This window comes from Neoarius graeffei, chromosome 14 (genome assembly GCF_027579695.1).
Source record: "Neoarius graeffei isolate fNeoGra1 chromosome 14, fNeoGra1.pri, whole genome shotgun sequence".
Taxonomy (NCBI): domain Eukaryota; kingdom Metazoa; phylum Chordata; class Actinopteri; order Siluriformes; family Ariidae; genus Neoarius; species Neoarius graeffei.
The window spans coordinates 76,668,158-76,935,226 of record NC_083582.1 but is presented as its reverse complement, the minus strand read 5'-3'; the positions used below and the strand labels follow the sequence as shown (position 1 = coordinate 76,935,226).

Genomic DNA, 267,069 nt, shown 5'->3' with positions numbered 1-267,069 from the left:
AAAAAAAGCCAGACATCTCATCTCATCTCATTATCTGTAGCTGCTTTATCCTGTTCTACAGGGTCGCAGGCGAGCTGGAGCCTATCCCAGCTGACTACGGGCGAAAGGCGGGGTTCACCCTGGACAAGTCGCCAGGTCATCACAGGGCTGACACATAGACACAGACAACCATTCACACTCACATTCACACCTACGGTCAATTTAGAGTCACCAGTTAACCTAACCTGCATGTCTTTGGACTGTGGGGGAAACCGGAGCACCCGGAGGAAACCCACGCGGACACGGGGAGAACATGCAAACTCCGCACAGAAAGGCCCTCGCCGGCCACGGGGCTCGAACCCGGACCTTCCTGCTGTGAGGCGACAGCGATAACCACTACACCACCGTGCCGCCCAAAGCCAGACATTATTATTATTATTATTATTATACATTCCTTTCAGGTGTTCAACGCGTCTTTCTCTTTCAAAATTCTCTCAAAATCCTCCATATTTAACAAAGCAAACCTGGCGGCCATGTTTGTTTACAGATTGTCACAGTCACTCGCAAGCGCAGAAGTTTTACGTCTCCAACATGTGACGTCCTGTTGTCTTGACCCATATTCAACGCTCATTCTCCATCGGGTAGAGTGACGTAATACACGTAGGATAAGTGATATGCTAACAATATCGCATGCTATCAAACCAAATGAATGAAACCTGCTAGAACACATGTTTTTATTCCATTGAAAAAGCGTCCTGTGTGGATAATAATTCCTGATATTTCACTCTGATGACGTCACTCCCAGTGTTTTTCTGCTGACTGGATGCGCGTTAGCAAAATGGTGAACAGGTTCAAAATTAAAATTCTTTTGATCAACGTGTGTATTTTTTGTGGATGTGTCCAAATAATATAAATAACTTTACACGGTGGTGTGAAGATATGAAGTTTATCTTCTCATGGTGAATATATTTGCACTCGTTCACTTTGCTCACTCGTGAAATATCCATGCACCCCTCAAAGATCAACTTCATATCTTCATGCAACTGTGTAATATCCTCTATATATTTTTCTCCCCAGGATAGCACTGTTCAACCTTTAAAATCCATGTGAACTATATCCATCCATCCATCCATCCATCCATCCATTATCTCTAGCCGCTTTATCCTGTTCTACAGGGTCGCAGGCGAGCTGGAGCCTATCCCAGCTGGCTACGGGCGAAAGGCGGGGTTCACCCTGGACAAGTCGCCAGGTCATCACAGGGCTGACACATAGACACAGACAACCATTCACACTCACATTCACACCTACGGTCAATTTAGAGTCACCAGTTAACCTAACCTGCATGTCTTTGGACTGTGGGGGAAACCGGAGCACCCGGAGGAAACCCACGCGGACACGGGGAGAACATGCAAACTCCACACAGAAAGGCCCTCGCCGGCCCCGGGGCTCGAACCCAGGACCTTCTTGCTGTGAGGCGACAGCGCTAACCACTACACCACCGTGCCGCCTGTACGAACTAGATATGGCATAGAATATCTGTAAATGTATTTGTTCAGTATTGAGCAGTTTGCAGTAATATTCTTTGGAGAACATTGTTTTTATATAGCAGGAGTCACTGTATGTTTGAAAACCGCAGCATGAGGATTCGCAGGAAGTGAAACAGAACTGTCTGCTCTGAATAATCCGATCAGGACATTCCCTTTTAATTTCATACACATGGTTTTGTTTCTTATGGAAATACTGTCACACAGAGATTAAAGCGAGATGTAAGCACAGTGTGCAGTGTCAATAAATCGGTCGCGCTTTATTGTTCTCAATAAAGATTTAATTCTGTGAAAAGTATGTTGTTCTGAATTCAATCAGTGCGTTTACATGCACATAGAGAAAATCGAATTTCTGCCGTAGCTCGACTGAAATCGAAGTTCTAAATGCCATGGAAACACCTTAGCTCGGCTGAAATCGAACCGAACTGGATTTCTCGTAATCGAGCTACGCGACCTAGATTATGTGATTTTTGCCGAGCTACTTAGTGCATGTAAACCCTATCGAGCTACGTAGTCCAGCTACTTACTTCAGCACTGCCCCTTCCGGAAGTGACGAGTGACGAGACCACAAGCGGGAAACACGACAGCCTCGGTCGGCATGACAACAGTAGTAGCGAGCAGCAGAAGAGGTCAGGAGGAACAAACGAAGAAGAGAAAATGGTGAGCAGAAACGTGCACTTCTGGAGCAATGAGGAGACAGAGTTCATGCTCATTCAGCTTAAGGAGTTGAATATATTAAAATACATGAACACGGAACTGATAACTTTGTTTACACTCTTGAATAGCTCTTCTTCATGACGACAACCGGAAGTGTACCAACACGATGGGGCGTGTAGCGCCACCTGTGGCTCGGGTGCACAATGTGCCTCACACAGTAGCTCGATTTCCTTGTGTGCATGTAGGATTGGATTTCTCTGGCACCCCTGCTGGGACCCTTAGCTCGATTACCGACAGCAGCTCGATTTGGATGTGCATGTAAACACACTGAATGAGACCAGTTTCAAGCAATTTGGATTGAATTTAAATTTTGACCTGATATGCGACATAAAGATACAGATAATATATTTAATGGTATATTTTTAATATCCATTCATAATATAGAGATTTGGGGCGGCACGGTGGTGTAGTGGTTAGCGCTGTCACCTCACAGCAAGAAGGTCCGGGTTCGAGCCCCGTGGCCGGCGAGGGCCTTTCTGTGCGGAGTTTGCATGTTCTCCCCGTGTCCGCGTGGGTTTCCTCCGGGTGCTCCGGTTTCCCCCACAGTCCAAAGACATGCAGGTTAGGTTAACTGGTGACTCTAAATTGAGCATAGGTGTGAATGTGAGTGTGAATGGTTGTGTGTCTATGTGTCAGCCCTGTGATGACCTGGCGACTTGTCCAGGGTGAACCCTGCCTTTCGCCCGTAGTCAGCTGGGATAGGCTCCAGCTCGCCTGCGACCCTGTAGAACAGGATAAAGCGGCTACAGATAATGAGATGAGATGAATATAGAGATTTATTACACCCTGTATCACATACACCGGGCTCCAACATTCAGAAACCCCTGAGGATGTGATAACTATAAAAGGTGTATTAAGTTTGTAATTGAGTTGGTAATTAATTTAAAACTAGTCAAGGTGAGAAGCTGTTATCAGCATGAGGATGAAGGTTTTCCTGATATGAAAATAAAATTACATCACTTTAAACGAAGAATATTTCAGGGAAATGTGTTGTTGCTGTATTGTGTTGGTTGTGAGCAAATTTACTTTATTTAAACGAGTTTTTGAAAAATCACTTGCTTAATTTTGCCTTGTTGGTTGTTATTTTTGTGTGTGTGTGTGCAGGAAGTTACTTTGCCAACCATTTCATCATGGGAGGAGAAAAGTTTGATTCGACCCATCCTGAGGGCTACTTGTTTGGAGAAAACACAGATCTCAATTTCCTGGGAAACAGACCGCTTACAGTAAGATGATTAATAATAACTTAAAGAAGACGCAGCACAGCAGGCAGTTCATCTCTGAAACAGGGAGAAGGACGACTGTGATGCAGTTTAATCAGAATAAAATTTGCAACACATTGCAATACGTTATACAGTGATGCTGTATGAGCGGAAATGTTTTGCCATGTGCTGGATTTCATCACCTGTATTTCTGCACATTCTGTATGTCAGTAGATGGAAATGTGAGTTACAGATTAAAAGAGAACTGAAGGCAATTTTTTCTTATAAAAATTCTATTTATCTCATTTTATTAAATATCGGAATGCATGTTTGATCGCTATTTTGTCGCTGCTATAGCAAGTTATGAGTGTTTGAAATATGCTCTGTAATATATCAGTCCATATGTCAAAGCAACAGCCGTAAACGAGATTCGTCGAGACCTGTGCGAGACATCGTAGGACGGAAGTAAAACGTACAGCGGAAATCAAAGTGACCGACATCTGCCAACGCTGTCAAAAGACACGCGCGCCCTCTTTCGAATGCTGATGGAATCAAGCCGGAAGTTTTGTTTGTTTTGATAGCAATCAGGAAAGTTTGAAAAAAGTAGGCAGTAATCGTCATTTAAACTTGTTTTTGTGCAATACTTCGTTTGGGAAAACAGTTTTCAAAATGGCGGCACTGACACCTGGTTGACACTTCACTTTTCGAAGTCTTGCACAAGTCTCGTGAAGATCGCGCGGATAAGCGACGCCTGCCGTGGACCAAACGAACTAAATTCAACACTGCTAAACACCGAATAGGCCGATAAGTATAATATTTAATTGCAGTTAGTTGCCAATATGAGTCACGATATAAGGTTACTAAAACCGAAAACGTAACTGAATAACACGTTAATTAAGAAATAAAGCAAGTTTAAAAATGACTTCAGTTCTCCTTTAAATGACTGAAGTTCAGTAATGTAATCTAGCCTCAACTACTTACCTTTATGCTCATGTACCAGTGCCATGTACAGTTAACTGGGAATCTCAGCTACAGTATATTTATTTAGTGCTTAAAGCGAGACGGCCTTTCGATTTCATAAAATCGGTGAAATTTAGTTCCGTCTGAAATGTGGTGATTGTGATATCTGTTTATTTCTGTAATATCTCACAAAATATCAGGCCATTCTGTGGCTGGGAAGTTATTTAATTTGAGGGGATTAAAGCAAATAATGTGCATGAAATCGCTCGCTTGGCGCAGTCAAGCAGACAGAGGAAGTCCGTGTGCGCATGCGCAGGTTTACCTTCTTCTTCTTCTTTTGGGTTTTACAGCAGCTGGCATCCACAGTGTTGCATTACTGCCATCTACAGGTTTCCCTTTGAGCGTGCACTGACAGTTCCATCATTCTGTCGCTAAACGAACAGCTGATCACACCGAGGTGCTCGCTGAGCGCCCATATTTATTAGTTTGGGCCTGCGTTTCCTTTCCTTCGTATAGAACATAACGTCTTTTCTTCTCGCTTTCTTTCCGTTACTGTAGTCGCTCTTTTACGTTTCATTCGCACTTTCACGTCCTCCATTTTTCTCTCCTGTTTCAAATTTGTATCCCACAATGCCTTGCGCGAACGGGGAAAGCCCACCATGTGATGCATGACGTAGTATCTTGTATTGGGTCATGGTGAAGCAGGAAAAAATAGCAGAGAATTTAACTGGAAGTCTGTGAATCGAATTCAGTAGCTTTCAGTCCACTAAACAAAAATAATTGGGTGTTGGGAAAATTCTTTTAATGACCTAAACTTGAAAATTCTGAAAGGTGGTCTAGCTTTAATTATAGCACAGCTAATCCTAGCACTGGCGGTTTGGTGGTACACTGAAAAAAGTGAAACAAAGCTGTTGTTCATTTAATGTATTTGTTTTCATTCCAGTGAATTAAAAAAAAAATAGTTTGCTCCCATATTCAAAAGTTGTTTAAATGAATTTAAAATATTCAGGTTTAACAAAGATTATTTATAAATAATCTTTGTTAAACCTGAATATTTTAAATAATATTTAAATATATTAAATATATTTATTGAATATTGAATGTTTTAAATAAATAATTTTTTTTATTTATAAATAATCTTTGTTAAACCTGAATATTTTAAATTCATTTAAACAACTTTTGAATATGGGAGCAAACTATTTTTTTTTTTATTCACTGGAATGAAAACAAATACATTAAATGAACAACAGCTTTGTTTCACTTTTTTCAGTGTACATTAAGTAATAAAACCAATGTATTTGGAGGTGCTGTGGCTCAGTCAACTAAGGCGCCATGCCATAAATCCGGGGACCCGGGTCCGATTCCGACCCGAGGTCGTTTCCCGATCCCTCCCCGTCTCTCTCCAGCTCATTTCCTGTCTCTACACTGTCCTATCAAATAAAGGTGAAAAAAATCTTTAAAAATTATTTATTTTAATTTAGGAAAATATGAAATAATTGCTTTGGTTCAACCATCAGAAATTGGTTTACATGAAGTTAAATATTTCAGGTCAAATCAAATGAATTATTTATATTGTATAACACTACAATATTAGGTGTGATTGATTACCTCAATTTTTTTAATTTGAACCAATGTTTAATTTTTTTCAGTGTATAATAATAATAAATAAATTATATAAATTTACAAGCAGAATGTTAACAATAGTAGTGGATATGTAATTAAAGTCAGACTATGTCTTCTGATTATACGCGTTTAATAAAAGATGTAGCCTGCTCTTTAAATCTCGAAACATGTTGTACTAGCCAATCTAGCAATTGGCTCCATAGTGGAATAGTCCGAATAAAAAATGAGTTTTTATGTGTTTATTCTAGCAGAGACTTGTCAGTAATTAAATTGCTGGTGTAATCGTCCTGTTCTAAAATATGAATACTAAATTTACCACAACAATCCAGTTGAGAAAATGTAACAGACAGTAACAGTAATTATGAAGTTTATAGATACATGCTGTAAATTAGGAATCCGTATCGATGATACCTTGATGTAAAAAAAAAAAAGTAATTAAATCATTTCAGTTGTACACTAATTACATAGGCTTGAGGTTATTTTTTGGGAAATAATACTTGCTGTCTGCTCTTTACATTTTTGCCTGATTACTGTATATAGATATCATCTAAAATAATAAACTAATAACTCATTTGTACTACACGCTAAATAACAAATCTAAAGTATTTCAAATCTACAAAAATACTATTAGTACTAGTACAATACTCCAAATACTGCCGATGGGAAAGGATGTTTTATGGACCATGATGATGATCTGAGTAGGTGATAATTTAATCAGTCCCACAGACCAGATCTGAAAATATCTGCAACTCTGGTACAGATTCCTGGATGTGGATTAAGATTACACTTAAATTCAATTGGCGCTACTGAGTCACTGTTCAAATTTCTAGGAAAAGGTTTAATCATCGTACGGGAAACCAGCCCTTCATGGAGGATCAAACAAAGCCTTTAAACAGCAGCTGAAACGTAGAAAATGCATACTTTTAAAATGCTTTCCTCAGTTGCTGACGATACAGAATTATGAATGACGATTGGAATATTTGAATATAGTTATAGTTAGTTGTTAGTCTTTTGATTCACAATGATATCAAATGTACCAATAATTTCTGAATACTTATTGAAGTCAAGGTGAAGTTGAAGTGGATGTACTGCAAAAACCATTCTGCAGCACTGTGGGCTGTGTGAGGACGGTTTACCGAGGAGCCATGGTTACGTAATCAAACCGACATTTTGGAAAAGGGCAGCAGGTTTCAAATATGAACACAGAAAAAGGCCTGTCTTCTGTTTTTCTGCAAAACAAAACCCACAGGTATTGCGTGTGTAGGTATTACTGATATAATTTAAGTTAATATCATTATAATAACTGATTTGCACGACTTATCAACCGAAATATCAACTAAGTTTTTCAGATATATTCTAAGCTAGAAGTATGATCATGTCTGGACTATAATACCTATAAAACAGGTGCGAATATACCATAGGATAATTGCACTATAATAACCTGTTTGCACTACAGTGTTCTATTATAAGGTAGCTGCTTATGGATGCATTATATTATTTGAATATGCATTGCATTATAAAAACTGATTTGCACAACAACACCTGCTAAAGTACTAGTGTAATGTACGTCCTAATAGTGGAGTGAAGCTCCAGACTTCAGAGAACATGGTAATGCATCGATTAGGTTCAGTCTTTATTCTCAATATCTACGTCATACAATATGATTTTAGGGCTCTGGAAAATTTGAAAAAATATACATCATCATCATCATCATCACTGCCGCTCAACATGATTATGGCGGTCCATATGGCATCTGCCCGGACATCTACCCAGGAGGTTGTCCTAGTTTTAGTGCCTCAGCAGCCTTGCGTCTGGCTTGGCTCTCTTCCTCAGCTGATGGCCTCTTCTTTTCAAAGGTTCTCACACCATCACAAACCGTTCTCCTCCACTCCAATTGATCTAATGGGTCTGTGGCCCAATTGCCAATCTCAGTCTTTGAAGGTCCTTTTTAGGACATCCTTAAATCTCTTCTGAGGAGTGCCAACACTTCTGGTTCCTGTAGATAGCTGACCGAAGAGAAGCTGTTTAGGTAGATGATGTGCATCCATTCTGCCATGAGACCATACCATTGTAATCTGTCCTGCTGTTGCGTAGCTGCAGTGCTTGTCACAGAACACCAGTCAAGAACCTCATTATTGGTGATACGTTCGTACCACTTGATGTTCAGGATTGTACGTAAGTATCTTTGGTGATGGCCATGACCGTGAGTTGGCCTAGTAGTTAGCATGTCTGCCTCTCGATTGGGAGATTGCAAGTTCTACTTGCGGTTGGGTCATACCAAAGACCATCATAAAAATGGTACCTACTACCATCTGGCAAGACACGCTGCAATACAGATGTGAGTGGGGAGTCAAACTTTCGTGGTTACCAGAGGACCCGCCCCCCCCCACTGTAACCCTAGCTATGTAATAGGTGAGAGGCCGAGGACTACAGAAACGGAGATCGGCGCCGCCTAATGCACCATATGGTGCGGGAAGGACTTTAGACTTAGCTCTTTGGTGACGGCCACAGCCTAATGGTTAGAGAAGCAGCTTTGGGACCAAAAGGTCACTGGTTCGATTCCCTGGACCAGCAGGCCTGGCTGAAGTGCCTTTGAGCAAGGCACCTAACCCCCAACTGCTCTGGCAAGAGTGGTTTTGTACTTTGTGTCTGACTAGCCAAAGAAAGTTTGGGTGATGCCCGACTGGAAAAATAAAATCTTTGGTGAAATTTCTCTAGCTGCTTTACTTGATATCGGTACATAGTCCAAGTTTCGGAAACCATACAGAAGTGTAAGTACGATGATAGCTTGATAGACTTGTATCTTGGTGTCAAGCTCAAGTTCGTGATGATCAAACACATGCTTACGTAGCTTGCCAAAAGCTGTTGCAGTAGCACTGATCCTGTTATTAATCTCACGATCAAGGGAAACATCATTGGCTACATAGCTACCAAGGTACTGAAAGTGCGGGACTACCTTCAGGACAGTTCCATCCACAGTAATTTCAGGTTGAGTGACAGCTGAGGTGGTGGTACCATAAACAGGTCGATACATTACTTCCATTTTGGTGCCGTTTAATGATAGCCAGAGACTGCTGTAGGCTTCTGCAAATACATCTGTAATTCTCTGCAGTCCGGTTTCTGTTGTCGAGCAGGCCGCAGCATCATCAGCATATTGGAGTTCCACAACTGAGACCAGTGTTGTAGTCAAGTCACTAAACCTCAAGTCCGAGTCCAGTCTCGAGTCCCTAGTGTTCAAGTCCAAGTCATTAAAGAAAATTTCGAGTCGAATCCGAGGCAAGTCCACTATTGATCGGAGTCAAATCCGAGAACAAGACTCCCACCGCACCTTTTGACGGTGGCTGTTGCTGCCTTTATGTGAAACCATTTGCAGTGCGCATGTGAGAGTCCGCTTGGCGTGCATGCTGTCCGGAGCGCGCCCAAGAGTCTATCTGATGCACGCGCCAAGGTGCACGGGTGTGACACTCTTGCATGAAATTCATAAAAAATTAATGTAGATATAAATATCCATCCATCCATCCACCCATCCATTATCTGTAGCCGCTTTATCCTGTTCTACAGGGTCGCAGGCAAGCTGGAGCCTATCCCAGCTGATTATGGGCGAGAGGCGGGGTACACCCTGGACAAGTCGCCAGGTCATCACAGGGCTTAGATATAAATATCTTATGCCAAATTATTATGGCATGTTACAAAAAACAAAAGAAAAAATCTGAGTCCTCATCTCGATTTACGAGTCCGAATGCAGTTAACGCACGAGTCCAAGTCCGAGTCATCAGTGCTCAAGTCCAAGTCAAGTCACGAGTCCTTAAAATTAGGGCACGAGTCGGACTTGAGTACTACAGGCTTGACTGAGACTGTAGTCGCCTTTTGTTTTGGCCTGTAGCTGGCGCAGACTGAACAAGTTGCCATCATATCGGTAATCTATTTTAATATGGATAGATATACATCATAATAAAATACACATCATTAAAAACAACACTTAACAGTTAGTAAGTCATTCTAATGAATAATATGATAAAAAAGAACACGATAATGACAAAAAATAACAAAAATGTTGACAAAATAAATAGATTTTTTTAAAAAGAACAAAGTGTGGGCGGCACGGTGGTGTAGTGGTTAGCGCTGTCGCCTCGCAGCAAGAAGGTCCGGGTTCCTTTCTGTGTGGAGTTTGCATGTTCTCCCCGTGTCCGCGTGGGTTTCCTCCGGGTGCTCCGGTTTCCCCCACAGTCCAAAGACATGCAGGTTAGGTTAACTGGTGACTCTAAATTGAGCGTAGGTGTGAATGTGAGTGTGAATGGTTGTCTGTGTCTATGTGTCAGCCCTGTGATGACCTGGCGACTTGTCCAGGGTGAACCCCGCCTTTCGCCCGTAGTCAGCTGGGATAGGCTCCAGCTTGCCTGCGACCCTGTAGAACAGGATAAAGCGGCTACAGATAATGAGATGAGATGAGATGAGAAGAACAAAGCGTAGTTATTTACTCTTCACTGCTCTTTTAAATTTCTTAATCATTGACAGTGATTGGATGTGATCTGGTAAAGAGTTCCAGCTGTGTAGACACGAGATTTGAGATCCGACCAGACCCCAGTTCTAGAAGCTGGTGCTAGATTGTCCTCGTTCCCAATGCCATTTAAAAGATTTACACTGACATATAATTTATAGTCTGTCACTTCCCTGGGACTGGAATGTGTGATTTGCATGACTTGCATAACATGGACTAAACATCTGTCTGTGGGTCTTTGTGAGTGTGTGCTGTATGGCTGCAGTGTGTTAACAGCTTACCCGTTCTCTGAGTAAACAGCCTGGTGATGTTGTGGATTTAAGTAGCAGCTTAGCGAGGTGATGCACAAGCGTCGCATTCAGTCTGTGCTTTCTGGGGGGGCGGAGACATGACCGGTCCTGACCTAAAAGTACACACAAGCGCACTGGCTCTTCATCAAATCTGTCAAATGGGGTTTTCCAAAACAAAACACAAACATCGATACGCTGTGCCATAAATCATTTTAACAGACAAAACAATTCCATAATTCATTCATCAGATCCTCATGAGTCAGTTCTTCTGTTTAAACACGGAAGATGGATGAAAATGAAAATGTTCCTGTCACATGGAACGTGTGTATATATTAAAACTACAGGCTAGAAAACGTAAATACGGTGCTTTTGCAAAAAAGGCTTCCACAGTCAACACAGACTGATCTATAATGAGAGCAAATTTGTATAAAATCATAAAAAAATGGAAACATGTTTTTAAAAAAGCAGAACTGAGTCACAAGGGCTGTGCAAATAACCAGGAACACACATGAGACTTTGTAAAATAACATTACAAGCGAAGAGGTAATTACTGTATACACGAACTGCGGCGTAACAAGACGGAGGTGTAAGCAAGGATCCAGGCACGAGGCCAAGAGAACTGGAGCAGGAGCTGGAAATAAAAATAAAGACCCAGACACAAAGAGTTTGTTGTAAAGTGATATATTGAAATGTTAATAACAATATTAAAATATTAAAGCTGCTATTTGTAAAGTTTAAAATGATTTCTAGAGCTATTCTAAGCATATAATTAATTTGTTTGTTTCCACATAAAAAATACATGACACAAAATAATTAGTGCATGCAGAATTTTTTTTTTTGAGATTGAAAACAGAAAACAATAACGAAGAAATGTGCAGGAGGAGGCAATAAAACCCGTAAGGACTCGTCGAGTGGTGCTGCTTTGGTGAGCCATTCAACATAACTTAAAAGTAAGGAAATACGGACAATTACATACAAAAACATAAAAACCTAAGGTGTAAAAAGAAAGGTGACGATGTACCGACACACAGAAGATGATCGTGAGAGCGATTATGATGTCGTATCACTGAACTGATCCAGCAAGAAGAGAATGGTTAATTTCTTAACTGATTTTAAATGGGTGGAATGTCTAATTACGAAGATAATTTTGAAGATACTTTACAAAAATGATGCCTTACAGGATTGCCATGCGAAGGAATTGACTCATGTCTTCAGTTTAAGACTGCTGTTTGTTTCTGCAGTGCGTAAATATCATTATTCTATTCACATTCACTGGATATGAGCAATCACGCGCTCTGATTGGCTACTCTACTACAAGGCTATCAGCTCATATACCGTGAGTAGAGAAAAACAAAATGGCGGAACCTGTTACTGAACCAACCGAGGACAAAATAAAAACTCTACTCGAAAACAAAACCCCAAAAAATACAAAAAAGCAACAAAATATGTAATAAAAGTATTTGATGCTAAGGACGTATCTTTTTTAAAATTATCTTTCAAGAATTATTATTATTATTATTATTATTATTATTATCGCATTTTTCACAAATTGTTCCTGTCATTTCACCGGTTTGTTTACATTCTAAATCCTAGATCACAACCGGACATATGATTTTTTGGCCGTGCGATTTTTTGGCGTTTCCCAAATCGCTGCGTTTTTTTTTGTTCGTGGAGAAAGATGCACGTTTGTCTTGCAACCTGAAAAAAACGTAAGCACCCGTAGAGTTTGTTTGACATGACAAAGAACCTCTGCGGCCGGTCTACGGCTCGAAAATCACCACGTCACACGCGTGCCCTCCGTGCGTTTCTTGCGTTTTTTGCACATAGACCGGCCATAGGAGCACGTACGGCCGGTTGTGACCTAGGCTTAAGAGAAAATGATTTTGTTGGACGTTTTGTATAAAGTTGTTATTTATCGAATTTACAAAAAAAAAAAAAAAGCTCTGTTTCTCAAAATCCAGTGAATGTGGATAGAATAAAACAGTTATTCCACTCAATCTCGTCGTACATGGGTTATAGACAACTCGGTGCTGCGTGCCTCGTCAGCTATCAGCTCATGTACGACTCGATTTCATGGAATAACTGTTAAATATTACGAGCGCACAAATTAATTCCACTCCAGCCAGAATGAAACTGCTCAGATCTGCCTTCTTTTGCTAAAAATGACGTTACATGACAGGCATTTAGCAGACGCTCTTATCCAGAGCAACACACAGCACACCCAGAGCAGCCTGGGGAACAGTCGGGGGTTCAGTGCCTTGCTTAAGGGCACTTCAGCCATTCCTGTTGGTCCAGGGACTCAAACCAGCAACCTTTTGGTCCCAAAGCTGCTTCTCTAACCATTAGGTCATGGCTTCCCCACAAGAGATAAGCATAAGACATGAGAAAGTTTGTCAGTGTTTTCACTGCAATTGCAATTCGCTTTTCAGGCAGTAGATCATAAAAGTAAGAAATTGGAAGTATGGGTTGCACGACTATTCACGACCTGGCGGACGTGGCTCACCGAAATTATTGAACTGAGAGCGTGCAGCATGGAAGCTTTGTCCATTAACATAGCCTTCTTTATAACTCTTTAGAGCAGGGTGGAGGGTGTGACGTCTACAGCAGCGTCTGGGAAGTTTTTCCAGAGACGTAGGAGTCGACCGCATGTTCACTTCCAGACGTAGTAACATTTGAAAACGAATTTCTGTTGGCCAAGGTTAGCTAGCGACATCCAACCCACAGCACCGAATGAGATTTTTCACACAGCCCTGTTCATGAAAGAATTCACTACAACCCACTCACAGTACAATTTTATTTACATTTGATTTAACAGTCCTGTGAATTTTTAGCCTAAAATGCCTATCCAAGGCATACGCAAAGTAAATCGCTAGCTGTTCTTGAACCATTTGGATGGATACATGTTTGATTTTGGTCTTTTCTGAACGGCAACACTCTGAAGTTTTTTTCCTAATAGTCAGAATCACTGCAAGTGCAACTGGCTTTGAGTAATAGAAGTTTGAACACACTGAAGTAGGAAGTTTTTCTTTTTAACTGAATATTTTTTTTTTGCAAACAGATGTCTGCAGATGTCTGCGAGAAAACACAATGTGACCACATCAGGAAGCCTTATCTACTCCAACTTCAAAATTTATAACAATACAAAAGAACATGAATATTTACATCCACCAGCGTTGTTGGAGGAGGTTATGTTTTTGCCTTCGTTTGTTTGTTCCCAAAGTAACTCAAAAAGTCGTGAGCATGTTTTGATGAAATTTTGTGGAAAGGTGAGCCATGGGTCAAGGAACAATTGATTAGATTTTGATGCAAATCCGGATATGTCTGTGGATTCAGGATATTCAAGATGTTTTGTCTGTTCCCAACGTAACTCAAAACGTAGTGAATGGATTTGGATGAAATGTGGTGGACAGCTTTAGTATTCTCCCAGGTTCAGTTGACTTGATTTTGATGTTGATAATCTGTGGTTTGGCAGAAGTATGCATTCTACCGTGTGCCCTTCCAGTTTACACATGTTTTTCTAACGGTATGTCAAGGCATTTTCCCCAAAAGGGAATTTAGTGACTCCAAAAGACCTTTGATGATAACCATGGTCTCATACCAAGGTTAAAAAAATAAACAACAAGAAAAGTAACTGCAGTAGGAATTCCTTTGGGAAACAGTACATTTCTTTTCAGTATTAGTTGATGAGTCTATGCAACCCCTAGTATATAAAGAACAAAGATAAAAGGAGACTAGTCATTGGACAGTAGCCTTTCTTTATTAATAATTAAGCAGTCCCTTTTCTGTTTTAATATTTTCTTTCCACTTGTCTTTAGTTCCCATATACTGCCCCACCACCTCACGAGCCAGTGAAGACCCTCCGAAGTCTCATCAACATTCGAAAAGATACTCTCCGGCTGGTCAGGTAAGACCGCCAACCAGACAACGCATTTTATACAGTTGTTAAATTAACCTCTTCTGGTGAGGTAAAAACACTGAGACTCTATTTACAGATGTAGCGAAGACATGAAGCTGCCCGGGCATGAGGTCGGAAAGAGCCGTAGTTGCTACAACATTGAGTTTACCTTCGATGCTGATACACAAGTTGCCATCACCATTTACTACCAAGCCATTGAGGAATTCCACAATGGCGTGCCAGTGTGAGTGAAATGAGTAGAGGTTAAAAAGTATGTTTACTCCTTAGAACACCAGCGCAATCATATATTTACCAAAAAAATACTAGTGCATTTCAAACAATTTGAATAGTGTGAAAAAGTTCTTTTTTTTCATAATTTAATTCAAAAAGGTAAACCTTCACATATTCTGTATTCATTACACATAAAGTGAAATATTTTGAGCCTTTTTTGTTTTAATTTTGATGATTATGGCTTATAGCTCATGAAAGTCAGAAATCCAGTATCTCAAGTCATTAGAATATTTCCTAAGATCAATCAGATAAAGGATTTATAATACAGAAATGTCCATTTTCTGAAAAGTATGTTCATTTATACACTCACTACTTGGTTGGAGCTCCTTTACCATGAATTACTGCATCAATGGGGCGTGGCATGGAGGCGATCAGCCTGTGGCACTGCTGAGGTGTTACTGAAGCCCAGGTTGCTTTGATCGCGGCCTTCAGCTTGTCTGTATTTTTGGGTCGGGTGTTTCTCATCTTCCTCTTGACAATACCCCATAGGTTCTCTCTGGGGTTCAGGTCAGGCGAGTTGGCTGGCCAATCAAGCACATGGTCAGCAAACCATTTGGTCGTAGTTTTGACGCTGCGGGCAGGTGCTAATTCTTGCTGGAAAAGGAAATCAGCATCTCCATAAACCTTGTCAGCAGATGGAAGCATGAAGTGCTCTAAAATCTCCTGGTAGATGCTTTGTTGACTTTGGACTTGATAAAACACAGTGGACCAACACCAGCAGATGACATGGCAACCCAAATCATCACAGACTGGAAACTTCACACTGGACTTCAAACCCCTTGGATTCTGTGCCTCTCCACTCTGACTCTAGGACCTTGATTTCCAAATTAAATGCAAAATTTACTGAAAAGAGGACTTTGGACCACTGAGCAACAGTCCAGTTCTTTCTCTCCTTAACCCACGTAAGACACTTCTGACATTGTCTCTGGTTCAGGAGGGACTTGATATTAGGAATGCGACAGTTGTAGCCCCTTTCCTGAAGACGTCTGTGTGTGGTGGCTCTTGATGCACTGACACCAGCCTCAGTCCACTCCTTGTGAAGCTCTCCCAAGTTCTTCAATTGACTTTTCTTGACAATCCTCTCCAGGCTGCGCTCATCCCTGTTGCTTGTGCACCTTTTCCAGCCAGTCTTTTCAGCAACGGCCTTCTGTGGCTTTCCCTCCTTGTGGAGGGTGTCGATGATCGTCTTCTGGACAACTGTCGAGGCAGCAGTCTTCCCCATGATTGTGGTTGCATGTACTGAACTAGACTGAGAGATGCACGGTATTTATACTGTTTTACTCAAACTCAAAATGAAATATTCTCATACTTTGAGATGTGTGTTTTTTTTTTGCACTGTAGGCCATAATTATCAAAATTAAAATAGAAAAATGCTTGAAACATTTTAGTTTACATCGAATGAGTCAAGAATATATTACATTTTCACTTTCTTAAATAATTGATAGAAAATATTGAACTTTTTTCCAATATTCTAATTGTTTGAGATGCACTAGTACACAAACCTGGACATGATATGAAGCATGGTTGAGCATTAAGAACACGTATCTGAAGGAAAACACTGCCACATACTTTTTACCAGTTGTATTGGCCCAAAGAAAGTCTAAACCTTGTTTTTCACATTTTCAGCACTTTCATTTATGTGCTGTTGACTGATAAAAGGATTCAGTCTAATAATAGACTCCTGGTTGATGGTTCGGCTCTCTGCTTGTTGTATATTGACAGATACCTGCCCCAGGACAGCTCTCTGAAATCGGAGACGGTGCATTATAAGAGAGGCGTCTGCCAGCAGTTCTGCTTGCCTTCACATTCTGTCAACTTGTCCGAGTGGGCAGACGAGGAGGTAAGGATTTCTCAAGAATACTTGTACTGCAGTTCATTTATGTGTGAAAGGGTATTAGAGCCGTATCCGTTTGTATTGACTTCATGACATCTCCTCAAGCATGGAATTGAAAATATAGTTGCTTTATATAACTTTATTCCAGTGGTGGAAAATTTATTGACTGTTCCAAAGGTCTGACGCTGGAGACTCCTTCCATAACTGTTAAATTTTAAGGGGAAGCCATGGATTAATGGTTAGAGAAACAGCTTTGGGACCAAAAGGTTCCTTGGAGCAGCAGGAATGGCTGAAGCGCACTTGAGTAAGGCACCTAACCCCCAACTGCTCCTCAGGCTGCTCAATGCTGTGGGTATGTCAGGGTCCTGTTGTATGTCACTTTGGATTAAGGCTCGGTCCCACAATACCGATAACTATAACGATAACTATAAATAAATGGGTCCCCTGCAGTTTATGTGGTCGGTGCTCACATCAGACCGATAACGATCCCTATAGCCCAGGCCTGGGTTTATCCGTATCAGTGAGATCGCTTCTGGAGCGATTTTTCCAGGCCTGGACCTGATCTGGTAAAACATCTGACCAATCAGGTCATTGTTTGCGTGTGACGTTATCTGGGCGCGTGATATTTTTCCCCGGGCATCTTTGTACATCCTTGTTGCATCATAAAGTCACAGAATATGGATTCACGGAAAATAAAAAATATAATACAAAGCACGGATCTTTTATTCACGGATATGTGATTATTTTCCGTGAAATATCAATTGTAAATTAATAAAGTAAACATATAAATGCAGGTAAGATATTTTAATTATGAACTTCGGTAGTCCAAACATTTAATTGTTTTAGACTTCTTAATTTTTTATCCATGATGCATCATCCGTATGAAATCAGTAACCAATCTGTAATATGCTGAAATGTCCGTGACCAATCCGTAAATTATTAGCATCCGTGATGCGTCCGTATTAAAATCCGTAACCACGACATATTTTGTATCCTTTTATTAAAATTATATTTCCGTAATCTGTGACCTATCTGTATTTTATCGACCACCGGAGTGTGTGCATGGGTTGTTTTGAAGTCCAAGCTGTACAGTATGACTCGGAATAATGTGCTACTACTTCGAAAAAACTTCCATGACTATTCCTAAGTTGCATGTGTTTATTTCCCTGAGTGTCGGGACCGAGTGATGATATAGTGGGGATTATACTGTCGTTGTGGTGTTTCTGCTCCAGACTGGAACTAAACTCAGGCAGAGGGAGAGTCAGAGCTGGAGTTATTACAGGTATAGTTATAGTTCTCGGTGTTGTGGGACCGGACCCTTAGCATCTGCTAAATGCCTATAATGTAAAATAAACATCTCCTTCCAGAAAACGTCACCATGTGAACAGTTACTGTGGGTGTTTTCTTTGTTAAATAATAGCACATTTATTATTAATTTTAGATGATATGGAGCTTCCTCCATACAAGTCTCTGTGAATGAGTGGTTACTATAGAAACGATAACATTTTAGATCGAGCGAATTATACTGCAACTCCGCTATAATGAACTCTTTTGCTACGAACTTTCGCAGATAGCAAACTAAGGTTGTGTCCCCTGTCTTTAATGACAATGAATCAGAGTCTTCAAAAAAACCCCAAACATCACCGTGCCATGTCCACATGCATTGGCGCTTGGAGCGTGGAGCTCCATTAGGACTAATTACAGTACCATGCACCTGTTCTGGATTAGAGTGCAATCACAGCGTGCACTTAGAAGGACTCTGTAAACACACAGACTTGGTGAAGTATACGCGCTATACCAAGTGTCTCACATTACCAAGCTTTATATCAGTGTATCGCCTTTCTGGTTTTAATTTATTTTGTGTATTTGGACTCTGCCTTTCGTCTTTGCCTCCACTGTTCTGTTTGTGCCTCGCTCCACAAACAATACTGTTTGCCTGCCTGTTTGTAAATAAACTCTTTTCCTGCAATTACATCCTTCATTCATCTGCTTACACACACACTGAGGCCCTGTCCACACGGCAACGGATTCAGGTGAATCTGATAAAATTGTTTATCGTTTCAGCCTGGCGTCCACACGGCACCGGCGTTTTGGGTGCCCCAAAACGCAATCTTTTTGAGAACGGGTTCCAGAGTGGAAAGATCTGGCAACGTTGCCGTTGTGAAGTCGTCTGGATGAGTAGAACGGATTTGTTTACGATGACGTCACAACCACATGACTGTGAGTGCTTCACGCCGGGTAGAAGTGTAACGAACTCGATGCGAGTTGTCAACAAATCCTATAACTTGGTTCATGAAACGCGCTTACAAAATATTTTCACTGTGAATATTTATTGTGTAATGGTGCAAAGTGAGAGAGAGAGAGAGAGAGAGAGAGAGACTCTGCCCTTAGGGCAGAGTCAATCCCGCCAGCAAAAATAGGGAAAAAAAAAGGAGCGATCTCACCTCTTCAGATGTTGGTTTAAGTCCTACAATACATTCCTCAAAAAGGGCGTAGAAGAACAAATTAATCCATCAACGTGTAGCATTCAATTTATTCCGGACCATTAAAGACGCCGCCTTCCGCGTAGAATCATACGTCATCCTCGCCGCCATATTGGATGGGTCAAAGCGGAGAATAAAGATGCCTCATTCATGTGCTGCGTTTAACTGTACCAACAGGTTTACCGTCCAAACGAGATCACATGGGATTACCTTTCACAGGTGAGACTGGAAAAATACTTTTCATTGTATTTGGTCATTATAATGTAATTTTACGAACAGATTTTTCTGACTTTGTGGCTAATATGAAGTCTCGTGCATAATAGTTTATGCGCATGCGTCCTTACTTCTTCTATTATTCTGGTGTCTCCGATGGGATCGTCTTACAGCGCACCTAGAGGTGTGGCATGTGTATTGCATCGTTTTCAGCAAGTGTTGCGTTGCCATATGGACCTGATATTTTACTGATCCGTTGCCCATGTGGACGCGATATTTTTTTATTTAAATCTCGTTGCCGTTGTCGTGTGGATGTAGCCTGAGCCATGCGCTCCTCTTCCCACCAGAGACGAACGATAAGGAATCAAGTCTGCAGTCGAGTTAACAATACGTTTTACTGCCATAAAACAAAGGCTCAACGAGCCTCGCTTAGGCGTCAGTCACTAACCATTATTGAGAACGGTGATCAAGGGATCAATAAAAGGATGAAATGACTGCTGTTACTGCTGAACTTAACTCCTAATTAAAGTGTATCATTGGTGTTTTTATACCCCGTGCCCCGCCCAGCCCCACAGCATGACAGAAATGACCTAATCAGTGATTTGCAACACATGAATGAACTGAATAGTGATGATTTAGAAAACAGTGAGTCAGTGGGTGGACCCTGACAACAGTCCAGCGGTAACCTCCATCATTTCCATAACAGATGAAGTAATCATCACCTCCATTCATGATCCTTTAACTCAGGCTACATCCACACGACAACAGCAATGAGATTTTTTTTTTTTAAATATCGCGTCCACATGGGCAACGGATCAGTAAAATATCAGGTACATATGGCAACGCAACGCTTGCTGAAAACGATGCAATACACATGCCACACCTCTACGTGCGCTGTAAGACGGTCCCATCGGAGACACCAGAACAATAGAAGAAGTAGACGCATGCGCATAAACCCCTTCTTCTGTAGCATCAGCCACATAAAGTTTTGATTATTAATCAGTAGCGTAAAACGAAAGATGCGGAAAGAGGAATGAACGGGGGTAGATGGAAGCCGGTACGCCAACATTCTGAGATCCTCCAGAATTCTTTAATGGTCCAGAATAAATTGAATGCTACACGTTGATGGATTACTTTGTTCTTCTACGCCCTTTTTGAGGAATGTATTGTCGGACTTAAACCAACATCTGAAGAGGTGAGATCACTCCTTTTTTTTCCCTATTTTTGCTGGCGGGATTGTTTTTGTTTTTGGAAAGCGCACGGGCGGTGCGCGGTTTGGTACTGCTTCCGCAGTGCTTGGACTAAAGACTCTGCCCTAAGGGCTATTATCTCTCTCTCTCTCTCTCTCTCTCACTTTGCACCATTACACAATAAATATTCACAGTGAAAATATTTTGTAAGCGCGTTTCATGAACCAAGTTATAGGATTTGTTGACAACTCACATCAAGTTCGTTACACTTCTACCCGGCGTGAAGCACTCACAGTCATGTGGTTGTGACGTCATCGTAAACAAATCCGTTCTACTCATCCAGACGACTTCACAACGGGGTCGTTGCCAGATTCTTCCACTCTGGAACCCGTTCTCAAAAGATTTCGTTTTGGGGCACCCAAAATGCCGGAGCCGTGTGGACGCCAGGCCGAAACGATAAACAATTTTATGAGATTCACCTGAATCCGTTGCCGTGTGGACAGGGCCTCAGTCAGTCAGTGCGTTTACATGCACATAGAGAAAATCGAATTTCTGCCGTAGCTCGACTGAAATCGAAGTTCTAAATGCCATGGAAACACCTTAGCTCGGCTGAAATCGAACCGAACTGGATTTCTCGTAATCGAGCTACGCGACCTAGATTATGCGATTGTAGCCGAGCTACTTAGTGCATGTAAACCCTATCGAGCTACGGAGTCGAGCTACTTACTTCAGCACTGCCCCTTCCGGAAGTGACGAGACCACAAGCGGAAAACACAACAGCCTCGGTCAGCATGACAACAGTAGTAGAAACGTGCACTTCTGGAGCAATGAGGAGATAGAGTTCATGCTCATTCAGCTTAAGGAGTTGAATATATATATACAGTATATATATATATATATATATATATATATATATATATATATATATTCAACTCCTTAAGCTGAATGAGCATGTAGTGCACGTTTCTACTACTGTTGTCATGCCGACCGAGGCTGTTGTGTTTTCCGCTTGTGGTCTCGTCACTTCCGGAAGGGGCAGTGCTGAAGTAAGTAGCTCGACTCCGTAGCTCGATAGGGTTTACATGCACTAAGTGGCTCGGCTACAATCGCATAATCTAGGTCGCGTAGCTCGATTACGAGAAATCCAGTTCGGTTCAATTTCAGCCGAGCTAAGGTGTTTCAGGCGACTCAAAAAAAAAAAGGCGGGGGGTGGTTTACTATAACTTTATGCACACGCGCTTATTGTGTGTGTGTAAAAAAAAAATAATAATAATGTCAGACATTGTGATCTTAGAAAACGCTTTAGTGACGAACAGTTACAGACAGTAATATGTCGTGATATTATGTTACAAAATATTATTTTTTATTAGGCTAAATATTAAATTATATATTAAATTTATCTTCTAAAATAACAGACTGTACTCATCACAACCGGTTTATTTCACCATTGGAGATCAGATCACACAAGACGAGTTAAATGACTCATTTTAAGGATTTAAGTACAGTATTTAAAAGCAATGCCAGTGGGACTTTGTGGTTCAGGTGGATAAGATGCCAGACCATAAATCCAGGGACCCGGGTTCGATTCCGACCTGCGGTCATTTTCCGAGCCCTCCCTGTTTTTCTCCTGCTCATTTCCTGTCTCTACACTGTCCTACCCAATAAAGGTGGAAAAAGCCCAAAAAAGAGAATAATTTAAAAGGAGTGCCAGCAAACATAAGTGCAATCAATTCAGGTAATAGTTAAGAAATAAAGGGTTTACAAAACAAGTTGGAGAATTCATTTTAAACATTTTAGTAAGCTTTCTTGTTTTTTTTGCCATTTTTTCCACAGCGCAAGCTAACGGCTACAAAAACCCCAGTGTTCTATTGAGCGGAAGTATACACCCCATGTCCCTCCCTCTTCCCCTTTCACATAGATTTTGTGGAAGTCATAGGAGAGAAATCAACAACAGATATCAAAATCAAAACCGAACACTAAACAAATTTTTATTTACTTATTTAATTTATTGTTTGATTTTTTTCCCTTTGTGATGGTCACAGAGGTGATCTGATCCATTTAAATAGTTGCCGGAACACCGAATGAAATGAAAATAGCTGCCGGATCCAACAACGGAGGTTACGGATCTTGTTCCGTCATGTTCCGGCTCAAATTAAGCCCTGGTTGCTGTCCTCATCGTCATTCTTCTTGTGAACACGGAACTGATAACTTCGTTTATACTCTTGAATAGCTCTTCTTCATGACGACAACCGGAAGTGTACCAACACGATGGGGCGTGTAGCGCCACCTGTGGCTCGGGTGCACAATATACCTCACACAGTAGCTCGATTTCCTTGTGTGCATGTAGGATTGGATTTCTCTGGCACCCCTGCTGGGACCCTTTGCTTGATTACCGACAGTAGCTCGATTTGGATGTGCATGTAAACGCACTGAGTGAACTGTGATCGTGACTTGGAAGGAGAAATTCATGATAAGGAGAATGTGCTGAAAATGTTGCATATAACGTAAGTGTTTGGTGTGACAAGCGGGTCCGTTTCAGTATTACGAACGTTTCGGTATAAGAAACTATTTGGACATCCAACAAGGAGTTTCAGTTTCTTCAGAACTGAAGAAGCCTTTCGGATGAGAGGTGAAATGTCTTCAAGAATCTTCAAGCAAGTCCAGTTGCTCTCTTCTACCCACCCACAGTTTACTATGACCTGCATGACTGAGAATCTTCACAGACAACAAGGAGTTTGTTATAACAGGGTTGCAGTGTAATACAGCTGAAAACATATCTGTTTAGTCAAGCCTTGTGTTAATGGTGTTTATGAGGTAAAGGAGTAGATCTGGAGGATCCTCAGACATAGAGTGTTTTGGTAAACTGGGATGTATGGATGCTGTCAGTCCCCACTCGCTTGCTCACTCGAGTTTGTTGACGGTGTAGTGGCTGCTGCTTTATGTCCCGGGGCCCCTCATGCCTGTGTTACCTTCTGGCTCTCCCCTTTTAGTTATGCTGTCATAGTTAGTTGCCGGAGTCCCTGCTTGTACTCGGTGCAATATGTAGACTGTTCCTACTTATTCAGGTGACATTGGGCATACCTAACCACCTGTGTTTTCTTTCCCTCACCCCCACCCCAAATCTGTCCCTCTGAGTTACATGGAGTCAACAGGAAATCTTTTGGTGGAGAGGGTGGAGACCTCGACTGGCTATCGTAGCCTGCAGGGAATCGGCCGTCAGACATTCTGTCGCATGTCCCAGACCCGGTGAAATGTAACTGAATTGTCTTGGCCAGCCCTAAGGGTCCCATCTGCATCTCCTCATTGCTGAGGAGTGTGCTCCCATCACCCAATCAAGCATCCAGCCAGAGCAGGTCATGATATATTTTACCATATTAACATGCCATTGTTGTGTGTTATGCCTGATGTAAAGACTCTCGTCTCTGCGAGCCTACCACACAGATTTAATACTTGTCATTTTTAGGGCATACCTAACAACGTGTTTTCTTTCTCCCCCCCCCCCCCCCCCCCCCCATCTGTCCCTCTGAGTTACATGTTGATCCTGGGATTGAGATGCTGGCCTCTTCTGCCCCTCGGACCTGCTTGATCCATCCTGGTGCCCTGTGTCTGGTCGGAGTTTTATCGCCCCACTCCTGTGAAGGACGGCCCCATGAGGACAGTTGAGGGTTATACCTGTTAAAACTGTTAATATTATAGTCAGGCTGTCTGTTGTTGCCCAAATGAGGATGGGTTCCCTTTTGAGTCTGGTTCCTCTCGAGGTTTCTTCCTCATGTCGTCTGAGGGAGTTTTTCCTTGCCACTGTCGCCACAGGCTTGCTCATTGGGGATAGATTAGGGATAAAATTAGCTCATGTTTTAAGTCGTTCAAATTCTGTAAAGCTGCTTTGCGACAATGTTTATTGTTAAAAGCGCTATACAAATAAACTTGATTTGATTTGATTAATACTGGATAAACCTGTGATTTGCCTTGCAGCTGGCACTACTGTCTAAGCTACTGTTACAGAAAATTAATCTGACCAATCAGAATCAAGAATTCAAGAGCACTGCTGTAGTATACGAAGAAAAACATTGACATATTGATTTGTACTTTACACTTGATGTACTTTCTATTACACATGCAATTCAGTGCCAGTTAAATTCAGTTCAGAAAGTTGATTTCCATTTTATTACGGGATTTTCCACTTTAGTGTGGGATTGTGGAAACTGGCGAAAAAACTCAGGAGAGTCAATTCCCAATCAGTCAGTTTGTTTGCTGAAGCGTGTGCCTTCTGACTTTCACATTTATTCATTTCACAGAATCCTATCAGAGCTTTTCAATACACACACACACACACACACACACACACACACAAAGAGTTTCTTGATGCGAGTGTATTATCTTTCAGCTTTTATTCGACGTGGATAAAGAAGTTTTCCCCATGGTGGTTCAGGCGGTGGTGGATGAAGGAGATGGTGAGTCGAGTTGCTGCTGATTATCTTTATATTAATGCCTCACATTTGCACACCAATCTACAGGTTGGATTTGTATGCTCATTCATTTTTTTCGACAGAACATTTAGGACATGCTCACATTCTTCTCGCCACCTTTGAGAAGGTATGTGTCATGTATAGCTCACAGAATGAAATGGTTCATCATAAATTCAATACAAGTACAACCCCGATTCCAAAAAAGTTGGGACACTGTGTGAAACATAAATAAAAACAGAATGTGAAGAGTTGCAAGTCATAGAAACCCTATATTTCACTGAAAATAGGACAAAGACAACATATCAAATGTTGAAACTGAGAAATTTTATAGTTGTTTGAAAAATATCTGCTCATTTTGAATTTGATGTCAGTAACACATCAAAAATTTGGGACAGGGGCAACAAAAGACTGAAAAAGTTGTGTAATGTTAAAAAAACTAATTTGGTTAATTGCCAACAGGTCAGTAAGATGATTGGGTATAAAAAGAGCATCCCAGAGAGGCGGAGTCTCTCAGAAGTAAAGATGGGGAGGGGTTCACCGCTCTGTGAAAGACTGCGTGGGCAAACGGTGCAACAATTAAGAATAACGTAACATTCTCAATGTAAAACTGCAAAGAATTTGTGGATCACATCATCTATGGTCCATAATATCATTAAGAGAGTCAGAGAATCTGGAGAAATCTCTGTATGCAAGAGACAAGGCTGAAAACTGACACTGGATGCCTGTGATCTTCAGGCCCTCAGGAGACACTGCATTAAAAGCAGACACGTGTCTGTAGTGGAAATCACTGTATGGGCTCAGGAACACTTCAGAAAACCATCGTCTTCATTACTGCATCCACAAATGCAAGTTAAAACCAGATATATACAATATCCAGAAACCCCGCCCCCTTCTCTGGGCCCGAGCTCTTTTACGATGGACTGAGGCGAAGTGGAAAACTGTCCCGAGGTCTGAAGAATCAAAAGTAGAAATTCTTTTTAGAAATCATGGACCCCACGTCCTCCAGGCTAAAGAGGAGAGGGACCATCCGGCTGGTTATCAGTGCATGTGTCAGTCCTGCGCGCCTTGGCGTGTGCACCTGAAGGCGTGCCTCGGGCTGCGCGCGCGCCAAACAAGCTCCGGCACTCGCGCCGTTAACAAGGCACACCTCTCCTCATCAGTGAACTATGTTGGGTTATTTAAGGACTGCACCGAGGGTAATGCCGGGTGAAGTATTATGCCACATTAGTGTGCGTTACCGAGTCTTGTTTCCTGTCCTTGTGAATTTTCTGTTTTCTTGACTCCTGTTCTTGTTTCTAGTTCTTGTCCTCGTTTCACCTCTGATACCCTGTTCACGCCTCCATCGACCTCTTGCCTGTTTTCTCGTTTATGACCTTGCCTGCCGATTTGGACTGTTTGCTTGTTGTGTGTGTTTCATGCACGCTTTGTTTAGATCGCACTGTATTGTAATAAAAACATCTGCACTTGTATCCGCTTCTCCTTCGCACACCTGACAGAATACTTCGCCATAAAATGGATGTCGCAGAGGCTTATCAATACGCGATTCCATGCCGCTTCTGGTTTTCCCTGTCCCTGCCGCTAACTGCATATTTCCGGCGACGTACCGATGCTCACCCTCCTACGCCCTACGAAGGAGAATATCACTCGGCTGGATTCCGCATCCAGTGTTGGGTTCTCTGTGAAGACTTCCTAGAGCCCAAGCCACCCGAACCCATCTGGGTGAGTTTCATCCTCACGTTCACTGCTGGACGAGCATGCAGATGGGTGGACTATCTAATTCGGGTGGAACACCTGTGCCTCAGTAACTCTCAGACTTTCTTTGCTATGCTCAAGTTCATATACAAATCCTTAGTTAAGCAGGAACCCTTTGAAAATTTTTGGGGAGGGCCAATCAGGCCAGTGGTTGACGCAGTGGAGGAGGTCGTTGCTCTAGAGCGCCTCCTAAAGACAACCACTCCAGTGGCCAACTCAGCTGAGGAGACTGTTGCCCCAGAGCTCCCCCCAGTGGCTGATATAGAGACAGCAAAGCTGGCTGTCTCTTTTGAGCTGGTTCCTCAGCCAGAGCCTGTTCCCGCAACTGTTCCTGTTCCCGCAGCTGTTCCTGTTCCCACAGCTGTTCCTGTTCCTGCACCTGTTCATGTTTCCGTGGCAGCACCTGTTCCTGTTTCCGTGCCAGTGCCTGCTCCTGAGCCAGAGGCAGAGCCAGAGTCAGCGCCAGCATCTGCTCCTGTGCCAGAGCCAGTGTCTGCTCCCATGCCAGAGCCCACTCCAGAGCCTGCACCGCAGCCAGCGTCAGAATCTGCACCACAGTCAGCGCCAGAGCCCACTCCTGGGCCAGTGCCTGCTCCAGATCCAGTGCCTGCTACGGAGCCAGTTCCTGCTCCAGAGCTCTCTACAAAGCCAATTCCTGCTCCAGAGCCCTCTACGATGCCTGAGCCCAGCCCAGAGCTCTCTATGACACCTGAACCCAGTCCAGAGCCCTCTACAAAGCTTGAGCCCAGCCAAGAGCCCGAGCCAGAGCCTGGGCCGTCTCCCGAGCCAGAGCTCGAGCCATCTCCAGAGCCTGAGCCAGAGCCAGAGTCGTCTCCAGAGCCCGAGTCCTCGTTGTCCACAGAGCCCGAGTCAAGCCTACTCCTAGCCAAGAACCCAAGTTATGTCCAGACCCTGAGCCTGAATGTCCACTGGGGCCAAGTATTATGGATTTTTGCTCCCAGAGGGAGCTCTTTGGGAGGGGGTTCTGTCAGTCCTGCGCGCCTTGGCATGTGCACCTGAAGGCGCACCTTGAGCTGCATGCGCGCGAAATGAGCTCCGGCACTCGCGCTGTTAACAAGGCGCACCTGTCCTCATCAGTGAACTATGTTGGGTTATTTAAGGACTGCACCAAGGGTAATGCCGGACGAAGTATTATGCCACATTAGTGTGCATTACCGAGTCTTGTTTCCCATCCTTGTGATTTTTCTGGTTTCTCGACTCCTGTTCTCGTTTCTAGTTCTCGTCCTCGTTTTGCCTCCAATACCCTGTTCACGCCTCCATTGACCTCTTGCCTGTTTTCTCGTTGACGACCTTGCCTGCCGATTTGGACTGTTTGCTTGTTGTGTATGTTTCATGCACGTTTTGTTTTAGATTGCACTGTATTGTAATAAAAACATCTGCACTTACATCTGCTTCTCCTTCACACACCTGACACCACAGTTCAAAAGCCAGCAACTGTGATGGTATGAGGGGGCATTAGTGCACATGACATGAGTAGCTTGTACATCTGGGAAGGCATCATTAATGCTGAATTTATACACACACACACACACACACACACACACACACACACACACATATATATACATATGTGTGTGTGTGTGTATGTATATTTTGGTCTGTTCTATTTTTATGTGGTCTTACACTTCAAGGTTAGCTTTTAATTTCGTTGTACTTAGTACAATGACAATAAATTCTGATTCTGATAAACACATTTCAGAGCAATATGCTGCCATCCAGACAAAATCTTTTTCAGGGAAGGCCTTCCTTCTTTCAGCAAGACAATGCAAAAGCACTTTCTGCACATGTTAAAACTGCATGGCTCCGTAGTAAAAGAGTCCGGGTGCTAAACTGGCCTGCCTGCAGTCCAGACCTGTCTCCCATTTAAAACATTTGGCACAGTATGAAGCGCAAAATACTACAAAGATGTGAGACCCCAAACTGTTGAGCAACTGAAATTGTATATCAGGCAAGAATGAGACAACATTTCTCTTTCAAAACTACAGCAACTGGTCTCCTCAGTTCCCAAACATTTACAGAATGTTGTTAAAAGTAGAGGTGATGCAACCCAGTGGTAAACACGCCCCTGCAGGGTTTCCCATACATAGACCATTGTGTTGCGCAGCGCCACACAATGGATTCCTATCGCCACACAATCAGACTCGCGATTTTGAAAAAAAAAATTCCGTTGCATATCGTTCCGTTCATTCATAGTGCTCTTTCTTCTCGTTCACTCACGTGGGCACACAGAGAGAGAGGGGCGTGTCCACAGGCCTGCCGGTGCGCATATACCCGGACTGCAAGTAGGCCTGTTAGGCTAATTAAAAATAACGCAGCCTTCCTGATTCGCCTTCCGACCCCTTATTTTAAAAGGTAGCCTACGTCGTGCTCCTGATGAGCTTTATCATAGCCTTCTTGGCTTACAGGAAACGGACATCCCTGAGTCAGGCTATAAACCAATTCTGATGCAGACAGTAGCAGCTTGACGCGAGGAACCGGCCTTATTGCATTATCCCGTTTATCTCGCTTCAGCAATGACTTCCCTTACGATAGGGCACTGGAGGGTTTTTTCAGGAAGCCACGCAGAATTAAATGTTCTGATAGGGCATGCAGGCTTTGCACCAATTAGGGTAATGCTTTTCATTATTGTTAGTTGCCTTGGTGTTACTTTAAGTGGTTTTTTACATCTTATGATATTTTATTATTATTTTGTTACATTATACTATTTATTTCATTTTAGTATTGGTTGAGGTAAGTGTTGAGTTCAATATTTAAAATAAAAACCTCCAGCTTGTTTTTTACAGTTTATTCCTTGAATGTCAACTAAAGAATGATTGAAAGATCACCACCAAAAAGGCAAAAAACTAAGGTAAAAAACAGAGATGCACTGATTGACCGGCTGCCGATCGGAATCGGCCGATTTTCACGTGATCGGCCATGACCGGCGACCAGCCGGGCAAAATTAAAATATGCCGATTTTCTGCCGATCAAAACTTGTGTATCACATAGAGATGAAAGTGGAAATACTTGTAATTCGCAACTAAAAGACTGCAGCTCCACTGGCAGCTTGAACATGCTTTCTAGTGCGATTGTGTTGCGCTTGCGCAGAACAGTGTCAGTCCTGCGCGCCTAACGAGCTCCTGCGCGCGCGCCGTTAATAAAAAAAGAATTCACTATATTTGGATATATTATATATCCAAATATAGTGAATTTTTTTTGTTATTTTTTATATTTGATTTATATTATATATCCAAATATAGTGAATTTTTTTTGTGCCAGATATTGGATGTGAAAAGAAGAAAATGTTTGTGGTTGTGTGAATTTCCCATTACAGGAATTAATCCGTTAGCCTATTACCAAACATCTAGTTAGATTTGTACAAAGAGAGAAAGAAAAAAATGTGTCTTTTTGTTTGTTTTACGACCTTGGTTGCACTTGATTCCATTGGAAATTACTCTACAAATACACATTTGACAAAGATGATAGAATGGCTATGGTATAAGTATGACTGGAAATTATTTTTGTATTTTGATACTGAATGAAGAAATGGGTTGTTCTATAAGGCATAAGTTTTCAGATCTAAATAGGCTTATGAAAGTGTGTTCCATAGCAGTAGGCGAATAATATATGAGGGGGAAGTTGTTTTTGTGCCAGATATTGGATGGGAAAAGAAAAAAAATGTTTGTGTGAATTTCCTATTTCAGGAATTAATAAGGGCGGCACGGTGGTGTAGTGGTTAGCGCTGTCGCCTCACAGCAAGAAGGTCCTGGGTTCGAGCCCCGTGGCCGGCGAGGGCCTTTCTGTGTGGAGTTTGCATGTTCTCCCCGTGTCCGCGTGGGTTTCCTCCGGGTGCTCCGGTTTCCCCCACAGTCCAAAGACATGCAGGTTAGGTTAACTGGTGACTCTAAATTGACCGTAGGTGTGAATGTGAGTGTGAATGGTTGTCTGTGCCTATATGTCAGCCCTGTGATGACCTGGCGACTTGTCCAGGGTGAACCCCGCCTTTCGCCCGTAGTCAGCTGGGATAGGCTCCAGTTTGCCTGCGACCCTGTAGAAGGATAAAGTGGCTACAGATAATGAGATGAGATGAGGAATTAATAAGTTAATACCAAACATGAAGAAAGATTTTACAAAGAATTTCTTTTTGTTTGTTTTCAACCTTTGAGGTGTTGAAAATTTATTACTGAAAATCTGGCAGAATGTTCTATTAAAGAAAAGATAAAAAGAAAATAGTCTTTGTGTGTACTGTGAAGTGGTTTGAAAAAATGAAATTGGAATCGGCCAAAATCGGTATCGGCAGGTCACACTCCATGGAAAATCGGAATCGGCCCAAAAAATTGCAATCGGTGCATCTCTAGTAAAAACTGAACTTTAACTTCAATTTTGGTGAGTAATTTTCATAAATTTAAAAGACATGTTTTCCACCAACATCAAGCCCAGCAAACTAATGGCCTGCCCTGTAATGTAAAGTTGGGTCGAGGAATGAAACCAGGCAGGGTTCTGGTAAAAATTGTTTCAGCTGTCTTCTCTTAAAGAACTTAAAAGAATTTAGATTGAACTGAATAATCTCAAATGCTTCTTGTAGCTTTAAAATAGTCCCAGCAGGTGACTCTGAAGAAAAATACTGTGTGTTTGAACACTGCCTGCTGTAAACACTTTGCATACACCCCAATGACCGACTCCACCGACCGCCACGACACCACCGCGCACGATTCCCTCATCGGCACAGTGGAGCACCACAAATTGCTACCTGGTCTGTGGGAAACACTGCCCTGTCCCAACTTTTCTGAAACATGTTGCTGACATGAAATTCAAAATGAGCATATATTTTTCAAAAAACAATAAAATTTCTCAGTTTCGACATTTGATATGTTGTCTTTGTACTATTTTCGGGCTTTTTGCACCTTTATTGGATAGGACAGTGTAGAGACAGGAAATGAGCGGGAGAGAGAGAGACGGGGAGGGATCGGGAAATGACCTCGGGCCGGAATCGAACCCGGGTCGCCCGGATTTATGGTATGGCGCCTTATCCACCTGAGCCACGACGCCCCATCTTTGTACTATTTTCAATGAAATATAGGGTTTCCATGATTTGCAAATTATCTCATTCTGTTTTTATTTCCAGATTACACAGCGTCCCAACTTTTTTGGAATTGGGAAATACCAAAGCATGTGCAATGACTTGAACCTTCCCTCTTTTTATAGCACATGGACGGCAGCTACTGTGTGAAACCACTGAAGCAGAAGCAAGTGGTAAGACCTCTGACTGTAATTATCTTAGACTTTCTACAACTTTTTTTTTTGGATTATACAGCCAGGAAATGATTGCAAACTAGAAATACAACACTCACCAACAATTATTTACCGTGATGAATCTGTTCAATCTATTGAATATCACTAATGACAACAAGTAGAAGACAGTAAAGTCATACTAGAAGCATTTCTGCCATTACGCTGTGTACTACGTTCAGATTTTTTTGGTTGGCACCTCAAAATTATTTTTAAAAAATCTTAAAATGATGATTTAGTATCACTGTGGCCAAGTTGGTTTCATCATAGATAAAGTTACACTCAAAGCCATTTTAATTTCAGCTAATAGTCAAAAAAAAAACACAATAGCAGTTATTATTGGACTTCAAAACCAGAGTAAATAATAATTTTTGTAATGCTTGGGTAATAAACTACATTATATGGCCAAAAACTCCACTATGGCCGGTCCCAAGCGCGGTTGCGAAAGAAGGAGGGTTGGGTGAAGGGCCAGCAACCCCTTCCTGTTTAAAAAAAACCATTGCTACAGAAACACTAATAAGAGACTCAGTGAACATCTTGGCCTTGGGAGAAGATGGACCTTCAGCTGGAGGACCTACAGTGGTGCTTGAAAGTTTGTGAACCCTTTAGAATTTTCTCTATTTCTGCATAAATATGACCTAAAACATCATCAGATTTTCACACAAGTCCTAAAAGTAGATAAAGAGAACCCAGTTAAACAAATGAGACAAAAATATTATACTTGGTCATTTATTTATTGAGGAAAATGATCCAATATTACATATCTGTGAGTGGCAAAAGTATGCGAACCTTTGCTTTCAGTATCTGGTGTGACCCCCTTGTGCAGCAATAACTGCAACTAAACGTTTGCGGTAACTGTTGATCAGTCCTGCACACCGGCTTGGAGGAATTTTAGCCCGTTCCTCCGTACAGAACAGCTTCAACTCTGGGATGTTGGTGGGTTTCCTCACATGAACTGCTCGCTTCAGGTCCTTCCACAACATTTCCATTGGATTAAGGTCAGGACTTTGACTTGGCCATTCCAAAACATGAACTTTATTCTTCTTTAACCATTCTTTGGTAGAACGACTTGTGTGCTTAGGGTCGTTGTCTTGCTGCATGACCCACCTTCTCTTGAGATTCAGTTCATGGACAGACGTCCTGACATTTTCCTTTAGAATTCGCTGGTATAATTCAGAATTCATTGTTCCATCAATGATGGCAAGCCGTCCTGGCACAGATGCAGCAAAACAGGCCCAAACCATGATACTACCACCACCATGTTTCACAGATAGAATAAGGTTCTTATGCTGGAATGCAGTGTTTTCCTTTTTCCAAACGTAACGCTTCTCATTTAAACCAAAAAGTTCTATTTTGGTCTCATCCATCCACAAAACATTTTTCCAGTAGCCTTCTGGCTTGTCCACGTGATCTTTAGCAAACTGCAGATGAGCAGCAATGTTCTTTTTGGAGAGCAGTGGCTTTCTCCTTGCAACCCTGCCATGCACACCATTGTTGTTCAGTGTTCTCCTGATAGTGGACTCATGAACATTAACATTAGCCAATGTGAGAGAGGCCTTCAGTTGCTTAGAAGTTACCCTGGGGTCCTTTGGGACCTCGCCGACTATTACACGCCTTGCTCTTGGAGTGATCTTTGTTGGTCGACCACTCCTGGGGAGGGTAACAATGGTCTTGAATTTCCTCCATTTGTACACAATCTGTCTGACTGTGGATTGGTGGAGTCCAAACTCTTTAGAGATGGTTTTGTAACCTTTTCCAGCCTGATGAGCATCAACAACGCTTTTTGTGAGGTCCTCAGAAATCTCCTTTGTTTGTGCCATGATACACTTCCACAAACGTGTTGTGAAGATCAGACTTTGATAGATCCCTGTTCTTTAAATAAAACAGGGTGCCCAGTCACACCTGACTGTCATCCCATTGATTGAAAACACCTGACTCTAATTTCACCTTCAAATTAACTGCTAATCCTAGAGGTTCACATACTTTTGCCACTCATAGATATGTAATATTGGATCATTTTCCTCAATAAATAAATGACCAAGTATAATATTTTTGTCTCATTTGTTTAACTGGGTTCTCTTTATCTACTTTTAGAACTTGTGTGAAAATCTGATGATGTTCTAGGTCATATTTATGCAGAAATATAGAAAATTCTAAAGGATTCACAAATTTTCAAGCACCACTGTATGACACTGGGTGGTGAAAGCCGAAAACATCTGGAAGCCACTCAGCCAGCCACCATCCTTTCCACCAGGGCCACCATCACCATGGGGACATGGAACGTTAGGACCATGTAGGAAGCCGGGAAACAATGCAGACATGGACCCTCCCAAGTGAAAAGGAGGAGAGGCCGGCTGAGGAACACATGGCACTGTGACCTAGAGGCAGATGCCAAGAAGATGATGGGCTACACCTGGGGTCAGCTGGACAGACTGGCTCAGGACAGAGACGGCTGGAGAGAGCTTGTTGGCGTCCTATGCCCCAGGAGAGATGCAGCCATAAATGAGTATGGCCAAAAGTTTGTGGGCACCGGATCATCACACTCATATGTAGGTCTTCTGCAAACTGTTGCCATCAAGCTGAACTTGCACAATTGTATGCTGTTGCTTTTAGATTTTCCTTCACTGGAACTAAGAGACCTAAACTGGTTTCACCATGACAATGCCCCTGTGCACAAAGCGAGCTCCATGAAGATATGTTTTGTCAAGGTTGGACTGGAAGAACTCGAGTGTCTACACAGAGCCCTGACTGAACTCAACCCCACTGAACACCTTTGGGATGAACTGGAGCTCAGACTCCACCCCAGACCTCCTCACCCAACATCACTGCTTGATCTCACTCATGCTCTTGTAGCTGAATGAACACAAATCCCCCCAGCCACACTCCAAAATGTAGTGGAAAGCCTTCCCAGAAGAGTGGAGGGACTAAATCTGGAATGGGATGTTTAACGAGACTGTCAATGAGGGCGTAGCTCACTCCACCCCGTCTAGTCCAGAAGGAACGATCTAAAGTGGGCCACCTTGCGCAATAAAGGGTGTAAGCTATATACACTATATACAAGCTATACAGGTCGTCGTCGACTTACGACTGCGTTTGGTTACGACTGACCGGTCGTAAACCGATCTGGTCGTAAGTCGGCCTGTGTTAAATGAACGTAAGTATATTGTGATGTGTAATGATATTGTAATCATCTTAAAGTCTTATTTTATCAACATTTTCTTATTTCATTACCTTGGCTCATTATTTGGTTTAAGTCAAACACTGCATACTACACTGCGTACAGTACAATTCGTTTAATATGTGCAAAACAAAAAATATGAAATACAGGTGTGAAAAATAGAAAACATTTTAGTTTGAAACATACAAAAATACAAATGTAAAACATAGCAAAATACAAAACTTAGTGACCGTTGGCATCACTGGTGCTTGGCTGTGGGTCGTCTACGTCATCATCAGCTGTTGCAGCGCTCGGGCTGGCGGGAGCATTTGGTCGTTTCATAAACCAGGAGCTGGGGCGGAAACTGTATGACGGAGTGCGCGAGGGCGCGAGAGAGAGACTGCGCATGTGCCGGGAGCTGGGGCGGAAACTGTCGTACGCTCAGCTATCTCAGCTGGGAAACACTTGCCAGTCATAACCAGACGGTCGTAAAGTCGATCGGTCGTAAGTCGCATAGGTCATAAGTCGACCACTACCTGTATATACAAGCGATATCCACCCTAGGACCTATTTACCAGAAAGAATCCAAAACGGTGAGGAATTGACCGATATTTGTTGGACTGCTTATTAAGGCTTAATTAGTCCATAACTTCATTAATAATTGTAATGAAGCAAATCTGGGTATTAGTTCTATGCACCCTAGGTACCCCGACCTTCAAGCCAGAAAGAATCAAAATTGGTGAAGAATTGAGGGAGAAGAAGCGATTTATGTGGAAACTGCTCGTTAGGGATTGATTAATTAATCAATTTCTTCATTATTAATTACAATTATGCAAATTAACATAGAAGCTATATGCACCCCAGGCAGACCTACCTTTTTACCAAAAAGAATAAAATCTGTGAAGAATTAAGAGAGAAGAAGCGATTTTTGTGAAGTGTGGACGACGCCGGGTGGATGCCAGATGACAGACAACACATGATGGCATGAACTCATCACCTGTCGGCCGGATGAGCTAACAAGTACATATAAATGTGATGGTCAGGTGTCCACAAACTTTTGGCCATATAGCGTATATAGAAGCAAGTAACACATAGCTTGCTAACTAAGAAGTCGTGGTTTTATTAATGATCAGTTAATTCAGTTTTCTTGTATAAATTAAGAAATGACGACAAATAAATCCATCCATTCAACTTCTTGATAATGTATTTATTAAAATAAAATGTATACCACGCTGTCATTCATGTAACTTGTAAATATGTGAATTGTGAATTCAGCATCTGTTTTTAAGTTCTGATGGAAAGGTTTTCTTGGTGCTTCAGGTGGACGGCGTTAGTTACCTACTTCAGGAGATTTACGGCATTGAAAACAAATACAACAGCCAGGAATCTAAAGTAAGTCATTCTTTTGGAAAACGGATCAGTGGGAAACTTATGGGAAATTATTTTAAGTAAACACTCTTAAATAGACCATTTCTACTATTTCCAAAACATTATTTCCAGTAAATACTGTATGTTCTAATTGTTTTAATTTTAATATTTTCAGTCTTTCTGTATTGTATGAACATCAAAATATCTCTCACTAGTCAGAATGTAAAATGTGTTCTGTGGTCCAGCAGGTGGCTGACGATGAGATCAGCGATAACAGCGCGGAGTGTGTAGTGTGTCTGTCTGATGTGCGCGACACACTCATCCTTCCCTGCAGACACCTGTGCTTGTGCAACGCCTGCGCAGACACTCTGCGTTACCAAGCCAACTGCTGCCCGATTTGCCGTCTGCGTAAGGACACGCCTTCTCAACATCTATTGCAATGCCTTGCATGGAATGAAATACAGTGGTTCTTAACACTGACCCTTAACCTCTGAGCTATCCCTTCTTTAGGGGCATAGAGTTTAAAACTAAACAGAGCTTGAACCTGCTTTTATTCACTCAAGTGCATTTTGCTACTCGATGCTTTGCACAGCGTTTCGAGCTCTGCTGCAGATCCGAGCTTTGAGGAGGAAGTTAAGTCCCATCTCCACCACCGGCTTCAATCCAGCCATCACCTCGCAGTCGTCAGACTCTGAGGAGCATTCGGTAATGAAGCAAACCTGCACTTTATCCCCGAAAGCCTTTCAGTACACTGAATTACAAAATACATTACAGCCGTCTGCTTTCTATCGTTTCAAATCCCAGCTAATGCACTCAGAGACACAGTTTCACTTTACAGCCGTCTGCTATACGAGATCAGTCAGCTCCAGAGTTATTCTCCATCATGAAAAGGAGACAACTATTAGTTTCCAGCAAGCTGTTTGTTACAGATGCAAGCGGGGAAAAACCTTCCTGAGAGCAATGCATAAAAAATACATCGTCTGAACATCACTACGCGTGATTCTAACTATAACTGTGATTCATAATTGATGTGTGTTGTGGTTGGGTGGGTAACCTCGCTGGACATTACAGGAAGAGGCACAGTGTTGTGTTTCTTTCTCGAGGAGACATCATCAAATATTAACAGTGTGGCATGCCAATACTTCTTCAACCACTGTTCCGGAAAAAAAACCCATCAACTGCACTACACAAAACACCGTTTTATGAATTGAAAAGATACTGTATTCAAATAAAACTACCATATGCAGCATCCACATACAGTCCTGTACAAAAGTCTCAGCACATGTAAAGAAATGCTGTCGACCAAAAATGGCTTAAAAAGTAATGAAATTAAATGTTTCAACATTAAAAAATACTATACATTTTATAAGTAAGCCATAATAAATGAAACAAAATCAGTATTTGGTGTGAGACGACCCTTTTCTTTAAAAAAAAAAATCCGTCTGAGGTCCAGTGAGTGCAGTTTTATGCGGAAATGATCTGTAGGTTTTCCTGAGCATCTTACAGAACCAGCCACAGTTCTTCTGGACACTTTGACTGTCACACTCACTTCTTCATTTTACACCAAAACCCAGCAGCCTTCATTATGCTTTCTTTTTTCATCTGAAAAGTGTGCTCTTATGGAATATGCTGCTCAGATACAAACTTTTTTTCTGTAACATTTAATTTTCTGGGGCGGCACGGTGGTGTAGTGGTTAGCGCTGTTGCCTCACAGCAAGAAGGTCCTGGGTTCGAGCCCCGTGGCCGGCGAGGGCCTTTCTGTGTGGAGTTTGCATGTTCTCCCCGTGTCCGCGTGGGTTTCCTCCGGGTGCTCCGGTTTCCCCCACAGTCCAAAGACATGCAGGTTAGGTTAACTGGTGACTCTAAATTGAGCGTAGGTGTGAATGTGAGTGTGAATGGTTGTCTGTGTCTATGTGTCAGCCCTGTGATGACCTGGCGACTTGTCCAGGGTGAACCCCGCCTTTCGCCCGTAGTCAGCTGGGATAGGCTCCAGCTCGCCTGCGACCCTGTAGAACAGGATAAAGCGGCTAGAGGAGATGAGATGAGACATTTGGACTCTAAAATGTTTTTGTAATGTTTTGACTCAGTAATGTAGAAGTCATAAAATAGAAATCTATAACAAAGTTTGTATGAAAAATATAGGGGTGCTAAGACTTTTGCACAGTACTGTATATTTAAACTCTGTATTTATTATTCAGTTTTGCTCATTTTCATGAAGGGTGCCAATAATTCTGGAGTGGACTCGATATGCAGATGCAGTTTGTGTTTCATGTTACATGCTAGTCATGCTGAGTTTATTAATTAGGAGTTAGTAATATTGCTACTTGGAGTAAATATGTAAATAAAATGTATTTTATAGCGTGTATATCAATGTTATTTACACCACCACTTTTGTAAACCTACCTGCTTTCAGGAGGATCATCCTCCATGCTGTACTTGATTTCCTGAGCTACTGTTTACGTCGTAAAGAACAGAGATAATATATCCAGCACCACGAGTTTAAATCTGTGTGACTGTATACACGAGTGTGTCTAAAATGATGTCCTGGTCAGCGGGATGTCTGTTCTAATAAAGAGTGCGTACGGTCCCTGCGGTGGGTGTGGTGAATAATCCAGCTGCTGCTGATCGTCTGTTTCAGGCGGCTGAACACATTCCCCAGGGATTTGAGGCCGTGTCTCTTTTAGAGGCTCTAAACGGCCCACTGAACCCCTCGCCATGCGCTCCTGCACTGCACGGCCTCACCAAAGCGCACATCTCTGGAACTCTGCCTGCGTACGGCTCTGCGAGTCATCACACGGCCACACACTCGCTGTCTCACCTGGAGCACAACATCACCTCCAGCCAAGGCCTCAAGGTCAAGAAGAGCAGGTCCAAGTGAGTGATGCGCTGACCGAGCCGCAATACAACCCTCCACCTGTCTGTCTGTCATTCTGCCATTCTGTCTTTCTGTCTGTCTGTTTACTTTCTGTTTTTTTCTGTTTTCTTGCTGGCTGTCCAGATGTTTGTCTGATGTCTGCTCTTTGTCTGTTTGTCTTATTGTTTACCCTCTGGTTTTCTGTCTGTGTGTTTACTATCTGTCTGTCTGTCTGTCTGTCTGTCTGTCTACTCTGTGTTGTTCTGTCTGTCTACTCTGTTTTGTTCTGTCTATTTTGTTCTGTTCTGTCTGTCTGTCTGTCTACTCTGTTTTGTTCTGTCTGTCTGTTTTGTTCTGTCTGTCTGTTTTTTCTTTTTGTATGTCTGCCTGTCTGTCTGTCCATCTGGCTGGCTGTCTAGATGTTTGTCTGATGTCTGTTCTCTGTCTAGCTGTCTACTATTTTTCTGTCTGTCTGTCTACCCTTTGGTTTTCTGTCTGTTTGCCAGTTTACCCACTGTTTGTCTGCGTGCCTGCCTGTCTGTCTATCTGGCAGGCTATCTGTTTGTCTTGTCAGTTTTTTTTTTCTGTCTGTGTTCATGATTCTGTCTGTCTGTCTGTCTGTCTGCCGAGCTTATTCCCAATCCCGTGTTCCTCTAGGTCTCTGTCCCAGAATTCCCAGAACTCCTCAGTGCTGCCTGAGGAGGAGGATGAGAAGTCCTGCAGTGAGTCGGAGGCTCAGGTGTGCAGGAGGAAACTTCCTGTGGACCAGCAAGAGGTACAAAACTGCTGTGATCTAAGAGGAATGAGATACTTTTCACTTTCTGTACAAACGCTGACTGACGTGATGTGGGGGTTAAAATTAATAACACTTCATATCGGGAGACAGCACACCACCCCGGCACTGATTATTTTCATATACCAGCATGCCCCCACGGTTTTATTCTTTACTCATCTTTTGTGAAAAAGCACAGAAATAAAGCTCTACAGACAGACACACCCGAGTTGTGTGCAACAAAATTAAAAAAAAAAATTATAGACTCCACAATAAATTAAGACAGATTTATTAATGTTTACACTTTTGTCTTATGTTTTGCTGAGCTGTGTTATTTGTTTACTAGTGTGGCATGACCCCTGAGAGCGAGAATTTCACTCTGTCCTCATCCGGAGCGATAGAACAGTCCTCGTGCAGCGGCACCCCGCTGTCTTCCACCATCACCTCCCCTGAAGGTCGGATCAAACACATCTGCTACACAAAAAATAATGTCTCTCTCACACACACACACTCACACACACACACACACACGCTGAACTCCACTCACTCTCACAACACCTCTGCTTTCTCCCACAGACCCAGTGAGCAGCAGTTTGGCTCAGTCTGTCATGTCCATGGCGTCTTCACAGAGTCAGAACTCACGCATCAGCACCGACACGCTCTCCTCCATGTCCGGCTCCTACCTGCCGGGGGCCGAGGGGGACGAACGCCACCAGAACACACCTGAGAGCCGGCCAGCCTCCCAGCAGGAGGGAGAGGTGAGACTGCAGAATCAGGCTCTCTGACTTCATTTATCAGAAGGCAGATATACTGCACGCAGACCTGCCAACACTGACGAGGAATAATACGAGCTCTATCACATTAATGATCTCAAAGCTTCCTCGTTTACCGAGACCTCGAAAGCAAGGGCACTGCATCAGCATAAATTTCAATCAGGAAAATCCAGTCGATAAGAGCGCACCAGCTAGAAGCTTATTAATATGAAATAGAGGAAGGGGGCGGGGCTTCCATTGAGGGTCAGTTGATATCAGAGTTAAAAAACAAACTATAAAACTATGCCATTCCAGATTCATATGTAAATTGGCTAATCCTTTGATTCTATTAGCAGATGATAAATGCGGCGTTCCTGCGCACAGTGTGAAGATTGGCTGGCAGTGGTGTATATGATGCTTTCAACACACACTTTTCTCACTTTTCTAGTTAGAGCTAGTTGTTTTGGTTTTTTTTTTCAAATAAAAAACAATGTCAAACATTTCTCAGTTCATGAAAAATGTTTACATATTCCCCTCCAAAAGTATTGGAACAGCAAGGCCAATTCTTTTGTTTTTTGCAATAGACTGATGACATTTGGGTTTGAGATCAGAAGATGAATACGATACGACGTGACTGATCCAGAATTAGCTTTCATTTCCTGATATTTACGGTATATAGAACATGGAACATGGTAGCTTTGTTGGTTGTTAGTGATGTCACCAAGTGTTGTTTTTGGGTTTTTCTTCACAGCTCTTACAATGTTTGTCATCAACTGCGGTTGTTTTCCTTGGCCGACCTGTTCGATGTCTGGTTGTTCGTACACAAGTGGTTTCTTTCTTTTTTAGAACATTTAAATAATACTGTCTGGTTTTGAGTGGTCTATCAGATATATTCCATTCAGCGAGCATGATACTGAACGAGTCGAAGACGAGTAGCTGAATGGAATATATCTGATAGACCATGAAAAAAAGGCAGCCATTATTATTATTACCTCCGCCAAGGAGGTTATGTTTTCGGTACTGTTGGTTTGTTTGTTTGTTTGTTTGTTTGCTGGTTTGTCTGTAAGCAACTGTGGTGGTTCAGGGTGGGTGGGTGGGTGGAGCACAGAGGACGGCAGGACAGATATCAGGTTCAAAATAGCGTTTATTGCTACACTTTTCAGCCTAACAATCTTTACTCAGATAGACACACACACGACTGGTGTCTTGTTCGGGGATGAGCTCTCCTCTGCTCTCTGCTCTCCCTCTTTAAATAGGGCGCGGTCACTGGGAAGACACACACAAACACAGGTTAATTGACGTCAGGTGTAGTGATTCTGCCACTTACCTTCCCTGACTCCGCCCTCCTGTCACAGACCGGTGCTTGACCACGCCCCCGCTGCCACAGCAACATTACGGAAAAAGTTATGAACGGATTGCTCTGAAATTTTTTCCAGAGGTGTGACTGGGCACAAGTAACAATCCATTAAATTTTGGCGGTGATCCGGATCACCTTCTGGATCCCGGATTTTTTTAAAGGATTCTTGGCGGAGGTCTGCGCTCTCCGAGTGCTTTTCTAGTTATTATTATTATTTTTATTATACATGGGCGGCACGGTGGTGTAGTGGTTAGCGCTGTCGCCTCACAGCAAGAAGGTTCTGGGTTCGAGCCCCATGGCCGGCGAGGGCCTTTCTGTGCGGAGTTTGCATGTTCTCCCCGTGTCCGCGTGGGTTTCCTCCGGGTGCTCCGGTTTCCCCCACAGTCCAAAGACATGCAGGTTAGGTTAACTGGTGACTCTAAATTGAGCGTAGGTGTGAATGTGAGTGTGAATGGTTGTCTGTGTCTATGTGTCAGCCCTGTGATGACCTGGCGACTTGTCCAGGGTGAACCCCGCCTTTCACCCGTAGTCAGCTGGGATAGGCTCCAGCTTGCCTGCGACCCTGTAGAACAGGATAAAGCGGCTACAGATAATGAGATGAGATTATTATCCATACACATTCCTTTCAGGTGTTCAACGCGTCTTTCTCTTTCAAAATTCTCTCAAAATTTTCCGTATTTAATGAAGCAAACCTGGCGGCCGTGTTTGTTGACAAATTGTCACAGTCGCTTGCTACAGTTTGACGTCATGTTTTCTTGACAACCATGCGATATCGTAAACCATATTCAACGCTCATTCTCCATTGGGTAGAGTGACGCAATACACGTAGGATAAGCGATATGTGAACAATATTGCATGCTATCAAACCAAATGAATGAAACCCGTTAGAAGGGAATAGAACATGTGTTTTTATTCCATCGAAAAAGTGTCCTGTATGGATAACAATCCTGTCTGTTGTATTGGCTATTCTGTGATTTGATTTTACCTCTTTTCTCAGTTTCAAAATGGCTTGCTTTTCTCCCATGGGCATCTCACTCGTCTTCATGTTGGTTTATCCTTTTTTAACAACAAATGCAGTCTTCACAGGTGAAACCCAGGACTCACATCAAAAGTAGACAATCAATCCAACAGGGCACACCTGGGCAACAAGAAACACCGGTCAGTCGTGTGTTCCAATATTTTTGATTGCTTGGAAAATGGATGCGTTCAAACAAAAGGTGCCATGTTCTAAGCCGTTTAACACATCTCAATGTGTTAAACGAGATCAGGAAGTGAAAGCTGAAATTCCGATTCATCTTCTGATCGCAAACCCAAGTGTCTTCCTTGCATTGCAGAAACAAAAGAACTGGCCTTGCTGTTCCAATACTTTTGGAAGGGACAATGCATACACAAAGAGAGAGGCTTTGAAAGTAATCGGTTATTAAATAGAAGTTATTTTATTTCCATTTCATGGACAGAAAACCCCCAGTGAGACGCATGACTCCAGATTCATGGTAGCAGTAGTTGAAGAGCAGGATTCAGAGGTGAAGTCCAAATTTAATCTCATCATGCAGCTATATCATACAGTTTATAGGACATGAGTTTATCATCAGTTCTGAACTTAACAGCATATTTATCTTTCTCAGGGAAATGATGTCACTGAGGAGGACTGTGCGTCTCCTACTAAAGGGCAGGGTAAACCTCAACACTGCTTGAGACTGATTTATATTCCTGAATCAAGATCCAGTTTTGCATAATGATGGAGGGAGAGAGAGAGAGAGAGAGAGAGTGCATCATCTTGGTGGCACATACTTCATAAAAAACACAGTTTATTGTGCACCCACTGAAAATTTAGAGATGTGGCTTGTTGATAAGAGCTTATTCACCCCTCTGTGTGATTCACTGCATGTGTTGCATGTGCTGCTCATTTACATGCGCTAGTTTGTGTATGAGATAAGACCAATTGTGCATGCAAAATGTGGGTGCATTGCAGGCAATTTACAAAGAATAAATTGCATGACGTGTGTGAAAATCAAAACACTCTCCAAAAAACAATGTTATAAAACGTCAAGTTTATTAGTATAGCGATTTTAACAACAGACGTTGCAAAGCAGTTTTACAGAAAATTAAAGGCTTTAAACACGAGCTAATTTTATCCCGAAGTTATTCCCGATGATGAAGCCTGTGGCGACAGTGGTGAGGAAAAACTCCCTTAGACGACACGAGGAAGAAACCTTGAGAGGAATCAGACTCTAAAGGGAACCCATCCTCATCTGGGTGATATAATGCTATCATGCTTGATTATAAATAACTCGCTTCTATAACTGTGTCCTATCGAGTCACAAAGTATAACTGTGTAAACAGGAAATTCATTATAGTTTTAACAGGAAGTCTGTTTTGTTGAAGTTATAAACTGGTCATCTGATGGAGACTTGAGTGTAAAACTGTTCATGACGACTGCAGTCCTGAAGTTATCATGGTGATTGTAATCCAAAAGCATCAGAGCAAAACTGTAAGTGTCCAGAGCGTCTTCTAAGTGTGTCTTTAGTCTGTCCATAAGGGTCCGTCCTCCACAGGAGCGATGTGATGAGACTCCAGCCAGAAGTAGGGCATCAGGAAGGATCAGGCAGGTCTGAGGAGCAGAAAGCATCACTGGTGTCTCAGGATCGACATGTAACTCGACAGAGAGAGACAGACAGAGGGAAGAGACAAGGGGAGAGCGAAAGAGAGAGAGAGAGAGAGAGAGAGAGAGAAAACAGGTTATTACGTATGCCGAATGTCACCTAATGAGTAAGAACAGTATACATTTTGCCACTTGGGTGCTGCTGACATCAGAGTTGCAGCAAAAATTGAATGTAAAGCAAAGTTTACTGAAGTGAAGTCATTATTTTACAGAATGTCCTGATCATTCTGAGATACAAAAACATAATTCTGATAAATTCTCTCATTACAAAGACTGTGTACACGGTATACTTCTGCCTTGAATTGGCTTCCATAAAATACATAAATCTGCTATTGTATTGTTATTGTAAAGTATATTAAGTTTTATTTTCTCCACATTCACTGGATATGAGCAATCGCGGGCTCGGATTGGCTACTCTACTACTAAGATATCAGCTCATATACCGCGAGTAGAGAAAAACAAAATGGCGGAGCGTGTTACTGAACCAACCGAGGACGAAATAAAAACTCTTCTCGAAAACAAAACCACAAAAAATACAAAAAAAAAGCAACAAAATATGGAATAAAAGTATTTGATGGTAAGGACGTATCTTTTTGTATTTTTCAATAATTATTATTATTATCACATTTTTCACAAATTGCTCCTGTCATTTCGCCGGTTTGTTCAGCGGAAATTTTGTCGGACGTTTTGTATGAAGTTTTTATTTATCGAATTTGCAAAAAATAAAAACGCTCGGTTTCTCAAAATTCACTAAATGTGGATAGAATAAAACAGTTATTCCACTCAATCTCGTCATACATGGATTATAGACTTTATTTATTTCATTTATAAACTTCGCCGAATAAACAGCAGGGAATCCATCAACAGCGCAATAAGCTCCAATACCTGAGGTCCCGCAAAATTAAAAAAATTTAAATAGTACATTAAATAAATCAACAATAAATAAAACATTAGAAAAAGGGGGGAAAAAACGGCCTAGAAGTATACAGACTAAAAACAGCACAAACTGGGGCCGAGAGTGGAGATTGGCCGACATGTATGACATTTTACACACACAGATTTAAAAGTCTGTGGTCTATCAATATCAAAATAAAGCCTCGTTAAATTACTATAATATAAAAAAGGTCCGTCTTAAACTCAGTGTTATGCGACTCGTCGCCTATCAGCTCATGTACAACTCGATTTTGTGGAATAACTGTCAAATATACGTTATACATACTAATTATATAATGACAAATGTATAATTAATATTCTAATGATTCCGAGTGTACTGTTCATTACACTGAGTAGCTTTGAGCTTCACATAAAATGTAGTGTAATTTTTCGATGGTCCCTTACAGGTCTTCACTCAAACTAACATCTTCCCTGGATTTTATAAAGTATAAAGTATTAATTACTAGAAAAAATTATCTACAGTGCCTTGCAAAAGTATTCATACCCCTTGGTGTTTGTCCTGTTTTGTCGCATTCCAAGCTGGAATTAAAATGGATGTTTGGAGGGTTCCACATCACTGGGATCATCACCTTGTAGTGGTGATGTGGCTTGTGTGTTCCAGTGACCCTTAGAGCTATGTCGGCTGGAGTTTAATACTCCTAGTAGGGTCACCCATGCCGAACAGGTCGACGGGTAGGAACCAGACGAAGAATGATCCCCTGGTCCTCCAGGTTGGGGGTTGGGCTGAGGACTGATAACCCGCTCCTATAAAAAAGATCTTATTACGGAAACTGAAAGCAGAGACAATTCATTGAATCTTGGGTGCGCAGGAGGCACTTTCCCAAATAACGGAGAACATATGACGCAAGGGGGTCAAAGCCAGCAGGAAGCCCCCAGACTGATGGAGCCACTTCTACACCCAAAGAGCATCACCAAGATTGGTAATTGGAATGTAAGGACACTATATGAGAGCGGTAATATTGCCCAGGCAACAAGAGAGATGGCAAAGAGAGAGATTGACATCATGGGTATAAGTGAGACACACTGGATTGGACATGGGAAGTTGCAGCTGCAAGAGGGAGAGACCATAATCTACTCAGGAAGAGAGGACAATATTCATAGGCAAGGGGTAGGCATACTAATGTCGAAGAGCGCAAGCAGAGCATTGATAGACTGGAGACCAATTAGCGAAAGGATTATCCAAGCAAGGTTTTACTCCAATCACATTAAGTTGATGCTAGTACATGTGTACGCACCTACGGAGGATGCTGAAGAGCAGGTAAAGGATGAGTTCTATGCGAGGTTGCAGGATGTGTTGAGTTCATGCAAGACACATGATATGCTGGTTGTGACTGGGGACATGAATGCAAAGGTTGGTGATAAAAACCAGAACTATGAACGAGTGATGGGTAAACATGGCTTGGGGCAACAGAATAATAATGGCGAAAGATTATGCGAGATCTGTGACATGAACGAGCTAATGATAACTGGCATGCTCTTTCCTCACAAAACGATACACAAAGCAACATGGACATCACCAGATGGAGTGACCAGAAACCAGATAGACCACATACTCATTAGCAGGAAATTCAGGAATTCTGCGAAGGACACGCGGGTTTTCAGATCAGCTGACATAGGAAGCGATCATTTTCTCTTGTGCATGGAAGTCAAGTTGAGGTTAAAAACAAACCCGAGAGAGAAAGGAAGGGCAAGGGCAAAATATGATACAGCGAAGTTGAAGGATGAAGATACAAGGAAGGCTTTTACCATTGCCTTAAAAAACAGGTATGATGCACTGGAGGAGGAAGAGATAGAGCAGGAAGATAAACACGCTGAAGAGGATATAGAGCGAGAGTTTAATGTGATGATGAAGGTGCATGCTGAAGCTGCTGAGACCGTGCTTGGAAAACCGAAAAGAAGGAAAAAACCATGGATAAGTGACCGTTCATGGAAGCTCATAGAAGAGAGGGAAGAGATCAACAAAAAGCTATTAGGAACACGCTCAGAAAGAGTGAAGACACAGCTCAGGAAGAAATACGTAGAGAAGAAGTCAGAGGTGAAGAAGAGTATATGGAAAGACAAAAGGATATAGATGGACGGCATTGCAGAAGAGGCAGAGAACGCTGCAAGGAATCAACATATGAGAACGCTGTATAGACTAACTAAGACCCTGTGCAATGAGAGATCAAGAAGGAGTAGCGCAGTCCTAGACAAAGGGGGAAATCTTCTAAGTAGCAAGGAGGATATAAAAGCTAGATGGACGGAGCACTTTCAAGAAGTTCTTAATAGAGAAGCACCAACAAACCCAATAACCGAGGAGGAAGACAACGGTTTTGAATTCACTGATATCATAGAAGAGATGAAAACAAATGAACCAACAATGGGAGAAGTAAAATCAGCCATGGGAAGACTGAAGAATGGAAAAGCACCAGAGACAGACTCGATTACGGCAGAGTTACTGAAGGCAGGTGGAGAATTTTCTGTAAAGAAAATACATGAATTATTGAAGAACATCTGGAAGTATGAGAAAGTACCCAGCAGATGGAAGCAAGGCTTGATAATAAAATTACCAAAGAAAGGAAACCTGAAGGAATGCAAGAACTCCAGGGTTATAACCCTTCTGTCTGTTGCAGGGAAATACTTAGTCGGATCATTATCGACAGGCTACGTAATGGAGTAGACAAAAGACTGAGAATGGAACAAGCCGGTTATAGAAGTGGAAGAGGAACAACAGAACAGGTGTTTGTTCTACGAAACATACTGGAACAAGTGAATGAATGGCAGGCGACCTTATACTTAGGATTTGTAGATTTTGAGAAGGCCTTTGATTCGGTACACAGAGAGAGTTTGTGGATAATCATGAAGAAATATGGAATACCGGAGAAGTTGGTGAGGATGGTAAAGTTATTCTATGATGGCTTTCAATGTGCAGTTGAAGAAGGGGGTGAACCAGGCGAATGGTTTGAAGTCACCACAGGAGTAAAGCAAGGTTGTAATATGTCAGGGTTCCTGTTCTTGATAGTACTTGACTGGGTAATGAGGAGAACAGTCGGGAATGGCGAAAATGGAATAAGATGGAAATTTACATCAAAGCTGGATGACCTAGACTTCGCGGATGATATTGCATTGCTCTCTTCCACCAAGCAACAAATACAATATAAATTAAACAAGTTAGACGCAGAAGCTAGGCGTGTGGGATTGAAGATCAATGTGCAGAAGACAAAGATGATGAGAATTAACCCGAGCAGCCAAGAACACTTTACCATTGGAACACAAGACAGGATTGAAGATGTCGAAGAATTTAATTACCTAGGAGCGACAGTATGTAAAGATGGTGGAGGCATGAAAGACCTGAAGAACCGTTTGTCGAAAGCGAGAGGGGCATTCATGAGACTGAAAAAGATCTGGAGATCCTGCAATATATCAAGGAAAACTAAACTTAGGCTCTATAAGACGCTGGTTGTGCCAATCCTGGTATATGGCTGTGAAACGTGGAAAATGAATCAAGGAGATAGTAAGATGATAGACGTTTTCAACAACAAATGTCTTCGAAGAATAATGAAAGTACGTTGGGAAGAACATGTATCCACAGAGGAACTCCTGAAGCAAGCAAACTGTAGGCCACTAAGCAACGAAGTAAAGAGGAGGAGGTGGAAGATGATTGGACACATCTTACGGCAAGACAGAAACAATCTCATGAATGTGGCTATGACCTGGGCACCAGAAGGAAAAAGGAAGAGAGGAAGGCCAAAAACAACATGGCGCCGGACAGTTGAGAAAGAAAGAGCTGAGGCTGGATGGAGATCATGGGATGAGGCGAGGGAGACTGCTGCGGACAAGAAGAAATGGAGAGAAACTGCCGAAGCCTTATGTGCCACCTAGGGCGCGAAGAAGACAGGTACAGTTTGGAGGGTTAGCACCATTTGATTTACACAACATGCCGACCACTTTAAAGGTGCACATTGTTGTTTTATTGTGACTCAAACAATAATTAAGATGAAAAAACAGAAATCTGGAGTGTGCATAAGTATTCACCCCCTTTCGTATGAAACCCCTAAATAAGAGCTGCTCCAACCAATTCACTTCATAAGTCACATAATTAGTTGATTAAGATCCACCTGTGTGCAATCAAAGTGTCACATGATCTGTCACATGATGTCTGTATAAAATCAGCCTGTTCTGGAAGGACCCTGACTCTGCAACACGACTAAGCAAGCAACATGAAAACCAAGGAGCCTCCAAACACTTCTCGAGTGCCTTCAACACCATCCAGCCCCTACTGCTTCAGGACAAACTGAACAGGATGCGAGTGGACCCCTGCCTGGTCACCTGGATCTCCAGCTACCTCACTGACAGGCTGCAGTACGTCGGGCTGAAGGACATCGCATCTGACACTGTAATTAGCAGCACCCCAGGGCACAGTGCTGGCCCCTCTTCTCTTCACCCTGTACACCGTGGACTTCTGCTACAACTCGGAGCTGTGTCACATTCAGAAATTTGCTGATGACACAGTCATCGTTGGGTGTATCAGTGACGACAGAGAGGAGGAGTATAGGAGCCTGGTGAGGGACTTTGCCGTGTGGTGCAACAGGAACCATCTGCAGCTCAACACCTCGAAGACCAAGGAGCTGGTCATTGAGTTTGGGAGGTCCAGACCAAGGTCACGACCAGTTTTGATCAAGGGAGTCGAGGTGGTGGCTGTGGATTCCTACAAATACCTCGGGCTGTGGCTGGACAGCAGGCTGGACTGGACTTGCAACACCAACCACTTGTACAGGAAGGGACAGAGCAGGCTATACTTCCTTAGGAGGCTGCAGTCCTTCTGTGGATGTTCTATCAGTCTGTGGTCGCCAGTGTCCTGTTTTACACTGTGGTGTGCTGGGGGGGGCAGCACATCCAAGAAGGACACATCCAGGCTGGACAAACTGATCAGGCGGGCCGGCTCTGTGGTCGGCATGAAGCTGGACTCTCTGGTGACGGTGGCAGAGAAGAGGTCTATGGACAAACTACTGAACATCATGGACGATGCCAGTCACCCTCTGCACACCGTCATCAGCAACCAGAGGAGCCTGTTCAGTGACAGAATGCTCCTTCCCAAGTGCAGGACGAACAGACTCAAAATCTCCTTTGTCCCTCACGCCATCAGACTGTACAACTCCTCTCTGGGGGGGGGGGGGGGGGGGGGGGGGGGGGGGGGGTGTAACAGGAGGACAGAGGACGGGAAGGAGCAGTAGCCTAGCCTGACAATAAGCAATACCGGACAATGTGCAGTATCTCTCCTGCCGCTGCCCCCCCTTTTTTTCTCCCCCCCTCCATCCCCCCTTCCCAATATGTTATTCTTTTTATATTTGCATATGTAAATAATTTATTTTAATTTATCTGGAAGTTTTCTCTATTTCTTTTCTCTGTTTATCTGTAATGATGCTGCTGGAATCTTAATTTCCCTGAGGGAACCCTCCCAAAGGGATCAATAAAGTTTTATCTAATCTAACAGGTCAGAGACAAAGTTGTGGAGAAGTATAGATCAGGGTTGGGTTATAAAAATATCACAAACTTTGAATATCCCAGGGAGCTCCATTAAATCCATTATAGCAAAATGGAAAGAATATGGCACCACTACAAACCTGACGAGAAGGCCCCACCCACCAAAACTCACAGAGCGGGCAAGGAGGGCATTAATCAGAGATGCAACAAAGATACCAAAGATAACACTGAAGGAGCTGCAAAGATCCACAGCAGAGATGGGAGTATCTGACCATAGGACCACTTTTAGCCGTACACTCCACAGAGCAGGGCTTTATGGAAGAGTGGCCAGAAAAAAAGCCATTGCTTAAGAAAAGACATTTGGAGTTTGCCCAGCAGCATGAGCCAGACTTCCCAAACACATGGAAGAAGATTCTCTGGTCAAATGAGACTAAAATTGATATTTTTGGCCATCATGGGAAATGCCATGTGTGACACAAACCCAACACCCTGAGAACACCATTCCTACAGTGAAGCATGGTGGTGGCAGCATCATGCTGTGGGGATGTTTTTCATCTGCAGGGACAGGAAAGCTGGTCAGGACTGAAGGAAAGATGGATGGCACTAAATACAGAGCAATTCTGGAGGAAAACCTGTTTGAGTCACTCAGAGGTTTGAGACTGGGACGATGGTTCAAGTTCCAGCAGGACAATGACCCTAAACATACTGCTAAAGCTACACTGGAGTGGTTTAAAGGGAAACATTTAAATGTCTTGGAATGGCCTAATCAAAGCCCAGACCTCAATCCAATTGAGATTCTGTGGCATAACTTGAAGATTGCTGTACACCAACACAACCCATCTAACTTGAAGGAGTTGGAGCAGTTTTGCCTTGAGGAATGGGCAAAAATCCCAGTGGCTAGATGTGCTAAGCTAATAGAGACACACCCCAAGAGACTTGCAGCTGTAATTGCAGAAAAATGTGGCTCAACAAAGTACTGACTTTGAGGGTGTGAATACTTATGCACACTCCAGATTTCTGTTTTTTCATCTTAATTATTGCTTGTGTCACAATAAAAAACAATGTGCACCTTTAAAGTGTTCGGCATGTTGTGTAAATCAAATGGTGCTAACCCTCCAAAAATCCATTTTAATTCCAGCTTGTAATGCGACAAAACAGGACAAACACCAAGGGGGATGAATACTTTTGCAAGACACTGTATATGTTGTAGCTGATGTTTTTTTTAAACCCAATCTTCTCCTGGTTGTGGTCATTCCCAGTCCCACCCTAACACACTACACAGCTACTAACCAGAGTGAGGACTAACAGCCTTGTCATACATCGGATTGTTTCCCTGAACAATATTTTGATGTAATTGTGGAGTCAGTGGAAACGCGGAGCCGTGTCGTACACAATGCAGCTGGGTAAACTCATAAACTGGATGAAAACACTACATGACAAAGCTTGTGATTGGTCATTATAAATGAGGTATGCCCAAGCTCATTTATTCTAAAACAGATATTTTTGCAGAGATGTAGTTCTGGAAATGATCATGACATTTTAGTAGCGCCACCTGCAGTACTGGAGCACTTATACTGTCCGTGATGGTCAATACAAAACCCCACACAGCGTGTGAGCTTGTAAGCTTGCAAAGTGGGTTTTGTCTTCACACAAGCCTCCCAGATGTCATTTTCACATGAAGTACGCTGAGACTTCAACAACTGATCATATCAGAGATGCACAACTCTGTCACTGCATCTTTTCCAACTGCTGCTCATGCAACATCACTGAAGAGCCAAAAACACGAGGAGAACGCGTACTGGCTTCTTCTGCATGTGAGCTCAGAAAGCCCATGATTGGCTAGTGTTGCTGTGAGAGAGAGTAGCGCCGTCCATCTCATGCAGACAGCATGACAAATTATTCTCTCTACAGGCTTGTAGTTCTCGAGTCCGACTCGTGCCCTCATTTTAAGGATTCATGACTTGACTTGGACTTGAGCACTGATGACTCGGACTTGGGTGTGGACTCGTGCATTAACTGCATTCGGACTTGTAAATTGGAGACGAGGACTCAAATTTTTTTCTTTATATTTTTGTAACTGGGGCGGCACGGTGGTGTAGTGGTTAGCGCTGTCGCCTCACAGCAAGAAGGTCCTGGGTTCGAGCCCCGGGGCCGGCGAGGGCCTTTCTGTGTGGAGTTTGCATGTTCTCCCCGTGTCCGCGTGGGTTTCCTCCGGGTGCTCCGGTTTCCCCCACAGTCCAAAGACATGCAGGTTAGGTTAACTGGTGACTCTAAATTGACCGTAGGTGTGAATGTGAATGGTTGTCTGTGTCTATGTGTCAGCCCTGTGATGACCTGGCGACTTGTCCAGGGTGTACCCCGCCTTTCGCCCGTAGTCAGCTGGGATAGGCTCCAGCTTGCCTGTGACCCTGTAGAAGGATAAAGCGGCTAGAGATAATGAATGAATGAATGAATTTTTGTAACTTGCCATAATAATTTGGCATAAGATATTTATATCTATATTAATTTTTATACTAATTTAGTGCAAGAGAATGCACATTCACCTGTTCATACGTCATGTTCAGGAACAAACTAACGTTAACGGCGCTAAAATGCCTGGAGAGACGCCGCTAGGATTGTCCGCTTTGCTTCTACAGACTTCTCATGCAGTGGGAAAAAATGCACTGCGATGTGTTCCATATGTAGAAGAACTATCGAGGAGACGACGGGGACGACCTCGAACTTCAATCATTATTTGGCAAGACCACACCCAGAGAAGGAAGTGACACGCTATGTTCATTGCTCTGTTGATAGTGGGCGGGGCTTGCTGAGCGATGAACAAGCTTTTTATCTGTAGCCTGTTAACTAAAATGAGGCAGTCGAGCAGGAACGTTAGTCCGACACAGCAGCAGAGATGGTTTCACTTAAAGGCAGCAACAGACACCGTCACATGGTGCAGTTGGAGTCTTGTTCTCGGACTCGACTCGGAATTTTCTTTAATGACTTGGACTTGAACACTGGGGACTCGAGACTGGACTCGAGGTTTAGTGACTCGACTACAACACTGCCTCTCTGTAACATCATTGGGATTTGAGCTCCCAACCTCTCGACTATAGAGCAGACATTATTACTGTTGCACCAGTTGAGAACCCAGAAAAGCCAAGGCAAGAAGAGAAGGCCTAAACTGCATGATGTGGCTTTACATATCAGTCTGCTTTGCTTTCTGTCTGACTCTTACTTGTGGCGTTCCTGTTATCGCGTGCATATGTTATGTGATTTTCTTTTTCATATCTTAATCTCAACTTCTGAATTGATATGTGATCCCTGAGGACCTGCATGGGCTGCGATAGCATAATTTACATGCTAATATTCTGTATGCATGCCTGATTGACACATCGCGGTCTCCAGTTTTGTGCCGATGTCTTACTGTCGTTGCTTGAGTAACTCTGGCGTGTTGCTAATTTGGTTGGGTGAAAACCAATTTTCCACAGTTTTCTCAGCTGCTGATTTTGTGGTCACAAATGAACAGCAAAACCAACTTTTTTTTCTTCTAACAATTATATACTTCTTGCCTGTTAATATTACCAAAATCACAATGCCAATATGGAATTTTACTGAATTCAACAAAAGGTATAAAGTTCACGTCCCATTCGTCACCCTACTTCGACATAAATGGGCGACTTCATGTTATTACTACCTAAACACAACAGGCTACATTACTAAATACAAATAAGCAAATAAAAGAACAAATGACTGAGAGACTAAATATGAATCAGACAGTTACCATTTCATTACTCATGTTAGCAAAAGCATAAACATACGACAGAAAATAGTTATCAGTAACCAGTAAGATGGTTATTCTGGGTGGTGTAGTGGTTAGCACTGTCGCCTCACAAGCAAGAAGGTTCTGGGTTTGAACCCCATGGCTAACAGGGGTCTTTGTGTGTGGAGTTTGCATGTTCTCCCGGTGTCTGTGTGGGTTTCCTCTGGTTTCCTCTACAGTTCAAAGACATGCAGGTTAGGTAAAATACCCAGCCACTAGGGTTCTACAAGACAGTGTGTACTTAGTGCCAGTCTGGATAGTCTGAAGGCCCAGTGTAAGGTTCGTGTGAGTTAACTGGTTGTTAACCTTCTGACAATGAAGTCTCATCATATTTCAACATTGTGAAATCTGTAAGTAAATCTATCAAGAGGCCAAGTGTATTAGTAATTTTCAAAATGATGCTACCATCACCATTCTTTACTTTGAGGATAATGTCAAAACATAAATGTCACCAAACTGTGATGGGTTCCTCAAAAGCCTCTTAACTAGGAGACGGAGCATTCATTGTGATGCCCGTGCTAACATTTAACGATGATCTTTGTGCTGCAATGGCTTTGGGAAACTCAGGCCAAGTTTACATTAGACCGTATCTGTCTCGTTTTCTTCGCGGATGCACTGTCCGTTTACATTAAAACGCCTGGAAACGCCGGGAAACGGGAATCCGCCAGCGTCCACGTATTCAATCCAGATCGTGTCAGCTCCGGTGCTGTGTAAACATTGAGAATACGTGGATACGCTGTGCTGAGCTCTAGCTGGCGTCGTCATTGGACAACGTCACTGTGACATCCACCTTCCTGATTCGCTGGCGTTGGTCATGTGACGCGACTGCTGAAAAACGGCGCGGACTTCCGCCTTGTATCACCTTTCATTAAAGAGTATAAAAGTATGAAAATACTGCAAATACTGATGCAAATACTGCCCATTGTGTAGTTATGATTGTCTTTAGGCTTGCCATCCTTCCACTTGCAAGTGGTAAGTGACTTGCGCACAGCGGCTCAGTCCCGAATCACTGCTCGTGTGCTTCACTCGCGCGTTCTGTGAGCTGCGCAGGGCCGGAGTGCGCACCCTCCAGAGGGCACTCGCTGTTCAGGGCGGAGTGATTTGGAGCGCAGCCGCTGAGGAGGAAGCGATGAGCCGCACTGACACATTTCAACTTACGTGCCGAATTAGTCATGTGATTAGCGTATCCGTGTATTGGTGTTGCTGTGTGCACGCGAATCGTGTATTGGCGTTGCTGTGTGCACGCTAATCGTTTTTAAAAACGTTAATCTGATGATCCGCTGATACGGTCTAATGTAAACCCCACCTCAGGCCTGAACTTTAGACGAGCTACTGTTTGCAAGATTATGATTTACAGTATAATGCTGTGATCTTATGCCCTATTTTTGCAACAAGAATGAGCACAAAGAATGCTACAAAGGCTTCCTCTCTAAATCCCGCCCCATGGTACTGCGTTCTTCTTGTCAGTTGGACAGTCGTTGTTTTTCAGTCATCATCCCTACTTCAGATCCTCTTACACTCCCAATGACCCTTAAGCCAAAATTTTCAGTGCTGGTTCCAGGGTCTGTGTTCAGAGATGGTGAATAAAGTCCCAAAGTTACATCAATGTGTACAGGGATGGATTTGGGTTACGCAGGTGCATAAGTGGATTTTATGGGCGTATCATTGAGAGTATGCAAATGATCTGCGTATAGTTCATATCTCCTAGGTTGCCAGGTTTTTCCTGAATAGAGGTATCTATTAAGATGTTTCTTAATATCGTCTACACCACCACCTTTTAACAGAAGCACTTTAAGCCTGAAAAAAAATCAGGAATAGAAAATGCTGACTGAAGAAGGAAATAGAGTTTTTTTTTTATGTCAAATGTAATACGATGTAAATCCTCACTTCGCACACTGAACGCAAATTCGTGTTCGAGATCACATGTAGTTTTGTGAGAGCACGATCTGTAAGTGCCTCTGTTATCACACCCCGGCATCCTGCATGTTGTTGCATTGTCTGCATCACCATCCCCACCCGACACACTGCTGTGCGCCGCTGTGCCTCTGGCTGCTCTGTTTGACCTCTGACCTCGCTTGCAGGTGGGCGCAGGAGGAGTGAGGTGCCTTGTCCAGAGTTTGACAATAACAATCAGGGGCGGTCTGACACCCACTGTGTGACAGGCCTGGACAATGAACAGGCTCCTGATGGCCAATTCGCTGGTGAGTGGCAACGTTCCTTGAGGCTTGAGTGAGCTCTTCTTACCGAACATGCCGTTTCACAAAAAAAAAAAAAGAAAAGAAAAAAGACAGTCAGGAGATCATTTATCCATCATGTGCCACTTCACTTCCTATGTGCTTTGCATTTCATTTCTCTATTTCATCAGCCTCTCACTTCCATCATCAATCAGTGTCTTTCCATAAAAAGTTCACAATACACACTTCAATGAGAAAGCTAACACTGAACAAAGCGGTGATCCCATCGTAAACACACTGTATTAATGAATTAAGCGATATTCGTGGCATTGTGGTATATTGTAAAAGAAAATAGCTGAGATCCTAATCTATTCTGGTAACTGCAAAAGTATTAGCGCCCCTCATATTTTACCGAATGTTGAGAATAACTATCACACACAAACATTAACTCGATAGAGGCACAGTAATTTGCGCGAGCCGACCTTTGTCGGTTGAAGATCAAGGAAAAGTCGCGCCCTGCCGCCTTGAACAAAATAAAAATAAACTGATTGAAAAAATCATGAAAATTGACAGAGTTATAAGTGATTTAAAAAAAATCCCGTTTTTCATGGATCGTTCCGGATCAGTGATCCAGATCAGCACCAAAAGTCATAGCAACGTATTTCAGCCCAGAGGGATTCTTCATGTGAAATTTGTTGATGATTGGTTGAAAACTGAGAGAGAAATAGCGTCCTGGAAAATATATGAAGAAGAAGAAGAAGATGAAAGATTCTGAGTGAGAGTAAAAATTCGTGCTACCGCTGCTAGCGCAAATGAATTCTGCTCAAACAGCTACATATAGAACATTTCCTCTAACAAAATCCCATTTGTACAATAACAGTTGTATCTTTTATGAGATATGTGGCAAACCTATTGGCACCCCTAAGGACTGCTTAAAGTAAATGCAGATTGTCAGATTTATAATCAGTAAGAGTAACTGCGGAATTAAATATGAGGTGCGCATAAGAAAGATCCCTTTGTAGTACATTAATGTGATCAAAACTTTTAACCGGCAGCATTCTGTATAGAATTGCAACAAGATTCACAAACTGTTCAAATGTGGCGTTTAAAATCAAACAATAGGGTTATTTATAATTACGAGTTATTTAGTTAATTCCAATTTAGTTCCAGTTATCACATTATAGCAGCTATAAACGGTCGTTCCCTCACCAGCCTCTCTTTTTGGTCTCTCTTGAAGTTAAGACAAAAGCAATGCAGCTTGTTATCAAGAAAGACGTCCTTGTGGCCGAACACATAAAGCAGCACTTTACCAGCTCTGACACTGGAGACTCCTTACATACTAAATGCTAAATGTTTAATAAATTTCTCCTTATAAAAATTTCACCGTATCAACAATTAGGACCCATTTACGTGGCGCGTTAATAGAACCCCGAGATTCACAGGAAGGATTGTCAGAGCTGCTGTTATAGATAATTGATCAACACCTTCTAACCAAATCAAGAAATCAACAGCCCTGATTTAATTCCTTAGTATTAATTTCTATTTTGGGAATAGCTTCATTTACTGTCACTTACAGTCCACCCCATGTACAAAGTCTTTTGTCATCTCTGTACATTTCAGCCTCTCTCTCTTAGTCCAGCTTCTTTTTGTGTGTGAATTTGTGATTGAAATTCTTGTTGTGCTGTAAATGTTTTCTTTCTTTGTGTGTTTGCATTTTTCCTACCATCACCCCATATCTCTCTCTCTCTCTCTCTCTCTCTCTCTCTTCCTGGATGTCTGTGGAATGGACAGATGAGGACTCGTGTCCTGTTCACGTTGAGGAATAGGTATGGGCTCACAGCAAAGGACCGAATCTGCAAAATAGTCACATGAGACATTATACACAATAGGTTTTCTTAATATACTGTCAACTTTAGAGGTCCTGATTTAATAAAAATAAAATATCAAACACTTTTCTTTTATTGGCCCCATTAGGGATGTTCTGGATCTGTTTTATTAGCTTTATTATTATCTTTTTTTAATAAAATACCATTATTAAAGCTTTGCGTATGGGCTGATCCGTGATACTGAACCAACAGCAACTTTTTTTTTTTCTTTTCAAAAGCTTCTAAAAAGGTCCCAAAAGGTCCTTCTGCATAGACACACCGTGTACGGTACCGTTTTACATGACAGGCATAAGATGGAAATAATGGTCTGCTCTGCATAAAAAGAAGAATTTGTCTGGATAAAAAATTCTGATAACATTTTATCTAAGAGCAGTGTTTTGTAAAACCTACACACAGTGACTAATTAAAGGAAAGTATGGTGGTTCTGAACGGTTATGCTAGGGGGCATTTATTTATTTTGGTGCCATGGTTTGGTTCCAGTTGTCCCTTAGCAAGAATCATGAATGCAAATCTTAATCCTACTCAATTCAATTTTATTCACACACAATATATATTGTAAGACAGAAAATTTACTAAAAAAAATTAATACAATTATATATAATAGAAAAAAGAATTTGCAAACAATAGTGAATATAATTATTGATGTAAGGTGGGTGTGGCTGTTGAAATTGTATAAACTTTCATGTCAAAAGCCACCCATGTCATATTACAATTTTTTTTTCTTAGAACAAGAGAACCACAGATACAAATATACATTGCGGCTAAATACACTAAATACACTCTACTTACTTACACACAACTCTATACATACTTCAGGGATGAAAGTCTTCCGGATTTACCTGGAAATCCGGATATTTGACAAAACTCTTGAAAATCTCCGGTTTTCCGAATGGAGAAATTTATTTTTCGGATTTTTCACGTTCCTAGATGCGGCGTAATACTTTGCATCGTCCTTGCATGGGCGCGGTCCTTAAATAGCCCAAACATAGTTTATTGATTAAAGACAGGTATTCTTTGTTAACGGCGCGCGTGCCGGAGCTCGTTAGGCGCACGTGCCCAAGGCGCGCCTTCAGGTGCACGAGCTAAGGCGCGCAGGACTGACGCCGTTCTGCGCAAGCGCAACACAATCGCACTAGAAAGTATGTTCAAGCTGCCAGTGTAGCTGCGGTCTCTTTAGTTGCGAATTATAAGTATTTCCTCTTGTGTTAATAATTCGCCATGTCAAAACAAGAGAAACTTTCCTCCTTCTTTCGACGTGAAGAGAGGTAAGCAATTTATTATATATATTTTTCCATCAAAGTTGCATTTTGTGGTTTCGAAGCTAAGTTTTAGTGCCGTTTCTAGAACACAGCATCAAGAAAACGTGGAAGAAACAGCAATAATGGAAGAGCCGGTTTCTAAGCTGCCTAAAACTAGCAATGGGAATTATTTTTTGTTACAGAATGCACTCAGGCTGCCAGTCAGTGTGTGACCCCTGACCCCCCCCCCGAAAAATCCTAGCTACGCTCCTGATTTACATGAGAAATTTGGTATTCATTGGTGTGTTTAAATTTACAGACAATACGAACTAAACAATTGGCTTCAGCTCGCATAAATATGAATTGGAAATGTTTAGTTCACTTTAGCTTCTGCAAACGCACAACTCTACTAAAAGATTGATAAACGAGGCTCAACGTCCCCAACATTGAAACCTGAAAGCTTTAGGCTACATCCACATGACAACGGCAACGAGATGTTATTTAAAAATATATCGCATCCAAATGGGCAACGATCAGTAAAATATCAGGTCCATATGGCAACGCAACGCTTGCTGAAAATGATGCAATACACATGCCACACCTCTAGGGGTGCTGTAAGACGGTCCCTTCGGAGACACCAGAACAATAGAAGAAGTAAGGACGCATGCGCATAAACTATTATGCGCGAGACTTCATATTAGCCACAAAGTCAGAAAAATCTGTTCGTAAAATTACGTTATAATGACCAAATACAATGAAAAGTATTTTTCCAGTCTCACCTGTGAAAGGTAATCCCATGTGATCTCGTTTGGACGGTAAACCTGTTGGTACAGTTAAACGCAGCACATGAATGAGGCATCTTTATTCTCCGCTTTGACCCATCCAATATGGCGGCGAGGATGACGTATGATTCTACGCGGAAGGCGGCGTCTTTAATGGTCCGGAATAAATTGAATGCTACACGTTAATGGATTAATTTGTTCTTCTACGCCCTTTTTGAGGAATGTATTGTAGGACTTAAACCAACATCTGAAGAGGTGAGATCACTCCTTTTTTTCCCTATTTTTGCTGGCGGGATTGACTCTGCCCTAAGGGCTATTCTCTCTCTCTCTCTCTCTCTCTCTCACTTTGCACCATTACACAATAAATATTCACAGTGAAAATATTTTGTAAGCGCGTTTCATGAACCAAGTTATAGGATTTGTTGACAACTCGCATCGAGTTCGTTACACTTCTACCCGGCGTGAAGCACTCACAGTCGTGGTTGTGACGTCATCGTAAACAAATCCGTTCTACTCATCCAGACGACTTCACAACGGCAACGTTGCCAGATCTTTCCACTCTGGAACCCGTTCTCAAAAAGATTGCGTTTTGGGGCACCCAAAACGCCGGTGCCGTGTGGACGCCAGGCCTAAACGATAAGCAATTGTATCGGATTCACCTGAATCCGTTGCCGTGTGGACAGGGCCTTAGAAACTCTAACAGACCTTTACTTTTTAACAGAACTGTTTTGGTATTTTGCGGCGTTTACCTTCAACTGTCTGATTTTTTTCAAAGTAATGAACTGTGTAGCAGGAAAATCACCGCGTTTTCTAAACGCATTCCTGAAAATTACTCGTTAACTCGGGGAATTAAATTTGATATTTTTGACATGTTAATCATTAATGTACATGAAAGAAAAAGGTTTAAAAGTTATAACTTGTTTTAGTGAAAATAAGTACTAAAATGCACTAGAATGCAGAGTTTTGTGTGTTATGTTATTAAAATATTTTCGGGGGACGTCCCCACACACATCTTAGTTTGACTTTCAAAAGTTCAGGGTTTTTTTCTTTGCTCCACTTTCATCTCTAATACTTACACTAACACAAACACTGAGCCGATAACTTAACAGAAGTTTTTGGGTAAAGAAATGTATATCGTTGATTTAAAATAAGATATGATTTTAAGGCTGATTTAAATAATGGAAGTGATCCTAAGTTTTTGATTCTTGTAGGAATTCCTTCCTTCCCAGAGTTTGGAGATGGAAAATTTACTGTAATTTGTCTTGGCAGGTGAACGAATAATAATAATAATAACAATATTCCCCTTAGCTGAAAATCTGTTGCTGTCAGAATGTTGTTTGGTTGCCATTCTAAGCAGATTTCTAAACATTTTAGGAATGAAACATTTGAAACATTTCTATCTTGGTGGGCGTGGTCTCTTCCAGGATGACTCCACCCCCCTCCATGGAGCTCGAAGGCTCACTGAGTAATGGTTTGATGAGGAGGAAAAGGATGTAACTTGTATGCTTTGGCCTTCACACTCACCATATCTCAACCCAGTTGAAGCACAGAGTGGCGTCTTGGACAGCGCTCTTCACGACGTTCGTCAAAAACACCAACTGAGGGAAATGATTTGGAAGCGTGGTGTTCATTGGTCCAGTACATTTCCAGAGACTTGATGTTCCAGAACTGATGCCATTGGAGATGTTTTGGAAGTGTGTGATGGGCCAAGACTTTACTAACACACTTTATGTTGGCTTTTCCTTTAATTTGTCACCCATTTGTACTTTATGAAAGTTGTCCTGATGGGTTTATATACATTTAGGTGTCGTGTAGCCTTATGAACATCATAACTTACAATCATGTCAAATCCACTCCAATGTTTCAGACCAAAATCAGCTGAAAATCAGGAAATCTATGAAAATTCAGGAGTTTTCCATTTTTTGCCTTTTCTCCAACACTCACCCTGTCTGATCTGTGTAATCCACAGAGCTGCTCTACCTGGAAGCCAACTGGCGTTCCCAGGAGTCTCTGCTTCAGCATGCCTCGAATAGCAACATCAATCTGGATGAGCAGCGCATCACCAACATGGGGACGAGCCCGAGAAATGCACCAAAAACACGCCACGGACCTCTCGCTGTGTAAAAGGCATCCCGTCAGGATCCGACTCCCATGCCAAGTCCTCGTCTCACCCTCTGAGCTGAAAAACAGAACAATTTCTTTCTCAAATCTCAAATAAGAGTGGTACTCAGCAGTGGCTTTCTCTTCAGCCTTCACTCCGCTCCTTTACCAATGCATGTGGAGAAACACTCACAATGAACAGACCGGTGGATTTGATTAAAAGGACTTCATGAACCTCTGATTCAAACAGGAGTTCTGACTTTTCAGTTAAGTATTAATTAGAAGTGTTTAAACCACAGGAACGTAGTCACTTTGGCGCATTTCCACCAGAGGGAGCAAGAGCAATTCAATTCCTGGGCTGGACTTTCGTTTCAAGAACCTTTTTAGTTCCTGGAATTATTCATATAGTGACATGAAAAAGCATCATTAAGTCGTATAGTAGACAGAATGTTTAATGACATGCCCCTTCTACCGTTTAACAGTGACTGTGGGTTAACTATGCTTTTGCAAAAGTCAGCCCTTATTTTGCGCTTGGTGAAATTCAAACCTCACAGAACGACAATTCGGTCAAAAATTTACAATTACTAAAACATCAGAGAGCTTCACCCAAGTGGTGAGTCAAAAAAAGTTGAAGGAATTGCAGTAATACGTTTGGTACACGCACCACCTTAAAGGTGCAGTATGCAAATTTCAAAAGGGTTTTGATCCCTATAATATTTGCATAATTTCAAAGAAAAACATGCAATGGGTTTTATTTATTCATTTGGGTTTGGATTTCTATTTACATTTTTTCTGGCCCAGAAATGAGCTCCTCCCTCAGCTGCAACAGAGCTGCTCAGGTACGCCCCCCCTTTTCCTTAAAAGGCAACTCAACATGCAACTATTTTCAGTAGGCTTATTAGTGTGGTCATTGTAAAAGCAATACACCTCACATACAGTGGAGGGCTGTAAAAATGACAAACTGCTGCTTTAATGCTAATAAATAGCATTGTTATTTCTGTAGCATGGTGGAAATGCGTCGATTGTAACTTACACTGTTCTCTTGTCATAGCACCTGGAAGGCCTGAGGCTTAATCACCTTTAAAACAAAACATGAATACGTGAATTAGCTAAAGATTTGCATGCACGGGTAATACAGTACTTTCTTAACTCACTTGCACTCCAGAATATTCAGTGTTTGAATGACAATATCAACATGTTGCACTTCCTGTATCACTGGGACAAATGATGCAAGCGGAAGGTGGATTTTAGAAACCAGTTCACCTGCTTGCTCACAATACAAACTGGACTTTAGAGCAATAACACATCCTCGCTGAGCTGCTCTTATCGTCGTGCATGTTACAGCGCTACAGAATCACCTACAGCTACAAAGCTGCCTCACCTGACATCCGCATCAGACTGGCCAAATAAATCAGTCGAATGGAGAAGAAATCTGCCACCACCATCATACAGCACACACGTGATGCTTTTAATATCACAAACGTACAATGAGATCTGTTTACTGATGAAAAGAAATGTGCCACATGATTCTCAGTGTTCGACAATTCAGGCTTAAACTGTCTCTGGTATTTGCAAATGGAATTGACTGTAATGCCTGGCGTGGATTGTAATTACCAGCTATCAGTGTTAAATATGGTTCTCCGTCTTCCCAAGGTACGAAATGTGCTCAACAGGGTCATATGGGTGGAGCTAGATATTGTGCAGGTCTCTGATTGGCTCAAATGTCACATGGTCACCATGGTCACAATTTGTTACTTAAGTTCAGCATGCTAAATATTATTCCATTACAATTTCTTACTTTGTCAATAATGGAGGGATATTTTGGACAATAGTGCAGTTTGGGATGTAGATCGAATCGACAGTAGAGCATAGCAATCTTCTGAAGTGTCTGATAAAACCAAAACCTCAGTAAAACATAAATCCGTCCTTGAAGTTCACAAACTTCAGAAAACTCTATCTGCTCCATGTGTAGGCACTCGGGATGTCCTGGAACACAATGGCACTATCTGTATCGGGATCTACAGTATTTAGGGATCAAAATATCCGTATCTGGGGGCGGCACGGTGGTGTAGTGGTTAGCGCTGTCGCCTCACAGCAAGAAGGTCTGGGTTTGAGCCCCGTGGCTGGCGAGGGCCTTTCTGTGTGGAGTTTGCATGTTCTCCCCGTGTCCGCGTGGGTTTCCTCCGGGTGCTCCGGTTTCCCCCACAGTCCAAAGACATGCAGGTTAGGTTAACTGGTGACTCTAAATTGAGCGTAGGTGTGAATGTGAGTGTGAATGGTTGTCTGTGTCTATGTGTCAGCCCTGTGATGACCTGGCGACTTGTCCAGGGTGAACCCCGCCTTTCGCCCGTAGTCAGCTGGGATAGGCTCCAGCTCGCCTGCGACCCTGTAGAACAGGATAAAGCAGCTACAGATAATGGATGGAATATCCGTATCTGGACCTGTAATTGGATTTAAACCAAAAATGGGTGTGGTTTAAACCAGAAGGTTTCTTTTTTCCTTTCTCTTAATGTTTTTCAAAATAGTACAGCACCCCGTAAGGGTCATGGTGGGGATTTTTTGGAGCTACTCTTGCATTCTCACACAATACTTTTGCATTAACTCTACCCCCGACCCCAATCCTTATTGTGGAGTAACACAAAGGTATTGAGAGGGAATGCAAAAGTATGTAGCTCCAAAAGAAAAAAAAAACCACCATGACCGTTATACCTCAGTCTCACATAGCCAGAATCACTTCATGATAGACGCCGGTAGACGAGTCTTCCAGGGGTCAACCAGCACGCGTTCCGGACCCTTCTGTCAGAATATGTGAGAGCCGAGGCGCGACCTTGACAACTGGCAGGGTGTGGCTTTCATCCCAGGACAGTTTGGTCGTGTTGAAAATTGCCATGGGCCAAGCGCTGGATGAATTCATCTGTCGCAATCATGAAGGCATCCGTGAGCGTCCTTGAGGCACACATGAGGGGGTTTCCGTAGCATTCCATAGCAATCATCGAGCTCAAAATGTTCACAGAACAACATTCTGCAGAAAGTGAAAAGTTTGCCAAGGTGGCGTGGTTTAATTCGTCTTGCCATGGCAATGCCGAGGGCAGCACGGTGGTGTAGTGGTCAGCGCTGTCGCCTCACAGCAAGAAGGTCCGGGTTCGAGCCCCGTGACCGGCGAGGGCCTTTCTGTGCAGAGTTTGCATGTTCTCCCCGTGTCCGCGTGGGTTTCCTCCGGGTGCTCCGGTTTCCCCCACAGTCCAAAGACATGCAGGTTAGGTTAACTGGTGACTCTAAATTGAGCGTAGGTGTGAATGTGAGTGTGAATGGTTGTCTGTGTCTATGTGTCAGCCCTGTGATGACCTGGCGACTTGTCCAGGGTGTACCCCGCCTTTCGCCCGTAGTCAGCTGGGATAGGCTCCAGCTTGCCTGCGACCCTGTAGAACAGGATAAAGCAGCTACAGATAATGAGATGAGATTGCAATGCCGTACTGCAGCTGTGAATGAAACCGTACACACTGCTGTCATTGCCGTAAGGCTGTACGTCGCTATACATCACTGCCGTCACCCAACCAGCCTCAACTGCGGAAGCTTCTGCTGCCCCGCCGTCGTTACCATCTATAACCGTAATGACATTCATCCATCGTTGCCGGCAATGCTTAAGGCCTCTACCATCACAGTTACCATGGCTTCATTTGCATGTTTACTCCGCCCAAATTTATGTGACAGACCACCTCCAAAATCTGCTGGAACGTCCACGTTAGCCCCAGCCCCAGTTCTTACGGCTCAACCAGCTACGTATGACCTTAGCGTTAGGGGGCGACATAATAATAGAGTTGTGCATAGGATAATTTTTTTTTGTATCTGCTCGTAACATTTTCTGAAATATAAAGTTGGTTCTATTTCCCAAAATATAAACAACCTAGAAGACTAATTTAAACTACAGTAAATGTGTCAGTGTAAATGGTTTACATGGATGAAGGTGGTCTTTCTTTTATCCCCAAGCTTCATATCTTTCCGCTCACCTGAAAGTCGAGTCCCAACCAGATGCCTTGCGTAGCTTTCTAAAATAAAAAAACTAATAGCACCCCTCTTATTTGTGTCTGTTTCGAACAAACGATCTGTTCATTCTGAATAATGTTGTATTTGGTTACATCCCAACTCGGTACTATTGGGCAGAGATACTTGACGAGTTCTGAACACACTCTTTTGGATAAAATAGTACTAAACTGTAATTGTGTTTGTCTTTGTCGCTCAAGGATACCTCGTTTTAACCTTTAATATCGAATTGTCACCTGGAAACGTGAATAATGTGTCTCTTTTAAAGGATTTAAGGTACATAATTGGACATTTTAAAAAGCGTTAAATTTTCATGCCATGCACTTTTCTAGGTAAAAGATGCACATTAAAGGTAGAAGAGCTATATCCTTGTTGGTCTCACCTCAGCAACAAGGAACGCTCTGGAGTAGCACCCTTTTCTATGAGAGTACAGTTGGAACAAGATGAGTAAGCGTACTATACTGTGCCATGCGTTATAAACCGTAATCTTCAATCTGAACATTATGACTCATTGTAAAGAAATCTGGTCAGGATTTAAAACCGAATCCAATTGATTTCTGATCTCTGTTTGAGAAGTAAAAACGTCCTGTTTTGATTTTATATTAGTTAGCGCTTGTTATCGTTGTGGTATGCTAGGTCGCCAGTTTATTAGCGATACTGATCTAGTAACGAATAAACTAGCAACTCGGTTGTGTCAGATGTGTTTGATGAAATATTAAAAATGCTGTGATGTTGTAATACTCATTTCTACAAAATAAGCTTGTTTGTAAGAGTTTGTTTGTTTGTTTGTTTGTTTTCCGTAGACCACAAATCTGTGGTGCATGTAACACTAGCCTGGTGGTCTACATGTCTTATGCAGTAGATATTTACAATTTACAGTAGCCCCTTCCTTCAACACAATACAGAGGTTCACACAGACAACGTAGGTCGATGGGTTTAGCCGAATTTGTCCTTGAATGCAGTAGATGTGTAGCTGTGCAGTGGAATTGTATTTGTATCTGTCGAATAGAAGTTTGGTCTGCGAGAATACTCCAGACGTCGCATCATGTTAGAGACAGCTTCCATTTGAAACGCATTTCCTGTAGACTTTTGTTCTGTCTTATGGTCATTTTGCACCCATCGAAACATTGACTGTGATAAACAGTATAAAAGATGAACTGAGTCTGTACAGTGATCACTTTTATAAAATGAAACCTACCAAAACAATAAACATGTCTTTCTAACAAATATACCTCACGGATGTCTCTGACTTCTTTTTGAACTTGTGGAATGAAATAAGTTTCAGGTTCAGCACCTCACTACAGGAGTTCAGCAGGGTTCGGATCTCGGTCCGCTCTTGTTCTTCCTGTACACAGAACCAGTGTGTTTATTGATCACACTTTATAGCTTCTCCTGCAGCTGCTACTCATAACATACACCTTCTATTTTCCTTCATCCAACTCCATCTCCGGTTTTGATTTGAACCATTTCCGGCTACGCTGTGTGCGTTTTAGCAGCCGCTTCTCACTGGAACAATTTATTTTTTCTTATTTTTACCTCACCCGGGACGGAGTCCACCAGGGGGTGAAGTATTAGGTTTAGGTTTATTTAGGTTTATTTATTTAGCACTCAAAAGAACAATGGTGCAAGGAGGGAACGAAGCCCGAAGAGCTTGTACAAGAGTTCCACCCCATCAATAATCAGCATCAATCATTATGATGATGGCTAACAAATAAACTTTAAAAAGTAAGGAGACAATGTACAAAATAGTCATTGTAAAATGGAAAATATAGAAACAAGATACAAAACAATGTAAGTGGATAATAAGGAGACAAGGTACGTAATGAAAAGAAACATCAAGAAGGGATAATAATCATGGAAAACGGACACAAAAAGACAAAAACAAAAAAATAAATAAAAGTGAAGAAGTGAGGCAATGGAGAGGGCAGAGAATAGATGCGATGACTGACTGGAAGATTCATGAAAAGGTAAAATGTATTTTAAGCTGCTTTTTGAAGAGAAGGATGATATGGATCTTAATGGGAGAGGTAGATCATTCCATAGCTTAGGGCCTCTATAAGATGTGTTGAATTGATGGTGTATTGTTTTCAGTGGGGTTTGTTTGTTTGTTAATGATATTACAGGAAAATGGCTGGACCAGTCTTCATGAAACTTTCATGATAGATGGACATTGGTCTCAAATAGAACCTCCAACATTTTGAGGGTCATCCAATCAAGGTCAAGGTCACCAAAAAGGTCAAAATTGTTTTTTCGTGATATCTTCCTTCATGGCGGCACGGTGGTGTAGCGGTTAGCGCTGTCGCCTCACAGCAAGAAGGTCCGGGTTCGAGCCCCGTGGCCGGCGAGGGCCTTTCTGTGTGGAGTTTGCATGTTCTCCCCGTGTCCGCGTGGGTTTCCTCCGGGTGCTCCGGTTTCCCCCACAGTCCAAAGACATGCAGGTTAGGTTAACTGGTGACTCTAAATTGAGCGTAGGTGTGAATGTGAGTGTGAATGGTTGTCTGTGTCTATGTGTCAGCCCTGTGATGACCTGGCGACTTGTCCAGGGTGTACCCCGCCTTTCGCCCGTAGTCAGCTGGGATAGGCTCCAGCTCGCCTGCGACCCTGTAGAACAGGATAAAGCAGCTACAGATAATGAGATGAGATTGCAATGCCGTACTGCAGCTGTGAATGAAACCGTACACACTGCTGTCATTGCCGTAAGGCTGTACGTCGCTATACATCACTGCCGTCACCCAACCAGCCTCAACTGCGGAAGCTTCTGCTGCCCCGCCGTCGTTACCATCTATAACCGTAATGACATTCATCCATCGTTGCCGGCAATGCTTAAGGCCTCTACCATCACAGTTACCATGGCTTCATTTGCATGTTTACTCCGCCCAAATTTATGTGACAGACCACCTCCAAAATCTGCTGGAACGTCCACGTTAGCCCCAGCCCCAGTTCTTACGGCTCAACCAGCTACGTATGACCTTAGCGTTAGGGGGCGACATAATAATAGAGTTGTGCATAGGATAATTTTTTTTTGTATCTGCTCGTAACATTTTCTGAAATATAAAGTTGGTTCTATTTCCCAAAATATAAACAACCTAGAAGACTAATTTAAACTACAGTAAATGTGTCAGTGTAAATGGTTTACATGGATGAAGGTGGTCTTTCTTTTATCCCCAAGCTTCATATCTTTCCGCTCACCTGAAAGTCGAGTCCCAACCAGATGCCTTGCGTAGCTTTCTAAAATAAAAAAACTAATAGCACCCCTCTTATTTGTGTCTGTTTCGAACAAACGATCTGTTCATTCTGAATAATGTTGTATTTGGTTACATCCCAACTCGGTACTATTGGGCAGAGATACTTGACGAGTTCTGAACACACTCTTTTGGATAAAATAGTACTAAACTGTAATTGTGTTTGTCTTTGTCGCTCAAGGATACCTCGTTTTAACCTTTAATATCGAATTGTCACCTGGAAACGTGAATAATGTGTCTCTTTTAAAGGATTTAAGGTACATAATTGGACATTTTAAAAAGCGTTAAATTTTCATGCCATGCACTTTTCTAGGTAAAAGATGCACATTAAAGGTAGAAGAGCTATATCCTTGTTGGTCTCACCTCAGCAACAAGGAACGCTCTGGAGTAGCACCCTTTTCTATGAGAGTACAGTTGGAACAAGATGAGTAAGCGTACTATACTGTGCCATGCGTTATAAACCGTAATCTTCAATCTGAACATTATGACTCATTGTAAAGAAATCTGGTCAGGATTTAAAACCGAATCCAATTGATTTCTGATCTCTGTTTGAGAAGTAAAAACGTCCTGTTTTGATTTTATATTAGTTAGCGCTTGTTATCGTTGTGGTATGCTAGGTCGCCAGTTTATTAGCGATACTGATCTAGTAACGAATAAACTAGCAACTCGGTTGTGTCAGATGTGTTTGATGAAATATTAAAAATGCTGTGATGTTGTAATACTCATTTCTACAAAATAAGCTTGTTTGTAAGAGTTTGTTTGTTTGTTTGTTTGTTTTCCGTAGACCACAAATCTGTGGTGCATGTAACACTAGCCTGGTGGTCTACATGTCTTATGCAGTAGATATTTACAATTTACAGTAGCCCCTTCCTTCAACACAATACAGAGGTTCACACAGACAACGTAGGTCGATGGGTTTAGCCGAATTTGTCCTTGAATGCAGTAGATGTGTAGCTGTGCAGTGGAATTGTATTTGTATCTGTCGAATAGAAGTTTGGTCTGCGAGAATACTCCAGACGTCGCATCATGTTAGAGACAGCTTCCATTTGAAACGCATTTCCTGTAGACTTTTGTTCTGTCTTATGGTCATTTTGCACCCATCGAAACATTGACTGTGATAAACAGTATAAAAGATGAACTGAGTCTGTACAGTGATCACTTTTATAAAATGAAACCTACCAAAACAATAAACATGTCTTTCTAACAAATATACCTCACGGATGTCTCTGACTTCTTTTTGAACTTGTGGAATGAAATAAGTTTCAGGTTCAGCACCTCACTACAGGAGTTCAGCAGGGTTCGGATCTCGGTCCGCTCTTGTTCTTCCTGTACACAGAACCAGTGTGTTTATTGATCACACTTTATAGCTTCTCCTGCAGCTGCTACTCATAACATACACCTTCTATTTTCCTTCATCCAACTCCATCTCCGGTTTTGATTTGAACCATTTCCGGCTACGCTGTGTGCGTTTTAGCAGCCGCTTCTCACTGGAACAATTTATTTTTTCTTATTTTTACCTCACCCGGGACGGAGTCCACCAGGGGGTGAAGTATTAGGTTTAGGTTTATTTAGGTTTATTTATTTAGCACTCAAAAGAACAATGGTGCAAGGAGGGAACGAAGCCCGAAGAGCTTGTACAAGAGTTCCACCCCATCAATAATCAGCATCAATCATTATGATGATGGCTAACAAATAAACTTTAAAAAGTAAGGAGACAATGTACAAAATAGTCATTGTAAAATGGAAAATATAGAAACAAGATACAAAACAATGTAAGTGGATAATAAGGAGACAAGGTACGTAATGAAAAGAAACATCAAGAAGGGATAATAATCATGGAAAACGGACACAAAAAGACAAAAACAAAAAAATAAATAAAAGTGAAGAAGTGAGGCAATGGAGAGGGCAGAGAATAGATGCGATGACTGACTGGAAGATTCATGAAAAGGTAAAATGTATTTTAAGCTGCTTTTTGAAGAGAAGGATGATATGGATCTTAATGGGAGAGGTAGATCATTCCATAGCTTAGGGCCTCTATAAGATGTGTTGAATTGATGGTGTATTGTTTTCAGTGGGGTTTGTTTGTTTGTTAATGATATTACAGGAAAATGGCTGGACCAGTCTTCATGAAACTTTCATGATAGATGGACATTGGTCTCAAATAGAACCTCCAACATTTTGAGGGTCATCCAATCAAGGTCAAGGTCACCAAAAAGGTCAAAATTGTTTTTTCGTGATATCTTCCTTCATGGCGGCACGGTGGTGTAGCGGTTAGCGCTGTCGCCTCACAGCAAGAAGGTCCGGGTTCGAGCCCCGTGGCCGGCGAGGGCCTTTCTGTGTGGAGTTTGCATGTTCTCCCCGTGTCCGCGTGGGTTTCCTCCGGGTGCTCCGGTTTCCCCCACAGTCCAAAGACATGCAGGTTAGGTTAACTGGTGACTCTAAATTGAGCGTAGGTGTGAATGTGAGTGTGAATGGTTGTCTGTGTCTATGTGTCAGCCCTGTGATGACCTGGCGACTTGTCCAGGGTGTACCCCGCCTTTCGCCCGTAGTCAGCTGGGATAGGCTCCAGCTCGCCTGCGACCCTGTAGAACAGGATAAAGCGGCTACAGATAATGAGATGAGATGAAATCTTCCTTCATGGCGGCAAGGTGGTGTAGTGGTTAGCACTGTCGCCTCACAGCAAGAAGGTCCTGGGTTTGAGCCCAGTGGCCGACAAGGGCCTTTCTGTGTGAAGTTTGCATGTTCTCCCCGTGTCTGTAAAGATTCTCAGTCATCCAGGTCATAGTAAACTGTGGGTGGTAAAAGAGAGCAACTGGACTTGCTCGAAGATTCTTGAAGACGTTTCACCTCTCATCCAAAAGGCTTCTTCAGTTCTGTCTGACTAATAGGGAGTATCAGGTATTTATCCTCTCATGGATGAAAAGTAATCCTAAGGTGTGGTTGAGTCCTCCTGTTGGTGTGGGTCACTGGAGGCTGGGTGTGAACGGCCTAGAGAGTCTTTGCGGTGATCAAAAGATCATTGGTTCTCTCTGTCCTCCTGTGAGTCACTGAAAGCAGCTGGGTTTTGGTGTGCATTCAGTTGTCTGGGAAGTGTGCCAAGGACTGCATTGTAGGTGGCTGATAAATGATGTCTTAGACCAGTGGCGATGGCCGTTTCAGGTTGACAAAAATGGCTTCTTTAACTCCTCGCTCATACCAACGATCCTCTCTGGCTAGAATGCGTACATTGCAATCCTGAAATGAGTGTCCTTTGTTGTTAAGATGAAGATAGACAGCAGAGTCCTGGCCTGAGGAACTGGCTCTCCTGTGTTGAGCCATGCGCCTGTGAAGCGGTTGTTTTGTTTCCCCAATATATAAGTCCATGCATTCCTCACTGCACTGAATTGCATACACTACGTTGTCCTGTTTGTGTCTGGCTATTCTGTCCTTAGGGTGGACCAGTTTCTGCTTCAGGGTGTTGCTGGGAGAGATATTGCACTTTATATTGCACATTGTCCAGTATTGCTTATTGTTAGGCTAGGCTACTGCTCCTTCCCGTCCTCTGTCCTCCTGTTCCCCCTCCTCCCCCCCAGAGAGGAGTTGTACAGTCTGATGGCGTGAGGGACAAAGGAGTTTTTGAGTCTGTTCGTCCTGCACTTGGGGAGGAGCATTCTGTCACTGAACAGGCTCCTCTGGTTGCTGATGACGGTGTGCAGAGGGTGACTGGCATCGTCCATGATGTTCAGTAGTTTGTCCATAGACCTCTTCTCTGCCACCGTCACCAGAGAGTCCAGCTTCATGCCGACCACAGAGCCGGCCCGCCTGATCAGTTTGTCCAGCCTGGATGCGTCCTTCTTGGATGTGCTGCCCCCCCAGCACACCACGGTGTAAAACAGGACACTGGCGACCACAGACTGATAGAACATCCACAGGAGTTTCCTGCAGATGTTAAAGGACTGCAGCCTCCTAAGGAAGTACAGCCTGCTCTGTCCCTTCCTGTGTAAGTGATTGGTGTTGCAAGTCCAGTCCAGCTTGCTGTCCAGCCACAGCCCAAGGTATTTGTAGGAATCCACAGCCTCCACCTTGACTCCCTCGATCAGAACTGGTCATGACCTTGGTCTGGACCTCCCAAAGTCAATGACCAGCTCCTTGGTCTTCGAGGTGTTGAGCTGCAGATGGTTCCTGTTGCACCACACAGCAAAGTCCCTCACCAGGATCCTACACTCCTCCTCTCTGTCGTCACTGATACACCCCACTATGGCTGTGTCATCGGCAAATTTCTGAATGTGACACAGCTCCGAGTTGTAGCAGAAGTCTGTGGTGTACAGGGTGAAGAGAAGAGGGGCCAGCACCGTGCCCTGGGGTGCTCCAGTGCTGCTAATTACAGTGTCAGACGTGATGTCCTTCAGCCTGACGTACTGCGGCCTGTCAGTGAGGTAGCTGATAGCATATTTTCATGTATGAAGACCTTCTAAAGACACTTCCACAACTATTAGTTTGCCGAGTCCAAATCAGAGCAAAATCGATTCTTTTTGTTCATTTGTTATTTAGTTTGGTTTCACACTGGACATTAATTAAACAGATAAGAAGGAATGTACGACTGAAAACATCCTCATAAAACTATTTCATTCATTGGTCAGAAATACAGTGATGGAAAAATGTAAAGAAGAGCCAACACAAAATAAATGATAAGGTAATTATATAAATAACTAGTTTGTTGCATCCAGGATTTATTTTCTCCTTTTTACGCTTTTTTTGTGCTTGGTTCACTTCCTGCAGGTGCCGATTCAGAGTCAAATCACTTTCTTAAAAAGTGTTGATTAATTTTCTATCACAGCAGCTCTGATGCTAATTCCAGCTTTAATACAAATCACAGGTTCAAATTAATGCACTTGTTCTTATGTACTGTTGTTTCTATAGTAACAGCTTAGACAGGGACTTGTATAATGGACACTCCACGATTAGTCATGGGAACACTGGGAGTGAGGAAGGAATACAGCCTCGATACGACGTCAGTCTATTACAGGATCCAATGCACACACGCTTTCACACTCATTTACACTTGAAGGCAGTTTAGAGTCTCCGGTTCACCTACAGGCCTGTTTTTGGATAGTGAGAGGAAACCCGAGATCCCCGAGGAAACCCACATGGACACGAGGAGAACAAATGAAACTCCATGCAGACAGTATTGCGAGTTCAGGATCAAACTGGGAACCCTGGAGCTGTGACGCAAAGATGCCAGATTTGATTCAGGAGACTTGGAAAATTTGCTCAAATAAATATCTCATCTCATCTCATTATCTGTAGCCGCTTTATCCTTCTACAGGGTCGCAGGCGAGCTGGATCCTATCCCAGCTGACTACGGGCGAAAGGCGGGGTTCACCCTGGACAAGTCGCCAGGTCATCACAGGGCTGACACATAGACACAGACAACCATTCACACTCACATTCACACCTACGCTCAATTTAGAGTCACCAGTTAACCTAACCTGCATGTCTTTGGACTGTGGGGGAAACCGGAGCACCCGGAGGAAACCCACGTGGACACGGGGAGAACATGCAAACTCCGCACAGAAAGGCCCTCGCCGGCCACGGGGCTCAAACCCGGACCTTCTTGCTGTGAGGCGACAGCGCTAACCACTACACCACCGTGCCGCCCTCAAATAAATATTTTACAATTATTTATATCAAATTAGTTTTAAAACATTTCCTACTATTTTTAAAAAATTACATTGATATACAACTTCAAAATAATGTGTAACAATATAGAGTACATTATTAAAAAAATTGTAGTGAAGTTAATTTTATAATGGGTGGCACGGTGGTGTAGTGGTTAGCGCTGTCGCCTCACAGCAAGAAGGTCCTGGGTTCGAGCCCCGGGGCCGGCGAGGGCCTTTCTGTGTGGAGTTTGCATGTTCTCCCTGTGTCCGCGTGGGTTTCCTCCGGGTGCTCCGGTTTCCCCCACAGTCCAAAGACATGCAGGTTAGGTTAACTGGTGACTCTAAATTGAGCGTAGGTGTGAATGTGAGTGTGAATGGTTGTCTGTGTCTATGTGTCAGCCCTGTGATGACCTGGAGACTTGTCCAGGGTGTACCCCGCCTTTCGCCCGTAGTCAGCTGGGATAGGCTCCAGCTTGCCTGCGACCCTGTAGAAGGATAAAGCGGCTAGAGATAATGAGATGAGATAATGAGATGAGATGAGATAATGAGATGAGATGAATTTTATAATGGATTTATTTATTTATTTATTTATTTATGATGGAGAAAAATGCTCCTCCTAACCGACAGATGGCGCCACACGCCACTTCAGTGCAGTGTAACTGACAACAGCAGCGTAAAAATGTTACGCATGCGCAATAAAAATCAAGGCAGAGTCGTGACAGGCTGAAGTCCAAACAGCTTCCTGTTTATTGCGCAGTGCACTACACCATCGCGCGCGCGCTGCAGACTCGGTCTGTAATGTAGTGCGCATGTGTAGGCTGTACAGAGCCGTTTGGGATGCGGCCATGTTGGACCCTCGGGCTGCCAGCTCAACCAGCACCAGGCTGAATGAATGACGTGGATTTCCAATCGCTGAAATTCCCGCTGCGCTCCGGGTTCTGCTGCATGCTGTGGAGTCAGAGCGGTGAAGGGTGAGTTTCAGCGAATGTTTGGTGCGGTGCGGTGTGGTGTGAATAAACCCGCGGTGTGAGCTCAGTGAGCTGCTTTGCTAACTGTGTGTGAGGCGGCGCGGTGGAGCGGGGGAGAGGGAGCGGGGGAGAGGGAGCGAGGGAGTAGGCAGCAGGGGAGAGGGAGCAGGGGAGCCAGGGAGAGGGAGTAGGGGAGAGGGAGCAGGGGAGCCAGGGGAGAGGGAGTAGGGGAGCCAGGGAGAGGGAGTAGGGGAGCCAGGGAGAGGGAGTAGGGGAGAGGGAGTAGGGGAGCCAGGGGAGAGGGAGCAGGGGAGAGGGAGCAGCAGGGGAGAGGCAGCGGGGGAGCCAGGGAGAGGGAGTAGGGGAGCCAAGGGAGAGGGAGTAGGGGAGCCAGGGGAGAGGGAGTAGGGGAGCCAGGGAGAGGGAGTAGGGGAGAGGGAGCGGGGGAGCGGGGGAGAGGGAGTAGGGGAGAGGGAGCGGGGGAGCCAGGGAGAGGGAGTAGGGGAGCCAGGGAGAGGGAGTAGGGGAGCCAGGGAGAGGGAGTAGGGGAGAGGGAGCAGGGGAGCCAGGGGAGAGGGAGTAGGGGAGCCAGGGAGAGGGAGTAGGGGAGAGGGAGTAGGGGAGAGGGAGCAGGGGAGCCAGGGGAGAGGGAGTAGGGGAGCCAGGGAGAGGGAGTAGGGGAGAGGGAGCAGGGGAGCCAGGGGAGAGGGAGTAGGGGAGCCAGGGAGAGGGAGTAGGGGAGAGGGAGCAGGGGAGCCAGGGGAGAGGGAGTAGGGGAGCCAGGGGAGAGGGAGCAGGGGAGAGGGAGCAGCAGGGGAGAGGCAGCGGGGGAGCCAGGGAGAGGGAGTAGGGGAGAGGGAGCAGGGGAGCCAGGGGAGAGGGAGCAGGGGAGAGGGAGCAGCAGGGGAGAGGCAGCGGGGGAGCCAGGGAGAGGGAGTAGGGGAGCCAAGGGAGAGGGAGTAGGGGAGCCAGGGGAGAGGGAGTAGGGGAGAGGGAGCAGCAGGGGAGAGGCAGCGGGGGAGCAGGGGAGCCAAGGGAGAGGGAGTAGGGGAGAGGGAGCAGTAGAGGCTGCAGGGCTCTGGACAGCATGTTTTATTAGCAGTTCAACATTCCTCAGTCTTTTCTCTGTTATTTTAAATGTTGGCAGAATGAATAAAGCCAAAGTTGAGAGTCTGCGGGAAAAGGTGGAGGGGAACGAGCTGGATCTCAGCCTGTGTAACCTCACAGATGTCCCAGTCAAGGAGCTGGTGAGTGTCAGTCTGCATCACAATCACTGCACAGGAGTATGGCAGTATGGGGGGGCACCCAGGGGCCACGACTTTTTTTTGGGGGGGGGAATGCACCCAGGTGCTAAGAAGCGTGTTAAATCTGGAGTACCACAGAACATGTTTAGGGTTTTGTAAAATGATCGGTTTTTGCTCATTTAATCAATGTTGCATGTAAATCACTGATCAGCATCACCGTCACTGGGTTTTAATATTTTACTCGGTGTGTAACATTTCTTCCTAATGATTGTTTTTCAGGCTGCTGTTTCCAAGGCCACAGTTCTGGACCTTTCCTGTAACAATCTCTCCGTTCTAACTGTAAGCTTTAATCACGGAGCTCCACACCATCACATCACCACAGTGTTCCTCAAGCCTGATTGGTCTCCAGCAGAAACCCTGCACTCAATCCTTCTCATGTGTTCTCATTTTTATAGTAACAGCTCATTTAACAGGACCTGTATACTCGTTTACCAGCTCTCTCTCTCTCTCTCTCTCTCTCTCTCTGTCTGTAGCCTGAATTCTGTACACTAACTCACCTGGTTAAAGTCGACCTGAGTAAGAATCAGCTGGTGAACCTGCCGGAGGAGATCGGCCGTCTCTCGAGCCTGCAGCACCTGGATCTGTACAACAACAAGCTGACGGTGCTGCCGCTCAGCTTCTGCCAGCTCAGGGTCGGTTCAAGAGCTCGCCGTGTATAGGGAGCATCGTATGGGTGTCATTTCATAGCGTGAATTAAAGTCAGCTTTTTTTCAACATAGATTATAATATTACTAAAATGTTAACTTTACCCCAAATCAGAAATATTATTATTATAATAAGTGTAAAAATGTTTCCTGACTGGAGAAACGAGATGTGAAATTTATTAATCACAAATCAATTTAATAAATTTATACATAATCTCTCGTGTTATAGATTTACAGGTTACAGTTTTCGTTTTGTTTCCGCTCTGACGCTGGTCAGTAAAGGCTCCGCCCCTCTAAAGGTTACAAGAGCGGGATATTTCAGCCAGTACCCTTAAGGTTCGGTACCATGTGGTTTTGTCTCGGTGTAATCTGTTACTAGTAGCCCACTTGGTAGCACTGCATTTCCAGCTGCTCCTTATATAACACATGGTACTGATCAAAAGTTTGTACACCCCTCATTCATAGGTTTTTCTGTATTTTGTATGTCAACACTGAAGACATAAACTATGAAATAACATCTGGAACATGTATGGAATTATGTGGTGAAAACAAAAGTGTTTTTAATATTTTTAAATTCTTCAGCGTATCCAGTGTTTACCTTTGAATACTGTTGGCATTATCTTAACCAGCTTCATGATCAACGAAGTAAAGAGAAATGACATCATTACTTTTAAGACATGAAGTGATCGAAAAAATATAATGAATAATATTGAATTAAGTGTCAAATTTTGACTGGCATCCGTCAGTGATTAAAAGGCATGTCACGATTTAACAGTTCATGATTCAATTTTCCCACAATATGTTTGAAAAAATATTAAATGAAAATTTAATGACCGAAACATAACGTCTATTCTTTATCAACTTGTGTTAAGTTTAAAAAAAAAAAAAAACCTTCATTTTCTTAATAACCAACAATAACTATTTGTCTACATTTGTAAAAGGTTGGAGTAAAATATAATGGCCTACTTCTTGCTAAATCTTCGTACAGTCAATCACACAACAGCTCTTTTGCCATTTTAGATCTGATTTTCTGTTTCTTTTCGCATCATTAGAGCTGTGTTACTTCTGCCTCAGGTGAAGTCATGTGTATTCATGCTGTTGTACATCATTGTGCCCACTGCTATTGCAAATTAAAGAACAAATGTGTTCAGTAATTTACACCCGATTGGCATTTATCAACATATTTTCATACTTGTGTGCATAATCAGCATCTCAAACTTTTGTAATAACGAGAATTTTTTGATTTGGCCAAGAAAACATTTACACAGAACTTGACTGACTGATGAATGAGGCTGATGTGGTCTGTCCTGGAATGGATCATCAGGACTATTTTTGTGTTTGTAGAGTCTGAAATGGCTGGATCTTAAAGACAATCCCCTGGAGCTGACGCTGGCCAAAGCTGCAGGAGACTGTCTGAATGAGAAACAGTGCAGGCAGTGCGCCGGAAGGGTGAGGGAGCAGGCACATGGGCTTCTGCTGGAGTGTGCTGAAGACCCTGAAACAGTCCATAAATTATATTTGCGTTTACTGATTGAGCACTTTTATCCACAGTGACGGAGGACTGAGAAGAAGTTGAGTGTTAATTGGTGTCCTCTATATTGTTCTGCTGCAGGTTCTCCAACACATGAAGATTCTCCAAGAAGAAGCAGATAAGGAGCGGGAACGCCGGCTGCTGAAGGAGAAAGGTAGATCAGCACACCCCAGGTGCACCTCTTCTTTACGAATGCAAAACACAAATGTGCATGATTTATCATTTTATCATTTTCCTTTTTAGAACAAGAAAAGAAGAGAGAAGCGAAGCAGAGGGAGAGAGAGGCCCGGGAAAGAGAAGCACAGAAAAGGAAAAAGGCAGAGGAGAAGGAGAGGAAAAGGAAGGAGTATGAAGCACAGCTGGCTGCTCAGGCTACACAGGAACAACAGAAGAAGAAGAAAGAGGAGAAGAGAAAGAGAGCCAGCCAAAATCAAGGTGCGTTACGCATCATCAGTGCAGGAAAGTAGAGTCTGTGATGGAGAGGAAGGAGGCGTGGCCTCTGTGCTTTGTGGCGTTGGACCCAGTGAAGGAGGCGTGGCCTTGAGAAATACAAGCATTCTGGCCTGAGACACTGGACTGGTGTTAAATTGGATTTATTATGAATTGTTTAATGTAGCGTGGCTCACTGACATGACGCAGATCATGGATGTGAACCTGTGACCCAAAATGGTGAAACTCCATAAAATGCTTCTCCTCTCGTCTCCTTTGTTCTCATGACAAAATTTTGTTTTAATTCTTTTGTAAAACCGAAGCATGCAGAGAGTCGCTCGGTCAGTGAGAGGATGTCAGAGTCCGAATGTTGTGCATCGTCCCATCCTGACCTCACACGGTCGTATTGGAAATAAAAACTGAGATCAGTGTTTCTCTGATGGAGTCTCCTCCTGTTGCTCTTTTTTTTTTTTTTTTTTAAATCGAGTTGTACATGAGCTGATAGCCGACTCGGTGCTACGCGCCTCGTCTGCAATAATCCACGTACAACGAGATTGAGCGGAATAACGGTTTTATTCTGTTCACGTTCACTGGATTTTGAGAAACGAAGCTTTTTTTTTTTTTGCAAATTCGATAAATAACTTTTATACAAAATGTCCGAAAAAATTATTTCGGCTTGGATTGTAAACAAACCGGCGACATGACAGGAGCAATTTGTGAAAAATGTGATAATTCTTGAAAAATAAAATAGAGATGTGTTCTTACCATCAAATACTTTCATTCCATATTTTTTGTGGTTTTGTTTTGGTAGTGTTTTTATTTCGTCCTCGGTTGGTTCAGAAGCCAGTTTATTTTTCTCTACTCATGGTATATGAGCTGATTGGCTGCTCTACTACTAGACTATCAGAGCGTGTGATTACTCATGTCCAGTGAGTGTGTGTGAGAGATGTATAAAATTTTAATTAGTGTGTGATACACACCACAGTCTGAAGCGATCTGAATGTTCAGCCAGTTTTCTATAAATCCTCAGAATCTAAAAGACTAACATTGTGGTACATTTTCACTCCCTTGACGTATAAATGAACGAGCCGGTTTATGATGAATCTGAAGGGAATATTGACCCTTCCCACTCACGTGACCTTCGTAAACGCGACCGCCATTTTGGACATGAAGTGGACTTCGGTTCGAATCGGTTTGAATGCGAGGAAGACGACAAACGAAAAACATAAAAGAAAAAGGAGCGAGATGCAGAAAACACCTTCACTATCCAGCAACGTAGGGCATTTACAGGGCGAGCAGAGGGAGAGGTATTTGCAAAAATTGAGGTTAGCAGGCTTAGAGAACGACGTTTACCTGCTTCCACCAGGATTGTTCACTGACGTACGGAAGTACACGAAGCCCTCGTCTTTACAATGACTGCTTAGACTGCAACAATAATACCTAACACACACATTTAAGTATCCGTCGTGTTCACTGATAAGCTAACACAATCTAAAAGTAGACATACCATCACACTGCCCTGGCGCTGTGTACAGTTTACCTTCTATGGTTTGTGCACTCACTATTTGCCATTACTTTCTCCAACCGTTGTTACAGATTACAGGGAACGGTCTGGATTTAAGAGACAAATACATGTTCCTCTTGTTTTGAACACTTATTTGTAGGACACTGCCTCTGATCTGTCCTACAGTCTACCAACAGCAAAGGAACACAACGTTAGCTAATGTCGTTAGCTAATAGCTACTACAGAAGAACAAAGAGGTTACAATGGGTTATTTTAGCCTGTTTGGTTACACACTCGCCGCCACAGAATGTTAACAGCAATGTAATGCCTTTTCTGGCTAATTTTATTCGTCTTACCTCCAACAAAGTGGTCACTACACAAGCGTTGGTATGCCGAGGGCTGCCAATCTTTCCTGTTAATGGCCGCTATCCATCTTCTCTGTCGGTCAGCATCTGTCGGGATCCGATAAAACGATAAATCTTGCCTTGTGTGTTGATGGTCACTACATCCAGGTGCACAACAATATAATGGCATGATGGAAGTCTTGCTGAAAGTAAAAACTTTCTTTGATGGCTATATTTCTTTCGATGCTTCGCCGTCATTCCTCGTTGTTGGCTGTGGTAGACTACTGGTAGTTCATGTCCAAAATGGCAGCTGCATTTGTCGTGACGTCACGTGGGATGGGTCAATAGAGTAACACTACCTCCGAGTGAGGCAGCCATGCATTTCCCGATCAAACTGGAACTTTTTTTAAAACCACAAGTTACTGATCTATAAAACCAAGTGGACCTGCAGCAGGACACTGTCCCAGTAAAATAATGCTGCATTTCTCCTTCCTGCAGATAAAAAGAAGGCCTCCGGTGGCGCGCCTCAGGCCAGGCGCTCCGTGTGCTCTCGGCTCGTCTCTCTGCTCCTCAGGATTGTGCTCCTGCTCATCATCAGCGCCGCAGCAGTGATCGGAGCTTGTCGGATCACCAAGCTGAAGAAAGAGGCGTTTTGTGCTCCGGTAAACCTGTACGCAGACGAGGCACTGAGCTGGGCTCGAGGCCTGGACGTGGTGCAACAAGTCATTCAGAAAATCTCTGACCTTCAGCAATGACCTCTCACTGGTTCAGACTGACGAGACGGCGTCCATCTTGCCCCAGGTTTCAGTCTGGACGGGAAATGTGTACTGGGGTGCTATGAGGAACGTCCTTCCCTAGTTTTGGTCTCATATTTTAAAACCATGGCATGGCTGTATAGAGGAAAAAAAAAAATCAGATTTCCAGAACATAAATGGGCGAAAGTGGACTTGGGGGTCTTTATGCTGCTTTGAAGCTACTGAACAAAGAGACTCGTCTTCAGATGTGACCTTTTAGCGCCTTTTGTACTGTTCGTAAATCTTAAAGCAAACCGCTGCTGAAGAGCATTGAGAGCATGCTGACGTAATTATAATCATGTTGGAGAGAGAAAACGCACATGAAGTACAAACTGTGCTATTTTCGCTCCCAATACAATGCTGATACATTAATAAATAATAATATCTGCCTTCCTTGTCTTTAACATTACTGTTCTTGTCTAAGACACGTGTGCTCTGAACATGAGGGGCAGGAAGTGTAGTGACACGCCCACGCTGTTCCACAGCACTGTCGACTGAATTAAAAGTATGGCTTTGTATACATTTGTAATTTTTAAAAAAAATTTGTTTAAAATGTGACTGTAAGTCAGGGAAATGAACCGCATGAATAAATATCACCGTATTGCACATCTGCGTCTGTTCCTTTACATGTAATTGTTTGCAATTTTGTATGCCATCGCGTCTGTTGAATTCTGACCAATCAGAATCAAGAATAGATTTTTCTACAAAAGCAAATTCTGTCCTGATACGTTAGTGCACTCGTTCTGACATGTTGCCGTTTCTAAAGCAACGGCTCATTCACAGGGACCTGTAGGGTTAATTTTTCATGTAACCGAAGATTAATACGTTTCACAAATAAAAAAAAAAAATCATATCTTGATATCGTGACTTTCTTTTGGTAATTTATTAACATTTCTGGAAGGAGTCTCCAGCGTCAGCGCTTGTGTAACAATCTGGAGGTGAGCAGTCTTATTCGCTTGGAGATGCTGGTGACGGAATGACTGTTTATTTATTGCTGCTATAATGTAAGAGAGAACAGGAACAAACTTGTTTCGCAGAGGTTCCTCCACAATTTGTCCTGCATCACATGATCAAGGCATTGATTTATGATTAGCTCATCTGTCCATAAGGCTGAGTGGCGTGGCGTCCGTCTGTCTGTCGTCCACGATTCCGTTAAATCGTATCTCCTCTATCAGTTTTCCACAGATTTCCATTCTGGATTTGTTTTGTTTGAAATAACTCATCACTCTGTACGAAACTTGGTGGTTGTTTTGTCAATTTTTTTGCTAACGAGTTACTAATTAGCAGGGATGAGAGTGGGTGGTCACCAAAAAAGCAGAAAACAAGATGGCGCCCGAAGCCAGGGGCCTGGGAGGGATACCCCCCCAGGAAAATTTTGAAAAATAAGGCCTTACAAACCACTTTTCCTGCAATCTGAGCTGTAGTAGATAAAAAATCTGTTGTCTTTTTTTTATATATTTACATGAAAATATGTTTCAAATCAATAGGAGTATTGTTTGAATTCAAAATAAAATCACATTCTACATTCAAGGGTATGGTTATAATTCATGATCAACAAAAATGATCGAGCATAGGGGTGTCCATAAGTGCACGTGGCACCAGGACACCTTAGGTCGGAGGTCAATGATAGACTTTGTAGTCGTTTCATCTGATCTCCGGCCCTATGTCTTGGACACTCGGGTGAAGAGAGGGGCTGAGCTGTCAACTGATCACCACCTGGTGGTGAGTTGGATCCGCTGGCGGAGGAGGAAGCTGGACAGACCTGGCAGGCCCAAACGTATGGTGAGGGTCTGCTGGGAACGTCTGGCCGAGCACTCTGTCGGGGAGGTCTTTAACTCCCACCTCCGGGAGAGCTTTTCCCAGCTTCCGAGGGAGGCGGGGGACATTGAGTCTGAGTGGACCATGTTCTCTACCTCCATTGTGGACGCAGCTGTTCGGAGCTGTGGCCGCAAGGTCTCCGGTGCCTGTCGTGGCGGCAATCCCCGAACCCGGTGGTGGACACCAGAAGTAAGGGATGCCGTCAAGCTGAAGAAGGAGTCCTATCGGGCCATGTTAACCTCCAGGACTCCCGAGGCAGCTGACGGGTATCGGCAGGCCAGGCGTGCTGCAGCTCGGGCAGTTGCGGAAGCAAAAACTCGGAACTGGGAGGAGTTCGGGGAGGCCATGGAGAAGGACTATCGGTCGGCCTCGAAGAAATTCTGGCAAACCGTCCGGCGCCTCAGGAGGGGGAAGCAGTACTCTGCCAACACTGTTTACAGTGCGGGTGGGGAGCTGTTGACCTCGACTGGGGACATTGTCGGGCGGTGGAAGGAATACTTTGAGGATCTCCTCAATCCCACCGTCATGTCTTCCACTGAGGAGACTGAGGCTGATGACTCAGAGGTGGACTCGTCCATTACCCAAGCCGAAGTCACTGAGGTGGTTTGCAAGCTCCTCGGTGGCAAGGCACCGGGGGTGGATGAGATCCGCCCTGAGTATCTCAAGTCTCTGGATGTTGTGGGGCTGTCTTGGTTGACACGCCTCTGCAACATCGCGTGGCGGTCAGGGACAGTGCCTCTGGAGTGGCAGACTGGGGTGGTGGTTCCTCTTTTTAAGAAAGGGGACCGGAGAGTGTGCCCCAATTATAGGGGAATCACACTTCTCAGCCTCCCAGGGAAGGTTTACTCCAGGGTACTGGAGAGGAGAATTCGACCAATAGTCGAACCTCGGATCCAGGAGGAACAATGCGGTTTTCGTCCTGGTCGCGGAACACTGGACCAGCTCTATACCCTTCATAGGGTGCTCGAGGGTTCATGGGAGTTTGCCCAACCAGTCCACATGTGCTTTGTGGATCTGGAGAAGGCATTCGACCGTGTCCCCCGTAGTATTCTGTGGGGGGTGCTTCGGGAGTATGGGGTTCGGGGCTCTTTGCTAAGGGCTGTCCGGTCCCTGTACGAACGGAGCAGGAGTCTGGTTCGCATTGCCGGCAGTAAGTCAGACCTGTTCCCAGTGCATGTTGGACTCCGGCAGGGCTGCCCTTTGTCACCGGTTCTGTTCATAATTTTTATGGACAGAATTTCTAGGCGCAGCCAGGGGCCAGAAGGAATCCTGTTTGGGAACCACAGGATTTCATCTCTGCTTTTTGCGGATGATGTTGTCCTGTTGGCTTCTTCAAACCAGGACCTTCAGCATGCACTGGGGCGGTTTGCAGTCGAGTGTGAAGCGGCTGGGATGAGAATCAGCACCTCCAAGTCCGAGGCCATGGTTCTCGACCGGAAAAGGGTGGCTTGCCCTCTCCAGGTTGGTGGAGAAGTCCTGCCTCAAGTGGAGGAGTTTAAGTATCTCGGGATCTTGTTCACGAGTGAGGGAAGGATGGAGCGTGAGATCGACAGGCGGATCGGTGCAGCCTCCGCAGTGATGCGGTCGCTTTACCGGTCCATTGTGGTGAAGAAGGAGCTGAGCCAAAAGGCGAAGCTCTCAATTTACCGGTCGATCTACGTTCCGACTCTCACCTATGGTCATGAGCTTTGGGTAATGACCGAAAGGACAAGATCGCGGATACAAGCGGCCGAAATGAGTTTCCTTCGCAGGGTGGCTGGGCGCTCCCTTAGAGATAGGGTGAGAAGCACAGTCACTCGGGAGGAGCTCGGAGTAGAGCCGCTGCTGCTCCACATCGAGAGGAATCAGCTGAGGTGGCTCGGGCATCTTTTTCGGATGCCTCCTGGACGCCTCCCTGGGGAGGTGTTCCAGGCATGTCCCCCCGGGAGGAGGCCCCGGGGAAGACCCAGGACACGCTGGAGGGACTATGTCTCTCGGCTGGCCTGGGAACGCCTCGGTGTTCTTCCCGAGGAGCTGGCCGAGGTGTCTGGGGAAAGGGAAGTTTGGGCTTCCCTGCTTAGACTGCTGCCTCCGCGACCCGGTCCCGGATAAAGCGGAAGAAGACGAGACGAGACGAGACGAGACAAAAATGACAAACTAAATTCACATTAAATGCAAGTTTTATTAATTATCAAAATGTTCATATATTAAAATGTCTTAGGGAGAAAAGGTCAGTCTCCCTATGTCCTCATTAGTTGCATATGATTTCAAAGTCTTTTGAAATATTTAAGTTTTCAAAACTGTCAGCATTAATTCAGATTTACTGACCATCATATACATGTTCAATGTATTAAATCAAACGAATGCTAAGTTTATGGGATAATGTCTATGTACACTTTATACAATTATTTATAGTTCACAGTCACTTCTCATTTTCATTTAATCATTTCGACGACTTCTTCAGCCTTTTGGCCGAAGACAAGAGCTTGTCAGTCCTCTCTCTGTTTTTTTATACCAGCATCGATTTCACGTACCTTCGCTTCGTCTCGCTTGTCAATTGTATTCGGCATTTTGAGTAAAAAAGCCGATACGAAAGAGAAACGTATTTCTGAAGCGCAGCGACGATGAACGTGCAAGTTTCGATAAAATAGAATGATGCGGGTACTTCTGTAAGAACTGTTCTGATTGGCTTTTGTTCTCTCCCACACTCTTGTAAGAACTGTTATGATTGGCCATCATGCTCTCGCCAGCGATGTTTTGGCCAATTACATTGTAGATAACACGTATTCTACCGCGAGACTAAAGATGGCGAAAATGTAAACATGTAACATCGTTGTATGCTTGAATATCACGAAGGAATATACCCCAACCCCCTCAATGAAAAAAACTCTCAACGGATTTGGCGTAATATCGATTTTTGCTCAGAAAAAGCGGAAATCCGCCGAAAAGTAGAAAACTCTCATCCCTGTTTAGGCCAAATTAACAAATTTTTCAGGCTTCTCATTAGAATTGTACCTCCTCTCAGAGTTCTCATTCGATTCCGGTTCTGATCGAAGTTTTTGGGTCGATCTTCCCTTGAAGAACAAAACTGTGGTCATTTGTTTGTTTTTCCTGTTGTAAACGATTTGCTTACAGCTTTTTTCAGTTAAATCATGTTTCCTCCCTCCTTCAGTTTTCCACAGATTTCAGTTCTGATTGTTTTATTTGAAAGAACTCGAACTTCTGCATGACACTTGGTCATTGTGTTCTCAATTTTTTTGCTAAATTAGTCATTGTATCTCCTCTCATTTATCATCCAAACTCAGTTCTGACCGATGTTTGTTTTGGGTCGATCTTCACTCCGGGAACAAAATCGAGTCCTTTCGTGGAGGTTGGTCCTCTCTCACTTTGTCACATTTCAGTTCTGTTTGATGTTTTGGTCGTCAGCGTTGTTCTGATCACAGGCCAGCTGAGCTCCGATGCCCTTGACGTTCTGGTTTTCCTGTAACGGCACACCCAAGTATTTTATTCTTTACTTGTTTTACCTCCATGTTTGTCTGACTTGGGCTAATTATATGGTGATGTAATGAACATTTACATTAAAGTGTTACCCTGCAGTTCACTTTGCAGGGTTATAATTAGATAATTATTAGCTGTGCTGAGAAGAATCCACAACTCAAATGACAGCTGGTCAGGGTTGGGTGAGAACAGCGTAGAACAGGTTTGATTACAGAGTGACCCATGTGGTAGGTGTACATCGTAAAATGCCCCATCAGTGTATCTAGACTTAGAAAAAAAAAAGTTGAACAGCAACAGCCACCAACATGTCTAGTTCTTGTAATTAATCTTTGTCAGAAACACCCTTAAAGTGCATATCATGGGTAAATTCAGGAGCAAGATCAATGTAATTCTCTTATTTTATATTAAACTGCGGTCAAATATGTAGGTACAGCGGTACAGTCCCTTTAAGAACTATGAATACCATCAACCAACTTCCACGTTGACCTACGTCACGCCTGGGCGGGATTACCTACGTCACATCCTCCCTGAAGCCATAAGTAACTGAGCAACACTTCCGTCTTTCGCTTTGGTGCTGTGAATCTCGCCGCGGACCGGCGTGTTCTACAGACATAAAGAGGCCCGCTCACCAGAACATCTAAAACCAAGACGTCTGCTTTGCAAGTAAGAATTTAGCGCGTTTTTTTGTTTACCACTGGCCACGGTAAAACTCCAGAATTGCGTGATTTAACTCAGATTGAGTTACAACCGGGTTTTCATTTGTTCATTATAAGTAACGTTACGACTGCAGCCCAAAGCAGTTACCGTATTTTCCGGACTATACGTCGCTCCGGAGTTTAAGTCGCATCAGCCAAAAAATGCATTATGAAGACGAAAAAAACATGTATACATCGCACCGGACTACAAGTCGCACTTTTTTGAAGGGTTATTCTATCCATAGAATCTGTGATTGTATCTGATAAGCGGCGCGTGGTTACTGCACGACTGCATTGTTTATTTAATAAACGAACAGCTGAGCAGTGATAACGCGCCCTTTGCCCTGTAAGTAGCCTAGTCTGATTATTTTAAATATCTACTACGATCTTTAATACTATCACTATCATTATTACTAATAGCATATATTATTATTATAACTAATATTAGTAGCCTATTACTGATGCATTAATCAGTTTGCTTTTAGAATATTTTTACCGGTAGGGCTTATCATTGCCCCATGGCTCTTTCATCTTTGTTATTAAAGCTGTAGTCATCATCGAGGAGTGTCATTCTTCATTTTTGTCGAATTTTATTTCATCAAATCAGAGGCCAAGTAGGCTATAGGTATATCATCTCCAAAGACAGGTACGGTAGTAAAAACAACCGCTCAGAGAAAAAAAACAGGCAGAAAGTGCGCCTGCCAGTTAACGTCATATCAGATAAAAACATTAAACGTTATTCAGACCATTAACACCATAACAGAGACGAAGAATAAAGTTCATCTTGGAAGGAGAGTTATTTTTAAAAATGCAAAACAAAATCATTTATAACAGCCCAGAGAAAAACTGGCTGAATATGTACTGTAACATCGTTATTCAATAGCCTATAGGCCGAAAATCATTACATAACTTGTTTAAATAACTATAGGCCTATCATTAATAATAAAACACAGGTCAATCAAGTTTATCAAGCTGACGATTTCACTCCAAATCAGCAAATCCATTGAATTCCTCATCCTCGGTGTCGCTTCTGAACAACTCTGCCAACTCCAGTGGCAGACGAAGCGCCGTTTCCTCTTCTTCTGCGTGGCTGTCGTCAGACTCGGCATCAGCTCCAGTTATTCCAGCCTTTCGAAACCCCGACAGGATGGTTTCCGTTGTCACTGAAGCCCATGCTTTGTCAATCCACCCAATGACGTCAAGGAAAGTTGCATGGCGCATCCTCCCGGTTGCCGTGAAGCTGTGTTCCCCATCAATCATCCACTGCTCCCACAGTTGTCGCAGAACTGCCTTGAAGCTCTCACGGTGGAAAAAAAAAACATATATACGTCGCACCGCAGTATAAGTCGCATGGCCAGCCGAACCATGAAAAAAAGTGCAAATTATAGTCCGAAAAATACGGTAATTTAAAGTTAGAAGCGACCGGATTCCTTCTGACTAAAGCGCTGTGCACATTGTTTAATCAGAGACTTTTCCTCACGAACACTAAAGTTCGGACCAAGGATCCTCTGCTTTTCCACGGAAACGACCCACGTGCTCCGGTGGACTCAGAAGTTTTGGAACATCTCTATAATCTTGCATAAGCAAGATACTGGAAGTAAGACTGGCATTTTTGGGCAAAAAGACTAGTCTGAGGAATTAGCTTTATGAAGTAGTGTGAATTTAAACTCAGGAACGGTTTAATTGTGTACACTGTAGACACTCAGGGTGTTAAATTAATTATTGTTCTATTTTTGTCCTCTCAATTGTTAATAGATAGGCTTTTGCATGCTCTTGCTATCCTTTCTAACCTTTAAATTCATCATTACACATATTTTGACCTCATCAAGATTTCAATGGATTTAGTAATGTTATAAGCTAGTGGAATTAGCTGCTACGGCTAATTCTTTTGTCTCATTAGCATCCAGGGCTAATTGTATTGTCTCAAGGGACCACGAGGTTGTCACCCTCCTCCTCCCCATACTGCGCAGTCACATACGGGACACACACACACACACCTTTTTCTCTCTCTCTCCCCTCGCGCGCACACACACACACGCTCATCAAGTATATGACCATATCATATTTGAATGTATTCAACTGCTATTACTCATTTTATCATTGTTATAATAAATTCAATTAATTGTTAAACTGTGTCTGTGTTGCTCCTATATATTCTTTGAAGTCATCCAATCTCAAAGAATTCCAAGGTGTATATGAGTTATGTGGTGCGGTAAGTAGTCCATTATTGCTGCATTGGTAGTGATCATAATTTGGAATATACCATAATTTAGCTGTTTGGTAATGTATTATTAAGCACCAAAATTAATGGTATTATTAATGAAACTGATTTAATGAGACTGATTTAATGAGACTGATTTAATGAGACTGATCACTTAAGACCAATTGCACATACATATACCTACAAATATCTGTCACATTTTGTGCAATTTTTTTACCTTGCGCAATACCAGAAAAATTCAGTTGAAATTGAGCCATTTGAGGCGAATTGGTCCGCCTCTGAAAAAACTTGGCATTTGGATTTCCTGGCAAACACTGATTTTCGTGACGTCGTGTGCGGGACGCCTCCCTCTGAATCCTACGTCAGCGCTGGTTTATGAGAAAACGACCTGGTGGGTTTCTGCAAATTTCTTTAACGTTATTGCGTAATTATTAAAATGGTTAACAGATGTATCGTAGGAGGGTGTAGAAACACCAATCTTGACGGGATTAGTACTCATCGTTTCCCAAAAGACCGGACAATGAGAGAGAAATGGGAGCGCTTGGTCTACACAGGCTGTGCACTGAAACCCTGCAAAGCTCTCGCAGCCTGCTGGCGCTTCCGCAGGTGACGTCATGAACCTGGCTCCAGACTCCCTTGGGATTTTTCCAGACGCGTTTTGTTATTTATTTATTTTTTTCTGCTGTAGACAGATGGCCTTGTGCAAAATTACCCTTCTGGATGAGTGTGTAAAGGGACAGACTTTCATATAAAAAAAAACTGAATTTGGTCCAGGATATGCACTTTAAAGTATACTTCAAATACAAAGGACTCTATTGAAGGGAATCTCAGACATGTGACCTTGACCCTGTTTGGATCGATTTCAAAACTGTATTAGGTCATCGGCTGGTTATGATGATTTCCATATAAAACCTACAAACGCTCAACCGCTTGTTTTAGAGATACGATGTTAATGAGAACCTGCAAACCTGAACCACCTGATTGGAGCCTGTTTGTGCGCGCAGAGGTGTTTGTTTATGAAAAAAATATCAAGTGAAGGTAACTGTTTAGTTTTTTCCATAAACCCGTCATTTTACATGTGATGGAAAGAAAACATGATGAGATTGTAACAAGTCAACAGAGAACCAGTGAAGAACCGATCCCCCTCAATACGGTATCCGTGTCAATTGCTTCTTAATAGCAGGTCATAATAAAATATTAAAAAAAAACATGATAAGGAACGAAAATGTTCATTCGTTTGTAGTTTTGTTCCACTCTAAGTGCATCATTTTGACCACAAAAGTGCAACATGACAAATCAGACTTGTTTTTAGCAGCAAATTAAATGATGCCTCGATAAGCTGCGACACTCCTGTGTGAACCGTTTCTCCGTTTACTCTCTTATTAAAACCGTCTCTCCTCTCAGTTCCCATCACCTCCGCTGGTTAAGGCACGTTCCACTCCTTGTCTAGAGTCCCGTGTTTTTCTGTACTCTCTCTCCTGGGTGAGATCCCTGCTGCCCAGCAGCTCTTCCTCGCTGACGGTCAGGCCGAGAGTCACTTCCTGAAACACTTCGCTGACGGAGAGCTGATAAGGAGAGAGGAAAGATCAGGTCAGGTTTAGATTTACGATCAGGCTGTGTATGCTGAATGAGGAAGAAAATATCCAGCATTACATTTAAAACCAAACAGCAGCAGCAGACGTGACAAAATATAAGTAATAAAACATGTGGGGGTTTATTATTGTAGGAAAATAATCAGTGATGGGCAGGGAGGTATTCCAGGTACACTGCAACCCTGCTATAACGAACTCCTTGGGCGACGTCCAAATAGCCTGTTCTACCGAAATGGACCCATCTGTTACCAAACACTCACGTTGCATGTGAAATTTTCAGCACATTCTCCTTATCATGAATTTCTCCTTCCAAGTCACGATCACAGTTCACTGACTGAGTTAAAGGATCACGAATGGAGGTGATGATTTCTTCATCTGTTATGGAAATGACGGCGGTTACCGCTGTACCGTTGTCAGGGTCCGCCCACTGACTCGCTGTTTTCGAAATCGTCACCATTCAGTTCATTCATGTGTTGCAAATCACAGATGATGTCATTTCTGTCGTGCCGCAGGGCTGGGCGGGGCACGGGGTATAAAAACACCGATGGTACACTTTAACTAGGTGTTAAGTTTAGCAGTAACAGCAGTCATTTCGCCCTTTTATCAATCCTTTGATCAGCGTTCTCGATAATGGTTAGTGACTGATGTCTAAGCGAGGCTCGTTAAGCCTTTACTTTATGGCGTATTGTTAACACGACTGCGGACTTGATTACTTATTGTTTGTCTATGGTGGGAAGAGGAGCGCGTGGCTCAGTGTGTGTGTAAGCAGGTCAACGATGGATGTAATCAGTGGCGTGCACAGATAGACACGAGGTGGTGCTCAAGCACCTGCCCCTCTGCCCTCTGTCCAAAAAAGTGCCCTTTTGATTTTTTTTTTTTACAGTTTACTGAGGCCAATGTCGACATGATCTTTTAGAAAAGCCGCGGCATTAAAAGCGTGTGTGAAAATAATGTCCCGATGTGTGCCGCCTCCGCACACACACCGGACCTCTGTCTCTCTTGCTCTGTCACGTGAACAAGCGTGCAGTGCATTCAATGCGAGGTTGCAGCAGCATAGCGTCCTGGAAGCCACGGCCTTGTCGTAGCGCAGACAACACATCGGGCAGTCAGTCAGCTCTTCCCCTGCCCCACCAGCCAGCTAACACATGAATCGAGTGAAAATGTATTGTTTGTCCTCTAAGCCCAAGCTGTAATTATTTTGTCGTGAAGTAGCCCGTCGCATACAGAAACAACTGCACATAAGTGTTATATTTTTTGCTAGACCATTTTCAGATTTAGGAAAACAAAAATTTCTTTTTCTATTTTGTTCAATTAGAGATTCCTGGCAAAGTCAAAAAGCCTTGCTGTAATAAATTAACATTAAGTGGTTGTTTTACACCTTTAAAAACTAAAACGGGTCAGTGGCGACCCGAACACAAGAGGAGGGTTAAATCTCAGACTTTTATAATAAGGTGTTCCACATGCGCAAAAAAGTGCCCTTTTTTCCCCCCAGAGCACTTGCCGCCCAAAATGTCTGTGCACGCCACTGGATGTAATTACAGGAAGTGTGTTTATTTACAAATAGGCAGACAAATAGGTCAAAAACATAAGACAAACATTTGTAGGGTCGTGAAATGTGCAACGGTCACGCGAGGAACAAACAGAATGGTGGAGGCAAAGACGAAAGGCAGAGTCCAAATACACAAAAAGTCAAAATCAGAAAGGCAACACACAGCTATAAGGCTTGGTAATGTGAGACACTCGGTATAGCGCGTATACTTCACCAAGTGTGTGTGTTTAGAGAGTCCTGATAAGAGCATGCTGTGATTGTGCTCTAATCTGGAACAGGTGCATGGTACCGTAATTTGTCCTAATGGCGCTGTGCATGTGCTCCGAGCGCCAACACACGTGGACGTGACAGAGTGATGTTTTTCTGAAGACTCCGGCTCATTGTAATTAAAGACGGGACATGAATTTACTTCATTATATGTGAAAGTTCGGAGTAAGAGAGTTTGTAATATGTGATTTAATGATAAACCTGGTAAGTAAACCTCCGAATAGAAGGGTGCAATGGCCTCATTCTCCTCGTAAAACACAGTCATCGGGCTCTTCTATTAGGAGGTTTACTTCCCCAGGTTTGACACTAAATCACGTACTTGGAATACGGTGTGATGCAGGCTGACACAAGGTCACATGACCACCCAGAAGTTGACATTTTATGATTATAATTTTCAATGATTACAGAACAACACACGTTTTTATCCATTTAGAGCAACAATTCATGCTGTCAAAAGTCCACAAACAAGTTCACTTTTCTGTGCTGAAATGGAGATTTCACCATCAACAAGGTTTTTTGTTTGTTTTCAATCTGCTGATTATTATTGGCTTGGATTATGTGATGCGTCCCAGTCGCTGTTACTATAGAAACTATAGTTTTACTGGAACAAGCGCATTAATATACACCTGTGATTTGAATTACAGGTGCACGACTGTCAGAGCTGCCGGTATAATCGCAAATTAACATCTCACATGATGACTTCAGTATTTTACGATTCTGTTAATTCGTACCTCTTGGAACTGGAGCTTCTTGAACATATCGAGGCTTATCCGGTTTTCCAAACCGATCTTCACTTCAAATTTCTTGATACCTAGTTTGTTGATGCCTGTGGAGATTTATAACAGGAGCAAAGTAAAAAAAACAGTACCATGTGAAGGTTTCTGTTTTTTTTTTTAATTTCTCATCTCTAGCTCACCGTAATGCATCATCATGCGTGTCACTTCTTTGCCAAATCCTCTGCCTCTGTAACTGGGCTCTGCAGAAAGCAAGACATGATGTGAATGACTGAAAGATTCAGTTTCCTGTAAGTGGTTTAAAAAGAGTAAAGGGAATAAAGCAGAGTCCAAATGTTTTTCTATAGCTCACAGTGATTCATTAGGACCTCTACTTGAATCATAATGAATCATTAAGACTTCTACCTGAATCACAATGAATCAGTGAATCAGCAGGATCTCTCCCTGAATCATAATGAATCAGTGAATCATGAGAACGATCAGCTGACTCAAAATGAATTAATGAGATATTGAGACTATCGTGTGATTCATAATCAATCTACGAATCATTAGTACATCTATAATGAATAAGTGAATCATTAGGACTATCACCTGAATCATACTGGATTGCTGGGAAATTGTATCAGCTGACTCATAATGAATCAATGACACATTGGGACTGTCATCTGATTCATAATCAATCTATGAATCATTAGGACATCTACCTGAATCATAATGAATCAGCCAATCATTAGGACATCTACCTGAATCATAATGAATCAGTGAATCATCAGGACATCTACCTGAATCATAATGAATCAGTCAATCATCAGGACATCTACCTGAATCATAATGAATCAGTCAATCATCAGGACATCTACCTGAATCATAATGAATCAGTCAATCATCAGGACATCTACCTGAATCATAATGAATCAGTCAATCATCAGGACATCTACCTGAATCATAATGAATCAGTCAATCATCAGGACATCTACCTGAATCATAATGAATCAGTGAATCATCAGGACATCTACCTGAATCATAATGAATCAGTCAATCATCAGGACATCTACCTGAATCATAATGAATCAGTGAATCATCAGGACATCTACCTGAATCATAATGAATCAGTCAATCATCAAGAAATCTACCTGAATCATAATGAGTCAGTGAATCATCAGGACATCTACCTGAATCATAATGAATCAGCGAATCATCAGGACATCTACCTGAATCATAATGAATCAGTCAATCATCAAGAAATCTACCTGAATCATAATGAGTCAGTGAATCATCAGGACATCTACCTGAATCATAATGAATCAGTGAATCATCAGGACATCTACCTGAATCATAATGAATCAGTGAATCATCAGGACATCTACCTGAATCATAATGAATCAGTCAATCATCAGGACATCTACCTGAATCATAATGAATCAGTCAATCATCAGGACATCTACCTGAATCATAATGAATCAGTCAATCATCAGGACATCTACCTGAATCATAATGAATCAGTCAATCATCAGGACATCTACCTGAATCATAATGAATCAGTCAATCATCAGGACATCTACCTGAATCATAATGAATCAGTGAATCATCAGGACATCTACCTGAATCATAATGAATCAGTCAATCATCAAGAAATCTACCTGAATCATAATGAATCAGTGAATCATCAGGACATCTACCTGAATCATAATGAATCAGTCAATCATCAAGAAATCTACCTGAATCATAATGAGTCAGTGAATCATCAGGACATCTACCTGAATGATAATGAATCAGTCAATCATCAGGACATCTACCTGAATCATAATGAATCAGCGAATCATCAGGACATCTACCTGAATCATAATGAGTCAGTGAATCATCAGGACATCTACCTGAATCATAATGAGTCAGTGAATCATCAGGACATCTACCTGAATCATAATGAATCAGTGAATCATCAGGACATCTACCTGAATCATAATGAATCAGTGAATCATCAGGACATCTACCTGAATCATAATGAATCAGTGAATCATCAGGACATCTACCTGAATCATAATGAATCAGTCAATCATCAAGACATCTACCTGAATCATAATGAATCAGTCAATCATCAGGACATCTACCTGAATCATAATGAATCAGTCAATCATCAGGACATCTACCTGAATCATAATGAATCAGTCAATCATCAGGACATCTACCTGAATTATAATGAATCAGTCAATCATCAGGACATCTACCTGAATCATAATGAATCAGTCAATCATCAAGAAATCTACCTGAATCATAATGAATCAGTGAATCATCAGGACATCTACCTGAATCATAATGAATCAGTCAATCATCAAGAAATCTACCTGAATCATAATGAGTCAGTGAATCATCAGGACATCTACCTGAATCATAATGAATCAGTCAATCATCAGGACATCTACCTGAATCATAATGAATCAGCGAATCATCAGGACATCTACCTGAATCATAATGAGTCAGTGAATCATCAGGACATCTACCTGAATCATAATGAGTCAGTGAATCATCAGGACATCTACCTGAATCATAATGAATCAGTGAATCATCAGGACATCTACCTGAATCATAATGAATCAGTGAATCATCAGGACATCTACCTGAATCATAATGAATCAGTGAATCATCAGGACATCTACCTGAATCATAATGAATCAGTGAATCATTAGGACATCTACTTGAATCATAATGAATCAGTGAATCATTAGGACATCTACCTGAATCATAATGAATCAGTGAATCATCAGGACATCTACCTGAATCATAATGAATCAGTGAATCATTAGGACATCTACCTGAATCATAATGAATCAGTGAATCATCAGGACATCTACCTGAATCATAATGAATCAGTGAATCATCAGGACATCTACCTGAATCATAATGAATCAGTGAATCATCAAGAAATCTACCTGAATCATAATGAATCAGTGAATCATCAGGACATCTACCTGAATCATAATGAATCAGTCAATCATCAAGAAATCTACCTGAATCAGAATGAGTCAGTGAATCATCAGGACATCTACCTGAATCATAATGAGTCAGTGAATCATCAGGACATCTACCTGAATCATAATGAATCAGTCAATCATCAGGACATCTACCTGAATCATAATGAATCAGTGAATCATCAGGACATCTACCTGAATCATAATGAATCAGTCAATCATCAAGAAATCTACCTGAATCATAATGAATCAGTGAATCATCAGGACATCTACCTGAATCATAATGAATCAGTGAATCATTAGGACATCTACCTGAATCATAATGAATCAGTGAATCATTAGGACATCTACCTGAATCATAATGAATCAGTGAATCATCAGGACATCTACCTGAATCATAATGAATCAGTGAATCATTAGGACATCTACCTGAATCATAATGAATCAGTGAATCATCAGGACATCTACCTGAATCATAATGAATCAGTCAATCATCAAGAAATCTACCTGAATCATAATGAATCAGTGAATCATCAGGACATCTACCTGAATCATAATGAATCAGTCAATCATCAGGACATCTACCTGAATCATAATGAATCAGTGAATCATCAGGACATCTACCTGAATCATAATGAGTCAGTGAATCATCAGGACATCTACCTGAATCATAATGAATCAGTGAATCATCAGGACATCTACCTGAATCATAATGAATCAGTGAATCATCAGGACATCTACCTGAATCATAATGAATCAGTGAATCATTAGGACATCTACCTGAATCATAATGAATCAGTCAATCATCAGGACATCTACCTGAATCATAATGAATCAGTCAATCATCAGGACATCTACCTGAATCATAATGAATCAGTGAATCATCAGGACATCTACCTGAATCATAATGAATCAGTCAATCATCAAGAAATCTACCTGAATCAGAATGAGTCAGTGAATCATCAGGACATCTACCTGAATCATAATGAGTCAGTGAATCATCAGGACATCTACCTGAATCATAATGAATCAGTCAATCATCAGGACATCTACCTGAATCATAATGAATCAGTGAATCATCAGGACATCTACCTGAATCATAATGAATCAGTCAATCATCAAGAAATCTACCTGAATCATAATGAATCAGTGAATCATCAGGACATCTACCTGAATCATAATGAATCAGTGAATCATTAGGACATCTACCTGAATCATAATGAATCAGTGAATCATTAGGACATCTACCTGAATCATAATGAATCAGTGAATCATCAGGACATCTACCTGAATCATAATGAATCAGTGAATCATTAGGACATCTACCTGAATCATAATGAATCAGTGAATCATCAGGACATCTACCTGAATCATAATGAATCAGTCAATCATCAGGACATCTACCTGAATCATAATGAATCAGTGAATCATCAGGACATCTACCTGAATCATAATGAGTCAGTGAATCATCAGGACATCTACCTGAATCATAATGAATCAGTGAATCATCAGGACATCTACCTGAATCATAATGAATCAGTGAATCATCAGGACATCTACCTGAATCATAATGAATCAGTGAATCATTAGGACATCTACCTGAATCATAATGAATCAGTCAATCATCAGGACATCTACCTGAATCATAATGAATCAGTCAATCATCAGGACATCTACCTGAATCATAATGAATCAGTCAATCATCAAGAAATCTACCTGAATCAGAATGAGTCAGTGAATCATCAGGACATCTACCTGAATCATAATGAGTCAGTGAATCATCAGGACATCTACCTGAATCATAATGAATCAGTCAATCATCAGGACATCTACCTGAATCATAATGAATCAGTGAATCATCAGGACATCTACCTGAATCATAATGAATCAGTCAATCATCAAGAAATCTACCTGAATCATAATGAATCAGTGAATCATCAGGACATCTACCTGAATCATAATGAATCAGTGAATCATTAGGACATCTACCTGAATCATAATGAATCAGTGAATCATTAGGACATCTACCTGAATCATAATGAATCAGTGAATCATCAGGACATCTACCTGAATCATAATGAATCAGTGAATCATTAGGACATCTACCTGAATCATAATGAATCAGTGAATCATCAGGACATCTACCTGAATCATAATGAATCAGTCAATCATCAAGAAATCTACCTGAATCATAATGAATCAGTGAATCATCAGGACATCTACCTGAATCATAATGAATCAGTCAATCATCAGGACATCTACCTGAATCATAATGAATCAGTGAATCATCAGGACATCTACCTGAATCATAATGAGTCAGTGAATCATCAGGACATCTACCTGAATCATAATGAATCAGTGAATCATCAGGACATCTACCTGAATCATAATGAATCAGTGAATCATCAGGACATCTACCTGAATCATAATGAATCAGTGAATCATTAGAACATCTACCTGAATCATAATGAATCAGTCAATCATCAGGACATCTACCTGAATCATAATGAATCAGTCAATCATCAGGACATCTACCTGAATCATAATGAATCAGTGAATCATCAGGACATCTACCTGAATCATAATGAATCAGTCAATCATCAGGACATCTACCTGAATCATAATGAGTCAGTGAATCATCAGGACTATTACCTGCTATCATGATCGCCAGCTCAGCCAGTGACGGGTCACTGGGGTCTGTCAGGAAGAGGTTGACGTCTCCCACCATGCACTCTTCCTCGGAGATGCTCGGATCTGTCCATCGCTGCTTGTCCAGGATGATAAATGTGCACTCTGCATTTACAGGTGAAACGTGTTCATTAATGGGCTGCTGTTCCTGGTGTGCTGGAATCAACTCATTCTTTAGGCCATATGCCTTATCAGACTACACGAGGTCATAGGTCACATGTCATATAACCAATTAAACCAGAGCACCATTAGTACTGGTATGGGGGGGGGAAAGCAGCTTACATTGTAACCATGACAACGCTCCTACCAGTCCCAGTGTTGATGATCTAACTCGCCTAGTTCGCTGGCTTTTAGTTACATTGCAACTTTGGAACATTTGGGATTCGATATGGTGTAAATCTCTTTATATTCGCTCAATAATAAGGTTAATTTTTCTCATCGACACTTTGTTGTCCATGTTTAAAAAAAAAAAGATTTGATTGCTGGGTGATAAGACATCACAACATCAATACTGTGATAAATTATGTTCCAATATACTTTTCAGAGGCATCATTTATTTATTTATAATTTCAAACTGATCTGACTTTACGCCTTTGTATTTAAGTTTACAAATAGAAAACTGTTTACATGTTTTTACAGATTTTTTCCCCTACTTTCAGTGTGAGAAAATAAAATATATATTTGTAGACATTAAACAAAGATTGGAACAGTTATTTTTTAAAATAAATGCAACACTACTGGATTGCTGGGAAACTGTTAGCAAATCTATATACACTATACACTGACCAGCCAATTTATTAGGAACATCCATCCACCTGCGGTTTTATTTTCTGCAGTTCTGTAATCAGCCGATCCCTCGACAGCAGCACGGTGCATCAAATCCCACAGATACAAATCAGGAGCTTCAGTTAATGTTCACAATGTTCAAACATCAGAACGGGAAAAATTGTGATCTCACAGTGTGACTTTCTCTCACTGTGGTATGGGTGTTGGTTTGATCCAGATGGACTGGTTTGAGTATTTCAGAAGCTGCTGATCTCCTGGGGTTTTCACACACAGCAGTCTCTAGAGTTTACACAGAATGGTGCAGAAAACAAAAAACACAGTGAGTGAGCGACAGTTCTGTGGGTGGAAACAAACGCCTTGTTGACAAGAGAGGGTCAGAGGGAAATGGACAGATTCATGGTTTGAGATTTCTTTTTTTTCAGGAAGGATATAGTAACTCATATAATCACTCTTTACAACCGTGGTGAGCAGAAAAGCATCTCAGCATGCAACAGCAGAAGAACACATTGGGTTTCACTCCTGCAGCCAAGAACAGGGATCTTAGAATCAACACGTTCCTATTAAAGTGGCCGGTGAGTGTGTAGTGAGAAATATCGTAGAAACATCTTTGACATCATACATGATGTAATATTTTCGTCTTATCACCCAACCCTACGTTAGAACCACCACTTTGACCACAATGTGGCCACCTTCCTCCTGCGGTGGAGCCTGTAGCTGTAGCGTAACGCGTACGGAATCTGTGTAATCCTGGAGGAAGGGACACAACGCCATTCCTCAAAAAGGTAGTCCAGTAATAAGCTGCAATCTTATAGTTTTATAAAGATCCTGAGAACGTGAGGAGCAACTGTTTACAGCTCAGCTTCGTTTATGGAAGGTTCCACAATATTAAAGCTAGACGGCCTTTCGATTTCATAAAATCGGTGAAATTTAGTTCCGTCTGAGATGTGGTGATTGTGATATCTGTTTATTTCTGTAATATCTCACAAAATATCAGGCCATTCTGTGGCTGGGAAGTTATTTAATTTGAGGGGATTAAAGCAAATAATGTGCATGAAATCGCTCGCTTGGCGCAGTCAAGCAGACAGAGGAAGTCCGTGTGCGCATGCGCAGGTTTACCTTCTTCTTCTTTTGGGTTTTACGGCAGCTGGCATCCACAGTGTTGCATTACTGCCATCTACAGGTTTCCCTTTGAGCGTGCACTGACAGTTCCATCATTCTGTCGCTAAACGAACAGCTGATCACACCGAGGTGCTCGCTGAGCGCCCATATTTATTAGTTTGGTCCTGCGTTTCCTTTCCTTCGCATATAACATAACGTCTTTTCTTCTCGCTTTCTTTCCGTTACTGTAGTCGGTCTTTCACGTTTCATTCGCACACTCACGTCCTCCATTTTTCTCTCCTGTTTCAAATTTGTATCCCACAATGCCTTGCGTGAACGGGGAAAGCCCACCATGTGATGCATGATGTAGTATCTTGTATTGGGTCATGGTGAAGCAGGAAAAAATAGCGGAGAATTTAGAGCTACATGGACCTAGATTCATTAATTGTTCTATTTTTTAAAATAACCTAATAAAATTGGAAGTCTGTGATTTGAATTCAGTAGCTTTCAGCTAAATAATTGGGTGTCGGGAAAATTCTTTTTATGACCTACATTTAAAATCTGAAAGGCAGTCTAGCTTTAAATGCAACTATAAAAAGATAAAATGCACGTGTCCGATTAAAAATTGTACGCGTTGGCAATTCGGTCAAGTGTAAAAAAAACCACCAAGTGTGAAAGCAGACTTAAGCTACAAACACATCTGATTAAACATCATGATGACATTTAACTGTGTGTGTGTGTGTGTGTGTGTGTGTGTGTTAAATCGAGGACGAATCCTCACTCTCCTCATCTTCTCTCCAGTTTCTCTGATTCTCCTGCTCCTGCTCCAGGGTTAAAGGTTCAGACGCTGTGAGTTTCTGCAGCTCTGCTGACGTCATCCACTGGTGATACCTGTATGATCCGAGATCAGATTAATTCAGCTCTGTGTGCGCTTTTTAACTTATTTTCAGTGTTTGCCTTTTTTATCTTTAACATCTGGACATATATGGTTGCCAGTACAGATTTGCACAGCACAACAGCTGGTTTGCAGTTTAATAAGCAACACCAGTTACATTAAGACTGAAAATGACAGCCCGCCTCCTTTTACAGAACGACATGCATTTCGTTTCAAAGCACACACAGATCTTTACACGTTTGTTTTCCTTTAAGTGGCTCAAACCGATTTAAATATAGTTGAACACTGTAGAGTGCAAAAGTTTTCATCCCCAGTAATTTCTGACGAGAGGGAAATGTGTGCTGTGTCTCAGTTTTACAATTTATCTACAAATAAAAAGAAAAAAAATTGAGAAGTTCTAAAAAGTAAAATCCAACAATCTAGAACATAAAAGAAAAAACAAACCAAAGGTAAAAAGTCAGTTTTGTGATGAGCCTTTTGGTCTCTGGATCTGATTTTAAAATGGGAATGTGTTACATCAAAAGTATAACATTTTAAACAGATAAACAATATTTATATTTTTTCTGAATCATATTTAACACAGTACAGGTATAATAACATGGGGAGCTTGTCCATCTGGGAAGGCATCATTAATGCTGAATGATATAAACACGTTCCAGAGCAATATGCTGCCATCCAGACGAAATATTTTTCACGGAAGACAACGCCAAACACCTTTCTGCTTATACAGTGGGGCAAAAAAGTATTTAGTCAGCCACCAATTGTGCAAGTTCTCCCACTTAAAAAGATGAGAGAGGCCTGTAATTTTCATCATAGGTACACTTCAACTATGAGAGACAGAATGGGGGGAAAGAATCCAGGAAATCACATTGTAGGATTTTTAATGAATTAATTGGTAAATTCCTCGGTAAAATAAGTATTTGGTCACCTACAAACAAGCAAGATTTCTGGCTCTCACAGACCTGTAACAACTTCTTTAAGAGGCTCCTCTGTCCTCCACTCGTTACCTGTATTAATGGCACCTGTTTGAACTCGTTATCAGTATAAAAGACACCTGTCCACAACCTCAAACAGTCACACTCCAAACTCCACTATGGCCAAGACCAAAGAGCTGTCAAAGGACACCAGAAACAAAACTGTAGACCTGCACCAGGCTGGGAAGACTGAATCTGCAATAGGTAAGCAGCTTGGTGTGAAGAAATCAACTGTGGGAGCAATTATTAGAAAATGGAAGACATACAAGACCACTGATAATCTCCCTCGATCTGGGGCTCCACGCAAGATCTCACCCCGTGGGGTCAAAATGATCACAAGAACGGTGAGCAAAAATCCCAGAACCACACGGGGGGACCTAGTGAATGACCTGCAGAGAGCTGGGACCAAAGTAACAAAGGCTACCATCAGTAACACACTACGCCGCCAGGGACTCAAATCCTGCAGTGCCAGACGTGCCCCCCTGCTTAAGCCAGTACATGTCCAGGCCCGTCTGAAGTTTGCTAGAGAGCATTTGGATGATCCAGAAGAGGATTGGGAGAATGTCATATGGTCAGATGAAACCAAAATAGAACTTTTTGGTAAAAACTCAACTTGTCGTGTTTGGAGGAGAAAGAATGCTGAGTTGCATCCAAAGAACACCATACCTACTGTGAAGCATGGGGGTGGAAACATCATGCTTTGGGGCTGTTTTTCTGCAAAGGGACCAGGACGACTGATCCATGTAAAGGAAAGAATGAATGGGGCCATGTATCGTGAGGTTTTGAGTGAAAACCTCCTTCCATCAGCAAGGGCATTGAAGATGAAACATGGCTGGGTCTTTCAGCATGACAATGATCCCAAACACACCGCCCGGGCAACGAAGGAGTGGCTTCGTAAGAAGCATTTCAAGGTCCTGGAGTGGCCTAGCCAGTCTCCAGATCTCAACCCCATAGAAAATCTTTGGAGGGAGTTGAAAGTCCGTGTTGCCCAGCGACAGCCCCAAAACATCACTGCTCTAGAGGAGATCTGCATGGAGGAATGGGCCAAAATACCAGCAACAGTGTGTGAAAACCTTGTGAAGACTTACAGAAAACGTTTGACCTCTGTCATTGCCAACAAAGGGTATATAACAAAGTATTGAGATGAACTTTTGTTATAGACCAAATACTTTTTTCCACCATAATTTGCAAATAAATTCTTTAAAAATCAGACAATGTGATTTTCTGGATTTTTTTTTCTCATTTTGTCTCTCATAGTTGAAGTGTACCTATGATGAAAATTACAGGCCTCTCTCATCTTTTTAAGTGGGAGAACTTGCACAATTGGTGACTGACTAAATACTTTTTTGCCCCACTGTATTAAAACCGCATGGCTACATAGTAAAAGAGTCCAGGTGCTAAACTGGCCTGCTGCAGTCCAGACCCGTCTCCCATTTAAAACATTTGGCGCATTATAAAGCGCAAAATACGACAAAGATGTGAGACCACAAACTGTTGAGCAACTGAAGCTGTATAGAGAGCGTGCACGTCACGTCACAAGGCCATGTGATATGTTTATCTGCCATCTTGGACGGCATGGCCGCGCATAGAACTTAGACGAACCCGTTCTAATTATCAAGTGTGTGGGAGTAGATCTTTCGAGAATGGTTATATCTTGTTCAGCATTTGGTTGTACCAATAGACAGGGCCAAAAGGAGGGTGTGTCATTTTATAGATTCCCCGCAGACGAGGAGAGACGCGCAAAATGGGTGTCCGCTGTGCGAAAAGAAAACTGGTACCCCAGTTCTACCAGCCGAATTTGTAGTGAACACTTCATATCAGGTAGGTGTAATCTTCTAATACATTTCTATCTGATATTGAATAATAATTCGGCACAGATAAAGATAGTGGTGATTTGTGATTTTTTTTTTCAGACAAAAACATACATATTTACAACCCTGTCATTATCTGGAACTGAGTTTAGATTTCGAACATTCTTCCGATAAAACGTCCTGCATAGTCTCTTTATGATAAACGTCTTAATGCCACTTACCCATGAGGTTATCAAGTAGACATTCTTCTTCGGAACCTTCCAGAGGTATAGTTGGGATACGCATCCCGCAACAAAATATACTAAGTAACTTTAAAAACGCACAATGGAATTCAACACGATATCACTTTAGATCCATGCATATATTTGAAATTTATGATATTGTATGTAATGCACACACATCTTGAAACATCGATAAAGGACATTTATTGTCAAACTCAAGAATTAATTCACAATAAAAAAATTCAAAGTGACAGTTGGTCCATGTTCGGACCGTCATGCTGGAGATTCTGGGTCTGTGTCGTCCAGGGGTCTCGGCAGCAGTGACTGAGGGGGTCAGGAATCTGTCACGGAGGTGAGCTAGCCTGACGTGCTGATCCTGAACTGGCGTCGTGACTCGAGGCTGACCAGGGCGTGGACGATCCCTGGTGCTCCCTGTCTGTCTGTAACGCTGACTCAAACGGGAAATGGTCGAATGATGAACACCGAAGTGCCGGGCGACCTCTGTCTGTGTACTTCCGGCACGCAACATCCCGATGGCCTGTTCACGTTGATTTTGGCTTAGGCGTGGCATCTTCAATAATGACAATTTTCCCATCATTTCCCCTGGGTATTTATAGGCAAGATTGTGTGTGTACAGTGTATGCAAAATTTGTTTGAAAATTAAAGCCTGTCCATGTCATTGACTACCCGAGTCATATTGTACGTTATTGAGTACAACTCCCTTAAATTCTGATTTGAGCACAGATTTGGAACTTATTCGGGCGGAACGAAGTTATTTTTCCATTGTGATATATTTATTTTCTTCTTGAGATAAACTCAGCACGAATTCAGCAAGTTTTATCAATGTGCATTTTTAAAGTTACTAAGGCTACGTTCACACTGCAGGCTGAAGTGACTCAAATTCGATCTTTTCGCCCATATGTGACCTGTATCCGATCTTTTATTGACAATATGAACGACACAGATCCGATTTTTTCAAATCCGACCCAGGCCGTTTGGATATGTGGTGCTAATTGCGATTCCTATCCGCTCTTTTCATATGCGACTTCAGTCTGAACCGCCAGGTCGCATTCATCCGACTTACACGTCATCAGCAAGCCACAAACGTCACTATTCTGCGCTGAAGTAGGCAGCGGGTCTCTCAAAAAAAGTTACAACAACATGGCGCATAATCACGGGCGCAGATAGAGGGGGGGACGAGTCATATTTAAATTCACCTCGTTCGGTCCCCCCTACTTATAGGGAGGAAAAAACGTCTATGCTGTCTTTCTTTGCATAAGGCAAACCTCACGGAAAAATCAAAAGACTAATTACCATTCGGTTTATTGAGGTGCACGGCAGTGTATACATATAGTTGCAACAACTCACATAAAATAAAACAAAGACTGATATTCGGTTGGTTGAGCTGCGCAGACTGCACAGGTTGCGAGCTCGAGCTTGGTTGCTATGGTAACCCACAACAAGTTTGACAGGCATATCAGGGTTGGGGTTGGTTTGCTGGCAGCTTTGTCCCCCCCAGTTTTTTGTCCCCCCCCAGTTCAAAAAACGTATCTGTGCCCCTGCGCATGACATCAATGCGAGGGACGCTTCGGGCTGTGAAGGTTCTGAATCTTCTCAATGGAAGGACGCAGAGGTTAGGGAGCTGATTTCCATTTGGGGGGATGCAGCTATTCAAGCTAGATTGGATGGGTCATACCGCAACCGGGCGGTTTTACTTCCGTAAACACTGGCCATGCTCACTGCGTGTGACGTCGTCGTATCCTGCAATGCGCATGCGGAACACTTTTAGGTCGCTTTTCGTTCATACTGAGGATCACATACAAGTCGCATATATTTGTTAATGTGAACGACCTCACAAAAAAATCGGATTTCACAAAAAAATCGGAATTGAGCATTAAGCCTTGCAGTGTGAACGTAGCGTTAGTGTATTTATAAGCTTCCAGGCTCTTGTGAGCTTTGAGGGCTTTGCCAGTGTAACACGATTCACGATTAACAAGAAAATTGTAAATGTCGTGGTAGGCCAGATCAGGCAAATCGCCGGCACCGCAGCTCCGAATTTCCCTGAACAAGGATTGCGGCAAGTTGTACGGATCTGCAATCCCCAACCTGGAACACTTTTCCACGTAACGCTGCCTCACGTCACCTTCAAGATGCTGAACAAACTTAAGTCATCGTGCGATGTAGATGGGGTATTTTCCGAATTTTCTTGGGGATTACTCCCTGGATCCATTACGCTCGCGCAAGGTAAACAATCCTGAAGCCATCCAATATGGCGGAGTACACACGGACGGGTCACGTGACTGCACATCCTCTATATCAGGTAAGAATGGGACAACATTTCTCTTCCAAAACTACAGTAACTGGTCTCCTCAGTTCCTGAACGTTTACAGAGTGTTGTTAAAATATAAATTACACACACACACACACACACACACACACACACAGTATAAAAACTTCTGAGTTTCAACATTTGATTTGTCGTCTTTGTACCATTTTCAATGAAATATAGGGTTATTTGCAAATCATCACATTCTGTTTTTATTGATTTTTATGTACTATTACTGTATTTTTATAAACACGTCAGACCGACAAAAGTAAAAGCACCCCAGGGAGATGACACAAGAGAAGCTGACTCATGAACAAACCCTCAGTTATCTCAGGACCCTGAGGATTTTAGGAAACACTGCTAACACTGAACGTCTCCATAATTACTGTGTGTTTAGAAATAATAAATTAACTGGTTTTGAGATTTGAGGAGTGTTAAAGAGAAATTTATTTCACTAGTTAACAATTATTTTTCAGTGTTTGTGCTCAGAAAGACCTAGAACTGTAGAAGCACATCTACCAAAACCTCCAAAATGATTCAAGCTGGAGGTAAATACAGGAAATAACATTAATTTTAATGTATTCTATGAGTTTATGTCTGACTGAGAGATGCTGATACCTGGGAACATGTTCAGGGCTGTAGGGAACCAACACAACCTGCCTGCCTTCCACTAAAGTGTCTTCATTTATCCGCATTCTTCTGAAACTTTATCCTGGAAGAAAAATCAAAACAATCTTATTACTTTAACTGGTTTTTTTCAAGTATTCTTATTAACCACTCAAATTTAAAAAAAAAATATTAAACAGTTCAACACTCAAACATCACATAAACAAGCAAAACACCACCAGTGAGCAGGCAGAAAACACGTTCATGCAAACGTCATCAATGTGCGCCCAAAACAGCGCTTGGTTGTATTTACCTATACCGAACACACGAGGGCGCGCTAATTGCACTTACCATAAAATACTGCATAAACCGCCGTATTAGCCGTGTGTGCTAGCTCACGTCATTGCGTCCGCCATATTGGAAAGGGACACATGAAACCCGTAAACCAGTAGATAGTATGTACCGTATTTATTACTTACAGTACTACTATCTTTCAAAACATTGCTTGAAGAAGATACACCTCGCATTATTTCTAAACAGATTTTCACAAAGTCTGTGCTGTTGCAGACATCAAATATTTCTGAATATCACAGGAAATCTATCTGCACTGCCGATGATTTTATTGAGCCTGATTCTTGGACACTGTCCGAGACATACCGTAGGAGGCTCAACCACAGGTTCTCGACCCTGGTCCTGAGGAACCCCCTGTCCAGTGGCGTGCACAGATAGACACGAGGTGGTGCTCAAGAACCTGCCCCTCTGCCCTCTGTCCAAAAAAGTGCCCTTTTGATTTTTTTTTTTTACAGTTTACTGAGGCCAATGTCGACATGATCTTTTAGAAAAGCCGCGGCATTAAAAGCGTGTGTGAAAATAATGTCCCGATGTGTGCCGCCTCCGCACACACACCGGACCTCTGTCTCTCTTGCTCTGTCACGTGAACAAGCGTGCAGCGCATTCAATGTGAGGTTGCAGCAGCATAGCGTCCTGGAAGCCACGGCCTTGTCGTAGCGCAGACAACACATCGGGCAGTCAGTCAGCTCTTCCCCTGCCCCACCAGCCAGCTAACACATGAATCGAGTGAAAATGTATTGTTTGCCCTCTAAGCCCAAGCTGTAATTATTTTGTCGTGAAGTAGCTCGTCGCATACAGAAACAACTGCACATAAGTATTATATTTTTTGCTAGACCATTTTCAGATTTAGGAAAACAAAAATTTCTTTTTCTATTTTGTTCAACTAGAGATTCCTGGCAAAGTCAAAAAGCCTTGATGTAATAAATTAAGTGGTTGTTTTACACCTTTAAAAACTAAAACGGGTCAGTGGCGACCCGAACACAAGAGGAGGGTTAAATCTCAGACTTTTATAATAAGGTGTTCCACATGCGCAAAAAAGTGCCCTTTTTTCCCCCCAGAGTACTTGCCCCCCAAAATGTCTGTGCACGCCACTGGATGTAATTACAGGAAATACACGTGTCCTCTGCCTCTTCCTCACCTATTTCAACTAATCAGTGAATTAACCGTCCTTTCTGAGTTGAAACAGGCATGTGAGGGAAAACACTAAAATGTACAGGGCAGGCAGTTGTTCTTGACCTGTGGGCGAAACCATCATCTCATCTCATCTCATTATCTCTAGCCGCTTTATCCTTCTACAGGGTCGCAGGCAAGCTGGAGCCTATCCCAGCTGACTACGGGTGAAAGGCGGGGTACACCCTGGACAAGTCGCCAGGTCATCACAGGGCTGACACATAGACACAGACAACCATTCACACTCACATTCACACCTACGCTCAATTTAGAGTCACCAGTTAACCTAACCTGCATGTCTTTGGACTGTGGGGGAAACCGGAGCACCCGGAGGAAACCCACGCGGACACGGGGAGAACATGCAAACTCCACACAGAAAGGCCTTCGCCGGCCACGGGGCTCGAACCCAGGACCTTCTTGCTGTGAGGCGACAGCGCTAACCACTACACCACCGTGCCGCCCGAAACCATCATAAGTCAGACAAATAAATAAATAAATAAATAAATAAATCAGTACTTTGTGGTGACAGTTACACCTCATGGAATCTTGCTAAATTGGTGGTTTGCTTAACATCGAATATAAATGACTCGGCACAGCGACCCAGCCATTACATTTAAGCCTGGCTCTGGGATACAAACTTATAATCAGCAAGTCACAGCACAGTAAACATGCAGTGATCCAGTAATAACTTTGTTGTTCAGTGTTAAGGACAGAGGAACGTAATTGATAACTGCATTGTACCTCGCGTCAACTGTTTACGAAAAAATGAAAAATGGTTGTTAATTCTTTTTCGGTGAACACTTCACGTTGGTTGTTTACATGATTGTTTTAGCAAATACAATTTTTACACAATCATCCTTTCACTCTTTAATTTCAACTGTATTTACACTGGAGCGATGAAGCGCCTTGCAAAAGTATTGATCCCCCTTGGTGTTTGTCCTGTTTTGTCGCATTACAAGCTGGAATTAAAATGGATTTTTGGAGGATTTGCACCATTTGATTTACACAACATGCCGACCACTTTAAAGGTGCACATTGTTTTTTTTATTGTGATACAAACAATAATTAAGATGAAAAAACAGAAATCTGGAGTGTGCATAAGTATTCACCCCCAAAGTCAGTACTTTGTAGAGCCACCTTTTGCTGCAATTCTCTTGGGGTGTGTCTCTATTAGTTTATCACATCCAGCCACTGGGATTTTTGCCCATTCCTCAAGGCAAAACTGCTCCAACTCTTTCAAGTTAGATGGGCTGCGTTGGTGTCCAGCAATCTTCAAGTTATGCCACGGATTTTCAATTGGATTGAGGTCTGGGATTTGACACAGCCATTCCAAGACATTTAAATGTTTCCCTTTAAACCACTCCAGTGTAGCTTTAGCAGTATGTTTAGGATCATTGTCCTGCTGGAACGTGAACCTTCGTCTCAGTCTCAAACCTCTGGCCGACTCAAACATGTTTTTCTCCAGAATTGCCCCGTATTTAGTGCCATCCATCTTTCCTTCAGTCCTGACCAGCTTTCTTGTCCCTGCAGATGAAAAACATTCCCACAGCATGATGCTGCCACCACCATGCTTCACTGTAGGAATGGTGTTCTCAGGGTGTTGGGTTTGCACCACACATGGCGTTTCCCATGATGGCCAAAAAGTTCAATCTTTGTCTCATTTGACCAAAGAATCTTCTTCCGTGTATTTGGGGAGTCTGCCACATGCTACTGGGCAAACTCCAAATGTGTTTCCTTCAGCAATGACTTTTTTCCGTCCACTCTTCCATAAAGCCCCGCTCTGTGGAGTGTACAGCTTAAAGTGGTCCTATGGACAGATACTCCCATCTCCGCTGTGGATCTTTGCAGCTCCTTCAGTGTTATCTTTGGTGTCTTTGTTGCATCTCTGATTAATGCCCTCCTTGCCCAGTCTGTGAGTTTTGGTGGGCGGGGCCTTCTCTTGTCAGGTTTGTAGTGGTGCCATATTCTTTCCATTTTGCTATAATGGATTTAATGGAGCTCCATGGGATATTCAAAGTTTGGGATATTTTTTATAACCCAACCCTGATCTATACTTCTCCACAACTTTGTCTCTGACCTGTTTGGAGGCTCCTTGGTTTTCCTGTTGCTTGCTTAGTCGTGTTGCAGAATCGCTTGTAATGCAACAAAACAGGACAAACACCAAGGGGGATGAATACTTTTGCAAGGCACTGTTTGTATACATATACATGTATATATATTTTTTTCAATTACTGTATGTTCCCCCAAAATATGAAAATTTACCATAAACCTGGTAAACAGACTTCCAGTACAGAACTAAAGGCACTGAACATTTCTGAGTTGATTAATGTTGCAATTTAATACTGAGTTGATTTTCATGGACACTATCAAGAGATGTATTGAAAAAAATCCAAAGATCTTACACAGAAATGCATTTTTAAAACGCTTTTTTGAAATTAATAGGGTATTTTCACAGCGTTCAGGTTTTTCACCAGAATTATTGGTATCCTTCATGAAAATGACCAAAAAATAAATATTAAAATCTTGCAATAAGTGATATTTTGACCTTAAACACACAGGGAAGCTGTACTAATATTTCAACACAAAATCTTTAAACATAAATAAAGCATTTTTTCCCTGTAAAACACGAGTTTTAAAATGATCACCGCACCATAGTCAACAATCTGTGAAGTCTCATGTTTCTAGTTTCAACTCTAATTCAAATCACAGGTTTATATTAATGCACATTCTAATATGTTACCGTTCCTATAGTAACAACAGTGCATTTACAAGGATTTATATGCAAGATGGTCCATATAATTTAAGCGTAATAATAAATGGATTTTAAAAAAACATATTATTTAACAAAGAAGAACAAAGATAAAGAAATGTTTATTTATGGAAGGAGTCTCCAGTGTCAGTGCTTCACAACAGGCAGAGGTAAAGCTGCAACTCAGTTTTCTTTAAGTTTTTCCAGCAAGGGAAATGTCTAAGGCAAAGGATGCTGCGCTTTGCAGTTTCTCAGTACCATGGCACAATATTTGTCTTGTTAAAATGAAAAAAAAAAAAAAAAAAAACGAGGCTGATGAGGGATCAACTGTTTGTAGCTGCTATAATGCAAGTGACAGCAGGATATGCAACTATAAACAGATAAAAAGTTTGATGTGTCATTCTATAATACATTTTTTTCTTTAAATTGCTGTGATATAAGAGGAATAAAACACTTCCACATGTGCTGTTTTTGAGAAATAATCAACTTCACGGTGGTATCAGTAACTCCACTTCATCACACCAACCTATAACTGATTATTTTCCTATAGACGTGTTTTATTCCATACTTAACATATGCATTTATATTATATGGACACGAGTGTTTTACTGGGAAATACGCCACTCACCACTCATATTTTTCATCCGAGCTCCATCCGGGACATGGAGAATCAAAACCGGGACAGAAATCTCTATCTGTTACTCGTGAGGAAATCGATGAACTGTTTTGATAAATTTGGGGACTTTTTGTTTGTGAATATGTCAATATAATAAAAAGAAAATCACACATCGGCTTGAACCCAAACCCCTCCTTGAATCGCCACCTTAACATGGTGGAGGGGTTTGAGTGCCTCAGGGATTCTAGGAGCTATGTTGTCGGGGCAATTGCCCCTGGTAAGGTCTCCCAAGGCAAACAGGTCCTAGATGAGAGGTCAGACAAAGAGCAAAGTCAGTTGAGGTGGTTTGGGCACCTTGTTAGGATGCCCCCTGGACGCCTCCCAAGGGAGGTTTTCTGGGCATGCCTCACTGGGAGGAGACCCTGGGGTAGACCCAGGACATGCTGGAGAGATTACATCTCTCGGCTCGCCTGGGAACGTCTCAGTATTCCCCCGGAAGAGCTGGTGGAGGTGGCCGGAGAGAGGGAAGTCTGGGCAGCTCTGCTTAGGCTGCTACCCCTGCAACCTGGATCCGGATAAGCAGTAGAAGATGGATAGATGGATGGAAGGGCTGGAAGATATGAAGTTTATCTTCTTGTGTTGAAAACTCACATTTTTCAGACGAAATACATCACGGATCTGAGTGACATATTTAAATAATATTGGCTGGTGTTGAGTGGTCTATCAGATATATTCCTTTCAGCGAGCATGATACTGAACAAGTCAAAGATGAGTAGCTGAATGGAATATATCTGATAGACCACGGAAAAAAGCCAGCCATTATTATTATTATTATTATAATAATAATACATTCCTTTCGGGTGTTCAACGCATCTTTCTCTTTCAAAATTCTCTCAAAATCTTCTGTATTTAACAAAGCAAACCTGGCAGCCATGTTTGTTTACAAATTGTCCCATTCACTCGCTAGCGTGGAAGTTTTACGTCTCTGACGTGTGACGTCATGTTGTCTTGACAACCATGCAATATCGTAAACCATATTCAACGCTCATTCTCCATTGGGTAGAGTGACATAATACACGTAGGATAAGCGATATGCTAACAATATTGCATGCTATCAAACCAAATGAATGAAACCCACTCAAAGGGAATAGAACACGTTTTTATTCCACGGAAAAAGTGTCCTGTATGGATAATAATTCCTGATATTTCACTCCGATGATGTCACTCCCAATGTTTTCCTGCTGACGAGACGTGTGTTGTCAAAATGGCGAACCGGTTCAAAATTAAAATTCTTTTGAATAACTTGCATATTATTTTTTGTGTGGCTGTGTCCATATAATATAAAGAACATCACACAGTGGCACAAAGATATGAAGTTTATCTTCTCATAATGAAAAGATTTTCACTCGTTCACTTCACTCACTCGTGAACATGTTCACCACTTGAAGATAAACTCCATATCTTCGCGCTACCGTGTAAAAATCCTCTACGTATTTACAGAACATTTAACAAGCATAAAAAGCTCTTTCGACATGTGTGACACCACATTTTAAGTAATGGATCCTGACATCCAAGCGTGAAGCAGATAACAGAGAGAAAATATTCAACAGGTCAACGTTACCACATCATCTGACAGAAACAGTTTTAAAACACAGCACAGACCATCATCATTTTGTTCCTCTCATCAGGAAGTGAAAGAAAGAAGAGACTTGATGTATGTCATGATGATTCACTGTCTCTGCACACAACTGTTATATTTACACACAAGAAAATGTACATCCTGCACATAAACGGCAACAACAATGCTCCAACTGGAGGAAAATAACACAAAGGAAACCAAAAGAGGACGATCTTCAGTAACTCCAGTGATGATCACTCCTTTCCTCGATAGGTAATGTTCGTGAACGTTGAAGTTGCACCTTTGTAAAGAGGATTGTGGCCCTGGAATGAAGAAAGCATTTAGTTAGAAAAATATACCGTTCCAGTTTAAGCTTCATATAGCTTCATAATTATTGGCACCTGTTATGAATTTTTTGCGTAAAGTAGAACTTTGAAATGATAATTCAGATTATCCACACTTTCCAAACTCTTTGAGAAAATATTATACGAAATATAGATTTTAAAGAAAGTACAAAGTGTCAAAACCTCCCAATTTTCTGTTCAGCGATGGTCATTTTTCATCAACTGCTGGCATGAAGGAGAGCTCATACATTGCGTCTAGGATTATATGGACTAAAGTCAGTAATTTTATGTGGACAGAATGATCTACAGTAGATGGCTGTTTTACCTCCAACACTGTTTCCAAAAAAGTTGAGATGCCATGTAAAATATAAATAACAACAGAATGTGGTCATTTGCAAGTCATGGAAACCTGATATCAAATGTTGAAACGAAGATTTAAAAAAAAAAAAAAAAGATTATATGCTTGATTTGATTTTGATGCCAGCAACAGGTTTCAAAAAAGTTGGGACAGGGGCAACAAAAGACTGGAAAAGTTGTGTAATGCTAAAATAATAAGACCGTCAATGATGGCGTAGCTCACTCCGGCCCCGTCTCGTCCAGAAGGAACGATCTAAAGTGGGCCACCTTGCGCAATAAATGTTGTAAGCTATATACACTATATACAAGCTATATATAGAAGCGATATCCACCCTAGGAACACCGACCTATTTACCAGAAATAATTCAAAACAGCTAGGAATTGACAGAGAAGAAGCAATTTTTGTTGAACTGCTCATTAAGGCTTAATTAGTCCTTAACTTCATTAATAATTGTAATTACGCAAATCTGGGTAGAAGTTATATACACCCTAGGTCCCCCTACCTTCCTGCCAGAAAGAATCAAAATCGGTGAAGAACTGGAGAAGAAGTGATTTGTGTGGAAACTGCTCGTTAGGGATTGATTAATTACTCCATATCTTCATTATTAATTGCAACTATGCAAATTTGGGTAGAAGCTATATGCACCCCAGGCAGACCTACCTTCCTGCCAAAAAGAATAAAAATTGAAGAATTGAGAGAGAAAAGCGATTTTTGTGAAATGCGGATGCCGCCGGACAGACGACACATGATGGTATAAGTTCATCACCTGTCAGCCGGATGAGATAATAATAATAATAATAATAGGTTCTAGGAAGAACGGTGCTCCTTCCAAAGGTGGAAGAGTTGTCATTTGAAGAGGATTATCGACCAATTACATGCCTGAACACATCATATAAGTTGTTCACCGGCCTCCTTGGAAAATACATGAAAGAACATGCACAAAGGAATGGAGTCTGGGATGAAGGGCAACTAGGAGCAACCAAAGGAGTCTTAGGAACAGTTGACCAGCTGCTTGTTGACAAATGTATTATGGATAAGGTGAGGGAACACAAGCGTGACCTAGCAGTTGCCTTTTACGATTATCGCAAGGCTTATGATATGGTCCATCATGACTGGATGCTCATAGTCTATGAATGGATGGGGATGCCACAACAGGTGTTAGATGTGCTGCAAAAGTTGATGGTGAATTGGAAGACCAGACTTGAAATTAACATAGGAGACCACACAGCACAGAACCGATGGATCCACATACACTGTGGATTCCTACAAGGGGGCAGTTACTCCCTTGTAGGCTTCTGTCTGACCGAGATCCCTGTCATGATGCTCTTACAGGAGATGAGGGGTTATAGGATGGGCCCCACTGGAGAACGATTAACAAAGAGAACTCACAGCCTGTTCATAGATGATTTGAAGACTTATCAAGAGAACCACCAGCTGTTGGAAGCTGCCAACGAGACAATAGTGAAGGCTAGTGAGGATACTGGAGCAGTGTATGGGGTGAAGAAATGCGCTGAAATCGTGTTTCGAAGAGGAGAAATGGTGAAAGGAGAAGGGTTGACAATCTTAGATGAAAAGGCAGAAGCTCTGGATCTACAGAAGGAGGAGTCGCCCTATTACACACCACAACTCTAGTAATCCATATTACATGAACTGCTTGACTCAGTAAAGAGAAACAACATCCATCATTACTTTAAGGCACAAAGTGACTTTTAATTAATAAAAATAAAGAAAAAACATTGAACTGGAAGGCATACAAACTTTTGACTGGTACTGCATGTGGGTCTCGATGGATCGGCTTCAACTCGTGTAAATGACAATGAGTTACTGGACATTTATATACAGATTATGTTGTAAAATTGAACACAGTGTAAGTATTATCTGTGCAATGCTAGCATTACATTACAGGCATTTAGCAGACACTCTCATCCAAAGCAATGTATAGCATACCCAGAGCTGCCTGGGGTTAGTTACCGCACTCAAGGGCACTTCAGCCATTCTAGGGATTTGAACCAGCAACCTTTTAGTTCCCAAAGCTGCTTCTTTAACCATTAGGCCATGGATTCCCCCATGCACTCACTAGCACTCTAGTCTATGCCACTTGTAAGAAATTCATAAATAAACACAAAGGAAAACGTAGTTGTTCATTTCTACTTTTGAGCAGGAATGAAACTGGGAGAGCTGTACAGAGGAAGAGTTTCTAAAGCAGACGCAATCCCACATGTGGTTGGAATAACATTGTGTGAGTGCGAGCCTACAGACCTCACCAGGAAAGCCTAATTAGCAAGGCATAATTTAAAGCCAAATGTGCCTGAGGGAATGGAGGCGTTGCTTTGTTCTTCAGGGAAAACAGCATGCCACAGGGACAATAAAATCATCCCGCCCACATCTATGATTTACCAGATGACTTTTAAAAACGACGAATACTAATTTTGACTTTAATGTAAACAACGCAGGATGTATAGGATATCAAGTACATGAACTGAATACCATGTGTCGATACAACCCTGTTAAAGGGTATACAGACAGGATAAATATGAGTGATTATTATCTTTTTGTTAAATGTCCCAGACTCACCGTTTCCCACTTGGCTCTTGCTCGCTCCTCCTCAAACTTGGCAAACTCACGGCGGTCGTGAATCGTCACCAGCAGCTTCCAGATGAGCAAGGCGACGAGACCCAGGATTAGTATAGCTCCAGCAACAAAGAGGAGAACGACCAGGATGTCAGGTCCTTTAGGGCAGTCTAGGAGAGAGCAGGAAGTGAGGTCAGAAAAGACCATCTGGACCAGGGGATGAAGTCAAAATACTGCTGTTGCTCTGAGTATGAAAACACATACAGTACCAGTCAGAAGTTTGGACCCACCCTCTAATTCAATGTCTTTTCTTTATTTTTATTAATTAAAAGATGCGTCATTTCTTAAAGTAATGATGGATGTCGTTTCTCTTTACTTAGTTGAGCAGTTCTTGATATAATACTGTATGGATTAATGCAGTTGTGGAAAATAGTCAAAATAAAGAAAAGCCTATGAATGAGTCGACGTGTCCAAACTTTTGACTGGTACTGTATGTAAAAGGCTTAAAATTTTGGGACAAAAAAAGTACAGAAAAGCAAATGGACGACAAACAAATACATTTCAAGTGAAGATACATTTTCCTTATGTCTGTTGGTTAAAAAATAAAAATCACTAAATTTCCATCCTTAACAGAAATAACATTGCTTTGGGCTGCTCTTGGATCAACTGATTCAGACTCTGGGTTGAGGGTCAGGGGTTCAAGCTCCAGCAACCGAACCCTCACCCTATCGGCTCAACCTAACCACATAAATCCCAAAGACAGTACCAGTCAAAAGTTTGTACACCTCATGCTACTCATCCATAGGTTTTGCTGTATTGTGACTATTTTCTACATTGTAGAACAATACTGAAGCCATCAGGATGTCACAGTGGTGTAGTAGTTAGCACTGTCACCTCACAGGTCCTGGGTTTGAGCCCAGTGGCTGACGGTGGCCTTTCTGTGCAGAGTTTGCATGTTCTCCCCGTGTCCGCGTGGGTTTCCTCCGGGTGCTCCGGTTTCCCCCACAGTCCAAAGACATGCAGGTTAGGTTAACTGGTGACTCTAAATTGAGCGTAGGTGTGAATGTGAGTGTGAATGGTTGTCTGTGTCTATGTGTCAGCCCTGTGATGACCTGGCGACTTGTCCAGGGTGAACCCCGCCCATAGTCAGCTGGTATAGGATCCAGCTCACCCGCGACCCTGTACAGGATAAGCGCTTACGGATAATGGATGAAGACATCAAAACTATGAAATAACATATGGAGCATATCTGGAATTATGTGGTAAACAAAAAAAAAAAGTGTTAAACAAAGTATGTTTGATATTTTAGATTCTTTAATGTATCCAGCATTTCTCTTAATGGCTCTTTGTACACTTTTGTCATTATCTTAACCAGCTTCATGTGGGAGTCACCTGGAATGCTTTTCAATTAACAGCTGTACCTCGTCAAAAGTTAATTAGTGGATGAGTGTCTTGCCTTCTTAATGTGTTTTGAGATCAAACAGTAAATAGTAAATAATAAAAATACAGTAAATGTCCCTATTTCACAACTGTCGTAATCCATATTGTGTCATGAACTGCTCAACTAAGTAAAGAGAAACGACATCCATCATTACTTTAAGACATGAAGTGATTTTTAATTAAAAAATAAAGAAAGAGACATTGAATTAGAAGGTGTGCCCAAACTTTTGACAGGTACCGTCGATGTAGGAACAAGATGTCAGAGGAAGACAGAAATAGCATTGCTTTCATACATTTACATGAAAAATGATTTATCATGTGTTTATGTGTGCGCAAAAATAATTATACGATTATTATCAGATAAGTTTTATCATTACATATAATAGATGTGAAAAGCAGGCGGCACAGTGGTGTAGTGGTTAGCGCTGTCGCCTCACAGCAAGAAGGTCCGGGTTCGAGCCCCGTGGCCGACAAGGACCTTTCTGTGCGGAGTTTGCATGTTCTCCCCGTGTCCGCGTGGGTTTCCTCCGGGTGCTCCGGTTTCCCCCACAGTCCAAAGACATGCAGGTTAGGTTAACTGGTGACTCTAAATTGAGCGTAGGTGTGAATGTGAGTGTGAATGGTTGTCTGTGTCTATGTGTCAGCCCTGTGATGACCTGGCGACTTGTCCAGGGTGTACCCCGCCTTTCGCCCGTAGTCAGCTGGGATAGGCTCCAGCTCGCCTGCGACCCTGTAGAACAGGATAAAGCGGCTACAGATAATGAGATGAGATGAGATGAGAGCTGTGAAAAGCCCACAGCTAAAATATACATACAGTATATATACAACCCCAATTCCAAAAAGGTTGGGACGCTGTGTAAAATGTAAATAAAAACAGAATGCAATGATTTGCAAATCTCATACACCCATATATTTTTTACAGTAGAACACAGACAATATATCAAATGTTTAAACTGAGAAAATGTACCATTTTAAGAAAAAAATAAGGTAATTTTGAATAATTGATGGCAGCAACACAACTCAAAAAAGTTGGGACAGGAGGGCATGTTTACCACTGTGGAGCATCCCCTCTTCTTTTAACAACAGTCCGTAAATGTCTGGGAACTGAGGAGAGCAGTTGCTGGAGTTTTGGGAGAGGAACGTTGTCCTATTCTTGCCTGATATAGGATTCTAGCTGTTCAAAAGTCCTGGGTCTTCTTTGTTGTATTTTTTATGTCATGATGAGCCAAATATTTTCAATTGGTGAAAAGTCTGGACTGCAGGCAGGCCAGTTTAGCACCAGTACTCTTCTACTGTGAAGCCATGCTGTTGTAATAAATGCAGTATGTGGTTTAGTATTGTCTTGCTGAAATATGCATGTCATCTGGATGGGAGCACATGTTGCTCTAAAACGTGTATATACCTTTCAGCATTGATGGTGCCTTTCCAGATGTGCAAGCTGCACATGCCATAGGCACTAATGAACCCCATACCATCAAAGATGCTGGCTTTTGAACTGAATGCTGATAACAAGGCGGATGGTCCCTCCCCTCTTTAGTCCAGTGGACACGGCGTCCATGATTTCCAAAAAGAATTTCAAATTTCAATTAGTTTGACCACAGAAGCGTTTTCCACTTCGCCTCAGTCTATTTTAAATGAGCTTTGGCCCAGAGAAGACAGCGGTGTTTCTGGATCATGTTCACATATCACTTCTTCTTTGCGGGATAGAGCTTGAATCTGCATTTGCGGATGGCACGGCGAACTACAATGGTGCTTGGAAGTTTGTGAACCCTTTAGAATTTTCTATATTTCTGCATAAATATGACCTAAAACATCATCAGATTTTCACACAAGTCCTAAAAGTAGATAAAGAGAACCCAGTTAAACAAATGAGACAAAAATATTATACTTGGTCATTTATTTATTGAGGAAAATGATCCAATATTACATATCTGTGAGTGGCAAAAGTATGTGAACCTTTGCTTTCAGTATCTGGTGTGACGCCCTTGTGCAGCAATAACTGCAACTAAACGTTTGCGGTAACTGTTGATCAGTCCTGCACACCGGCTTGGAGGAATTTTAGCTCGTTCCTCTGTACAGAACAGCTTCACCTCTGGGATGTTGGTGGGTTTCCTCACATGAACTGCTCGCTTCAGGTCCTTCCACAACATTTCCATTGGATTAAGGTCAGGACTTTGACTTGGCCATTCCAAAACATTATCTTTATTCTTCTTTAACCATTCTTTGGTAGAACGACTTGTGTGCTTAGGGTCGTTGTCTTGCTGCATGACCCGCCTTCTCTTGAGATTCAGTTCATGGACAGATGTCCTGACATTTTCCTTTAGAATTCACTGGTATAATTCAGAATTCATTGTTCCATCACTGATGGCAAGCCGTCCTGGCCCAGATGCAGCAAAACAGGCCCAAACCATGATACTACCACCATCATGTTTCACAGATGGGATAAGGTTCTTATGCTGGAATGCAGTGAGAGAAGCCTTCAGTTGCTTGGAAGTTACCCTGGGGTCCTTTGTGACCTTGCCGACTATCACACGCCTTGCTCTTGGAGTGATCTTTGTTGGTCGACCACTCCTGAGGAGGGTAACAATGGTCTGGAATTTCCTCCATTTGTACACAATCTGTCTGACTGTGGATTGGTGAAGTCCAAACTCTTTAGAGATGGTTTTGGAACCTTTTCCAGCCTGATGAGCATCAACAACGCTTTTTCTGAGGTCCTCAGAAATCTCCTTTGTTCATGCCATGATACACTTCCACAAACATGTGTTGTGAAGATCAGACTTTGATAGATCCCTGTTCTTTAAATAAAACAGGGTGCCCTCTCACACCTGATTGTCATCCCATTGATTGAAAACACCTGACTCTAATTTCACCTTCAAATTAACTGCTAATCCTAGAGGTTCACATACTTTTGCCACTTACAGATATGTAATATTGGATCATTTTCCTCAATAAATAAATGACCAAGTAAAATATTTTTGTCTCATTTGTTTAACTGGGTTCTCTTTGTCTACTTTTCAGACTTGTGTGAAAATCTGATGATGTTTTAGGTCATATTTATGCAGAAATATAGAAAATTCTAAAGGGTTCACAAACTTTCAAGCACCACTGTATGTTCACAGACAATGATTTCTGGAAGTCTTTCTGAGCCCATTCCCATCCATTACAGAATCATGTCTGCTTTTAATGCAGTGCCACCTTAGGGCCTGAAGATCATGGCATCCAATATAGACTGGATATTGACAGAAATTTCTCCAGACTCTTGGAATCTTTTGATCATATTATGTCCTGTAGACGATGAGATATTCAAAGCCTTCGCAATTTTACATTGAGGAACATTATTCTGAAATTGTTCCACAATTTTATAAATGCAGTTTTTCACAGATTGGTGAACCTCAGCCCAGCTTTACTTTTGAGAGACTCAGCCTCTCTAAGATGCTCTTTTTATACCCAATCACGTTACTGACCTGTTGCCAATTCACCTAATTAGCTGCAAAATGTTCCTCCAGCTGTTTCTTTTTAGTACCACTTACTTTTCCAGTCTTTCGTTGCCCCGTCCCAACTTTTTTGAGACTTTTTTGTGTCTGCCATCAAATTCAAAACGAGCGAATATTTTTCATGAAACAGTAAAATGTCTCCGTTTCAACATTTGATATGTTGTCTATGTTTTATTGTGAAAAAAATATGGGTTGATGAGATGTGCAAAGATGTGCCTTCTGTTTTTATTTACATTTTACACAGCGTCCCAACTTTTTTGGAATTGTAGATTCATTTGTAATGTTTAGCCAGGACGGCTACACTTTTTTTTTTAATTTAAATTTTGATGTAGCCCATAATTAGTTATGATTAAAATTGTTTTACGAGTAACAGCAATGACAGGTATTTTGTTTTTAATTTGTTATATTATTGGTACTCATTTCATTTGATTGCTCAAATTGGTTTCAAATTGGTTGAACATAAAACCACATAAATAATAAAATGATGTCGTCATCTTGGATTTAATTTGAATGCAATTTTAATAAAATATGGTAATGTTTTAATATGATGTAAAATTTTTCAAATTTAAATACAACACAGTGTAATGTATGATGATAGTTGATATTTGTGTGTGCTTAATGAGTGGGATATTAGGATTAATTTTTATTTTTTATTTTACACTGGATGGGGTCAAAAGTTTTGAAACTAAAGATTATTTAGTTAGACGATAACAGTTCAGGCTGATAACATGACTGATCCACTGAATAAACTTCCATGCAGTGTCATGCTTTTATCAGACGTGTGTGTAGACGTGTCTCCGCCTCTTCCTGTGTGATTACGGTGCACATTATGCCATGTCAGCGTGTTCCTCAGTAGCTCGGATGCTGTTTATTGCCTTGCTTTACTAGACCAGGCTCCTTTCTGTGCTCCTGGCCCGTGTGTTCGAGTGTTTAATGGAGCCCATGTTTCACATGTGGGTTTGTTAAAGTAAAGGGGCTCAGCTCTCACTGCAGGCTCCAGTCATTTGCTGTTTTAATGACCCACACCCTCACAACGGCCGCTTTAGAAGCAGAAATGCACATAGGCTCAGACACACACGCACACATTCACCCACCGCAGTGTACCTGGACACCCTGGGAAGTAAACCGCAGTCTGATATTCAACCCCTGGGACTCAGCTTAAATATCACACAGCACGCAGTTACACATTCTTCATTCGTGAGGTTTAACCACAGAACACACTGCCACATACGCTTGTTGGTCTAAGTGAAGTGTCTGTCTGAGGATGCGATTTAATTACTATTTATTTGCTTCAAACATGTGTCATTTTCAACATTTACAAAAAGACTGAGCTAAGTTTCAAACAGGGTCTACATGGAGGATTTATTCTTTCAAAATCTGTAGGTCTCTTTTGGTGCATTTCGACCCCAAAGTGCAAAATTCAGGGCCGTGCTTATGCAAATAGCACTCGCATGTATCATACTGCTGAAAATAATAGAGATTTGTGTGTCAGTTAGTTCAACTGAAGGGCAGGCAATCAATTTCTTGAAGCTATTTTACACCATTTCATAAAATAACACGATTAACTTACAACCCCAATTCCATACATTTGGGACACTGTGTAAAATGTAAATTAAAAAAAAGAATGTGATAATTTTCAAATCTTGGAAACCCTATATTTCATTGAAAAAAGGACAAAGACAACATATGAAATGTTGAAACTGAGAAATGTTTTTGTTTTATTTGATGTCAGCAACACGTTTCAAAAAAGTTGGGAGAGGGGCGTGTTTACCACTATGTTGCATCACCTCTACTTTTAACAACATTCTGTAAACGTGTGGGAACTGAAGAGACCAATTGCTCTAGTATTGAAAGAGAAATATTGTCCCATTCTTGCCTGATATACAATTTCAGTTGCTCAACAGTTTGTGGTCTCCTTTGTTGTATTTTGTGCTTTATAATGCACCAAATGTTTTAAATGGGAGACAGGTCTGGACTGCAGCAGGCCAGTTTAGCACCTGGACTCTTACTACTGAGCCATGCAGTTTTAATATGTGCAGAAAGTGGTTTGTCATTGTCTTGCTGAACGAAGGAAAGCCTTCCCTGAAAAAGATTTTGTCTGGATGGCACCATGCTGCTCTGAAACGTGTTTATATCATTCAGCATTAATGAGGCCTTCCCAGATGTAAAAGCTACGCATGTCATGTGCACTAATACCCTGTCATACGATCACAGATGCTTTTGAGCTGTGCACTGATAACTAGAAAAGCACTCGGAGAGCGCAGACCTCCACCAAGAATCCTTTAAAAAATTCCGGGATCCAGAAGGTGATCCGGATCACCGCCAAAATTTAATGGATTGTTACTTGTGCCCAGTCACACCTCTGGAAAAAATTTCAGAGCAATCCGTTCACAACTTTTTCCGTAATGTTGCTAACAGACAAACAAACAAACCAACGCTACTCAAAACATAACCTCCTTGGCGGAGGTAACAAGCCGGATGGTCCCTCTCCTCTTTAGCCTGGAGGACGTGGGGTCCATGATTTCTAAAAAGAATTTCTACTTTTGATTCGTCAGACCTCGGGACAGTTTTCCACTTCGCCTCAGTCCATCGTAAAAGAGCTTGGGCCCAGAGAAGGGGGCGGGGTTTCTGGATAATTTTTATATCTGGTTTTAACTTGCATTTGTGGATGCAGTAATGAAGTGTTTTCACAGACGATGGTTTTCTGAAGTGTTCCTGAGCCCATACAGTGATTTCCACTACAGACACGTGTCTGCTTTTAATGCAGTGTCTCCTGAGGGCCTGAAGATCACAGGCATCCAACGTCAGTTTTCAGCCTTGTCTCTTGCATACAGAGATTTCTCCAGATTCTCTGAATCTTTTAATGATATTATGGACCAGAGATGATGTGATCCCCAAACTCTTTGCAGTTTTACATTGAGGAACGTTATTCTGAAATTGTTGCACTGTTTGCCTACGCAGTCTTTCACAGAGCGGTGAACCCCGCCCCATCTTTACTTCTGAGAGACTCCGCCTCTCTGGGATGCTCTTTTTATACCCAATCATCTTACTGACCTGTTGACAATTAACTAAATTTGGGGGTTGTTTTTTTTTCAACATTACACAACTTTTTCAGTCTTTTGTTGCCCCTGTCATAGCTTTTTTTAAATGTGTCGCCGACATCAAATTCAAAATGAGCATATATTTTTCAACAAACAATAAAATTTCTCAGTTTCAACATTTGATATGTTGTTTTTGTACTATTTTCAATGAAATATAGGGTTTCCAAGATTTGGAAATTATCATATTCTGTTTTTTATTTATGGTTTACACAGTGTCCCAAATTTATGGAATTGGGGTTGTATTAAAGGTTCAGAAAATTATGTCACAGTATCTCATCATCTGTAGCCGCTTTATCCTGTTCTACAGGGTCGCAGGCAAGCTGGAGCCTATCCCAGCTGACTACGGGTGAAAGGCGGGGTACACCCTGGACAAGTCACCAGGTCATCACAGGGCTGACACATAGACACAGACAACCATTCACACCTACGCTCAATTTAGAGTCACCAGTTAACCTAACCTGCATGTCTTTGGACTGTGGGGGAAAACGGAGCACCCGGAGGAAACCCACGCAGACACGGGGAGAACATGCAAACTCCACACAGAAAGGCCCTCGCCGGCCCCGGGGCTCGAACCCAGGACCTTCTTGCTTTGAGGCGACAGCGCTAACCACTACACCACCGTGCCGCCCCATGTCACAGTATCATAAAAATAATGAAAATGGCTTTTGAATGTAATGTTGAACTTAATTTTACAACAGTACAGTTGGTTTCAGGTTAGATATTCACAGCACAACATTTTAAAAGACTGTTCAAGGTTAACTTAAGGGTATGAGGCTGTATATACAGTACTTTATTTCAGCCCGTATGAGCAGCTGGGAACGGAAGTAATGACTCAAAAGCTGAGGTTAAAGTTTGTGCTCAGTGTCATGATGTGTCTTTTGGTTAATATTGTCTGTCTTGTTTTCGACTGTCACAGTGATGGAAATTCCAGCTCTATTCAGTGAGTCAGATTCCTTGGCTCAGCTCACCAATAAGAATAAACTTCTTTTCTCAGCTGGACAAGGTTTTTGTTCTTCTTTGTCTGACTATGCCTGAAATTTCATTGAAATATGACATTTCTATAGGAGCATTTTTATTACACTGAACTTCAAGAGTAATTGTATTGTATCAAATATGTAAGTCAGGCCTCAGGGTTCATTTAAAAAGCTGACTCGTTTGTGAACGGCAAAGCACTACTCTGTGACGAAGTGTTCAAAAGCCAGACGTTCCTGCAATTCCAGACAAAGAAGAATTTTGTGTTTTGAAGTGAAGAGTACATATGAAACATGATTAAATCTAATCATGCTTATTCATTAACCATGTAAAAAAAATGGTTGTTTGTGATGTCAAATTGTCTGTAGATATTATTTTCTACCTTTATTTATTCATTCATTCTCTAACATCATTCACAGTGTCTTGCAAAAGTATTTATCCCCCTCGGTGTTTGTCCTGTTTTGTTGCATTACAAGCTGGAATTAAAATGGATTTTTGGAGGGTTAGCATCATTCGATTTACACAACATGCCGACCACTTTAAAGGTGAAAACTGTTTTTTTTTAAATTGTGACACAAACAATAATTAAGATGAAAAAACAGAAATCTGGAGTGTGCATAGGTATTCATTGCCTTTCATATGAAACCCCTAAATAAGAGCTGCTCCAACCAATTCACTTCATAAGTCACATAATTAGTTGATTAAGATCCACCTGTGTGCAATCAAAGTGTCACATGATCTGTCACATGATGTCTGTATAAATCAACCTGTTCTGGAAGGACCCTGACTCTGCAACACTGCTAAGGAAGCAACATGAAAACCAAGGAGCCTCCAAACAGGTCAGAGACAAAGTTGTGGAGAAGTATAGATCAGGGTTGGGTTATAAAAAAATATCCCAAACTTTGAATATCCCAGGGAGCTCCATTAAATCCATTATAGCAAAATGGAAAGAATATGGCATCACTACAAACCTGACGAGAAGGCCTCGCCCACCAAAACTCATAGACCGGGCAAGGAGGGCATTAATCAGAGATGCAACAAAGACACCAAAGATAACACTGAAGGAGCTGCAAAGATCCACAGCGGAGATGGGAGTATCTGACCATAGGACCACTTTAAGCCGTACACTCCACAGAGCGGAGCTTTATGGAAGAGTGGCCAGAAAAAAGTCATTGCTGAAGAAAACACATTTGGAGTTTGCCCAGCAGCATGTGGCAGACTCCCCAAACACATGGAAGAAGATTCTCTGGTCAAATGAGACTAAAATTGATCTTTTTGGCCATCATGGGAAACACCATGTGTGGTGCAAACCCATCACCCTGAGAACACCATTCCTACAGTGAAGCATGGTGGTGGCAGCATCATGCTGTGGGGATATTTTTCATCTGCAGGGACAGGAAAGCTGGTCAGGACTGAAGGAAAGATGGATGGCACTAAATACAGAGCAATTCTGGAGGAAAACCTGTTTGAATCAGCCAGAGGTTTGAGACTGGGACGAAGGTTCACGTTCCAGCAGGACAATGATCCTAAACATACTGCTAAAGCTCCACTGGAGTGGTTTAAAGGGAAACATTTAAATGTCTTGGAATGGCTGAGTCAAAGCCCAGACCTCAATCCAATTGAGAATCTGTGGCATAACTTGAAGATTGCTGGACACCAACACAACCCATCTAACTTGAAGGAGTTGGAGCAGTTTTGCCTTGAGGAATGGGCAAAAATCCCAGTGGCTAGATATGCTAAGCTAATAGAGACATACCCCAAGAGACTTGCAGCTGTAATTGCAGAAAAAGGTAGCTCTACAAAGTATTGACTTTGGGGGGTGAATACTTATGCACACTCCAGATTTCTGTTTTTTCATCTTAATTATTGTTTGTGTCACAATAAAAAAAAAAACAATGTGCACTTTTAAAGCTGTTGGCATGTTGTGTAAATCAAATGGTGCTCATCCTCCAAAAATCCATTTTAATTCCAGCTTGTAATGCGACAAAACAGGACAAACACCAAGGGGGATGAATACTTTTGCAAGACACTGTATACATTTGTACTTTTTAAATCACACAGTTTTAAATCTTAGTAAAATTACAGCCTGAAAGTGCCGAGATTGTTACCTGGCTCTTTTACCACAAACAGAATGGACTTCCCGCTACTATCCTCATAGTACTGAAATCTCTGGACACAGTCGTCCTCGTCCTTGTAGGTGCAGTTCACAGCATTCTTATCGTGCAAATCTGTGGAGCAGGAAAGCACCAGAAAACTCAGGAAGCCAATGGAAACACATTTATGATTAGCCTGATATTACAGATTATAGTTTCATCTCTTACAGAGATCATCAACCAGCTCAATCACGTCTCTGCAAATCCGGGCACAGCTGTCTTCCTCAAAGAGCTTTCCTCTCTGAAAATGCTGACACTCCACACAATCCCTGTAGAGGATCACACACACACAAAAAAAAAAATTAAAAAAAAAAAATCACACAACACACACACCTTGGCAAAAAATACCCCAACATAATAATAATAATAATAATAATAATAATAATAATAATCATAGAAAAGCTTCACTGTAAATCACTACTGTTCAGGAACTGGCAAAAAATATATATCTAAGTCACATAAATTCTGTCCACTTTACCCAAACAAAATGAATCAACCAGGTTATCAACATTTGCTTCTTTATAATGCCATGCATAAATATTCACCCCCTTGATTGGACTATGCCATACGAATCCCTCCAGCTTCTTCAAAATTACCAGTGGTATCTTATTTGTTTCTCAGATTAATCCCTTCTTTACCCATTCATTGACTTTGGGAGTCATGTTTGTATCATATTCTTTTTTCAATTTTTACCTCTGCCAGCTTTTTTGAAGGAGGTTATATTTTCACCTCCGTTTGTTTGCTAGTTTGTTTGTTTGTCTGTTCCCAACATAACTCAAAAAGCAGTGAACGCGTTTCGATGAAATTTTGAGGAAAGCTGAGCCATGGGTCAAGGAACAATTGATTAGATTTTGATGCAAATCCAGATATTCATGTGGATACAGGACTTTTTGCCTGTTCCCAAAAAGTATTGAATGGATTTGGATGAAATTTGGTAGACAGCTTTAGTATTATCCAAGGTTTAAGTACTTTGATTTTGATGTTGATAATATGTGGCTTGGCAAAGGTATGGACTCTACTGAGTGTACTTCTAGTTTAATAATGGATTTAATGATGCTCTGCAAAATGTTCTAAGTTTTTGATTTATTTTGAACTAAACCCTAATGAATATTTTTAAAGAACTTTGTTCTGGATGTTTTATGAGAGCTCCTTGGTTTTCAGTTCATAAACTCTGGAAAAGGTGTATTTATACTAAACTCTAGGAGCAGGTGTATTTATACTGAGTTCAAATTACACTTTAATTGGAAATTATATTAACCTCCCCACCACGCCACAGACACTTGAATATTATTGGCCATTTTGTGTAGTGGGAAGCCATGGCCTAATGGTTAGAGAAGCAGCTTTGGGACCAAAAGGTCACTGGTTTGATTCCTTGATCAAGGCACCTAACCTCCAACTGCTCCATGGGCTACTCTGGGTGTGTTGTATGTTGTTCTGCCTAACAGCGTCTCCTAAATGCCTCTAATCTACTGTAATGTAGATGCACGACATAACCCTAGTTCAGTTTGTTTCAGGTTGGAACACCACAACATTCGGAGAAGTTCAAGGAAGGTGAATACTTGTGCAAAACTCTTTATTCTGACTCTGAGCATTACATTTAGCAAAGTAACTCCACTAAACAGTGTGTCTTTATTATAAGAACAATTTTACAAGATGGAAAATGATGTGAATGCTGATGAGATGAAGCTCAATGGTTAACGTTATGCATGTTTGAAGTTACAGTTTCGTTCTTTTCTGCTTCAATGTGAAATGTTTGATTTCACATTTATTATGAGACTCCGTATAACATGAAATGTGATTGACAAATAGATTAGTTCAGCATCTGCTGAGTGTGATTTAGCTGAAAGGAACAGAGATTATTCTATCCACATTCACTGGATATGAGCAATCGTGTGCTCTGATTGGCTACTCTACCACTGTACGAGGCTATCAGCTCATATACTGTGAGTAGAGGAAAACAAAATGGCGGGGCGTGTTGCTGAACCAACCGAGGACGAAATAAAACCTCTACTCGAAAACAAAACCCCAAAAAGTACAACAAACAAAAAGCAACGAAATATGGAATAAAAGTATTTGATGGTAAGAACGTATCTTTTTAAAACATTTTCAAGAATTATTATTATCGCATTTTTCACAAATTGCTCCTGTCATTTTGCTGGTTTGTTTACATTCCAAGTGGAAATGATTTTGTCAGATCTTTTGTATAAAGTTTTTATTTATTGAATTTGCAAAAAATAAAAGTAAAAATGCTCTGTTTCTCAAAATCCAGTGAATGTGGAAAGAATAAAACAGTTATTCCACTCAATCTTGTCGTACATGGATTACAGACATCTCGGTGCTACGCGCCTCGTCACCTATCAGCTCATGTACGACTCGATTTCGTGGAATAACTGTTAATTGTATGTGGCAAATAGTACAACTGAAGGGCCGGTATTAAATTTGTGAAAGCTTGCTTTCACGATTTAACAAAATGAAAGCATTATTTTATTAAATAGGCTCAAAATTATGTCTCAGTATATCAATATAATGAGAACAGACTTCAGGCTGATGGATCCATTTCACTACAGTGAGGTTTACTTCATATTAGATATTTGCAGCAATACGAGGTTGTGAAAAAGTTAACAAATACTTTTGATTCTTTAATCCCAGTGAGGAGGGAGGCTATATTTATTACAGGCTGCATGTCCAGCCAGGAAGCACTGAGGCTAAAGTTTGGGCTTAGCATCTCAGTGCCTCTTTGCTTTCTTGTCCTAACTTCAACTCTACTGTCGTGCTAGAAATTCTAGCTCTACTCAGTGAGTCAAATTGTTTATCTCAGAGTCGACTCATATTTAATCAGCTTAACTCACTTTTTTATAGTGCAGGCGTCAGGGCAGGTGGGGCACTTGTCACAGGTGGAGCCATAGGCCCCGGGCTGAGTACACTCACAGCTTCCACACACACACTGACCATGGCCACTACACAGTAACCCCAGGCTGGACATGCAGGTATCTGTGCGGGTGGAGCAGTTACAGTTTTCCCCTGACCAGTCCGGGTAACATTGGCAGAAACCGCATGAGCACGTGCCATGACCTGCAAAAGGCAAATCCATAAGATCAACATGGCCACGCTAGCCAGGAATCAGATCACCAGATTCTGAACAGCTAACATCACGGGTATGTTTGAAATAAATCAAAAAACAGTGTTTGCTGCTTGAGGTGAACGGTGTAAAGCTGCTAAAGATTTACTGATACCCAAAAGGCACACCTAATATCCTGAGTGATTACCCGTGAAAAACATCAGCATTGTAATGTTTTCTGTGAAAGCACGCAATGTTTAGTTAATAGTTCGGCTATAAAAATACATCATGTGACAAGCTGCACATTCCACACATGCACAGAAATGAAGCTCATGCCCGATCCGTCCTTTTAGGCTGGATACAGTTTACAGAATGAAATCTGAGAAGAACAAAGCTGCTGTCAAAATGCTTTCACCTCACCGAACATGGCGTGGTTTTCGCAAAACGGAAATGTTTTGGAATCTCTGGAATTTTACACAAGGCATTGTGTAGTGACAATCCTACATCAACTCTGACTGAAATGGAAATGCTGCAACTGAAAGCACACTGATCCATGTCCAAGAGTTGAGTTCAAAAGTTTGTACACCCTTAAAACAACTTGAATAAGACAGAAATGCTCACATTCTCACAATTAACAAAGAATGATCAGTGTATGTTCTGATACTGATTGTGAAAAATCACTGAAAGGTGAAAATGACGTCAGCTCAAAGGTTTATGTTCCCCTTTTTTAATATAGTGTACAGTATGTGATATAAATATTCTCTATTATTCTATTCACATTCACTGGATATGAGCAATCATGCACTCTGATTGGCTACTCTACTACTAGGATATCAGCTCATATACCGTAAGTAGAAAAAAAACAAAATGGTGGAGCGTGTTGCTGAACCAACCGAGGATGAAATAAGAACTCTGCTCAAAAACAAAACCTTAAAAAATACAACCTCCCCCCCAAAAAAAGAGATAAAAGTATTTGATGGTAAGAACGTATCTTTTTTTATTTCTCAAGAATTATTGAAAAATTATTGAATTATTGAAAAAGAATTATCACATTTTTCATGAACTGCTCCTGTCATTTTGCCGGTTTGTTTACATTCTAAGCGGAAATGATTTTGTCGGATATTTTGTATAAAGTTTTTATTTATCGAATTTGCAAAAAATAAAAATGCTCCGTTTCTCAAAATCCAGTGAATGTGGATAGAATAAAACAGTTATTCCGCTCAATCTCATCGTACATGGATTATAGACAACTCGGTGCTGAGCAATTCCAGCGTTATGGATGTGACATTTGGACTCAAAATGGCAACAACTGACCTAGTTAATTTTTATTCCTTTCCAGTATTTTAAAATTTGTTGTATATTTTTAAGACCTCTCATATTGGAGAAGTCATGGGAAAAAAAAGAATTCCCATAGTACATTTAGAACTCTAGAAAATGGCAAAAAAGACATGCGTTATGGATGTGACGGAAAAAATACCCCATTTCCAGAGTGACTACACATATTCATCAAACTCTGTGAAATTGCAAACATAATATCCAAATGCAGGCATGCATTTAATAAAGGAGTCTTAGCTGAAAATAAAAAAAGCCTTTGTTTAAAATATTTTCTATTTCAAGCAGAATCTAGGAAGAAAAAATCAGCGTTATGGATGTGACATAATTCCGTTATGGATGTGACGCGTCTGAAATAGACATGGCATATGTTTAGAAAATCAGCAATTTAACCACCATAACCCTTTGAAAAACTCTCTAAATATCAGCTAAAACTATCAAAGTTCTTAAATAATATTTAGGATGGCTATTGTTTTGCTGTTTTGTGGATTTTAGCATACATTTCTGTGGCTTGTGGCAATAATATAGAATTGTACATGATCAAAGTTGATTTTAGCTTGGGTTTTACATTATAAGAAAGAAAGACTGACTGTGACATATTAGGTTGGTTACAAATTGGTTCAACTTATTCACATCTGTAAAATACAGGCCTAGGTGAGATCTCTGGGAGTGGTTTTGATGTATTACATGTTGCTTTATTTTTGCATGGTGAGGTTGACATTTACATGGAATTGCCCTGCTATGCGACTCATGGAATAGCTGTTAAATATCTTGACATTATATTTTATAGAAAGAAGAAAAACTAGACTTAACTGGTACAGATTGATCTGGATCACTCTCAAATTTTAGCTACAGAGATCTGAGTATTTCATGGAACACCTGTTTTTTTTATTGAATCCTTATTTTATTGCCAAAAATGACCTCTATGTGTTAAAACACTGGTAATTGTTATATATGTACAACCTTGTCCAGATCAGGAGAGTGATACAGTCATGGCAAAACTTTTTATGAAATGATTTTTTGGATGTGGTGCACACCCATGTCACATCCATCCATTATCTGTAGCTGTTTATCCTGTGCAGGGTCGCAGGCGAGCTGGATCCTATCCCAGCTGACTACGGGCGAAAGGCGGGGTTCACCCTGGACAAGTCGCCAGGTCATCACAGGGCTGACACATAGACACAGACAACCATTCACACTCACATTCACACCTACGCTCAATTTAGAGTCACCAGTTAACCTAACCTGCATGTCTTTGGACTGTGGGGGAAACCGGAGCACCCGGAGGAAACCCACGCGGACACGGGGAGAACATGCAAACTCCGCACAGAAAGGCCCTCGCCGGCCCCGGGGCTCGAACTCAGAACCTTCTTGCTGTGAGGCGACAGCGCTAACCACTACACCACCGTGCCGCCTCGGTATTGTTTTTTCCTTTTTTTAAACGTTTTTCAAAATAGTACCGCGTCCTCTAAGGGTCATGGTAGAGATTTTTTAGAGCCACTTTTGCATTCTCGTGCAATACTTTTGCCTTAACCATACCCCCAACCTTAACCCTTTTTGTGGAGTAACACAAAAGTATTGTGAGGGAATGCAAAAGTATGTAGCTATAAATAAATAAATAAACAAATAAATAAAAATCCCCACCATGACCCTTATGCTTCGGTCTCACTTCATGGTAGATGCCAGTAGATGATTCTGAGCCTTCCACGGGTCAACTGGCACACGTTCCAGACCCTTCCGTCAGAATACATGAGAGCCGAGGAGCTACTTTGACAGCCGGGAGGACGTGGCTTCCATCCCTGGAAAGTTTGGTCGTGTTGAAATATGCTATGGGTCAAGCACTGGATTAATTCATCTGTCACAAACCATGAAGACATCCGTGAGCATCCTTAGCGCACACATGAGGGCTCGAACCCAGAACCTTCTTGCTGTGAGGTGACAGTGCTAACCACTACATCACTGTGCCTTGACATTTAATTCTTATTCTTATTATTTTTCGAACAATTCTGTCATGGGCGGCACGGTGGTGTAGTGGTTAGCGCTGTCGCCTCACAGCAAGAAGGTCCGGGTTCGAGCCCTGGGGCCGGCGAGGGCCTTTCTGTGTGGAGTTTGCATGTTCTCCCCGTGTCCGCGTGGGTTTCCTCCGGGTGCTCCGGTTTCCCCCACAGTCCAAAGACATGCAGGTTAGGTTAACTGGTGACTCTAAATTGAGCGTAGGTGTGAATGTGAGTGTGAATGGTTGTCTGTGTCTATGTGTCAGCCCTGTGATGACCTGGCGACTTGTCCAGGGTGAACCCCGCCTTTCGCCCGTAGTCAGCTGGGATAGGCTCCAGCTCGCCTGCGACCCTGTAGAACAGGATAAAGCGGCTACAGATAATGAGATGAGATTCTGTCATTTTGTGAGGATACTATAACATTAATGATGTACTTATTTCCAACCAGAGTTTTAGAGAATCAAAGTTTTGCACTCCAGGCTGTCTGGGTTTTATTTTTCTTCCCCCCAGTTCACGTTTAAGACAAACATAACACACTCAGAGCAACCTGTAGAAAAAAAGAGGAAAAAAATGAATACAATGGCAAGACCACTGTAGACAAACAACTGTTAGTACCACATGAGGAACACCACACGGCCTATAATCACGCATCCCACATAAAAAACTCAATTTCATTCCAGCGCAATAAGTCTGAAACCCGCTCAACTCCCTCACTGTGTCCAGCTATTATAGTCTCATGACATCATCGGTGTGTAGTAATGCAGAACGGCATGTTCACTATAATCACTGTACTTTTAGGGAAGAAGGTAAATACCGCTTTGATTACCGCTGAGTGACATTGGGACCAAGCAGGCAAGCCTGTTTATCATGAAAACAGGAAAATACCATTTCAGTGTTTAAGCCAGACAGACAAAACAAAAAGACAGACGGTATTTAGAGCTGAAGTTAAAGTTAAGAGGAGCAGAATGAGCCGCAGTGATATTTCTACCCTGCAGATGAGTGAGTGATCATTGCTGAGATGTTCCATGACGGTACATGAACTGCTGACCGGCTCTGATCTGCCTCTAACACAAACACACTCGGCTCACTGACGCTCGCTTACAAGTCCACACCCTTCTACACGGCATGTTTATTTCAATAAAGAGACGCCCATTGTGCTGTTCCAAGTAACTCCTCTCCAGTGAGGGCTTCATGAAATGCAACAGAACACGGAGCTACAACAGAAGTCGACAAGTTTTTTTTTTTGAGAAGGATTCTGTCAAAATAAGTGAAAATCTCATCCATACTGAAATGCGTCAAACAAAACCCAAACAACAAAAACCTGAGAGTTAAAGTTCTTTGAACACATGGTGGATTTTTAAAGGGTTTTTTTCCCCCTCACAGTTTTCCCACTCTTGGCAATTCAATGAGTAAGGAATAAAACACCGGTGTGCTGTTATAGGAAAATGATCAACAACAGATTATGGTACCATTCTAAAGTTGATTCATTTCCAATACTAGCACATCTGGAAGTGTTTTATTCCAACAAGTATAATTGTTTTGGTAAATTAAAGAATGACTTGCCATGTTTTTTATCCATACACACTCCCCGGCCACTTTAATAGGAACTTATTGTTAGAAGAAAAGAAACCTTTATTCGTCACATGCACACTTCAAGCACAGTGAAATTCATCCTCTGCATTTAACCCATCTGAAGCAGTGAACACGCACACACACTCAGAGCAGTGGGCAGCCACACCAGAGCGCCCGGGGAGCAGTCAGGGGTTCGGTACCTCGCTCAAGGGCACCTCAGGCCAAGGCCGCCCCACATCAACCTAACCGCATGTCTTTGGACTGTGGGGGAAACCGGAGCACCCGGAGGAAACCCACGCAGACACGGGGAGAACATGCAAACTCCACACAGAAAGGCCCTCGCTGGCCGCTGGGTTCGAACCCAGAACCTTCTTGCTGTGAGGCGACAGTGCTAACCACTACACCACCGTGCCGCCCTATTATTCTCATCTCATCTCATCTCATTATCTCTAGCCGCTTTATCCTTCTACAGGGTCGCAGGCAAGCTGGAGCCTATCCCAGCTGACTACAGGTGAAAGGCGGGGTACACCCTGGACAAGTCGCCAGGTCATCACAGGGCTGACACATAGACACAGACAACCATTCACACTCACATTCACACCTACGCTCAATTTAGAGTCACCAGTTAACCTAACCTGCATGTCTTTGGACTGTGGGGGAAACCGGAGCACCCGGAGGAAACCCACGCGGACACGGGGAGAACATGCAAACTCCACACAGAAAGGCCCTTGCCGGCCCCGGGGCTCGAACCCAGGACCTTCTTGCTGTGAGGCGACAGCGCTAACCACTACACCACCGTGCCGCCCGCCCTATTATTATTATTATTTATTTTTTTTCTTTAGAAGAAAAAATTGTTGATTGTAAGATCCCTGTTCTTGGCTGCAGGAGTGGAACCCAATGTGTTCTTCTCTCGCTGTTGCATGCTGAGATGCTTTTCTGCTCACCACGGTTGTAAAGAGTGATTATTTTGGCAAAAAACAAATAAATACTCAAACCAATCTGTCCATTTCCCTCTGACCCTCTCTTATCAACAAGATGTTTGTTTTTTCCACCCACAGAACTGTCGCTCACTCACTCACTCACTCACTCACTCACTCACTCACTCAGTGTTTTTTGTTTTCTGCACCATTCTGTGTAAACTCTAGAGACTGTTGTGTGTGAAAACCCCAGGAGATCAGCAGCTTCTGAAATACTCAAACCAGTCCATCTGGATCAAACCAACACCCATACCACAGTGAGAGAAAGTCACACTGTGAGTTCACAATTTTTCCCGTTCCGATGTTTGAACATTGTGAACATTAACTGAAGCTCTTGATTTGTATCTGTGGGATTTGATGCACCGTGCTGCTGTCGAGGGATCGGCTGATTACAGAACTGCAGAAAATAAAACAGCAGGGTGTTCCTAATAAAGTGGCCTGTGAGCGTATAGTTGCAATTTATGCTGTGGAATGCAAGGCAAGATCGTTCCTATTATCGTTTACATTATAGCAGCTAGAGCTAGTCGTTCCTTCACCAGCCTGTCTTTTATTCTCATCGTGAAGTTAATAAGACAAAAATATGCAGCATGTCATGTTACCAAGAAACCACACAGTGTAAAATGATATTATCTTAAGAAAAAGTAGAGGAACAAGAATTTAACTTCTTTTTTAAGCTGAGTTGATGAGTTGATGTTTGGGATACTGTACATACTCCCAGACGCTGAGAAAATCTTGAATATAACTTGCAAATCCTTGACTTCTCTGGTCAAATGCACAAATTCAAGAGTTTAATAATCATCATATGTGGCGGATGCCGCTATAATTTTTTTATAATACAAAAAAAAAAAAGTCAAACCTTAACTTAAAACCAGCACGTGCGTATAGCGTGAACAGGCAGCCATCTTGTTGTAACAGTGTAATAGTGATATAAATATAAACATCTCTGACCTGAGCACAGCTCTCCTTTATAACGCAGGCAGCTGAAATCGTCACATTCGCACCTCTTCCCCCAGACCTTTCCAAAGTCGTTGTTGTGACACACACACTGACCGCACACACAGTCCCCGCGCCCGCTGCAGATCACTTTGTTCGGGCCGCTGCACATGTCCTGCTCACTCAGGCTGTAATCCCCCTCGGCGCACTCACACCTCGGACCCAGTCGTCCTGGATGGCACAGGCAGATGCCACACTCGAAGGTACCGTTGCCTTGGTTACACTTAGGGCTGTTGGGCTGCTCCTGAGCCTGACACTTACACTCACACTCGAAGTCAACAGTGATCTGGAGTGTGTCTTTGAAGCCCACAGGTTTGATGGTGAAAGTTTTGGTCTTCTCCTTTGGGCAGCCCCTGGCGCGGACCTCAACACTGAACGATACCTGTAATAGCGGCAAATACACAATAATAACGTGATGCATTGTTATATACACAAATTGTGTGTGTCTGTGTGTATTAGCAGATAGTTTCACCTGGATTATGTACCTAAAGTCCTGTTTGGATTGGATTAGTTTTACATGTGGAGGTAGAAAAATGCAATTATTCCTGGAGAGTCTAGGAAATTGAAATTCAGACTATTTCTTGATAATCACCTCGAGCGACTCGGCAAAACAGTTTCCAATCACTTCATCACTGTAAGTGAGGAAGAGTTATAGATGATGAAAGAAAATTCTGTTTCTAAAAGCACTAACGATGCTATGAAGTTTGGTCTAAAACTATTCAAAAGTAAGGTGGAACTGGGATTTATGTTCATCTCATTATCTCTAGCCGCTTTATCCTGTTCTACAGGGTCGCAGGCGAGCAGGAGCCTATCCCAGCTGACTACGGGTGAAAGGCGGGGTACACCCTGGACAAGTCGCCAGGTCATCACAGGGCTGACACATAGACACAGACAACCATTCACACTCACATTCACACCTACGGTCAATTTAGAGTCACCAGTTAACCTAACCTGCATGTCTTTGGACTGTGGGGGAAACCGGAGCACCTGGAGGAAACCCACGCGGACACGGGGAGAACATGCAAACTCCTCACAGAAAGGCCCTCGCCGGCCCCGGGGATCGAACCCGGACCTTCTTGCTGTGAAGCAACAGCGCTAACCACTACACCACCGTGCCGCCCGCGGGATTTATGTTATCAATTTCAAAAGAAAGTATTTTATGTGACTCGGCGTAGATAAGTGACACAAGTCTGCACCGCAAAGTTATTACATTTACATGCTGCTTTTGAAGTTTGAAATAAAAATTTTAAATGATTAAATTTTTCTTTTCTCTTAAAATAATCACCTGTGTCTTTATACTAAAACAATTATGCACCTCAGGCTCAGTGAATATCGGTGAATAATTGTTAGGAGTTGTGGAGGTGTGGTGAGATAAGGATCCACAAGCAGAACACAGACAGTAGTCAAATAAATACAGAGATTTAATCCAGGGAAAAGGGCGTGGCACAAGGGTAAACAAACGGGACAAAAACAAATGGCAAAAATAATCCAGATAACAGACAGAAAACTAGACAAAAACACGAAACAGGCAAGGACAAAAATGCTAGGACAAGAAACCAAAAACAAGAAAAAAAACCCTAGTGCAAAAAACCATGAACTAGAAAAATGAGCTCGAGCAAACAACCATGAAACATAACAGCAGCACAGAAACAGCTAGAAGCAAAGCGAGACGTTCTGGCAAAGTTCCTGTCTGAGAACGGTGTTTATATAACGGCAGAGAAAACCAGGAAGTGAATGCAGGCATGAAGGAGTTCCTGTTCCGGATTCGGATCGGTGCTGGCGTGAGAGATTCGTAATCTCCAGAGTGGATGTCCGGAGCAGAGCATGACAATAATAACCTCAACTTCGTCTCAATTAGTAGTTAAATAATATTGGCTAGCTTTGAGTAGTATATGAGATATATTCCATTCAGCTAGCATGTTATTAAACTCGTCTTTGACTTGACTTCGACTCAACTTCGAATATATCTGATAGACCATGAAAAAACCCAGCCAATATTATTATTATTATTATTATTATAATACCTACACACTTTCTTCATATCAGCATTCTCAAAAGCCAACGCTAGCTTACCTGTGACTCGGTGCTGTTAGCGCAGCAGTGCAGTCACCTTCCCACCGATGTAGCGTTCATCAGTAGTGTTAGCGAAGGCTGAAGCTAGCACAGTCAAGCCAGTGCTATCCAGCATTAGTAACACAGGCTAATGACCAAGAAACTAAGATTTCTGAAACGTCACCTTGCACACATCAATGCCTCCGATGGAATATGTAGTCCTAGAACACTTCCTTTTGGTTGCGTTTGTTTTTGCTAGAAATGGTCATCTCCGATGTAACTACCGTGCGTCTGTTTGCTTCGCGGTGTTTCAGCTCCTCTGCGCTCTGTTTAGCTTGCTCCATAGTCATTCCATAGTGAAATTACATGCCTGTATGCAGCTTAAGTAGCCACGAGCTCAGCTTGTATCATACAGCTGATTGGCGAAAAAAAAAAAACGACTTAAATCGTCATGTGAATGGCCCATATGGTAATTTACCCACACCCCCCAGCAGGCTACAGTCCTGACAAAAACGAGACAATTTGCAACAAAAAATGTATGCTTTTCCAACAAACCAATCTATTATCTGAAATACTGATGGCATTCTTCAAGATCTCAACTTGCACATTATGGAAAAAAATGAAAATCACAAATTTCGAAAAAAAAAATGCTTCTTTTGCGATTTTCTTGGATTCGTTTCGGCCGACATGTGTCCCTGGATTCCATGAAGTGCCACATTTTTCCAATAGCCTTCTGGCTTGTCCATGTGATCTTTATCAAACTGCAGATGAGTAGCAATGTTCTTTTTGGAGAGCAGTGGCTTTCTACTTGCAACCCTGCCATGCACACCATTGTTGTTCAGTGTTCTCCTGATGGTGGACTCATGAACATTAACATTCGCCAATGTGAGAGAGGCCTTCAGTTGCTTAGAAGTTACCCTGGGGTCCTTTGTGACCTCGCCAACTATTACACGCCTTGCTCTTGGAGTGATCTTTGTTGGTCGTCCACTCCTGGGGAGGGTAACAATGGTCTGGAATTTCCTCCATTTGTACACAATCTGTCTGACTATGGATTGGTGGAGTCCAAACTCTTTAGAGATGGTTTTGTAACCTTTTCCAGTCTGATGAGCATCAACAACGCTTTTTCTGAGGTCCTCAGAAATCTCCTTTGTTCGTGCCATGATGCACTTCCACAAACATGTGTTGTGAAGATCAGACTTTGATAGATCCCTGTTCTTTAAATAAAACAGGGTGCCCACTCACACCTGATTGTCATCCCATTGATTGAAAACACCTGACTCTAATTTCACCTTCAAATTAACTGCTAATCCTAGAGGTTCACATACTTTTGCCACTCACAGATATGTAATATTGGATCATTTTCCTCAATAAATAAATGACCAAGTATAATATTTTTGCCTCATTTGTTTAACTGGGTTCTTTTTATCTACTTTTAGAACTTGTGTGAAAATCTGATGATGTTTTAGGTCATATTTATGCAGCAAATTCCTCAGTGTTGAATTAACACTTTCAGAGTTAATTTGTGTCCAATTGGACAAACACAGTAGGGTATTAAATCAGCACTCTGGCTGTTAATTCAAAACTGGGGATTTTGCTGTATATGCAGAAATACAGAAAATTCTAAAGGGTTCACAAACTTTCAAGCGCCACTGTATAATCGCACTATCTGGTGTTATGGACAAGAAGATAAGGTGTGTTCCCTTTTGAGTCTGGTTTCTCTCAGGGTTTCTCCTTTATGTCGTCTCAGGGAGTTTTTCCTCACTGTTGTTCCATCTGGCATGTCTTGTTCATTCGGGATCTAAATCTACAGCTGCTTTGTGATAATGTCTGTTGTTAAAACTTCACTGGATTAAATATTAACCATGCATCAAGGTGCATGCAGTCAGTGAGTCATTTTATACTCCTCACTTTACAGACATGAGTGAGGGAGCAGGGAAGGGTATGACGGGGCATTCTGACAGACAAGCTGAGCTGATAGACTGCATACTATCAGTATAGTGACTCATTATGAGAACGGGATAAACTGAAGGAAACAGACACTTCTGATTACCACACTTATATATTTATATAGCAACATGAGTAATGATTTTCTCCCTTCCTGTGTGAAACGTGTGTGTGAATGTGTGTTTAATCACTGACTGAAACAATGAACTATGAACCACAAAGCTTAACGCAAGTCATTTATCAGAAACAGTACACGTTGGAAAGGCCTTTTCCTGTTCTGTTGTGCGTTTCCTTATTTGGGATATGTACGGTAAGACCAAATTCCCCAATGTGGAATGGGTGAATAAGGAGGAGTAATTTTTTTGAGGGAAATAAAACGATACTTCTGGAATGAAAAAATAAATACAGCATTACCAGCCATACTGAGGAAAAAAAAAAGACAGAGTGTGTGTCTGTAAGCATTAGAGAAGCGTTCAAGAATGAAAGAATGAGAGAAAGAAAAAAAACAGCAGGAATATGTACAAGCATCGAGAATAAGGTACTGACCTGATCTCCTCGCTTGAGCCCAGAGCAAGACTTGAGTCCAGGGATGAACTCGTTATTTAAACATGTGGCATTGAAGGAGAAGCTCAATTCTTCAGGCACGTTCAAGAGCTCGAGCTCAACCTTAGATCGAAGTTTCTGTCCACGAAAGAATTCGATTTGATGTAAATGGAACTTAATTTCATGAATATCATTAAATGCAGAAATAAGGAGAAAGATCATAGCGGTAGTGAGTGTGGGTGTGGTCAATTAAAATGCAAATCAAAATGCAAATAAGATAATTTTGCAAATACTGACACACAACAGATACTGAATGACGGAAACCTGACTCAGAAGTTGTGAAAAAATAAAATAATGAAAAAATAAAATTATAACAAAATAATAAAATAATTGTGAAAAAATAAAATAATAACCGGTGGATCAGTGAGGTGATATTTTCTAATGACAAATGATAAGATTTTATTTACAGATTTGCCTTTAATATGTTTGTAATGAAAATAATCAGCTGATCAGTGAGTTTATGTGTTTTTATATGACTGCGCTTATATCGGCTATTTTTTTTATACAAGTACAATTATCGCGAGTCTGGTATTTAATTAGTTTTGCTAAACATTATATTATTGTCCTATTTACACACAGACATGTTAACTATCTTATTTGGATCTAGCAGACAAAACTGAATTATTTCTTCTTATTTTTACGGAAAAAAAAAATCCAGTGGCATTCCATTAATATTAGGCTGAAGTAGTTTATTCAACACACTGTCCCAACTTTTTCTGATTTGGGGTTGTAGAAGATTATGTACAGTATGAGATCACAGAAAAAACAACACAGAAGCAACCACTATAATGCACTTACAGCGTAGGCATCTTGGATCAGCTGGATCACATTGCGCGAGTCCTCAGATAGAGTCCCCACCACAGTACCAGGTATCAGATCACTGTAATTCTGTGAAGTAGAATCCAGAAAGAGAGAGAGCACATAATAAAGAGTATAATAATAACAACAAAATAACACCAATTTACTGTTGTTCTGTATATAAAATATAAACTGATCCTACTGTTAGGAACTGGTGCTAAAAGTAATGCAGCTGGTTCAGTGGCCATTTGTGCTGTTGGGTATGGACAATTTATCACCAGATGGCCAGATCTTGGGTAGTGTCATGGAAACTCTCCCAGGATTCGAAGTCAAAGAGTTTGCAGAAAAGTTTAGACTTTTATTAAATCATTTACTGTAAAGGTAGACTGCCTTTCAGATTTTTCAAGTGTAGGTCATAAAAAGAATTTTCCCCGACACCCAATTATTTTTGTTTAGTGACCGAAAGCTACTGAATTCGAATCACAGACTTCCAATTTTATTAGTTTTTTTAAAAAAATAGAACAATTAATGAATTTATCTCCATGTGGCCCTAAATTCTGCACTATGTTTTCCTGCTTCACCATGACCCAATTCAAGATACTACATCATGCATCACGTGGTGGGCTTTCCCCGTTCACGCAAGGCATTGTGGGATACAAATTTGAAACAGGAGAGAAAAATGGAGGATGCGAGTGTGCGAATAAACTGTGAAAGAGTGACTACAGTAACGGAAAGAAAGCGAGAAGAAAAGATGTTATGTTCTATACGAAGGAAAGGAAACGCAGGACCAAACTAATAAATATTGGCGCTCAGCGAGCACCTCGGTGTGATCAGCTGTTCGTTTAGCGACAGAATGATGGAACTGTCAGTGCACGCTCAAAGGGAAACCTGTAGATGGCAGTAATGCAACACTGTGGATGCCAGCTGCTGTAAAACCCAAAAGAAGAAGAAGAAGAAGAAGGTAAACCTGCGCATGCGCACACGGACTTCCTCTGTCTGCTTGACTGCGCCAAGCGAGCGATTTCATGCACATTATTTGCTTTAATCCCCTCAAATTAAATAACTTCCCAGCCACAGAATGGCCTGATATTTTTTGAGACATTACAGAAATAAACAGATATCACAATCACCACATTTCAGACGGAACTAAATTTCACCGATTTTTTGAAATCGAAAGGCCGTCTAGCTTTAACAAAAGCCAAGTCAATCTGCAGAGTGATCTGACTCCAAAAGTGCAAAGCATCCATTTTTATAGTGTTCTAACAAAGTTTGACACAATTTACCAAGTATAATCAATTCTGATTGGTTCACACATCTCACCATACAAGACCTCATTTCCTAGCCTGGCAAGCCAGACTAAATGTGAATATTTAGTCTGGCCTCGATCCGTAGACATTTCTGAAGGGTGGGGGTGGAACAAACCGCTGTCTTTCAAACTGTCTCTGTGCGTATAGGCCAACGCTCTGACCAATCAGCGCAACAGTGACTGTGACGTAGTCAGAGCGCGCAGTGGGGGAGACCTTGAAATAAATAATTTTTCAAAATGCGTATTAATTAATAAACAGGTTCTAGATATTAAGAAGTTTGGAGATAATGACCACAAGTTTGGAGTCTGTACCACATACTTAACATACACTCTTATTTTTTTTCAAGTGTTTTTCAAGGGTTTGCTTAAACTGTTTTTGAGAGTTTTTATTTAGTGGTGTTTGGTGAAATAATTTCCCTTAAATTTAAAATAACGGGAAAATAAGAAACAATCAAAAAGTAATGTTTCAAAGCTGTTTATTAATTCTTCGTATTGCACAAACTAGCCCCATCCTTTTGGCTACGAGCGGAGCCAGCTGGTAGATCAGACTTTTGCCATAGCCGGTCGGCAAAACAGCGAAAATGTCCTTCTTGAAAAGGAATGAGCGGAGAGCCTCTTCCTGCTCATGTTTCAACGAAAACTCCAAGTCTAATTCTTCTAAAACTGATTCCAAAGCGGAGTCAAACACGCGCTGTTCACTAGCCGTAGCCATCTTTCCTGTTGCGCTTTCTCCAGCGTCGCACAGCTTTGTCGTCACTCCTGCAAAAGCCCGCCCAAAGAATCCAAACAAAAACCTTGCGCTGTGATTGGCGGGCACGATTTGATGCCCGAGGTGTTTTTGTTTATATGGTGCGAGGCTAGACCCACTCGCTAGGCAAAAATATTTTTGGCCGCTAGGCGGGTGGATCTAGTTTACTAGGCTACTCATTTCCACCAATATTTTCTATTGGTCCATATAAACCCTTTCAGTTTCAAGTTTGTCTCAACCAATATTTCCATTACTTGGTACTGGATTGAATAGAAAATCAGTGGGATCACCTATCCCTAAAGAACTTCTTCTTCTGGCGAGATAGGACGAGAGACTGACATTTTTATGGGGAATTCTGTGGATCACAGGATTCCTGGGGGATTCCCGCAGGATGGGAGTCAATTTCACTGTTCATCACGTGACTGGGAGAGGACAGGAATCATCATAACAATAGGTCAGGGTCTATTTTATATAAATCTGCAGTTCTGATATGAATAAACACTATTTACTTTGTCTTGAACACGGGAATGAGATAAGACAGGAATTGTTTGTCTGGGATTGGGGATGGGATGATTTTTTTTTTTTGTGCGAGTGGGATGAGACTGGAGTGAGAATCCACTCCTGTAGCACCCGCTATTCTGGACCAGGGATCATTAACTGGCAGATCGAGGTCCAGACCTGGCAAGTACTTCAGTCGACTGAACAGAGTACTTCAAGAAAAGTAGCAGAGCCAACTTTAGTTTTCTACATATGAAGCAGTCAGGTTTATGTAGCAGATCTTCAGCTGCAGTTTATCCAATCACATGCATTTATCACTGAAGGAATCTCATCAGTCCACACACTAGCCACAGGGCTGGAGACATTAAGTCAGAAGGCGAGAGTTTTTGAACATTTGTTTTGAAGTTATATTTACTCTGTCTGCTATGAACTGACTACACGACTACAAATGGACAGAGAAGTGTCCTTTTACCGGAGGGGAACCGTCAGGGCCTTCTAGTCCTTCAGAGAAGCCCGAACATATCAGCATTTCAAATGTTATACTTAATTTCTTTCATTCTTTAATTTCTTTCATAATTTTATTATAATTATTCTCTTCTAATTCTAATTTGTCCTCATGTTCTATATCAAATTTGCTTCAGAAATGAAAGGGTTACTGTCCTGAAAACATTAAAATCGAGTTCTCCAATGAGATTGTTTTGTTTCTTGTGTCTAGATTGAGAAGAGTTCAGAGCTGCTCACTCGTTGGTTAGGACTTCATTGCCAGGACAGAAGGCCGTGGCAGTGTAGTCGCTCTGCGAGCATTTGGTCTGGCATAGATATTCAGCCCAACCGTTTCCCAAAGCGCATGGTTGACCCGCCTCCCTGAAATGCCTCAGTTTGCTACTGGTTGAAGCCAGAAAAGGCTGTGACGAAGCTTAAACCAATCACATCACTCTTTCCTCTGACGTATGTGACGCGACGGAAACTGCTTGAGTAACAGGAAGAAGATAAATACCTCCAGGGCTGCTCTTTGCTCCGTTTTCAATGAGAACTTCCCGTTGAATGCTTTCAATACAGCATCTACCGCTGTGTCAAAGGCTTGCTGCTGCTCCATGTTCGTAATGTTTCTAGTGAATGAAGCGCTTCCGGCATAGATTCTGTAAACAATCTATGGCTTCTGGTCGCAGTTCTACTACGTCACTGCTTTGAACACGCCTCTACCCAGGGCCGTTGGAGATGCTCAAAGTTGATTGGCTCCCGATTTTTCGGGAGCTTGGAAGAGCTGGAGATAGCTTGCCTTGCCAGACTAAGTTCGCAACAGGCCCTCATGTTGCGTCACACTTAGGATGGGCGGGCCCAGGCTAGTGGCAGTGTGTGTTTATGTAGGAAGTGACAGATGAATTAACCAATCAGATTTTGATTTATAGTGGGAGAGACCAAAAATGTATCGCCCTCAGCCTTCTCAAAGGCCAACGCGAGCTTAACCGCGAGTCGGCACCGTCAGCGCAGCAGTGACACATACATGTCAACCTATACGGAATGTCCGTATTTTATACGGATTTGATTCAATAAACGTAGTATACGGGCGTACAAATAAAGTTATACAGATTCTTTAAAAAAACTTCAATATTTATTTAGAGCTATAATCAATTCCCACGATGATAAAAGAGCGCATAACGTTTACAAACGTACTGTACACCACAGACAGTCAGTAAAGAGTCTTCTGAAACCGCGCGTTATCTTGTGGTAGCGAGACTTCGTTCCACTTTTGATCATGCGCACACCGCATTGCGAGAATCCCGCCAACCGCGAAGTCATAGACATATAAACATAGATGCCGCCTTCTGCGTAGAATCATACGTCATCCTCGCCGCCATATTGGATGTGGCAAAGTGGAGATTCTTCAACCGTCTCTGGTATAGCGTCTAGACAGTAGCCGAGAATAAAGATGCCTCATTCATGTGCTGCGTTTAACTGTACCAACAGGTTTACCGTCCAAATGAGATCACATGGGATTACCTTTCACAGGTGAGACTGGAAAAATACTTTTCATTGTATTTGGTCATTATAACGTAATTTTACAAACAGATTTTCCTGACTTTGTGGCTAATATGAAGTCTCGCGCATAATAGCCGCTCGGTGAAACCTGTCTCCAAACAACGAAGTATTTCCTTCATAACTACGCTGATAACACTTTGTGTTTTTGTCAAACATTGGAGCTTTGTATTCATTCTGAAGGTTTATTGTTATTAATATTGAATAAAAAGTAACTGGGATATATCATTGTTAATTATCATTCAAATTTTAGGTAAATTATTTTAATTTGCATCTTATACGGATTTTATAAGGGAAATACGGATTTTGGAGGTTGGTTATACAGGTTTGATTGACCAAAGGTTGACATGTATGGTGACGTCACCTTCCAGCTGGTGTAGCGTTCATCAGTAGTGTTAGCGAATGCTAATAAAGCGGTCAAGCTAGTGCTATCTATTGAGAGCAAGTAGCACAGACTAATGACCGAGAAACTATGATTTCTGTCTCCAGACTCTTCTTCCATGCTGCACGCTCGCCACAGTATTTTTCACTCAGACTTAAGGATTCATTTCCCTGTGGAATTTACTGAGTTACTTTTAAAATCAACAGCAACAGCTACACACAGCGGAGCGACCTGGCAGCCTGACACTAATCCCTTACAAAATCCTTTACCCTGTTGCTGTTTTGGGGTCTGGCTAAGTTTTGGCTGAGCTCAAGTCACAGCTCTAATAGTAACAGTTCGCCACTGCCTTTTATTGAAAGTCCGCACCCTATTAATGTTCCCCAAAAAGTTTAGTACGCATCATTTTGGCATTTATTCTTACCACATCAAATTAAAAACAGGTGTTTCATCTGTTCAGAGTCTGCGGCATTAGTCAAAAATGGCAATGTGAAACAACTTCAAATCGTCTTATTTCTAGCCATGAATGAGTCATTTAAAGGTCAAAAATAAAAAGTAATTGTTGTTGCTATCCAGTCGTTCATTGCTTATCCAAACCTTTGGAATTTTTGCTTTCAAACTGGAAAAAAACTGGAATGTTCTCGACTCCAAAACGCACTCGATAAATCATTAGTTTCTGTTTTAAACACTAAAACACATTTTGTGATGACACAAAACATTAATAAACTTAAAATCTACCTTGTAAAGTGACAGTACAGGTTTGGTCACAGCAAATATGAGATTTATATTGTTCTCTGACATTTTCTCTGTGATCAGAGCCAGAGACGGGTAGTCCTGTGGGATGATATAAAAATATTAAAGTGCAGAATGCAGACAGTTTACCATATTACGTTTGTACATTATAGTAACATCAAGCTAAAGGCTGTCGTGTAGAATCAAAATGCTATAAGTCAGTACCATTGTAGTGGACATGCTGTATACGTTCTCTGCACCCATGTGACACTGGCCGTCATTAGGCTGCACGATGCCAGCCAAGCGTCCATCCAGCGCTACATGAGTCTTGGCATCTGTGGTAAACACGAGCAAGTGCGAAGCACCCGGACGCCAACCAATCTTCTCCTGAGAACAGTAAGACGCAAAAGAACAGCAGTGAAAATCCAGAAAACAGTTATTTTTTATCGTGTCATGTTTTCTGGAGTTTTTGAGTTAACCTGCCTTGCATACAGCTGCCTGGATGATGGCATCAAAGCCTCCTTCTGGGGCGTCTCTGTTCCGAGACACCTTCTGCTTCTTTACTTCCTCTGTGAAGCGGTTCACTTGATCCGTCAGAGACAGGACATGTCTGTAGCCAAACTGCGGCTGGCATTTGTATGGTATCCTGTCACCGTTAGAAGAGAAATAGCTAAGATTTAGTCTTACACTTGATTTGCAATTTGCGACCGTGCCTACTTCCTATTCCCTACAAAGTGCACTTTAGCTGTTGTGAAACCACTAAACTCTATTGTTTGTACTCTTTCCTACTGAATATTCTTCCCTATGCTTTAGGAATATTATTAAAATAGGTTGTGGATTAAGACTATCACATCCTAAGTTGTGTTTAAAACCAAAAGTACCAAAAGTACTGTATACACTATGTACTAGATAACCAAACACACTTTTGAGGGTTTGTTCTATTTAAACACTAACCGAATTGGCCTCTTTTCACGTGAAAGGGTTTGCCGGTCAAATCATACTCAACATGAGTGACAGTTGGAGGAGGAAGAGGAGCCCCCACTGTAACCCTAGCTATATGAAAGGCAAAAGGTCGAAGGCTATTAAAATGGAGATCAGTGCTACCCAGTATGCCTGAAGGGCCTGGTTATTACCAGGATGGGAGACTGCCTGGGAAGACCAGGTCCTGGCATGGGATGGACTTTGACTTTTGACACTTTAAACAATGTTATTTCCTTTTGCTCAATCTCCATAGACACACTGGCTGGTTAAATCTGTAAAACTGATTATACAGTTCACTGTTTTAAGAAAATAATTAATCAAAAACTCATGATTGTTAATGTTAGCAGGTTAGCTTATATTCAGAGTTCAGACTTTCCAGTTCCAAGTGAACTCAAACACAGCATTGTAACTAGAAGGGCACATGGTAGAGCGCGTATCTCTGACAAGCCACATATTATCAACATCAAAATCAAATCATTTGAACATAGGATAATACTAAAGCTGTGCACCAAATTTCATCAAAATCCATTCACTGCTTTTTGAGTTACGCTGGGAACAGATAAAGAAATCCTGGATCCACATACATATCCAGATTTGTATCAAAATCTAATCAGTTGTTCCTTGGCCAGCGGTTCACCTTTCTACCAAATTTCATCCAAATCCATTCACTACTTTTTGAGTTATTTTGGGAAAAGACAAACAAATGGAGGCAAAATTAATAGTGACACTTGCATTACATTACATGACAGGCATTTAGCAGATGCTTTTATCCAGAGCAACTTACACTACACCTAGAATAGCCTAGGGAGCAGCTGGGGGTTAGGGGCCTTGCTCAAGGGCACTTCAGCCATTCCTGCTGCTCCAGGGAATCAAAGTGGCAACCTTTTGGTCCCAAAGCTGCTTCTCTGACTGTTAGGCCATGGCTTCCTCCTTTAGAACATGATTATGAATTTTATAAGGCATTATTAGAGTTAATTAAAATGTTTTCAAGGAATCATTACCAATTTACAAAGAACTATGAGCAATAATACTGATTTCGGAATATGAACTTCACAGAAAGTATGACAAATTTGTCTTTGCAAATTTGTTCCTGTATTATTCCACAAAACTGTCTCCAGTTTTGCTTTTGCTTTGCCCTTAGTAATCTGGAGAGCAGTTTCAATAGTTTTGTTTGCCTGTATTTGGATTGTGGACTGTGTTTTCTCAAATGAAACGCCTCTCACTGTGCATCCTGACACGATCAGCACGAGTTTTGCCAGGATAAAAAACGCTGAGTAGTATATTTAGATCAGCTAACTTGCAGGAAGAGTGCAAGTCATCTCCTGAACCCTTAATGAAGTTGCTGAGTCATGACTGACAAGTATGCCTTAAATAACCAGGCTCAAGTAGGACTTTAATGGTTACTTGTATGGCACACACTGTTAGACGTATTTATGGTTACCCACAGAAAGGAAAATACAGAGAAAAGTTAAGCCAAAACATTGTCAACACACACACACACACAAAATCATCTTATTAAGTTTTACAAGACAGTCAGGGGCGGTCCTGGGGGCGGTCCGACCAGGCAGCCGCCTGGGGTGGCATCGCGGGGGGGGGGGGGCACGAGCGCGGGCGTGAAAAAAACCCAAAAACGGTCCCCCCCCCCAAAAAAAGGTCCCCCCCAAAAAAACCCCGAAAAAAAACAAGACGGGCGGGGTGGGGGGGTGAACATTTTGGATGGGGAAGCCCAATACCAAAGTTGCGCAGGTGCATCAGTGTGTGTGTGTGTGTGTGTGTGTGCCTAACTTGTCGTAGCCCCATAATATGCACAATCCCGCCAGCGGAACGATGTACTAGTCATCAAAAAGACTTTACTACCATAGTACTACACTACTATGACATTACACAGAGTCTTAAGTAATACATTACGACTTGATCATTTTCATTCTGGTAACAGCAAATTTATAACGGGCCGCGTGTCCGCAACGTACAACACACGACGAGAAATGTTTAAACAACCATGTAAAGCTGTTAACATTCTGTTGGCTAATACAGAGCCCAACGCGGGGGGCGGCACAAGTGCGGGCGTGAAAAAAAAAACGGGTGGGGGGGGGGTGCGCTGGCAGGGGGTTTCGCCCGGGGAGTAAATCACTCTAGGATCGCCACTGAAGACAGTCATTATATGTAGCGGTTGTTATATTTGTGATTCCAGGTTCTCCTGGTCTGGTTGTTCACTCACGAGTAGCATGGGTTCTTCACAGCTTCTGGTGGGGAGATGTACATATACGGTGATACAGGTTTGTCCACGAAAGCACCGAAGCCCATACGCAGGTTACTGGTCGTTTTGCTCATCTCCACAGCCAGTCTATTTCCCAGCTTCCTCAGCTGTGTCAGGTCATCATTCATGGAGTAGGACAAGTCCATCAGATAGTACAGATCCACAGGGTAGTCTTTGACCTGCCTCACCTGCAGCGTGAACGTCCGCGAGTCATCTATGGAAAGGAGCAAGCTAATGTGAGAAACAGTCAACTGCTAACTGTGAGTTGGAATGACAAGTATACAGTATACAGTCATATATACATATGGATAAATATAATGATTCTATCCACATTCACTGGATATGAGCAATCGCGCACTCTGATTGGCTACTCTACTACTAGGATATCAGCTCATATACGGTGAGGAGAGAAAAACAAAATGGCGGAGCATGTTGCTGAACCAACTGAGGACGAAATAAAAACGCTACTCGAAAACAAAACCTCAAAAAAAAAAAGCAACAAAATATGGAGTGAAAGTATTTGATGGTAAGAATGTGTCTTTTTTATTTTTCAAGAATTATTATTATTGCATTTTTCACAAATTGCTCCTGTCATTTCGCTGGTTTGTTTACATTCTTCAACTTTAAGCATTAAAATTTGTTGAATTTTTTTAGACGGGTTCAAAAGCTGAAAGAAGTTTGAAAATTACATCATTGAAATGTCCAAGGAAGAATTTAATAACTGCCTAAAGCTGTTCTACACCTCGGCACGACAGCAAGACAGCACTTTCTACAAAAAAACAACACTAAAGTCAATTCGTGCCGCCATCGATAGGTTTTTAAGAAGTCCGCCTCAGTGGAAATGATTCTGTTGGACATTTTGTATAAAGTTTTTATTTATCGAGTTTGCAAAAAATAAAAATAAAAATGCTCTGTTTCTCAAAATCGAGTGAATGTGGATAGAATCAAACAGTTATTCCACTCAATCTCGTCAAACATGGATTATAGACAAGTTGGTGCTACGCGCCTCATCACCTATCAGCTCATGTACGACTCGATTTCGTGGAATAACTGTTATACAGTCAGGTGCAAAAGTTTGTCACAAAAAAAATCATAGTTCTTTCAATATTACATTCAGCAAAAGTGGTCCAAAAATGTATTTTAAAAAAGTCTTGAATCTGATTGGTCAAAAGGTGTTGATTTTCTGTACATTTCTATTCCAGCAACTCTGTCAATAAGGAATACAAACTTTTGCACTCAAATATACAGTAAGCTTGGATGGACGTAAAGGTTTTCAGATGTTTTATCACTAGTTCTGGATTAATTAATGCCTGACTCTGTGCAGGTATTAACCCTCTAAAGCTGACAGAGACAAAACAAAAAAAGGAAACAAACAAACAAACAAACAAACAAACAAAACGCCTGGACAGAGTTCTATATTTTTGCCAATTCTGACCTTATTCTTTCAATCAGTATTAAGTGTTATACATCATATGATTCAGGGGAACCTGCCCTTTCTTTATAGTGCAGTGTAAAGTCACCATCATGTATTACCTTTGCGTGAGCATTCAATATTTCACATTAAAAATAAAAACACCCAGTGAAAGAAGCTTGTGTTTTGTGGAATAACTCCAGAGTCAACTCGAGAATTTTTAAATATGAAAAGTTGTATTTAGGTGTTTTGCAGCTAAATGTGAAGTTTGGTGCAAATACACTTTTTCCTCAGTGAGTTACAGCTCAGTGACGTCTCAATTTTGACACTACGAGGCATTTTTCCTTCTGTTATTCAGTGGAATTGTTGCGTGCTCCTATCAACATGGGAGTCGATGTGCGGAAACTTCACCAGTAAGTTTCTGTTTCCATATCACAGGATTGCATGCATCATAAAAGGCCCTAGTTATAGTAAAAGCACCATTCAAGTTTTATCTGAAAGCAGAAAATCTCACATTTCAGACACGATTTAAAGCTCGTCTCTATCATAAACGGCTCAGAAGTTATTTAATGTTATGTAGAACATGTGCCTGTGTTTGTCAGGGTTAATAATCAATGTGTTCGATTAATCGGCTCACACAAGGCCATGGTGGCTCGGTGGTTAAGTTTTTGGGGATCTGATTAAAAGGTTGTGAGTTCAAATCTCAAAGACTCACCAGGTCTGAGAGTGATGTGCAATTTCTGTGGCTGGATCTGTGTGATGTCAGTGGTGGATCCCGAGGCCTTGTCACTCAGAGGTTTGTTCTCGGTAACAATCATCTGGCTGATGGGATACTCCACTTCATCTGCTCTGCATCCCGCTTCAATCAGGTTCTCCTTTAAATCACAGCGTGATGCTCCTGGCCCATTTAACCCAAAATCCTAATGCGTTCCACAAACACAGAACACACAGGACACAGAGACTGAGCTCGACAGTCATTCATTTCTTTATCTAAGTCATACAAACTTATTATTACATATTCGTAGCCACGCCCACAAAAGACATGCTACTTCCTGGGGCTAGAATACCTGCGTGCTAGTGCAAGAGCCAGAGATCTCTGAAATGACTGGCAACATGATTGACAGGTAAAGTAAAGACAACTCCTTGTGTAAGTGTTTGACTTTCACCATTTACAGAGTCACAGAAACTGGAGTTCGTTTGTTTTGTTTTTTACAATTTTAGCATTAATTAAATAATAAATAAAAATGAATTAAGTAAATATAAATATTAATTTTTTAGACTATATATAAATATACATAAAACAACAGGCCTCCTCCACACGGCAAATGACTGGCAGCTGCAGGCCGACCTGGGAAAGCAGCTGAGGTTTCCCCAACATGTGGCAGCAACAACTCTCCGTCCAGACGTGGTGATAACATCTGAGGCTTCAAAATACCTCATCATTCTGGAACTAACAGTTCCCTGGGAAGAGCGTCTTGAGGAGGCCGATGAGGGGAAAAGAGCCAAGTACCAGGAGCTAGTGGAGGAGTGCAGGGAGAAAGGTTGGAGAACCTTCTACGAGCCTATAGAAGTCGGCTGTAGGGGTTTTGCAGAGCGCTCCCTCTGCAAAGTCCTGAGTTGCTTGGGCATTGTAGGAGCAGCTAAGAAGAGGGCCATTGCATCCGCAAGCGAAGCCGCAGAGAAAGCCACATGGTGGCTTTGGATTAAAAGGGGTGATCTGTGGACTGCTACTGGGACGCAAGTCGGGGCTTGATCAACCCCGGCTGGGTCGCCTGGGTGAGGGTGTATGATGTTGCGAGACCCGAAACACCCGAGGACCCCAGGATACATCACTGAGGATGCGTCCCAGTGCATCCATGAGGTGTTTCTAGCATAGTGAATAATATATATAAAATAAAATAAATATATAATATATAAATTATAATAAATATAATATAAAAATAATATATAAATATAAAATAATAATCCATTAATTAAGGCACAAAATCTTGACCCTGAGTAAGGTAGAAGATGTATTTTGAGCCTTTTAAGCAATAGTTTGGTGTTTGGTGCAAATCTTCTCACACATATTCATTATTCAGTAAAATGTAAACAATGTGTTTATAATGTTAACTCAGAATGGTTTCTGATGATTTTCTGATGAAATTTATGACCTTTAAAGGCTGATTTATAAAAGAAGAGTATGTTCAAAGTTGAAACGCACAAAGCTATTTAACAAGTATTTTTCTGTCGTTATTTCATTTTCAGTCAACACTTTATACTGGCGAGGATAGTGGTGGATCCGGAGCCTGTCCCGGGAACACGGAGACGGGAGACGGGAACACACTCTGGATGGAACGCCAGTCTGTCTCAGGACAACAACGACTGAAGTAGACCTAGTAAGATAATAATAATAATAATAATAATAATAATAATAATAATAATGAGACCGTCAATGATGGTGTAGCTCACTCCGGCCCCGTCTAGTCCAGAAGGAACGATCTAAAGTGGGCCACCTTGTGCAGTAAATGTTGTAAGCTATATACACTATATACAAGCTCTATATAGAAGCGATATCCACTCTAGGAATCCCGACCTATTGGCCAGAAAGAATCCAAAACGGCGAGGAATTGACCAAGAAGAAGTGATTTTTGTTGAACTGCTCATTAAGGCTTAATTAGTCCACAACTTGATTAATAATTGTAATGAAGCAAATCTGGGTCGAAGTTATATGCACCCGAGGTCCCTCTACCTTCATACCAGAAAGAATCAAAATCAGTGAAGAACTGAGGGAGAAGAAGCGATTTGTGTGAAAACAGCTCATTAGGGATTGATAAATTACTCCATATCTTCATCATTAATTATAATTAAGCAAATTTGGGTAGAAACTATATGCACCCCAGGCAGACCTGCCTTCCTGCTGCAAAGAATAAAATCAGTGAAGAATTAAGAGAGAAGAAGCGATTTTTGTGAAATGTAGACAACGCTGGACAGACGACGGACAACACATGATGGCATAAACTCATCACCTGTTGGCCGGATGAGCTAATAAACTATAAATATGATATACATGTTTGTGCCCGGCGGCACGGTGGTGTAGTGGTTAGCGCTGTCGCCTCACAGCAAGAAGGTCCTGGGTTCGAGCCCCGGGGCTGGCGAGGGCCTTTCTGTGCGGAGTTTGCATGTTCTCCCCGTGTCCGCGTGGGTTTCCTCCGGGTGCTCCGGTTTCCCCCACAGTCCAAAGACATGCAGGTTAGGTTAACTGGTGACTCTAAATTGAGCGTAGGTGTGAATGTGAGTGTGAATGGTTGTCTGTGTCTATGTGTCAGCCCTGTGATGACCTGGCGACTTGTCCAGGGTGTACCCCGCCTTTCGCCCGTAGTCAGCTGGGATAGGCTCCAGCTTGCCTGCGACCCTGTAGAAGGATAAAGCGGCTAGAGATAATGAGATGAGATGAGATGAGATGTTTTGACTCAATAATGTAGAAGTCATCAAATAGACATTTGTATGAAAAAAATAGGGTGCCTAAGACTTTTCCACAGTAATATATATATATATATATATATATATATAAAATTCAGTGATTGGTTTTGTTATTATCTTTTGAGAACAAGCTCCGGTGTAAAACTTCAGTGTAAGATCTTACAAGACAAAAAGCAGCTTTGACTGTGTGCGTTTTCTGGTTTGAGTATTTCAGAAACCTCTGACTTCCTTTCACACTCGATACAGCTGACATTGCTGTGTGAAAGCTGACACAGACTGGAGTGAAACCAAAGTGAATAGATAAGTATCTCAGAATGCACAACACACAGAGTTCAGTGCAAACTGTAGCAAAAAATACAAACTTGTAAGAAGAGAAAAAAGAAAGAAGGTGTTTAGTGTGGGGCGGCACGGTGGTGTAGTGGTTAGCGCTGTCGCCTCACAGCAAGAAGGTCCGGGTTCGAGCCCCGTGGCCGGCGAGGGCCTTTCTGTGTGGAGTTTGCATGTTCTCCCCGTGTCCGCGTGGGTTTCCTCCGGGTGCTCCGGTTTCCCCCACAGTCCAAAGACATGCAGGTTAGGTTAACTGGTGACTCTAAATTAACCGTGAGCGTGAATGGTTGTGTGTCTCTGTGTGTCACCCTGTGATGACCTGGAGATTTGTCCAGGGTGTACCCCGCCTCTCACCCACAGTCAGCTGGGATATGATCCAACTCGCCTGCAACCCTGCACAGGATAAGCGGCTACAGATAATGGATGGGTGTTTAGCGTGAAGAAATGTACAATTGGTAAGAAATAGCTGAGTAAAAACGGCTACAAGTATGACACAACGGAGGAAAATTTCACTTTAAGGGAAAGGCGTTTGTGGGCTAAAAGTTCAAATTCATTTCCACAAAGTAGCATTTGAAAGGATCTAATAAACTAATATCCAGTACACGCCCACACAGTTTAAATATTCTGCTTGCAGCTTATTTTTTTCCGTTCATGTTCTATATCCACACCTTTGGGTAATTTAGAGTAACCAACTGAACTAAACTCCACACCTTGGGAAGGAAACTCATACAGGCACAAGGAAAACAAGCAAACTCTACACAGAAAGACCCCAGGCAGATGCAAGGTTCAAACCCAGAACCTTCTTGCTATGAGGCAACAGTGCTAACCACTACACCACTGAGCTTAGAGCTAAGTGTTCAGAAATTGTCCTGTAATTCTGAGGAATTATCGCTGATATAATAAACGGATGGGAAAATATCACTCAGTTTATTTATTGCATCGTGGTTGGTTCCATTTTTCTTGTAATACAAAAATGTTTTCTTTCTGTGTACAATGTTAAACAATTTTAATTTGTTTTCTGTGGCAGCGGGGGTGTGGTCAAGCGGCAGTCTGTGACCGGAGGGCGGAGTCAGGGAAGATAAGTGGCAGAATCTCTGCACCTGATGTCTATTATGTTTGCGTGTCTTCCCCAGTGACCGCGCCCTACATAAGGAGAGAGAGAGTCGAGGAAAGGAGCTCTCTCCCCAACCAGACGACTTGTGTGTGTGTGTGTGTGTGTGTGCGCGCAATATCTTCGCAATATCTCAGCACGTAGTATTGCGGAGGCGCTCTTCCGCATCATCTCCCGAGTCGGAATCCCCAAAGAGATTCTGGCTGATCAAGGCACCTCATTTATGTCATGCACACTGAGCGAACTGTATGGGTTATTGGGAATTAAGCCGATCCGCACCAGCGTTTATCACCCATAAACGGACAGTTTAGTTGAACGGTTCAATCGCACACTCAAGAACATAATTAAAATATTTGCTCGCGAGGATGCACGTAATTGGGATAAATGGCTCAAACCCTTGTTATTTGCATTGTGAGAGGTCCCACAAGCCTCCACGGGGTTCTCCCCGTTCAAATTATTATATGGGCGTAAGCCGCGCGGCATCCTAGATGTACTGCGAGAAAACTGGGAGGAGGGACCTTCCCCGAGCAAAAATGAAATTCAATACGTTATTGACCTGCGCGCAAAACTCCACACACTCACACACCTAACCCAGGAGAATTTGCGGCAGGCCCAAGAATGGCAAACCCGCCTGTACGACAGGGGTACACACCTTAAGGAGTTCGCACCGGGAGATAAAGTACTCATACTGTTGCCCACATCGAGCTCCAAATTGATCGCCAAGTGGCAAGGACCCTTTGAGGTCACACGGCGAGTCAGGGATGTTGACTATGAGGTGAGGCGAATGGACAGGGGTGAGGCGCTACAGATTTACCACCTCAATCTGCTCAAACTCTGGAACGAGGAGGTCCCCGTGGCGTTGGTGTTGGTGGTTCCGGAGAAGGCAGAGCTGGGGCCGGAGGTTCAAAAGGGAACATGGACATCGCGTACCTCTCCGGTCCCCTGTGGAGACCACCTCTCCCTGACCCAACTCGCGGAGGTTGCCCAGTTGCAGACCGAATTTTTGGACGTGTTCTCGCCCTTGCCCGGCCGCACCGACCTCATAGAACACCACATCGAGATGCCCCTGGGGGTGGTAGTGCGCAGCCACCCTTACAGGCTACCCGAACACAAGAAAAAAGTGGTTCAGGAAGAACTCGAGGCCATGCTCGAAATGGGCATCGTTGAGGAGTCCCACAGTGACTGGAGCAGCCCGGTGGTCTTGGTGCCAAAGGCCGATGGGTCGGTCTGGTTCTGTGTAGACTATAGAAAAGTCAACGCCGTGTCTAAATTCAATGTGTACCCAATGCCTCGTATTGATAAGTTGCTGGATCGACTAGGCACGACTCACTTTTACTCGACACTGGATTTGACAAAGGGTTATTGGCAGATCCCCTTGACTCCACTATCCTGAGAAAAAACGGCCTTTTCCACACCGTTTGGCTTACACCAATTTGTTACACTTCCTTTTGGGCTGTTTGGGGCACCCGCTACGTTCCAGCGGCTTATGGACAGGGTCCTCCTTCCCCACGCCACCTACGTGGCCGCATACTTAGATGACATAATAATCTATAGTAATGACTGGCCACAGCATCTGCAACACCTGAGGGCTGTCCTTAGGTCGCTGAGGCGAGCGGGTCTCACGGCCAACCCGAAGAAGTGTGCGATTGGGCGGGTGGAAGTACGGTATCTGGGCTTCCACTTGGGCAATGGGCAGGTGCGTCCCCAAATTAACAAGACAGCAGAGATTGCGGCCTGCCCGAGGCCCAAGACCAAAAAGGGGGTGAGACAGTTCCTGGGCCTGGCTGGCTACTATCGTAGGCTTATACCTAATTATTCAGACGTCACCAGCCCGCTGACTGACCTCACTAAAAAGGGGGCACCAAATCCGGTCCAGTGGACAGAGCAATGCCAGCGGGCTTTCTCTGAGGTGAAGGCTGCACTGTGTGGGGGGCCACTGTTACACTCCCCTGACTTTTCTCTCCCCTTTATGTTACAGACGGATGCGTCGGACAGAGGGCTGGGGGCTGTTTTGTCCCAGGAGGTGGAGGGGGAGGACCGTCCAGTGCTGTATATCAGCAGAAAGCTGTCAGTGCGTGAGGGGCGCTACAGCACCATTGAGAAAGAGTGCCTTGCCATCAAGTGGGCAGTCCTCGCCATCCGCTACTACCTGCTGGGACGCCCTTTCACCCTCTGTTCAGCCCACGCGCCCCTCCAGTGGCTCCACCACATGAAGGATGCCAACGCACGGATCACCCGTTGGTATCTGGCACTCCAGCCCTTTAACTTCAAGGTGATCCACTGGCCGGGGGTGCAGATGGTCGTGGCGGACTTCCTCTCCCGTCGGGGGGGGGGGGGGGGGGGGGGGGGTCGGCTGCAGGCCGGACGGCCGCCCTGCCTGAGTCGGGCAGTGGGGGTATGTGGCAGCGGAGGCGTGGTCAAGCGTCGGTCTGTGACCGGAGGGTGGAGTCAGGGAAGGTAAGTGGCAGAATCACTGCACCTGATGTCTATTAATGTGTGTTTGTGTGTCTTCCCCAGTGATCGCACCCTACATAAGGAGAGAGAGAGTAGAGGAAAGGAGCTCTCTCCCCAACCAGACGACTTGTGTGTGTGTGTGCACACGTGGGTGACTGGGAGAGTGTGGTTGCAAAGCTGAAAACCAAAAATAAAAGTTTTGAGAACTCGGTTCTGGCCTGCCGTCCTTCTGTGCTCCACCCACCCCTACGAAGTGCAACATTTTCATTTTAAAAACCACTTGACTGGAGACAAACCTCTCTGTATCATAATGTGCTTCTACACAAAGTACACGTATGGACACATAGTACCAGTTTATTGGGTGCTACAGTGAAGCAGTGTCTCACACTGAGAAGGTTCTGGGTTCGAACCTCACGGCTGACAGGTGCCTTTCTGTGTGGAGTTTGCATGTTCTTCCCGTGTCTGTGTGGGTTTCTTCCGGGTGCTCCGGTTTCCCCCGCAGTCCAAAGCCATGTGGTTTGGTTAATTGTCTACTCTAAATTGCTCACAGGTGTGTATGAATGGTTGGGTGGGAGCTGCTCTACGTCCTTAACATCCACCCTGGGTAACTCTCCTGATCTAGCTCATGAATCAGCAGTCAACTATGGCTGACCTATGAAAAAAAGAAGAGATGGTTTATTTACTGCATCCCTCCAATATAAATATGGTACATAATCCGGCATTAATAACTTACAGGGTTGTTGGCTCTCTGAAATAACTAAAAAGCTAAACAAGTCAGTGAGCCAAGTTATAAGGGGAAAAAAATCACATTCAGCAATTAACAGGTCGAAGGAGTATAACCCCTGTCATCATCGTCACTGCCGAACCTGATCCAGGCTTGAGGCGAACCGTGTTTTGGTTGACTTGGCCAGAATTGCAGCAGTATGGGGCTGGTTCCTTTCTGCACACTCACACGTTCACACTCGGTGTATCAGACACTCGCTGGCTGTGGTGTGAAAACTGTCCCTGCAGACCTTCATCTAAGTTCCCAAATCTGTCATTGCTTAACTCGTGAATATTTTCTATTGTGAATACGATCATTAAAAAGCTTATAATCTCTGCTTTCCAAAGAAATGTATCTGGTTAAGATCTGTTCAGTGCTTTGGGAGTAACGGCAGGTTGAAGTCGGTACAACAGAGTAAAAACTCTGCTGACGTGATGTCGGGAAACTGCCAGTGCTTATGTAGCTTATGCTGCTTTCTTTGCTAACATACAAACAACTTTTAATTTTGTGCTGGAAAACTAATATTTGGAATCTAAAATGTTTTCGATAATGCAGAAGTCATAAAATAAAAATCTATGACAAAGTTTCAAAAATAGTGTGCCTAAGAGTTTTGCATAGTGCTGTATATATTATATTGAAATGAGTGTTTTACTGGGAATTACACCATTCACCACTCGTATTTTTGATCGGAGCTCCATCCGGGACATGGAGAACCAAAACCGGGACATAAATCTCTATCTGTCACTCGTGAGGAAATCGATTAATTGTTTTGATAAATTTGGGGACTTTTTGTTTGTGAATGTGTCGATATAATAAAAAGAAAATCACACGTTGGCTTGAAGAGATGAAGTTTATCTTCTCGTGTTGAAAAACTCACAGTTTTCAGATGAAATACATCACGGATCTGAGTGATATATTTATACAATATTGTCTGGCTTTTTTTTCATGGTCTATCAGATATATTCCATTCAGCTAGCAAGATCCTGAATGAGTCGAGGACGAGTAGCTGAATGGAATATATCTAATAGACCATGAAACCCCCCCCAGCCAATATTATTATTCATACACATTCCTCTCGGGTGTTCAATGCATCTTTCTCTTTCAAAATTCTCTCAAAATCTTCCATATTTAAGGAAGCAAACGTGGCGGCCATGTTTGTTTACAAATTGTCCCAGTCGCTCGTTAGCATGGAAGTTTTATGTCTCCGATGTGTGACGTCATGTTGTCTTGACAACCATGCAATATCATAATCCATATTCAACGCTCATTCTCCATTGGGTAGAGTGACGTAATACACGTAGGATAAGCGATATGCTAAAAATATTGCATGCTATCAAACCAAATGAATGAAACCCACTAGAAGGGAATAGAACACGTTTTTATTCCATGGAAAAAGTGTCCTGTGTATATATAATAATTCCCGATATTCCACTCCGATGACGTCACTCCCAGTGTTTCCCGCTGATTAGATGTGTGTTCTTAAAATGGTGAACCGGTTCAAAATTAAAACTCTTTTGATTAACTTGTGTATTTTTTGTGTGTGTGGATTTGTCTATATAATATAAAGAACATCACACGGTGGCGCAAAGATATGAAGTTTATCTTCTCGTTTCGAAAATGTTTGCACTCTTATGCTTCACTCACTCATGATACAGTGCCTTGCAAAAGTATTCATTCCCCTTGGTGTTTGTCCTGTTTTGTTGCATTACAAGCTGGAATTAAAATGGATTTTTGGAGGGTTAGCACCAGGCCTGGAATTTCGTCATTTTAGGGGCGGGGCCACTTGGCCTTTTGTGCTGCCAATTTTTTGAGGGCACGAAGGCCAAAAGCCAGGGCACCAAGGCCATAAAATAAAACAATGATTTTAAGTTCACATCTATCTCATCTCATTATCTGTAGCCGCTTTATCCTGTTCTACAGGGTCGCAGGCAAGCTGGAGCCTATCCCAGCTGACTACGGGCGAAAGGTGGGGTACACCCTGGACAAGTCGCCAGGTCATCACAGGGCTGACACATAGACAACCATTCACACTCACATCTACGGTCAATTTAGAGTCACCAGTTAACCTAACCTGCATGTCTTTGGACTGTGGGGGAAACCGGAGCACCCGGAGGAAACCCACGCGGACACGGGGAGAACATGCAAACTCCACACAGAAAGGCCCTCGCCGGCCACGGGGCTCGAACCCGGACCTTCTTGCTGTGAGGCGACAGCGCTAACCACTACACCACCGTGCCGCCCCAGTTCACGTCTATAATGAATTTAATTTAAGGACTAATGACTCTTCTGAGGAAGATTGGAGTCTCAGTTGAAACTATCAAGCAGGTAAAGAAACGTCTCCTACACTATTATGTCTGAAGATAAGAAAATATTGAACACATCTAAACTTATCAATCCATCACTCACTTCAAAAATTGTAAAACTTATTAAACCTATATCCTCCCATAATTTTTGTTCAGTTGACACCGAATGTGCAAGAGCATCTTCAGACTGTACTACTACGCAGATTTTTGATTAATCAAAATTGAGCCTGGAGTCCATCAGAATGTTTGACTGTAAATGGAACATATACTAGCATGCAGGTTACTGATTAACCCATAAGAGCCCAGACCGATTTCTCAATCAAGGAAAATTATTGAGGAAATAAAATGAACTAAATAGACGACAAAGAAAACATTTCTGACCTTTTATTTTTTTAAATAGCACTTTCATGTCTCAAGATCTGAAATATTAAATTGCAAATTTGCAGAACACTGCAACACGATTACACTGTTAACCCCAAAGTTCATTCTATGCAAACAGTTTGAGTAAATTCCACTTTTAAAGATTAGTTTTATTGCATTACTTAAACAGTGTGAGTATATGAAGAGTATATGAGACAGTCATTGGGTTACTCATTTTTGTAATTTAAACAAACTAAAACTATCCTGTTTTACCTCAGGCCACAGTGCTGCCCTGCTGTGATTGGCTCAAAACTCAAGACAAGTCTGTGCTTGTCCGTTGACGGCTACAGAGGAAGTTGCGCCATTTTCTAATTTACACAGAGCAATTTAAGGTCTTCGCACTCTGCATGCTCCTTGGACAATATGCCTGCATTTTTCTGTTTTTAACAATGAGATAAAATCTCTTGCGATGGTGATCTCGTCAAGATGGCAGCAGTTACACTTTGGTTAAACAGCAAAAAGAAACATACAATACCAGTAACAAAACAATGCTAACCGCATAGATTAAAAAAGTGGCTATGAACAGACAACAGCACATATCACGTATCATATTACAGCAGGAACAAGCAGTAGGAACATCCATGACCTTACGCTTAAAGCTCGACAAAGGAAAAACTTGACAGCAAGCTAATTAGCATGTTAGCGGCTACAGTCGGTACTCGGCACGTTAAAAGTGGGTCAACGTTGTAACGACATAACGTTACTGTACAAGCAATGCTTATTTAACGGTAACAAAATTAAGCCCTATATGTTGAAATTCCTCTCTTATTCGTTCGCTAATTTATCACACAGTCTTACCTCAGTCAACTTCTTCCCTCCTTCTGTGAAAATTCAACGTCTCAGACGCGGACACAAGTGGGCGGGGGATGCGTTTGATTAAGTCTCCTGGTTGGCTGGTGATAGATTGGTGTCATTATAGCATGTCGGACCGGTTCATGCTAGGCTCGAGTCCGATCCACCACTGATGAGTTGCCCAATAAGAATCCAGAATGTCATCAAAAGACGTATTTTTTTCTCAATAGACGCAGGTGATGTTAAAGCCTATTGGCAGTCATGAGGCAGACTACAAAACCGCAAAACCGCAGGGCATCAAGGCCACTGTGGCCTTACGGCAGATATTTTTTTCCAAGGGCACAAGGCGAAATTGAGAGGGCACGAGGGCCATGGCCCTCGTGGCCCTCGTGAAATTTCTGCCCTGGTTAGCACCATTTATTTTACACAACATGCCGACCACTTTAAAAGTGCACATTGTTTTTTTTAATTGTGACACAAACAATAATTAAAATGAAAAAACAGAAATCTAAGTATTCACCCCCTTTTGTATGAAACCCCTAAATAAGAGCTGGTCCAACCAATTCACTTCATAAGTCACATAATTAGTTGATTAAGATCCACCTGTGTGCAATCAAAGTGTCACATGATGTCTGTATAAATCAACCTGTTCTGGAAGGACCCTGACTCTGCAACACTACGAAGAAAGCAACATGAAAACCAAGGAGCATCCAAACAGGTCAGAGACAAAGTTGTGGAGAAGTATAGATCAGGGTTGGGTTATAAAAAATATCACAAACTTTGAATATCCCACAGAGCTCCATTAAATCCATTATAGCAAAATGGAAAGAATATGGCACCACTACAAACCTGACAAGAGAAGGCCCCGCCCACCAAAACTCACAGACTGGGCAAGGAGGGCATTAATCAGAGATGCAACAAAGACACCAAAGATAACACTGAAGGAGCTGCAAAGATCCACAGCGGAGATGGGAGTATCTGACCATAGGACCACTTTAAACCATACACTCCACAGAGCGGGGCTTTATGGAAGAGTGGCCAGAAAAAAGTCATTGCTGAAGAAAACAGGTTTGGAGTTTGCCCAACAGCATGTGGCAGACTCCCCAAACACATGGAAGAAGATTCTCTGGTCAAATGAGACTAAAATTGATCTTTGTGACCATCATGGGAAATGCCATATGTGGCACAAACCCAACACCCTGAGAACACCATTCCTACAGTGAAGCATGGTGGTGGCAGCATCATGCTGTGGGGATGTTTTTCATCTGCAGGGAGAAGAAAGCTGGTCAGGACTGAAGGAAAGATGGGTGGCACTAAATACAGGGCAATTCTGGAGGAGAACATGTTTGAGCCAGCCAGAGGTTTGAGACTGGGACGAAGGTTCATGTTCCAGCAGGACAATGACCCTAAACATACCGCTAAAGCTACACTGGAGTGGTTTAAAACACTCTCAGGTCCCTGAACCCCCACAGGGGACTTTTAGGACTGTTAGTAAACACACATCTAAAGCTCTGCGAGTTTTTGTGCTAGAATCATTCAAGTAACATCACTAGAAACCTCGAATCTGCTAGTTTTCAAATATACATATCTTTAAAACAAACTTTATCTTTAGCACTTTGTAAAGAGAATAAAAACAAATCTTATGAATTTCAGTACTTCAGCCAGCAGCAGCCTCTTAACGACACACCCATCAGCTATTCACATGTTAATCGCATGGAACATCAGTGTCGTCATTCGCTCATTGTGTAGCAAGGGGAGGTGAGAACACGTCCCATTTCACCGGTATGGACCCTTTTCACGTGACGTCACGACAAACGCGGCCGCCATTTTGGACGTGTACTACCAGTAGTTTACCACAGCCAACATTGAGGAACAGCAGCAAAGAAAGTGTTTATTTTCAGCAAGACTTCCATCATGCCACTATACTGTTGTGCACCTGGATGTAGTAACCATCAACAAACAAGGCAAGGTTTATCATTTTATCGGATCCCGACGGAGAAGATGGATAGCGGCCATAAACAGATTGGCAGCCCTCGGCATACCAACGTTTGTGTAGTGACCACTTTGTTGGAGGTAAGACGAATAAAATTAGCCAGAAAAGGCATTACATTGCTGTTAACATTCTGTGGCGGTGAGTGTGTAACCAAATAGGCTAAAATAACCCATTATAACCTCTTTGTTCTTCTGTAGTAGCTATTGTTGACTAGCTAATGTCAACAAGTAGCTGGTATGTTACTGTAGCAATGTTTAGTTCAGTCATTTGGATGACTGTTAAAACCTTTCAGTCTCAAGTTTTTCCTTTACTGGATTTACTAGTTTACTGTAATTATGATCCGGCAGCTATTTACACTGGATCCAGTATAAATAGCTGCCGGAGCCAACGTCCGAGGTTCCGGAGCGCGCTCCGGCTTGCTCCCCCTCAAATTAAGCAGCGCGCGCCGGCTTGTTCCCGGAGTGCTCTGGCCGAGGTTGCCCTCAAATTAAGCAGCGCGCGCCGGCTTGCTCCCGGAGTGCTCCGGCCGAGGTTCCGGAGCACACTCCGGCAGAGGTTCCGGAGCACACTCCGGCAGAGGTTGCCCTCAAATTAAGTAGCGTGCTCCGGCTTGCTCTGGAGCAAGCCGGAGCGCACTCCGTAACCTCGGCCGGAGCACTCCTGGAGCAAGCCAAAGCGCGCTCTGGAACCTCGGCCGGAGCACTCCTAGAGCAAGCCAGAGCGCGCTCCGGAACCTCGGACGTTGGCGTGTATGTGTATGGCGATGGGTTTTTAACGACATAGGTATACAGATCATGTGGGCCGAAGTCAGGTAAAGACGAGGGCTTCGTGTACTTCCGTACGTCAGTGAACAATCCTGGTGGAAGCAGGTAAACGTCGTTCTCTAAGCCTGCTAACCTCAATTTTTGCAAATCCCTCTCCCTCTGCTCGCCCTGTAAATGCCCTACGTCGCTGGATAGTGAAGGTGTTTTCTGCATCTCGCTCCTTTTTCTTTTATGTTTTTCGTTTGTCGCCTTCCTCGCATTCAAACTGATTCGAGCCGAAGTCCACTACATGTCCAAAATGGCGGTCGCGTTTACGAAGGTCACGTGACTGAAAAGGGTCTATAAACAAATGCACATGTTCACTTGTTTCCATACCAACTGAGAAACTTTGAGGAATGGCCAATGCAAGGAAGATGTCACCTGCCGAAGCTTCACTGCTGATCCAGGATCAACTCGCTCTGGAGAGTGAGTCAGATGATGCGATGTCAGATGTGTCCAGTGAGGACAGCGATGATGAACGAATGCATTTTGAACTTCGTCTTGAGCCCGCCGAGAATATTTTTGATGAGTAAGTAGGCTAATATCTGTCTCATTAGCAGTTGTTGTCATGCTTTTTCAGTTAGCGTATAGGGAGGACTACATTACATTACATTTAGCAGACGCTTTTATCCAAAGCGACTTACAATTGAGAAAAACAATCAAGCTACAGTAAAACATAGGAACTCATAGAGTAAGAAGAAGGGAGTGCATGTTAGATGGTTAGTGGGTTGTTAGGATAGGAGGTGCTCTTTGAAGAGAAAGAACTAGTTGATCGAAACATGCTGCGTTATTTTCGTCAAGTTTTGAAAACATTTTTCTGTTGCCAAACTATGTTTCACTGATTTACTGATTACTGATTTACAGTAATTAGTTACCTAAATCAACATGCCCTGCATAGTCATAGTTTATCTTCATTGCTAACTTTAGATTTATTATAGTCCGTGCATAAGTCTATGCATAAGATTGTGAAATGTAGGCATATAGGCTACAGGTGAAGTAATGACAAAGAAACGGCATCAGAATACTGTTGTTTTGATCATTAGTATGCATGCCTTTGTTATGGTTGGTGTGAACCAAAACCGAAACTGAAAAGGTGTAAATTATCGAAACTGATAATGCGTGAACGATAGAGAATTGTATATGCAAATTTGTGTCAGGTATGCTATATGCAAACGTGTGTCAGGTGATGCTAGAAAGATATGTAGATTTGTGCCATTATGTCTCTGTCTTGTTATGGTAAATTCTATGTTTTATAAAGATAATGAAAGAGCAACGTCTAAATATTTTCTATTGTTGTATTTTACAGCAATGTGGAGAACATCCCACCGGTGCCAGCTAGGAAGAAAGCACGGTGTCAGGCCAAACAGCATCCACTTTCATGGAAGACAGAAAGTGATGCAGATATCACTCCACCACCACTGCGGTTTCTTCCTGCAAGGGAGCCTGGTGTGCAGCTGAGGGCAGAGGACAACCACACTCCTCTGGACCTCTTCAGGCTGTTCATTTCAGAGGATGCTGTGGAAACCTTCTGCTGCAACACCAACAAGCAAGCTGCCAGGAACATCACAAGAGGAGCAAAGTACAGATGGGTGGATGTTGGAGTTGCTGAATTTTACAGATACCTTGGATTGGTGTTCTATATGGGCATGCTCAAGCTGGGTCACATCACTGACTACTGGAAGAGAAACAACATCTTCTCTGTCCCTGTCCCAGCAGAGGTGATGACAAGGGACAGGTACAAAACAATCTTTTGGAATGTGCACGAGTGACCCAGATGAAGACAGAGGGAATGATGCTAAAAGGGGAACCTCAGCACATGACAAACTGTTCCGTGCCAAACCCCTCATGGATACCATCCAGATTGCCTGTAAGGCATTCTATCATCCCCGCAGGAGCCTTTCTGTGGATGAACACATGGTGCCTTCCAGAGGCCACACTATGAGACAGTACATGAAGGACAAACCAACTAAGTGTGGCTTCAAGTTGTTTGTTCTCGCAGACTCCAGCAATGGGTACACTTTGGACTTTTCTGTATGCAAAGGAAAGAGCAACCTCCCCACAGGTCATGGCCTCTATTATGACTCTGTCATGTTGCTGATTGACAGAGGATATTTGGGGTCTGGATACCATGTGTACATGGACAATTTCTACACAAGCCCAAAGCTTTTCAAGGACTTGTTTGGTGCTTATGGAACATACAGAGAATCCCGTAGGGATTGCCCACACAGTGACGTCAATGCACTCAAAGTGTTCACCCAAAGGAACAATCCGCTGGATAAGAGATGTGAAGTGAAAGGATACACGAGAGGTGTCTGTCTGCTCCACCATCCATGCTGCCTACACTGGGGATGCATTGCAGCAAAGAGTGAAAAGCAGACAGGGTGCCTGGTCAAGACAGTCTGTTCCATGCCCCAAACTCGTGGTAGAGTACAACAAGTTCATGGGTGGTGTGGACTTGTCTGACCAATTGATCCAGTACTACACAGCACAGCACAAAACTGTGAAGTGGTACAAGAAGCTTTTTCTTCACTTCCTGGACATTGCTGCAACAAATGCCTTCATTCTCCACAAAGAACTCATGCAAAACATGCAGAAGAAAAGCCTGAGCAACAGGGATTTCATGGAGGAGCTCACTGCATAGCTGTGTGGTGTGCCACTACCTTTTGAAGCCCCAAAGGCTCCTCTGAAGAAAGGCGGCAAGGCTCACAAGCCAGTTTGTGGGATTGAGCTGAACACAAATGGGAATAGGGCCGGTGCTGGTCGCAGAGCCTGTGTGTACTGCAGGTTGCAGGGAAGGAAAACAAAAACCCTGTGGAAGTGCAAAACTTGTGATGTTTTCCTTTGCCTTCAACCTGACAGGAACTGTTATGATGCTTGGCATCCAGATGAGGACTGCGATGAGGACTGACAGCAGAGAGCCACAATCCAGGGAAGATCATTAGCTATTGAACATTTTATTGAATATCTTACAGTTGAAGAGGGAATATTTATTATAAGATTTAGAAGAAGCCAGAATATTTAATCTGTGACTGTGATAGCTTTGGCTTTTAGGGCTTCTTTTCTTTGCAGTAACTTTCCAAACAGAGAGGTGTGGCGGCAGGGAGGTACAGTGGCTAGGGCCAGGGTCTTTGTCTTTGACAAATGGACTATTGACAGTGATGGGGGGGATTACAGGTGGGTGGCTCAGGTGGATAAGGTGCCATACCATAAATCTGGGGACCCGGGTTCGATTCCAACCTGAAGTTATTTCCCGATCCCTCCCCATCTCTCTCCCACTCATTTCCTGTCTCTACACTGTCCTATCCAATAAAGGTGAAAAAAGCCCAAAAAAATATCTAAAAAGAAAGGAATATGTAGCATTTTGAGGGAAAATGCCATGGCGTGGATATGTAGCAACTTGTACAGGAAGGGACAGAGCAGGCTGTACTTCCTGAGGAGGCTGCGGTCCTTTAACATCTGCAGGAAACTCCTGTGGATGTTCTATCAGTCTGTGGTTGCCAGTGTCCTGTTTTACACCGTGGTGTGCTGGGGGGGGGGCAGCACATCCAAGGAGGACACATCCAGGCTGGACAAACTGATCAGGCGGGCCGGCTCTGTGGTCGGCATGAAGCTGGACTCTCTGGTGATGGTGGCAGAGAATAGGTCTATGGACAAACTATTGAACATCATGGACGATGCCAGTCACCCTCTGCACACCGTCATCAGTAACCAGAGGAGCCTGTTCAGTGACAGAATGCTCCTTCCCAAGTGCAGGACGAACAGACTCAAAAACTCCTTTGTCCCTCACGCCATCAGACTGTACAACTCCTCTCTGGGGGGGAGGAGGGGGAACAGGAGGACAGAGGACGGGAAGGAGCAGTAGCCTAGCCTGATAATAAGCAATACCGGACAATGTGCAATATAATGTGCAATATAAAGTGCAATATCTCTCCTGCCCCCCCCCTTTTTTTGTTTTGTTTTTTTTTGTTTTGTTCCCTTTCTTCCCCTCCCTTCCTCTCTTCCCCATATCATATTCTTTTTATATTTGTATATGTAAATACTTAATTTAATTTATCTAGAAGTTTTTTTCTCTATTTTCTATTCTCTGTTTATCTGTAATGATGCTGCTGGAATCTTAATTTCCCTGAGGGAACCCTCCCAAAGGGATCAATAAAGTTCAATCTAATCTAATCTAATCTAATCTAATCTAATCTAATCTAATCTAATCTAATCTAATCTAATCTAATCTAATCTAATCTAACAAAAAATAATTACTTGGTTCAGTTAAAAGCTGTTAATTAGTTCTGGATTTCATTTTTGAAGTTTATTATCATTAAGGAGTTAGTCAATACATTTTAAAACAGGATACAGTGGTTTTCCTTTTATCACTTCCTGTAATAAAAAGTGATTTTTCTCGAAACAGTGGAATTGGATATATAGTGTTTTGGAACCAAACTCTTCAGATGTTCCATATTTTATTTCATATATATATATATATATATATACACACACAACCCCGATTCCAAAAAAGTTGGGACAAAGTACAAATTGTAAATAAAAACAGAATGCAGTGATGTGGAAGTTTCAAAATTCCATATTTTATTCAGAATAGAACATAGATGACATATCAAATGTTTAAACTGAGAAAATGTATCATTTAAGGAGAACAATTAGGTGATTTTAAATTTCATGACAACAACACATCTCAAAAAAGTTGGGACAAGGCCATGTTTCCCACTGTGAGACATCCCCTTTTCTCTTTACAACAGTCTGTAAATGTCTGGGGACTGAGGAGACAAGTTGCTCAAGTTTAGGGATAGGAATGTTAACCCATTCTTGTCTAATGTAGGATTCTAGTTGCTCAACTGTCTTAGGTCTTTTTTGTCGTATCTTCCGTTTTATGATGCGCCAAATGTTTTCTATGGGTGAAAGATCTGGACTGCAGGCTGGCCAGTTCAGTACCCGGACCCTTCTTCTATGCAGCCATGATGCTGTAATTGATGCAGTATGTGGTTTGGCATTGTCATGTTGGAAAATGCAAGGTCTTCCCTGAAAGAGACGTTGTCTGGATGGGAGCATATGTTGCTCTAGAACCTGGATATACCTTTCAGCATTGATGGTGTCTTTCCAGATGTGTAAGCTGCCCATCCCACATGCACTAATGCAACCCCATACCATCAGAGATGCAGGCTTCTGAACTGAGCGCTGATAACAACTTGGGTCGTCCTTCTCCTTTTTAGTCCGAATGACACGGCGTCCCTGAGTTCCATAAAGAACTTCAAATTTTGATTCGTCTGACCACAGAACAGTTTTCCACTTTGCCACAGTCCATTTTAAATGAGCCTTGGCCCAGAGAAGACGTCTGCGCTTCTGGATCATGTTTAGATACGGCTTCTTCTTTGAACTATAGAGTTTTAGCTGGGAACGGCGGATGGCACGGTGAATTGTGTTCACAGATAATGTTCTCTGGAAATATTCCTGAGCCCATTTTGTGATTTCCAATACAGAAGCATGCCTGTATGTGATGCAGTGCCGTCTAAGGGCCCGAAGATCACGGGCGCCCAGTATGGTTTTCCGGCCTTGACCCTTACGCACAGAGATTCTTCCAGATTCTCTGAATCTTTTGATGATATTATGCACTGTAGATGATGATATGTTCAAACTCTTTGCAATTTTACACTGTCGAACTCCTTTCTGATATTGCTCCACTATTTGTCGGCGCAGAATTAGGGGGATTGGTGATCCTCTTCCCATCTTTACTTCTGAGAGCCGCTGCCACTCCAAGATGCTCTTTTTATACCCAGTCATGTTAATGACCTATTGCCAATTGACCTAATGAGTTGCAATTTGGTCCTCCAGCTGTTCCTTTTTTGTACCTTTAACTTTTCCAGCCTCTTATTGCCCCTGTCCCAACTTTTTTGAGATGTGTTGCTGTCATGAAATTTCAAATGAGCCAATATTTGGCATGAAATTTCAAAATGTTTCACTTTCGACATTTGATATGTTGTCTATGTTCTATTGTGAATACAATATCAGTTTTTGAGATTTGTAAATTATTGCATTCCATTTTTATTTACAATTTGTACTTTGTCCCAACTTTTTTGGAATCGGGGTTGTATATATATCGATATAGATATATTATGCAAAACAAGCAAGTTATTTGATGTTTCTTGAGGCCCAGTAGACAGGCACTACTTGTGTTTTGAAATACTAATCATACTTTTTTCTGAGATGAAAGCCAATATAAACACTGTACATGGTGTGATCAGTTTCTGCTGGTTGTCTTTTATATTGTATCTCCAGTTTCACAGGTCAAATGTTGTGTTATGACTGAATAAAGTGAGTGTGTGTGTGTGTGTGTGTGTGTGTACCACACCTCTTGGAAGCACCAGGCACAGGAATGGTGCACTGCCAAACACTGCTGGCATGTACTGGCTCCCCGAGAGGTGCAGATATTAGAGCCTGGAACAGATGAGAGAACATTTGCCATTTGCTTGTTTTCCACATGCCTTAACCTAGACCCTACTCTTAACCAGGTTTGAGTGAGATATTCCAGGAACAAAGCATGCCATGACAAATAACATTCTCCAGCCATGTGAGTAATTTGATGAAATGAAAAAAAAAAATGCACACAAACCAAATGGCATTTCATTATACACACATTTTGTACAGGTTCTCATGGCATTTATCAGAGCTGAAGCTGCATAACAGAGATAAGGCTGATGATTAAAAAAAAAACCTCAGATTGTGATAGCGGTGGTACCAAACTAGCACAAGGGTCAATCCATTTTAAAGATGGTTAGTTGATCTTTGAATGAAAATATGCAGTAATCCAAAATATCCAACTATAAAAGAGGTGAGTAAAGTGACATCTGAGCTACATCAAATAAAAATGGCTGAGAAAATGGCTTAACATTGATGCTTCTTTTCAGATTGGCTTTACACCAGTAATAAATGTAGTCCAGCATATATGGACTCAATACTGAGACACATTTTAAATTCCTTAATGGATAAGTATCTTAAAATGTAAGTGTTGTTGCAGACATTCCGTGTTAAAATAATAATTCATAAGTTTATGCTGCAAATAAATAATTAATTTGATATAAACTTTAAAGCTAGACTGTCTTTCAGATTTTTCAAGTGTAGGTCATAAAAAGAATTTTCCCAACACCCAATTATTTTTGTTTAGTGACTGAAAGCTACTGAATTTGAATCACAGACTTCCAATTTTATTAGGTTTTTAAAAATAGAACAATTAATGACTTTAGGGCCACGTGGCCCGAAATTCTCCACTATTTTTTCCTGCTTCACCATGACCCAATACAAGATACTACGTCATGCATCACGTGGTGGGCTTTCCCCGTTCACGCAAGGCATTGTGGGATACAAATTTGAAACAGGAGAGAAAAATGGAGGACGTGAGTGTGCGAATGAAACATGAAAGAGCGACTACAGTAACGGAAAGAAAGCAAGAAGAAAAGACGTTATGTTATATACAAAAGAAAGGAAACGCAGGACCAAACTAATAAATATGGGCGCTCAGCGAGCACCTCGGTGTGATCAGCTGTTCGTTTAGCGACAGAATGATGGAACTGTCAGTGCACGCTCAAAGGGAAACCTGTAGACGGCAGTAATGCAACACTGTGGATGCCAGCTGCCGTAAAACCCAAAAGAAGAAGAAGGTAAACCTGCGCATGCGCACACGGACTTTTGTTTGAAAGTTATTTGAAAGTTTGAACGTTTTTTATTTGAAAATTGTCATTATTGCTGTCAGACGCCAAGACAGACAGCTAAAGACACCTTGAAGCACCTTTATGGACTTAAGAACCTCTTTTCACGACAAACGGCCAACAAGGTATTTTCTTTATTTACAATGGGGTTTTTTGTTTACGCTAAGCAATATCCTGTACAATTAACTGATGCATTTTTGTACTATTTTTACAAACATAGTTCTCATGGCGCGAATGAGTGGCGGTGAGGCAAGCTGTGAATAAATGCCCGTTTCAAAGAACCGACCTGTGTCTGTGTTGTTGTGAAGTGAGCTACATAAAATGTTTGACCATTAGTTCAAGAAACTTCATCTCTCAGTTTAATTTTAGTAAAGTCTGATACACTGGATGTGCCTTTAAATACATTCCTGCCACACCTCTTTTGAATACTCAAATCTGATTGGTTTGAAGCTGTTGATTCATTTTCTATAACAGCATGTCTGACAGTAGTGTGTTCATTTTCATGTTATCATTTCTATACTAACGGCTCATTCATAAGGGCTTGTACCTTGGATGCTCCACATAACCAGATTAAAAATTATGTCTAATTGTTGATATGGTGCTCAGTGTTCATTTCCCATGTTTGGAAGGAGTCTCCGGTGTCAGTGCTTTGTAACAGTCAGAAGTAAAGCTGTAACTTAGAATTTACAACACAGGGAAGACTTCAGCGTGGAGGATTTCTCAGTAAAATGAACTTCTGCATTTTATTTCCTTTATCAAGAAAGAGAAAAAAGTCATGCTGGTGAGAGAACGACTTTTTATATGTTGCTGCTTTAACATGATGACAGGAAGTAACTTTCCTCGCAAATGTAATGCAACATTAAGTATGTATAACTACATTTTTTAAATTATGACATTCTTTAACAAATAAAATATTATCAGCATTGCTGTGGTATAAGAGGAATAAAACACTACGGGATGTGCTGTTATTGGAAAATATTAAGCTTCAGGGTTGTAACTGTGATTTCACTTAGCAGCATTGGGCTGTATCACACCACCCCAATGTTGATTATTTTCCAACAATAGCATGACACAGAGTGTTTAATTCCTTAAAAAAGTCTATAACAGCATACATGGACTATGGAGCACTTGCATGTGACGTCACAGCCGATCCAGATTGTGACAGACGCCATCTTGTCGGTCAAACGCCATATTTCCGCCTTCTACTTCTACTTCTACTTCTGCTTTTACTTCTACCTTTTCTTCTGGAAAACCCTACTATATACAATTCTACTACAACAGCTGCGGCTACAAGCTCTCCCTACCTGTGCACGTTTTTTATGTTTTTTGTGTGTATTTTTGCGTGTTGTTCGTCTGTACCGGACTTCAATATCCACTACAACCGTATGGACTTACTGGACATTGGTTTCCAGCAGAAAATGACGGTTTGTAGCGATTTCCATCGCATGCACAACATTCTGGACGAGATAGCGAGACCAGTGGGGTCTCCGTGGATTGTTATCGGAAGCAAAGCGAAGGAGGCGGCGCCGGGAGCGGAAGCAAAAGCGAGGCTGCAGAGCCGGCCTGTTGACTAAGCTCAGAAAACAGCCACTCAAATCTCCACTGCCAAGCCGCTACCTCTCCAACGCCAGATCCATGTAAACAAGACTGACGATTTGGAATTACAGCTGGAATTACCTTATTCTATTCTATAATCGGCTGGTCAGTGCTATACTCAATACTTAAGTGACTTACCCATCCAATGAGGATTGTTATTTTCTTGTTTACAAGATGCCATATCTGAGTCGCTGACAAATCCTGAATTTCTGTAAAGATAACTGTCCAGAGATTTATAAGCACGCAGTGCTTCACCACTGAACAGCGAGGGAAAGTAAATGAGGTAATTATACACGTCTGGGTATTCCGCTGGCAGTTCAACATCCACTGACACGGTCGTGAAAACTACGTCCGGTAAGCCATAAGGGTCACTAACCTGTAGATCGTTTATTTTAGACATATATCTAGTTATCTGTTCATTAGAAAAATAAGCCGTGTAGTCCGTCGGTTGAAATTGATCCATTCTGTACACGAGTGCAGCAGTATTCAGCTGTGTTTTTTACCGACAAGATGGCGGCTGTGTACTTTCCGGTCACGTGACTGCAAGATCTCTATTGGGGGAAGCCATGACCTAATGGTTAGAGAAGCAGCTTTGGGGCCAAAAGGTTGCTGGTTCAATTCCCTGGACCAATAGGAATGGCTGAAGTGCCCTTGAGCAAGGCACTGAGCCCCTAACTGCTCCCCAGGCTGCTCTGGGTATGTTGTACGTCACTTTGGATAAGAACGCCTGTAATGTAATTTACTTTGAAGTTATTAGTACATAGTTACAATATGGGGATAAAAAAAAAATTTCTTCAAAGGCTATTTGGATAGTTTCTTTGGTTTTTTGGTACATTTTTAGTTTTATAAATTGGTTCTATGTTAAACAGTTTCTAAAAAGAAAACACACTGCAGTCGAGTAATCAAATATATCAGAGGCTCCAATTGAAATTGTGGATTCTCTGAGGTGACTGGCGCAGCCCTGAAGAAAATAATCCTATGCCAGTCACCTCAGAGAATCCATAATTACTGGAGCCTCTCAGTGCATGGTATATTAGATTGATATCCCTCATCAAAAAATTCCAAACTGAAAGTGTTAAGATTGATAAACTCACTGGAGGCAGCCATGTTTGTTGTTTACGTCGGCGCGACCTTCGACCTGCACATGTCCAATGTACCATGCTATCGCCTGCCTCACTAGGCATGATCATGATACGTAGATCTACACACACAGAAATGCTCACAGAGCCACAGCTCTGACTCGAGTCAGCTGTAAAGCGGCTAGAGATAATGAGATGAGATGAGACTTCATGGCATATCCAGAATACACCATGCTTGACTCACACCATATCCATTTTTATATTTTTGGCATCACGAGATGCCTTGCTTAATCAATGGTGAAATTATTTTATGCCATGTGAGCCATCCTGGGCCAATCCCTGCACGGGAATTTTTTGATGAGGGATATAATGAAGTTATTCTACGAAATCGAGTCGTACATGAGCTGATAGGTGGCGAGGCGCGTAGCACCGAGTTGTCTATAATCCATGTACGACAAGATTGAGTGGAATAACTGTTTTATTCTCTCCACATTCACTGGATTTTGAGAAACAGAACATTTTTATTTTTATTTTTAGCAAATTTGATCAATAAAAACTTTGTACAAAACGTCCAACAAAATCATTTCCGCTGAGAATGTAAACGACCTGGTGAAATGACAGGAGCAATTTGTGAAAAAAAATGCTATAATAATAATTCTTGAAAAATAAAAAAAGTATGTTCTTACCATCCAATACTTTCGCTCCATATTTAGTTGGTTTTTTTGTATTTTTTGAGGTTTTGTTTTAGAGTAGAGTTTCTATTTCGTCCTCGGTTGGTTCAGCAACACGCTCCGCCATTTTGTTTTTCTCTCCTCACCGTATATGAGCTGATATCCTAGTAGTAGAGTAGCCAATCAGAGCGCACAATTGCTCATATCCAGTGAATGTGGATAGAATAATACTACATAGAGCCACCCTATTCTACTGTATAGAGGGTGGGGCAAATCAATGATGCCTGACAGGTTCTAGATTTATTCTAAGAGTGTGTTAAAGTCTGTCTGAAGCAAACTGTATACATACATTATAAATACATTATAATACATGATAAATGTTAGAAAATAGTTGCTGAAAATATGTGAAAAGACTGAACTATGTTGGGGTGAATTGTAGAGTTCGATCCATCCATTATCCGTAAGTGCTTATCCTGTTCTACAGGGTCGTGGGTGAGCTGGAGCCTATCCCAGCTGACTATGGGTGAGAGGCGGGGTACACCCTGGACAAGTCACCAGATCATCGTAGGGCGACACACAGAGACAAGCAGCCATTCACACTCACATTCACACCTACGGTCAATTTAGAGTCACCAGTTAACCTAACCTGCATGTCTTTGGACTGTGGGGGAAACCGGAGCACCCGGAGGAAACCCACGCGGACACGGGGAGAACATGCAAACTCCGCACAGAAAGGCCCTCGCCAGCCACGGGGCTCGAACCCAGAACCTTCTTGCTGTGAGGCGACAGTGCTAACCATTATACCACCATGCCGCCCTAGAGTTCGATCATGAAACAGTTTTTCATCATTTTTGATGATTATGAGTTCAGGATTTTTTTGGGCGGGTCAGAAATCATGGCTTAATGACGCACTGGAACCGTACTTGGGATAACCTCTCCCAGAACACTACAACATTTATAAAAATTTGAGCTGCACTAGCATCAGTGGTTCTCCTGCTTGACTGTGAGGTATTACATGTACTACAGCCAACAGTTTTGTCCCACAAATGTATCTTCCCTGTGTTTCACAAGCACTATCACCTCAACATACACCCTGAAAACCACTCAGTGGGTTAATAGAGCAGAGTGGTGTGTCGAAATGTCTCACATTTTTGTTCTGTACAGCTTTTAGCCCTTTTGAGGACTAATGGGCCTCATGAAGCACTTGGTTCACACTAAGTTTCTGTCTCTGTAACACCTTTATGATACTCACAAAACAAAAATTATTTAAATGGATGAAGAAATAAGAGGGCGGCACGGTGGTGTAGTGGTTAGTGCTGTTGCCTCACAGCAAGAAGGTCCAGGTTCGAGCCCCGTGGCCGGCGAGGGCCTTTCTGTGTGGAGTTTGCATGTTCTCCCCGTGTCCGCGTGGGTTTCCTCCGGGTGCTCCGGTTTCCCCCACAGTCCAGAGACATGCAGGTTAGGTTAACTGGTGACTCTAAATTGAGCGTAGGTGTGAATGTGAGTGTGAATGGTTGTCTGTGTCTATGTGTCAGCCCTGTGATGACCTGGCGACTTGTCCAGGGTGAACCCCGCCTTTCACCCGTAGTCAGCTGGGATAGGATCCAGCTTGCCTGCGACCCTGTAGAACAGGATAAAGCGACTACAGATAATGAGATGAGATGAGATGAAGAAATAAGTCATAAAACAAACCTTTACGGTGGAGTGCAGAGGATGGTTGCTGGTTTGATATGTAATGATACAAACAAATAAAACTATCTGGTAAAGTAAAAAAATATGTTTTGTTGCAGGTTATTTACTGATAGCGTGACATTATTTTGACTAGTTTATGCTTGTCATTACTTTAACTTGGGAGAAAAACAGTAATCAGGAGATGACATATCCCCCCGGCCCCCACATGAAATCCCACTCCAAATTTTCCTCAGTTAAATTGGTTGCCATGGAAATACGGAAAAAATTAAAATCACAGAAATCCCAAAATGTCAAAAGGCACAACTCCTCAAGTCACTTAAGGTAACTGTCCGGGCTCGTGAAAAAATTCTTAATAGTTTTTGAGTTATGCTCCGGAAACTAAAATGTTTACAGGTGGACAGACAGACACACTGCAAACAATGATGTCTTAGCAAGTGAAAACATCTTGAAAACAGTTGAAATGATCTCACATTTCCTATTAGAAGAATACAAGGCACCAATTCTGAGATTATTAAACCTCGTTCTAGATTGCAACCAACTTATTCTAAGATGTCTTATCAAGTAAAAATATCTGTCCATGCAGCAAGATCATTTCACTAGTCTCTCATCTCATCATCTGTAGCCGCTTTATCCTGTTCTACAGGGTCGCAGGCGAGCTGGATCCTATCCCAGCTGACTACGGGCGAAAGGCGGGGTACACCCTGGACAAGTCGCCAGGTCATCACAGGGCTGACACATAGACACAGACAACCATTCACACTCACATTCACACCTACGCTCAATTTAGAGTCACCAGTTAACCTAACCTGCATGTCTTTGGACTGTGGGGGAAACCGGAGCACCCGGAGGAAACCCACGCGGACACGGGGAGAACATGCAAACTCCACACGGAAAGGCCCTCGCCGGCCACGGGGCTCGAACCCGGACCTTCTTGCTGTGAGGCGACAGCGCTAACCACTACACCACCGTGCCGCCCCCATTTCACTAGTATTAAGTAATTTTCTCCTCAAATTCAGTTTTCATTTTTTTGCAGTGCAGATGGACGGACAGACACATTATATACTGGGGGATAAAAATGGGAGAGAAAACTCCCATTCTGTTGCAGACTGAGAGGAATGAGTTTGAGTCTCAGGGACGTCAGTATCCTCTGGCTCCGAATCTGGTTCTGGTGGCTCAAACACACACGGCTGCACATTTGACAGCTGAGACAGGCTGCACATTTCCTGTTATTGGGTGTGGTTTTAGTGCCTTCAGCAGACACGCCCCCAGCATCTCAGAGCAGACAGTACTGCTTATTTTTTCATGATTTTGAAACTTAATTTTATATACATGGTGATTTTTTTAATCATTCCAATTTGTCTGGGTGGTTAATAACACAATTTCTGTAGTGCCACAAACTCAGAGCACATCCAGTATTACTGATTTACACTGACTTTAATTACGTTACAGGTGTTTAGCAGATGTTCTTATCCAGAGCAACGCACAACACACCCAGAGCAGCCTGGGGAGCAGTTGGGGGTTAGGGGTTCAGTGCCTTGCTCAAGGGCAAGCCATTCCTGGTGGTCCAGGGAATCAAACTGGTGACCTTTTGCTCCCAAAGTTGCTTTTCTAACCTTTAAGCCATGACTTTCCCGTTAATTACTGGATTGAACTTGAACGTGCACTTTAGGCTAATGAATTCTCTAACGAATGCTTTGAATGTACACCTTTTACACTTGAAGTGAAATGTACCAGTCTGGGAGTGTGAAGGTTCTTTCTTCCTCTGAGACATAAGAAGGCGCTGAATCTTTTTATACTGCTGCTCATATAGCATCATGGCACCGCTGAACACACCTAATCTGTGTGCATGAGCTAACATGCTCTGATCACTACTTGGGGGCTTGTAAACTGGTTTTAAGAGCTTTGGATGAATTCTGTGATGACGTTTGCAGTTGTTTATTAGGTCACTCATTAGTTCAACCAAGTTCTTGTTCAAATGCACGTAATGAATGCTTATTAAAATCTGAACATAATGTGCTGTATATCGGAGTAATGATTGCTTGGAGTAAAGAACCAAATAAATAATTTATCTTAGATCTAATATAGCGGTATTCTTTTTTTTTTTAGTTTTGGCACCCTTGAGGGTTCTTCAGATTGTTCTTCAGTTTGTCTCAGTGAAGGAACCTTTAAAGGTTCTTTGTAAAATTCTACAAATACAGTAATGAGTTTTGAGTACAACTTCTGTAGCAAGATAAAACCCTTAAAAATTCCTCTGACAAACACTTTTCTGTAAGTGTGCACACTTAAGATAATTTTCATAATTGTATTATTGCATTTCATATAACATTAGAAACTAGAATATACTTCACACTGAATGTCCATCTCTTTAGCCATGATCATATTTCTCGAGGAAGCCAGAAGTCTGCTTGACTTATCCTTCCCTCCTTTGCATTTGTAGTGAATTTGGATCAGCTTTTAATATACATGAAAGCACCTGAATGAGATATGTATGTATGGAAAGATGATGATGAACACCATGTCACCTTTTATTCACACGTCCTTCATGTTTAAAAACCTTCATGAACAATCAGTGAAATATCCATGTGAAATAAAATAAGTGCGTTGTGGAAATGTTGGATAAAAATCAAAGGACTTACCAAACACTCTGTCTGAAATCACATACAGCAGAAAGAGGTAATGAATAATCCGTAAATGCGACCCGAGGGACGGCGGAGATTTGGCCATTTTGGTCCGTTTTGCGTAAAAGCGCAGCATCTGGCGTCCTGAGCGCGCGGCTCCTCCGAGTGATGGAGAGCTGTGGAGATGAGGAACAGCCAAAAAAGAAAAAGAAAGACAAAAAGAAAAGAAAGAATAAAAGAAAACGAGTTAGAAAGTGAAGCAAAGCTGTGGTTTCTCTGAAGAAGACGCGAGCTGGGGCGTGTGGACACAGACAGACACAGACAACATCAGCTGCACCTCCACAGCTGGATTCAGGTTTTAATGAAAACACAAAGTGTGTGGATTTGGATGAGGGAGTGACCTGAACCGGGAGTTCACTAGCACAGCTCCAGCATTTCAGCCTTACATTGGGGTTTTCATTATTTTCTTCCCTCTAGTGGCACAAGTGACAATCTGTCATGGGAAAACACACACACACATACACACACACACACACGGATAATAATAATAATAATAACAACAACAACAATAATAATAATAATAATAATAATAATAATAATAATAATAATTCCACCAACTTTGTTGGTTTGGTTTTTCGCGTACCATTGTTTGTTTGTTTGTTCCCAATGTAACTCAATAAATAGTGAACATATTTTGATGAAATTTTGAAGAAAGGTGGGCCATGGGCCGAGGAACAACTGATTGGATTTTAATGCAAATCTGGAGATGTGGCATGGCAGAAGTATACACTCTATTGAGTGCCCTTCTAGTTATTATTATATAACTCAAATTAATTAATTATAATTTCACACACAGGCTACAAAAGAAATATCATTCATGAGAAGGGCACATGGTCGAGTTCATACCTCTGCCAAGGCACATATTACTGTATCAATATCAAAATCGAATCACTGGAACCTAGGATAATACAACCCCAATAACAAAAAGTTGGGACACTGTATAAAACATAAATAAAAACAGAATGTGAAGATTTGCAAATCTCGGAAACCCTATATTTCATTGAAAATAGTACAAAGACAACATATCAAATGTTGAAACTGAGAAATTTTATTGTTTGTTTAAAAATATATTCTCATTTTGGCGGCACGGTGGTGTAGTGGTTAGCGCTGTCGCCTCACAGCAAGAAGGTCCTGGGTTCGAGCCCCGTGGCCGGCGAGGGCCTTTCTGTGCGGAGTTTGCATGTTCTCCCCGTGTCCGCGTGGGTTTCCTCCGGGTGCTCCGGTTTCCCCCACAGTCCAAAGACATGCAGGTTAGGTTAACTGGTGACTCTAAATTGAGCGTAGGTGTGAATGTGAGTGTGAATGGTTGTCTGTGTCTATGTGTCAGCCCTGTGATGACCTGGCGACTTGTCCAGGGTGTACCCCGCCTTTCGCCCGTAGTCAGCTGGGATAGGCTCCAGCTTGCCTGCGACCCTGTAGAACAGGATAAAGCGGCTACAGATAATGAGATGAGATATTCTCATTTTGAATTTGATGTCAGCAACACATTTCAAAAAAAGCTGTGACGGGGCAACAAAAGACTGAAAAAGTTGTGTAATGCTGAAAAAATTATTAAGTTAATTGCCAACAGGTCAGTAAGATGATTGGGTATAAAAAGAGCATCCCAGAGAGGCGGAGTCTCTCAGAAGTAAAGATGGGGCGGGGTTCACCGCTCTGTGAAAGACTGCATGGACAAACAGTGCAACAATTTAAGAATAACGTTCCTCAATGTAAAACTGCAAAGAGTTTGGGGGTCACATCATCTATGGTCCATAATATCATTAAAAGATTCAGAGAATCTGGAGAAATCTCTGTATGCAAGAGACAAGACTGAAAACTGACACTGGATGCCTGTGATCTTCAGGCCCTCAGGAGACACTGCATTAAAAGCAGACACTTGTCTGTCGTGGAAATCACTGTATGGGCTCAGGAACACTTCAGAAAACCATCGTCTGTGAAAACACTTCATTACTGCATCCACAAATGCAAGTTAAAACCAGATATAAACAATATCCAGAAACCCCGCCCCCTTCTCTGGGCCCGAGCTCTTTTACGATGGACTGAGACGAAGTGGAAAACTGTCCCGAGGTCTGACGAATCAAAAGTAGAAATTCTTTTTAGAAATCATGGACATCAAGTCCTCCAGGCTAAAGAGGAGAGGGACATCCGGCTTGTTATCAGTGCACAGCTCAAAAGCAGCATCTGTGATGGTATGAGGGGGCATTAGTGCACATGACATGGGTAGCTTGTACATCTGGGAAGGCATCATTAATGCTGAATGATATACCTACACATGTTTCAGAGCAATATGCTGCCATCCAGACAAAATCTTTTTTAGGGAAAGCCTTCCTTCTTTCAGCAAGACAACGCCAAACCGCTTTCTGCACATACTGTATTAAAACTGCATGGCTCTGTAGTAAAAGAGTCCAGGTGCTAAACTGGCCTGCTGCAGTCCAGGTCTTTCTCCCATTTAAAACATTTGGCACATTATGAAGTGCAAAATACAACAAAGGAGACCCCAAACTGTTGAGCAACTGAAACTGTATATCAGGCAAGAACGGGACAACATTTCTCTTTCAAAACTACAGTAATTGGTCTCTTCAGTTCCCAAACATTGACAGAGTGTTGTTAAAAGTAGAGGTGATGCAACACAGTGGTAAACACGCCCCGTCGCAACTTTTCTGAAATGTGTTGCTGACATCAAATTCAAAATGAGCATATATTTTAAAAAAAAAAGAAATTTCCCAATTTCAACATTTGATGTGTTGTCTTTGTACTATTTTCAATTAAATATAGGGTTTCCTTGATGTGCAAATGATCTCATTCTGTTTTTATTTACAGTTTACACAGTGTCCCAACATTTTTTGGAATTGGGGTTGTACTAAAGCTGGACACCAAATTTCATCCAAATCCATTCACTACTTTTTGAGTTACATTGGGAACAGACAAAATAATCCTGGATCTGGATACATATCCAGATTTACATCTAAGTCTAATCAATTGTTCCTTGGCCCATGGTTCACCTTTCCTCAAAATGTTATCAAAATCCGTTCACTACTTTTTGAGTTACATTGGGAACAAACAAACAAACAAACAAACAAACTAAACAGAGGCAAAAATTTAACCTCCTCCAGCAAAGCTGGTGGAGGTCATAACGTTTCTGAATTCTTTACAAGTCATTAATTTGTCATTGCCTGCTTACAGAGCCAGGGTCCCAGATTCTTAGGTTGATCTTTGACTCAGATACAAATTTTTGTGTTCTAAAAAGATATGACGAGGAGCTGTATTTTTTTTTCAAGAAAGCTTCCCACAGGGCAAGCAGGCAGTTATTGCTTTCATGCAGGTCAGATATGAAGCAGGATAAAGAAAGACCACCATGAACACACTGCATTGCATGATGCATGTATAGCATCCTTCGTAATTGCCTGGTCAGGGTCCTGGTGGTTTAAATTAAGCTACTTGTTGTTAGGTTTTGGAAAATAGAATCTACTAAATAGAGTAGAGTGGGGGAAAAAGCCCCCCTTAAGGAAAATTCAGTTTTTCTCCAAGTTGAAATGAACCATGTGTTTATTTTTAATCATAGTTTTTGACAACAGTGACATGAACAATAATGCCACCTAAAGTTTGCCTAAAGTTAATACTTAATTTTTTTTTAAACAAAAACAAACATTGTGCCAAGGGGGCCTTTTACCCCCCCAGTGGGGTAAAAGGCCCCCTGAGGTGGGGCAATAGGCCCCCTCACTCAAAAAAAGCTGTTTGGATAGCAAAAGTGTTTACTTAAGCCTATAATGTGAAAGAAACAAGAAAATATCCCTGAATTAATGAATAGATGCATTATTTTATTATATTTCGCATTTTAATTTCAATTTTTTTATTTCAATTATTTTTAATATTAAGTTCAAATTACTTGCTTTACTCAACCAGGTAAGCGAGATGTTATTAAAAACTATGTATCTGCTATTCAGAAATGTATGAAATACAGTGATTATGATAAAAGGAAATGATGCCCCCTGGGGGCCATTTACCCCACCATTAAGGGGGCGTTTTACCCCACAGACTACACTTTTACAAAAAAGGGTCTTACTTTCAAAATGTGATTCAACTTTTTATACCTAATGTATTTTTTTTAACGTACTGACTTGTCTACTCATACCACATACACAGCTTTGATAGCTGACGAAATAGCAGCTATCTAAATACAGTTTTACTGATATCTGAAAATTATATCACTTACCATGAAATTTGATTTCTCTCCGCTGCATTGCTGATATGCGATCCACAGTGGGTATTTGTATATCCCCGTTGTCAAGCCAGTCCATAGCAACAATAGAAATGTAACTTTGCACCATCTGGTGGTTATTTTGGGTAAAACAGGCCAGGGGCGTATTACCCCACGGGGGCGTATTACCCCACTCTACTCTATGTTGGTTCACAGACACATACAAACAAAAATAAGGGTGCAAACACAATTAAAAAAAACCTTCTATGGACATCTCTAATTGTGATCAATTATGGACTGGAGTGATGTAGCTGAGTTTGAGGAACTGTTAGAGTCAGGATTCACACACCATGCTGACAGTGCTGGCATTTCTAGATCTAGGTTTTTGCAATGTTTTCCAGCAGCATCATGGTAGAGTTCATATTTAATTTTAAAAAGTTAAGACCACGCCCACTTCAGGTTTAAGTCAGAATACGGACAGAATTGGCAATTAGAATTTTCCCCAAGTTGTGAATGAATGTGTGAATGTGTGTGTGCATGGTGCCTGCAATGGACTGGCATCCCATCCAGGGTATATTCCTGCCTCATTCCCAGTGTTCCCGGGATGTAGACTCCAAATCCACCACGACCCTGACCAGGATGAAGCACTTACTGAAAATGAATGAATAAATTATTAATCATTTTAAAATCATTACTTGTTGAATATGTTATGTTAATGATCTAAAGTTTAAACAGATTTACATTCTAAAAGAGCAGCTCGTAACTTTTAGAGCCCACTGCTGCCCAAGTGGTGAACTGCAATTGCAGTGAAAACACTGAAACTCAAGCACTGCTGTGTCACTCTGTTATTAAATCCCATATTAAAGGAATGTTATGATTTATGAGTAATGATTGTGTGACAATAACTTACATGTCAGGGCAAATGCTTTCATCCTCAATCATTTCTTAGCAAAATAAAATGAACATTGTACTCACAGCATAGAAAAGAAAATCATATTCAGATGTATGCATCCTGCAACGACCCTTTAAATAAATTACAATTTCTCTACTTTCCAAGATGGCACTGCCCTGCTGGCAACATGGAAGAGAAGAGGGCTCTTGCTGCACATTATTTGTTGTTTGCGGCGTTTCTTTTTATTGTTTGTCATTGGTTGGCACACTGGGCATTACATTTATTGGGTGTGTGTGTCAGTCTGGACTGTAAGCCGTATATATGGAGAATGGAGTGGAGAAGAATGGAACTGTTCCTCTTTACATGGCTAATCTTGACTCTCCTGGTTGTGCGTTTCTCCACAAACAACCTCACTAACACTAAATAGTTTTAAAAAGATTTAATATGACATTCTCCAGACCTAATCTGAAAACGCAATCTGGAATTAAACAGATGTGTCAAGAACTGGTTTGTCTTATGTCTATATTTTCACACCATTTGACTATTTTTATTACTTTTCAACAACTGAAGAACCTTACACACTGAATATATTGGAGTTATAAATGTAATTCCTTTGTGTTTTTTAAGTGTATGCAAAATTTTGAGCAGTATTACAGAGCCTTGCATAAGGACACCCCCCACCCCCACCCCCACCTGAACTTCCGGAGCTGACGTGGATGGATTTTAACCATTTGATTTACACAATATGGCTAAGAACATGTAAATTTTGTTTTATCATGAAAGGTTAAATTCGTTGATTGAATAAGTATGTGTATCAGCTTTGCAGGGCGGCACGGTGGTGTAGTGGTTAGCGCTGTCGCCTCACAGCAAGAAGGTCCTGGGTTCGAGCCCCGTGGCCGGCGAGGGCCTTTCTGTGTGGAGTTTGCATGTTCTCCCCGTGTCCGCGTGGGTTTCCTCCGGGTGCTCCGGTTTCCCCCACAGTCCAAAGACATGCAGGTTAGGTTAACTGGTGACTCTAAATTGAGCGTAGGTGTGAATGTGAGTGTGAATGGTTGTCTGTGTCTATGTGTCAGCCCTGTGATGACCTGGCGACTTGTCCAGGGTGTACCCTGCCTTTCACCCGTAGTCAGCTGGGATAGGCTCCAGCTTGCCTGCGACCCTGTAGAAGGATAAAGCGGCTACAGATAATGAGATGAGATGAGATCAGCTTTGCATGTCCAGACCTTAAAGCCAGACGGCCTTTCGATTTCATAAAATCGGTGAAATTTAGTTCCGTCTGAAATGTGGTGATTGTGATATCTGTTTATTTCTGTAATATCTCACAAAATATCAGGCCATTCTGTGGCTGGGAAGTTATTTAATTTGAGGGGATTTAAGCAAATAATGTGCATGAAATTGCTTGCTTGGCGCAGTCAAGCAGACAGAGGAAGTCCGTGTGCGCATGCGCAGGTTTACCTTCTTCTACTTCTTTTGGGTTTTACGGCAGCTGGCATCCACAGTGTTGCATTACTGCCATCTACAGGTTTCCTTTGAGCGTGCACTGACAGTTCCATCATTTTGTCGCTAAATGAACAGCTGATCACACCAAGGTGCTCGCTGAGCGCACATATTTATTAGTTTGATATTTCCTCCATTTCCTTTCCTTCGTATATAACATAATGTCTTTTCTTCTTGCTTTCCGTTACTGTAGTCGGTCTTTCACGTTTCATTCGCATACTCACGTCCTCCGTTTTTCTCTCCTGTTTCAAATTTGTATCCCACAATGCCTTGCACAAATGGGGAAAGCCCACCACGTGATGCATGACGTAGTATCTTGAATTGGGTCATGGTGAAGCAGGAAAAAATAGTGGAGAATTTAGGGACACGTGGCCTTAAACTCATTAATTGTTCTATTTAAAAAAAACCTAATAAAATTGGATGTCTGTGATTTGAATTCAGTAGTTTTCGGTCACTAAACAAAAATAATTGGGTGTTGGGAAAATTCTTTTTATGACCTACACTTGAAAAATCTGAAAGGCAGGACAGCTTTAACATTTTTGCCTGTTTTTCTTGGCACATTTGTTCAAGCTCTGTCAGATTGGATGGAGTCTTGGCACAGACTCAAAAATGGATTCTTTTCTGGGCTTTGATTGAGCTGTTCTAACACATTCAGGTTCTAGGTTTTGAATCTCTCCATTGGAGCTTTGGCACATGTAATCTTTAATCAAATAATCAATCTTTTGGAAGGTGAACATGACTGGGACAGGATTTCTTCTCAGATTGCCATGTATTGAGCTCCATCCATCTTGCCCTCAACCATCACCAGTTTCCCATCCACTCCTAATGAACAGCTTTCCCTCAACATTATGCTACCACCACTATGCTTTACTGTGAGGATGGTGTTCTCAGTGTGATTAGCAGTATATATTTTTTTTAATCAAAGTGCTTTGCGACAAGGCCAAAAAGGCAAAAAAAAAAAAAAAAATCAAACAATGAGATGCTTGTTGAGTCTCAAACTATAGATTTCATATGGATTTTTAAAAAATAATTGCTTTCTTCTAACCTCTTAATAAAGCGATATACCCTGGCTTTGTGGAGTGTCCAAGCTCTGACTGTCCTGTGAACAGCTTCTCCCATCTCAGCTGTGGAACTCTCCATCACCATCAGAGTTGCCGTTGGCTTCTTGGTTGCTTCTCTGTCTAATATTTTTTGCAAACTATTTAATTTTTTCCCTTACGTCAATATTATGGGCTGTTTTGTGTACATTCATGATTTATAATCCCAGTTAAGTCCATTCAGTTCCAGGGAAGCGAATAAATGTTCAAGAACGTGAATATGTAAGCCAAAAATGAAAAAAAAAATTTAAATGAGCAAGTGAGGAAAATGTGATAAACAACTGAATAAATATATGCGTTACATGAGTTCAAACATGTTTTCACTCCATGACCTTTTGAAATGCATACCCTTATTGCAGTTTCTAACTCAGGGCTATTATAGACAAAACCCAAGGCCCACTGGTGGCTTTTAGGCTATCTATAGAGGGTCTATCAGCATCCTCTAGCTGCGGATTGACAGGACAAGTGTGGCCATGAGCGAGGGTTGTGATCCACACCATGCTCCCCAACACCCCACCCTCCAACACAGCGAGCGAGAGAGATAGAGAGAGAGCAGTCATGGAAAGCCTTCATTACCCCCCTCCCCCCACCACGGCCACCCTACTCCATTACCCCCCTCTCATTCTGTCCAACCTTCTCACACTGATAGTGAACTGAACCGGCACACAGGGCCACTGATTACAGCCACCAGTCCAGGGATGGAACGAGAAGACTGAACGTGATCAGAGAGGCGCGTATTCAAACAAATTCTGACAAAATGGTGGCAGAAGAAGTAGTGGTCACCCTCTCAGGTGGAGCTCCTTGGGGGTTTCGACTGCAAGGAGGAACAGAGCAGAAGCAACCCCTTCAAGTGTCTAAGGTAAGACACCATTAAATATTGCTGATTTCCTTTTCACTACTGTAAAAGCATGTACAGTGTTCTACTGTATGTAGATCTTGTTTCAGGATGCTAAATTTGTTTTTCAGTGTATGAGATAGCGAAAGAGCCGTACCAGCGAGGCCCACACCATTCATATGTATCTATAAAGCTAACACGTCTAATCTTCAAGCTCATGCTTTAGGTATTACCTTTAGGAAAGACAATGAAATTTTTCTGTTGATCCATCAGTGGTGTATACATATCTGTGATCTTTCTGAACATTTTACCATTCATTATGGTAAAGAATTTTAAAAATATACCATTTTAGCTATGAAAGTAAAAAATGTCAGTGTATTATTAGCTATTATTAGTACTACAATTACTATGATAGAAGCTTTACCAGATTTATTTACAAAATTCCATCAACGATATTGTGTTTGCTCACTTTCAATACAGTCTTGATAAGAGGTTAGAGAGTTTGTGTGCACCAGATAAACCAGGCTCTTTCCAGCATACCTTCTTGCTCTTATCACATTGTCAGCTTTTTATTTGGCGTTGTCTGAAACCCAAAACTTTCCAATGGCTCGTCTAAATGTGGATGTTATCTCAGGACTGAGTAAAATTACAGCCTGAGATTTATATTTGTATTTGTATATTTATACACCATGGTACATCTGCTAGGCAATGACTTAGATGATGTGCGGTACATTTTCCCTGATCTAGGAGCTATTTTAGAGTGATGAGCCATAGCCGTGTATAGTCTAGTCTGCACTTCTCATGGGTTAATAAATGGTAGCAAGTGCTCATGCTCTTAAAATTCCAGGTTTATGACAATAACAACAACAAAAAGCCAATTTCCTGAACATCCCCCACCACCTTATTCCGCATTTTGTCTCTTCTCTTTGGAGTAAGGTCAGCTCTGTGGAATTTTATCTGTCTTTCCACTTGTGGCATGACCATTTTTCGACTGTCAGTACTGTTCCTAAATGAGATATTCAGATCCTCCAGCCATCTCGATTGTATCTTTTAACACAGACATGTGAAATAATCTAATGGTTAGAGAAGCAGCTTTGGGACCATAAAGTCACCAGTTCAATTCTCTGGACCAGCAGGAATGGCTGAAGTGCCCTTGAGCAAGGCACTGAACCCCCAACCGCTCCCCAGGCTGCTCTGGATATGTTGTACATAGCTCTGGATAAAAGTGTCTGCTGAATGCCACTAAATGTTCCAGTGAGCCACGTTTGGTCAAAAACAATGTCTTCTCCTAAACACTTCATGATCTGATGTTAGTCCTTGGTCTCAATACAAAAGCACAAGCTGCTTTGCAGTGTCCAGAAAAACCTGTCGAAGTCGACTGACAACTGCGTCCGGACAAAATGTTGAGGACTTTATTTAGGCTCTATGGGGAACACATGGTGAATTCATGACATGCCACATGTAGAGAGGGAACAGCTGCCCTGGCACGATTTACGTGTGTTGTTCATTTCATCTACATTCTTTACCCATTAGATAAAACTAAATATCAAGCCAAGGTGAATCATGATGAAGCATTTAGCTTATTTTGATTCTAATTAGAAGGGCATGTTCATGATTTTGATAACTGGAATGTGAATAACTTCATCGAAGGTGTTGTATGCAAATTGCTCACAAATGGAAACGTTGAAAAAGGAACCTGAAACTACAGTCTCACCAAAACTAGACAGTTTTTCTCTCAATACTTTTCCAATCTGGCGGCACGGTGGTGTAGTGGTTAGCGCTGTCGCCTCACAGCAAGAAGGTCCTGGGTTCGAGCCCCGTGGCCGGCGAGGGCCTTTCTGTGTGGAGTTTACATGTTCTCCCTGTGTCCGCGTGGGTTTCCTCCGGGTGCTCCGGTTTCCCCCACAGTCCAAAGACATGCAGGTTAGGTTAACTGGTGACTCTAAATTGACCGTAGGTGTGAATGTGAGTGTGAATGGTTTTCTGTGTCTATGTGTCAGCCCTGTGATGACCTGGCGACTTGTCCAGGGTGTACCCCGCCTTTCGCCCGTAGTCAGCTGGGATAGGATCCAGCTTGCCTGCGACCCTGTAGAACAGGATAAAGCGGCTACAGATAATGAGATGAGATGAGACTTTTCCAATCTTCATCTGTCCAGTTTCAGTCAGTCTGACAGGTGTCGAACTGGATGTGGTCTTTTGCTGTTGTAGCCCATCAGCCTTAAAGCTTGATATGTTGTGCACTCTGAGATGCTTTTCAGCTCACCATGGTTGTAAGGAGTGGTTATTATTCGCTCATCCAGCTGACACGTGATGAGTTTATACCATCATGCGTTGTCTGTCCATCTTCTGTCCGTCGGGCGTCGTCCACATTTCACGAAAATCGCTTCTTTTCTCTCAGTCCTTCACTGATTTTTATTCTTTTTGGCAGGAAGTTAGGTCTGCCTGAGATGTATATAGCTTCTACCCAAATTTGCGTAATTGCAGTTAATAATGAAGATATGGAGTAATTAATCAATCCCTAACAAGCAGTTTCCACACAAATCGCTTCTTCTCCTTCAATTCTTCACTGATTTTGATTCTTTCTGGCATGAAGGTAGGGGTACCTAGGGTGCATAGAACTTCTATCCAGATTTGCTTCATTACAATTATTAATGAAGTTATGGACTAATTAATCCTTAATGAGCAGTTCAACAAAAATCACTTCTTCTCGGTCAATTCCTCGCAGTTTTGGATTCTTTCTGGTAAATAAGTCGGTATTCTTAGGGTGGATATCGCTTCTATATATAGCTTGTATATAGTGTATAGCTTACAACATTTATTGTGCAAGGTGGCCCACTTTAGATCGTTCCTTCTGGACTGGATGGGGCCGGAATGAGCTACGCCATCAGAGACATTCTCATTTGAGTTCATGCAGTCTTCCTATCAGCTCAAGCCAGTCTGGCTATTTCCCTCTCACCTCTCTCATCGACATGGCATTTCACCCTGCAGAACTGCAATTCACCGGATGCTTTTTTTTGTTTTTCACACCCTTATATGTCAACTGTGTAGACATTTCTGGGTGGAAATCTCAGGAGATCAATGTCAATCCTTACCATCCAACAACAATGCCATGGTCAAAGTCACTGAGATCACATTTGTCCTGTATCTGCTTGATTTTATGCAGTGAACTGCTGCCACATAATTGGCTTAAATGAGCAGGAGTACCTATTAAAGTGGCCCGTCATTGCTTCCAAATTCTTATTATTCTTAATTAATATAAATACGGGGCGGCACGGTGGTGTAGTGGTTAGCGCTGTTGCCTCACAGCAAGAAGGTCCGGGTTCGAGCCCCGTGGCCGGCGAGGGCCTTTCTGTGTGGAGTTTGCATGTTCTCCCCGTGTCCGCGTGGGTTTCCTCCGGGTGCTCCGGTTTCCCCCACAGTCCAAAGACATGCAGGTTAGGTTAACTGGTGACTCTAAATTGAGCGTAGGTGTGAATGTGAGTGTGAATGGTTTTCTGTGTCTATGTGTCAGCCCTGTGATGACCTGGCGACTTGTCCAGGGTGTACCCCGCCTTTCGCCCGTAGTCAGCTGGGATAGGATCCAGCTTGCCTGCGACCCTGTAGAACAGGATAAAGCGGCTACAGATAATGAGATGAGATGAGACTTTTCCAATCTTCATCTGTCCAGTTTCAGTCAGTCTGACAGGTGTCGAACTGGATGTGGTCTTTTGCTGTTGTAGCCCATCAGCCTTAAAGCTTGATATGTTGTGCACTCTGAGATGCTTTTCAGCTCACCATGGTTGTAAGGAGTGGTTATTATTCGCTCATCCAGCTGACACGTGATGAGTTTATACCATCATGCGTTGTCTGTCCATCTTCTGTCCGTCGGGCGTCGTCCACATTTCACGAAAATCGCTTCTTTTCTCTCAGTCCTTCACTGATTTTTATTCTTTTTGGCAGGAAGTTAGGTCTGCCTGAGATGTATATAGCTTCTACCCAAATTTGCGTAATTGCAGTTAATAATGAAGATATGGAGTAATTAATCAATCCCTAACAAGCAGTTTCCACACAAATCGCTTCTTCTCCTTCAATTCTTCACTGATTTTGATTCTTTCTGGCATGAAGGTAGGGGTACCTAGGGTGCATAGAACTTCTATCCAGATTTGCTTCATTACAATTATTAATGAAGTTATGGACTAATTAATCCTTAATGAGCAGTTCAACAAAAATCACTTCTTCTCGGTCAATTCCTCGCAGTTTTGGATTCTTTCTGGTAAATAAGTCGGTATTCTTAGGGTGGATATCGCTTCTATATATAGCTTGTATATAGTGTATAGCTTACAACATTTATTGTGCAAGGTGGCCCACTTTAGATCGTTCCTTCTGGACTGGATGGGGCCGGAATGAGCTACGCCATCAGAGACATTCTCATTTGAGTTCATGCAGTCTTCCTATCAGCTCAAGCCAGTCTGGCTATTTCCCTCTCACCTCTCTCATCGACATGGCATTTCACCCTGCAGAACTGCAATTCACCGGATGCTTTTTTTTGTTTTTCACACCCTTATATGTCAACTGTGTAGACATTTCTGGGTGGAAATCTCAGGAGATCAATGTCAATCCTTACCATCCAACAACAATGCCATGGTCAAAGTCACTGAGATCACATTTGTCCTGTATCTGCTTGATTTTATGCAGTGAACTGCTGCCACATAATTGGCTTAAATGAGCAGGAGTACCTATTAAAGTGGCCCGTCATTGCTTCCAAATTCTTATTATTCTTAATTAATATAAATACGGGGCGGCACGGTGGTGTAGTGGTTAGCGCTGTTGCCTCACAGCAAGAAGGTCCGGGTTCGAGCCCCGTGGCCGGCGAGGGCCTTTCTGTGTGGAGTTTGCATGTTCTCCCCGTGTCCGCGTGGGTTTCCTCTGGGTGCTCCGGTTTCCCCCACAGTCCAAAGACATGCAGGCTAGGTTAACTGGTGACTCTAAATTGAGCGTAGGTGTGAATGTGAGTGTGAATGGTTGTCTGTGTCTATGTGTCAGCCCTGTGATGACCTGGCGACTTGTCCAGGGTGAACCCCGCCTTTCGCCCGTAGTCAGCTGGGATAGGCTCCAGCTTGCCTGCGACCCTGTAGAACAGGATAAAGCGGCTACAGATAATGAGATGAGATGAGATGAGTATAAATACGCAGGTGATTATAGAAAATTGCGCAGGCTGTTTGGTTGAGAAATTCTGACTTTTTCTCGATAATCACATCGAGCGACTCAGCAAAATGGCGTCCAATCACTTCGTCACTGTAAGTGAGGAAGAATTACAAACGATGAAAGAAAACGCTGTTCCTAAAAGCACTAAAGATGCTCCGAAGTTTGGTCTAAAACTATTCAAAGGGAGGTGGGACTGGGATTCATTTTATTGATTTCAAAACAAAGTATTTTAAGTGATTCGGCACAGACCAGTGACACAAGTCTGCACCGCAAGTTATTAGATTTACATGAAGGTTTTGAAGTTTGAAATAAATTATTTGTTTAAATTTTATATATATATATATATATATATATATATATATATATATATATATATATATATATATATAAAACAATCACCTGTGTATTTATACTAAAACAATTATCTGCCTCAGGCTCAGTGAATATCAGTGATTATTCTCTCCACATTCACTGGATATGAGCAATCACGCACTCTGATTGGCTACTCTACTACTAGGCTATCAGCTCATATACCGTTAATAGAGAAAAACAAAATGGTAGCGCATGTTGCTGAACCAACTGAGGACGAAATAAAAACTCTACTCGAAAACAAAACCCCAAAAATTGCTAATTTTTAAAATACGTTTTTAAAAAAAATAATCATGTGTATTTATACTAAAACAATTATTCACCTCAGGCTCAGTGAATAATAACCCTGATTTCGTCTCGTTATCGTTCACCGATATTCACTTCACCTTCAGTAAATAACTGTTAAATACTCTGGGATGACAGATTTGTTTGAGAAACATCTGGAAATACTTTTGGACAAAGAATCGGTTCTTGTTTATGTATAATCAACCACACTGCTGCACTTTGTGAAAGGAAAAGCCCTGCTGCTGGAAGCAGATCCTAATGTCAGGGTTAGCAGATAAAGATGGCATGTGCTGGTGAAGTGGGTGATAGAACGACACACTGATTTGACAGGTGGATTCCAGCACATCATGACAAACAAGAACGCAGAGCCAAGAACTGCAATCTAAAGGTGACTGTATGTCCTTGCCTTTAGGACAGTCAGTCGATAACAGCTTGTTTGTTGTTACAGAATTAGCATTTTAAGCTTATTTGAAGGAATATTTCATGGAAAAGACTTAAAAACTATTGCTAAAATGTAACTGTTATGACCATCATGAATGGCATACTAGTACAGCACAAAAAAGATAATTACTTCATTTTGATTTATATATTATAACTTTGAAGCTAAGTGTGAGCACAAGCACAGCTTTAGCATTAGCTACTCAGTCACACAATTTACACAGACAGTCTGAAAGAAAGAAGAAGCGTTTATTTTTGTCACATGTACACTCAAGCACAGTGAAATTCTTCCTCTGCATTTCAGCCATCTGAAGCACACACAAGTGAGCATTGAGCACACACACATACCCAGAGCAGTGGGCAGTGATGCTACAGCGCCCAGGGAGCAGCTGGGGGTTAAGTGCCTCGCTCAGGGGCACTTCAGCCATGATACAGAGGGAGGGGAAAGTGCTGTTCATTCACTCAACTCCACTCATATTTTTCCTGCCAGTCCGGGGAATCGAACCGACAACCCTTTGGGCCCAAAGCTGCTTCTCTGACTTTCAGGTCATGGCTGAAATAAATAAAGAAAGACAAAGATAGATAGATAGATAGATAGATTAAATAATTATCTGAAAGTAGACAAACATATTTAGATTCCTGTAGAAACATGTTCATGTTTCGAACACGTATTGTTAAGCTGTTTTTTTGCGCGGTGCTTTCAAAGACATGACACTTATGCTTTTATGCTAAATTCTACCTTTAAATTTAAAATTTTCCTTTATTATACAGAACCAGTCAAAAGTTTGTACGCCCCTACTCTGCTCATTTATAGGTTTTTCTGTATTTTATATTTTCTACATTGTAGAACAACACTGAAGACATCAAAACTATGGAATAACATATGGAACATGTATGGAATTACCGTATGTCGTAAGCAAAAAAAAAAGTGTTAAAAAAACAAAATACATTTGATATTTTTGATTCGTCAAAGTATCCAGCGTTTACCCTGAAGACACTTTGCACACTATTGTCATTCTCTTAACCAGCTTCATGAGGGAGTCACCTGGAACGCTTTTCAATTAACAGGTGTTTCATCAAAAGTTAATTAGTGGACGAGTTTCTTACCTTCTTAATGTGTTTGAGATCAAACAGTAAATAGTAAATAATAAAAATACAGTAAATAGCCTTATTCCACACCACAGCTGCAGTAATCCATACAGTATCATATCATGGATGGAAATGACATCCATCATCACTTTGACATGAAGTGTCTTTTAGTGAATAAAAATAAAGAAAAACATTGAAATAGAAGGTGTGTCTAAACTTCTGACTAGTACTGTATATATAATCAATCAATCAATCAATCAATCAATCAAGTTTATTTGTACAGCGCTTTTAACAATAAACATTGTCGCAAAGCAGCTTTACAGAATTTGAACGACTTAAAACATGAGCTAATTTTATCCCTAATCTATCCCCAATGAGCAAGCCTGTGGCGACGGTGGCAAGGAAAAACTCCCTCAGACGACATGAGGAAGAAACCTCGAGAGGAACCAGACTCAAAAGGGAACCCATCCTCATTTGGGCAACAACAGACAGCCTGACTATAATATTAAAAACTCCCTCAGACGACATGAGGAAGAAACCTCGAGAGGAACCAGACTCAAAAGGGAACCCATCCTCATTTGGGCAACAACAGACAGCCTGACTATAATATTAACAGTTTTAACAGGTATAACCCTCAACTGTCCTCATGGGGCCGTCCTTCACAGGAGTGGGGCGATAAAACTCCGACCAGACACAGGGCACCAGGATGGATCAAGCAGGTCCGAGGGGCAGAAGAGGCCAGCATCTCAATCCCAGGATCAACATGTAACTCAGAGGGACAGATTGGGGGGGGAGAGAGAGAAAGAAAACACGTTGTTAGGTATGCCCTAAAAATGACAAGTATTAAATCTGTGTGGTAGGCTCGCAGAGACGAGAGTCTTTACATCAGGCATGACACACAATGGCATGTTAATATGGTAAAAAATATATCATGACCTGCTCTGGCTGGATGCTTGATTGGGTGATGGGAGCACACTCCTCAGCAATGATGAGATGCAGATGGGACCCTTAGGCCTGGCCAAGACAATTCAGTTACATTTCACCAGGTCTGGGACATGCGACAGAATGTCTGACGGCCGATTCCCTGCAGGCTACGATAGCCAGTCGAGGTCTCCACCCTCTCCACCAAAAGATTTCCTGTTGACTCCATGTAACTCAGAGGGACAGATTTGGAGTGGGGGGGGGGGGGGGAGAGAAAGAAAACACAGGTTGTTAGGTATGCCCAATGTCACCTGAATAAGTAGGAACAGTATACATATTGCACCGAGTACAAGCAGGGACTCCGGCAACTAACTATGACAGCATAACTAAAAGGAGAGAGCCAGAAGGTAACACAGGCATGAGGGGCCCCGGGACATAAAGCAGCAGCCACTGCACCGTCAACAAACTCGAGTGAGCAAGTGAGTGGGGACTGACAGCATCCATACATCCCAGTTTACCAAAACACTCTGTCTGAGGATCCTCCAGATCTACTCCTTTACCTCATAAACACCATTAACAAAAGGCTTGACTAAACAGATATGTTTTCAGCCTAGACTTAAATGCTGAGACTGTGTCTGATTCCCGAACATTACTTGGAAGGCTGTTCCATAACTGTGGGACTTCCATATATAATACAGCTGATAGCTGACAATAGCATTAGCGTCAACTTGCTGAAATTACTTTATGGTCTGCTGATTCCATCCTCACTATGCTCTCTGAGTGAGAGTAAATGATGGGTTTACAGGTGCAGCAGTTATGTGGTAAATGCCATTCATTTATTATTTTGATTCTTGTATAACTGCTAATTATAGCTTTAAAAATGAGTGACATATGGTGCTATGGTGAAGAAAACAGCTGCATGCTACTCAAAGTAACTTGACTTCCATATGGATATCTGTTGTTATATATTTAACAGTTATTCCATGAAATCGAGTCGTACATGAGCTGATAGGTGACGAGGCGCGTAGCACCGAGTTGTCTATGATCTATGTACAACAAGATTGAGTGGAATAACTGTTTTATTCTATCCACATTCACTGGATTTTGAGAAACAGAACATTTTTATTCATATTTTTTGCAAATTCGATAAATAAAAACTTTATACAAAACATCCGACAAAATCATTTCCGCTTAGAGTGTAAACAAACCGGCGAAATGACAGCAGCAATTTGTGAAAAATGTGATAATAATTCTTGAAAAATTAAAAAAATATGCATTCTTACCATCAAATACTTTAATCCATATTTTGTTGCTTTTTTTTGTATTTTGGGGGTTTTGTTTTCGAGTAGAGTTTATAATTTCATCCTCAGTTGGTTCAGTAACACGCGCCGCCATTTTCTTTTCTTCTTTTTTTGGCGGTTGGCAAACCAACTTAAAGGTGCATTACCGTCACCTGCTGGGCTGGAGTGTGGAACAGGAGATACTGGGGGAAAACTCTATTCTTTTATTTAGTTAATTCTGTTTCTTTTAAACACTTCATAACAAAGTGATATATCTGACTTGATGCGCGCCACCATTTTGTTTTCTCTACTCACGGTATATGAGCTGATAGCCTAGTAGTAGAGTAGCCAATCAGATCGTGAGACTGCTCATATCCAGTGAATGTGGATAGAATAAATAGAGGATATTATACGGCTGGTGCGAAGTTATGAAGTTTTTCTTCGAGTGGTGAACATATTTCACGAGTGAGCGAAGCAAATGAGTGATATATTTTCAACATGAGAAGATAAACTTCATATCTTCATGCTCCCCAAATAGGTGCTCTTTTTTTGTTTATAGTGTTCTTTTTACTGACTTTTGTCGCCTCTCAAACTGTTTTGTTTTTTTTTGTCTTAATATTTTGCACATTAACTTTTTGCACCTTTGGGACCAGCACAAAAAAAATTTCTTTGTGCCTTAACAATGACAATAAAGTGCTTGAACTTGAAATTATTATTATTATTATTATTATTATTATTATTATTATTAGTGTTGACTTTGTCTCCCCTTGCTGGTGCAGGTGAGGAAGCGCAGTAAGGCCTGCCGGGCAGGTCTCCGGGAAGCTGATGAACTGGTGTCGATTAATGATGTGTTTTGTGGTGAACTGTCTCACGCTGAGGCCATGACCCTGATCGACAATGGCCGGGGAACCCTTCATTTACGGATTAAAAGGTATAAGTTTGTCTGCAACACAATAATAAAGGCTGACGTCACTGTCAGAAAAAAGGTAACAAACTACAGTTGTCACTGTGGAGGTCCACTGTAATCTGGGGGTCAAAGTTCATGGAGCCAGAAAGAAAGAAAGAAAGAAGTTGATGTTGTTTGAATTCAAACCTCAGTCTCACAACAGCAGCAACAAGAACAACAGCAACACTTTTTTTGACTATGCTTCAGCGACCACATTTAAGAAACTATGCCCTCAGGAATGTTATTCTGACCTTTAGTACCTTTAACCCAGAAAAGTTAATATATTGCTGCTTTACTTATTTACGACAAAACAATAGTCATGATTTCTACCAGCCTCCCCGACCTGGGAAGCAACAAAGTACAGTGTCTTATTCACTCCACTAAAGTCTGGCGTTTTCAAGCGTCAGAAACTTATCAGAGTTGGAAATGAACTTTTCTTGTCCACCTTCTCTGTGGCTGCTGAATTCCAAAATCTACCAGCCACCTTTTTTTTTTAAATCTGCCACTTACTTGTTTTAACCAGAAGTGTGTAACAGTCATTTGAAAAATGATACGGTAAGAGCTACAATAGTCAAATATGATTATTTCAGTAAACAGGCTATTTCATTTCATACGGTAAATATTTAAAATCTTAAGGAAAATACAGTCTCTCTCTCTCTCTCTCTCTCACTCACACACACACGCAACTGTGAACTGATGGAAGTTACATTTGATAAGTTGGGCAGATGAAAGAAAAACAAAACAACAAGAAAAAAACAACCATTCACAAGACTCTCCATTGTCGACTTTTCTCCACGTCTCATTAAAAAAAAAGCTAGTTAGAGTTCTATGCTCAAGTTAACGCTAATTAGAGTTCTATGCTCAATTTGGCACTAGTTAGAGTTCTATGCTCAAGTTAACGCTAGTTAGAGTTCTATGCCCAAATTGATGCTACTTAGAGTTCTATACTCAAGTTATTGCTAGTTAGTACTCTGTGAATACTATCTGTGTAGTTAGTACACAGATAGAACTATTAGCATAGTTCACGTCATGCTAATTAACATTTAAGAGATTAGGAATAAAACTCATCTCATCTCATTATCTCTAGCCGCTTTATCCTTCTACAGGGTCGCAGGCGAGCTGGAGCCTATCCCAGCTGACTACGGGTGAAAGGCGGGGTACACCCTGGACAAGTCGCCAGGTCATCACAGGGCTGACACATAGACACAGACAACCATTCACACTCACATTCACACCTACGCTCAATTTAGAGTCACCAGTTAACCTAACCTGCATGTCTTTGGACTGTGGGGGAAACCGGAGCACCCGGAGGAAACCCACACGGACACGGGGAGAACATGCAAACTCCACACAGAAAGGCCCTCGCCGGCCACGGGGCTCGAACCCAGGACTTTCTTGCTGTGAGGCGACAGCGCTAACCACTACACCACCGTGCCGCCCAGGAATAAAACTGTTAGGTAATATTTTCCTACATTTCTTGGTTCCTTAATAAAAGGAGGATTCATTTACTGTCACTAAACAAAAATTGCTGTGTGATTTAAAGAGTCAAGTCCGTTCTTTTTTGTGGTATTTTTTGTTTGTTTGTTTGTTTGTTTGTTTGTTGTACCACCATTAGTGATAAGCAATGGTACAGTTTAGTGAATTTTTAAAATGTCATATAATGGCTGCCATTCTCTCTATTTAATTTACCACTTTTTCTTTTCAGGGCTCCTATGGGGTTCCCATCAGTAGTCCTACTGGATCGAGCCCCCTCTCCTCGCATCGATAAAGAATATCGGGCAGCACTCCGAGCTTTGTCTCCTCCAGTGTCCTCGAAAGTGTCATCTGTCCATAGAGGATCAGTCATGTCACCCACCAATGGCCCAGAACGGCTGAGATCACCTCCTGATAGTGAAGCATATTATGGTGAGACAGACAGTGATGCAGATGTTGCAGCTCAGGACAGACAGCGTAAGCAGAAGCGTCGCAGTCCCAGCATCTCCCCAGCCAAAGCCCTTGGCCGAAGCTCCCCCCATCAGGATGACACCTCTGAGATGAGTGGCTGTGAGAGCATATCTGATATCTCTGCATACTCCCAGACTCAATCCTGGACCATTCCTAATGGCATACACGAAGGGGTTGGGCTTCCACAGCAGAAGAGTTTACTTGGAGTGGCACGAAGAGAGGTGGTGTACCAGCCTAATGGAGTGGAGTCATCTCTTCAGGCCGAGCACTCTTCTGAGAACTCTGAACAAAGCCCATCAGGTGCTGTAGAGGTGGATAGTGGATTCCAGGAATCCCCGACAGTTCCACTTGTGTCTCCAACACGGGCCAAAGAGGTACTCATGCGCAAATCCTACACACAGCTGGTGCCAATGGTGGGTCCTGTGGATAACCCTGTAGATGAAGAGCTCACCATGACATATATGGATAAAGCCAAGGAAGCTAGTGAGTACCTAACCCACAGTACACACCTTGTACACATGCTGTACATACACACATTACTGTGGCACTATTCAGTATATCTGTCCTTAAACGCTCTGGATGTTTTGTGCACTTTTCTGGCCACAACCTTCAGAATCTTGAAGGTTGAATTCTGCCTGCAAAACTACTGGACCACAAATTCTTTTGAGATTTTTAGACATCTCCAATAGATAAGGGTGGACGGCTGCTTTTTTTTTTTCTCCTGTAAGGTCTTTTCCTGTCTTACCTCATACACTATCATTAGAAACAAACAGTTCTCATGTTGCCCCCCAGTTGCTACTTGAGTATAATTTTGCAGGAACAGCTATGAAGTTCAGACTAAGTCACTAGCATTTACTCTATCTTCAACCACACAAGGCTGTCAGGTATTATAATAATGCAAGAGAGCTGACATGTTTGCCATTGCTAATAGTCTACCCCAAATGACTTCAGATACATATCACTACACTTATAAGTGAAACCTAACTAATATGAAACTTACTCAGCTGTATATAATTTAGAGTACCTGGACACATTTGGAAGTGGTTGCTCTTGAAGTTCCTGTGCTGTGACTTTGTAAGTGGAAGTATGGTGAAGTGGTGAGCTCATAGATGTGGCAGTGGGGGTTCTTCTATAACCCTAGTGGATTAGCTTTATGGTGACAGGCAGTAGGGGAAAGGAGGGAGAGAGAGAGAGAGAGAGAGAGAGAGAGGAAGAACTTGCAGCTATATTTTCCATCTGACCCAGTCTAATAATGCAAGTTGCATGCCTGGAATGGCATGTCCAGTTGCCGCTCCATGTCTGTTGCACGTTTTAGAAGCTTCACCTCTGTCCCTGATTTTGTTTCATATGTTGTTCTGTTTTGGGCCACCTTCATATTTATCTGCTAAACATGCACACCATAGACCTTTAGATTTTATATCGATATTATATCTATTTCTGGTCGCAAGGTTTTGTTAGGTTTTGTTATTTCCTTTCCTGGGGCACATTTCAGTAAAACGTGCATGAGGCATATTTAGATCACCGTGTAAGCAGATGACCTAAAAGTAGACGCCAACAGGTGTAATATGTGTGCTGAATAGATTTAATAAGTAGATCTATTTCATGGATCATTTCACTGTAAAAAAAGAATAGTCGAGAATACTTGAAATTTCAAGGCAACAGTCTGCATTAAGAATTTTATGTTTTGCCAACGATGTGCCCATGATAATCCAAACTATAATAACACTGTTATCTTTATTAAGAATTCTTAATTAAGTCAATTTTCAATTCCTCATTCTGCCAACATAGATTTCTGTTTTTGCTGAACAGTGGCATTCACAGTAGTACAAAAAGGCAATTGAGGTTATCACAATTTTTTTTTACCTTTATTTGGATAGGACAGTGTAGAGACAGGAAATGAGTGGGAGAGAGAGATGGGAAGGGATCAGGAAATGACCTCAGGTCGGAATCGAACCCAGGTCCCCGGATTTATGGTATGGCGCCTTATCCACCTGAGCCACGACAACATGATCTTCAACCGGAGAGAGAACCACATTGCCCAGCCCTTGCATTTGGGAGAGGAAACCCCGTGTCTTGGTCATTAAGAGCATGCGCTGAATAAACACCTGTGACAATTATGTATTTTCAATTCAGATTATTCACTATTGCATATTTACACATCATTGAGGTGCACCCTATCAGTTTGATGTGGATTTTTCTGTTCGTTAATAATTATTCATATTTTCTTGTCCATTCAATTGTGAATATGGAATTACTTGAACAAAGTGTAATTCTATTTTTTAGAATTATCCACATCAAGAAAAATCCACATCAAACTGATAGGGTGCACCTCAATGATGTGTAAATATACAATAGTGAATAATCTGAATTGAAAATACATAATTGTCACAGGTGTTTATTCAGCGCATGCTCTGAATGACCAAGACACGGGGTTTCCTCTCCCAAATGCAAGGGCTGGGCAATGTGGTTCTCTCTCCGGTTGAAGCTCATGTTGTCGTGGCTCAGGTGGATAAGGCACCGTACCATAAATCTGGGGGCCTGGGTTTGATTCTGACCTGAGGTCATTTCCTGAGTGCTCTCTCTCCTGCTCATTTCCTGTCTCTACACTGTCCTATCTAAATAAAGGTGAAAAAAGCCCCCCAAAAATTGTGATAACCTCAATTGCCTTTTTGTACTACTGTGAATGCCACTGTTCAGCAAAAAGAGAAATCTATGTTGGCAGAATGAGGAATTGAAAATTGACTTAATTAAGAATTCTTAATAAAGATAACAGTGTTATCATAGTTTGGATTATCATGGGCACATCGTTGGCAAAACATAAAATTATTAATGCAGACTGTTGCCTTGAAATTTCAAGTATTCTCAACTATTCTTTTTTACAGTGTTCCAGAAAAGCTATCTGGAAGCTAATGTTTTTACGCAGTCACTGTTTGATTGGATTTGACCATAACACTTTAGAAACCTGTGCTAGATTAAACTGATGTATTAAAACGACATTTAATGTTCCTTCTTCTTCTTCTTAAATCGACTAATTAGACAAATGCAATCAAGGCCAGCCAACTACTTTTAACAGATATATAGCTATACAATACACACCTACATACATACTGTATGTCCATATTTAGTGTAGCTGATACGCAGGGGTTAATCCTATGTAACTATTATCCTTGGATGATGAGGTGCTAACTCTTATCTCTGAAGTGTTTGGGCTCTCAGCACAAGGCACAGTGCCCATATCTAATCACAGAAGGTCACCTTGCTGTCATAGACTATTTCAGAGAATCTTATACAGGTTCTTTAGTGTAACCCCAACCCTGTTTCGACAGTCACACACGCAATAGGGTTATACAGGCTCAGTTTCTCTCAAATTGTCTTTTGTGTGCTTGTGTTCTTGGGGGAAAAAAAACCACACACAAAGTGAGAACGTGGGAGCTTATTGTGGCCAGAATGCTATTTGGGATCAGCCATAGGGAATAATGCTGATGTATCTGACCACGTAACATCAGTACCACTGGTGGACTCGTTAGGGTAGTTGGTTCAATGAAATATAGCGTCCCAAGTGAAGATGGAGAACATCTGAAGCATTACTATTATTCGACTAATCCATCTGAGAATAACAAGATGACCAAATGCTGTTGATAAGAGATCATTTTAATCCTTCTGCTTTCAAAGTCATCCTTCTCTTATTGCTAGTCTCATATTGGTTTACAAGGCCTGGGGTAGTGTGCATAAAACTGCGCATAGCAGCATGGTGTTATTTGTCAACACCATAGAAGCAATGACGACAGTAGTAAATGATGATGGCAATCATGAATAGTTTGTTCTTCACAACTCTGTGAATCGAACAATGCTTATAACCAATGGGGTATTACTAAGCATTCACGGCAGACAGTGTCCAGTGGTGTGCCCGGACAGGTGGACAGTGTTCATCAGCACTACTCACTGACTGAAATAGTTTCAATGACATAATGGGATTTCATTGGGCCTGTGGTGTGGCAGGATCTTGTGGGTAGATGAATGCTCTTTAAAAGGTCTCACCCCAGACTATAGGCAGAAGGATTCGGGGGTGATGTGGACAGAGTCTCCACTGATTGCTGGCTGCGCTCTACTAGCATGTGAGTGTGTGTCCTTCCATTCGAAACTGACGTTGGGAAGGTAGGAGAACAAACACATCATGAAGAACCTCACATCACTTTCCGAGCTTGCGCATGTAGCACCCACTGTCTACACAGGTAAAACCTGAGCTCTTTTATAACTCTCAGTATCCTGGCATACTTTAGGATGGATTCCTGTTTTTTTTTTAATCCAAAGAAAAAAAATGGAAGGAAGGATTTGGACAGAACAGCAAAAATATTTTATCGACTGAGTTTTTGGTTACTGAGCTGTGTGGATGAACTTTTTTGCTTGTTTAGTGTATAATGTACCAGACGTTTTTTGAAAACGAAAATTGGTATCTCATACAGTTTTGATAACTGAATAGTCACTGAGACTGAATAGTCTCAGTACGCATAGAGGCATTTCGCAACTGTTCATATTTGTTTTAATTCATATTTAATAGGTTAGTACGTTTCATTTTATTATATTTTGAAATAGAATAATTCCGTGTCTGTCCTACACAGCATTCTCACATTTTAAGCTTGAGGTATGGTATGAAAGTATGACAGAAAAATGTCTCTTGAAATGTATTCCAAGCCTTATTAATCTATCAGAAATATAGTTAGGATTTTGGCTTTTTTGAGTGTAAAGACAGTTTATCTCTTTCGAGGTCACTCTCTCCTACTGTTAGATGGTGTTGGGCTATTTGTAGTAAAGAGTGAGCTCATAGATTTATCATAGGCATGTCTTTGCCAGACAGGTTTTCAACAACGACCTCACCACATTATGATGTCCTGTTTCAGCTATTTTATTACACGAGATACTTAAATCATTTTCAGCAGCAGCTAAAACAAATATTACAAATGTTAAACTGTGATGTATTTTTTTTAAATAAATAGTGAATGGAATTTTGTCTATTTATTTGGTCACATTGCCAGGCATTAATGTTATAAACTTTCGCCTGACACCTAGTACAGTATTAAGTATGCCTGTTCACAAAACCTATATATTCTCTTGAAGGGAGGTTTTGCATTTGAAACTCACAAATTCCTGTGACATTATACGAAGGCACCTGCCATTTACAAATTTAGGAAGTGATCTCACTTTACATCAGGATATAATGTAATAATTAACAGTTATTCCACAAAATCGAGTCATACATGAGCTGATAGGCAACGAGGTGCGTAGGACTGAGTTCTCTATAATCCATGTACAACGAGATTGAGTGGAATAACTGTTTTATTCTATCCACATTCACTGGATTTTGAGAAACAGAACATTTTTATTCATATTTTTTGCAAATTCGATAAATAAAAACTTTGTACAAAACGTCCGACAAAATCATTTCCACTTAGAATGTAAACAAACCGGCGAAATGACAGCAGCAATTTGTGAAAAATGCTATAATAATAATTCTTGAAAAATAAAAAAAGATATGTTCTTACCATCAAATACTTTTATTCCATATTTTGTCGCTTTTTTGTGTGTGTATTTTTGGGGGGTTTTATTTTTGAGTAGAGTTTTTATTTCGTCCTCGGTTGGTTCAGTAACATGGTCTGCCATTTTCTTCTTCATCTTCTTTAGGGGTTTTTTTGGCGGTTGGCAAACCAACTTAAAGGTGCATTACTGCCACTGACTGGGCTGGATTGTGGAACAGGAGATACTGGAGGGAAAAAAAAACTATATTATTTTAGCTATTACTGTTTCTTTTAAATACTTCATAACAAAATGGTGTATCTGACTTGATGCACGCCACCATTTTGTCTTTCTCTACTAACAGTATATGAGCTGATAGCCTAGTAGCAGAGTAGCCAAACACAGCACACGATTGCTCATATCCAGTGAATGTGGATAGAATAAAATATAATAATGCGGCTGGAAAACTACAAAATGAGCATTGAAAACATATTATTCTCTATAATTTGTTTTTGACTGTAGTAGGAACACTAACTGTCTCCTTTCATCCTTAGAACTGCACAAAAGTGAGAGCGTACAGGACAAACAGGTGAAGGAGGCTCGATCCAAGTGTCGCACCATTGCCTCTTTGCTGACAGACGCTCCCAACCCTCACTCCAAAGGTGTGCTTATGTTCAAAAAGCGTCGGCAGAGAGCCAAAAAATACACACTCACCTGTTTCGGCAGTGTTGACACTGAGAGCTGTAGCAACACAGACGGAGAGACGGAGGACGAGAGCCTTTTCCTTGGCAGTGAGTCAGAGCTTGATGAGGACAGCCTTTCTGCAGCACCAGACCCTACCTGGGACAGTGGCTACCTGGACGTTTTGGACAGGAGGACATCGGCATGTGTGGTGTCTGATGGGGAGGCAGAGGGTAACTTGGGCTTGAGTGGTACTTCCGGGAGAGGGGCACAGCTTTTTGAGCAGCAGAGGAAGAAGGCCGAGAAACATATACAAACACCCATTACTCCTACACTGGCCCCCATGCCCCAGCAACAGCTTGACACCATGCAGACTGACATGTCTGTGACTCCAATGACCCCAATCTCCTCCAACAAAACCAGTATGATGAATGGGGACCCTGTGATAGTGAGCAGAACCAGCGTAGTGTTGTCTTCACCAGGCCAGACTCCCATGCCCACTATGCCAGGAGCCTCTCCAGAGCAGTCGGATGCTTGCTCTGGTAGCTCAGTTCTCAACAGAACTGCAAGACCTTTTGCCCCAGGTTGTGTGAGTCACAGAGCTGCAACAGCCCCAGTTGTCTTCAAGCCCAATACTGCCAAGAAAACCCCACCTCAGGCTCAAGCAGTGTCTGTGGCAACAATACCAACTCCTTTCTCTCCTACTGGCTCTGATGGAAAGAGAGCAGTTGCCAGTACATCCCTTTACATCCCCCCAAGACCATCCACTGTCAATATCCCCACCTCTATCTTGTCTCCATCCTCCTCTGTGGCCTCTGCTCCATTTTCCCCAGCTTCTTCAAATGCTACACCTTTCACACCACAGGGTTCAGGCACATCTGCTTATCACGCTCCTCCAGCTGCCACTACTCCACCATTTAACTTAGCCCCAGCTATGAATTCCCAGTCTTTTTCTTCACCACCAACACAAAATATGTCCTGTAACCCACCTCCTATCATGGCTGAACCTACCCCACCACCCACTGTGCAACTGCAGTCATATTTATCCACTTACACCCCTAACCCATCCCTTCCCTATATCCCAGGCCCTGCCCCTGTTCAAGTAAATGCACCAGCATCTCAAGGCCCAAACATGCAACCATCACCTCACAAAGTTTCTTTCAACCCATATATCTCAGTGGCAACCACAACATCTGGAACAACAGACTCTCCCATGGTCCATCAGTATCCCCTTTCCAATTCGAGTACAGGGATTTCTTCTCGAGAGCAGCGAATTTCTGTACCTGCTGCCCGAACAGGCATCCTGCAGGAAGCCCGTCGCCGTAGCACTAAGAAACCCATGTTCAGTAAGACTGAAGAGAAGAAGCCTGTGTCCTACAACCCTGAGTTGTTGTCTCTAGTGCAGAACCTGGATGAGAGATCCCATTCTGGGGCAGAGCCTGGATTTGAGTCAGGTCCAGAGGAAGATTACCTCAACCTGGGTGCTGAGGCTTGCAACTTCATGCAGGCTCAAAGGAGCAAGATACCTCCAGTGGTTGCTCCTAAGCCAGCAAATAGTACAATTGATATCCCCCAGATGGGAGGAAAAGGAGCAGATCTGTTTGCTCGTCGACAGAGTCGCATGGATCGCTATGTTGTGGACAAACAACCCATGTCTCCAGCCAGGCCACGAGAGCCCTCACCTACTCCATCTCTTCCAGCTCACTGGAAATACTCCCCCAATGTTCGTGCCCCTCCACCTATCAGCTACAACCCACTGCTGTCTCCCTCCTGCCCCCCAGTGGCACAAAGAGGTAGTAAGGCCAATGAGGCTGCAAGAAGTGGAACAAAGACAAATCCTGGTCATCACAAACAAGGCATCAAAGCTCTGGACTTCTTAAGCAGACAGCCATATCAGCTCAATTCCTCCTTGTTCAGTTATGGTGGGGGAGTACCCCAGAATATCACCACCTATCAACCACAGCAGCAGCAGCCATCAGTGTCAAATGGAGTTGGGGTAGCCAGCACAACCCTAAACTCACCAAAACAAGTGCCTGTCAAAGCATCACGTGTATATGAGATCAAACGCTTTTCAACTCCCACCCCAATGTCAGCACCCACAGGCCTGAACCCCACTGTAATTGTACCACGCTCTGCCACCACTCTAGCTGAGCCTGTGTGGCATTCTGACATTGCATCACCTCCACAATCTGCTGCACTTTTCTCCCCACCACCTTCTGCCCCTACAGGGGCCCTGCCAGCACTCCCCAAACTTTCCACTGCCCCTGTACCCAATGCAGTGCCCATCCCAGGGCCTGTTCCCATGCAAGCCAATGCACCTTTCCAGGAAGCCAAGTTAAAGAGCGCCCCAGATCTGAGTCCCTTCTGCCTAAGTGGTATGCGCTCAGCAGGGTCTGCAAGTAGCCAAAATCTGCAAGCACCAAGACCACGCTTTAGCACCTCTAGTATGGGACTGCAACCCAATGTGTGGAGGCCAGGCTCCATAATCTACTAAGCAATAGACTGTAATTTAAAAACAAACAAACACCACCATATTGTAACACTAATCACATCAGAGACCCTGCCTGAATGATTGTGAATCATTTGCCACAACAATAGGATTAAGACACTGATTCCGTGATTTATTCAGAACATGAATTATTTGTCAAACATTTGTATATCACTTTAAATAGCTGTAGCTTTGATCTGCAAATTTCCTGCTATTTCACTTGTTATTAATGTCATGAATGTGTGATGCACAGAAAATGATGTATGATGGTAATACTGGGATATTTTTTGGCTTAACAAGCAAATGATCTAGTGCTATTTACTTAACCGGATCTATCAGGAGAAGGAACGACCAGGGACATTGGTTAAGTGGTTGGAAATGGTAGCACTAGACAAAAAAGGGTGATGGATGAAAAAAGAGGGCTGTAACTTTGAAAGATGAGGATGAAAGATAGATGAATATGTGCAGCTCATCTTGGTGTCAAGAGTTATGGACTGTCTGGGACTGACTCAAGGTCTCCCGAGGGTTTGTATACGTGTTAAACTTGTCATCGGATGTTATAAAGAACGTGGATATATCTGAAGCAGTGATGGACAGACAGTGAGACACAGTTATTGTGACAGAAGAGACATAGAGGAAAGATGCAAGAAGGATTCTGTGTGGAAACATGATTGATGTCCTCACCAGGAGAGATGGCACAAACCAAAGTTAACCATATCTGGATACAAACCACTTGGCTATTTGATGCATGTGCACATCTGCGCCTGCTGCTGATTCAACCTGCTGAGAGCTGCGTTCATCTACAATCTGTAATGTATGTGAATCTACCTGAAGAGTTGAGATGATTGTATGACAGGTTGTTATTTTTAAATACTATCAACTGAATGCTGCTCTAGCTTTTATAATTGCTTTTGCTTTTGCTTTTTTTTTTAATTCTTGTGTTGTTATTTTTGCATCCCAAGCCTCCTTTTCATATGTGAAAACTGTCTAAATGTGTAAAAATGATATATGTAGATACACTCTCAGAAAAAAAAGGTACTAAACTGTACATTTCCTTGTCCTTGGGGTGGCACCATCAAACATATATCTTTTGGATCTTTATTGTATATCTTTTGATGGAATAGTGCATACATTGTACCTTTTATATCTTTACACTAAAAATAATTACATTTTCAACAGTAAACCTTAAGGTCCAAATACCCTCACCAGCCACTTTAATAGGAACTTGTTCTTGATTCTAAGATTCCTGTTCTTGGCTGGCAGGAGGGGCAGCACAGTGGTGCTGTGGTTAGCACTGTCGTAGCACAGCAAGAAGGTTCTGGGTTCGAGCCCCGTGGCCGGCGAGGGCCTTTCTGTGTGGAGTTTGCATGTTCTCCCCGTGTCCGCGTGGGTTTCCTCCGGGTGCTCCGGTTTCCCCCACAGTCCAAAGACATGCAGGTTAGGTTAACTGGTGACTCTAAATTGAGCGTAGGTGTGAATGTGAGTGTGAATGGTTGTGTGTCTCTATGTGTCAGCCCTGTGATGACCTGGCGACTTGTCCAGGGTGAACCCCGCCTCTCACCCATAGTCAGCTGGGATAGGCTCCAGCTTGCCTGTGACCCTGTACAAGATAAGGGGTTATAGGTAATGGATGGATGGATGGATGGATGGATGGATGGCAGGAGTGCAACCCAATGTGTTCTTCTGCTGTTGCATGCTGAGATGTTTTTCTGCTCACCACGGTTGTAAAGAGTGATTATATGAGTTACTATATCATTCCTGGCACAAAACCCTCCTCTGATCTCTCTTATCAACAAGGCGTTTGTTTCCACCCACAGAACTGTTGTTCACTCGATGTTTTTTTTTTCAGCACCATTCTGTGTAAACTCTAGAGACTGTTGTGTGTGAAAACCCCAGGAGATCAGCAGTTTCTGAAATACTCAAACCAGTCCATCTGGCTCAAACCAACACCCATACCACAGTGAAAGAGAGTCACACTTTGAGTTCACAATTTTTCTCATTCTGATGTTTGAACATTGTGAACATTAACTGAAGCTCTTGGTTTGTATCTGCATGATTTGATGCACTGTGATGCTGTCAAGGGATCGGCTGATTAGAGAACTGCAGAGAATGGCAGGTGTTAGGCAGGTATACCTAATAAAGTGGCCAGTGAATGTATGTGCTTTAAAATCAGTTTTAAAGTTAAGCTTTTAAAGTGCTTTGACATTACCATGTAATAGATACGTTCCCCAGTGACATAGAAAGGTACAGCTTCGTACTTTTTTTTCTGAGTGTATAGACTGTAGCATAACATGCACTATATAGTCAACTACAATCAAATTTTGTGGTTGGTGCCATTTCTCCTCTGAGGTTTGGTAGCTGGTTGTTGGGTATATTGTTGAGAGCATCCATAGTAGTAGTAGTCCCTTTTTTTATTTCAGTTTGTAGGACATTAGTATGTTTGTGTCCTACAATCCAAGAAAAGATATTTTAAGATGTTAATTTTCTTGTTGTATCATCTGCCTTTAGTTTTAATTTAAAATATGCACTAGAGGTAAATTTTTGCTTTGTTATAATTGTATAACAACAGCTTTCATGATGAATAAAGCACAGCAAGAGAGGTAATAACTTGTTTCACAGAAATATCAAAGCTCTGGATCTTGTATTCTGTGCCTGGCCAGATGGCAACTACTTTCATGATTAGATGGAACACTAAAACCATAGCAGAGGAATAAAATAAAACAAAAAAAAAATCCATGTTTCTTATCAGTTTATAAATACATTCATGTTCATGTCTCCATACCATATGAACTTCTGAAATGCAGTCATGAAACATATCCACATGGATAAACTCCACATCTATTTGGAGAGCTGTTGTCACACAAACTGCTGAAAAAGTTAACACTGGCTAAAACAGAAAGATATTGGCTTTAACTTGTTCAGCAGTTTGTGCTATAGTAGCTCTTCTGTGGGATTGGACCATATGGGCTAACCTTCGTGCCCCATCCGAATCAATGAGCCTTCGACACCCATGACCCTGTCGCCGGTTCACCGGTTGTCCTTCGGATCCTTGGACCGCTTTTGGTAGGTACTAACCACTGCATACTGGGAACACCCTACACACAAGATGTACCATTTTGGAGATGTTCAGCCCCAGTCATCTCACCATCACAATTTGGCCCTTGTCAAAGTCGCTCAGATCCTTACGCTCGCCCATTTTTCCTGCTTCCAACACATTAACTTCAAGAACTGACTGCTGGCATTGAGTAATATATTCTAATACTCCATTTATTAGAAAATATTTTGATGCAAATTAATATTTCCAAAACATTAAAAAATTTTGACATAAATTTCAAGAAAACCTAAATAACATGAGACAATATCTTTTTATAACTATTTCAAACAAAACTAAGATCAGTATAACAATTCAATAGCATAAAAAAGCCAATGCGTATTAAAGAAAATGAGGTGTGAGATATTAGTGTGAGCTCTGAGGAATAATCTATAAGTTATTGAACTCTATCAGGATTGATTCATGTGTGATGTGAATTATGTGACCAGTAAACACTGTTAAGACGACTGTGAGAATGAAGTGAAAATGGCAAATAACATGAGAAAATAATCCTGTTTCAACACCTGTCCTAAATAGAAAGGAAGAAAAAATATACGAAAAAGAAAAATACACTGTATAAGAGAAAATCTGAAATAATCTCCGTAAAATAATTATGGACTAGTCGTAAAAGAGCCGAACTGGAAAAGGAAAAAACAGTAACTGTGAAAGGGATCGCTATATGTAAGGAATGTGGGTAAAGTTGAGAAAATAAGAGGAGGTAATGAAAGGGGAAAAAAGTCAGGAGATACTTTTCTTGGGGCAAGTTTGATCAGATACACGTGCTGGGTGTGGTAAGATGGCGGACAGACGGCTTCACTCGTCTGTGCAGCGGGGATTGGCCAATGAGCTCAGTGTAAAACCCTGGAGCGCTCAGAGCCTATCCACCGCTGTACAGACGAGTGAAGCCGTCTGTCCGCCATCTTACCACGCCCAGCACGTGTATCTGATCAAACTTGCCCCAAGAAAAGTATCTCCTGGTTTTTTCCCTTTTATTACCTCCTCTTATTTTCTCAACTTCACCCACATTCCTTACATATCTTTATAGCGCTCTCCTTCGCTGTTATTGGTTTAACACATAAGCTAAATATACGCGAAGAGAGTGGTAAGATGGCGGCTAGGTGGCTTCACTCTGACGAGCCTATGCGCGCTCCAGAGCTCAGTGGGATTGGCCAATGAGCTCTCCAGATATTTTACGTAGAAATCAGCGCCGCTGACTTTCTCGACGCGTCTTTATGACGTCACGTCTTCATAGCCAGGAAGGAACGCAATCGATTGTGACACGGAACACTGTGGCGTCACGTGATCAGGCTAAAACGAGCTGCTCACGCGCGCTTCATTTGTGAGGAGCTGTGTTTGGTTGAAGCTTGATTATTGTGAGTATTATTATTATTGGTTGAAGCTTGATTATTATTATTATTATTATGCAGTTTATTCAATATCAGAATGCAAACATAACCTATGGGACTGTAGCACCTTTACAATCTAAACTGATTTGAAATCTAAATAGGCGGATCATCCAGACGCTCATCTAAGTTTCCAGATCTGTCATTGCTGAAACTTTGAATATTTTCTTTCTATCGTGAATCCTCTCATTAAAAAGTTTATAATCTCTGCTTTCCAAAGAAGTGTATCTGGTTAACACCTGTTCAGTACTTTGGGAGTAACGGCAGGTTGAAGTCGGAACAATAATGAAGGATTCATCAAAATTTTCCCTCTGTTAGTTTTGATGTTCTGATTCACGGGAGACTTTGAAATGAGTTTTCAGAGCTTTACCTACTTATTTTTGCAAATCAAACTGATTCCTGTAAATAAATAACTATTTTAGAATAGAACTGGAGTTGTTTTGATGGAAAATATTGAGATCTTAGTGGTCGGAATGAGATTTAAAAAAAACGGAAGTCAGAAATGCGAGTGTCGATTTCAGTTAATTTAAATGCAATTGGATGTGGGTCAGACAGTTTTTTCGAGGTTCGCCTTGAAAGCTGTGAATATTAATCAAAATAATAATTTTTATTTTTTTTGCGGTCCGGTATCCATCAAATCCTGCGCTCTGATTGGCTGGCGAGCGGGTCCGTATCCTACAATACAGACCCTGGTTACGGATCTCTGGCGACTCGCTTGTTCACAACAACAACAAACATAGTAGCATTTTTTTTTGTGATCAACTTTTTTATTGTTTTTTCTTGGGGGGGGCAGACGGTTACACAGTACATTCATTAAAAAAAAAACTTCTGGTACACATGGATAGATGCATACAGTCCATATAGTCCTTTCAGTCCATATACCAGGGTATGGCCCACAAGGGCATTACAAGGAAAGAGAAAAACAGATAAGTAAAAACATAAGAAGAAAAAAGCACTCAGCCAAAAACAAAACACAGTAATGGTAGTAATACAAATTAAAATTATGTAGACATACTGTAGGTACACTCACTGAAGAGGGGATTTACTTAAATCTTGAATTCTACCTAGGAATGATTGCCATTTCTGTAAAGTGGAAGGCATGGCCTTGTTTAGTCTAGCTGTGTGATATTCTAAATTAACGATATTGTCCAAGTAGTTAATCCAAAGTTTATGAGGTGGAACCTGGGGGTTAATCCATAATTGCAAAATTACTTTTTTGGTGGCTGTAAAGCCTGTCATCAGCATTCTCTGTTGAATAAGGGCATAGTCTAGATCAGTGATGCCATTCAGAAGACAAATGTGTGGTGTTTTTGGGATATTGATGCCCAGCAGTTTTGAGAGGTCCTTTATTACACTAGACCACAGATCTGCAATTATGGGACACTCCTAGAACATATGTAAAAATGTGCCAGGTAGAGCATTACAAATGTTACAGATAGGGCTTGGGGCACGGTTCATCTGGAACTTCCTGTAAGGGGTTGCATACGCTCTGTGGATAGTTTTGTAGTGAATTAGCTGGTGAGCTAGATGCTTTGAACTTTGAGAGAGATTGAGCCATATTTCATCCCAATCCAGTTCTTGATTGTATGCTAGTAGCATACATAGTAGCATTTTTTGTCAACATTTATTCTTTTTTTTACAAGATTTATTTATAAGATTATCAAAAATCTTGTAAATTTTTGCCAGCATTTGTCAGGAGAATAGCATTAATTTTACAGCATGGATAGCGATAACGACAGTGTTCACAGCGAAAGCAAGTTTTACTACCCTGAGGAAGAAGAAATAAAAGAAAACATTTCAGGCGGCATGGTGGTGTAGTGGTTAGCGCTGTTGCCTCACAGCAAGAAGGTCCGGGTTCGAGCCCCGGGGCCGGCGAGGGCCTTTCTGTGTGGAGTTTGCATGTTCTCCCTGTGTCCGCGTGGGTTTCCTCCGGGTGCTCCGGTTTCCCCCACAGTCCAAAGACATGCAGGTTAGGTTAACTGGTGACTCTAAATTGAGCGTAGGTGTGAGTGTGAATGGTTGTCTGTGTCTACTGGCCCTTTTCCACTACCCTTTTTCAGCTCGCTTCAGCTCACTTCAGCCCGACACGGCTCGCGTTTCGACTACCAAAGAACAGCACGACTCAGCTCGCTTCAGCCCTGCTTAGCCCCTAAAACTCGCACGGTTTTGGAGTGGGGCTGAAGCGAGCCAAACTGAGCCGAGTGAGGTTGGGGGCGTGAGCAGACACTCCCCTGTGCACTGATTGGTGAGGAGGAGTGTCCTCACATGCCCACACACGCCCTGCGAGCACGCTGGGATCTGTAAACACCGTAAACCCGGAAGAAGAAGAATTACAAGAATTTCTGAAGCCTTATGCGCCTCGCCTCATCTATACACTCTTGCCAGTATCTGTTGGCGTTGTCGGTGACAACAAGCCACAGCACCAAGACCAGCAACACTAACGACTCCATGTCCTCCATGTTTATTGTTTACTATCCGGGTTGTGAGACTACCGCTTAAAAGCTCACTGATGTCACTGTTTGCGCCGCCTAACGACATCACGTGACGTCCACCCACTTTTGCTAACTCCACCCAATGTGTCCACCCACTTCCAGCCAGCACGGTTCAGCGCGGTTGTAGTCGAAATGCAACTCCACAGCCCCACTCAGCTCGACTCAGCCCGACTCAGCACAGCCCAACTCAGCCGCGTTTGTAGTGGAAAAGTGGCATATGTGTCAGCCCTGTGATGACCTGGCGACTTGTCCAGGGTGAACCCCGCCTTTCGCCCGTAGTCAGCTGGGATAGGATCCAGCTTGCCTGCGGCTAGAGATAATGAGATGAGATTTCATGAGAAGAAACCTTTATTCGTCACCTGCACACTTCAAGCACAGTGAAATTCATCCTCTGCATTTAACCCATCTGAAGCAGTGAACACACACACCCAGAGCAGTGGGCAGCCACACCAGAGCGCCCGGGGCACCTCGCTCAAGGGCACCTTAGCCCAAGGCCGCCCCACGTCAACCTAACCTGCATGTCTTTGTACTGTGGGGGAAACCAGAGCACCCGGAGGAAACCCATGCAGACACGGGGAGAACATGCAAACTCCGCACAGAAAGGCCCTCGCCGGCCGCTGGGTTCGAACCCAGAACCTTCTTGCTGTGAGGCGACCATGCTAACCACTACACCACCATGCCGCCCAAATAGAAAACTAAAAACCTGTAACTGTTGCTAACGCCGAGCAAAAACATGGCTGAATCCTGAATGACTCAATTTTGTATAAATAGGGGACTACATAGGCAGCAAAATGTAGTTTTTTTCCTGCCATGGAAGTGCACTTGTATACCGAGGAGGAAACAATTTGCATTACAGCTGTGAATGAGGATTCAAAATGGCGGCTCGGCTCAGTTTTCTCTTTCGGGTGCTCTCGTTTTCTGTTAGAATTTGGTAAAGAAAAAAATGTATATATTATTTACCAGCTTATGGCCTTGAATACTGACCTCGGCCCAGAGAGCCTCGCTCAGTACTTTCAAGACCTCGGGCACGGTATTTCACCATACGGACCTCCCAGCTGGTAAATAACACATACTAGTGCATCTCAAAAAATTGGAATATTGTGAAAAAGTTCAATATTTTCCATCAGTTATTTAAGAAAGTGAAAATGTTATATATTATAGACTCATTACACATAAACTAAAATGTTTCAAGCATTTTTCTATTTTAATTTTAATCAGTATGGCATACAGTACAAAAACATAAAAAAAAACCATCTCAAATTATTAGAATATTTCATTTCGAGTTTGAGTAAAACAGTATGAACACAGTGTATCTCTCGGTCTAGTTCAGTACACACAACCACAATCATGGGGAAGACTGCTGACTTGACTGTTGTCCAGAAGATGATCACTGATGCCCTCCACAAGGAGGATAAGCCACAAAAGGTCATTGCTGAAAAGGGTGGCTGGAAAAGGTGCACAAGCAACAGGGATGGCCGCAGTCTTGAGAGGATTGTCAAGAAAAGTTGATTCAAGAACTTGGGAGAGCTTCACAAGGAGTGGACTGAGGCTGGTGTCAGTGTATCAAGACCCATCACGAACAGACAGCTTCAAGAAAGGGGATACAACTTTCGCATTCCTAATATCAGGCTACTCCTGAGCCAGAGACAATGTCAGAAGTGTCTTATCTGGGCTCAGGAGAGAAAGAAATGGACTGTTGCTCAGTGGTCCAAAGTCCTCTTTTCAGATGAAAGTACATTTTGCATTTAATTTGGAAATCACGGTTCTAGAGTCTGGAGGAAGAGTGGAGAGGCACAGGATCCAAGGTGTTTGAAGCCCAGTGTGAAGTTTCCACAGTCTGTGATGATTTGGGGTGCCATGTCATCTGCTGGTGTTGGTCCACTGTATTTTATCAAGTCCAAAGTCAACACAGCCATCTACCAGGAGATTTTAGAGCACTTCATGCTTCCATCTGCTGACGAGCTTTTTGGAGATGCTGATTTCCTTTTCCAGCAGGACTTGGCACCTACCCACAGTGCCAAAACTACTACCAAATGGTTTGCTGACCATGATATTACTGTGTTTGATTGGCCAGCCAACTTGCCTGACCTGAACCCAATAGAGAATCTATGGGGTATTGTCAAGAGGAAGATGAGAAACACCCGACTCAAAAATACAGATACGCTGAAGGCCACTATCAAAGCAACCTGGGCTTCAATAACACCTCAGCAGTGCCACAGACTGATCACCTCCATGCCACACCGCATCGATACAGTAATTCATGGTAAAGGAGCCCCAACCAAGTATCGAGTGTATAAATGAACATACTTTTCAGAAGTTGGACATTTCTGGATTGTAAATCCTTTTTTTGATTGATCTTAGGGAATATTCTAATAATTTGAGATACTGGATTTCTGAGTTTCATGAGCTATAAGCCATAATCATCAAAATTAAAACAAAAAAGGCTTTAAATATTTTACTTTACATGTAATGAATATAGAATATATGAAAGTTTACCTTTTTGAATTAAATTATGAAAAAAAGGAACTTTTTCATGGTATTCTAATTTTTTGAGATGCACTAGTATGTATTCTTTCGTATAAACACTAGAGTAGCGGCTACAATTATCGACACCTTAACGATCTTTTGGCTGTTGCAAAAGTAGAAAAGACTTTCAATACATCTAATTTCTATTGCAATCAGATTCCAAATACTCTATAAATGTTCTATTCTGTTATGAATCAGAAAAAATTATTATAACTCACAGCACTTTTATTGGTAAATTGTGCATGAATAATTACTCAAACTTCCACTGGAAAAAAAAGCGAGTTGATTCCCGATTACGTAGCGTATGAGATCACGTGACACCATTCCACAATTATAGACATCCAGATAATTATTTATAAAAAAAAATTGGTATGTGGCATTAACAAAACATATTTTTATTTACAATGTGTTTTCCATAGACTTATATTTAGTACAAAATATATTTTATATAACTATATGGATGTCGGTGTTTTACGTAAATGAGGAAGTAATTCTAATGTTTGTAAACGAATGAACTGATAATGTTTAACCTGCGTCAGAAAATCTTTTGTTCCACTTTCTATGTATTTTCGTAGATCACATTTTGTTCATCATTCGTTGTTTTGTATTAATTTCTAGTTTTGTAGTTTACCAATAAATATCAACAGGAAATTGACATCGTAACTACATGAAAATCCAGGTCAAAGGTCGCATGTCATTCCTCGAACCAACATATAAAATATCTACTGATATTGTAATATGTGGTAGTTATTTACAACAAACTGAAATAAATAATGCCGCTTTTCCACTACAAACGCGGCTGAGCCGTGCCGTGCTGAGTCGAGCTGAGCGGGGCTGTTGGAGTTGCATTTCGACTACAACCGCGCTGAACCGTGCTGGCTGGAAGTGGGTGGACACATTGGGTGGAGTTAGCGAAAGTGGGTGGACGTCACGTGATGTCGTTAAGCGGCGCAAACAGTGACATCAGTGACCTTTTAAGCGGTAGTCTCACGACCCGGATAGTAAACAATAAACATGGAGGACATGGAGTTGTTAGCGTTGCTGGTCTTGGTGCTGTGGCTTGTTGTCACCGACAACGCCAACAGATACTGGCAAGAGCGTATAGATGAGGTGAGGCGCATAAGGCTTCAGAAATTCTCGTAATTCGTAATTCTTCTTCTTCTGGGTTTATGGCATTTACAGATCCCAGCGTGCTCGCGGGGCGTGTGTGGGCATGTGAGGACACTCCTCCTCACCAATCAGTGCACAGGGGAGTGTCTGCTCACGCCCCTAGCCTCACTCAGCTTGGTTTGGCTCGCTTCAGCCCCACTCCAAAACCGTGCGAGTTTTGGGTGCTGAGCAGGGCTGAAGCGAGCCGAGTCGTGCCGTTCTGAGGTAGTCGAAACGCGAGCCGTGTCGGGCTGAAGTGAGCCGAAAAAGGGTAGTGGAAAAGGGCCATATATAAATAAAATTTTTTAAATGGAATAGAAAAATCTGAATATTTCAAGCATGTAATTTTGATATGCTAGGAATTTAATTCTGGTCTAATTCTATTTATTGCAATCGGATTCCAAATACTCTATAAACATTCGATTCTGTTATGAATCAGAAAAGAAAATATATAAATCACAGCACTTTTATTTTTTAAATTACTTCATCTACTCAGGGATGAAAGTAGGGCTGTGCGATATATCGAATATACTCGATATATCTCCAAAAATTCTGTGTGAGAGACATAAAATTATTATATCGTAACTATCAAGTATTTTATGGTCATCTGCCAACTTGCGTTTGTTTCGTGTTTGTTGCGTTTGTTTAAAACCTTTTCCGGTGGTTTTCTCCCTGTCCCTCAGGCAGTAACGCGAGAGGCTGCCTAAGGGTAAAAAAAAACAATAACGTCACGCACTCGCCAGCCAATCCCGGGCGACATCTCGGTGCTGAAAGGAACTTCCGGGAAGATTTTCTAGTTTCGGTTTACAGCGCTGACTCAGTTCGTGCAATCGCTGATGTTGCGTAGGCTACCGTGTAAGCTCTGTCAATTTCAGCGACAAATTAAAAATGGAAGCGGACGAATTGGTTCCTAAAAGAACTAGTAAGGGGTCAGTCATCTGGCATTTTTTTGGATATCGCGAGGAGGACGTGGAGCAGCAAATGCCAATTTGTAAAGTGTGCAAAAAAACTCATCACGAAAGGCAGCAGCACTACAAATATGTTACATCACCTGAAAACTCACCCGGTACAGTATGAAGAGTCTCTTAAACTCCGAACTAAAAATAAAATAAAAACAGCATATGGTGATTGCGAGTTCATAGTTTATCTCAATTGTCATCATATTTATCTCAATACCATCTTATTAATAAGACTGACACATTCTTAAAAGTTCTAGCAATATTTATTATTATTATTGCTTTATTAATATAATATTTTTGTATTATTATAGTACTGTTGTCAGAGTGGATGATGGAACACGCGTCTGATGATGATCATGTGTCCACATCGAGTTCCCCTGACCAGAGCACGCACGACAAGAACTCACAGCTGCGTGAGGAAAATACGAGTCTGAAGGCTCAGGTTGCGCATCTGCAGATGATCCTGAATGACATCTCTCTGTTCGACATCGAGAAGCCCACAATGCTGGAGGCTCTCGATCGGTCCTGTGCGAGAGAGCAGGAACTGAAGGAGCGCGTGAAAGAGGAGGAGCGGGAAACCGAGTCCATTCTCGACGCGCTCGCGGATCTGAGATACATCCTCCAAAATAAAAAAGTCAAGCAAACAAGATTAGAACATCTCAAAAGATCTATGTTTTCAGCCAAATGTGCCCTGGAGGATATGCAGTTCCTGCTCACACAGAAAGAGGAGGTCATTGTGAGGAGAAATGCAGAGATTGACGAATTACTGGCCTTGCATGAGAACTGTTTCGAGCACATGAAGGCAACTGTCACGCGGATCGAGGAGGCGCAAAAAACAATAGAAGAGGTACGCAAAAGGGGGCGTTTGCGCCTGCCTGGAATTATTTGCGAGACTTGCATAAAGGAGAAGGAGACTGCTCCAGCTCCGGTGAAAACCGTTCCCAGTGAAGAGAGACCATCCGAACCAGGGGGCATGCAGATCACACTGTACAGCTTGCCCTTCATCATACTCCTCCTGTTCTTTGCTATTTCCTCCATGATCTCAGCATTCAGCAGTGAAAATACACGAGACATCTCATGCATTGATGTCCTCCTGAACAGCGTGGAGAAGCTTTTTGGTTGTGTCGGTTGTGTTTATTGTGTTGGTCAACCATTATTTTAATTTCTCAGAGGAAGGATGCAGAGACGAAAGAAGAAATATCTTTACAAAAGAACAGTTTAGAGCTTGTGGAGGAAAAAAGGGGGACAGCCGGCTGGACCTGACCACTCAAACTTACTGTACCTGACTAAAATCCACCTGAATCAAACCTCTAACCTCAACGTATCTCACCCAGCACATTACATGGCCTTTAGCAAATGCTCTTATCCAGAGCGACGTATAACAAGTGAAAAAGTCCGGTACAAGAAATGCTGAACTTCTAGACCAGAAAGTTCTAGTGCCAAGTGAACAAGTGACAGAACAACACGTGGTTACATTAACAGAATATTGCACTATCAGCAAACAGCCAAGGAAAACAACTCAACCACACAAAGGAGCCAACAAAGTACAGCTAAACAGAGAAAAATAAAACTCTAATGGCTAACCCCAGGCCAGACAGGAAGTACATTACGTTTAGTAGACGCTCTTATCCAGAGCAACGTAGAATACACCCAGAGCAGCAGTTGGGGGTTCAGTGCCTTGCTCAAAGGGACTTCAGCCATTCCTGCTGGTCCAGGGAATCAAACCGGCAACCTTTTAGTCCTGAAGCGGCTTCTCTAACCGTTAGGGCATGGTTTCCCCCAGCACACAGCTTGGGTTGGTCAAGGCTCCTAAGCAGTTAGTGATACATCCTATCTCATTATTGTTGCTCAGGAAGTCCTGCTACTGTGGGATCATCTACAAATTGATGATACAGTTTGAGTCCCACTGTGCCAACAACAACGGGCTGAGCACAGAACCCTGGAATGTGATGGTGCAGGAAGTGTCGCGTCTAATCCGAACAGTGTGATTGTTTAGTCAGGAAGTCCAGGATTCAGCCGCAGAGATTGTCAAGAGCATCAAAGAGATTCCTCGGTGTTCATCTGGCGGAGAACCTCACCTGGTCCCTCAACACCAGCTCCACAGCCAAGAAAGCCCAGCAGCGTCTCTGCTTCCTACAAAGGCTGAGAAAAACCCGTCTGTCATCTCCCATCTCTCTGTAGACTATAGAGGCTTTGCAACATCACATGACCCCCCCCCCATAGCAACGGTAACTATGCTGCCATGACAGGAGGAAGCTTGTAGTGCTTCATTCAGATGAGTTAGTTGTTACTGATCAGTATGGGAAGGTTTTGCTGCGTTTTTGGATGTGCAAATCATTCAAAACGAAACAAAGACATCAGATTTGTTAATTTACCAAAAATAATTCATCATCAGGGAGAAAATAGAGAAATTTCTCAACGTAGAAGGGGGGAAAAACATTCAGCAGGACTTAGTGTTGAACGGAGAGATCAGAAACTTTGTGGGATGCTCACTTCATTTCCATGAAAGTAAGAATTCCAAAATAATAATAATAATAATAATTTCAGAACTGCAGCGAGGTGCTCGTTCTGGTACAGAGAAGTGGACATGAGCTTGAGACAAAGTGCAGTGAGATGCTCAAGCTCATGTCCATCTCTCTGTTGCCCCTTTTCCACCAAAGCAGTTCCAGGGCTGGTTCGGGGCCAGTGCTTAGTTTGGAACCGGGTTTTCTGTTTCCACTGACAAAGAACTGGCTCTGGGGCCAGAAAAACCGGTTCCAGGCTAGCACCAACTCTCTGCTGGGCCAGAGGAAAGAACCGCTTATGTCAGCGGGGGGGCGGAGTTGTTAAGACCAACAACAAGACCGCGAAAGATCGCCATTTTTAAGCGACGAGAAGCAGCAGCTGTACAAACGCGAAGTCATCCATTACTATTATTGTTGTTGCTGCTGCTGCTTCTTCCGTGTTGTTTTTGCTTCGATATTCGCGCCAAGGTTTATGCAAACGTAGTGACGTAACTGACGTATACAGCGATGTAATGACGTGGCTCCCCTTAGCACCACGAGCTATGGAAAAGCAAACTGGTTCTCAGCTGGCTCGCAAGTTGAACGAGTTGTGAACCAGCACCAGCCCCGAACCAGCCCTGGAACTGATTTGGTGGAAAAGGGCTATGTATAAGAACAAGCACCTCGCTGCACTTTGCATGTTTGCGAGCCATTTTTCCCTTCTACATTTCAAAATCTCTCTTTTTTTTTTTACCTCCTGATGAATTACTTTTGGTAAATAAAAAAAAATCTGATGTCTTTGTTTTGTTCAGAACGAAGCACTACAAGCTGCCTCCTGTCATGGCTACGTAGTTACTGTTGCTACGGGGGTCACATGACACTGCAAAGCCTCTATATTTTCCAGACAGACTATAGAGAGCATACTGAGCAGCTCCATCACGGTCTGGTTTGGGAATTGCACCGTCTCGGCTCGCAAGACCCTGCAGTGGATAGTGAGGACAGCTGAGAAGATCATCGGAGTCTCTGTTCTCCATCCGGAAAGCCACCAGCATTGAGGACGACCCCACACATCCCCGCCACACATCCCTCACACGATCTCTTCACCCTCCTGCCGTGTGGAAAAAGGTACCGGGCCTTCAGGATCTGAAACAGTTTCTTTCCGCATGCCATCAGACTCCTCAACTCTGCGGGACTGGACTGATACACGCGCGGATCGTTGAACACACCACTCTCACTGCAGCGTTTGCACCGTGAAGAACGATACACATCACTTTTTACAATGTTTACAATGCTTATCAATTTGCACAATGTTTAAATTTATTTTTTTACCATATTGCTACCTCAAAACACACACTCAGACTTTCCGTACGTTATCAGTAACAGGTACAGTGGAACTGGTTGCTACTGTATTGTCTGTCTGTGCTAGTTGTCGTTTTTGCACTGTCCTTGATGTCTGCACTTTAAATGTTTTGCATTTTATGTTGTTCGTGTAGTTTATAGTCTGTAATGTTTGCACTCATTGCACTTTATCTTGTTAGATGTAGACTTGTAGTCCTGTGATGTTTTATGTAGCACCGTGGTCCTGGAGAAATGTTTCGTTTTAATTGTGTACTGTACCCAGGGCCGTTGACAGCTTTGGCTGGGCCCGGGACAAAATAATCTGAGTGGGCCCCCCCACACACACATACGCGCGCACGCACATCGCCACACAGCAACCACCCACACCCAACACCCTCTTTTCACAGTCTCCATTCACTCCAACCCTTAAATAACAGGTATTCCAAGCCCATTATAACAGTCAACCATTTTATTTCAACATTTCTACATATTTACAGTTTGAACATTTCCTTAGTCTGCAACTATTCAGGTGCGAAATGCAATGCGCCGGACTTTTGCTGTGGCAAAGTCGTCAATAAGGTCATTGAAGTCCAGCTTCTTTGCAAGTTCGCGCTCTATAGAGAGCATAGCCAGCCCATTGAGCCTCTCCTGTGACATGTTTGAGCGCAGGTAGCTGATAAACCAAAATGATTGTTTACGGGATGGAACCGGGCCTCAATGAGAACGGAGTTATGGCTTTCCCAAAACCTGAACATACAAGCATCACCACTAGTGATGTGTACAGTGAGTTTTTCAGTGTATTTTTTTGTCTTGTTTTTCATAAACGTCCTTTCCGTACTCGATTTAGAATGTTACAAAAAAATTGACACCCTCCCAACCACGTAACATTAGCCTATCTGACCTGGGGGCTGACACGTTTATTACGGATAAACCAAAAGGATTACAACGTTCCCTGGATATAGAACTGGACCGAGAAGATTTCAAAATCTTAACGTGTAAGCAACAACAATAAAACAGAGGTTGTTTTATTCATTTAGGGCTTATTAGGCTACTTTCATTAATTGCGCTTTTCATACAGGCCTATCATTTTTCACTTGAGCAAGGGAATTGTTTGAAGAGTATCCAGTCTAAGCAAAAGTTTAATGTTTTGCAACAGACTAACCTCAAAACACCCCATTTATAGCCCATTCGTTACATTAAACTCTATCTAGCTGGCAATTTCACATGCCGTCGTATCTACACAGGATGATTTCCAACAAAATAAGGTTTAATTAACAAGAGGCAGCGTTCCACGGGCTTTCAGCTAACCGGAGTCCAGCTCAGCGCAGCTCAGCAAGCGTGCCTAAAACATTTGGATATGAGTGCGGGCCAATGTGCTATTCTTTGCTTCATTGAGATATATGCAACACAGTGTTATTAAACCGATATGTTTATGAAATAATTCAATGCCCTGTGCATTTCAGTGTTCACTCAGTGTACCCTGCTATCCCCTACTTTATAATTATGAATGGCGCGTCGCGCGTGCTGGGGTTACATTACGGGGCTGGAAAAAAGTTATGTGTCTTACCTGGCTCAGCTAAATATCTATGCAGTGAGCCCCTGAGGCTCTTGGCTTCTTCATCTCTTTTTTCTTTTCTTTGCTCCTGACTTGTGCATGTTGGCAAACGGGCTCGCATGCTTATTGTCGAAGTGTTGTGATGGAATAGTGCCGTGTTATTTGGCGCCTTAATCAAAGACCAAACCATTTCTGCATTAGGGGTGGTAGGTGGGTTCTTGAATCTATTTTCGAAGACAATAAAGGCAAAAGAACCAGAAATCATTCATTGAATGCAAATATAGCACATTTTTCTCCCCCAAATCACATTTTGAAATGAAACAGAATGATTAATGGCATCTTCATGAGGGACCAGTTCTGGGCCCCCCCCTCATGCCTGGGCCCGGGACAAAATACCCGGTTGTCCCCCCCTGTCGACGGCCCTGACTGTACCAACTGTATGTGCTTGAAATGACAATAAAAAAAGCCTTGACCAGAGGGAGGGAGTGAAGTCCAGTAGGTTTGATTGATTTGGGGCCCTTTTTCATCCAGAGCCCTGAACTACAGCCCTGGCCTTACTCTACTCTGCACTATACTGAACTAACAATAACATTGGCTCCAGCTCACACACAACCCTGATGGATATGGGGTGTAGACAATGGATGAGTAAATAAACAAACAAATTATTTTTCATCATCATATTATTATTATTATTAGTAGTAGTAGTAGTAGTAAAAAGGGTCAGTAAGGTTTTTTGTCCACAAATGAGCAGTCTCTGCATTTTTGAGGTCCGGTTTCATTTCTCAATCTCACTTGAAAAAACATTGCCCTCTTGTGGAATATTGCATGGTTCAGGAAAGTTGGGAACGTGCACACAAAACAATATTATTTATTCTATCCACATTCACTGGATATGAGCAATTACACGCTCTGATTGGCTACTCTACTACAAGGCTATCAGCTCATACCGTGAGTAGAGAAAAACAAAATGGCAGAGCATTTTACTGAACCAACCAAGGATGTAATAAAAACTACTCAAAAACAAAACACCCCCCAAAACAACAAAATATGGAATAAAAGTATTTGATGGTAAGAACATCAATTTTTGTTTTATTTTTCAAGAATTATTATTGCATTTTTCACAAATTGCTCCTGTCATTTCGCCGATTTGTTTACATTCTAAGCGGAAATGATTTTGTCAGACGTTTTGTATAAAGTTTTTATTTATCGAATTTAATAAAAATAAAAATGCTGTTTCTCAAAATCTAGTGAATGTGGATAGAATAAAACAGTTATTCCACTCAGTTTCGTCGTACATGGATTCTAGACAACTCGGTGCTATGCACCTCGCCACCTGTCAGCTCATGTATGACTTGATTTCGTGGAATAACTTAAATATCCTTATTGTATGCGCTATATTTTTTTACAAATTGTATGAAATTCCAATTTACGATATATTTTAATTATGTACATTAAAATGGAAATCCAGAGGAAATGAGAGAGAGGGGGGGGATAGATGAAAAATGTCAGCAGTTAAATGACAAATAAAATTTGAAAAATTACATTCTTAGAGATGTTCAGTGCACCTCTCTCACACACGCACACAATAATATAAGAATTATTCGCATAGAGATGGTAAATTTTGTCTTGTTGCACACCTTTTTATATCTGACTCAAACTAGAAACGTTTTTATTTAGTATGCCTCGAATAGAATCGAATGCCTTTATGGTCACTGCACAAATGTACAATGAAATTTAGTTCATTATAGGAGAGTAAAGCTGCTGCGTACATGCGCACCTCCACTCGTGGGCACTTCAGCCCAAGGCCGTCCCATGTTAACCTGCATGTCTTTGGACTGTGGGGGAAACCAGAGCACCCCGAGGAAACCCACGTGGACACGGGGAGAACATGCAAACTCCACACGGAAAGGCCCCCATTGGCCACTGGGCTCGAACCCAGAAACTTCTTTCTGTGAGGCGACAGTGCGAACCACCACACCACTGACTTCCAACAGAACTACAGCAAGTGGTACACAGTGAGAAAGGAGTGAGTCAACTGTGCCAACGTTTCTACAAAGGCCTGATGTACTGTATGTCTGCATACCAACAATAATATTAATGCTGTAAACATCTGCAAAATGTCCAAACAGCTTCTGGTGTGGTCCAGTCAAATCAAACAAAACTGATCAGTCCTGTCCCGTTTGATCTGACGGCTTTCCTGGCCAACTTTGTGTTTTTTCACGCAGCCCATGTTGTTCTTGGTTGAGGACAGTTAATGATTGTGACTTACCGGTAATAACAGGTGGAGATGACAGGCAGGTTTAGAGAGCTAGCCGAGGACTGTAGAGTGCGTGCACGTATTCTGACGTCAACACGCGCTTTACGGTGTAGGTCAGAGGTCATGTGTGGGATGAGGTCAGAATAAAGTAGAGTCACACAAACTTTATTCCACACATTGCACACTATTTAACATGCTATTACAGGTACATTGGTGCCAATGGGGTCGGCACGGGCCAGATATTTGGGTCTTGAGGGCTGGATCTTGCTCATGGGCTGCCGTTTAGGGTTTGGGGTTCGAGAGAGCACTTTCTATGTTTCATATTGATACAATTGGCAGCATGAATCCAGAAAGAAGCACCAGAAGGAAGGCTAAGGACAAGAAAGAAGAGGTATCAGTATTTGATGGTGCTGGCTAATAAGCTTGAGAACTCAAATTTTGAAAAATGGAGGATCATATTTATTATTTAGTACAAGAAAAAGCAAGGGTATTGGAAGTATAATACAGGCACCCGGACCTTTCTGATCACATGTTACAGGCATTTAGCAGACACGCTGATCCAGAGCAACATACAACACACCCAGAGCAGCCTGGGGAGCAGGTGGGGGTTATTCAGTCCCCCCAGGATTCCGTGGGCCTTTTTTGTGATTGTTGTGGGCTAAAATGTCTGATGTTGCGGGGGTTTTCCAAAAAATTGCGATGAAAGTTGCAGTGTTTTTTAGGTTTTTGTTGCGATTACATTGCGGGAGGAAGTGAAAGTTGCGAGAAATTGTTGCGATTTTCTCTTTTTGTGATTAAAATTGAGTGATATGTTAAATATTAAGTTATTACTGAAAAATTATTGATTAAAAAAACAAAGACACTGAGAAATGGTCCTATAAACAACTTTACCAATATAAAAGATTACCAGGACTACAAAAATGCAGAAAAATAGGCTTTACTTATCCAAATGCACCTGTTGGTTCAAAAGTTAAAGTGCAGAGAACCTCACAGCACAACATGAAGTTCCCTTAAAATATAATATAAATGCCTCAGCTTTCATGTAAGAAAAAAAAAACTATTAATACTAGTACTGTGTGCAGGCAGTCTCTCCTGAAGACTAAATTAAACAATAATTATAAACTAATAAAATAAATGGCTCAGGCTTCATAGAAGAAAAAAACAATTTGAACAGAATCTCACAGTATGATGCTGAAGCTGCCTAAACAATGGAAAATAAAATAGCATTTTGGCAAAAATGTTGGCATCCATTAATTTCTTGTATTAAGTAAAAAAATAATGTAAAGTGCACACAGTCCTTCACTGTAAACATAACACACTTTCAGTAACAGAATTTAAGCCTACATAAACACTGACTCGCACATGCAGTGTTGCCAGATACTGCTGACGTTTTCCAGCCCAAAATATGTTCAAAACCCGCCAAAATGCACTTAAAACCGCCCCATTGGGTGGGAAAACGCCCAATCTGGCAACACTGTGCACATACTCCTTCTCTTGAACATATACACGGAAGTAAGGCGGAATGTAGTTTGTGGACATCACCAACGATTGGTCAAATTTGCAGGAAAGTTGCAGTGATTGGATATAATTGCAACACCACCCTGAATTCGCAGGGATTGGTTGAATTTGCGTTGAAGTTGCAAATTGCAACATCGCGAAATCCTGGAGGGTCTGGTTAGGTGCCTTGCTCAAGGGCACTTCAGCCATTCCTGCTGGTTCAGGGAATCAAACCGGCAACCTTTCAGTCCCAAAGCTGCTTCTCTAACCATTAGGCCATGCCTTCCCCATATATATTACATTACAGGCATTTACAGATGCTCTTATCCAGAGCGACGTACAACAAGACCCTGACATACCCCCAGCAGTGGGCAGCCCAGGAAGCAGTAGGGGATTAGGTGCCTTGCTCAAGGGCTCTTCAGCCATTCCTGCTGGTCCAGGGAATCAAACCAGTGACCTTTTGGTCCCAAATCTGCTTCTCTCCCCATTAGGCCATGGCTTATATTACATCTTTGTTCATCCCACAGGTTTTTGATTGCTCACTCATGTCTGAAAATAAAAAACCTCTCTCTTGCACAGCCATTTTTTTGTACCCCAATACTGATGCACACCTCAGGTAGGGTTGCCACCTGTGTCTGACAGAAATCCTGGACATTTCGACCATCCAATCGACCTTTTTGCTTGTAAGCAACGGCGCCCTTCGCACATCTAACCCAAGACAAAAATCGCCCTTCTATGCTGAAATTGTATTGCTCTAATTAGTAAAAATGACACTTTTGCTAGTTATTTGTTTAGTTAATTGCTTTACATAATATAGCAGGTCTTCATTATTTTGGTTTATTTCCAACAGTTTTTGGTTGTGGACACCTGGGGCAGTAGTGGGCACAGGTAAAAGGGGAATACATACTGTAATTAAATTCTGTTTGTTTGCTTATGTGGAATAAAAATAAATAATCTAATTTTTCATTGTATCTAAGAATACCTGAATGTAACAATGTAAGGTGTAGTGTCAAACAGCTTACCTGATTGCTTAGAGTGTGGTGTGTGCTTTGCTTGTGCTTGCCTGTGCCTCTGCTGCTCTTGGCTAAACAAATACATAGGAGGACATGTAACTGATATAACTGGGCACATACAGGAGTATGTACTACACTACACTATTTCATTTAATTCACCAAAACCTTACCTAATCTTCCATTTATATTTGGTGTTTTTCTTTGCTGCTGCTATGAGTCCTGGCTGATTTTCAATGAATGTCTTGAACTCAGTACAGGACAACTGAAAGTTTAGCCTGACTTGAAGCTCAGCCTTCACCATTGCAACAGAGAGTCTGTTTGTTTCTTTTATCAGTCCAAGCATCCTCCATTGCCCCTTTTCCACCAAAGCAGTTCCAGGGCTGGTTCAGGGCCAGTGCTTAGTTTGGAACCGGGTTTTCTGTTTCCACTGACAAAGAACTGGCTCTGGGGCCAGAAAAACCAGTTCCAGGCTAGCACCAACTCTCTGCTGGGCCAGAGGAAAGAACCGCTTACGTCAGCAGGGGGGCGGAGTTGTTAAGACCAACAACAATAAAAAAGACCGCGAAAGATCGCCATTTTTAGGCGATGAGAAGCAGCAGCTGTACAAACGCGAAGTCATCCATTATTATTATTATTGTTGTTGTTGTTGCTGCTGCTTCTTCGTGTTGTTTTTGCTTTGATATTCGCGCCAAGGTTTATGCAAACGTAGCGCCGTAACTGACGTATACAGCGACGTAATGACGTATTCAGCGACGTAATGACGTTTTCAGCGACGTAATGACGTGCTCTGCTTAGCACGGTGAGCTTGGAAAAGCAAACTGGTTCTCAGCTGGCTCGCAAGTTGAAATACACATTTTGCCCATTATGTACAAAAAACCGGGACATTCAGTGTCCCGGATTTTTATTTTTTTTTCCGGGACAGACCATGAAAATCCGGGACAATCAGGAAAAACCGGGACAGGTGGCAACACTAACCTCAGGTCACAACCAGTCCTGTGAACTTTCCTGGCAAGCTTTCTATAATAAAATTAAAGTGCACCTCCTATTGTATCAATACTGTATATAAAGCTTCTCAGGCCCGCTGCCGTTGCGTTCACCCCATCTTAGAATCAATGTGTCAAAAACGGAGATGCTGATGGCAACAAACTCTGCACTGACCTGAAAGATATTACAGACTGTTGGAAAGAGCATTTTGAGAACTTGCTCAACCAACAAGGATCTGCCAGCATGTAGATGGCTGGAAAGAAGGCCCACACGAGAAGAGCTGTGCAGCCCTATCACCCTGGAAGAAGTGCAAAAAGCCTTGAAGACTAGCCGGAACCGCAAAACTCTAGGATAAGACTGTATTCCTGCTGAGGTCCTGAAATTTGGTGGTGCTGCTCTGCAGAGAGAGCTTCTGAACCTGTTCAATGCATGCTGGGAAAACCTGAGCCTACCCCAAGACTTTACAGATGGACTTATTGTCACCATATACAAAAAGAAAGGTGAGAGAAATGAATGCAGAAATCACAATAGCAAATCATCTTTGCTATCTATTGCTTGGAAAGTCTTAGAAAAAAATCATCCTCAATTGGTTAAAGGGTCTCTCAGAAGATATACTACCTGACAGAATGTGGCTTCAGAGCTGGCAGATCCACTTCTGATATGATATTCTCACTGCGACAACTTAAAGAAAAAGCACTTGAGCAAAACCAACCTCTCTATGTGTTTTTTGTCGATTTCTCCAAAGCCTTCAACTCTGTTGATAGAAAAACCTTATGGAAAGTGCTTGAAGTCTACGGATGTCCACCTAGAATGATCTCCATGATTAGACTCTTTCATGATGGAATGACTGGGAAAGTTACAATCGGAGGTGACATCAGTGATAGTTTTGAAATCAAGTACGGAGTAAAACAAGGCTGTGTGATGGCACCAACTTTATTTACTCTCTACCTTGCAGCAGTCCTAGAGGCAATGTCTATTGATCTAACAAAGGGTGTGTACATTCGAAGTCGCATAGATGGAGGGCTATACAACCTTGCCCGACTGAAGGCTGCTACCAAAACCAGAGAGATATGCATCTGTGAGCTACTTTACGCTGATGACTCAGCCCTCGTAGCAACTGACCCTGATGACATGCAAGAGATTGCCGATCGCTTCACCAGCGCTGCTTCTCTATTTGGGCTTAGAATCAATGTGTCAAAAATGGAGATGCTTTACCAGCCACCTCCGCACAGCACCTTTGCAGATCCCAAATTATGTATACAAGTGAATGGCGAGGCACTGAAACTTACTGAATTCTTCGCTTACCTAGGCAGCACTGTTACAAGTACCAACAGCTCTGACTTAGAAGTGGATAGGCGCATACAATCTGCGAATAAAGCCTTCGGTGCCTTGCACAAGTGGCTATGGTCCCGCCATGGCATCAAACTCGCCACTAAAATCAAAGTACACAACACTGATGTTATTCCTGTACTGCTGGACTCCACAGAAACCATGATACTCCACCAAAAACACTTGAAGAAACTCACTCGAATCCAACTCAGACACCTGCGCCAATTCCAGGGCATTAAATGGCAAGATAAAATCCCTGATGTCGATGTTCTGGAACAAGCAAACACCATAAGTGTAGAAGCAATCATCACCACCTCACAACTCAAGTGGGCAGGGCATGTGAGAAGGATGCCAGATACTCGGCTGCCCAAGATAGTGTTCTATGGAGAGCTCACTAGAGGAAAGAGGAACCAAGGAGGACAAAAGCTTCATTACAAAGACGTACTTAAAGGAGTACCAAATATAATATATACAGTTGCTGATGTGACAAAGTAACGTATTCTTAAGTATTCTATCAAATTTATATACTAGAAAACAACGAAATATCTTGGTAATTGTAAATATAATACTTTATACGCTAAACCGCACAAGAGTCGCCATTTTTAAAAGACCGTGATGTCAGCGCTACCCACTGCACTAGCGGAACTCTCTGAAATAGAGGAGAGAAGCGTGTAATCATGGCGTCGGGCGCATCAAGTGAAAGCGACAGCTCTGTCGAATCATATGAAGAGATCCCGCAAGACACACTGCAAGCAGGCTATGGCTTAGAAGGGTACCAGTTTGAACCTAGGAGAGGTACTCTCGACTCCAGTGATGAAATAAGAGAAGAAAGCTCGGATGACGGCGAGGATGAGACCAGGCCCGGCGCCAGGAACAGTTTACTCAGGGGGCAATTAGAAATCGCAAGGGGGCAAATATTTTTCATATAGTGTGTAATAGTGATGGCGGTCTGACAACGTGTTTCAAACAATTAACTGCGCCAACCACAAAACCACGGCCTCGAAGGTTGCTTTAGTCCGGGAAAATCATGTGACATATTACCAGGGCAGTTGCGCTTTATCAACCCCTGTGCCCACCTGTTACCCCTCCCCTCCGATTTTCTCACAGACACGCGTTACAACCGGAAAGATGCCAAACATAAAACAACACACACAAACCTACAGGCAAGTCCTTTACATTTAAAATACATACAAATAGCTCCGCGGCATGAAAACAAAACGTCAGTGCAAGTCTAAGGTACTTGGCTCGGCGGCCAAAATCATAATTTAAAAAAATCAACAGACGCCGCGGCTGCACCAGTAATAGCCTTCCTGACTCGCACCGAGTCAACGCTAACCACTTAATCCGCGATCCCAGTTTAGGCGTGTAGGGGACAAAACACTCTGAAGTGATGAATTTTCACCCCCGCTGCATGGGGGGTGACATCAACGACACATATTCTTACGCTATTTGCGCACAAAGCGGACCATATATGAACACATACACCAACATAAACGGAGATAAATTTAGCCTGGGAGAAGGATGCTGAGGACCACAAGAAGTGGCGACAGAAACTCAGCAGAGCCAAGAGAGCTGTGGAGGAATAATGGAGAGAATTGTACCTCAAGAAGCACCAAACGTGTCACATGTTATCAACAGGAACAAGCTTTCAATGCCACCGATGTAGACATTTTTGCCGCACACATGCAGGCCTAGTAGCTCATTGGTGTGCCTGCAAAAAATAACTAACTCCCTTTACACCGATGTCATCATCAAAATCGATGGACTGCCAAAGAAGAAGCATATAAAGGGTGCAGAGGGGAACCATTAGGGCCTTCTAGGCCTTCAGAGAAGGCCCAAACATATCAGCTTATCAGAAGAAGAAGAAACCTTTATTTGTCACATGCACACTTCAAGCACAGTGAAATTCATCCTCTGCATTTAACCCATCTGAAGCAGTGAACACACGCACACACCCAGAGCAGTGGGCAGCCACACCAGAGCGCCCGGGGAGCAGTCAGGGGTCTGGTACCTTGCTCAAGGGCACCTCAGCCCAAGGCTGCTCCACGTCAACCTAACTTGAAGGCCAATGCGAGCTTCACTGCGAGTCGGCGCCGTCAGCGAAGCAGTGAAGTCACCTTCCAGCCGATGTAGCGTTCATCAGTAGTGTTAGCGAATGCTCACAAAGCAGTCAAGCCAGTGCTATCGAGAGCTACAGGCTAATGACTGAGAAACTAAGGTTTCTGTCTCCAGACTCTTCTTCCACGCTGCACGCTCGCTACAGTATTTTTCACTCAGACTTAAGGATTCATTTCCCCGTGTAATTTACTGAGTTACTTTTAAAATCAACATCGACAACTACACACAACGGAGCGACCTGGCAGCCTGACGCTAATCCCTTATAAAATCCTTTACCCTGTTGCTTTTTGGTGTCTGGCTAAGTTTTGGCTGAGCTCAAGTCCCAGCTCTAATAGTAACGGTTCAACACTGCAAGGGTGAGTCATAAGAAATGAAGTTTTTGAAAACATGCACTAAATGAAATGGAGATTTACATCGAAAAATGACACACTTTTGTGACACCTATTTGCAATAAACAACACAAAATTTTTAAAAAAATTAATGCTTTCATTTGACTCATTATCAGGTTCTGTGCTAAACTGTTTTTCATTGTGCATGTAATTTGTGCAATTTAAATTTAATCTAACGTTGGGCCGTGCACAAACACACAAACATAAACATAAACCTGGACCTTAACTCTGTCTGAAACGCTGTGTCTGTAACATTCAAATCAATCATTATATATTCACATCACTGATGAGTGGAACTCCAGGGCACAGGATGTCGTCAAAACGTTTCTGTTTAGATAAGGATCAGACTCCGCCTGACAGCGAGGATCAGACTCATATGATTGTCCTCAGAGCATTTCACTCTTTATTCTCCCTCACGCTCTGTCCAGTGTGTGTCGTATCTGTCTTCTGCTCAGCACATGTCTCTGATCCTCCAGCTGGCAGTAACCAAGTAACATAAGCTCCAGATCGAGAGAGAGGTTTCCTCCAGCTGCTGCTCTTTCAGCTTGGGTTGAAGAAAAGGAGCTAAAGATCCGTATGCACACTTGACGGGGGAAATAGATATTACACTGGCTCAGCTCTGACTCTCCACCTGCCCACTGAAGCTTAACACTTAAAATAGCACAGAAACCGACTCCATGTCTTGTGGCATGGCTAAATAAATAAATGAAGTCTGCTATATCAACTACCAGACTTTGATAATGCACATTTTTAAAATAAAATTGCATGAATTTGAATGGAATTCGAATAAGTTTTTTTAAATTATTATTCTGGAAATGGGCGGCACGGTGGTGTAGTGGTTAGCGCTGTCGCCTCACAGCAAGAAGGTCCTGGGTTCGAGCCCCGGGGCCGGCGAGGGCCTTTCTGTGCGGAGTTTGCATGTTCTCCCCGTGTCCGCGTGGGTTTCCTCCGGGTGCTCCGGTTTCCCCCACAGTCCAAAGACATGCAGGTTAGGTTAACTGGTGACTCTAAATTGAGCGTAGGTGTGAATGTGAGTGTGAATGGTTGTCTGTGTCTATGTGTCAGCCCTGTGATGGCCTGGCGACTTGTCCAGGGTGAACCCCGCCTTTCAGCTGGGATAGGCTCCAGCTTGCCTGCGACCCTGTAGAACAGGATAAAGCAGCTACAGATAATGAGATGAGATGAGATTCTGGAAATGTTGAATTAAAAAAAAATGGATATTTTAACCCCAGAATTAAGAGACAGAAGTTTTATGTTATAAGCAAAAATTATTCAAAAGTGTGTTCGTACTCCTCAGTGAGAGGACGTTTGTTTCCTCAAGCAGAAGAAAAAAGTTTTTAAAAGTACAAAAAAAAGAAATTCAGTTTTCTACACTTCTGTTCTTGTAGAGTGACATATGAGAAACAACTTTTTGTTGTTCTCAAAATCTCAGAGCTCATATTTTGTAACTAAATTTCACCCATAATGTAAAAAAAAAGAGAGAGAGACTTAAAGTCTTGGAGGAATAAACCACAATGAAGCGTGCTGATGGACAAAAATAATCAATGACCCAAAGTATTTTATTTCTCTAATACCACAGGAAATTGTGTAGTGGTTAGCACTGTCGCCTCACAGCAAGAAGGTCCTGGGTTCGAGCCCCGGGGCCGGCAAGGGCCTTTCTGTGTGGAGTTTGCATGTTCTCCCCGTGTCCGCGTGGGTTTCCTCCGGGTGCTCCGGTTTCCCCCACAGTCCAAAGACATGCAGGTTAGGTTAACTGGTGACTCTAAATTGAGCGTAGGTGTGAATGTGAGTGTGAATGGTTGTCTGTGTCTATGTGTCAGCCCTGTGATGACCTGGCGACTTGTCCAGGGTGTACCCCGCCTTTCACCCGTAGTCAGCTGGGATAGACTCCAGCTTGCCTGTGACCCTGTAGAAGGATAAAGCGGCTAGAGATAATGAGATGAGATGAGACCACAGGAAATTGCTAACAATTACATTTTTAAAAACATTTAGTAAAGAATTTCCCATCCAAGAATTTTTGACTTTTAAAATTCGCTGTAAGAGAATATGTGTTTGAAATAGATAGATAGATAGATAGATAGATAGATAGATAGATAGATAGATAGATAGATAGATAGATAGATAGATAGATAACTGCCAAGTTCAGTACAAATCACACTGTGAAGTATGTAGATGACACGACAGTGATGGGCCTCATTCAGGATGACAATGAACAGGCCAACAGGGAAGAAAGTGAGACAGCTGGTGGACTGGTGCAATGAAAACAACCTGGTCCTGAATGTTGAAAAAACAAAAGAGATCATTGTGGACTTAAGGAGAAATAGGCACAGTCACACAGCACTTCTCATCAATGACGCTGCAGTGGAGTGAGCCAGCAGCACCAAGTTCCTGGGGGTGCAGATCAAGTCAAGTTTATTTTTATAGCGCTTTTAACAATAGACAATGTCACAAAGCAGCTTTACAGAATTTTAATGACTTTAAACATGAGCTAATTTTATCCCTAGTCTATCCCTGATGATCAAGCCTGTGGCAACAGTGGCAAGGAAAAACTCCCTCAGACAACACAAGGAAGAAACCTCAAGAGGAACCAGACTCAAAAGGGAATCCATCCTCATTTGGGTGATAACAGACAACGTGATTATAACATTTTTAACAGTTTTAACATGAAGTCTGTTTCATTGATGTTATAACTCTTCATTGATGACTTGGTTCCTCAACATTGCCTCTCTTACAAAGAGAGCATAGAAGCGCCTGCACTTTCTGCGCCGGATGAGAACAACATACTACACACACACACACACACACACACACACACACACACACACCATCCTCACCACTTTCTGTAGGAGCACCATAGAGAGTGTACTGACCAACTGCATCTCTGTCTGGTTTGGGGACTGCACAGCCTCAAACTGGAAGACCATACGAAGAGTGGTGAGGACAGCAGAAAAGATTGGATGTTTCTGCCTTCCATCCAAGACATTGCAGTCGAATGCTATCTGACCAGGGCTCAGAATGTTATAAAAGATCTCACCCATCCTCATCATGGACTGTTCTCCCTGCTGCTCTCTGGTAAGAGGTTCCACAGTATCTGGAGCAGAACAGCCAGGTTCTGGAACAGCTTTTTTCCCTTCCAAGCCATCAGACTCTTCGTCTCTAAATAATCCCCAACCATTATATCTGGACATGAACCTCACTATCCGGAATATGTGCAATATCCTACATGCTGCTATAAATCCTTTATTGTGCAATATATTTGATATATTTAATATATGTAGCATTGTCAGAAATGGCAAGCTGAGGTGAAGTGAGGACCCAAGAGCAGACTCAAAACAGGCAGTGTTCAGAGAAAAACTTCTTTAATGAAGTAGAGGGCAGAGGTACAATAGGGCTCAGGCAAAAATCAGTGGTCAAAGAATGGGCCAAGAGGTCAAAAACACAGTGGAGCAGGCAGACATGGTCAGGGACAAAAACAGGACAGAAAAAAATCTTCACAAAAAAACGAAGAACACAGGGACAAGGGAAATCCAGGCAGAGGAAGCGAAAACACAATCCAAAAGAACACGCAGGTACAACAGGGGCAAAAAAACTAGACAGAAAACTAGACAAGAAAAAACAAGGAACAATTCAGGCAGGGGGAATCAAGAAGGCACAATATCAAAAGGCTGTAGCAAGGTGAGGAAAGTCTCCAGGAGACAGTCTGGCAACTGGAGTGGTTCCAAACAGTTCTTAAAAAGGCCCTGGCTGATGGGAGAGGAGTGGTAGCAGGTGTGGGAGTGCTGCTTCAGGGAAAGTGGCCTTCAGCAAGGCAGGACTGAATTCCTGTCCCGGATCCGGCCTTGGAGTCCCACAAACCCAGGCATGGACTGGACCGGACCAGACTGTGACAGTACCCCCCCCCTTCAACAGGTGCCTCCAGGCACCTTAGGAAGGGCCTCAGGGTGTTGTTGGTGGAAGTCCATGATGAGGGTGGGATCCATGATGAACCTGGCAGGAACCCAGCTCCTCTCCTCAGGACCATACCCCTCTCAATCAACCTGCCACCTGTGGCTGCCACAAACCTCTGGATGTCCTCCTTGATGGATGGCCACCAAAAACGTTGTCAGATGAGTGCCAGAGTCCGGGCTGCTCCTGGGTGGCACGCTACTCTGGAACCATGACCCCACTGCAACACCTGTGCCCGCACAGAAACAGGAACAAAAAGATGGTTAGGAGGTGCATTACTGGGCCCTGGGTCCTGCTCATGGGCCTTCTGGACCAGGGTTTCCACCTCTAACAGAGTGGCCCCCCACCAGGCACCGTGGAGGAAGAATGGTCTCAGGGGAGGTCGATTCCTCCTGGAGGGGAGAAAACATTCTGGACAAGGCATTGGGCTTACCATTCTTAGAGCCTGGGTGGAAGGAAAGTGTGAACTTGAAGCATGAAAAGAAGAGAGACCATCGGGCCTGATGAGAACTGAGGCGCTTGGCAGTCCTGAGGTATTCAAGGTTCTTGTGATCTGTCCATACGATGAAGGGAAGATCTGACCCCTCCAACCAATGTCTCCATTCTTCCAAGGCCAACTTAATGGCCAACAGTTCCCTATTGCCAATGTTGTAGTTTCTCTCAGAGGGGGAAAGCCGATGAGAGAAGAAGGAGCAAGGATGAAGCTTGTTGTCACTTGCTGATCTTTGGGACAATATGGCCCCGACCCCTGACTCCAAAGCATCGACCTCATGCCCACTGTGAAGTATGGGGGAGGATCGGTGATGCTGTGGGCCTGTTTCTCTTCCAAAGGCCCCGGGAACCTTGTTAGGATGCATGGCATCATGAACTCTTTGAAATACCAGGACATTTTAAATCAAAATCTGGTGGCCTCTGCCCAAAAGTTGAAGATGGGTCATCACTGGGTCTTTCAGCAAGATAATGACCCTAAACATGTGGCCAAATCTACACAAAAATGGTTCACCAGACACAAAATCAAGCTCCTCCCATGGCCATCTCAGTCCCCAGATCTCAACCCAGTTGAAAACCTGTGGGGTGAGCTGAAGAGGAGAGTGCATAGGAGAGGACCCAGGACTCTGGACGATTTAGAGAGATTGTGCAAAGAGGAATGGTCAAAGATCCCTCTCTCTGTATTCTCCCATCTTGTGAAATGTTATAGGAGAACATAAAGTGCTCTTTTGTTGGCAAAAGGGGGTTGTACAAAGTATTAACATCAGGGGTGCCAATAATTGTGGCACACATGATTTCATGTAAAAGAATTATTTCTTAATGTGGGATTTTTTTCCCACTGAATAAATGCACTTGAATTAAAGGTTGGATTTTTCTCTTTTTTTGCATTGTTGTCCTATATTATTTAAAAAAATGAATTTATTAGAAGACTAAGAACATGTCTTAACGAGGGGTGCCAATAATTGTGGAGGGCACTGTATGTCTAGATGTGTTAAACAGCTTAAAACATGGCACCTTTTGTTTGAACCCATCCATTTATCAAATGATCAAAAATATTGGAACACTTTTTGACATATCTGACAGGTGTTTCCCAGGCGTGCCCTGTTAGAGTGACTATTTAAAGGGATCCTCCAGCGGATTGATTTTAAAACTTATTTTATGTAAAATTAGTTGTAGATTTCAAAAATTAAACTTTCATTTTTGGAGACCAAATGGTTGTTGAGAAAAATGCCTTTTTTTTTTTTTTTTTTTAGAATACCGGATATGCTTCCTGCGGTGATGACATATGTGATGATGTCAGGTAGCGGTTGCTTGGAGCAACTTGGCTGTTTATATTCTCTGTTTACATCGTAGTTTTGCTAGTTTTACAAGTATTTTACCAAATGTATCAGTTTTTAAATAAGCCTGCCTCACTGTGTAGCATATACCTGCCACAATGATGCTAAAAGCACAAGCTGGAACTAGACTGCATTTCCGCAGAGAAAATGCAAAGTGTGCTTGATCAGCTGTAGCAGAGGCTCACTGACAGAAACTGGATTCAAGCGACCATGACATGACATCATCGCATACATCAGTACCACAGGAAGCCCATCCAGTATTCTAAAAAAAAAAACCATTTCTCTCAACAACTATTTGGTTTCCGAAAATGAAAGTTTGACTTTTGAGGATCCCTTTAAACAATGAATAGCTCTGATTGTTTACTCTTGATCTGAGTCCTGGGTTTCACCTCTGAAGACTGAATTTGTTGTTAAAAAAGATAAACCCTCATAAAGACCAGCGAGCTGTCTATGGGATTAAAACAAGCCTTTTTGAAGCTAAGAGGGAAAATTATCCAAAGTAAACAACAGGTATCACAATCCACCATCTGAAGAGGACTTTGAGAGCAGAAATATCGAGGCCAGACCACAAGACACAAACCAGTGGTAAGAACTGCAAAGCCAGATTGGAATTCACAAAGAAATACAGAGATGAGCCATAAAAGTTTTGGAACCAAGATTAACAAGAAAGGACCTGCTCATGATCCATAACATACAAGCTCACTGGAGGTCGTGTCATGACTCCGACTTGTATAGCTGCTTCTGGAACAGGCTCACTCATCTTTACTGATGATGGAACTCATGATGGTCACAGCAAAATGAATTCAGAAGTCTACAGAAACATTCTGTCTGACAATTTACATCCAATCTAATTGGGAGGAGCTTCATCATGCAGCAGACAGTTATGCAAAATACACTACTGATATAACTGAGATTCAACAAAATTTGAAGTGGAACAATAATATCAACTGAAAGATCTTTAGCTTTGACTTTAGCTATTCTTAGAAAACTTAAAAACTTTGCTCTGTTTCACATAAGGAAACAATTAGTCAAATCCCTTATTTTGTCTAAATTAGATTTTAATGATTCAGTATCTGGGCGGCATGGTGATGTCATGGTTAGCACTGTTGCCTCACAGTAAGAAGGTTCTGGGTTCGAGCCCAGCGGCCGACAGGGGCCTTTCTGTGTAGAGTTTGCATGTTCTTCCTGTGTCTGTGTGGGTTTCCTTCACAGTCCAAAGACATGCAGGTTAGGATAATTGGTGGCTCTAAATTGACCATAGGCCTGAATGTGAGTGTGAATGGTTGTGTGTCTCTGTGTGTCAGCCCTGCGATAACCTGGCGACTTGTCCAGGGTGTACCCCGCCTCTCGCCCATAGTCAGCTGGGATAGGCTCCAGCTCTCCCGCAACCCTGTACAGAATAAGCGGTTATGGATAATGGATGGATAGATGATTTAGTATCTTAATCACCATGTCATCACCAGTTAATCCAAGATGGCGCTGCGGAAGGTTGCCTCGGTACTTCGCTCTCTCGTACTTTCTATGTTTTTGTGTATTTGTTGTGTTTCTTGCGCTGCTTCTCTAGTCACATACTCCAGAGAAGAACTTATAAACATTGGAATAACCACCAGTAAAGTTTTTTCATCGGCTTTCATTGATCTGGAAAGTTTTCCAGAGCTACTTGTTGGAGGAGCAGCAGCTCTCTATGAATTACGCCGAGGACGCCGGAGACACCGGGGGAAGCAAACCGGCGCGCTTGTCAGGCTGAGGCAGCGGGGGGTTTGCACTGCGCTCCCGTCTATTCACCTGGCTAACGTCCACTCTCTGGCCAATAAGATGGACGAACTGCTGTTCCTCAACACAATCAACACAGATTTTAACAGATCTGCTGCCTTGTGCTTCACCGAAACCTGGCTCGGTGAGCACATCCTGGACACTTCTCTCCACCTGCCTGGATTTCACCTGCACCGAGTGGACCGCGAAACGGAGCTCACGGGGAAAATGAGGGGAGGCGGAGTCTGCTTTTACATTAATAAAGGTTGATGCATTGATGTCACAGTTCTAAACAAATCATGCAGTCCTCATTTGGAGTCATTATTCATAAACTGCAAACCGTTTTATGCTCCGTGAGAGTTTTCCTCGTTTATTCTGGTTGGAGTTTACATCCCTCCTCAGGCGTGTATTAATGAGGCGTTACAACACCTGGCTGACCAGATAAACAACGTGGAGAAAAAACACCCGGACTCTTTGCTCATTGTTTTGGGGAACTTTAACAGAACAAACCTCAGCCACGAACTGCCAAAATATAAACAGCACATTAAGTGTCCCACCAGGGACTCTAACACTCTGGACCATTGTTACACTGTTTTAAAGGACTCATACCACTCTGTCCCCCGTGCAGCCTTGGGACTATCTGATCACTGTATGGTTCATCTTATCCCGTCCTGCAGGCAGAAGCTCAAAGCTGCTAAGCCTGTAGTTAAGACGGTGAGGAGATGGTCCGATGAGATCAAAGTGGAACTACAAGCCTGCTTTGACTGCACTGATTGGAGTGTTTTTGAGGCTGCAGCCTCAGACCTGCATGAACTGACTGATACTGTGACATCTTACATCAGTTTTTGTGAGGATATGTGTGCCTACCAAAACCTTCCGCATATACAACAACAATAAACCCTGGTTCACTGCAAAACTCAGGCAACTTCAACAGAACAAAGAAGAGGCCTACAAAAGTGGAGACAGAGTTCTGTATAATCAGACCAGAAACACACTCAGTGCGTTTACATGCACATAGAGAGAATCGAATTTCTGCCGTTGCTCGACTGAAATCGAAGTTCAAAATGCCATGTATACACCTTAATTCGGCTGAAATTGAACCGAACTTGATTTCTCGGAATCGAGCTACATGACCTAGATTATGCGATTTCTGCCGAGCTATTTAGTGCATGTAAACCCTATTGACCTACATATTCGAGCTACTTACTTCAGCACTGCCCCTTCTGGAAGTGACGAGTGACGAGACCACAAGGGAAACACAACAGCCTCGGTCGGCATGACAACGAATCATGACAACGGCATGAATCTTTTCTTTTTGTGGCATTGTTTGCACTGTTAAAATTTAGCTCACTTACTGTATCACCAAATACATCTGTACAGCTGTTGCATAGCTGTGAATTGTGTACATAAGTCACTGTGTGTGTGTGTGTGTGTGTGTGTGTGTGTGTGTGTGTGTGTGTATATATATATATATATATATATATATATATATATATATATATATATATATATATATATGTCCAACATCTGAAGAATGTCAATAAAAACAAAACAATTGAACTTTTTGTGTGTTTATTAAGACATAAGTTAAATTGTAAGCAAAAAAAAAATTTTTTTTGTAAGCAAAAAATGGACTTTAGAAAAATATTATTGTGCAAAATAAGTTGTCTTACAAAACAGTGGTCTGCGCAGGACAGTTTGTAGCCATACAGTCTGTTAGAGCAAGCCTAACAGCTTGAACACGGAACTGCCAGTGTTGCCAGATTGGGGGTTTTAAGTGCATTTTAGCGGATTTTAACATGTTTTGGGCTGGAATACGTCAGTAGTATCTGGCAACACTATAGCTCTTCTTCATGATGACAACCGGAAGTGTACCAACACGATGGGGCGTGTAGTGCCACATGTGGCTCGGGTGCACAATGCACCTTGCACAATAGCCCGATTTCACCTGTGCATGTAGGATTGGATTTCTCTGGCACCCCTGCTGGGACCCTTTGCTCAATTACTGACAGCAGCTCGATTTGGACGTGCATGTAAACGTACTGACTGACAATGAAGGTGAAAGCAGCTAAGGCTACGTTTACATTACGTCGAATCAGCGGATCATCAGATTAACTTTCTTAAAATGATTCGCGTTTACACTAAAACCGTTAGCCGTGCACACAGCAACACCAATACGCGGATACGCTCGGCTCCGCAGGCATCCTGCGCTCCAAATCACTCCACCCTGAACAGCGAGTGCCCTCTGGAGGGTGCGCACTCCGGCCCTGCGCAGCTCACAGAGCGCGCGAGTGAAGTGAACAAGCCACGATTCGGGACTGAGCCGCTGTGTGTGTGATCCCAGCGCATATCACTTATTACTTGCAAGTGGAAGGATGGCAAGCCTAAAGACAATCATAACTACACAGTGGGCAGTATTTGCATCAGTATTTGCAGTATTTTCATACTTTTATACTCTTTAATGAAAGGTGATACAAGGCGGAAGTCCGCGCCGTTTTTCAGCAGTCGCGTCACATGACCAATGCCAGCGAATCAGGAAGGTGGATGTCACAGTGATTTTGTCCAATGAGACGCCAGCTAGAGCTCAGCACAGCGTATTCGCGTATTCTGAATGTTTACACAGCACCGGAGCTGATACGATCTAGATTGAATATGTGGACGCTGGCGGATTCCCGTTTCCCCGCTTTTCCAGGGGGGTTAATGTAAACGGACAGTGCATCCGCGAAGAAAACGAGACAGATACGGTCTAGTGTAAACGTAGCCTAAGAGGAGCTACGCTGATAAGATTTAAAACAGCCTTTCAGCAAACGATCCGACGTCAGTGTGGAGAGGCCTGCAGAACATTGCTGACTATAGGAGACCATCCCCCAACACTGCAGTGAACCATCAACTGGCTGATGAGCTGAATGTGTTTTACTGCAGATTCGACACATTCACACCTCTCCCCCCTTCAGTCATTAAAGACCCATTTACACCCCCTGCCATTCTGCCACCCCCCGCCTCTGACCCCCCACCAGCACTCAAGATCTGTGAAGAGGATGTCTGTCAGCTTTTCTGCAGACAGAAGATCAGGAAGGCACCTGGCCCAGATGGTGTGTCACCCTCTTGTCTGAAGGTCTGTGCTGACCAGCTGGCTCCCATCTTCACCCAGATCTTTAATAGATCCCTGGAGTTGTGTGAAGTCCCCTCATGTTTCAAATGCTCCACAATAATCCCGGTTCCTAAGAAAACTGATATCACAGGACTGAATGACTACAGGCCTGTTGCCCTCACATCTGTAGTCATGAAGTCCTTCAAGAGACTGGTGTTGTCATACCTGAAGGACATCACAGACCCCCTGCTGGACCCCCTGCAGTTTGTCTACCGGGTAAACAGGTCAGTGGATGATGCAATAAATATGGGTCTACACTACATCCTGCAACACCTTGACACTGCAGGGACGTACGCCAGGATCCTGTTTGTGGACTTCAGTTCGGCATTCAACACCATTGTTCCAGACATCCTCCACACCAAGCTCACCCAGCTCACTGTGTCCTCCTCCACCTGTCAGTGGATTACAAACTTCCTGACTGACAGGAAGCAGCAGGTGAGGATGGGGAGCATCATATCCAGCACTCGGACTATCAGCACTGGCGCCCCCCAAGGGTGTGTGCTCTCCCCACTGCTCTTCTCCCTTTATACCAACGACTGCACCTCAAGAGACCCGTCTGTTAAACTCCTGAAATTTGCGGACGATACAACGGTCATCGGCCTCATCCGAGATGGTGACGAGTCTGCATACAGACGGGAGGTTGAACAGCTGGTCTGTTGGTGCGGTCAGAACAGTCTGGAGCTGAACACGCTCAAAACTGTGGAGATGACAGTGGACTTTAGGAGGAGCCCCCCCATTCTGCTGCCCATCACCATCACCAATAACATTGTGACTGCTGTTGAAAGCTTCAGGTTTCTGGGTTCCACAATCTCTCGGGACTTGAAGTGGGAGACCAACACAGTCACCATCATCAAAAAGGCTCAGCAGAGGTTGTACTTTCTGCGCCAGCTCAGGAAGCTCAACCTGCCTAAGGAGCTGCTGACACAATTCTACTCTGCCATCATTCAGTCTGTTCTTTGCTCTTCCATCACTGTTTGGTTTGGATTGGTCACCAAACAGGAGAAGAACAGACTGCAACGGACAATAAGGTCTGCAGAGAAAATTATTGGTGTCAGCCTGCCCTCCATCCAAGACCTGTACCTGTCCAGAGTCAGGAAACGGGCAGGTAACATCTCTGCAGACCCATCACACCCTGGTCACAAATTGTTTAAACTTCTCCCCTCTGGGAGACGCTACAGATCACTGTACGCAAAAACAACAAGACACAAGAACAGTTTTTTCCCTCAGGCTGTCTCTGTGATGAACAGCTAAAACCGGACTCAAATATCAGTAACATCAACTGTGAAATATCTGCACACTCATACCGTCATTTTGTGCTCACTGTTACTTATATTATATTTATACTTATTTATATTTCCTATTTAATCTTTGCACTATGCACCATATTGCACCAAAAGGGAAAATCCTTTCTGTGATGAACAGCTAAAATCCAGATTCATATATCAGTACACTTGTAAAATATCTGCACACGCATACCGTCATTCTGTGCACACTGTATACTTTATATTTATTTATCTATTTCATACTTGACTTACCTGGATTAGTTTATACTATGCACCTATTGCACCTTTTTGTTTGTTTGTTTGTTTGTTTGTTTGTTTTGTGTATACGCTTTTTATCTGTTTTTGTACTATGAGAGCTAAGTGAAACCGGAGTCAAATTCCTCGTGTGTGTCCACATACCTGGCAATAAAAGTGTTTCTGATTCTGATTCTGATTATCCCATGCCTGATTATCTTGTTAAGCGATTACAGCATTTACAGCTGGCTGCTGCAAGTTTTGTAACTAAGTATTTTATTTCTCCTGGTTAAAGTCAACTTTAAATTGACTGTGAGTGTGAATGGTTGTCTGTGTCTATGTGTCAGCCCTGTGATGACCTGGCGACTTGTCTAGGGTGTACCCCGCCTTTCGCCTGTAGTCAGCTGGGATAGGATCCAGCTTGCCTGCGACCCTGTAGAACAGGATAAAGCGGCTAGAAATAATGAGATGAGATGAGATGAAATGATTAAAGTCATATCTCACAAATAGACAACAGCTCATCGGTATTAACAACTGTACCTCCTCTGTAGTCCCTTTGTCCCAAGGTATCCCCCAGGGTTCAGTGCTTGGTCCTCTTCTATTCATCATCTACATGCTCCCCCTTGGCAACATCATCCGTCAGCACAGTCTCCACTTCCACTGCTATGCTGATGATGTCCAGCTCTATATTTCCACCAAATCCATCACTACTGCAACTTACTCTACTCTGATCAACTGTATCACTGAGGTTAAATCCTGGATACAAGCCAATTTCCTCATGCTAAACTAGGAGAAATCAGATATGATCATCATCAGTCCCAAATTCCTCACAAAAAATGCTCACATTGTCTGCCTCACCATCAATAACAACACAGTGTCTCCCTCCCCACACATCCGCAATCTCGGGGTCATTTTTGACAGCAACCTCTCTTTTGAACACCATGTTAACTACGTCACCAGAGCTGCTTTCTTCCACCTAAAGAACATAGCACGTCTCTGTTCATCACTCTCCTTTTCTGCTGCAGAAACTCTGATCCATGCTTTCATTACATCCAGGATTGACTACTACAACAGCATTCTTCACGGCTCATCAACCAAAGTCCTAAATAAACTTCAATACATTCAGAACTCTGCTGCTCGCTTGCTCACTCACTCCTGTTCCCGTGATCACATCAACCCGGTCCTTCAGAAACTCCACTGGCTTCCTGTTCCTCAATGGATCCAATTCAAAGTTCTCCTTTTCACCTTTAAAGCCCTCCATAACCAGGCCCCCTCCTATCTTACCGACTTGCTCCATCTTCATGCTACTTCCTGCAGCCTTCGTTCCTCTGAAACTCCTGTCTGTACCATGCAGGACCAAGCACTGGCCCTGGGGCAAAAGAGCCTTCTCCATTGCTGCCCCCTCCCTCTGGAATTCCCTCCCTCAACACATCGGAGATTGTACTGAACTATCAATATTCAAATCCCTCCTTAAAACCCATCTCTTTCGAATTGCTTTTAATTTATGATTAACGCTGTGTCTTATACCTTTTTATTGCATTGATTTTATGACTTTCTCTCTTTAGTCAAGTGCTTCTGACTCTTATTCTTATTTTATTGTTCTTATGTTCTCTCATGATTTTTCTTGATTATGATTCTTTTACTGATTATTTTATGCTTGTTAAGCGTCTTTCAGTATCATGAAAAGCGCTCTACAAATACAATTTATTATTATTATTATTATTATTATTATTATTATTTTGCAGACATCTGATATTCTTAAACTAGGCTGGCTCCCCATTGTAGGGTGTAGAGAGTTTAATTTGTGTAAGTTAGTATTTAAGGCATTGCATTGTAGTTATTGGCTTTCTTATCTTAAGTTAGAACAACATGTACCAGCACGGTCTCTCTGCTCATCTAGTGAGCTTAAGCTTCAGGTGCCATTAATATCAGGAACTTTCCAAGATAGCGCTTCTAGCATATTTAATTCCCTTCCCAAAAATGTAAGAAACTGTACCAATTTAAATGAACAATTCAACCTGACTAAAAAGTTCTTCTTTGCTCATGCACATAACAAATGTTCATACTTTTGCGCTGCTTATACGGTACATACTTAGTATTAATTATAATCATTAGTTGTTGTTTTTTGTGTGTGTGTGTGTGAGTTTTCTACATGCTGTTTATTATTATTATCATTTTTCTAAGATTTTTCTTAGATTTAGTTATACATGCATATAATTATATATTCTTTCCCTTTATTCTTTTTTGTTTAGAATTTTTCATATCCTTAGCCTAATTTTATTAAGTGTGTGTCTTTTTTTATATTTTAACATTGTAAGAGCCAAATTTTGTTTTTGGATTATGCCCGGGATGGAGTCCACCAGGGGGTGAGTCGGTGGGGTTTCTTTGTTTGTTTGTTGTTTGTTTCTTTGTTTTTTTTTTTTATTAATGATATTATGGGAAGGGGCGGCACGGTGGTGTAGTGGTTAGTGCTGTCACCTCACAGCAAGAAGGTCCGGGTTCGAGCCCCGTGGCCGGCGAGGGCCTTTCTGTGCGGAGTTTGCATGTTCTCCCCGTGTCCGCGTGGGTTTCCTCCGGGTGCTCCGGTTTCCCCCACAGTCCAAAGACATGCAGGTTAGGTTAACTGGTGACTCTAAATTGACCGTAGGTGTGAATGTGAGTGTGAATGGTTGTCTGTGTCTATGTGTCAGCCCTGTGATGACCTGGCGACTTGTCCAGGGTGTACCCCGCCTTTCGCCCGTAGTCAGCTGGGATAGGCTCCAGCTCGCCTGCAACCCTGTAGAACAGGATAAAATGGCTACAGATAATGAGATGAGATGAGAGATATTATGGGAAAATGGCTGTACCAATCTTCATGAAACTTTCAGGATAGATGGGCATTGGTTTCAAATAGACCCTCCAACATTTTGAGGGTCATCCGGTCAAGGTCAAGATAAAGATCACCAAAAAGGTCGTTTTTTTCACAATACCTTCCTTCATATTCATTCAGATGTGTTCTGATTGGCTGAGAGCAGTACAGTGTGTTCTGATTGGCTGGGAGCAGTATGGTGTGCGAATGAGAATCAGAATCAGAACCATGTTTATTGGCCAATAATGTTCACACACAAGGTCAAAATCAAAGGCAAGGTCAAGGTCACCAAAAAGGTCAAAATTGTTTTTTCGCGTTATCTTCCTTCATATTCATCATAAGTGCTACCGGGTGATGTTTGTTTTGCCTAGCAACACTTATTATTATTATTCATCTCATCTCATTATCTCTAGCCACTTTATCCTGTTCTACAGGGTCGCAGGCAAGCTGGAGCCTATCCCAGCTGACTACGGGCGAAAGGCGGGGTACACCCTGAACAAGTCGCCAGGTCATCACAGGGCTGACACATAGACACAGACAACCATTCACACTCACATTCATACCTACGGTCAATTTAGAGTCTCCAGTTAACCTAACCTGCATGTCTTTGGACTGTGGGGGAAACCGGAGCACCTGGAGGAAACCCACGCGGACACGGGGAGAACATGCAAACTCCACACAGAAAGGCCCTCGTCGGCCACGGGGCTCGAACCCGGACCTTCTTGCTGTGAGGCGGCCGCGCTAACCACTACACCACCGTGCCGCCCCTATTATTATTATTATTATTATTATTATTATTAACTGTGATGCCCACAGCCACACAGGGTAAGATTATCCCACATTCTACCTTTGCACCTTGTTAGTTTGCTGCACGGTTCATTTACAGTCATCTTTACGATCAGACTCAAATAACTGACACCACCACACAGTTTGTTTGCTTTAACCTTACATTGTTTTATAGGGGGTGCACACATTTTAACACTGTAGGATTGCAAAATCTGTGTTTGTTTGTCACTAATCATGTGTGTCTTTGTTTGAGGTTTTTTTTTTTAATTACTGTGATAATTCCCTGATGTGGGTGGAGTACAGAAGTACGGCAGGTGGGGGCTAGGGTTCAATAATCATTAATTGTTTTAGCTTTTCAGCTTACTTGCTCAACTAGGACATGAACACACACACACACACACACACACACACACACACACACACACACACACAAGTGTACACCGTCGTGTTCTGGTCCCAACCAGCCCTCCTCTGCTCTCCTACTCCTCTTATGCTCCATCACTGCAAGAAACACACACACACACACACACACACACACACACACACACACACACACACACACACACACATTAATTGACACCAGGTGTAATGACTTGGCCACTTACCTTCCCTGACCCCACCCTCCATTCACAAACTGATGCTCAGCCATGCCCCCACTGCCACATACCCCCACTGCCCGACTCAGGCCCGGGAGCTGTCCGGCCTGCAGCGGACTCCCACCCCTGATGGGATAGGAAGTCCGCCACCACCATCTGCACCCCTGGCCTGTGGACCACCTCAAATTTGAACGGCTGGAGGGCGAGATACCAACGGGTGATCCGTGCGTTGGCATTCTTCATGTGGTGGAGCCACTGGAGGGGCATGTGGTCTGAACAGAGGGTGAAAGGGTGTCCCAGCAGGTAGCATCAGAAGGCGAGGATGACCCATTTGATGGCCAGACACTCCTTCTCGATGGTGCTGTATTTGGTTTCACGCATCAAAAGCTTGCGGCTGATGTACAGCATGGGTCATTTCTTGCCCTCCACCTTCTGGGACAGAACGGCCCCCAGCCCCCTGTCCAATGCATCCGTCTGTGAAATAAAGGGGAGAGAAAAGTCAGGGGAGTGTAAAAGTGGACCCCCACACAGTGCAGCTTTTACTGTAGAGAAAGCCTGTTGGCATTACTCCATCCACTGGACTGGATCTGGTGCTCCCTTTTTAGTGCGATCAGTCAGCAGGCTGGTGATGTCTGAATAATTAGGTATGAACCTACGATAGTAGCCAGCTAGCCCCAGGAACTGTCTCACCCCCTTTTTGGTCTTGGGCCTCAGGCAGGCCACAATCGCTGCAGTCTTGTTAATTTGGGGATGCACCTGCCCATGACCCAAGTGGAAACCAAGATACCATACTTCCACCTGCCCAATTGCAAATTTTTTTGGGTTAGTGGTGAGACCCGCACGTCTCAGTGACTGTAAGACAGCCCAAAGGTGTTTGAAGTGCTGCGGCCAATCATGGCTATAAATTATATCGTTGAGGTACGCTGCCGCGTAGGCGGTGTGAGGGCGGAAAATCCTGTCCATGATCCGCTGGAATGTCGCAGGAACCCCAAATAACCCAAAAGGAAGTGTGATGAATTGGTGTAACCCAAACAGTGTGGAAAAGGCTGTTTTTTTTCTCGGGATAGAGGAGTCAAGGGGATCTGCCAGTATCCCTTCATTAGATCCAGCATTGAATAAAAGTGAGCAGCGCCTAACCGATTGATCAACTCATCAATGTGAGGCACTGGGTATGCGTCAAATTTAGACACCACGTTGACCTTTCTATAGTCCACACAGAACCTGACTGACCCATCGGACTTGGGAACCAGGACCACTGGGCTGCTCCAGTCACTGTGGGACTCCTCGATTATGCCCATTTTGAGCATGGCCTTGAGTTCATTCCGGACCACCTGTTTTTTGTGTTCGGGCAAGTGGTAAGGACGGCTCCACACCACCACCCCTGGGGGCATCTGAATGTGGTGTTCTATGAGGTGGGTGCGGCCAGGCAGGGGTGAGAACACGTCGGAGAACTCCCTCTGCAACTTGGCCACCTCCATGAATTGGGCCAGTAAGAGGTGGGCTCCACAAGGGACTGGAGTGGCTTGAGATGTTAATAATTTTTTTGGTACCTCCGGTGCCAGCTCCACCTTCTCTGGGACTACCGACACCAATGCCACGGGGACCTCATTCCAACATTTTAACAGGTTGAGGTGGTAAATTTGTAATGCCTCACCCCTGTCTGTTCACTTCACCTTATAGTCAATGTCCCTGACTCACCATGTGACCTCGAAGGGCCCTTGACACTTGGTGATTAATTTGGAGCTCAACGTAGGCAATAAAACTAACACTTTATCTCCCGGTGTGAACTCTCTAGGGCACGTGCCCCTGCCATACAGTTGGACTTGACATTCTTGTGCCTGCCACAAATTCTCCTGGGTTAAGTAAGTGAGTGTTTGGAGTTTTGTGTGCAGGTTGAGAACGTATTAAATTTCATTCTTGCTAGGCGAAGGTCCCTCCTCCCAATTTTCACACAGCACATCCAAAATGCCGCGTGGCTTATGCCCATATAATAATTTGAAACTTAAACTTAATTTAAGTTAAGTTAATGTTGACCCAATGTATGTTTATGGCACCCGAAATCAGCATCACTGCCTGGGCTGTCCATTGTATTGTACTGTTGCAATTCAATAAAAGAAAAGAATAATTTGAACAGTGAAAACCCTGTGAAGGCTTGTGGAACCTCTTGAACTGCAAATAACAAGGGCTCGAGCCATTTATCCCAATTACGCGCATCCTTGCTTACAAATTTCCGCATTAAGTTCTTGAGTGTTTGATTAAAACGCTCCACTAAGCCATCCTTTTGTGGGTGATAGACACTGGTGTGGATAGGCTGAATTTCCAATAACCCATACAGTTCATGCAGTGTGCCTGACATAAACGCAGTGCCTTGGTCTGTCAGGATTTCTTTCAGAATTCCGACTCGGGAGATAATACGGAAGAGTGCTTCCGCAATACTGTGTGCTGAGATACTGCAGAGAGGCACTGCTTCCAGATATTGCGCTGCATAGTCCATCAGGACTAAAATAAAGCGATATCCCCATGCTGACCGATCTAATGGCCCGACAAGATCCATCCCAATTCTCTCAAAAGGGGTCTCGATTAGAAGGAGAGGGTGCAAAGGTGCTTTTGGAGTGGCCACAGGATTTACTAATTGGCATTCGTGGCACGCTACACACCACTGACAAACATCCCCGTGAATCCCTGGCCAATAGAAACGGACCATTATTCGGGCTAGTGCTTTATCCTGCCCTAAGTGTCTGGCCATGGGATTAAAGTGAGCCGCATGGAATGCGAGTTCCCTATGGCTCTTTGGGATTAATAACTGAGTTATCTATTCGCCAGTTTGAGTGTCCTGCGTCACTCCGTACAACCTATCCTTAATAATAGCAAAATAGAGGAAGGCCGGTATCGCACTCGGCTGGAGAATTTGACCATCGATTACTCTCACTTGATCAAATGCATGACGCAGAGTCTCGTCTCATGACTGCTCTAATGGGAAATCCTCAAGGGAATCCCCAAGAGAAGGAGGAGGAGCAGGCTGCTCCTCACTCCTCGTGTTGCCTTGACACAGAACTGACGTAGACGGCTCTGTGACAGCTTCTCCATGTTAGGACTTGGACTGTTTTGGCCTCTAGAGGCCGCTGTTATTTCCTTTTCGTGTCATATTTATTTTGGCCTCTAGAGGCCGCCACTGTTCCTGTGTTTTGTGGTTTTTTTTGTTAATTGCCTGTTAGTCCTAATTATCTTCACCTGTGTCCTTAATTAGTTTGTGTATTTATACCCCTGAGTTCAGTCCTCTTGTCACGGAGTCTTTGTGCTGTTATGTTTATCTCCAGTTTCCTTTGTACTGTGTTTTGTGGATCTTCTGAGCTTTTGCATTTTTGCCTTTTGCTTTTTGAATTATACTCTTTGTTTTTGTTTTGTTTTGTTTTTTGCCCTGGATTGTATATAGTGTACATAGTATAAATAAACCTTTTGTTACTTTTTCTACTTCCGCCTCACGCCTCTGCATTTGAGTCATTCCCCTGGTGGCCTAGTGGGGGTTTGCTGGATCATCACACCAACGAACCAGGTTCGAATCCCAGCAAAACCCTAACAGAAAGACTCCGTCATGACCGACTCAGCAGAGGCTGCTTCAACTGTCTACCCGGCCAACCTTCAGGGAATTATGGCAGCTTTGACACGCTTCGGAGCGACCATGGGCGCTCATGGATGTACGCTCACCAGCCAACGTGAGGCCCTTGCTCGCCACGAGGAACTGCTTCAGCAAATTGGGAAAACCCTGGCACAGCTGACATCTCTGCCTGCATCTCCTGATCCAGCTCCCACTCCTGCTCCAGTGCCTCCTGCCATGCTGCCTTCTTCACCTCGCGAACCCAGCCTTCCTGCACCACAGAGGTATGACGGCAAGCACAGTGAGTGCCGAGAGTTCCTTACCCAGTGTCAACTCACCTTTGAGCTTCAGCCTACCACCTACACTACGGATCGCCGCAAGATTGCCTTTGTGATCACCTTATTAGCTGGTAAGGCCTGGGCTACTGCTATCTGGCAAAGACAGGGACCTGAGTGCTTTGATTTCCAGCTGTTTTCTGAAGAGATGCTTCGGGTCTTCGATCAGGCAGACATCAGTACCGACGCAGCCCGAAAGCTCATGTCCATCCGGCAAGGAGGAAGCGTCGCAGATTATGCCATCTCGTTCCGAACACTCGCAGCAGTAAGTGGATGGAACGAGACTGCCCTGGTGTCAGCCTTCCACCATGGTCTGTCTGACCCCATCAAGGACGGTCTGGCCTCTATTGGATGCCCAAGTGACCTCGAAACCCTCATCTCACATGCTATTCGTCTGGACAACAGGATGAGAGAACGCCACCAAGCCTTGAGCCCCCCCAGCCTCCCTACCTCTACCTGGAGACCGTCTACCTCCTTCAGTGACTGTCCAGAACCCATGCAAGTGGGTCGTACTCGCCTCTCCGCATCTGAGAGGGAGCGCAGAAGGAGGGACAAGTGCTGCATCTACTGTGGCAAGCCTGGTCACTTCCGAGCATCATGTCCCGAACTCTTGGGAAAAGGACCGCCCCGTCCAGCCGAGGGAGGGTTGTGACGGGGCCTACCCTCTCTCCCGGACTCCCTGGCCAAGGAATCTATATCCCGGTCTCCATCTCCTGGGGTGAGTCTGTCCACTCTTGTCAAGCTTTGATAGACTCAGGGGCGGCTGGGAACTTTATGGATATTCACTTCGCCCAAAGCATCAATATACCTACTGCACCTCTTGAAGTCCCTCTGTCTGTGTCTGCCCTCGATGGCCAAGCGTTAGGTGATGGAAGAGTCACTCAAGTTACTTCTCCAGTCTTCCTCCAGTCTCAAGGTCACAAGGAAGAAATATCCCTGCACCTGATTCCTTCACCTGAGTTCCCAGTTATTCTAGGCCTTCCTTGGCTTACTCGCCACAACCCTCGCATAGACTGGGTAACAAGCCAGGTTGTGGAATGGGGCCCTGCATGCCATGCCTCTTGTCTGCTCTCTAGCTCTCCTGTGTCTCCTGCCGAGCCCCCTGATCTCACCGAGTTATCTCAAGTTCCCACAGAGTACTGGGATCTCAAGGAGGTATTCAGCAAGAGCAGGGCCGCCGTTCTTCCTCCGCACCGGGCCTACGACTGTGCCATCGACTTGCTCCCTGGGACTACCCCTCCTCGTGGCAGACTGTTTTCCCTCTCTCAGCCAGAACGCAAGGCTATGGAGGAATACCTCAAAGACGCCCTGGTCTCTGGGTTCATTCGACCCTCCACCTCACCTGCTGGTGCCGGCTTCTTCTTTGTCGGCAAGAAGGATGGGGGGCTTCGACCATGTATTGACTACAGGGGCCTGAACAAGATCACTGTGCGCAACCGATATCCCCTTCCGCTTATGTCCACTGCTTTCGACCTGCTCCAAGGCGCCACCGTCTTCACCAAGTTGGACCTACGGAACGCATACCACCTCATCCGTATCCGACAGGGAGACGAGTGGAAGACTGCCTTTAACACCCCGTCTGGGCACTACGAATACCAGGTGATGCCCTTTGGACTCACCAACGCACCAGCTGTTTTTCAGGCCCTAATCAACGACGTCTTAAGGGACATGATTAACCTGTACGTCTTTGTCTACCTCGATGACATCCTTATCTTTTCCAAGACCGTGCAGGAGCACCGCCACCATGTCCGCCAGGTTCTCCAGAGGCTGCTACAGAACAATCTGTTCGCCAAGGCCCAGAAATGCGAATTTCATGTTCCCGAGGTCTCCTTTCTGGGATTTATTGTACGGACAGGCCAACTCCAAATGGACCCTGCCAAGACCCTGGCCGTCCGGGACTGGCCTACTCCCAAGTCCGTTAAGGAGGTTCAGCGGTTCTTAGGATTTGCTAACTTCTACCGCAAGTTCATCAGGAACTTCAGTTCTGTGGCAGCACCCATGTCAGACCTCACCAAAGGGACTGGTGGATCTTATGGCTGGTCTCCTCAGGCAGAAAAGGCGTTCAAAGACCTCAAGGCCCGCTTCTGCACGGCACCCATTCTGGTCCTCCCGGACACCTCCCAACCATTCATCGTGGAGGTGGACGCCTCGGACAGTGGTGTCGGCGTGGTACTCTCTCAACGTTCGGAAGGAAAGCTGCACCCCTGCGCTTACTTCTCCCACCACCTGAGTCCTGCGGAGTCCCGGTACGATGTGGGGGATCGAGAACTGCTAGCGGTCAAACTGGCCCTTGAGGAGTGGAGGCACTGGCTGGAGGGAGCGCAACATCCATTCCTGGTTTGGACTGACCACAAGAACCTGGAGTACCTCCAGCAAGCCAAGAGACTGAACCCTCGACAGGCTAGGTGGGCCCTGTTTTTCAGTCGGTTTGACTTCACCCTCTCGTACCATCCCGGCTCCAAGAACACCAAACCTGACGCACTGTCCAGGCTGTTCTCTGCCACTAACAGGGAGAATGAAGTCGGGCCTATTATCCCGGTGTCCCGGATTGTGGCCCCTGTCCGCTGGGGTATTGAGGAGGCTGTTCGACGAGCCCAACGCCAGGACCCCGGTCCTGGGACGGGGCCACCGGGCCTCTTGTACATCCCACATCAAGCCCGGGCCAAGGTTCTCCAGTGGGGTCACTCTTCCCCTCTCACCGCCCACCCGGGAGCTCGGAGGACCCTGGACTTCCTGAAAAGACGCTTCTGGTGGCCTAACATGGAGCAGGAAGTAAGGTCATTTGTCCTGTCCTGTGAGGTTTGCACCAGAACCAAGAACCCACGACAGCGTCCCCAGGGTCTCCTGCATCCTCTGACCATTCCCCGGCGTCCCTGGTCCCACGTGGCAGTTGACTTCATCACGGGTCTCCCTGAGTCACAAGGTAACATGGTCATTTTGGTCATTGTTGACAGATTCTCCAAGGCCTGCCGCTTCATACCTCTGTGCAAACTCCCCTCTGCTCTTGAAACAGCGAAACTTATATTTAATCATGTCTTCCGAGTCTTTGGTCTTCCACAGGACATCGTCTCAGACCGAGGGCCCCAGTTCTCCTCCCGAGTGTGGCACGGGTTCTGCAAGGTCATCGGAGCCACTGCCAGCCTCTCCTCTGGGTTTCACCCACAGTCCAATGGTCAGACGGAGAGGCTCAACCAGGACCTGGAAACCACCCTGCGAGGCCTGGCTATGGATAACCCGACATCGTGGAGCACCTGGCTGCCATGGGCAGAGTACGCCCACAACACCCTGCAGTCATCGGCCACCAAGCTGT

General features: G+C 42.5%; 6 protein-coding genes across 15 annotated transcripts in view; 4 read left to right on the top strand and 2 right to left on the bottom strand.

Moving 5' to 3' along the window:
- Positions 1–65,749, top strand: part of rnf157 (ring finger protein 157) — a 76,409-nt gene extending 10,660 nt beyond the window's left edge. For 2 of the 9 annotated variants that reach the window (XM_060940337.1, XM_060940338.1), the window contains exons 2-19: positions 3,345–3,463; positions 14,626–14,714; positions 14,803–14,949; positions 16,719–16,836; positions 25,101–25,167; positions 25,266–25,309; positions 32,140–32,187; positions 36,701–36,772; positions 36,997–37,156; positions 37,341–37,453; positions 39,387–39,622; positions 40,260–40,377; positions 40,721–40,829; positions 40,951–41,132; positions 43,941–44,006; positions 44,109–44,157; positions 57,446–57,565; positions 63,414–65,749. In XM_060940337.1, the coding sequence (XP_060796320.1) occupies positions 3,345–3,463; positions 14,626–14,714; positions 14,803–14,949; positions 16,719–16,836; positions 25,101–25,167; positions 25,266–25,309; positions 32,140–32,187; positions 36,701–36,772; positions 36,997–37,156; positions 37,341–37,453; positions 39,387–39,622; positions 40,260–40,377; positions 40,721–40,829; positions 40,951–41,132; positions 43,941–44,006; positions 44,109–44,157; positions 57,446–57,565; positions 63,414–63,568 (2,012 nt within the window). In that variant the 3' untranslated portion in view covers positions 63,569–65,749. Of the gene's footprint in view, positions 1–3,344; positions 3,464–14,625; positions 14,715–14,802; positions 14,950–16,718; positions 16,837–25,100; positions 25,168–25,265; positions 25,310–32,139; positions 32,203–36,700; positions 36,773–36,993; positions 37,157–37,340; positions 37,454–39,386; positions 39,623–40,259; positions 40,378–40,720; positions 40,830–40,950; positions 41,133–43,940; positions 44,007–44,108; positions 44,158–57,445; positions 57,566–59,329; positions 59,365–63,413 lie in introns of all 9 variants that reach the window. The other 7 variants (XM_060940333.1, XM_060940335.1, XM_060940339.1 and 4 more) reach the window with 6 other exon arrangements.
- Positions 65,750–77,244: 11,495 nt separating this feature from the next.
- lrrc59 (leucine rich repeat containing 59) lies at positions 77,245–84,590 on the top strand. Its single transcript, XM_060940322.1, has 8 exons — positions 77,245–77,437; positions 78,582–78,681; positions 78,958–79,017; positions 79,212–79,370; positions 80,727–80,831; positions 80,995–81,067; positions 81,157–81,348; positions 83,689–84,590. Exons 1-8 carry the CDS (start codon positions 77,355–77,357, stop codon positions 83,943–83,945), a joined length of 1,029 nt encoding a protein of 342 aa, XP_060796305.1. The 5' UTR covers positions 77,245–77,354; the 3' UTR covers positions 83,946–84,590.
- An 8,638-nt stretch (positions 84,591–93,228) lies between these two features.
- On the bottom strand, positions 93,229–111,012 carry nat9 (N-acetyltransferase 9 (GCN5-related, putative)). The gene is made up of 7 exons (XM_060940321.1): positions 110,948–111,012; positions 110,721–110,814; positions 104,657–104,766; positions 101,956–102,096; positions 96,520–96,579; positions 96,335–96,429; positions 93,229–93,760 (listed from the first exon to the last, which is right to left on the bottom strand). The coding sequence occupies exons 2-7, from the start codon at positions 110,795–110,797 to the stop codon at positions 93,596–93,598; spliced, it is 648 nt and encodes a 215-aa protein (XP_060796304.1). The 5' UTR covers positions 110,798–110,814; positions 110,948–111,012; the 3' UTR covers positions 93,229–93,595.
- A 4,069-nt stretch (positions 111,013–115,081) lies between these two features.
- On the bottom strand, positions 115,082–187,507 carry itgb3b (integrin beta 3b). Its single transcript, XM_060940320.1, has 15 exons — positions 187,129–187,507; positions 178,101–178,186; positions 158,033–158,237; positions 155,868–156,120; positions 153,152–153,314; positions 152,894–153,055; positions 152,675–152,770; positions 146,969–147,058; positions 146,114–146,248; positions 141,527–141,953; positions 134,495–134,717; positions 131,814–131,914; positions 131,601–131,720; positions 120,489–120,655; positions 115,082–117,535 (listed from the first exon to the last, which is right to left on the bottom strand). The coding sequence occupies exons 1-15, from the start codon at positions 187,244–187,246 to the stop codon at positions 117,467–117,469; spliced, it is 2,415 nt and encodes an 804-aa protein (XP_060796303.1). The 5' UTR covers positions 187,247–187,507; the 3' UTR covers positions 115,082–117,466.
- Positions 187,508–195,511: 8,004 nt separating this feature from the next.
- synpo2lb (synaptopodin 2-like b) lies at positions 195,512–218,237 on the top strand. Its single transcript, XM_060940319.1, has 4 exons — positions 195,512–195,713; positions 206,035–206,186; positions 207,907–208,628; positions 214,211–218,237. The coding sequence occupies exons 1-4, from the start codon at positions 195,612–195,614 to the stop codon at positions 216,829–216,831; spliced, it is 3,597 nt and encodes a 1,198-aa protein (XP_060796302.1). The 5' UTR covers positions 195,512–195,611; the 3' UTR covers positions 216,832–218,237.
- Positions 218,238–221,203: 2,966 nt separating this feature from the next.
- Positions 221,204–234,501, top strand: LOC132898603 (uncharacterized). Of its 2 annotated transcripts, XR_009656559.1 has the most exons (3): positions 221,204–221,289; positions 228,757–230,673; positions 231,741–234,501. XR_009656559.1 is itself a non-coding variant. In XM_060940318.1 (2 exons), exon 2 carries the CDS (start codon positions 228,774–228,776, stop codon positions 229,605–229,607), a length of 834 nt encoding a protein of 277 aa, XP_060796301.1. In that variant the 5' UTR covers positions 221,204–221,289; positions 228,757–228,773; the 3' UTR covers positions 229,608–234,501. The 2 variants fall into 2 exon arrangements, 1 of the variants encoding a protein (XP_060796301.1); XM_060940318.1 differs by having other exon boundaries at positions 228,757–234,501.
- Positions 234,502–267,069: the final 32,568 nt, after the last annotated feature.

Bases quoted from the DNA above. Each gene is read 5' to 3' on its own strand.
- lrrc59 (XM_060940322.1), top strand. From the start codon at position 77,355: ATGAATGACGTGGATTTCCAATCGCTGAAATTCCCGCTGCGCTCCGGG. The intron at 77,438-78,581 runs GTGAGTTTCAGC...AAATGTTGGCAG, and splicing joins TGGAGTCAGAGCGGTGAAGG to AATGAATAAAGCCAAAGTTG. The intron at 81,068-81,156 runs GTAGATCAGCAC...TTTCCTTTTTAG, and splicing joins CCGGCTGCTGAAGGAGAAAG to AACAAGAAAAGAAGAGAGAA.
- nat9 (XM_060940321.1), bottom strand. From the start codon at position 110,797: ATGCGGATAAATGAAGACACTTTAGTGGAAGGCAGGCAGGTTGTGTTG. The intron at 102,097-104,656 runs GTGAGGATTCGT...CTGTAAATGCAG, and splicing joins CTGGAGAGAAGATGAGGAGA to AGTGCACATTTATCATCCTG. The intron at 96,580-101,955 runs GTAATAGTCCTG...TGCTTTCTGCAG, and splicing joins GCTGGCGATCATGATAGCAG to AGCCCAGTTACAGAGGCAGA.
- itgb3b (XM_060940320.1), bottom strand. From the start codon at position 187,246: ATGCTGCGCTTTTACGCAAAACGGACCAAAATGGCCAAATCTCCGCCG. The intron at 141,954-146,113 runs GTCAGTACCTTA...CCGCTATTACAG, and splicing joins GGCTCAAGCGAGGAGATCAG to GTATCGTTCAGTGTTGAGGT. The intron at 134,718-141,526 runs GTCAGAGATGTT...TGCCTTTTGCAG, and splicing joins TAAAGGAGAGCTGTGCTCAG to GTCATGGCACGTGCTCATGC.
- synpo2lb (XM_060940319.1), top strand. From the start codon at position 195,612: ATGGTGGCAGAAGAAGTAGTGGTCACCCTCTCAGGTGGAGCTCCTTGG. The intron at 195,714-206,034 runs GTAAGACACCAT...TTGCTGGTGCAG, and splicing joins AACCCCTTCAAGTGTCTAAG to GTGAGGAAGCGCAGTAAGGC. The intron at 206,187-207,906 runs GTATAAGTTTGT...TTTTCTTTTCAG, and splicing joins CTTCATTTACGGATTAAAAG to GGCTCCTATGGGGTTCCCAT.
- LOC132898603 (XM_060940318.1), top strand. From the start codon at position 228,774: ATGATGGAACACGCGTCTGATGATGATCATGTGTCCACATCGAGTTCC.